At 45.3% G+C, this 258,391-nt stretch overlaps 7 protein-coding genes, 1 long non-coding RNA gene, 1 other non-coding gene and 4 pseudogenes across 29 annotated transcripts, besides 22 other annotated features; 6 read left to right on the top strand and 7 right to left on the bottom strand.

The window, feature by feature from the left end:
* Positions 1 to 40,738: 40,738 nt before the first annotated feature.
* SLC35G3 (solute carrier family 35 member G3) lies at positions 40,739 to 42,612 on the top strand. The gene has a single exon (NM_152462.2). It carries the CDS (start codon positions 40,825 to 40,827, stop codon positions 41,839 to 41,841), a length of 1,017 nt encoding a protein of 338 aa, NP_689675.1. The 5' UTR covers positions 40,739 to 40,824; the 3' UTR covers positions 41,842 to 42,612.
* Positions 43,195 to 44,324, bottom strand: SPICP2 (Spi-C transcription factor pseudogene 2; annotated as a pseudogene).
* On the bottom strand, positions 45,787 to 87,315 carry UNC45B (unc-45 myosin chaperone B). Of its 5 annotated transcripts, none has more exons than NM_001033576.2 (20): positions 87,222 to 87,315; positions 86,701 to 86,871; positions 86,123 to 86,159; positions 84,909 to 85,084; positions 82,150 to 82,239; positions 80,391 to 80,558; positions 79,668 to 79,836; positions 75,587 to 75,757; positions 70,966 to 71,137; positions 66,771 to 67,071; positions 65,201 to 65,295; positions 64,877 to 65,018; positions 63,670 to 63,810; positions 60,763 to 60,890; positions 59,098 to 59,164; positions 58,002 to 58,115; positions 57,522 to 57,637; positions 54,456 to 54,573; positions 51,550 to 51,705; positions 45,789 to 48,833 (listed from the first exon to the last, which is right to left on the bottom strand). In NM_001033576.2, the coding sequence occupies exons 2-20, from the start codon at positions 86,866 to 86,868 to the stop codon at positions 48,573 to 48,575; spliced, it is 2,790 nt and encodes a 929-aa protein (NP_001028748.1). In that variant the 5' UTR covers positions 86,869 to 86,871; positions 87,222 to 87,315; the 3' UTR covers positions 45,789 to 48,572. The 5 variants fall into 5 exon arrangements, with proteins under 5 accessions (NP_775259.1, XP_016879723.1, NP_001295210.1 ...); NM_001267052.2 differs by having other exon boundaries at positions 86,701 to 86,868; NM_173167.3 differs by lacking the exon at positions 87,222 to 87,315 and having other exon boundaries at positions 45,787 to 48,833; positions 64,871 to 65,018; positions 86,701 to 86,868.
* Positions 74,360 to 74,530: a silencer, noted in NCBI's record as "fragment chr17:33487621-33487791 (GRCh37/hg19 assembly coordinates)". NCBI's record gives its function as "represses an EF-1alpha promoter that drives an FKBP-Casp9 reporter gene in an ReSE screen in K562 erythroleukemia cells {active_cell/tissue: K562}" and the evidence as "EXISTENCE:reporter gene assay evidence [ECO:0000049][PMID:32094911]".
* Positions 83,768 to 84,062: an enhancer, noted in NCBI's record as "identical tiled regions #3440 and #5406; HepG2 Activating DNase matched - State 11:FaireW, and K562 Activating DNase matched - State 11:FaireW". NCBI's record gives its function as "activates a minimal TATA promoter and a strong SV40 promoter by Sharpr-MPRA in HepG2 and K562 cells {active_cell/tissue: HepG2 | K562}" and the evidence as "EXISTENCE:reporter gene assay evidence [ECO:0000049][PMID:27701403]".
* Positions 92,521 to 93,398: an enhancer, noted in NCBI's record as "H3K27ac hESC enhancer chr17:33468753-33469630 (GRCh37/hg19 assembly coordinates)". NCBI's record gives its function as "activates a minimal SCP1, AML or CMV promoter by ChIP-STARR-seq in primed H9 embryonic stem cells {active_cell/tissue: H9 hESC(primed)}" and the evidence as "EXISTENCE:reporter gene assay evidence [ECO:0000049][PMID:30033119]".
* Positions 92,829 to 106,402, top strand: NLE1 (notchless homolog 1). Of its 3 annotated transcripts, NM_018096.5 has the most exons (13): positions 92,829 to 92,874; positions 93,010 to 93,153; positions 95,066 to 95,283; positions 95,818 to 95,897; positions 97,242 to 97,318; positions 97,492 to 97,589; positions 97,939 to 98,131; positions 98,635 to 98,770; positions 98,917 to 98,963; positions 99,681 to 99,883; positions 101,634 to 101,793; positions 101,891 to 101,961; positions 102,683 to 106,402. In NM_018096.5, exons 1-13 carry the CDS (start codon positions 92,857 to 92,859, stop codon positions 102,693 to 102,695), a joined length of 1,458 nt encoding a protein of 485 aa, NP_060566.2. In that variant the 5' UTR covers positions 92,829 to 92,856; the 3' UTR covers positions 102,696 to 106,402. The 3 variants fall into 3 exon arrangements, with proteins under 3 accessions (NP_060566.2, NP_001014445.1, XP_016880266.1); NM_001014445.2 differs by lacking the exon at positions 92,829 to 92,874 and having other exon boundaries at positions 92,881 to 93,153; positions 102,683 to 103,810; XM_017024777.2 differs by lacking the exons at positions 92,829 to 92,874; positions 93,010 to 93,153 and having other exon boundaries at positions 95,226 to 95,312.
* Positions 104,400 to 113,517, bottom strand: FNDC8 (fibronectin type III domain containing 8). Its single transcript, NM_017559.4, has 4 exons — positions 113,230 to 113,517; positions 107,715 to 108,090; positions 105,474 to 105,710; positions 104,400 to 104,850 (listed from the first exon to the last, which is right to left on the bottom strand). Exons 1-4 carry the CDS (start codon positions 113,436 to 113,438, stop codon positions 104,698 to 104,700), a joined length of 975 nt encoding a protein of 324 aa, NP_060029.1. The 5' UTR covers positions 113,439 to 113,517; the 3' UTR covers positions 104,400 to 104,697.
* On the top strand, positions 113,610 to 226,020 carry RAD51L3-RFFL (RAD51L3-RFFL readthrough). The gene is made up of 7 exons (NR_037714.1): positions 113,610 to 113,841; positions 128,651 to 128,746; positions 131,588 to 131,678; positions 131,808 to 131,878; positions 133,767 to 133,931; positions 218,552 to 218,762; positions 222,983 to 226,020. It is a non-coding gene; the product is annotated as an RAD51L3-RFFL readthrough (long non-coding RNA).
* Positions 114,940 to 114,999: an enhancer, noted in NCBI's record as "active region_12059". NCBI's record gives its function as "activates an Ori minimal core promoter by ATAC-STARR-seq in GM12878 lymphoblastoid cells {active_cell/tissue: GM12878}" and the evidence as "EXISTENCE:reporter gene assay evidence [ECO:0000049][PMID:35858748]".
* Positions 115,210 to 115,409: a silencer, noted in NCBI's record as "silent region_8435". NCBI's record gives its function as "represses an Ori minimal core promoter by ATAC-STARR-seq in GM12878 lymphoblastoid cells {active_cell/tissue: GM12878}" and the evidence as "EXISTENCE:reporter gene assay evidence [ECO:0000049][PMID:35858748]".
* Positions 115,272 to 142,911, top strand: RAD51D (RAD51 paralog D). 5 transcript variants are annotated; one of them, NM_002878.4, is made up of 10 exons: positions 115,272 to 115,600; positions 115,960 to 116,021; positions 116,513 to 116,631; positions 127,685 to 127,766; positions 128,010 to 128,144; positions 128,651 to 128,746; positions 131,588 to 131,678; positions 131,808 to 131,878; positions 133,767 to 133,931; positions 134,096 to 142,911. In NM_002878.4, exons 1-10 carry the CDS (start codon positions 115,519 to 115,521, stop codon positions 134,177 to 134,179), a joined length of 987 nt encoding a protein of 328 aa, NP_002869.3. In that variant the 5' UTR covers positions 115,272 to 115,518; the 3' UTR covers positions 134,180 to 142,911. The 5 variants fall into 5 exon arrangements, 3 of the variants coding, with proteins under 3 accessions (NP_002869.3, NP_001136043.1, NP_598332.1); NM_001142571.2 differs by lacking the exon at positions 116,513 to 116,631 and adding an exon at positions 118,095 to 118,273 and having other exon boundaries at positions 115,374 to 115,600; NR_037711.2 differs by lacking the exon at positions 116,513 to 116,631 and having other exon boundaries at positions 115,374 to 115,600.
* Positions 139,935 to 140,135: a silencer, noted in NCBI's record as "peak2815 fragment used in MPRA reporter construct". NCBI's record gives its function as "represses an SCP1 promoter by STARR-seq MPRAs in K562 erythroleukemia cells {active_cell/tissue: K562}" and the evidence as "EXISTENCE:reporter gene assay evidence [ECO:0000049][PMID:32103011]".
* RNU6-840P (RNA, U6 small nuclear 840, pseudogene) lies at positions 141,159 to 141,223 on the bottom strand (annotated as a pseudogene).
* Positions 145,213 to 145,864: an enhancer, noted in NCBI's record as "H3K27ac hESC enhancer chr17:33416287-33416938 (GRCh37/hg19 assembly coordinates)". NCBI's record gives its function as "activates a minimal SCP1, AML or CMV promoter by ChIP-STARR-seq in naive H9 embryonic stem cells {active_cell/tissue: H9 hESC(naive)}" and the evidence as "EXISTENCE:reporter gene assay evidence [ECO:0000049][PMID:30033119]".
* Positions 145,213 to 146,190: a biological region, named in NCBI's record as "H3K27ac hESC enhancer GRCh37_chr17:33416287-33416938".
* Positions 145,561 to 146,190: a silencer, noted in NCBI's record as "silent region_8434". NCBI's record gives its function as "represses an Ori minimal core promoter by ATAC-STARR-seq in GM12878 lymphoblastoid cells {active_cell/tissue: GM12878}" and the evidence as "EXISTENCE:reporter gene assay evidence [ECO:0000049][PMID:35858748]".
* RFFL (ring finger and FYVE like domain containing E3 ubiquitin protein ligase) lies at positions 145,906 to 229,142 on the top strand. 2 transcript variants are annotated; one of them, NR_037713.2, is made up of 7 exons: positions 145,906 to 146,027; positions 208,571 to 208,758; positions 213,351 to 213,761; positions 217,526 to 217,609; positions 218,552 to 218,762; positions 220,369 to 220,392; positions 222,983 to 229,142. NR_037713.2 is itself a non-coding variant. In NM_001017368.2 (7 exons), the coding sequence occupies exons 2-7, from the start codon at positions 208,579 to 208,581 to the stop codon at positions 223,162 to 223,164; spliced, it is 1,092 nt and encodes a 363-aa protein (NP_001017368.1). In that variant the 5' UTR covers positions 171,425 to 171,556; positions 208,571 to 208,578; the 3' UTR covers positions 223,165 to 229,142. The 2 variants fall into 2 exon arrangements, 1 of the variants encoding a protein (NP_001017368.1); NM_001017368.2 differs by lacking the exon at positions 145,906 to 146,027 and adding an exon at positions 171,425 to 171,556.
* Positions 146,581 to 146,710: an enhancer, noted in NCBI's record as "active region_12058". NCBI's record gives its function as "activates an Ori minimal core promoter by ATAC-STARR-seq in GM12878 lymphoblastoid cells {active_cell/tissue: GM12878}" and the evidence as "EXISTENCE:reporter gene assay evidence [ECO:0000049][PMID:35858748]".
* Positions 146,841 to 146,890: an enhancer, noted in NCBI's record as "active region_12057". NCBI's record gives its function as "activates an Ori minimal core promoter by ATAC-STARR-seq in GM12878 lymphoblastoid cells {active_cell/tissue: GM12878}" and the evidence as "EXISTENCE:reporter gene assay evidence [ECO:0000049][PMID:35858748]".
* Positions 146,901 to 146,980: an enhancer, noted in NCBI's record as "active region_12056". NCBI's record gives its function as "activates an Ori minimal core promoter by ATAC-STARR-seq in GM12878 lymphoblastoid cells {active_cell/tissue: GM12878}" and the evidence as "EXISTENCE:reporter gene assay evidence [ECO:0000049][PMID:35858748]".
* RPL37P22 (ribosomal protein L37 pseudogene 22) lies at positions 158,085 to 158,340 on the bottom strand (annotated as a pseudogene).
* Positions 170,675 to 171,874: an enhancer, noted in NCBI's record as "CDK7 strongly-dependent group 2 enhancer chr17:33390277-33391476 (GRCh37/hg19 assembly coordinates)". NCBI's record gives its function as "activates an origin of replication core promoter dependent on BRD2, BRD4, P300/CBP, MED14 and CDK7 cofactors, with strong dependence on CDK7, by STARR-seq in HCT116 cells {active_cell/tissue: HCT116}" and the evidence as "EXISTENCE:reporter gene assay evidence [ECO:0000049][PMID:35650434]".
* Positions 170,793 to 171,588: an enhancer, noted in NCBI's record as "OCT4-NANOG-H3K27ac hESC enhancer chr17:33390563-33391358 (GRCh37/hg19 assembly coordinates)". NCBI's record gives its function as "activates a minimal SCP1, AML or CMV promoter by ChIP-STARR-seq in naive and primed H9 embryonic stem cells {active_cell/tissue: H9 hESC(naive and primed)}" and the evidence as "EXISTENCE:reporter gene assay evidence [ECO:0000049][PMID:30033119]".
* Positions 171,244 to 171,343: an enhancer, noted in NCBI's record as "active region_12055". NCBI's record gives its function as "activates an Ori minimal core promoter by ATAC-STARR-seq in GM12878 lymphoblastoid cells {active_cell/tissue: GM12878}" and the evidence as "EXISTENCE:reporter gene assay evidence [ECO:0000049][PMID:35858748]".
* Positions 171,584 to 171,653: a silencer, noted in NCBI's record as "silent region_8433". NCBI's record gives its function as "represses an Ori minimal core promoter by ATAC-STARR-seq in GM12878 lymphoblastoid cells {active_cell/tissue: GM12878}" and the evidence as "EXISTENCE:reporter gene assay evidence [ECO:0000049][PMID:35858748]".
* LOC124904123 (small nucleolar RNA U13) lies at positions 180,638 to 180,744 on the top strand. Its single transcript, XR_007066001.1, has one exon. It is a non-coding gene; the product is annotated as a small nucleolar RNA U13 (small nucleolar RNA).
* Positions 188,079 to 188,208: an enhancer, noted in NCBI's record as "active region_12054". NCBI's record gives its function as "activates an Ori minimal core promoter by ATAC-STARR-seq in GM12878 lymphoblastoid cells {active_cell/tissue: GM12878}" and the evidence as "EXISTENCE:reporter gene assay evidence [ECO:0000049][PMID:35858748]".
* Positions 188,349 to 188,448: an enhancer, noted in NCBI's record as "active region_12053". NCBI's record gives its function as "activates an Ori minimal core promoter by ATAC-STARR-seq in GM12878 lymphoblastoid cells {active_cell/tissue: GM12878}" and the evidence as "EXISTENCE:reporter gene assay evidence [ECO:0000049][PMID:35858748]".
* Positions 188,509 to 188,558: an enhancer, noted in NCBI's record as "active region_12052". NCBI's record gives its function as "activates an Ori minimal core promoter by ATAC-STARR-seq in GM12878 lymphoblastoid cells {active_cell/tissue: GM12878}" and the evidence as "EXISTENCE:reporter gene assay evidence [ECO:0000049][PMID:35858748]".
* Positions 206,473 to 206,522: an enhancer, noted in NCBI's record as "active region_12051". NCBI's record gives its function as "activates an Ori minimal core promoter by ATAC-STARR-seq in GM12878 lymphoblastoid cells {active_cell/tissue: GM12878}" and the evidence as "EXISTENCE:reporter gene assay evidence [ECO:0000049][PMID:35858748]".
* Positions 207,477 to 207,653: a silencer, noted in NCBI's record as "fragment chr17:33354498-33354674 (GRCh37/hg19 assembly coordinates)". NCBI's record gives its function as "represses an EF-1alpha promoter that drives an FKBP-Casp9 reporter gene in an ReSE screen in HepG2 liver carcinoma cells {active_cell/tissue: HepG2}" and the evidence as "EXISTENCE:reporter gene assay evidence [ECO:0000049][PMID:32094911]".
* Positions 224,260 to 254,620, bottom strand: LIG3 (DNA ligase 3). Of its 10 annotated transcripts, none has more exons than XM_047435971.1 (21): positions 254,535 to 254,620; positions 251,580 to 252,130; positions 249,001 to 249,144; positions 245,469 to 245,666; positions 244,018 to 244,169; positions 243,295 to 243,461; positions 243,097 to 243,174; positions 242,440 to 242,608; positions 240,701 to 240,856; positions 238,937 to 239,068; positions 238,479 to 238,558; positions 237,307 to 237,394; positions 236,836 to 236,913; positions 236,405 to 236,528; positions 235,683 to 235,825; positions 235,276 to 235,350; positions 233,729 to 233,875; positions 233,028 to 233,223; positions 232,343 to 232,464; positions 227,895 to 228,059; positions 224,260 to 227,738 (listed from the first exon to the last, which is right to left on the bottom strand). In XM_047435971.1, the coding sequence occupies exons 1-21, from the start codon at positions 254,555 to 254,557 to the stop codon at positions 227,718 to 227,720; spliced, it is 3,009 nt and encodes a 1,002-aa protein (XP_047291927.1). In that variant the 5' UTR covers positions 254,558 to 254,620; the 3' UTR covers positions 224,260 to 227,717. The 10 variants fall into 10 exon arrangements, with proteins under 10 accessions (XP_047291927.1, XP_047291925.1, XP_047291924.1 ...); XM_017024624.2 differs by lacking the exon at positions 254,535 to 254,620 and adding exons at positions 253,575 to 253,651; positions 253,974 to 254,330 and having other exon boundaries at positions 225,389 to 230,859; XM_047435969.1 differs by having other exon boundaries at positions 224,260 to 228,059; positions 254,510 to 254,620.
* OSTCP7 (oligosaccharyltransferase complex subunit pseudogene 7) lies at positions 229,091 to 229,871 on the bottom strand (annotated as a pseudogene).
* Positions 254,166 to 254,595: a silencer, noted in NCBI's record as "silent region_8432". NCBI's record gives its function as "represses an Ori minimal core promoter by ATAC-STARR-seq in GM12878 lymphoblastoid cells {active_cell/tissue: GM12878}" and the evidence as "EXISTENCE:reporter gene assay evidence [ECO:0000049][PMID:35858748]".

Raw genomic sequence — 258,391 nt, 5'->3', positions numbered from 1 at the left:
CCTAGAGAATGGGAGAAAATTTTTGCAATATACCCATCTGATAAAGGGCTAATATCCAGAATCTACAAAGAACTTAAACAAATTTACAAGAAAAAAAACCAATCCCATCAAAAAGTGGGCAAAGGATATGAACAGACATTTCTCAAAAGAAGACATTTATGCAGCCAACGAACATGAAAAAATGCTTATCATCACTGGTCATTAGAGAAATGCAAATCAAAACCACAATGAGATACCATATCATACCAGTTAGAATGGTGATCATTAAAAAGCCAGGAAACAACAGATGCTGGAGAGGATGTGGAGAAATAGGAATGCTTTTACACTGTTGGTGGGAGTGTAAAATAGTTCAACCATTATGGAAGACAGTGTGGCGATTCCTCAAGGATCTAGATCTAGAAATATATTTGACCCAGCAATCCCATTACTGGGTATATACCCAAAGGATTATAAATCAGTCTACTATAAAGACACATGCACACGTATGTTTATTGCAGCACTATTCACAATAGCAAAGACCTGAAACCAACCCAATGTCCATCAATGATAGACTCGATTAAGAAAATGTGGCACATATACACCATGGAATACTATGCAGCCATAAAAAAGGATGATTTCACGTCTTTTGCAGGGACGTGGATGAAGCTGGAAACCATCATTCTCAGTAAACTATCACAAGGACACAAAACCAAACACCACATGTTCTCACTCATAAGTGGGAGTTGAACAATGAGAACACATGGACACAGGGAGGGGAGAATCACACACTGGGGCCTGTCAGGGGGTTGGGGGCTAGGGGAGGGATAGCATTAGGAAAAATACCTAATGTAGGTGACCGGTTGATGGGTGCAGCAAACCATTATGGCATGTGTATACCTATGTAACAAAACTGCACGTTCTGCACATGTACCCCAGAACTTAAAGTATAAAAATAATAATAATTAAAAAACACTACATCCCTAAGAGTCACAAATAGTAAAAAAAAGAAATATATATGTTTGGGAAGTGGCCAATGGTCTGGCTGCCTGGTCAGAGCCTTTAAAGAAAATAACTGGAAAATCAGAGACAAGGAGCTCTGGGTAGACTCTAGAAGCATGTAGATGGACATATGGAAGTGGATATAATGTATGAACATTTTGTATCACATGTTAATGCTCAACAGAGAGCATCTACCATGTAAGAGGCACTGAGCAGCCAAGTAGACAAAATGACTCAGCCAGTTAACATCAGCCAGCCTTTGTCATCAGCTACTCCAGAACCGGCACAATAGGCACATGAACAGAGTGGCCATGGTGGCAGAGATGGCTACATATGGGCCCAATAGAATGGACTCCTACTTGCCAAAGCCAGTGTAGCCACTGCTGCCTCTGAATGTCCAACTTGTCAGGAACAGAGACCAACACTGAACTCCCAAAGTGGCACTAGTCTTCAAAGAGACCAAACAGCCACATGGTGGCAAGTTAACTGCATCAACCCCCTTCCACACTGGAAGGGCCAGCAGTCCGAACTCACAGAGACAGATACCTATTCCAGAAATGGCTTGCCCTTCCTTCCCACAGAGCCTCAGCTGGCACCACTCTCTGGGAGTTTGTGGAATGTCTAATCCATAGGTATGGAATCCCACATACCACAGCATCCTACCAGGAGACTCTCTTCACAGCAAAGGAGGTAGGCCTGCGATCATGAGATCACTGTCTGTGTCACATACCATATCACCCAAGGCAGACAGCCTCATAGAATCCTGGAACAGCCTTCTAAGTGTACAACTGAATGGCAGCTCAAAGAACACACTCTAAAAAGATGGGGTGCCATCCTTCAGGAGACAGTATATTTATTAAATCATAGACTCCTCGATGGTGCCATATCCCCACGAGGAAGGATACAAGGTCGAGAAGCCAAAGGGGATAAACAGGAGTGGCCCCACTTACCATCACTTCCAAGGACCCACTGGGGTATTTTGTGCTTCCTGTCCCTCTAGGTCCTGAACCCCAAAGGGGATGCACACTTTCCAGGCACACAGTGAGCGTCCCACTGAGCTATAAGTACTAGCTGCTGAAGGGGCACTTTGTTCTCCTCATGTGTAAAAAGTCACCAGACTGGCAGGGATCATGGATCCTGCTCAGCAGAAGAGGGCAAGGCCGTTTTCACACAATGGGGGCAGGAGGGAATATGTGTGAATCCCAAGCGATCTACTTGAGTGCCTTCTGATACTCTGATGCCCTGCTGTAAGGGTGAACAGATACATGCAGTAACCCCAAACCAATAAAGGTATAATTTCCAAAGGTTCAAACCACTTAGGAATGAGGGTTCTGGCCATACCCCTGGGTAAGCAAGTCACCAAGACCTGCAGAGGTGAGAGCTGAGGGTGAGAGGTGTTTAGAATGGATAGTGGAGGAGTGGAGATGAGAACCAGTTGCAGCCCTGAGATCCATTGTAGTGACAGGGCCTGCAGTTCATCCCACTAACCTCTCACTTCTTATTTCCCCTAGGGAGGAATGGCCTACAGGGGCCATGCAGGGGCTGCATGGAGGAATTGGTCAGTACACACAGAAGTGGATGGCACTGGGCCAGGCACAGTGGCTCACACCTGTAATCCCAGCACTTTGGGAAGCTGAGGTGGGTGGATCGCCTGAGCCCAGGAGTTCGAGACCAGTCAAGACAACATGACAAAACTCCACGTCTACTAAAAATACAAAAACTAGCTGGGCATGGTGGCATGTGCCTGTAATCCCAGCTACTTGGGAGGCTGAGGCAGGAGAATCGCTTGAGGTGGAGGTTGCAGTGAGCCAAGATAGTGCCCCTACACTCCAGCCTGGGTGACAGAGTGAGACTTTGTCTCAAATAAATAAATAAATAAGAAGTGGACTGCTGTGGTGTGAGAATGCACCTGACAGACCTCCAATTATGGAGAGCTTACACAGCCAAGGGCCCCAACTGCTGCTCTCTGAAACTCATCCTGCTTTTGTGCTGAGGCCACACTTCCCACAGGCTGCTCCAGCCAGTGACCAAGCACAGCATGGACACTAAGACAGGCCCATTCTGGGAGACGTGGGACTCCTCTGATGGCCAACTTTGACTTGGGGACTCCCTGATGGCCTTGCCAAACCTTTTTGATAAAGCACTTTGGTCTAGGAAGCTTCTACCCGACCTTCCTTCCTCTCTCCTTCACTCAGGGTCAGACTTATAATGTGATCTGACAGTTCCCCCAGCATTTCCTGGCTCTTTCTCCTTTCCTTTCACAGGTGTTTCTCCTGAGAAAATTCTTGCATGTTTAAACCCAATTTGAGGGATTATTGGGAAAATTATTGGGACCACTATTGGAACAGTTGACAAACTGTCACTGGGGGTGTGTAGATTAAATGTCAGTATCGTATAAATCCATGTTAATTTCCTGGTAGTGATGACAGCACTGTGATTATATAGGAGTGTGTCCTTGGTGTTTGGGAATTACATGGTGAAATGTTTAGGATAATGGGGCAACTTACTTTCAAACGGTTCCCCAAAAATTCTAGATAGATAGATAGATAGATAGACAGACAGGCAGGCAGAGTGAGAAAGAAAGTGAGAATGGTAAAACAAATATATATAATGTTTTGTGGGGAGAATGAATAGGAGTTTTTTGTAGTATTCTTACGACTTTTCCATAAGTTTGAAATTATCAAAAATAAAAAATGTTTAAAACATTCTGAAGACATACATTCAGCCAACAATCATATGAAAAAAGCTCTACATCACTGATCATTAGAGAAATGCAAATCAAAACCACAATGAGCTATCATCTAACACCAGTCAGAATGGCCATTATTAAAAAGTCAAAAAATAACAGATGCTGGTGAGGTTGTGGAGAAAAAGGAACACTTATACAGTTGGTGGTAGTGTAAATTCAGCCATTGTGGAAGACAGTGTGGTGATTCCTCAAAGACATAAAAACAGAAATACCATTCAACCCAGCAATCCTATTACTGGATATATACCCAAAGGAATGTAGATCATTCTATTATACAGACACACACACGTATGTTCATTGCAGCACCACTCACAATAGCGTAGACATGGAATCAACCTAAATGCTCATCAGTAACAGACTGGATAAAGAAAATGTGGTACATATCATGGAATACTATGCAGCCATAACAATGAATGAGATCATGTCCTTTGCAGGGACATGGATGGAGCTGGAGGCCATTATCCTTAGGAAACTAACACAGGAATAGAAAACCAAATACCACATGTTCTCACTTACAAGTGGGAGCTAAATGATGAGAACACATGGACACATAGAGTGGAACAACTGGGGAGTGGAACAACTGGGGAGTGGAACATAGAGTGGAACACACACTGGGGCCTTTTGGAGGGTGGGAGGGTAGGAGGAAGGAGAGGATCAAGAAAAATAACTAATGGGTACTAGGCTTAATACCTGGGTGATGAAATAATCTGTACAACAAACCCCCATGACACAAGTTTACCTATGTAACAAACCTGCACTTATACCCATGAACTTAAAATGTTTTTTTAAAATCTTAAACAACGCTCAGAATCTTGATTGAAAGTCTTAGTGCAAAAGGGCTTGCATAACTAATATGGTTTGGGACTGTGTCCCCACACAAACCTCATGTCAAATTGTAATCCCTAGTGTCGGAGAACGGACATCGTGGGAGGTGATTAGATCAAGGGGGTGGATTTCCCCCATGCTGTTCTCATTATAATGGGTGAGTTGTCCTGAGATCTAGTTGTTTAAAAATGTGTAGCACCTCCCCCTTCCCTCTATTCATCCTGCTCCAGCCATGTAGGATGTGCTGGCTTCCCTTACACCTTCTGCCATGATTGTAAGTTTCCTGAGGTCTCCCCAGCCATGCTTCCTGTGCAGCCTGTGGTACCATGAGCCAATTCAACCTCTTTTCTTTATAAATTACCTAGTCTTAGGTAGTTCTTTATAGCAATGTGAAAACAGATTAATACAATAGCCTTCTTCTTTATCTTGAAACTCATCAAGGACACCAAGGTCATTCCACCCAAATTAAAAGTTTCCCTTTTATCTTCCAAAGTGATTTATAGTAGGAAGATGGAAGGCTGTTTACACTTTTATTGATTGCTTAGTTTTGTTCATATAGTTATACATTTTAAAATTCTTGCAGAATTAGTTTGCTAGGGCTGCCATAACAAAATATAAGACCTGGTGGCTTAAACAACACGAATTCATTTTCTCACAGTTCTAGAGGCTGGAAGTCCAAGATCAAGGTGTCAGCAGATGTTGTTTCTTCTGAGGCCTCTCTTTTTGGCTTGCAGTTGCTGCTTTCTCACTGTGCCCTCACATGATCTCCACTTCATATACATGTGCTTCCCTGGTGTCTCTTCCTCTTCTTAGGAGAATACTGATTGTATTGAATTAGGGCCCCACTCTTATGACCTTAGTTAGCTTTAATTACCTCTTTAAAGGTTCCATCTCTAAATGTATTCACATTTTGAGGTAGTGAGGGTTAGGGATTCAACATACAAATTTTGGGGAAACACAATTCATCCTATAACATAGAGTGTACCATTCTCCCTTTAATAAAGGCTACTTATATCACCACCACCCCCACACATACACCAGAAGGCAACTTTCTCTAAAAGAAAACCACTCTAAGATTCAGTCCTCTGCAGAATAATGTAAATCTCAACTCTTTTGAAAATCTGGTTAATGTTAAGCCTATAATTTTATTTTCATTTTCTTCCAACCTGAACGACTTTTCTTAAAGGGTTCATACATTTAAAGTTTTGCCTATATTTTTGGCTGGGCATGGCGGCTCATGCTGGTAATCCCAGCAGCACTTTGGGAGACTGAAGCGGGCAGATCATTTGAGCTAAGGATTTTGAGACCAGCCATGGCACCAGACATGGCAAAACCTCATATCTATTAAAAATACAAAAATTAGCTGGCCTTGGTGGGGCACTTGTAGTCTCAGCTACTCAGGAGGCTGAAGTGGGAGGATCGCTTGAGCCTGGGAGGTCGAGACTGCAGTGAGCTGTGATCATGCCACTGCACTCCAGCCTGGGTGACAGAGTAAGACCCCATCTCAAAAAATAATAAGAAGAAAATAAAATTTTGGCTAGATTTCCTTCCTTTTTTTCTGGGAGGGTTTTGAGCTTTCTTATGTTAGATTATTATGTACTTGATAGCCTCTTGAAGCTACTGAAAATAGGAGATCTATACAGTTTAAGGAACTATATGGGCTTTACTTTCTATTACATCTGAAGGTGTATTATCTCATCTAATTTGAAAGGTGCTTCTTTCCCTTGTCACCCTTCATATGTTCATATGAATCCTCCAGGAACACATAGACTCTAGACATACATTGTTTCAATCAAAAAGGTTGAAGCCTCTTTTGGGGCCGGTTTAAGAATCTTCACATTCTAATTTCTATTGTACTTTAACAGGCTCAAGCCTTACAAAGAAAGAAAGTTTGCTCATCTCTTACCACAATAAAAATCTAACTTGATCCACTCTCAAGCTTAGAAAGCTTTATTTCAGAAGACAGAATTGCAATAGTTCTATCTCTAATTTAAGTGAGAGCAGGGTCTGGGCACAGCGGCTCACACCTGTAATCCCAGTACTTTGGAGGTCGAGGCAGGCAGATTGCTTGAGGCCAAGAGTTCAAGACCAGCCTGGGCAACATGGCAAAACCCTGTCTCCACAAAAATTTAGCCAGGCATAGTAGTGTGCACCTGTGGTCCCAGCTACTTGGGAGGCCGAGGTGACAGAATCACTTGAACCTGAGAGGCGGAGGTTGTAGGGAGCCGAGATTCTGCCACTGTACTCCAGCCTGGGTGACAGAGTGAGACCCTGTCTCAAAAAAAAAGAAAAAAAAATTAAGTGAGAGCAGCTTCCACCTATCCTATGGACCCAGGACAAAGTGACATCTGTCAAAAGCCATAAGACAACAGACAAAAACAAAAATCAATGTTTTAATTTTCCAGTGACCCTGATTTTAAGCAAAACTAATTATTTAGCAACAGAGTTCAAAGCTGGCCAGCACTAGACAGCAGTGACAGGTAACCCTCCTACCTCCCCACCCCAGCATCGCTATTTTTACTTATTCAGATTTAGGCTTCAATTGGAGTTACCACCTGTATTCATTTCCTAAGCCTACCATAACAACATACCATAAAATCGGTGGCCTAAAACAGCAGAAATTTATTTTCTTTGTTCTGGAAGCTAGAAGTCTGAAATCAAGTTGTCAGTAGGGCTCTTCTCCCTGAGACTCTCAGTAGAATCCTCTCTTACCTCTGCCCAGTGGTGGCCATCAATCCTCCATGTTCCTTGGCTTGCAGCTGTGTCACTCCGATCTCTGCCACCATCACTATGTGGCCTTCTCCCTGTGTGTGTCTCTCTTCACACCATCTCCCTTCTTATAAAGACATGAGTCATATTGGATTAAGAGCTTACTCTACTCCAATGTGACCTCATCTTAACTAATTACTTCTACAGTAACCCTGTTTCTTTTATTTTCCTTTTTTTTTTTTTTTGAGATGGAGTCTTGCTCTGTCACCCAGGCTGGAGTGCAGTGGCGTGATCTAGGCTCACTGCAAGCTTTGCCTCCCAGGTTCACGCCATTCTCCTGCCTCAGCCTCCCAAGTAGCTGGGACTACAGGTGCCTGCCACCACGCCCGGCTAATTTTTTGTATTTTTCGTAGAGACAGGGTTTCACCGTGTTAGCCATGATGGTCTCGATCTCCCGACCTCGTGATCTGCCTTCCTCGGCCTCCCAAAGTGCTGGGATTACAGGCGTGAGCTACGCGCCCGGCCTACAGTGACCCTATTTCTAAGTAAGGTCACATTCTGGGGTACTAAGTGTTAGGATTCAACATATCTTTTGGGAGAGCACAGTTTAAACCCTAATATCGTCCTTCTCAGTTTTCTTGAATCATTTATTTCATGTTCTCACATTTGTAGGTTTTATTTCCATGCATATTAACAAATGGGAAATATCAACTGTCATCTTCTGGGTTAATAAATGCATGGCCGGGCACAGTGGCTCACGCCTATAATCTCAGCACTTTGGGAGGCTGAGGTGGGCGGATCACCTGAGGTCAAGAGTTCAAGACCAGCCTGACCAACATGGTGAAACCTCATCTCTACTAAAAAATACAAAAATTAGCCAGCCGTGGTGGTGGGCACCTGTAATCCCAGCTACTCGGGAGGCTGAGGCAAGGAGAATTGCTTGAATCCCGGAGGCAGAAGTTGCAGTGAGCCGAGATCACACCACTGCACTCCAGCCTGGGCAACAGAGCGAGACTCCATCTCAAAAAAAAAAAGAAAGAAAGAAATAGAAAGAAATACACAAATATTTATACCTTTATTTTAAAAAGGAGGCTATGTCAATTTAAATATTATTACCTGAGCAAAAAAATCATTACATAAACAACCAAGCAAAATTCGACTTTTTTGGAAGTTACTTTCCCAAAATACAATAACTCATAAATCTGAGTGTCGTATCAAACTAATTTGATAGGAGCTAATGGCAAATACAGTTTGGTGACATGGAAAAGCATCTCATTCTCTGCAGGTGCAAGAAAAAGGAAACTGTCTGTTGTTTCTTGCTTGCTTGCTTGCTTGTCTTGCTGAGTTTTCTTTCACCAGAAGTAGAAGAGTTTAGAGTTTCCAGGCTAAATACTGGAATTTCAATAATTAGCACTCAAAGAGAAACAAAAAGTAGTCTTTCAAATAAAGGCCTACTCAGAACTTCAAATAACTTCAAAATTTCAAAAAATAATATAAGAAAGAAGCAGAATAGTCTTATGTTAAAATGGATTATAAAACATGATATTTGCTACTTATATTTGTCATCCAAATGTTTTATGGTTAATATCAACTTTATCAATTTTTTACTAATTTTGTATTCACTGATAAGTACTTCCACTAGCAATATTAAGAATCAAGCTTTTCAGTTAGAGAAATAATCACATGGCTCACCAAGTAATAAGTAGAAAGGAATTATAATTATGAGTTGAGAAAAGGGTTAAAATTCAATGTAAGTTTTGTAAAGTAATGCAGGAAATAAATTTATAACTTTCAGTATGAATTTGTCTGTAAAACAAAAATTAAAATATTAAGCCTTCTAGGGCTCCTTTGAGGAGTATATGTCATGGTATATACGAAATACCTGGCATATAGTATGTGCTCAATAAACATTAACTTCATTCCGCCCCGTCCTTCATTCAGTGTAATTGAACCTTAAACAGTTGCCTGAAAAGTTCCCATTAATTGGGGATGAAGAAACCCACCCAGGAATTAAGTGCTCATTTCATCCCCTGTATGTGGAAGTGACAAGGCACACAGCACCCTAATTGGTATGGAACTCCACGCTGCCCAAGAACGAGTGTCCCTTAGACCCTGAGCTAACCAGCTGGTGGCAAGGCCCTTGCTTCACACACCCACAGGGTACTCAGTAGCTCCACTGGTAACAAAATTTCCCCAAGTGTCATGGAGGCGCAAGATGCTTAACTGACATGAGACTAAATCTGGTCTTTATGGTTTGAATTTCATTTTAATAATTATTTGTTTTGAAGAATACAAATGTAAAGATCATTTCTATCTTCATGTGAGTCTCAAATTATAATCTTGATTCTATAATAAAAATTTTTAGTTTTCAACTGGCATATTCAACTGGAAATGGGAGTTACCCATTTCCTCTATAATTTCAAATTGACTTTCATATATTAAAACCCATGAGTTCACAATGATACTTGTTTTTAAAAACTTCATGGTTAACCTTCATAAATTCACGCTAGGACATCAGCGCATTGTTTTGAAAACTGATGAAGGGAAGCAATCAAGCCTTTGTACTCCTTTCCTGTATGCATTCTATTTTGGGGCCAAGAAAGAGATGGTAAGGAAAGTCCTTCACAGAAATATTCCCGGTAATAAATTCAGATGGAATTATGGAGTTAGAAAAATCATCATTTTGCAAGACCTAATGAAATCATGGATCTAGGTAACAATCGTCAACTGATGCTGAAACTACCAGGATGGTGGTTTTCAACCTCACCTGCCCCCAAGAGCTGTTACAAGCCTCAGTGTGTAGGCTGCACTCCAGACCAAGTGAATCAGAACGTCTGGGGCGATTGTAATGCTCCCCAGGTGATTCCAGTGTGCAGCCAAGATTGAGGATCACTCACTAGATGAAAGATGCATGGGGAAGTTTATAACAGACAGATCAGACTGAAGAAGGGTGCATGGGGAAGTTTAGAACAGATGGATCAAACTGAAAACACTTCAACCTACACACCGATTCTAACGTTGGTATGAGTGGGACAGCCAGACACTGTGTAAATTAGCACAATGTCTAATACACAGCCCTACCTAGGAGGTGTTCTAGCAAAAGGCTTCTCTCTTACCCCTCAACCCCTTACACACATAATTGAACCTACATGTAGTCAGTCCTTGGGTCTAATTTTCCAGTTTAGATGAAACACAGGCATAGAAGAAGTTAAATGGCACCATGAAGAAGTAATTAGCTGACTCATGAATGTGAGAGATTCAACGGGATAAGTGAATTGGATTTTTCCACAAATAACTGAGGAGGAAAGGCAGAGGGCTAATGTTATAAGTTAAAAGAGACTTAAATTACCTATCAACTAAATGCAATGTGTGAGCCATTTTTGGTAGCTGATTTTTAAAATATGAATTCACCTTAAAAGAAGGAGTCTGATTTAAACAAACAAAATGTTTTTAAAAAAGAAAGGAAGAAAGAAAGAAGAAAAAACTTGTGACAATCAGGAAGTTGTGACTTGGTATTAGATTACAATAAAAAAAGATTATTAATTTTATCAAGTGTGTGGCTGGACGTGGTGGCTCATATTTGTAATCTCAACGCTTTCGAAGGCCAAAGAGGGAGGGATCACTTGAGGCCAGGAGTTCAGGACCAGCCTGGGCAACATAGCAAGACCCCATCTCTAAAAAAAATGTTTTTAAAAATTAGTGAGGGAGCCAGGTTTGGTGGCTTGTCTCGTGCCTATAATCCCAGCACTTTAGGAGGCTGAGGCAGGAGGATTGCTTAAGCCTAGGAGTTCGAGATCAGCCTGGGAAACATAAGGAGACCCCATTTCTACAAAAAAAAAATGCAAATATTAGCCAGGCATGGTGGTGCACACCTGTGGTCCCAGCTACTTGGGAGGCTGAGGCAGGAGGATTACTTCAGCCTCACTCACTATCTTAAGCCAAAATCACCACATCTCCTCAACAGTGAGCAGTTCCAACTGTAGCCCTTGATGTTGGTGTTTGGGGTTACAGTAAGCTATGACTGTGCCACTGCCCTCCAGCCTCAGCAACAGAGTGAGACCCCATCTCTACAAAAAATAAAAAAAAAATACTAGCTGGGCATGGTGGCACTTGCCTGTAGTCCCAGCTACCCTGGAGGCTAACGCAGGAAGATGGCTTGAGTCCAGGAGTTCAAGGCTATAGTAAGCCATGATGGTGCCACTGCACTCTAGCGTGTGTGGGGAGGCGGAATGAGACCATATCTCTGAAAGAAAATTCTTTTGTTTAAATCTGATAATGGCATGAATCGTAGTTATACATTTTTTAAAGTCCTTATCTATTAGGGATATATGCTAAAACATTTATAAGTAAAGTCATATGTTGCTTAGGATGTGCTTTAAAATACCCTAGGGAATTGCACCATTGCACTCCAGCCTGGGCACGCTGGAGTGCAATGAGTAAAACTCTGTCTCAAAAAAAAAAAAATAATAATACCCTAGGAAAAGAAGTTGGGTGGAAGTTAGATTATTAGAAAAATGTTGGTAATTGTTGAAGCTAAGCTATGAGTATATGGGGGTTCAATATATTATTATCTCAACTTTTGTGCTTATCTGAAAATTTATATAACAAAAAGTTATATGTACGTGTGTGTGTGCATGTGTGTGTGTGTGTGAACTACGTGGGGAGTGGTGAATAGCCTTATGTAGCTGATGCAAAATGTATAGGAGGTAGGGGAATTTCATGCCCCCAAATTTGCTAACTACTATGTGAAATACAAATGACATCAAAGAAGCACTTTCTGCTCTCAAGGAATATTTTCCTTTTGGAAAGTGTACCATTGTACAATCAAAGAAATAAAAGTAAATGACGATGTGAATCACATAAGACACCAACATCAAGGGCTACAGTTGGAACTGCTCACTGTTGGGGAGATGTGGTGATTTTGGCTTAAGATAGTGAGTGAGGTATAGTGAAGAGATAGACCTAGATTTAAACCCTGACTCTGCTGTTTCCTGGTTTTGTGACTGCCTGCAAGTCATTTGACCACCTTGAGCCCCAGCCAGTCTCAAAGCCAATGATACATGTTTTAGATTTTTGTTACATAAGCACTCCAGTTCCAGGTATGCATTTTTATTTCAGTTATTGTTTTATAACAAACCACCCCAAAACTTAGTGGATTCAACCGAAGCCATTTTATGTCCTCATACTTCTGTGGGTTGGGCAGGGCTCAGCTGGACAGTTCTTCTGCTGGCTCTGCTTGGTATCTCATGCAGTTGCAGTCAGCAGGTAGCTGGGGCTGGAACCTCTAAGACAATGCTTCACCCATATCGCTAGCACTTTGGAGGTGATGCCAGGAGCTGGACTAGGCTGAGAGATGGTTTGTCTGGGATTTTCTCTCTCTCCATGTGGCCTCTGCAGGTGGGGATCCATACTTCCTTTTTTTTTCGGACAGAGTTTCCCTCTTGTCACCCAGGCTGGAATGCAGTGGCTCGATCTTGGCTCACTGCAACCTGCAACTTCTGCCTCCCAGGTTCAAGCGATTCTCCTGCCTCAGCCTCCTGAGTAACTGGGATTACAGGAGTGCACCACCACGCCTGGCTAATTTATTTTTATTTATTTATTTATTAGTAGAGACAGGGTTTCAACATGTTGGCCAGGCTGGTCTAGAACCCCTGACCTCAGGTGATCCACCCAGCTCGGCCTCCCAAAGTGCTGGAATTACAAGAGTGAGCCACCACACCCAGCCCCATACTTGTTATTTGGCAGCTCAAGATTCTCAAGAGCAAGCAGTAGAAGTTGCCAGACTTTTTCAGGCTGAGGACCAGACCTGACACAGCACCACTTCCACCTTATTCTACTGGTTAAAGCCAGTCATGGATCCAGCCCAGATTTAAGAGGAGGAAACTATGCAAAAGCATGGATACCAGAATGCATGGCTCTTGGGAGCTGCTAATGTAACAGACTACTATATAATACAGATTTCATTTTTGCAAGTTTTCAAAAAAGCATTTAAAAGCCTAGCTATACATGAGACCACATAGCAGTACTTATGAATACACACTTGAGTCAGATGACTTAGAGTCCCAGCTCGGCCACTTTAGTAGCTCTGCAATATGACCAAGCTAATCTCCCTGAGCCACATATGTAGCTTATCTATAGATGTGTCCTTCATAGGGTGATGGTGGAGTTTAAGAGAGTTAACGGGTCTAAGAAACTTGCACAAAGTAGGTGTTCAGCAGGTGATAGCTGTTGCTATATTGTTAAAATTGTCATTGTTGTTGCTATTGTTATTAATTACTGAGACATCTTGCCCTCAATGCAGAGACAAGCGGCTAATGTAACACATTTCCCATAAACTAAGGAGGCATGTTATTCTTATTATTTTCTTCAATTTCAGTTCACCATTTTACATCTTCATTTTGTCATTTTTTATCAGTATGTTGTATTAACAGGTTTTAAAGTCATTCTCAAATTTAAATTCGTTGTAGGTTCACATTCGCCAAGCAATTGAGAAAACAAATTCTTAGATTAAATCTGGATTTAAAAACTCCTACCTTCCACAGTCATGAAAACACATATTTTAAAGGAGATGGTGATATATCTCAGTTAATTTACACACACATACACACACATCACAGTTGTTGTTGTTGTTGTTGTTTAAGGCAAGATCTCGTTCTGTCATCCAGGCTGGAGTACAGTGGCATGATCTTGTCTCACTGCAGCCTTGACCTCCTGGGTTCAACCAATCCTCCCACCTCAGCCTTTCAAGTAGCTGGGACTACAGGCACACACCACAGCGCATGGCTAATTTTTTTGTATTTTTTGTAGAGACAGGGTCTTGCCATGTTGCCCAGACTGGTCTCAAACTACTGGGCTCAAGCAATCTGCCCGCCTCAGCCTCCCAAAGCGCTGGGATTACAGGCATGAGCCACCGTACCTGGTCACTGCAGTTCTCATGTAGAAAAATACGTTTTATCATCACTGTGTCTTTCCATGTAAGTGCAAAGATGCTTCAAATTGGGACTACAACATCAATATTATGACTTTTTTAGTGAGAAAAAAATACCTGTCACTGTTGTCATGGAGTGTTGTGAAGTAAACACTCCCTAGACTTTTGGGCAACTTAGTATTGAGTATAAACTTGAAGACTTTTGGCATTTTGTGAGCTCATCTTCATGTTAAAAGTTTAAAAACAGTTGCTTTTGGGTTAAATTCAGCTGTGGTAAAAACGTAGTAAGTTTTAATGGTCTTTGACACTGGAGGTTTTAGTGGAAAATTAGTTCAGAATATTATTAATCAACATGAACAATGTATATTACACTATTTTTTTTTTTTTTAAGAAAGGCTCTCCCACTGTCACCCAGGCTGGAGTGTAGTGGCATGATCTCAACTCACTGCAGCCTCCACCTCCTAGGTTTAAGTGATTCTCCCACTTCGACCTCTCAAGTAGCTGGGATTAAGCTGGGACTAATAGGCACGTGCCACACGCCCGGCTAATTTTTGTATTTTTTTGGTAGAGACAGGGTTTCACCATGTTGGCGAGGCTGGTCTCAAACTCCTGGCTTCAAGTGATCCTCCTGCCTCAGCCTCCCAAAGTGCTGGGATGACAGGAGTGAGCCACCACACTGCCTACCGTTTCCTTTTTGAAGCCTTGAGTTGTTTATCATTTTTATTCTTCTTAAATGTACTTTGTTACAAATCACCACAGTTGCTTTTGACATGATGGCTAGGTAGCCTTTGAGGCTGAGCGGTTGTCTACCACGTAATTCTTTAGGCAGGGCCAAGAATACATGTTAAATCAGGAAGTGTCTTCAGCCAACATATAATTTACAGGGTTATCTAGGAACTTCTTAAAATGGGATTTGTAGGTACTAAAAAGCTTAGTGTGGTGAAAGAGCATAGTCTCTGGGGTTGGACTGACTTGGGCCCTATGAAGCCCTGGGTAAATTATTTGACTCTTTGAACCTCACTTTCTTCAATTGTAAGCAATACAGACCCATCTCTCAGAGTCATTGTAAAGATTTAATGAATTAGCAGTGAATACATTGGAACATGTCAAGGATTCATGCGTTAGTGCCTCCTGTACTTTGAATTCTGAATTAAACTTTAACCAGCCTGGACAACATGACGAGACCCCATCTCTACAAAAACTATTTTAAAAAATTAGCCAAGCATGGTGATGCTTGCCTGCGGTCCCAGCTACTCGGGAGGCCGAGGTAGGAGGATCACTTGAGCCCAGGAATTGAGGCTGCAGTGAGCTGCATTCATGCCACTGCACTCCAGGCTGGGCTATGGAGCAAGACCTTGTCTCAAAGTTAAAAAAAAGAAAGAATTAAACTTTAAGAAATGATTTTTAGTAAGATGAAAATAGAAACTCAGCCAAAATGTATAATATGAACATTTGTAGAAAATACTGTAGAAGACAATTGCACTTGTACAACATCAAGTATGAAGAAATTCACTCAGCAATGAAGTATGCATTTTAAAAATGAGTTTCATAAAGCCAAAACAAATGAATTTAATGAGATGTGGCCGGATTAAAGATGACAGGCTTTAACTTATGAAATACTTCAGGGAAAATAATATAATTCCAAGATAGTATGGAATTTGAAACAGCAATGTTTGGGAGCTATGAACAAAAGGAACCAAGTTTATGAGGCATGAGAAGTTAGTTTGGAAATAGCCTCTCCCTTACCCGGCCCTCCTGCTATTTTTTGCTCATATACTTCCTTCTATTCTGATTCTGAAACAAAAACAAATCATAGGCCCTGCAACAACTGAAGAAACTTTCCAATGCTCTCTAGAAAGGAAACTGACTTGACCTAAGCAATGCACTTCCTGCATGTACCACACCTATTAAAAATTAAGAAATGACCTTGGTGATAATTGTGCTCAGAGGAGTTTTAGAGCAGTGAAATTATTCCGTATGATGCTACAAGGATGGACACATGTCATTATACATTTGTCAAAATCTGTAAACTGTACAACACCAAGACTGAGCCTGAATGTAAACTATGCACTTTGGGTGACTATGAGGTGTCAATATAGGTCCATCTATAGTAATTAATGTATCGCTCTGGTGCATGATATCAATAATGGGGAAGTTGTGCTTGTGTGGAGACAGTGGGTATGTGGAAACCCTCTGTACGTTCTGTTCAAATTTGCTGTAAACTTAAAACTGCTTTAAAAGATGAAATGTGTTAATTTAAAAATCAACAAATAAACAAATAATGAAAGTGAGGAACCTACCTCCAGGAGAGGAAATTGACTTTACCTAACCAATGCACTTCCTGCGTGAGCTGCATCTGTTAAAGATCAAGAAGCCACCTCAGTGGTACAGTGCTCAACTACAGAGTGTCCTGACGTTTGTTGGTGGGGTTGCAAAAGACATCATAATGTCATAATGTCACCATTTATTATGGTATCTGTAAGGTCTATATGAATCACTCAGAGATGTTGTTAAAAAATGCAAGTATAGGCCGGGCATGGTGACTCATGCCTGTAATCCCAGCACTTTGGGAGTCCAAGGCGGGTGGATCACTTGAAGTCAGGAGTTTGAGACCAGCCTGGCCAACATGGCAAAACCCCATCTCTACTAAAAATACAAAAATTAGCCGGGTATGGTGGCACGCGCCTGTAGTCACAGCTACTCAGGAGACTGAGGCGAGAGGATTGCTTGAACCTGGGAGGTAGAGATTGCAATGAGCCGAGATCATGCCACTGTACTCCAGCCTGGCTGATAGAGCAAGGCTCTGTCTCAAAAAAAAAAAAAAAAAAAAAAATGCAAGTGGCCGGGCATTGTGTCTCACACCTTCAATCCCAGCACTTTGGGAGGCCGAGGTGGGTGGATCACCTGAGGTCAGGAGTTCGAGATCAGCCTGTCCAACATGGCAAAACCCCATCTCTACTAAAAACACACAAATTAGCTGGCGCGCGCCTGTAATCCCAGCTACTTGGGAGGCTGAGGCAGGAGAATCTCTTGAACCTGGGAGGCGGAGGTTGCAGTCAACTGAGATTGTGCCACTGTACTCTAGCCTGGGCAACAGAGTGAGGGTCTGTCTCAAAAAAAAAAAAAAAAAAAAAAAAGAAAAGAAAAAGAAAAAAAGAAAGAAAAAGAAAGAAAAGAAAAGAAAAAATATGCAAGTATAATTCAGTAGTTTTGCCATTGGGTCTGAGATTCTGCATTTTTAACAAACTCCCAAGTGATGCTTGAAGAATTTAGAGGACACTGGGCAAACATGCATCCCCTTCCTCAGCTAAATTACTGCTGCTGAAGTCAAATAAAATATAGAGACAAATCTCTGAATTTAAAACATTTTCATCTATGTAGGAGGTGGGTTTAAATATATATGTATACATATATTTTTAAAAACCATTTTATTTGAGAAGCAAGAACTGTAATGTGGGGCATACACAGAGACCAGGTGGTCTTCAGTATGCCAGAAGAACAAAAACTTCAGAAGTTTTATAAAAAGGAGAAATTTTACAAATTGTTTCGAAAGTAAGTTTATTGACGCTAGTAAAGCTTTGGGGAACCAGCAAGCTCAGAGATTGGTGAGTGACAGCGATAACTAAAACTACTCTTAGAGTTGTAGCAGATTGTTTCAGTAGCTATTCAGTAACGGGTTTCAGATTACAGAAGACAAGCGAGCAGAGGATTATATCCTTGGTGCAATGCTCTATGCCCTGAGTGCTTTTATTCCCTGGTCTCTAGACTCTGTTTTAGTTGAGTATGACAAAAATTACCCAATTTGTATAATCAACTTTCACTGTGCCTTTGCTGCATACCTTTACTGCATACCCAGAGATTCATCATTAAAGAATAGTTCCTTTGGGTCTTGGACACATTATTTGTTCAGCATGATTCTCCCTTCTCTAAATCTCATTATTGCTTTGCTGTGGTTCTCTTATGGAACTTAGCATGTTCTTTTGCTATACTTATGTATATATATCTTATACCCCTACCCTGCCCTTCTCCATCTCCACTATCCCCAACCCTCATGCTAGATTAGGGTCCCACTATAAAGTGTTCTTATAGATTTCTGTGCTTTTTATTAATAGCAGTTATAAAAACTCTAATTAAGTAATTATGTAATTTTTGTGGGTGTCTCCACTACTAAATAAAAAACTTCATGAGGTCAGGGATCCTGTATATATTGTATAACACTGTATCCCCATCATTACCACATTATCTGGCACATAACAGGTGCTCAGTGAACTGTAAGGTTCATGAAAAGAGCAACTTTGTATTCCCTGAAGAACCCACCATAGAGCCCTGTATATCATAATTGTTTGGCAAATAATTATTAACTTAATGGCAATAATCTTAGGAGATATTAAACAACCATTTTCTCATTCACTCATTAATTCATTCAACAGCAATTTATTGACTAGCCACTGTATGCCAAGCATGATTCTGTCCTCAAAGATCTAACAATATCCAGAAAACACACTGCTTCAAGATGAAGTTCTCTTTCCTTGGTTTAAATTGAGTTATTTTTCGGACCAACAGGTTCCCAAGGTCATGTTTATGCCTTTATGAAAGTTTTTAGGTAAGAAAGAGACATGGTCCAGTCTACACTTTTAGATGGTGTATTATTAACTCAGAATAGAGGAAGGATGTGGGGAGGGAAGACTAAAGGCAGAGAGACCATTAGAGGATCGTTGCAGCCAAGCAGTTGAGAGATGGTCTGGACTAGAGCAGTGGCAGTGGGGAAGGAGAGGCTTGGGTAAATTTGGGAGAGATTTAGGAAATAAAATGAACAGTACACTGTGATCAACTGGATTTGGTAGACGAGGAACATGGAGACTTAAATAATATAAGTCTAGAGTTCAAGAAACAGGCCTACGATGGAGATACAAATCCAGGCACGATCAGCTTGGAGCAACAGGATGGAAGAGATCACCCAGAGATACTGTAGAAGACTCTGAAAACATCCCATTCAGAACAAAGGCTGAGGAATGCCCCCATCAAGGAAGAGGTAAATTAAATGTACATTGCAAAGTAGCCTGCAAAGAAGACTGAGTGAATGGCTAGAATGGTAAGAGTAAAAGAAAATCAAGCACCTGTGAGACATAAAAGTGGTATCAAAGAAGTCCAGAGACGCCGGACACAGTGGTACATACCTGTATTCCCGGCTACCTCGGAGGCTGAGGCAGGAGGATGGCTTAAGCCTAGGCGTTTGGAACTGTACTATTTTTATAACTTTTCTACAAGTCTAAATTGCTTCAAAATGAAAAGGTTTTAAAAACTCAGAGCTCCTTACAATTTTCAAGTTTGTTTTATTTTCTCCCATTGGTTAACATACACTGTCAATCTTGACATTTTGGGAAATCTGGAAAAAAATCTTTAGAAATAGGGGCAGGGAAGGACATAGATTTATTTATTGTCCAAAGACTGTTAGCATTGTGACATGTTTCATCTGGACTTTTTTTCCCCTAGAATTTTTTTTGGCAGAGTGGTAATTAAATAATAGTGGACTTTTTTTATACTTATTTTTACTGAATCTTTTTTTACATTTATTTTTACATTTATTATAGTAGTAATAGGAGACTTTTAAGATGTCACACCAAAGACATCTCTGTTCCCTTTTTTGCAATACCCCAAATGAAAAATAAGAAATGAGACACCTAAACCTCAGCCCTCATTATGTGGGAAGAAGAGCTAAGGCTGCCTCATGCAGTGGAGGTCGAGGACACCAGGAGGGAAAACCTGCCACTACAGATGTTGGGCACAGTCAGCAGAACACGGGGTTGTCTGTATTGGGTGGTTTGTAGACCCTGGGCAGAAAATTCAATGACTACTTGTTTGGAACAACCAGACTGAAGGGCAGAGGGGGCTTGGAGTTTCCTTACCCTTGTGTTAATCGCAGGATTGGCAAAGGACACATCATCTTTGAAATCAGAAAAACATCTGTGAGTGACAAGCAGCCCTGACTAATATCTAGTCTGTGAAAAGAGGAAATCCGTACCAATCATCAAAACAGTTATAAAACCCTGTACCCTATGCAACTTTTCTGTGAATCAGGGAGGCTTTGGCACCCCCAAGCCCTGCCCTGACCCTGTTCCCATGCTATATCCTGCAAGCAGCTCCATCAAGGAAACAAGGATCCACCCTGGGAAAAGAGCCCTCTGGATACATGTGACAGGGAGTCCAGGATGACAGCTGAGGGTGGGCCCAGAGAGCCCCCAGTCAGGATCCAAGGGCAGAAGGCTCGGGGGACCTTCTCCTGAGGATACAAAGTTGATGGTAGACTTCATGTACTTGATTAACCAAAAAAAAAAAGTTATGAAACAAAGAAAAAGTAAGATGATATGAATCCTGAGGAAAGCAGAAAGTTGTATGAGAAATGAAATGCACCCATAGTACATCACCTAGCACAACTGTGACTAGAGAGGCTCATAACAAGGTGAACATCGAATATTGTTCTAACCGAAAACAGTGATAAAATCATCTTGGCAGGATGTGGGGAGAGCAAAATAGGGAGGGAGTATAATTGAGCTAAATCTTCCGGAAATAGATAATATCTAGTTAAACCTCAAAATGGCACCATTTAGAGCTAAGTACCAAAAGAAACATCAAAGTGATGGCCCCTAGGAACAAGATGGGGGCAGGAGCAGGAGACTGCTGGTGTTATACTAAGCCCTGTCAAACTATTTCACTTCCAATATTATGTGCATGTACCACTTGATTTTTAAAACTTATAAAAATCTGAGAACTATCTGGAAAGTAGTGGACAATGTATCTCTTCTTACACAGCTTTTTTCCCCCATATAATTGGAGGAAAAACCCCCCGCAGATTATCTGATAGAATCAGCATTTCATAGACCCATATTCATGCCACTCCTGTGGATCTGAAACACAAGATCTATAGTCCACATAATAATAATCCTATCCTGACCTTTTCTTTGCATCTTCTAAGTTTTGAACTCTGGGGTCTGGCACTTGCTCTCTCCAAAATAACTAGTGAAACTTCAGTGCTTAGCTCTGAAAATTACATATCTGGTGGGGAAAACAACCAACTCAGCAAGATAAGTAGATAATGTCTCTCCGACCCTTTATAGCTGCAGAAAAGTAGGTATGATTTCGCTTCTTGAAATTGTCTTTCCAAATGTTATGTCTAGCAAAGGAAAACTGTATAAAACATCTAGACTTCAGAGAATATTATTGTGTCCTATGAAAGTAATCACTAACTGCTACCAAGTCTGTCATCCTGAAGGCTTGTTTAACTCTAAGTTGTGCTGTTCTGATGACATTGAAATGAATGCTTTTTCCTGGAAGGGATATACGCGTAAGAATTTATTTTGTCGAGCCAGAAGAGAGAGGAAGAGCTCTTTCCTGTTTTCCCACATGCACAGAGATTATAAAACCTATGCTTCTGTTCAATTGTTAAGAGTTTAGGAGTTTGTGATCCATTGAAATGAAGATTTCTTACCTGGACACTGCTTCCTTGTCTTGGAGCTGACCATCCCCTCTGGCCTGGCAGCAGGAATTTTCACCCCATCCCTAGATATTATGAGAAATCAGACCCTTGGCCCACCCAACACTCACCAACTAACTGCCACCTGCTAGTAGCCCCAGCCCCACCAAGTAGCTGTTGTTCCTCTGTTCTTTCCTACAGCCTCTATTACTTTTTTTTTTTTTCTTTTTAGACAGGGTCTCCTCTGTTGCCCAGGCTGGAGTGCAGTGGTGCATTCACAGCTCACTGCAGCTTCAATTGCTTGGGCTCAAGAGATCCCACCACCTCAGCTTCCCAAGTAGCTGGGACCACAGGTGCATGCCATCACGTCCAGCTAATTTTTTGTATTTTTTTGTAGAAACGGGGTTTCACTGTGTTGCCCAGGCTAATCTTGAACTCCTGAGTTCAAGCGATCTGCCCACCTCAGCCTTCTAAAGTGCTGAGATTATAAGCGTGAGCCACTGTGCCCAGCCTACTATTTTTTTAAGGTTAAGATTTTATTTTCAAGGCTTCTCGTGTTGTACAGAAAGTAAAAATGGTGTTCCAACCTCAGTGTAATTGGTAGCTGTGACTGGCTATGACTCACATGCCAATCACAGCTATCCACACTACCACAAGATCCTTACATGAAAACCTGGTAATACTTACAATTTGTTAGGGTGAATTCTCCAAGCTTGGTGGTGGATTTCCAAGAGGTACAAATGGAAGAAGGCAGACTACCACTCTTTGGGTGGGCGGGTAGGTATCTTGGCATTTGTATCCCAGGCACTTCAGCTACCAAGGAACTCCATATGAACAATAAAACCAATCCCGAACAGTCCCAATACTTTCCCTTCCCAGACCCCTCTGCTTCCAATATCCTCAGCCCACCTTCCAGGCCCCCTGCCCCAGACCCTGCCCTAGAGGGTTCCTTTCTAGTTCCCGCATCCCCAAGCAATGGATGGAAAGGAAATCTCTTTTCACACAGACCTCAATCTCTGGGAACTGGTACCCAAGAGGAGTCTAATTGATTATTGATTGTTGATTGATTGATTGAGACGGGGTCTCACTCTGTCACCCAGGCTGAAGTGTAATGGCATGATCAGGGCTCACTGCAGCCTCAACCTCCCAGGCTCAAGCGATCCTCCTACCTCCACCTTCCAAAGTGCTGGGATTACAGGCACAAGCCACTGCGCCAGACCTAGTTGATTTTTGAGATGGGATACACTGAGCTTTATGGGCTAGCCAACCCCATCCCATGTTGTTGCCCTACAAAGATTTCCAACACACTTGCTCATACACAGGCAACCATGGGGAATGCAACCCCTAGCGAATAATCTCCGGAACCTGTTTGCACCCAAGACACAATACTCACCTACTTGCGCAGAACCCAGAAACGTGGCTCATTGTGTGGCTGTTTCCTCTGAAATCTTTCATGGTTATGAACCGCAGTGAAATCTACTGTCTTGTTATTGAGGTGTATTGGGTTTTGGACTTCCATACTAGTAGGTGAACAGCCCACAGACCTCAGAAACTCAAAGATCAGGGCCAGAATGGTATATTGGCAACAGTGCATAGAAAAGAAAGGTGTGGCCGAGCGCGGTGGCTCACGCCTGTAATCCCAAAGTGTAATCACACTTTGGGAGGCCAAGGTGGAAAGATCACTTGAGCCCAGGAGTTCAAGAGCAGCCTGGGCAACATGATGAAACCCTTCTTCACCAAAAATAAAAAAATTAGCCTGGCATTGTGGCATGCACCTGTGGTCCCAGCTACTCAGGAGGCTGAAGTGGGAGGATTGCTTGAGCCCAGGAGATGGAGGCTACAGTGAGCTGTGATCACCATCACTGCACTCCAGCCTAGGTGACAGAATGAGACCCTATCAAAAAAAAAAAAAATTTGGTCTGGGTGTGTTTATTTTCATCAAGGTTGAAATGTGTGCACTTTTCCGTGTAATGCTACGTTTCACTTTGTAAAAGCTTAATTTAAAAAAGTGAGTGATACCTTTCTCTTAGAGTTGTTGTGAGGAATACATAAAATAGCAGATCTGAAGCAACTTTTTCTTAGTGTAAGAATAAATGCTATTCTTATACTAATAAGATTATACTATAGCATAAATGCTATTCTTATTCTAATAAGAGTATACCATAGAATAAATGCTATTCTTACACTAATCAGAATATACTGTAGGATAAATACTATTCTTATACTAGTATGGATATACTATAGAATAAATGTTATTCTTATACCATTATACTAAGAATACACTATAGAATAAATACTAGTCTTAGACTAATAACAATATACTATAGAATCAATGCTATTGTTAAACTAAGAACCGGTTGCTTCAGATCCGCTATTTTACGTATTCCTCACAACAACTCTAAGAGAAAGGTATTATTCACTTTTGAAACTAAGCTTTAACAAAGTGAAACATAGCATTACACAGAAAAGTGCACACATCTCAAGCTTGATGAAAGTGAACACACCCAGACCAAAACTTCAAAGCTGCCATGGTGCCCCTCCCCACCGCTATCCTTACGCTCTGCCTGTAAGTAACCACCATGCTGACTTTTAACATCACCTACTGGTCTTGCCTGGTTTTGAACTGGTATAAACGGATCATTCACTATACAGTATATTCTATTAGGTCCAGCTTCTTTCACTTGAATATTGTATTTGTAAGTCACATCCGTATTGTTGTACTTAGCAGTAATGTGGCATTTACGCTGGTGTATCGTCTTCTCCTGTATACGTATCAGACAATTTTTCCATTTACGATGGACATTGGGGTTATTTCCATTTGGGAGTCACAATGAAAAGTGTTCTTTCTCATTGCGACACACAAACACAAGTACATATTTCTGTTGGCTGTGTACCTTGGAGTTGCTGGCTATGTATATGTTCAATTTTATGTCAAGCACTTTTAGGGGATACTGCCAAATACATCTTCCTAAGTTTTCGTAGCAATTCACACATTCCCATCTGCAGTGTATAAGAGTTCCAGTTATCCCATATTCTCACCAACACTTGGTTTTGTCAGTGTTTTAATTTTTTTTTAATTTGCTTATTTTTTCAGACAGGGTCTTCCTCTGTCACCCAGGCTGGAGTGCAGTGTCACCATCATGGCTCACTAACTACAGCCTCGACCTCTAGGACTCAAGCAATCCTCCCACCTCAGCCCCCAACTCCCAAGTAGCTGGGACTACAGACATGTGCCACCACACCCAGCTAACATTTTTAAAGTACTCTTTGTAGAGACGGGGGTCTTGCCATGTTGCCCAGCCTGGTCTCAAACTACTGGCCTCAAGCAATCCTCCTGCCTTGGCCTCCCAAACTGCTGGGATTACTGGCATGAGCCACCACACCTGGCTTAATTTGCTTTAAAAAAAAATTCGATAGGGGTACAAGTGGTTTTTGGCTACATGGATGAATTATATGATAATAATGTCTGGGCTTTTAGTGCGACCATCACCTGAATAGTGTACATTGTACTCAGTAGGTGATTTTTAAATTCCACATTCCCCTCTCAACTTTCCCACCTTCTGAGGCTTCAGTGTCCATTATACCAATCTACATACCTTTGCGTACCCATAGCTTAGCTCCCACTTACAAGTAAGAACATGCAGTATTTGATTTTCTGTTCCTGAGTTACTTCGCTTAGGATAATGACCTCTGGTTCTATGCAAGTTGCTGCAAAATACATTATTTTCCTCTTTTTATGGCTGCATAGTATTCCATGGTGTGTATTTGTGTGTGTATGTGTGTGCGTGTATATACACAGCACATTTTCTTTATCCACTCATCAGTTGATGGATGCAGTGTGGTTTTAATATTAGCCATTCTGATAGGTCTATGGTGACATCTCATTATAATTTTATTTTGCATTTCCCTGATGACTAGTAAGATGACTGAGTTTCATATATTTATTGGCTCCTTTTATAAGGTGTCTGTCTGTACAAGTAGTTTGCTTTTCTTTTCTTTTTTTTTTTTTTTTGAGACAGGATCTCCCTTTGTTGCCCAGGCTGGAGCACAGTGGTGCAAATCTGGCTCACTGCAGTCTCAACCTCCTGAAATCAAGCAATTTTCCTGCCTCAGCCTCCTGTGTAGCTGGGAAACACAGGCACATGCCACCGTGCCTGGCTAATTTTTTTATTTTTTGTAGAGATGGAGTCTCAATTTGTTGACCAGGCTAGGACAAGTTCTTTATTGATTAAATGTTTAGCAATCTTTTTCCACTCTGTGGCTGACTTTATTACTGTCTTAATAGTGTCTTCTCATGAATTGAAGTCTTAATAGTGTCTTCTCATGAATTGAAGCTCCTATTTAATAAAGTTGTCCAATTTATCAACATTTTTGTTTATGGTTAGTGTTTCTATGTCTCATTTAAGAAATACCTGCCTACTCCAACTCATGAAGATAGTCTCTAGTGTTATCTTCTAGAATATTTCCTTTTTATTTTTTTAAACTCTCTAGCCCTATGTCATAAGAATATTTCTGGTTTTACTTTTCACATTTAGATCTCTAATCCACCTGATGTTTGAGTGTGTTGTGGGGGAGGGGTTAAGTTTAATTTTTTTCCATATGGATAGCTAGTTGACCCAATATCATTTGTTGAAAAGTGCACCCCTTCCCCTCTGTTCTGTAGTGTGATCTTCGTCATAAGTCAAGTGTACCTATATGTGTCGGTCTATTTCTGAATTCTCTCTTCTGTTTCATTGGTCTATTTTCCTATTCTTTTGCTGACATCACACCATCTTAATAACTATGACCTTATATTGATACTCACTGTTAGTCTTCCAACTTATTCTTGTTTTCTTTTCTTTTTAATTAAAAAAAAATTGTGGAAATGGAGATTCACTACGTTTCTCAGGCTGGTCTCGAACTCCTGGCCTCAGGCAATACCTCCTGCCTCAGCCTCCCAAAGTGTTGGGATTACAAGCGTGAGCCACCATGCCTGGCCAAACTTTATTCTCCTCCAAGATGGTCATTGCTATTCTTGACTCTTTGGCTTTTCATAAATATTTTACAAATAATTTATCAATCTCTGTCCCACCAAAAGCCTCAAAGTTGTATTGGGCTTTCATGGAATCTATATATCACTTTGGGGAGAATTTATAGCTTTATAATGTTGTCATCCAATCCAGGAATTTGGTAATATCTCTCTATTTATATGAGTTTTCTTTTATTTTTGTAAATAATATTTTATAGTTAGGATTCTTAAACATCTTTCACAATTTATCTCTAGGCATTGATGTTTTATGATATTATAATGGCACCATCTTTAAAAACTCAACTTCCTAACTGTTATAGGTATGTAGAAACACAATTGATTTTTGTAAATGGACTTTGTATCTAAATTCACTTATTGGTTCTAATAGTTTGTAGCTGTCAGATTTTTTACATGTACAATCCTGTCATGTGAACAATTAAAAAGTTTTATTTCTAAGTTTTCAATTTTATGCTTTTCTTTTTTTCTTCTTTTTTTATTGTAAATTGACAATTTATAATTGTATAGATTGATGGGTTCTGTGAAGAGGGAGTTGCGTGGGGAAAAAATTTATGGGGTACAAAATGATGTTACGATTTATGAATGCAATGTGAAATAATTAAATCAAACTAGTTAACATTTCCATCACCTCAAATACTTAACTTTTTTTGTGGCAAGAACATTTGAAATTTACTTAGCAATTTTGAAACGTACAACACTCTACTATTAACTATATTCACCATGCTGTGCAATAGAATGCACAAAAAGAAAAATCATGTTCTGCCTGTCTGAAATACCCTTTGACCATCACCTCCCCATTTCCCCATCTTCCAGCTTCTGTCACCACCATTCTACTCTCCACTTCTATAAGTTCATTGTTTTAAATTCCACATATAACGGAGAACATGTGGTATTTGTCTTTCTGGGCCTGACTTATTTCACTTAGCATAATGTTCTTCAATTCCATCAATGCTGTCACAAATTTCAGAATTTCCTTCTCTCTCTCTCTCTCTCTTTTGAGATGGAGTCTCACTCACTCCGTCACCCGGGCTGGAGTGCAGTGGCGTGATCTCTGTTCACCGAAACCTCTGCCTCCCAGGTTCAAGCCATTCCCCTGCCTCAGCCTCCCAAGTAGCTGGGATTGCAGGCATATGCCACCACACCCAGCTAATTTTTGTATTTTTAGTAGAGACAGGGTTTCACCGTGTTGTTCAGGCTGGTCTCAAACTCCTGACCTCAAGTGCTCCACCCACCAAAAGTGTTGGACTTACAGGTGTGAGCCATTGTACCCAGCCAGAATTTCCTTCTTTTTAAAGGCTGAATAGTATTCCATTGTATATATGCACTACATTTTTTTAAAATCCATTTGTCTGTTGATGGGCAGAGGTTGATTCCATTACTTGGATGTTGTGCATAGTATTGCAATGAACATAGGAGTGCAGATATCCCTTCAACAAACTGATTTTGAGTCTTTTGCATTAATACCCTGAAGAGGGACTTCTAAATCATATGATAATTCTATTTTTAGTTTGGTTTTTTTTTATTTTTTGGGCGGAGGGATCTCCATACTGTTTTCCATAATGGCTGCACCGATTTACATTTCCACCAACAGTGTACAAATGTTTCCTTTGCTCTACATCCTCACCAACACTTATCTTTTGTTTTTTCATTTGAAAACACTCTGTTTTGAAATAAAGTACAGGATGATTAAAAACATAATAATAAGCATTCTGACAGGTGAAAGATTATATCTCATTGTGGTTTTAATTTGCATTTCTCTAATGATTAGTGATGCTGAGCATTTTTTCATTATCTGTTGGCTATTTGCATGTCTTCTTTTGAGAAATGTTTTTATCACTGGAATGCAAGGATCAATAAATGTGACATGCCACAGTAACAGAATGAAAGACAAAAACCATATAATCATTTATTAGATGCCAAAAATCATTCAATAAAATTTAATATCCTTTTATGATAAAAACTCTCTCTTATCTTCCATTCCCTAGGCAGAGAGTCAGAGCAAGAGAGAGCAAGAGAGAGAGAGAAAGATGACAAAAAAAAAGTTCACCAAATTAGATGTAGAAAGCATATATCTCTTTGAGGATAACCCTGAGTGCAAATTTTTTAAAAAGAAATGTAACTCAGCACAATAAAAGTCATTTATGAGAAGCCCACAGCTAACATTACACTCAAGGCCCTTCGTGTAAGATCTGCAACAAGACAAGGATTTCTACTGTTTTAGTCTGTTTGTGTTGCTCAACAAAATACCTGAGCCCAGGTAATTTATAAAGCAATGAGGTTTATTTGGCTTATGTTTCTGCAGGCTGTACAAGCTTCTGGTAAGGGCCTCAGGAAGCTTCCACACATGGTGGAAGATGAAGGGGAGCCAGAATGTGCAGATTACATGGTGAGAGAGTGGAAGCAAGAGAGAGGGGCAGGAGGGGCCAGGATCTTTTCAACAATCAGCTCATGGATGAGCACAGTGGCTCATGCCTGTAATCCCAGCACTTTGGGAGCACAAGATGGGAGGATCACTTCAGCCCAAGAATTTAATTAAGACCAACCAGCCTGGGCAAAAAAGTGAGACTCCATCTCTACAAAAAATCAAAAAATTAACCAGTCACGGTGGTGTGTGCCTGTGGTCCAAACTACATGGGAGACTGAGGTGGGAGGATTGCTTGAGCCCAGGAGGTCAAGACTGCAGTGAGTTATGCTCATGCCACTGCACTCCAGCCTCGGCAACAGAATGAGACACTGTCTTAAAAAAAAGAAAAGTGAATTTATAAACAAAATTTTAAAAAATCAGCTCTTGTAAAAACTAAGAGTGAGAACTGACTCATTATTGCAAAGATAACACTAACCTATTCATAAGGGATCTGTCCCATTATCCAAACACCTCCCACCAGGCCCCACCTTTAACAATGGGAATCAAATTATAAAATGAGACTTGGTAGTCAAACAAATCATATCAAACCATAGCACCTACTCTCCCACTTCTGTTCAACATGGGATTGAAGTTCTTTCTAGAGCAATTAGGCAAGAAAAAGAAATAAAAGGCATCCAAATAGGAAAAGAAATGAAATTGCCAATGTTTGTTGATGGCATGATCTTATATATGGAAAATCCTATAGACTTTAGCAAAATAGTTGTTAGGACTAATATGTGAATACAGTAAAGTTGCAAGATACAAAATCAACACACAAAAAAATCAGCAGCTTGCTTTTGATTAGTGTCAATGTGTTAAAAATTTACAAGAAAAAAAGAAATAAAAATCAGTAGCATTTCTATACACTAACAACAGACTTTCTGGAACCTAGGCTTGTGAAAAAAAAGAAAAAAAGAGATAACAACAAACTATACAAAAAAAGAAATAAAGGGAACAATCACATTCACAATACCTACAAAAAAATAAAAAAACTTAGGAATAAATTGGCCAGGTAGGTATTAAAATCCATGCTACCCAACGTGACCTGCAGATTCAATGCAATCCCTATGAAAATCCCAACATCGAGGGTGGAGCCAAGATGGCCGAATAGGAACAGCTCCAGTCTACAGCCCCCAGTGTGAGTGATGCAGAAGACAGGTGATTTCTGCATTTCCAACTGCGGTACCGGGTTCATCTCACTGGGGATTGTCGGACAGTGGATTCAGGACAGTGGGTGCAGCGCACCGAGCGTGAGCCGAAGCAGGGTGAGGCATTGCTTCACCAGGAAAGCACAAGGGGTCAGAGAATTCCCTTTCCTAGCCAAGGAAAGGGTGACAGACAGCACCTGGAAAATCGGGTCACTCCCACCCGAATACTGTGCTTTTCCAACGGTCTTAGCAAACGGCACACCAGGAGATTGTATCCTGTGCATGACTTGGAGGGTCCTATGCCCACGGAGCCTCCCTCATTGCTAGCACAGCAGTCTGAGATCAAACTGCAAGGTGGCAGTGAGGCTGGGGGAGGGGTGCCTGCCATTGCCAAGGCTTGAGTAGGTAAGCAAAGCGGCTGGGAAGCTCGAACTGGGTGGAGCCCACCCCAGCTCAAGGAGGCCTGCCTGACTCTGTAGACTCCACCTCCAGGGCAGGGCATAGCCAAACAAAAGGCAGCAGAAATCTCTGCAGACTTAAATGTCCCTGTCTGACAGCTTTGAAGAGAGTAGTGGTTCTCCCAGCATGCAGCTGGAGATCTGAGAACGGACAGACTGCCTCCTCAACTGGGTCCCTGACCCCTGAGTAGCCCAAGTGGGAGGCACCCCCCAGTAGGGGCAGACTGACATCTCACACGGCCGGGTACTCCTCTGAGACAAAGCTTCCAGAGGAACGATCAGGCAGCAACATTTGCTATTCACCAATATCTGCTGTTCTGCAGCCTCCACTGCTGATACCCAGGCAAACAGCATCTGGAGTGGACCTCCAGCAAACTCCAACAGACTAGCAGCTGATGGTCCTGACTGTTAGAAGGAAAACTAACAAACAGAAAGGACATCCACACCAAAACCCCATCTATATGTCACCATCATCAAAGACCAAAGGTAGATAAAACCACAAAGATGGGGAAAAAACAGAGCAGAAAAACTGAAAATTCTAAAAATCAGAGCGCCTCTCCTCCTCCAAAGGAATGCAGTTCCTCACCAGCAATGGAACAAAGCTGGATGGAGAATGACTTTGATGAGTTGAGAGAAGAAGGCTTCCAACGATCAAACTACTCCGAGCTAAAGGAGGAAGTTCAAACCCATGGCAAAGAAGTTAAAAACCTTGGAAAAAGATTAGACAAATGGCTAACTAGAATAACCAATGCAGAGAAGTCCTTAAAGGACCCGATGGAGCTGAAAACCACCGCAAGAGAACTACGAGATGAATGCACAAGCCTCAGTAGCCAACTCGATCAACTGGAAGAAAGAGTATCAGTGATGGAATATCAAATGAATGAAATGAAGTGAGAAGAGAATTTTAGAGAAAAAATAATAAAAAGAAACTAACAAAGCCTCCAAGAAATATGGGACTATGTGAAAAGACCAAATCTATGTCTGATTGGTGTACCTGAAAGTGATGGGGAGAATGGAACCAAGTTGGAAAACACTCTGCAGGATATTATCCAGGAGAACTTCCCCAATCTAGCAAGGCAGGCCAATATTCAGATTCAGGAAATACAGAGAATGCCACAAAGATACTCCTCGAGAAGAGCAACTCCAAGACACATAATTGTCAGATTCACCAAAGTTGAAATGAAGGAAAAAATGTTAAGGGCAGCCAGAGAGAAAGGTCGGATTACCCACAAGGGGAAGCCCAACAGACTAACAGCTGATCTCTCAGCAGAAATTCTACAAGCCAGAAGAGAGTGGGGGCCAATATTCAACATTCTTAAAGAAAAGAATTTTCAACCCAGAATTTCATATCCAGGCAAACTAAGCTTCATAAGTGAAGGAGAAATAAAATACTTTACAGAGAAGCAAATGCTGAGAGATTTTGTCACCACCAGGCCTGCCCTACAAGAGCTCCTGAAGGAAGCACTAAACATGGAAAGGAACAACCGGCACCAGCCACTGCAAAAACATGCCAAATTGTAAAGACCATCAAGGCTAGGAAGAAACTGCATCAACTAACGAGCAAAATCACCAGCTAACATCATAATGACAGGATCAAATTCACACATAACAATATTAACCTTAAATGTAAATGGGCTAAATGCTCCAATTAAAAGACACAGACTGGCAAATTGGACAAAGAGTCAAGACCCATCAGTGTGCTGTATTCAGGAGACCCATCTCATGTGCAGAGACACACATAGGCTCAAAATAAAGGGATGGAGCAAGATCTACCAAGCAAATGGAAAGCAAAAAAAGGCAGGGTTGTAATCCTAGTCTCTGATAAAACAGACTTTAAACCAACAAAGATCAAAAGAGACAAAGAAGGCCATTACATAATGGTAAAGGGATCAATTCAACAAGAAGAGCTAATTATCCTAAATATACATGCACCCAATACAGGAGCACCCAGATTCATAAAGCAAGTCCTTAGAGACCTACAAAGAGACTTAGACTCCCACACAATAATAATGGGAGACTTTAACACCCCACTGTCAACATTAGACAGATCAATGACACAGAAAGTTAACAAGAATATCCAGGAATTGAACTCAGCTCTGCACCAAGCAGAGCTAATAGACATCTACAGAACTCTCCACCCCAAATCAACAGAATATACTTTCTTTTCAGCACCACACCACACCTATTCCAAAATTGACCACATAGTTGGAAGTAAAGCACTCCTCAGCAAATGTAAAAGAAAAGAAATTATAACAAACTGTCTCTCAGACCACAGTGCAATCAAACTAGAACTCAGGATTAAGAAACTCACTCAAAACCGCTCAACTACATGGAAACTGAACAACCTGCTCCTGAATGACTACTGGGTACACAACAAAATGAAGACAGAAATAAAGATGTTCTTTGAAACCAACGAGAACAAAGACACAACATACCAGAATCTCTGGGACACATTCAAAGCTGTGTGTGGAGGGAAATTTATAGCACTAAATGCCCACAAGAGGAAGCAGGAAAGATCTAAAATTGACACCCTAACATCACAATTAAAAGAGCTAGAGAAGCAAGAGCAAACACATTCAAAAGCTAGCAGAAGGCAAGAAATAACTAAGATCAGAGCAGAACTGAAGGAAATACAGACACAAAAAACCCTTCAAAAAATCAATGAATCCAGGAGCTGGTTTTTTGAAAAGATCAACACAATTGATAGACCACTAGCAAGACTAATAAAGAAGAAAAGAGAGAAGAATCAAATAGATGCAATAAAAAATGATAAAGGGGATATCACCACCGATCCCACAGAAATACAAACTACCATCAGAGAATATTATAAACACCTCTATGCAAATAAACTAGAAAATCTAGAAGAAATGGACAAATTCCTTGATGCATACACCCTCCCAAGATAAACCAGGAAGAAGTAGAATCTCTGAATAGACCAATAACAGGCTCTGAAACTAAGGCAATAATTAATAGCTTACCAACCAAAAAAAGTCCAGGACTAGGTGGATTCACAGCCGAATTCTACCAGAGGTACAAGGCAGAGCTGGTACCATTCCTTCTGAAACTATTCCAATCAATAGAAAAAGAGGGAATCCTCCCTAACTCATTTTATGAGGCCAGCATCATCCTGATACCAAAGCCTGGCAGAGACACAGCAAAAAAAGAGAGTTTTAGACCAATATCCCTGATGAACATCGATGTGAAAATCCTCAATAAAATACTGGCAAACCGAATCCAGCAGCACATCAAAAAGCTTATCCATCATGATCAAGTGGTCTTCATCCCTGGGATGCAAGGCTGGTTGAACATATGCATATCAATAAACATAATCCAGCATATAAACAGAACCAACGACAAAAACCACGATTATCTCAATAGATGCAGAAAAGGCCTTTGACAAAATTCAACAACCCTTCATGCTAAAAACTCTCGATAAATTAGGTATTGATGGGACGTATCTCAAAATAATAAGAGCTATCTATGACAAACCCACAGCCAATATCATACTGAATGGGCAAAAACTGGAAGCATTCCTTTTGAAAACTGGCACAAGACAGGGATGTCCTCTCTCACCACTCCTATTCAACATAGTGTTGTAAGTTCTGGTCAGGGCAATCAGGCAAGAGAAGGAAATAAAGGGTATTCAATTAGGAAAAGAGGAAGTCAAATTGTCCCTGTTTGCAGATGACATGATTGTATATCTAGAAAACCCCATCGTCTCAGCCCAAAATCTCCTTAAGCTGATAGGCAACTTTAGCAAAGTCTCAGGATACAAAATCAATGTGCAAAAATCACAAGCATTCTTATACACCAATAACAGACAAACAGAGAGCCAAATCATGAGTGAACTCCCATTCACAATTGCTTCAAAAAGAATAAAATACCTAGGAATCCAACTTACAAGGGATGTGAAGGACCTCTTCAAGGAGAACTACAAACCACTGCTCAAGGCAAACCACTGCTCAAGGAAATAAAAGAGGATACAAACAAATGGAAGAACATTTCATGCTCATGGGTAGGAAGAATCAATATCATGAAAATGGCCATACTGCCCAAGGTAATTTACAGATTCAATGCCATCCCCATCAAGCTACCAATGACTTTCTTCACAGAATTGGAAAAAACTACTTTAAAGTTCATATGTGTCGGGGAACCTGCCCCGATAGTCACATAGGTTCTTTTCTATTTTCCCTAAGCGTTGGCCGGGTTGAGAAATAAAGGGACAGAATACAAAAGAGAGAAATTTTAAAGCTGGGCATCCGGGGGAGACATCTTATGTCGGTAGGTTCCATGATGCCCCACAAGCCGCAAAACCAGCAAGTTTTTATTAGGGACTTTCAAAAGGGGAGGGAGTGTACGAATAGGTGTGGGTCACAGAGATCACATACTTCACAAGGTAATAGAATATCACAAGGCAAATGGAGGCAGGGCAAGATCACAGGACCACAGGACCAGGGCAAAATTAAAATTGCTAATGAAGTTTCGGGCACCATTGCCATTGATAACCTCTTATCAGGAGACAGGGTTTTGAGAGCAACCGGTCTAACCGAAATTTATTAGGTGGGAATTTCCTCTTCCTAATAAGCCTAGGAGCGCTATGGGAGACTGGGGTTTATTTCACCCCTACAGTTTTGACCATAGAAGATGGCCACACCCAAGGGGGCCATCTATAGACCCAACCCCAGGCACATATTCTCTTTCCCAGGGATGTTCCTTGCTGAGAAAAAGAATTCAGCAATATTTCTCCCATTTGCTTTTGAAAGAAGAGAAATATGGCTCTGTTCCGCCCGGCTCACTGGCGGTCAGAGTTTAAGGTTATCTCTCTTGTTTCCTAAACATTGCTGTTATCCTGTTCTTTTATCAAGGTGCCCAGATTTCATATTGTTTAAACACACATGCTCCACAATTTGTGCAGTTAACGCAATTATCACAGGATCCTGAGGCAACATACATCCTCCTCGGCTTACCAGATGACAGGATTAAGAGACTAAAGTAAAGACAGGCATAGGAAATCACAAGGGTATTGATTGGGGAAGTGATAATTGTCCATGAAATCTTCACAATTTTATGTTCAGAGATTGCAGTAAAGACAGGCATAGGAAATTATAAAAGTATTAATTTGGGGAACTAATAAATGTCCATGAAATCTTCACAATCCACGTTCTGCCATGGCTTCAGCCGGTCCCTCCATTTGGGGCCCCTGACTTCCCGCAACACATATGGAACCAAAAAAGAGCCCGCATTGCCAAGTAAATCCTAAGCCAAAAGAACAAAGCTGGAGGCATCACACTACCTGACTTCAAACTATACTACAAGGCTACAGTAACCAAAACAGCATGGTACTTGTACCAAAACAGAGATATAGACCAATGGAACAGAACAGAGCCCTCAGAAATAATGCCACATATCTACAACTATCTGATCTTTGACGAACCTGACAAAAACAAGAAATGGGGAAAGTATTCCCTATTTAATCAATGGTGCTGGGAAAACTGGCTAGCCATATGTAGAAAGCTGAAACTGGATCCCTTCCTTACACCTTATACAAAAATTAATTCAAGATGGATTAAAGACTTAAATGTTAGACCTAAAACCATAAAAACCCTAGAAGAAAACCTAGGCAATACCATTCAGGACATAGGCATGGGCAAGGACTTTTGTCTAAAACACCAAAAGCAATGGCAACAAAAGCCAAAATTGACAAATGGGATCTAATTAAACTAAAGAGCTTCTGCACAGCAAAAGAAACTACCATCAGAGTGAACAGGCAACCTACAGAATGGGAGAAAATTTTTGCAATCTACCCATCTGACAAAGGGCTAATATCCAGAATCTATAATGAACTCAAACAAATTTACAAGACAAAAACAAACAACCCCATCAACAAGTGGGTGAAGGATATGAACAGACACTTCTCAAAAGAAGACATTTATGCAGCCAAAAGATACATGAAAAAATGCTCATCATCACTGGCCATCAGAGAAATGCAAATCAAAACCACAATGAGATATCATCTCACACCAGTTAGAATGGCGATCATTAAAAAGTCAGGAAACGACAGGTGCTGGAGAGGATGTGGAAAAATAGGAACACTTTTACACTGTTGGTGGGACTGTAAACTAGTTCAACCATTGTGGAAGTCAGTGTGGCGATTCCTCAGGGATCTAGAACTAGAAATACCATTTGACCCAGCCATCCCATTACTGGTAATATACCCAAAGGATTATACATAATGCTGCTATAAAGACACATGCACATGTATGCTTATTGTGGCACTATTCACAATAGCAAAGACTTGGAACTAACCCAAATATCCAACAATGATAGACTGGATTAAGAAAATGTGTCACATATACACCATGTAGTACTATGCAGCCATAAAAAATGATGAGTTCATGTCCTCTGTAGGGACATGGATGAAGCTGGAAACCATCATTCTCAGCAAACTATTGCAAGGACAAAAAACCGAACACTGCATGTTCTCACTCATAGGTGGGAATTGAACAATGAGAACACATGGACACAGGAAGGGGAACATCACACACCGGGGCCTGTTGTGGGGTGGGGGGAGGGGGGAGGGATAGCATGGAGATATACCTAATGTTAAATGACGAGTTAATGGCTGCAGCACACCAACATGGCACATGTATACATATGTAACAAACCTGCACATTTTGCACATGTACCCTAAAACTTATAGTAAAAAAAAAAAAAAGAAAGAAAGAAAGAAAAAGAAAATCCCAACATCATTTCTTATAGAAATAGAAAAAAATTCTAGCCTGTAATCCTGGCACTTTGGGAGGCCAAGGTGGAAGAACTGCTTGAGCCGAGGAGTTCACCTCTACCAAAAAAAAAAAAATTTTTTTACCAGGTTTGTCAATGCATGCCTGAGGTACCAGCTACTCCAGGAGCTGAGGTAGGAGGATTGCTTGTTTGGGCTCAGGAGTTTGAGGCTGCAGTGAGCCATGATTGTGACATTCATTCCAGCCTGGGAAAGAGAATGAAACCATGCCTCAAAAAAAAACAAAAAACATTAAAATTCATACAAAACTGCAAAAAAAAAAAAAAAAAAAAAGCCAAGGCAATCGTGAGCAAAAAGAAAAAAAGCTGGAGATATTTGCTTCAGAGCTCTCTGAAGTTGAAAAAACTGGAGGTATCACACTATCTGATTTTAAACTATACTACAAAGCTATACTAATTAAAATAGTATGAAATAATCGCTTCTCTGCCTTTTGGCTAAGATCAAGTAAGTGTAAAACAGCATGGAATTGGCAAAAAAGAAAAAGACACATCAACCAATGGAACAGAATAGAAAGCCCAGAGATGAATCTGATTTTCAACAAATATGCCAAGAAGAAAAAGACCGCTTTTTTCAATAAATGGTGTAGGGAAAACTGAATTTCCACATGCAGAAAAAGAAAATTGGACCCTTATTTCAACACCATATACAAAAGTTAGTTCAAAATGGATTACATACTTAAACATTCCTGCATTAGTTTGCTCAGGAAAATTGCCAACAAAAAAAAAAAAAAAAAAAAAAAAAGGAAAGAAAGAAAAAAAAGAGACCTTTAAGACCAAGAACCTAAAACTGCTAGAAGAAAACATAGGGGATCAGCTGACAGCCTCCTTTAAAAAAAAAAAAAAAAAAGAAAGAAAACATAGGGGAAACATACAAGACATTGGTCTGGGTAATGATTTTTTGGATTTGTTCCCAAAAGCACAGACAACAAAATTAAATATAGACAAATGGTATCATATCAAAGTAAAAAGCTTCTTGGTTCATGATGTGTAGCTAAAACAAACAAACTAAAAACCTTCTGCACAGCAAACAATCAACAGAGTAAAGAGATAACCTATGGAATGGGAGAAAATATTTGCAAGCCAGACATCTGATAAGGGGTTAATATCCAACACATATAAAGAGCTCAAACAACTCAATAGCAACAAAACAAAACAAAAAAGCAATTAAGACCTGCTTTCTGCTGACCAAGTCTTCTTCCTTACCCCTCCCTAATAAGAAGAAAAAAAGGCAATTAAAAGATGGGTAACTCCTCCTTAGTATAGTGGTAAAATTTAAACATTAAAAAAGTTTTGGGACCAGTCTGGTCACTCACACCTGTAATCCCAGCACTTTCGAAGGCCAAGGTGGGCAGATTGCCTGAGCCCAGGAGTTCAAGACTAGCCTGGGCAACATAATAAAACACTGTCTCTACAAAAAAAAAAAAAAAATTAGCTGGGCTTGAGCCATGTTTGTGTCACTGCACTTGAGCCTGGGTGAGAGAGCGAGACCCTGTCTCAAAAAAAAAAAAAAAAAAAAAAGCTTTAAGTTGTAAAAAAAAGTGGGTAAGATCAAAAGAAGAGAAGGAAAGAAAACAATGTATAAGATACCTGAGCTCTCCCTCTCCCTCTCCCTCTCCCCACGGTCTCCGTTTCCCTGTCTTTCCACGGTCTCCCTCTGATGCGGAGCCGAAGCTGGACTGTACTGCTGCCATCTCGGCTCACTGCAACCTCCCTGCCTGATTCTCCTGCCTCAGCCTGCGATTGCAGGTGCGCACCGCCACGCCTGACTGGTTTTCGTATTTTTTTGGTGGAGACGGGGTTTCGCTGTGTTGGCCAGGCTGGTCTCCAGCTCCTAACCACGAGTGATCTGCCAACCTCGGCCTCCCGAGGTGCCGGGATTGCAGACGGAGTCTCATTCACTCAGTGCTCAATGTTGCCCAGGCTGGAGAGCAGTGGCGTGATCTCGGCTAGCTACAACCTCCACCTCCCAGCCGCCTGCCTTGGCCTCCCAAAGTGCCGAGATTGCAGCCTCTGCCCAGCCGCCACCCCGCCTGGGAAGTGAGGAGCGTCTCCGCCTGGCCGCCCATTGTCTGGGATGTGAGGAGCCCCTCTGCCCGGCTGCCCAGTCTGGGAAGTGAGGAGCGCCTCTTCCCGGCCGCCATCCCATCTAGGAAGTGAGGAGCGCCTCTTCCCGGCCGCCATCCCGTCTAGGAAGTGAGGAGCGTCTCTGCCCGGGGGCCCATCGTCTGAGATGTGGGGAGCGCCTCTGCCTGGCCGCGACCCCATCTGGGAGGTGAGGAGCGTCTCTGCCCGGCCGCCCCATCTGAGAAGTGAGGAGCCCCTCCGCCCCGCAGCTGCCCCATCTGAGAAGTGAGGAGCCCCTCCGCCCGGCAGCCGCCCCGTCTGAGAAGTGAGGAGCCCCTCCACCCGGCAGCCGCCCCGTCTGGGAAGTGAGGAGCTTCTCTGCCCGGCAGCCGCCCCGTCCAGGAGGGAGGTGGGGGGCAGCCCCCGCCGGGCAAGCTGCCCCGTCTGGGAGGGAGGTGGGGGGTCAGCCCCCGCCCGGCCGCTGCCCCGTCCGGGAGGTGGGGGGCACCGCTGCCCGGCCGCCCCTTCTGGGAAGTGAGGAGCCCCTCTGCCCGGCCACCACCCCGTCTGGGAGGTGTACCCAACAGCTCATTGAGAACGGGCCATGATGACGGTGGTGGTTTTGTGGAATAGAAAAGGGGGAAAGGTGGGGAAAAGATAGAGAAATCAGATTGTTGCTGTGTCTGTGTAGAAAGAAGTAGACATGGGAGACTTCATTTTGTTCTGTACTGGGAAGGGTTCTTCTGCCTTGGGATGCTGTTGATCTGTGACCTTGCCCCCAGCCCTGTGCTCTCTGGGGCATGTGCTGTGTCCACTCAGGGTTAAATGGATTAAGGGCGGTGCAAGATGTGCTTTGTTAAACAGATGCTTGAAGGCAGCATGCTCGTTAAGAGTCATCACCACTCCCTAATCTCAAGTACCCAGGGACACAAACACTGCAGAAGGCCGCAGGGTCCTCTGCCTAGGAAAACCAGAGACCTTTGTTCACTTGTTTATCTGCTGACCTTCCCTCCACTATTGTCCTATGACCCTGCCAAATCCCCCTCTGCGAGAAACACCCAAGAATGATCAATAAAAAAAAACAAAAAACAAAAAAAGAAAGAAAAGAAGCAGAGTTGGACTCAGTGGGAAAATAGGCGTGCTACCACCTCAGGAGAGTTCCAGGGAAGAATCCCACCCCCACTCCAATGAGGTCACAATGGCTGGAGCTCTGAGGGGCCCAGGCTCCCTGAGCCAGGAGGAGAGGAGAAAGTCCAAGGAAAGATGGCTGGCAGTCACCCCTATTTCAACCAGCCTGACTCCACACACCCATCGCCGCCCTCCGCTCCACCCAGCCTCCGCTGGTACCAGCGCTGCCAGCCCTCTGATGCCACCAGTGGCCTGCTGGTGGCCCTGCTGGGTGGGGGCCTGCCTGCTGGCTTCGTGGGCCCCCTTTCTCGTATGGCTTACCAGGCTTCCAACCTGCCCTCGCTGGAGCTGCTCATCTGGCGATGCCTCTTCCACCTCCCTATTGCCCTGCTACTTAAACTGCGTGGCGACCCCCTTCTGGGAACTCCTGACATCCGAAGCCGGGCCTTCTTCTGTGCCCTGCTCAACATCCTCAGCATTGGATGTGCCTACAGTGCGGTTCAGGTGGTGCCCGCTGGCAACGCTGCCACTGTTCGCAAAGGTTCTTCCACCGTCTGCTCCGCCGTCCTCACTCTCTGCCTTGAGAGCCAGGGTCTCAGTGGCTACGACTGGTGTGGACTGTTGGGCTGCATCCTAGGACTAATCATCATTGTGGGACCTGGACTCTGGACACTACAGGAGGGGACCACGGGTGTCTACACCGCCCTGGGCTATGTGGAGGCTTTCCTGGGAGGCCTGGCGCTGTCCCTGAGGCTTCTGGTCTATCGTTCTCTGCACTTTCCCCCCTGCCTCCCAACAGTGGCCTTCCTATCTGGCTTGGTGGGGCTGCTGGGCTCTGTGCCAGGCCTCTTTGTGCTGCAGGCCCCCGTGTTGCCCAGTGACCTCCTGAGTTGGAGTTGTGTGGGGGCAGTGGGGATCCTCGCCTTGGTCTCCTTCACATGTGTGGGCTATGCGGTCACCAAGGCCCACCCTGCCCTGGTGTGCGCTGTCCTACATTCCGAGGTGGTTGTGGCCCTTATACTGCAGTATTATATGCTCCATGAGACTGTGGCACCTTCTGACATCGTGGCGGCAGGGGTTGTGCTGGGCAGCATTGCCATCATTACAGCCCAGAACCTCAGCTGTGAGAGGACAGGGAGGGTGGAGGAGTGAGATAGAACTTGGGAGCCCGGGGGTTGGGAGGGACAGGGATAAATAAAGGCAAAGACTGAAGACAAACATGGGAGGAGAAGTGACTGGAAAAGAACTGGTGTGGGAGAGGGATACCTCTCAGAGTCAAGGGTGACTTGGGGACTTGGTGGAGAGGGACTACGTGGAAGACCTGGGGCCAGCCTGGGACCAAGGGATGTGGAGTCCAGGCTGGGTCCTAGAATCAGGGCATAACTAAGGGGTAAAGTCTGAGGAGCAGATCCAAAGGGCTGAGGCAGGGAGGCCGTGGGCCATGGGGAGGACTTCACTCAGCAGCAAAGAGAAGAGCATTGGGGCTGGAGTGTTCCGGCAAAGACAGAGCCAGCAGCTGCGCTGGGGGAGGGAAGCGTGCCTCCCCACCCCTCCCCTCACGGGGAAGGTTTCCTTTCCTCGTGCTTGTGCCCCCCGCTTGGGGTGGTGACGTGACATTGACATCAAACAAGGATTACAGTGAATGTGAAAAAAAAAAAAAAAGATACCTGAATAGACATTTCTATGACATTTTAAAAGCCATGAATTTATTTTGGCACAAATATTTTATCATATGCAGTCACTTCTTTGTAAATGATTTTTTGTAAAGTCATTGGATATAAAAGAGTGATTTTCCTCACCTGAGTACATGAAAAGAAAATGCTGAAATCAATGTATAAATCAAATCATCTGTACTAGCACTGTTAATCTAGAAGAAAGTGGTTGCATAGAGAAGAGTAAGAATGTAGACCAGCTTATTGAAGTAGGAAAAGAAAAAAAAAAGGAGCTTCAGAGGTAGGCTTTGCCTCTTAAAAAAATTAAAAACATAAGTCACTGTGTTGTGCTTGGGAGTTAGCAGCAAAAAAAAAAAAAAAAAATGAAGTCACTGTCTGTGAAAGGAAAAGAAAAAATGAAAAGAGTTTGCATCCATTGAAGTATGCAGAAAAAGAAAACAAGTTTTAAAATAAAATAAAATGAGTATAGTTGGGGGCTTAGCAATGGACATACAGAGTGGAGTAATAGACACCGGAGGCTCCAAAAGGTGGGCAGATGGGTGGGGGATGAGGGATGAAATCCTACCTATTGGGTACAATGTTCACTATTCTGATGATGAGGATGCTATGCAATATGCTTTACCACTACGCAATGTATCCATGCAACAAAACTGCACTTGTACTCCTAAATCCATAAAAATTTAAAATTGTCTTGGCTGAGACCTCTTTTAAAAAATAATAAAATAAAAAAATTAGAGAGAATAGTAAGAGCAGAGCAAGGACATTTAGTCTATAGTTTCAAATGGACTTAATCATTTGAAACAATAAAGTTTTTCATTGAATCTTCATAGAGTATTAAAAAAAAAGCTGCTCATTGGCAGAATTTCCCACTGAGTTAGTATAGATTACATGCTCTTTGATAAAAGCAGCAAATAAAGTTACTTGGTTTTTTTTCTCTTTAGTGTTTGCTTTAAGAGAAAAATCCTAAACTCCTTCAGAGGAAGGAAAAAAGAGACAGAGAGTGAGAAATCCTTAAAACTGTAGGGACTTCCAATGCCAGGAAACCATGAAATATGAGAGTATATTTAGCAATCATGGTGATTTAGCTCATGGTAATTGGCATATGTATAATTATAATTTGCATTCCAGTTATTTAAACTGAGATATTCCTGATCAGGTTTAACACACTTGGGGAAAGATCTCTTTCCCCAAGAAATAAGATGGAGAGAGTCTTTGGAGAGTGGCCTAACTGAACTGGTAAGTCAGCTTCCTCCGGATTTTGGTAATTTCCTCACTTCTTCCATAATTTCTCAGTGCCCTGGCCATTTTCTGATAAGTCATGGTCTTCCAACGGCCTTTTCTTTTCCGCCAAAGCTCGGCAAGTTTTCCTTTGTTTTTTGATACAAACGGAAAGATGCCTTTGATTTTATCTACCCACTGAATACAAGGTGCCATCTCCGGATTACACAGGGATTCGTGAAGGTATTCAAACAGTCTAAGCTTCTTCCTGCCTTTTCCCCACTTTTGCTGGAGAATAGTGGGTTGTACCAGCTGGTTTTCAGTTATGTTCTGCAGAGACTGATGAATGTTTCCTTCAAAATAGAAGTCCGCAGCACTGTTGATTACCGTTCTCCAATTACAGAGAGGTTCCTCTGTAGGCAACACTCCATAGCAGCTGGAATTTCCTTTGACGTGAGGACAATAATTGATTAAAGCCAGGTAATTTTTGTAATCTGGCGAGTACTAAAGATCTCCAGTTGAATGTTGCCTCAGTGCCTCAAAAGCATCCTCAAATGCTTGACCCAGCTTGTCTTGTTCAACACACGTCATGTTTCATTAATAAATTGACAATTTTGTTCCTTGGCAATTGTTGCAGGAAGACACTTCAACCCTTTATAGAGATATTTCATTAATATCAGAATTGTAAATTCAATGGTAGGCTGTCATGAAAATAAAAAATTATTTTCCAGCATGATGGTTCTGCCCATCAGTGTCCAATGCAGCATCCACTTGCATATGGTGGAAATAGCCTTCCCCTCCCCTGAAACACATGTCTGCCTCCCGCTTGGCTAACCTGTAACCTGCCATTGTAACAGCTGTCACGTTTGGCCAATTTTATGATTTTCATTGCCTTTTCTTGCCTTTTTGTACTAGCTACGCTCTTCGGTACAAAGTTGAATACAATTGGTAATAGCAAGTACTGTTATCTCATTCTTAATCTCGGGATAATTAAATATCACAGTGGCTATAGATTTTATACAGATAAACTTTATCACATTAAGGAAGCTTCTTTCTATTTTTAGTTTACTGAAGAGTTTTATCATGAATTGTTACTGAATTTTATCAAAAACTTTTCTTACGTCTATTGAGATAGTCATTATTTTATTCTTTATTCTGTTGATGTAGTACATTATATTGGTTGATAGTCTCATATTAACCAACTTATTGTTCTTAGAATAAACATAACTTGATTAATGTGTTATCTTTTTATATATTGGTGGATTTGGGGTGCTAGTATTTAGTAAAGGATTTTGTACCTATAGTCATAAAAGATACTGGTCTACAATTTTCCTATATGTCTTTGTTAAGTTTTGCTATCAAGCTATCCTCATAAAAAGAGCTGAAAGTGTCCTTTCTTTTATCTTCTTTGGAAGGGTTTGCATAAGACTGGTACTGTTTTGGCCAGACGCGGTGGCACACACCTGTAATCCCAACGCTTTGCGAGGCTGAGGTGAGAGGATTATTTGAGCCCAGGAGTTCAAGACCAGCCTGGTCTTTACAAAAAATAAAAAATAAAAATACTTGATGCACCTATAATATCATAGTGAATCTCCATTTCTATATAAAAAAAAAGTTTTTAAAAAGGAAAAGAAAAAAACATTAAGTTGGAGGACTAACAGTGAATATCAGCTACTCAGGAGACTGAGTGGGAGGATCGCTTGAGCCCAGGAGGTTGAAGCTGCAGTGAGCCGTGATCACGCCACTGCACTCCAGCCTGGGTGACAGAGTGAGACCCTGTCTCGAAAAACAAAAGAAAACAAAAGAATGGCATTGTTTCTTTCTTAAATGCCTGTAGAATTCACCAGTGAAACTAAATGGGCCTGAGTTTTCTTTGTGGGAAGGCTTTCCTTACCATCGTTGTTGTTATTACAAACGTAATTTCTCCAATAGGTATCATACTATTCAAATTTTCTATTTCTTCTTTTAACAGTTTAGTAAATGGTGTCTCAGACACTTAAACCTCTGTGACTCACAACCTCTGCTAACAAATTGGCAAACATCCCAAATGGAATCAACTTTACCAAAAAGTTAAGCTTCCTCCTTGGTGCTTCCCTTTTTGTTGGTCTCACTGCCTTAATGGCTCTCGGTGCCTTAAACAGATTGTTTAAGTTTTGCCCAGTTTTTCAATTTTTGTATGTCATGGTATTGTTTTGCCACAAGTTACTCTTACTAGGAACAGAAATTCTTTATTATTTACCTTTCACAAATGAGAAGACTAAGAGTCAAAGGGGTTAAATTTTTACAAAATATCCTTTTGGAGATATAAACTTTAAAACTGTATGCTTCTCAAATGGCAAAGGATTAATATGACACAGACCAAGTTCTCTGATAACAACATACTTCAGTTAAAAGTAATAATATAAATGATGAATTTTCCCATTATATGTTGGGAAACTAAGAAACATACCTCTAAGATATTTATAGATTTTCTGTAAGAGAATTGGTTGGAAAAACCTAGAAAGTTGGCAGGTATTGGCTGTTCCTTGCTGTTTTTGGGCAAACTACCTCAATAAAGAGATGATCTCAGGCTAGCATCTGCCTATTTGAAAGCATAGATGAAAAAAAAAAGAAATCTGCAAAGAAGGGCCCTCTTACAAGCAACAATATAAGAGTCTAGGCTGGAAAAGCCAACTACTTATGTAACCTAGGCAGTGGGAAACAAAGGTATTTGTCACAGCTTTTCTTAAAGGCCTCCCATGAAGACTTAGCCAGACAATGGGAGGCAGCCCAGTGGCAAAAATCAGATGAAGGAATTCAGCTTTCCTCTAGATCTTCTTGGACTATTTACAAAATATTCATGTTAAAGAATGTGGTCTCCCAGACTGGGCAACATAGTGAGACCCTGTCTCTACAAAAAAAAATTTTTTAATTACCTGGGGGTGGTGGTGTGTGCCTGTAGTCCCAGCTATTGAGGAGGCTGAAGTAGAAAGATCACTTGAGCCCAGGAGACCAAGGCTGCGGTGAGCCATGACTGCACCACTGCACTGCACTTGAGCCTAGGTTACAGAGCAAGACCCTGTCTCAAAAAAAAAAAAAAAAAAAGTCTCTCCAATCCAAACAAGATGAACTTTATCTAACTGGCCCTGAACGCCACTGGCAGATGTAACCTCATGAGATCAAAACGAGTAAGAGTGTGGCCCTGCCTGTGAAAGAGTTTCCTTTAAAGGAGCTAAATACACCCACTCAAGCCCACATATGAGGAAAGCAGGAAAGAAGAATTTGACAGAGGTCAAATCATGCCATTTATTGTGTATATTTTCAGAAGCACCACACCCTTTTGAATGTTGTCATTCTCTATCATAATAAGGATATGATGAATATAGTTTCCTGCTGTGAAACAAGCCCATGCAAGAGTTAGTTAAAATGTAGGCTGTATGTAAAGACCATTAGTGCAGAAAAGATCTGAGAAATTAAGGTTTTAGTTCTCTAGAGGTACAGCGGGTATTATGTTGGATTTGGCCCATACCGCAACAGTGCAACTCTCTGATAGTCTGTCCCTTTTCCAGCTGATGTCCCAGGCATATGTACACTTACATTTATTACACAACGGAACGTTGTAAATTGTTTTTATCAAGGACCGTAAATCTGAATGTCCCACCCTTTACCCAATGCTGAGATCAGAACTGTTGACCCTTCAATAAACGTAGGTAGAATTGGGACATACTGGAGTGACAGTACTAGATCTTAGCTATCTTAACCATGCTAAAAAGGCAATATTAGCAGAGAGGTTCTGATCTACAGCATATTACTTGTGTCATTCTTTTGTGGCCAAGCCTGACATACAGAATATGTTCTTTGATCTGCCCAGGGTACATTCTTTTGTGGTGGCACACCTCTTCCATTAATACCCCTAATCAGTCCATGTCAATTGGACAGGGATGAAGCTCATTTCTTCCCTAGACTTGTATATATGACCCAGGCCTGGCCAATTAGCATTCCACCTCTGAATATGATTGGTTCATAGATGGAAATGTGACCTGAGACATAGACATATCAGAGTCATCCCTGGGAACTTTGCCGGGTTATTGAGAATGCTCTTCTCTCTTCTATTCCATAATGAACTATAACAACTATGTCACCCTGGGGCTGCTGGGGACTCTCTTTCCTATCACAGGGAGAGAGCCTGCCAGGGAATGAGACAAACCTATAATAAATAAAAGACAAGATATGGGGAGGGGAAATGAGAGAGAGAAAAAGACACATCCATGGTGATGACATTTGAAACTCTGGATCTAACTAACAATGTCAGACCTTCCCTGGGTGGCCAAGATACATGAGCCAATGAATTATTTATTTTTTGTTTGAAGTACTTTGAGTAGATCTTATTTGTATTCATCATGTCCATCTTGCTTGGAAGACTTTCCCAAGCAAATTGCAGAGGTCATGCCCCACTGTTGAACATAAACTCTATTTCCATCACAGTGAAGTGATGGGAATGGGCATGGGACTGGGACAGAGCACTGCAGGTGAAACACACAGTTCTGAACAGACTGATTCAAATAGTGTGGGAGAGAGGTCATGAAAACAGCACAGATCAGCATCCAAATACAACAGCATTAACCTTTATATGCACACACCCGTTAGTTCCTACCTTACCACAAAATCCATTTTCCAAAATATAAAGAACTTCAACCTATTATCCTGGCCTTCAGAATGGGTACAGAAAGAATGATCCAACCTATTTCTAATCATGGGTGAAAATTATTCTGGGAATTTCTGAAACATGACAAATATAAGGAGACAGGAAGCAAGAGAGAGAGTGAAACATCCAAACTCTGTCAGGACAAAGGAGAAGACTCACAACTCAGAGAACAATCAAGTCTTTCCTTTATATTGAGACTTCATTGTCACTGCTATGATCCCTAGATGACCTGACTCTTCAGGAGAACCCAACCAACCCAGGACTCTGCACAGTACAGGACCACTCCCAGCATCCCTGAGGGTCGCTGTCTAAGACACTGGTTTAATGAAACCATAATCCATGCACTTGATGAGACATTCTCGGGCTGTCTGAACCACTTCTGCCTTCTTCTCATCTGGCTCCTGTTTGCCCACCACAGTCAGGATCTCCAGCAGCTCACTCTCCACCAGCTTCTTGGCCAGCTCAGCATCGGCTGCCAGTAGGTTGTAGGCAATGACCAGGCCCCGGTGTTGGACAGACAGCTGGTCGTGCAGGCAAAGCCGCTGGAGGATCTCCAACCACTGGGTTGTCTGGAGGCAGGGAAAAAGGTAAGGAAGGTGCTAGGTTTGAGTGTGTCCCCAGAGTTCATGTGTTGGAAATGTGGTCCCTGGTGTGGCAATGTTAGGAGGTGGGTCCTTTAAGAGGTAATTAGGTCATTAAGAGGAATTAATGTTGCTGTCACAGGAATGTGTTAATTCTTGCAGCAGTGAGTTCTTGCTCTCAAGGGACTAGACTAGTAATCATGAGAGCCACTCACGGCCCCAATTGCCACCTCTTGTGTTTTATCCTTTTCACACACACACACTTCCCCTTCTGCTTCTAAATCATGCTATGACACAGCACAAGACCTTCACCAAAAGCAAATCAGATGACACTGTCTCATCTTGGACTTCCCACCCTCCTGAGCTGTGAACCAAAATGAAGCTCTTTTCTTTTACCTAGTCTGAGGTATTCTGTTATAGCAACAGAAAATGAACAAAAACAAAAGGACTAAAGGAATCAGCATAACTTAGTTATGGTCACGCTACCAACCATATGGCCTCAGCTAAGTTATTTAACCTCTGTAAGCCTCAGGGTCATCTTCTATACCTTCCTCTAACATTGTGGTGATTTAATGAGATGATACATGGAAAGAGCTTAGTATGGAGGCTGGAGCACAGTAAGTGCTCAACAAGTAGAAGTGGATGCAGGGCAAGTACGTGATGATTTAAGACACCAACCCAGGCCAGGTGCGGTGGCTCATGCCTGTAATCCCAGCACTTTGGGAGGCCGAGGCAGGCGGAGCATGAGGTCAGGAGTTTGAGACCAGCCTGGCCAACATGGGGAAACCCCCTCTCTACTAAAAATACAAAAATTAGCCAGGCATGGTGGTGCACGCCTGTAATCCCAGCCACTAGGAAGGCTGAGGCAGGAGAATCGCTTGAACCCAGGAGGTGGAAGTTGCAGTGAGCCAAGATTGTACCACTGCACTCCAGCCTGGGCAAAAGAGCAAGACTGTGTCTCAAAAAAAAATAAAAATAAAAATAAATTAAAAAAAAACACCAATGCAAAGGTTTTCCCTTGGGCTTCTTTGTACCTGTTACCCTCACCTGGCATTTGTCAGCAGGGCTCACTTTCCACAAGCACATGGGTAGACAGACACGGGGGGAAGAAAAGGCAAATTCTTGGCTTTTGAGCATCTAACCCAACTTTTGTAAACTGCACTGAATGTCCTATCCCAAGGAAAGAACATGAAAGCTCAGCTAGCTGTGGCACGGTTCTATGCTGGAAAGTTTCTACGCTGAAGTGTAACTGATAATGGGTCCAGGGCCCATCGCTCCCTGGGATGAGTCACCGAAGGTCAAAGGAAGCAGTGATAGAAACTCAACAAGGATAGGATTCCAGAGCAGGAAGCATAGCCCAGGGCATAGCCCAGATGACATGAGACTGTAGAGATGTCCAGCATCCAACATGGCCATGGGGTGGCACAAAAGATGAGTCTGAGCAGCTTCACAGAGTCCCCAGGAAGCCCCATGTCAGAACAAAAATGCAGCCAAGATGTCTGAGCCCCGCAAGGAAGACCGACAAAGTGGCCAGGAGTGGGTTGGCAATCCTGAAGGGTCCCAATCCCTTCCCAACTAACAGCCTGCGTGGCCTTGGGCTAGTTGCTTTTCTGCACCTCAGTTTCCTCATTTGTAAAATAGGGATGATGACAATAATAATATCCACCTCACACGGTGGTTGGGAGAATTAAATGACTTAATAAATGTAAACACTTAGGGCAACACCTGGCACTCAGTAAGTGCAAGGAGTCACAGAGGGTCCTGTGAGGACCTGCAACAAGAGTTATGTGACCAGTGACACCAGCAGAGGCTGCTCTAGGGCAGCGGTTTCAAAGTGTGGTCTCCAAGCTGTTAGCCTCCCACCCCCAATCTACTAAATCAGAACACGTTGGGAAACTGTTCTAACAAGTTGCCCAGGTGATTCTTACACACATTACAGTTTTGAGAAGCTTGCCTTAGAGAAAGAAGCTGAAGTCCAAAGACCATGCAGGATGAGCTACATTCAGCAGATACACCCTTGCCAGATGCCAGGACAACGTAACCCCCCTTGGAACTTAGAGAACACACCCGCTGATACACACATACCTTACACTGACTATCTAGAAGAGCCTGCCTTTAAAACAGACATGAACACCTTTGAATTGAGATGTCCACATTTTTCACCATGGGGAGAGATGAGTGCCCACAAACTCTTCAGTTTGGTGAAATAAGGAAAGTTTCATTGTGCACTCCCACGTTTGTGACTATACAGATATCATTTCCATTACACCTGCTGCAATGGCCACAGTCTCATAGGAGCTGGTCATTGTGCCCACTTAAGAGAATCTGCAGCTTTTTTGCCAAACCATAAGCTCCTTATGGCATCCCAACCACATCCGTGCTTCTCTTGGGAAGCTCTGGAGCTCCATGGCAGTGGTTAGCATTGCTATTGTTCTTAAGCAATGAGGTATATGCACCACTAAAGGTAATGGGTGAAACTCCAGTGGGAGGGTTTGAGCTAGCACACTTGGGAAGACCAAATAATGAATGTAAGGCACTGAAGTGAATAAACCCTCCTCTCCTTAGGCAGTAGGAACAGAAGCCTGGGGGCTGCGAGGGGTTTCTTTAGGAGTTGGCCTCCCCAGAGGATCATCCAGTGTGGTCTGTGGGTGGGGAGATTCCCTGGAGCCACCCAGCCCGTCCTATCCCCAGGGCCAGCTCTTACCACTTGAGTCATCTTGAGGCACAGTTTCTTGTGTGCTGCTGTCAGCATGGCCAGAGCCCCTGCAGCCGCATTCTGCACCTTATCATCATCCTCCCCGCAGAGCAGCACCACCAGCTTCAGCCGGTCATTCCCGTCAGCCAAGAACCTTTCCTGTACCTGTGGGAGGCAGGAACATGGCTCAGAGAAAACTGTCCCCAATCTGCCCAGCCTGAAGAGGGAAAGATACATCTGAAGTTCTCTGACCCAAGATCTCTTAGAGTTTCCCTTTGAGCAGGTCACTCATGCTACCTCCCCCAAGAAGCCTTCCCTGACTGGTTGAATGAAGGGGCTACAAATTCTTCCAAGTAAAGAAAATAAGGAATTCCCCATCTAGTGTGCTTCACCACCTCTGTTTGCATTCAGCCTCCACACCAGGGGAAGGAGGCAGGCACAGACTCCTGCAGGGTAGATGATGCCTGAGGAACTGTATTTCCCATCCCTTTGGGGAACATTGGAAGGTTTCTCCCATAATGGATGGGCCTTCAGGGTCTTCCATAAAATGATTTTGCAGGGACTGGGGCAGAAGCAGGGAACAATTATGTGGTTTGCTTGGTATTAGAAAGCTACAGTGCCGTCTCCACCAGGTGAGAGATGAGGCTTCCCAACGATCTGAAAACCAGGAGAAGAGCTTCCAGGGGACCAGTGCCCTGATATGTCTCAGAGAGGTATTAACCCCTCACAGCATCTCATCCTCACCCCTCTGCACTACTGTAAAATCTAGGTGGTCAAGTCTCAGCGCATTCTACTGGGCCAGGTTTCCTAGAAGTGGAACTCCAAAAGGGGACCAAGATCACAGCTTCCCAGATGTGACCCTCTACCTGCATCTCCCTGAAGCTGGAGCAGTGGTCATGGGAGGTGAGAGCATGGCAGAGGTCACCATATATCAGAGGGGTCAGCATGGCCCCCTCTCATGGGACACAGCTGCCCTTACATGGACTACATTCCCCCATTTCTCACATCTCGATGTGGTGGTGGCCTAGTTCTCATAGATGGAACATGAGTGGAAGTGATGTGTCACTTTCAGGCACCTCTCCCTCAGTCTGTCTCCCCATTCACCATCAGAATGGAATCCACTCCCAGTGTGGCAGAGGAGAAGACAGTTCTTGATGATCAAAGAAGCCTGGATCCCTGAGTCAGCTTGAAAGTGAGCCACCCGGCCGGGCGCGGTGGCTCACGCCTGTAATCCCAGCACTTTGGGAGGCCAAGGCAGGCAGACCACGAGGTCAGGAGATCAAGACCATCCTAGCTAACATGGTGAAACCCCGTCTCTACTAAAAATACAAAAGATTAGCCAGGGGTGGTGGCACGCGCCTGTAGTCCCAGTTACTCGGGAGGCTGAGGCAGGACAATTGCTTGAACCCAGGAGGCGGAGGTTGCAGTGAGCTAAGATCACACCACTGCACTCTACCCTGGGTGACAGAGCCAGACTCCATCTCAGAAAAAAAAAAAAAAGTGAGCCACCCAATCCAAATAGGACTTTGACATGGTGAGCAAGAAATGAACTTCTATCCTATTGGGACCACTGAACATTTTGACTTGGGTTGTTGCAGCAGCCGGTGCTCCCATAGGAAAGGTTGCCTCCCTCCTCCCATTACCTCTCTCAACCTCTCAGCCTCCCCGCCCATCTCCTTGGACACACTCTCTGTCTCCCCTATGGCTGCCAGGCCCCCAGCCCAGCCTTAGGCCAGTTCCCTGGTAGACCCTGGTAGCTTCATTCCCCCTGACTTTAATATGCTTTTTTTTTTTTTTTTTTGAGATGCAGTCTTGCTTTGTCACCCAGGCTGGAGTGCAGTGGCATGATCTCGGCTCACTGTAACCTCTGCCTCCCAAGTTCAAGTGATTCTCATGTCTCAGGCTCCCGAGTAGCTGGGATTACAAGCACCCACCACCATGCCTGGCTAATGTTTGTACTTTTAGTAGAGACAGGGTTTTGCCATGTTGGCCAGGCTGGTCTCGAATTCCTGACTTCAAGTGACGCATCCACCTCAGCCTCCCAAAATGTTGGGATTGCAGACATGAGCCACCATACCTGGCCTTTAATCGGCTTTAATGGGTTAGGTTTTCCCCTATAACAGTGAGAAGGTCTAAGGTTCAGGTGTTGAGGGTAAACAGACTGGGTCTCACGCTAGCCCCTATGTGAGGGCCCAGGAGGGACATTCGGCTTGGCCCTCATGTTAATGAAGGGCCTCAAACTTAGACCCTGCTGTTATCTCTGATAAGATTACACATACAGTCACAGCAGTACTCTGACAGGATGGGGAGAAGAAGACATTCACCAGATGGGTATCATTTGTCCCATGACTGGACCATGAAGCCTACGGCATGTTCTGAATTCATTTTATTTTTATAAACCCTGTAATTATTCTGTGCTGAGTACAGTTATATTGCATTGCAATTTCTATGGGAACAGTGGTAGTTCATTAAATGCTGACATTTGAGACATCCTAAAATGGCTGATAACTGTATTTGGCATTTCTTCATTTTTTTTATATATGTGGAGCTTCAATAAATGCAAGTGGTCTAGCCTTCCTTGACCTCTGAGAGGCCCTGGTCTCATATCCTGCTTTGTTTTAAGGTTATTTGGGCCTAAGTAACTTAGGGAAATGGTGCCTTCCACCTCATCTAGCCCAGGGTCTGGATTGAAAGCCCCAGCTTTGTATTTTTTCCTTTATGCATATCTTTCTCTCAGGGCCCCTACAGGGAGGGGGGCTATAATCTAGGAAATATTTAGGGATTCCTGGATTTTCTGCCCAAAATGCTACCTTAATGCCATCATAAGAGCTCCCGATCTCACCCCAGGCCCTGACCCTGGCCTGCCTCTCGTGCCTTGATCACGCCCGGGTCTCCATCCTGAGCCCCTGCCTCACCTCCTTGTGGAGCACCATGTTGCACATGCACTCGGTGGCCGCCTGCCGCAGCTGATCATGATTCTCAAACATGTAGTTCTCGATGTCTGGCAAGGCCCTCTCCTTAAAGATCTTCTGCCTAGGGTAGGAGGGTGGAGGAAGAAAGACCCTTGAGTCTTCTGCCGTGACCATAGGGGTTTTCTGGCCACCCAGGGACCATTCTTCCATTCTGGTGCTGTCCTTCCCACATCCTCAGCCAGCATGGTTTATGTGGCATCACACTGCCCCCAGCTCTAGGAGGGGCACCATGGGCCTCAACTAAATTGTATAGCATGGCATCCTGGCCACAGCAGTGGGTTCTGGATATCACCCAACTGGAGAGCCTCTGTATTATTGCAGTAAAGAAATTCTCTCTCTCTCTCTCTCTCTCTCTCTCTCTCTCTCATCCTGGATGTAGATCCAAGAAGATGTGAAGGCCAGAACTGCCCTTATAACCATGAGAGAGCAGAAAAGCCCATTGAGAATTAAAGCAATACAGAAAGGAGAGGAGAGACAGAGAGAACAGGAACCTAAGGCAGCTTTGTAAGCCCTGCATCAAGCCACACCTGAATCTTGTTACCCCAGACTTTTTATCTACATGAGCCAATAAATTTCCTTTATGCTTAGGCCTATTATAGTTAAGTTTTCTGCTACTGGCAACCAAAAGAATCCCAACCCAGTACATGCTGACATACTCCTGCTTCCAAAGAGGAATACATTTTATCCCACTATCCACCTGGATATCTTTTTTTTTTTAATACTTTAAGTTCTAGGGTACATGTGCACAACGTGCAGGTTTGTTACATAGGTATACATGTGCGTGCCATGTTGGCTTGCTGCGCCCATCAACTCGTCATTTACATTAGGGTATTTCTCCTAATGTTATCCCTCCCCCAGCTCCCCACCCCCAACAGGCCCCGGTGTGTGATGTTCCCCGCCCTGTGTCCATGTGTTCTCATTGTTCAACTCCCACCTACGAGTGAGAACATGCGGTGTTTGGTTTTCTGTCCTTGTGGTAGTTTGCTCAGAATGATGGTTTCCAGTTTCATCTATGTCCCTGCAAAGGACATGAACTCATCCTTTTTTATGGCTGCATAGTATTCCATGGTGCATATGTGTCACATTTTCTTAATCCAATCTATCATTGATGGACATTTGGGTTGGTTCCAAGTCTTTGCTATTGTGAATAGTGCCACAATAAACATACGTGTGCATGTGTCTTTATAGTAGCATGATTTATAGTCCTTTGGGTATATACCCAGCAATGGGATTGCTGGGTCAAATGTTATTTCTAGTTCTAGATCCTTGAGAGCCAAATCATGAGTGAACTCCCATTCACAACTGCTACCAACAGAATAAAATACCTAGGAATCCAATTTACAAGGGATGTGAAGGACCTCTTCAAGGAGAACTACAAACCACTGCTCAACAAAATAAAAGAGGACACAAACAAATGGAAGAACATTCCATGCTCATGGATTGGAAGAATCAATATCATGAAAATGGCCATACTGCCCAAGATAGTTTATGGATTCAATGCCATTCCCATGAAGCTACCAATGACTTTCTTCACAGAATTGGAAAAAACTACTTTAAAGTTCATATGGAACCAAGAAAGAGCAGGCATAGCCAAGACAACCCTAAGCAAAAAGAACAAAGCTGGAGGCATCATCAGGGTCAGGTATCACGCTACCTGACTTCAAACTATACTACAAGGCTACAGTAACCAAAACAGCATGGTACTGGTACCAAAACAGATATATAGACCAATGGAACAGAACAGAGGCCTCAGAAATAACACCACACATCTACAACCATCTGATCTTTGACAAACCTGACAAAAACAAGAAATGATGAAAGGATTCCCTATTTAATAAATAGTGCTGGGAAAACTAGCTAGCCATATGTAGAAAGCTGAAACTGGATCCCTTCCTTACACCTTATACAAAAATTAACTCAAGATGGATTAAAGACTTAAATGTAAGATCTAAAACCATAAAAACCCTAGAAGAAAACCTAGGCAATACCATTCAGGACATAGGCATGGGCAAAGACTTCATGACTAAAACACCAAAAGCAATGGCAACAAAAGCCAAAATTGACAAATGGGATCTAATTAAACTAAAGAGCTTCTGCACAGCAAAAGAAACTATCATCAGAATGAACAGGCAACCTACAGAATGGGAGAAAATTTTTGCAATCTACCCATCTGAAAAAGGGCTAATATCCAGAATCTACAAAGAACTTAAACAAATTTACAAGAAAAAAACAACCGCATCAAAAAGTGGGCAAAGGATATGAACAGACACTTCTCAAAAGAAGACATTTATGCAGCCAACAGACACATGAAAAAATGCTCATCATCACTGGTTATCAGAGAAATGCAAATCAAAACCACAATGAGACACCATCTCACGCCAGTTAGAATGGTGATCATTACTACTGTAGAAAGAAGTGCTGGCTGGGTGCGGTGGCTCACACCTGTAATCCAAGCACTTTGGGAGACCAAGGCGGGCAGATCACCTGAGGTCACGAGTTTGAGACCAGCTTGGCCAACATGGGGAAACCCTGTCTCTACTAAAAATACAAAAATTAGCTGGGTATGGTGGCGTACTCCTGTAGTCCCAGCTACTCGAGAGGCTGAGGCTGGAAAATAGCTTCAGCCCTGGAGGCAGAGGGTGCAGTGAGCTGAGATAGTGCCACTGTACTCCAGCCTGGGCGACAGAGCAAGACTCGGTCTTGATAAGAAAAGAAAAGAGAAAAGAAAGAAAAAAAGAAAAGAAAAGAAAGAAAAGAGAAGAGAAGAGAAAAGAAAAGACAAAAGAAAAGAAAAGGAAAGAAAAAAAAGAAAAGAAAAAGAAGGGCCTTGTAGCATTTTTTGGCTTTGGTATAGTCACTGTGTGGTTTGTGGATTTGTGCTAACTCAAATCCCACCCCTTGCCTTTGTGTTGTCTTCAGAGAAGAGCATTCTCAGCACATTATGTGAAATTTCAAACAAACACTTTTTGAGCCACCTCTCTCCACCCCTGCCACACTCACCACACTCACCGGAGTTTGTCACTCCGCCCAGACAGGTTGGTGAGGCCTAGGAGAGCCTCATAGTTCTGAAGCCCATCCCTCTGTGTGTCCAAGAGTCTTACAAGGGGCCGCACCACCTCATACACCTGTTGGGGAGGGGTCAAGGGTTTGGTCAGGTGAGGACTTTGTTCCCTGAGTGCCTCACATTTATAGGTGACCAGCTGTAAAGTTTCCAAAGCACTTTCTCATACATTGTCTGATTTCATCCTCACAATGATCCTGACAGGCAGGATTATTTTCTTTATAGATAGGATAACTGAATTTTGGAGAGGGCAATCCGGTTTGTCAGAGGCAGAACCAGGCCTGGAATCCAGGTGCCTCCATGCATCACCCTCCGTGTGACAGCACCATGCCCCTGTCCCAGGCTCGAGGTAGAATGACAAGGGGAAAGGCCTCTAGGAGCAAAGGAGACCCCTCCCATTGCCCTATCCCATCTACCCAAGCACCTACCCGCTCCCCAGGAAAAGCAATGTCCGGATTGGAGACAGCAGCGATCTTTGCTAGAGCGTGGGCTGCCTTCACCTTGCCCACATCTGTGCCCTCCAAAGCCAGGGGAATCAGGGCCTGCAAGAAAGGGCAAGGTCACTACTTAGTCACAGACATCCAGAGGCTTCTCGCCTATCCTCCTGCTCCAGGTGCTGTCTGTCTGTCCCATGGGAGGTCCAGGAAAATTCTGCCGTATAATCAGCCCTTGCACATCATGGAAAACAATTAAATCCTTAATCACATATTCACTCCTCTTGATTCCCAGTGCACATTCAGGTCTTTACCCCACTTCCTCCCACCCACCTAAATATTCCTTCAGCTTTTGGAAAAATAAATAATTCAATCAACAAATTTTTTACTTTCTGCCCAAGCCAAACTCAATCCTTTTGTTTGTTTGTTTTGTTTTGTTTTTTTGAGACAGAGTTTCGCTCTTGCTGCCCAGGCTGGACTGCAATGGCATGATCTCGGCTCATTGCAACCTCCTCCTCCTGGGTTCAAGCAAGTCTCCTGCCTCAGGTTCCTGAGTAGCTGAGATTACAGGTGCACGCCACCAGGCCCAGCTAATTTTTGTATTTTTAATAGAGACGGAGTTGCAGCCAAACCCAATCTTAACATCAGACATCTATTGAGCACCTACCATGAATCAATACTTTCTATATTTTCTCTAATTCTTGTGACAGTCTGCAAATTGAAAGTGTGATTTTCCCCCTATTTTACAGATGAAGAAGCTGTGGCTGGGAGATTAAGTATTTTGCCTGAGGTTATGCAGTCAGAAATGGGAAGAGCAAGAACTCAACTACAAGTCTTCTACATCAAAGTCCAGGGTCTGTCTTTGCACGGTGCTTCCTTCCAACAGCAAGGAGGATAGATGGGATTCCAAAGTACATACCATCATAGCATAAAGTCAAGCAGAAATTGGCTTGGGGCTATGAGCACAGACAGCGCAGATAACTGGTGGCCGTATTCCAGGAGGTCGAGTTGGGGCAGAGGGTACATAATTCTTGCGCTAGGCAAAGAGCATGCACAAAGGCACCTTCTAGGAAGGCACCTGCCCAGTTACCTTGCCACCACCTTGAGCCACAATGGTGCCTCGGTCCTTTGGGTTGTCACACAGTGCCAGGAATACCCTGTGGGACCGAGAAGAAAGGAGAACAGTTAATACACCAGCACACCTTCCCAGGCAGCAGCAGCAGCAGGCCAGCCAGTCGGAGCCAGTGAAACCCTGGGATGAAAAGGGAGACTATGGAAAGTGCCACTTGTGTGCCTGTGCCCCAGAATTAACCACTTTGGGAAGATGACATCATGGGAATAATTGGCTGGGAAGGAAGTGAGGCCAAGTGAGGCTGCAAAGAGCACTCCCCACTATCACTATTTAGGGATGCAACCACCCAGGAGAAGCTTTTCAACTTCAATGGATGTGCCCCAGGTCCTCCGTGATCTGGCTCTGGCTTCCTCTTTTGTCTCATCCAGCACCAGCTCTTCCTATGGATTCCCTGCCCCAGACATATTGCAGGAGAACCCCAAATTCACTCATTCTCTCTCCATCCTCAGTGTCTTTGCAGATGCTATTCTCTCTGCCTGGAACCTTCCCTCTCCTGCATTTAGGTGGCTCCTTTGCTTCCTTCAGAGCTTGAGTTGTCACATCCCCCAGGAGGCCTTACCAGCTGCCCACCCACCTCCCCTCCAGTCTGGCTGGTTGGGGAACACTGCTTGTGCTCCAATCAGCCCTTTATGCTTCCCACATCATGGCATCCATTGCATCGGACTGTAGCTGTGATCTTGCCTGCCTCCCTGGCCAGGCTGCACACAGACTGTGCCTTTAATCTCTGAGAACAAGGTAACAAGAAGGAACAGTGGCCTCCTTTCTCCTGATACAAACTTCCACCTGTGATGACCTGCCCAACATACCACTTCTCTTCCTTCCTTTCCTTCTTTCCCTCTTTCTTTCCTTCTCCTTCCTTCCTTCCTTTCCTTTCCCTTTCTTTCTTTTCTTTTTTCTTTCTTTCTCTTTCTTTCTTTCTTTCTTTCTTTCTTCTTTCCTTTCTTTCTTTCCTTCTTTCCTCTCTCTCCTTCCTTCCCTCCTTTCTTTCTTCCCTCCTTCCTTCCCTCCCTCCTTTCTTCCTCTTTCTTTCTCTTTCTTTTTCTTTCTTTCTTTTTCTTTCTTTCTCCTTCCTCCCTTCTTCTTTTCCCTTCCCTCCTTCCTTTTTTCCTTCCGCCATCCCTTCCTTTCTCTCTCTCTCTCTCTTTCTCTCTTTCTTTATTTCTCTTTTGTATAGAGACAGGATCTTGCTCTGTTACCCAGGCTGGAGTGCAGTAGCACCATCATCATTCACTGCAGCCCTGAATTCCTGGGCTTAAGTGATCCTCCTGCCTCAGCCTCCCAAGTAGCTGGCAGTACAGGTGCACACCACCGTGCCAGGCTAATTTAAAATTTTTTTGTACAGATGGGGTCTCAATATGTTTCCCAAGCTAGTCTTGAATTCCTGGGCTCAAGCAATCCTCCCACCTGGGCCTCCCAAAGCCCTGGGATTACAGGCATGAGCCACCACCCCTGGTCCCATGTCACTTTTCAAAGCTGATCCCCTCAGACCTTTCTCCAGGCTTTCCCAATAGTTTATCTCCTCATTTAGGCCCCCACCATTTCTATCTCCCTGCCCAGTGTGCTGCACTCCAGGACCCTCGGCCCCCAGCCCTAGTTCCAAGCCTTGGCCCACTGCAGCCCCACCTGGCCAGCAGCTCCTTGGTCTGGTCAGTGAGGATGGCACTATCTGCTTTCACCATGCAAGCCAGGGCAGAGATGACACCCGCCTTCAGAAGCCGCTTCACCCGCATGTCTATAAAGTCCTTCTTGTCCTGAGGAGATGAAAAGATGGCAATGTGGGAGGGTCCTGGGTGCCAGGCCAATCGGTATTGGAACCAAAGATGGTGCATTTCTGAATTCTTGGGGTTGGTTGAATAATGGCCTCCAAAGATGTCCATGGCCTGGCCAGGCACAGTGGCTCATGCCTGTAATCCCAGCACTTTGGGAGGCTGAGGCGGGCGGACCACGAGGTTAGGAGATCAAGACCATCCTGGCTAACACGGTAAAACCCTGTCTCTACTGAAAATACAAAAAATGAGCCAGGCGTGGTGGCGGGCACCTGTAGTCCCAGCTGCTCAGGAGGCTGAGGCAGGAGAATGGCATGAACCCGGGGGCAGAGCTTGCAGTGAGCCGAGATCGCACCACTGCACTCCAGCCTGGGCGACACAGCGAGACTCTGTATAAAAAAAAAAAAAAAAATCCATGGCCTAATCTCTGGAACCTGTGAACGTGGGACCTTACATGGCAAAAGGGATTTTGCAGACACGATTAAGTTAAGGATTTTGAGATGAGGGGGTAAGCCTAGATTTCTGTGTGGGCCCAATATAATCACCAGGATCTTTATAAGAGGGAGGCAGGAAGATCAGAGTTAGTACTAGGAGATGTAACAATGGAATGGAAGTGAGGTCAGAGTGGTTCAAGGTCACCAGCCAAAGCATGTAGGTGGCCTCTAGAAGCTGAAAAAGGCAACAAAATGATTCTCCCTTAGAGCCTCCCAAAGAAACCAGCCCTGCTAACACCTTGACTTTAGCCGAGTGAGACTCATTTTAGGACTCTTGACCTCCAGAACTATAAGATTTTTAAAACCGGGCCAGGCGTGGTGGCTCCCGCCTGTAATTCCAGCACTTTGGGAGGCTGAGGTGGGTGGACCACTTGAGCCCAGGAGTTCGAGACCAGCCTGGGCAACATGGCGAAACCCCGTCTCTACTAAAAATACAAAAATTAGCTGGGCATGGTGGAGCGTGTCTATAATCCCAGCTACTCAGGAGGCTGAAGCAGGAGAATTGCTTGAGCCCAAGAGGCGGAGGTTGCAGTGAGCCAAGATTGCACCACTGCACTCCGCCTGGGCGACAGAGGGAGACTCAGTCTCAAAAAAAAAAAAAAAAAAAGTATAAAAATTGCGTTTTAGGCCACAGTGCGTGTGGCAATGTGTTCTAGAAACAATAGGAAACTAAGACACTTCTCCAGATTCCCTCTTCCCAAGCAACTGCCAAGGGGTATACAGCACGCCTTGCTGTCGTGTGTGATTGTCTCTCCTCTCTTCTTCCTTGCCTTACCTAATCCCAAGACAGAGCCTGAGGAGCTGATACCGTAGAAAACCAGTCCCAAAGATTCTCTCATTCACAGAGGAATGAAATAAAAGACGGATAATCCAAAAGACTAAATGATGCGTATATTGTTTTTCTTGGAGAAGGCTGAGGTGGGAGTGGAGGTAGAGAGAGGGTATAGGCAGGAAAGGACACAGTGGATGAAGCCGCCATAACAATGGATTGGGTTTGCTGGAAACCCAAAGTCAACCCAGGGTTAAAGAGTCCCTACAGATAATCCTCAGAGTGAGGAGTGGTGGGGAAGGGGCTGACAACCCTGGGCAAGCCCTGGAAGCCACACTGGAACTTCACAGCCACAGCACATGCTCTGCACCCTTGCCTGGATGAAACATCATGCAGCTTTCAAAAATGATTCAGAGGCCAGGTGTGGTGGCTCATGCCTGGATTCCCAACGCTTTAGGAGGCCGAGGTGGGTGGGTCACTTGAGGTCAGGAGTTTGAGACCAGCCTGACCAATATGGTGAAACCCTGTTTCTACTGAAAACACAAAATTAGCCGGGCATGGTGGTGCATGCCTGGAATTCCAGCTACTTGAGAGACTGAGGCAGGAGAATCACTTGAACCTGGGAGGCAGAGGTTGCATTGAGCCGAGATCTCACCACTGCACTCCAGCCTGGGTGACAGAGCAAGACTCTGTCTCAAAAAATAAATAAATAAAATAAAAATGATTCAGAGAATGAGATGGCAATGTGAAAAACATATTTTTCCAAAATTGGGCACAAAATGATAAATATATTCTAATTATAACTGTGAAAGGAAAAAAGATACATAGAAAAAAAGCCTCTGGTAGGTAACATAACATCAAAATGCCAACAGCAGTCATGTGGAGATGACGTAATCATGAGTGGTTATTTTCTTTTCCCCACATTTTAACTCGTTTTGCAGCATGATTATATTACTTTGATCATTAAAAAAATCTAAATGATTTTATTGGCTGGCAATATCTTGCATATATTCTTAAACAAATCACACACAAATCATATCTTCATGTGCAGGGAATTGTTGGAGAGGGTTCCAGGGGATCTGTGACTTCTGGGCTAATGCTGACCATGCCTCTCCTCTCATGATTCCTACTTAGCACCCATGTCACAAAATCCAGAAATCTGAGAAAATCAAATTGTTATCTGTTGGAGACATGAAATAAAACTGTCTTTTATCCATAAAATCAACAACACAAATTGCAAAGTGTCCATCATGGCTCTGTTTGTTTTCTCAGACTATAAATTGTTGGATTTTTTTCAAAATAGAAAATAAAAACAAAGAAAAAGCATGAGCACCATCTGGTGGGAAAGTTTACCATTAACATATTCAATGTATGTGTATCTTACCCCCAACCACCCAAACACACACCGTGCCACTCCTGACACCACTCCTTTTGCCGTTCCGCCTCCTTTGGAGGCCTAGTGGCACAGACCAGACCCCTCCCGGGTCGCGCCTGACCCTACCTTGGGGTGTTCCTCGGGCACATGCTGCTTGGAGAACTTGGCGAGCTGGACAAGCTCTGGGATGACCTCCTTGACATCGTAGCTGTTGGTGCAGTTCACCAGGGTGGTGGCCACCGAGTACAGGATGGTCTTGTCACTGGTCTGGAAGGCACAGGGTTGGGGAGAGGGAAAGCAGAAAGGAAACTTTAGGACAAACCTCTGCTTCCAGGATGCTCCCTCACGTGGCCGGCAGGTTGGTGTCGGAGGAGTGCAGCTGGTAGGGCCCATTCTGAGGAAAGACAGCAGCGCAGGAGAGGAACGGTTCTCCCCATAAAGGCAGGCAGCAGTGTCTCCTGCACCCTCCACAGTAGCTCTGACAGTATGAATAGGAGCTGTCCCACAAAGATCCTCGCTTTGCGCCTCTTCCACAAGCCCAGTCTAACACTTTCCCATCCAACTGGAGATGGGGTGGGAGCTGGACATTTTCCGGTCCTGGTGAAAATCTCTCCCATGCTTCCTCCATTTACTGGTAGAAAAGGGCCAGGGAGTTGGCCCAGCAGATGAGGAAAGGAGTCTGGGGGGGCCTGGGAGGGAGGGCAGGTTCCCAGAAAGGCCAGGCACAGCCTCTTTTATTTATTTATTTTCTTGAGGCAAGGTCTCTCTCTGTCACCCAGGCTGGAGTGCAGAGCTGGAATTCTAGCTCACTGCAGCCTCGATCTCCCAAGGCTCAAGCAATCCTCCCACCTCAGCCTCCCGAGTAGCTGGGATTACAGGTATGTGCCACCACGCCCAGCTAATTTTTGTATTTTTTGTAGAGTTGGGGTTTCACCATGTTGCCTAGGCTGGTCCTGAACCCCAGAGCTCAAGCCATCCGCCCGCCTCAGCCTCCTGAAGTGCTGGAATTACAGGCACGTGCTACGATGCCCTGCTTTTTTTTTTTTTTTTTTTTTTTTTAGCTGCCTCAGGTCCTTCAAGACCTCACCTCCTGAGGGCCCCAGGAAAACAAACTGCCCTCCTGTGCATCTTCCCATCTCTGGAAGGCATTGGGAGTCGGGAGTCCATTTTACAATCAGGTAAAATGAGGGCCAGAAAGGGGGAAATAACCAATCATGTTTATACAGGGGTAAGGAGTAGAGCCAGGAGGAAGACTGGGATCCATTCCCTGTGGGTCTGGACCCAGCAGACCTTTCCTGAGGTTTGTGGTCGGGCCAGACTCCCCGACACCTGCCTTGGCCAGCTCAAACATGGCCTGCAGGGCAGGGACGTCCTGGACAAAGTCGTCCTTCACATCAGCGTCCAGCGTGAGGTAGGCCAGGCCCTCCACTGCCCAGCGTCGGGTCCGAGTGTCTATGGACATATTGCACAGCCACCTGGAAGTGAGGAGGGAGCACACATGGGAAGGGGCCCAGGGCTAGGTCAAGAGGGTGAAGCGATTTCAGGGTGGTGAACCAGGGGTGAGGTCCCTTTCACACTCCACTAGAGCACACCCCAGAGACTCTTGCCCGGAAGGCGCATGAGGAGATGGAGGGCCTGGGAAACACAGCCCCCTTACTTGCGACACTGTTTGGCCAGTTTTTCTGTCGACCCTTCCGCAAACTGCCTGAGACCGTAGTCTGTGCCACCTGCAGAGCCGAGCTTACAGAGTCCCTGAGGAGGAGAGGAGACAGCAGACACATGCAGGATCAGAGACACCAAGGCTTGGGGATGAAGCCTTGCTCAAACAGGTTTCTATGGCCAGAACACTTCGCCCCTCTTTCTTTGCTTGGATCCACCTCTGTGCAGACTGTAAAACTCAGCTCAGGTGTCACCTCTGCTGAGATACTTTCCCTGATGCTCTGGGTTAGGGTAGAGGCCCATAAAGTTGCAAATTCTTGACCTGCCCCCTTCCCCCACCATTTTGACCCCACAGATGTATTGTGCCTGCCATTTTGAAAAACCAGCAAGACCAAGTTAACCATATCTGAAGCTTCAATGGGGAACCTTGTTACGGCACAGAAACTGACAGAGAAATCCTATCTTCTGGATAACAGATTCAGATGTGCAAAATTTTACCCAGAGAAAATTGGACTTTTCTTAGGGGGGCGGTTTCATAAGAGAAAATTCACTTTTGTCAGAAGCTAGAATTTGTTTTTAAAAAATTGATGCTGGGTGCGGTGGCTCACGCCTGTAATCCTCCCAGCACTTTGGAAGGCCGAGGCGGGTGGATCAGTTAGGCCAGGAGTTTGAGACCAGCCTGGCCAACGTGGTAAAACCCCATCTCTACTAAAAATACAAAAATTAGCAGGGTGTGGTGGCAGGCATCTGTAATCCCAGCTACTTGGGAGGCTGAGGCAGGAGAATCGTTTGAACCCAGGAGGCGGTGGTTGCAGTAAGCCGAGATCATGGGGGTTGCAGTGAGCCAATATCATGCCACTGGACTCCAGCCTGGGCTACAGAGGGAGACTCTGTCTGAAAAAATAATAATAATAATAATTTCAGGCCAGGCACAGTGGCTCACGCCTGTAATCCCAGCACTTTGGGAGGCCCAGGGGGGTGGATCACCTGAGGTCAGGAGTTCAGGACCAGCCTGGCCAACATGGCGAAACCCCGTCTCTATTAAAAATACAAAAATTAGCTGAGTGTGGTGGCACACGTCTGTAATTCCAGCTACTCTGGGGGCTGAGGCACAAGAGTCACCTGAACCTGGGAGGCGGAGGTTGCAGTGAGCTGAGATTTCGCTGCTACACTCCAGCCTAGGTGACAGAGTGAGACTCCATCTCAAAAAAACAAAAAGTAAAATGAAAGTGGAAAAAAAATACCTTATAGAAACTGATTAAGGAAAGTGACTCTTCAGAATTTGCTCTGAAAATGCATTCTGGACACAAGCTCCTCAGTGTTCATGTTGTTCATAAGCAGGGAGACGAACGTCCTCAGGGTTAAGCAGCAGAGTTCACGGTTCTGAATCTACATCCTCACAAGCCCCCTGGATATTGCCCTGTTCTGCAGGGGTCTGTGGCTGGGTCTGGTGCCCCCTTGAACCTGGTCTCCTCAAGGACAGCAGCCTCAACTCATTCATTTTGGTGTCCCTGGTGCCTGGCATGGCACCTTGTACTGAGTAGGAGGGTGGTACCGAGCCCACTCACCACCAGTGTGCGGATCTTGATCTTCTCATTTTTGGTGGTCTTGTAGATCTGTTTGAGCAGTGACACTCCATTGGTGATGATGAAGGTGGCGCGGCTGAGCTTCGTGGAGGCATGGATGAGGGCCTCCACGGCCACCAGCTGGTCCGTCTCGCGCTCTGAGCCACATAGTGCCACCATCATCTCCATCACACCTTTCAGTCCCAGCAGCTGGTTGCCCAGGTCAAAGGGGCCCTGCAGGATCCCTGACACTGTCTGGATGGCATTCAAGTTCTTGTCCATGTCCTGGGGGTCAAACTTGCCCCTAAAACAAAGGACAAGGGTGGTCAAGAGAACTGGTCCAAGAGAGTGGAAAGAGTGTGAGATTTGGAGGCAGTAGGATTTGGATTTGCATCCTGGCTCCACCACTCATGTGCTGTGTGATATTGGGCAATTCAGCGAACCTCTCTGAGCCTCAGCTCCTGTAAACTGAGGATAGTACTACTAGTTCTCAGAGTTGTGGTGAGGATAAATGACATAACAGCTGTGTCACAGAGTGTGCCTCTGGGAAATACACTCTGACTCAGGGATTGACATGCAGGAAGTTTATTAGAGAGAGCTCTTGGGAAGAGAAGGAAGCAGGACTGGGGCAGAGGGAGGCATTTTGCAGCTATCACAAAGCCTCAGCCTCCAAGAAGTTCTGGAGCTGGAAGACCCTTCACAGTTGTTCCAAGTTAGAGTGAGTCTTTTTCTTTCTTTTTTTTTTTTTTGAGACTGAGTCTTGCTCTGTTGCTGGAGTGCACTGGTGCCATCATAGCTCACTGTGACCTCAAACCCCTAAGCTCAAGCAATCCTCCCACCTCAGCCTCCTGAGCAGTTGAGACTACAGGTGCACACAATCATGCTCAGACAATTGTTTAAATTTTTTTGTAGAGATGGGATCTTGCTATGTTGCCCAAGCTGATCTCAAACTCCTGGCCTCAGATGATCTTTCCACCTGGCCTCCCAAAGCACTGGTATTATAGGTCTGAGTCACCTCAACTAGCCTGGTGTGAGTGTTTGCATACTGGCTTCCCTGGGAAGGGTGAAACAGCTCTCCCCAGGTGAGACAAGTCCCAAAGAGAGATAACAGCTGAGAGCTGTCAGCTGACAGCCTTTCCAGCAGCTGCTGTGTCTGGGAGGACAGTACAGCATTGACAACAACACAAAAAGGCCTAGCGTGATGCCCGGCACACTGTGTCTCTCTGTGACATGGCCTGGGCCAGTCACTCCCCTCTGGTGATCTGGTCTTAGTCCCTTCCCCTGTTGGTGAGCATGTGGGCTAGATATCCAGGAACGTTCTGCCTTGCTTTCAGAATCTATTATCATCTACTCTAGGGGAGAATCTCTGCGTGGGAATGTCAGAGGTGACATGCCTTCTGATGCTTCTCATCTGCCCAGGTTGGTGCATTGTGGGAAACAGGGCAGATGTGCACAGTGGAAATGCAGCTGTGTATAAATGCAAGAAGGCAGCGTGGACTGGTCAGGAGAACTCCACACCAAGAGTCCAAGACCTGGGCTCTGGTCCCATGTCTGCCTCTGATTGCTGGAGGATCTCAGGCAAGTTCCCCTGGGGAAGAGGACTCAGCTTTGGAAGCTCTGACAGCCCCTCCAGCTTGAGCATCCCATGTCCTGTGCCTCATCTCTCCACTCAGTGCCCAGGGAACCAGCATCCTTCGTAATTAGTTGCGGTCTGACCTTTGAGCTGGCACTGGGTCCCCACACAGCCCCCGCCCCTGATGAAGCGGGATGTATTCCACTCTTGCTAGGGGCAGGCTGGGGCACCATTTGATGAAGGCAGTGACCCCTCCTCTCAGCATTCCACAGGCTGACAGGAGGGAGCCTCAATCAACAAGCCCAAACAAGAACTAGCTGGATGACAGGTAATGGGAGTCAGTTGGGGACCTCATGAGGGACTCAAGAAGTCAGCAGGAAAAGTTGAAACTGAGGTAGAGAAAGACAGAAGCCTTGAAAAGACCTAAGTGAACCAAAGTCAGGGTGAGCAGAAGCCGTGGGGTAGAGAAGGAGTTGGCAAATCCAGGGAGTTGAGAATAGCTTTCACATTATTTTATTTTATTTGAGACGGGGTCTCACGCTCTTGCCCAGGCTGGAGTGCAGTAGTGCATTCAAGGCTCATTGCAGCCTTGACCTCCTGGGCTCAAGTGATCCTCCTACCTCAGCTTCCCAAGTAGCTGAGACTACAGGGGTGTGCCACCACACTTGACTCATTTTTAATTTTTTTTTTTTTTTTTTTTTTTTTAGAGATGAGGGTCTCTCTACATTGCCTGGGTTGGTCTCAAACTCCTGGTCTCAGGCAATTCTCCCACATCGGCCTCCCAAAATGCTAGGATTACAGGCATGAGCCACCACACCTGGCCAGCAGCTTTTTGCCTTTCTTTTTTCTTTTTGAGATGGAGACTTGCTCTGTCACCCAGGCTGGAGTGCAGTGGTGCGATCTTGGCTCACTACAACCTCTACCTCCTGGGTTCAAGCGATTCTTCTGCCTCAGCCTCCCTAGTAGCTGAGATTACAGGCATGTGCCACCATACTCGGCTAATTTTTGGTATTTTTAGTAGAGATGGGGTTTCACCATGTTGGTCAGGCTGGTCTTGAACTCCTGACCTCAGGTGATCCGCGCTCCTCGGCATCCCAAAGTGCTGGGATTACAGGCGTGAGCCACTGTGCCCAGCCAGCTTTTTGCATTTTAAAGGATTTTTAAAAATATGTTGACAGAGACTTATCTGTCCCACAAATACTAAAATATTTACTCTCTGGCCCTTCATAGAAAAAGTTTGTTGACCCCTGGAATATAGAAAGGAAAAGCAGAGTAAAGGCAACGTCTTCACCCACCTAAGACTCACCTGGAGTGCTTTTAAGCATGCAGCTTCCTGAGCCACACCCCAAACTACCGAGTCAAGAGGGGATGTCTCAGAAATCTGAATAATTTACAAGTCTGGGAATCACTGCAATAAAGAATTAAAAGGTCATGCACTGGAGTCACACTGATGCTGGAGCACCAGTGAGGAGACTCAGGAACTGCAGCTGCTGAGGGTCCTAACCCCTGTCTAGCTCTGCAAAGCCACATGAGTCTTAGTCTTGAAAGAACCGGGCCTCCCTCCTTGACAAGCTGACATGTGTTCCTTTCAACCACAGAAGCCAGTGGTAGGTATAAAATATGTCCATGGCTGGGCAAGGTAGTTGATGCCTGTAATCCCGGCACTTTGGGAGGCAGAGGCAGGAAGATTGCTTGAGCTTGGGAGTTCAATACCAGCCTGGGAAACATAGCAAAACAAAAAATACAAAAATTAGCCAGGCGTGGTAGTGCACACTTATAGTCTCAGCTACTTGGGAGGCTGAGGCAGAGGCAGGAGGATCGCTTGAGCCCAGCAGGCTGAGGCTGCAGTGAGTCATGATCATGCCACTGCACTCCAGCCCGGGTGACAGAAAAAAAAAAAAATTAGCCCAGCATGGTGGCAAGTGCCTGTAGTCCCAGCTACCCTGGGAGGCTGAGGTAGGAGGATTACATGAGCCCAAAAGTTCGAGGCTGCAGTGAGCTATGATTGTGTCACTGCACTCCAGCGTGGGGAACAGAGTGAGACTCTGTCTCAAAAAATAAATAAAATAAAATATGTCCAAAAATATGTTGACACCCCTGCCTTCAAAAGCTGAAACCTAATTTCTTCCCCTTAAACATAGGTCAAACTTACTGACTTGCTTCTAACGAATAGAATGTGGCGGAAGTGATGACATGTGTCTTCTGAGGCTAGATAGAGAAGACATCTCCCTGCTGCCTTGCTCTGTCTTGGCTCTCTTACTGTGGCATGCCAGCGGCATGCAGTGAAGACGCTTCAGCAGGCTGCAGAGAGGTCTGCAGGGAGAGGAACCAAGGCCTCCCACCAACAGCCAGCACCAGTGTGCCAGCTGTGTGAGTCCACCATCTTGGAAGCATTTTCCAGCCCCAGTCAAGCCTCCAGATGGCTGCAGCCCCAGCCAGCATATGACTGTAACTTCATGAAAGACCATAAGCCAGAGCCACCCAGCCAAACCACTCCCAAATTTCTGTTCTGGTGTGAGATAATAAAACACTATTGTTTGAGCTGCTAAATTTTGAGATAATTTGTTACACAGCCATAGATAACCAAGACAGAGCCTGACCCTGTGAGGCCTCCAGGAAACTTACGTGATATATTCCTCACAGATCTTGCGGAAGTGATCGCGCTCCGGGTCACAGCGCAGGTCATCATAGAGCTTGTTGATGAGGATAGAGGCCAGCATGCGGGTGTTGTCAGTCAGGGGCAGGCAGGATGGCAGATCTGGAACCTGCCCCACAACCTTCAGGATCTTCCTCAGACCTGCAGGGTAGACAGTGGCAAGCCTAAGATTCCTGCTGGGCTCCATCCTCACACACACCCCTCACTCAGTGACTTGTTATCATCAGCTTCTCTCCAGCCCTGTCTGTAGAAAACATGTGGTTCATCCAGAATGAAAGGGCCTAGAATGGGGTCAAAGGACCCAGGTTATACACCTGACACTGCCCCCAGCTTGACCAATTCACCTCCCTCTAGGGGCCTCTATTTTCATGTGTACAAAATCAGGACTAGTCGATCTCAGAGGACTCTACCAGTGCTGACATTCCATGGGCTGATGTATAGTCTTCTCCAAATACTATTTCATATTCCCTTCCTCAAGCCTCAGCTTCTTCATTTGTAAAATGGGAATAATACTACCTACCTCATAAAGTTTGAGGGCTCAATGAGATAATGTATGGAAACTCTACTATCAATCCAGACACACTACTATGACTCAATAAATGTTTATTATTGAGTGTGTATTTATTAAGTATTTATTTAGTAAATGCCATATTTACATTTATGATGATGATGATGATGTCTTCTCATCTCTTCTGTTGAAAAATCTTCAATGGCTTCCTATTACCGTTGGGCAAATTCAACAGTCATGTCTTTGTTAAATAAATGAGCACCTTTGGGGTACTGGCTACCAAAATAACAGATACAACCCTGACCTCCAAAAGCTCACAATACAATAGGGAAAACTGACATATGAAGATTGCAATGAGATGTGATAAGTATAGAAGGGTAACACTGAAGATGAGGTGATTCACTTCAACAAAATAAGATCTGCAATTTATTCTGAGCACTTACTACGTGCCAAGAGCTTTATACACATTCACTTCATCTAATCCTAACAATAACCCTGCTGGTTAGGAATCATTATTTCCATCTTTCAGAGGAGAAAAACAAGACTTAGAGAAGTCAAGTAAGTTGCCCAGGACAAGTCAAGTAAGTTGCCCAGTGACATAGCAAGGACACGCTCCCAATCCCGTCTGATTTCAAAGCCTGTGATGTTAGCTGTTATACTATGTTGCCTCTGGGGCAACAGAGAGATGGATTTCGGAGCCAGGTTTTAGAGGTGGCTTGGAGCTGGTCAGACCTTGTGTAGTACAGGGAAGTGGGAGAAAGAACATTCCAGGTAAAAGCTGGGAGGCATGAAACTCTAGATGTTAGGAGGGAATTAAAAGTGCCTGGAACCAGCCTGGCCAACATGGCAAAACCCCGCCTCTACTAAAAATACAAAAAAATTAGCTGGGCATGGTGGCGGGCACCTGTAATCCCAGCTGCTTGGGAGACTGAGGCAGGAGAACTCAGGAGGTACAGGTTTCAGTGAGCCAAGATCACGCCATTGCACTCCAGCCAGGGCTACAAGGGCAAAACTCTGTCTCAAAAAAAAAAAGTGCCTGGAAGTGGCTTGGTGGCTCATGCCTGTAATTCCAGCACTTTGGTTAGGCCGAGGTGGGAGGACCACTTGAGCCCAGGAGTTTGAGACCAGCCCGGGCAACAGACCCATCTTCCCATATGAAAGAAAAAGAAAAAGAAAGCGCCTGGCAGTAAATTTTGTGCTATGTACATTTTACCACTTAAAGGAAAACTTCTGTTTCCTCCCTAAACTACTCCTACTCTCAGAGCTTACTTCTGACACTGGATGGGTGTCCTACAATTCAACGCTGACACTAACCACTTGGGGTTAGCACAGACTCCACAGGTTAAGGGCTCAATCCCACAAGACTACCCTCCTTCGGATGCCAGCCTCAAGTCCAAGTTGCCACCTGTGCTTCTGACTGGCCAACTATAAATCAGAGATTCCCATGACCCTCTCCCTCAGGTTTGATAATTTGCTAGAATGGCTCACAGAACTCAGAAAACCAGTTTAGTTACTAGATTACCAATTTATTATTTAAACAACAACAACAACAAAAACAGAAACTCAGGAACAGCCAGATGGAAGAGATGCAGAGGGCAAGGTATTGGCAAGGGGCGTGGCACTTCCATGCCCTCTCCAGGTAGCCATCCCTCCAGCACCTCCATGTGTTCACCAAATTGGGAGCACTTTAAGCCCCTTTGGCTAGGGATTTTTTTTAAATAGAGGCTTCATTATGTAGGCACGGTTGATTAAATCATTAGTTATTAGTGATGAATCCCACCTCCAGCCCCTCTCCCCTTCCTGGAGGTAAGGGGTGGGGGGCCGAAAGTTCCAATCCTGTAATTGCATGGTTGTTTCCCCTGGCAACCAGCCCCCATTCTGACATTCTGAGGTTATCTAGGGGATCCCAGCCACCAGTTATTACATGAGCATACAAAAAGATACTTATCACTTCAGAGGTTAGCTGTGTGCCAGGAAACAGCAGCAGAGACCAAATATGTGTATTTCTTATTATGCAACAAGCATGCATTTAAAAAGTGCTCAGTAGGGCTGGGGAGTAACAGGAAGTGCCTGATGAGCCAACACAGACTCCCCAGCCTGGGTCCTAAAAGCATCCCTCAAATGCCCCTCTCCAATCTCATCTCCCGGTCTCCCCTTCCATTCTTGCCCATGCCTTGAGCATCTCATTTCTCTTCTGTTCAAACACTCTAGACCTTCCTCCTGTCTATCTTTGCCCCTTCTCTCACCCAAAAGCTCACTTCGGGTTTGACATCCTGACAGCTCCCTTACCGTGCCTCCCAGCCCAGTTTGCACAACACATAACACCTCAACATTGCAGCTTTGTATTCGAATATCTGAATTTTTAAATCCACATTATTTTTACCCAAGTGCTGTCCATGTTGGTGCCCTTTACAAAAAGAACAGAATAAAAAATACTGCTCTCTACCTGTCCCATCCCATAACACGTGGATGAGCCTAGATCCTGGTGCTGAGAGAGAAGATCTGTTGTTAACGCTCACGTTTCATGACATATGTGGAGAAGACCAGAATGAGGCAGGGAGGAAGTGGGGTTTGGGCATTTAGCAGTAGGGTAATGTGTTAAAGTCTAAGCACTTGCACATGCACTTTGCTGAGGTCTATAAAAACCAAACAAGGGAAGTGCAATATCAAAAGACATTCTTTAAGCTGGGAAGAGCTGATCTGAATCTTTTAGAACAAGGTATAGTCTGTGTGTCATAAAACCTACGGAAGAATTTACCATAGCAGATCATGAAACCACAGGTATGATTCCTTAACAATCAAAGAAGTTGATTGAGGAGAGGGGTAACACCTCGGAGCTGACAAATTGAGTGACTGTCTGCTAGAACACATGAAAGGAAAATAAAATCTTGGCCCGGTGCCATGGCTCGCGCCTGTAATTCCAGCACTTTGGGAGGCCGAGGTGGGAGGATCACTTGAATCCAGGAGTTTGAGACCAGCCTGGGCAACATAGTGAAACCACATCTCTACAAAAGAAAAACATTAGCCCGGCATGATGGTTCGTGCCTGTGGTCCCAGCTACTCGGGAGGCTGAGGGGTAGGAAGATCACTGTAGCCCAGGAGTTTGAGGTTGCAGTGACTATGATCACGCCACTGCACTCTGGCATGAGCAGCAGAGTGAGACTCTGTCTCTAAAAAGAAATAAATAGATAGATACACAAAAATGAAATCTTGGGACCCCCAACTCCCTAAACCAAAGGAAAAAAATTAAGCTGAAAGCTGAATCATGGCAAGAAACTGCCTTTCCTTTTATTCCTAAGCAGATAGCTACAGATAAAAGGTTAAATATCTCCAAAGGTTTAATAAATTACTCTAGGGCTTAAATATGTCCATTCTATGTTCACCTTATCTTATGTAAAGTGATCATTTACTGAGCAGGAGACAAATATGTAATTGACTATTTGACTATTCCCCTACCTCCTCCTTTCTCTTCCAACATGTGCATTCATGTAATGTGACCACACCCTCCCTCTTTCCCCTCCAGGCTGTCTTTCCCCTTGAAATATTGAAGCCCTTAAAATCATCTTTGGAGAAAGGCTCAGACCACAGACTGTTTCTGTGATTCTGTGTTTCCTCTCTGCGGGGCATGTCCGTAATCTTGGCAAAATAAACTTCTAAATTGATTGAGACCTGTCTCAGATACTTTTGGGTTTACAAACATTCTCACTGTGCTTTATATAAACTATACTTGATGCAATTTCCTCCCTTTTGAAAGGCCTGTGAAGTATTTTACCAACCATGAGACTTCTGGAATTTTATCCTGTGGTTGGTGGAGTCCTTGTCCCCATTTGCTAGGTTGCTTCACCCACATGTTTTGGGGATGTGTTTGGGCACTTCCTGGGCATGTTCAGGCTCTGAATTCAGAGCCTTGACCTGCACCTTCACAGGCCCACTGGTGGATCCTGATGGGCCAATGCCTTTTCTCATCTTTTCAGTTAGAACTGAAGACCCCTTCAAGAGCCTCACATCTTCCATTTTCTGTTCAGTGCCCTGGTGCCCACTTAAAAGGCTTGAGCAAGCCCCAAACCTTCCCCTCTTCTCACCATTATCCACCACATAGATGGTACGTGAGTTGTCATGAATGGCAAGGTCCTTCCTGGGAACATTCTTATTGAGCAGGTTCAGCGCCTGATCCCTGCCCTGGCCAGACACCTTCTTGCTGACTAGCATGTCCAGCAGGTGGCTGGTGATCTGCTTCAGGTCCTTCTTGGTGTCTGAAGAAAAAGAGGACGGGGTAAGTAGAGAGGGGTAGGAAATCTCACATATATATGACCAAGAAGAGCAGCAGCTTCTAGACTCTGGAAGTACTGAATCCACTACTTCCTGAATATGTGAATTCCCAGGGGAGTATAGTGTTGCCCATCTCACCTGGAAAAAGGGAGAGAAATCCCTAGACAACACCCCCAAGTGGTCCTCCAGCCACCCTGAACCCTGACTTCTACAACAGCTCATTCCATCCTTGAGCAGTTCAGATTCTTAGAAAGTTCTTCACTCCTACCAGTGACTGGCAGAGATCCAGGGATGCTTTATGTGGTTTCTAATAAACTGATTTAATAAAATGCTTTCCAGAAGGGGAATTTGTACTTTTTAGGGACATTTCACTCCCCACAGATTCAGGCATGCTGGGAGCCTGAATTCAAGCTTTTGCCTGTGACGCCGGGACTTCCTGCCCACTGGTAGATCTTAAAAGGCAAATGCCTTTTTTTCTGATTTTGCCCTCCAAGATACTTAGAGATTTTTGTTCTCATTCTAGGATGGAGCCCAAAGGCAGGCAAACCAAAAAGTAAAGCTCTCCAAACCATGTCAGATAAATAACTGATGAAGGAATACAGCTCCATCGCCTAAAGAAGGAAAGATGTAAGCAGATGTGACAGTTCGTCTTCAGACAGAGGCATGTCATGAGAGTGAGATAACAGACTCCTTCTGTGAGGCTCCAGAGGGCAGACTTTGGACCAGAGGCAGATGGAAGCTACAAGGGGATAGAGTGGAAATCAATATGTGGAAGAATTTTGTAGCAGAGATGTTCAACCCAAGGAAGTCATGGAAGATTGTGAATTGGTGTCTCCCTGGGAAACACGACACTCATTATAAATGCTCTTGGGTAATCTCCTCCAACACTGGCCCTGGGCTGCTTATGTGACCTGTGGCACAACCAGAGGCTTACATGGCACTTGCACATTGGGGCTTGTCCATTTAGAATCCAGCCACCATGTTCTATAGAAACCCAAGCTGGCCACTAGCAAGGCCACAAGATCAACAAGGTCACAAGGCCACAAGGTCAACATTTCCAGTTGACTGCCAGCCACACAAGCAGGGCCATCTTGGATCTTCCAAAAATTCTAGCTCAGAAAAGGAAAGTGACTAGCTGACCATTATAATAATAGTAAGTCAGAGTCACATCAAGAATCCAGGACTTCAGGGCTGGGCGCAGTGGCCTGTAATCCCAATATTTTGGGAGGCCACAGCAGGAGGATCACTTGAGGCCAGGGGTTTGAGACCAGCCTGGGCAAGAAAGTGAGACCCTGTCCCTATGAAAAATTTAAAAATTAGCCAGGCATGGTGGCACGAGCCTGTAGTCCTAGTAACTCCAGAAGCTGAGGTGGAAGGATTGAGCCCAGAAGTTTGAGGCTGCAGTGAGCTGTGATTGCATTACTACAGTCCAGCCTGAATGATAGACAAGACTCTGTCTCAAAGCAAACAAACAACAAAAAAAAACTCTTATAGACAAATAAGAACAACATTAAGAAATAGGTAACAACATGAACAAACCATCCAAAGACAAAGGAATCCAAATGGCTAATAAAGATACAGAAAAATGATCAATCTGATGAATAATTTAGTTTGAATCTAACACGATAATTTTGAATCTACTGGATAGGCAAATATCTTTAAGAAGGATAGCATTCAGATCTGATGAGAATGTGTTAAAATGGAGACTCTCATCATTGCTTGTGAGAGTATAAATTGATGCAGCCTCTCAGAAAGGAATTAGAGAGCAAGATATAGAAAGAACATTAGTTATTCTCATAGCCTTTGACCCAGTGCTCCTTTTCTAGGAATTTGACCCCAGGAAATAATTATAAATGTGGCCAGGTATGGTGGCTCACACCTGTAATCCCAGTACTTTGGGAGGCAGAGGCGGGCGGATCACCTGAGCTCAGGAGTTTGACACCAGCCTGGCCAACATGGTAAAACCCCGTCTCTACTAAAAATACAAAAATTAGCAGAGGCTGAGGCAGGAGAATCGCTTAAACCCGGGAGGTGGAGGTTGCAATGAGCTGAGATCGTGCCACCGCACTCCAGCCTGGGCAACAGAGCAAGACTCCATCTCAATAAATAAATAAATAAATATAAATAAATAAAAATAAATTATAAATGCAAGCATAGATGCAAAAATGGCTCCTGGAGAGTTTTGTATAAACATGCAAATTGGAAATAACTGGAATCTCCAATAATATAGAGCTGATTGATGAATAATCCATACAAGGGAAGATTATGATATTCTTGAAAATAAAGTTTTCTGAGTGAACCTGCCTCTTTGGCCCTCCCAGCCAGAGCAATATCTTCTAAATTGATGCCTAGGACCTGGATGTGCACGGAGAAGCATGAGTCTGTATGTGCATATGCAGGAAACAAATGTAAAATTAATTATTAAAATCAAAGGAGTCCTTTTAAAGAATATTAAATGGTATGCAATATTAATATAATGCTCAGTGCAGAAAAAAACATATAACTATTCATAGCAGAATTCCAATTTTGTTAAATATTGATGGTTTAAAAAAAAAGAGAGGAAAGATCCATGTGGTAATGGTAATAGTGATTACCTGAATGGGTAATTATAGGCATTTATTCTCATTTTTACGTAGTTCTATATTTTCCCAAATGTCTTCAATAAGCCTCTGTTACTTTTTTTAAGCTGTGGTAAAATTTACATAAAATTTACCATTTTAACCTTTTTTTTTTGAGACGGAGTCTCACTCTGTCACCCGGGTTGGAGTGCAGTGGTGCAATCTCGGCTCACTGCAAACTTCGCCTCCCCGGCTCAAACGATTCTTCTGCTTCAGCCTCCCAAGTAGCTGGGATTACAGGCATGCGCCACCATGCCCGGCTACTTTTTGTATTTTTAATAGAGACAGGTTTTCACCATGTTGGTCAGGCTGGTCTTGAACTCCTGACCTCATGATCCATCCACCTCGGCCTCCCAAATTGCTGGGATTACAGGAGTGAGTCGCTGCACCTGGCCCCATTTTAACCATTTTTAAGTGTTCAGTTCAGTGGCATTAAGTATATTCACATCATTGTGCAAACATCACCACAATCTATCCACAGAATGTTTTTCATCTTGCAAAACTGAAACTTTGTCCCCATTAGAAAATAACCCGCCATTTCCCCTCTTCCATCCTCTGCCAAACACTATTCTACTTTCCATCTCCATGAATTTGACTACTCTAAGTATCTCATATGAGTGGATTCATGCAGTATTTGTCTTTTTGTGGCTGGCTTATTTCACTAGCATAATGTCCTAATGTTCATTGACGTTGTTGCATGTGTCAAATTTTCCTTTCTTTTCAAGGCTGACTAATATTTCATTGTATGTATATACCATATTTTGCTCATCCAGTCACCCACCAATAGACGCTTGAGTTGTATCCATCTTTTAGCAATTGTGAATACTGCAGCTATGCCTGTTACTTTTATAATCAGAAAATACATATAACAGGCCAGGTGTAGTGGCTCATGCCTGTAATCCTAGCACTTTGGGAAGCCAAGGCAGGCAGATCACCTGAGGTCTGGAGTTTGAGACCAGCCTGGCCAACATGAAGAAACCCTGTCTCTACTAAAAATACAAAAATTAGGCAGGCATGATGGTGTGTGCCTGTAGTCCCAGATACTCGGGAGGCTGAGGCAGGAGAAGTGCTTGAATCCAGGAGGTTGCAGTGAGTCTAGATCGCGCTACTGCACTCCAGCCTGGGTGACAGAGTAAGACCCCATCTCAAAAAAAGAGAAGAAAAGAAAATACATAAAACCAAGCCACCCCCACATACAGGGAATTCCCAGTCTGAGGTAGCAACTGACCTTTTCTTTCCCCATCCCCTTGAATCAAAACTGAAGAATGTTTCCTACCTAGAACCAGGGCCTCCTCCTTCCCTCGATGCTCCCGCTTGTCCTCCCCAGACAAGGAGTCAATGATGGCTTGGAGCAGGTTGCAGACAGCCAGAGACATCTCCTCATTCTCCACGGCCATGAGGCTACAGATTCGGTCTATCCGCACTGCATGCAGAATCACTGTGGCCTAGAACCCCAGCAAGAACCATGGTCAGCTGCCTTGCCCCTCCCTTCTAGCTGCCATGCAGGTTAGAGAGGGTGTGATAATCCTCCCCACCCTATCCCATGCAGTAGAGAAATCAGCCCAGGCAGCCATTGCCTCATGGGCCCCTCTGTCCTGGAAACCTCTTGACAACAAGCCATGCCCATCTCTGGAGGTCAGAGCTGTGCCATCCAATACAGTGACCACCGGCCACATGGGGCCGTTGAGCTCTTGCACGGTGGCAGGACCATATGGAGATATGCTGTAGTGTGAAATACACACTGGGTTTCAAAGACTTAGCATGAAAAAATGTAAAATATCATAGCCTTTGCATTCATCACTTCTGCCTTAGGCACTTTCAGTAACTTGTCTTTGCTTAGTGAAACCCATTTCCAACTGAAAGGGAAAAAGAGACTGGAGCACCCTTTGACTTTTTATCTGGTTCCATTGATGCCAGCCACAGCCCTGACCACACGTCACCCTCCGGATCCTTGGACCAGCAGTCGTCTGCTCCACATGCCCCACAGCCGGGCACTTACTCTGGCTTGGTGGCCGCTGCACATGCCCGACAGGGTCCGCACTGCAGCCAGCACCAGCTCAGGCTTCTTAGTGTCCAGAAGCTGCAGTAGCAAGGCTACTCCATTGTTCTGGAAGATCTTCTCAGCCCCTGCTTCCTCACGGCCTAGGACAATGAGATTGTTGGCAGCCTGAAGGAGGAAGAGGCAATAAGGGTTACGAGGGAGGTACGGCCACCCAGGCCTGGACCATGGGCCAAGTACAAGAAGAGCCAGTGCAAAGACTGGATCTTCAGAACATTGTTCTATTATCTCACCTTGGTAATCCTCCTCCTGGAAACACAGCCCAAGAACATAATTCAAGAAAAAAAGCCAAGTAATTTGCATCAAGACCAGCTGGATGAAATATATTGCAGCCATTAAAGTCATGAATAAAAAGACTAAGAGCAATGGAAAAAGCATTGGTATGCAGAATCAGGATCAAATGTTTACTCCAATTGCACTTATGTTAAAATAAAGATGTATATAATGCTTACAGAGAAGGACTAGAAAAAAGGTGGAGAAATGAAGTGTTTTTACATGGAGAATGATTTCCTTAAACATTTTGTTGATTTTCCTGTTCAGGGGAATCTGAAGTTCCCAGGAAGTGAGCAGCAAAAACACTAGATGGGACCTGAAAGCCCTGGGTTTGAGTTCTGATTCTGCTCCCTGCTAGCTGTATGAGCTTGGGTGAGTCACGGCACTTCTCTGGACCCCAGACTCTTCATCTGTAAATTTAGGCAGTTGAGCAAGCAGGTTCCCAAGTCTCTTCCCACCTAAAGCCTTCCAACTTAAGGATGCATGAACCTTAAAATAAAAGGCTCCAGGTCTCAAGCAGGACCTGAGAACCCAGGGCTGAGAAACACAGGAGGTGGAAGAAGGGGAAGGGGAGGAGGTGGGCAAAGAGATGTTGAGTTGGGTGCTGGGGAGAGGGCTGATTAGAGAATTCCAGGCAAGCGTGACCAGAACCATCACTATCAACTAAGGGCTTTGTACTTTTCCAAAAAAAAAAAAACCAAATAAACAAAAAAAACAAACCAAAAAACTTTATTTTATCTATAACAACTTATTATGTTCTCACAAGAGTTTGTTAAGAAAGATATTTGCCTAGTTTATGGATTTATTGAACATAAAACTAACAAAAATTCCCCATTGTCTCTCAAGTTCTTGCAAATGTAAAACACTCGAATGTTCAATTTTTTTCCCCTGCAGAAACACTAGAAGGAAACATAAAAAAAAAAGGTAACAAGTTTGGTTAAGAGGATGATTATGTTGGTAAATATTTAAATTTTTCAGAATGACTTCTTTCAATATTTTTTAATGAAATAAAATGTTATTTTAATGGGCCCGTTATTTCTTAGGGCCGAAATTATAGTGAGGCCAGTGAGGTACTTGCCTTGGGTGCAAAATTTAAAGGGGCACCAAAGAACTCAATAATCGAATAATAATCAATGCTATATTTTTAAAAATCAAAATCAATGCCAGAAAAATCCATGATGAACAAAACATCAAAATTTCAAATAAAGACAGGATCCAACCTTGCTGCATGACTCTCCTCACTAGATTCACCCAAATCTCAGTCCTTCTTATGGTTTACACTGTGTTCCAATGTGCTTAACCTTTGGCCAATTTTCCTTCCTGGGCTGCAAAGACAGGCCTCCGGTCCCCCTTCCCCCTCGGAATGATGTCACTGTCCAGACTGGCGGGTCCTTCTGCTGGCTGGATGGCACTGGCCAGCACTCACCTTTTCCCGCTTATCAGCCTCACTGTTTTCATCCAAGAGGATCTCAAACATCTTCTGTACCCTCGAGTCTGTGGAGAACTGCACTCGGAGCTGAGGAGAGAGGAGGGAGTGGGGAAGGAGGCAGGTGGGGTCCACGTCATTTCAGCTCCACATTCAGTTCATCTCAGTAAATATCAGGTGTCTACTCTGGGCTCCCGCACATACGTTCATTCATGTATTCATTCGACAAACATTTACTGGATAAGTACGATGAATTAATAAATACAATAGAATTGTGAACAAAATCAAGTCCTTGCCCCTGAAGGCTCACCATCTGGTTACATTTGTTATCCCATTTAGACATCACAATAGTCTGGGAAGGCGTAAAGGATCTTCAGCCAAGTTTTAGAGTCTAGTAAACAATCTGCTATTAGACATTTAAATAGGGATAAAACAGAAATATGTCTCCATACTCAGAATCCTGAAGCAGCTTTCTTTCTTTTTAACACACTTGAAATGTAGACGAAGCAGCTTTCAAGCTCTGTTTCAAGCAAATTGAACTCATTTTGTTTGGATATCTAGTCCCTCACAGTCCCCACTCCAACCCCACTGCCCTGGGTCCTCCATAAAGTGACCTAACTGATCATCATCCTTCACTCCGCCAGCTCATTTTGAACCTCCTGTTACTTTGTTTGGGGGGGTCCACACTACTCCCACCTACTTCTGAGCACATTTTTTAATTTTTAATTTTTTTTTTTGAGATGCAGTCTTGCTCTGTCACCCAGGCTGGAGCGCAGTGGCACGATCTCTGCTCACTGTAACCTCTGCCTCCCAAGTTCAAGTGATTCTCCTGTCTAAGCCTTCTGAGTAGTTGGGATTACAGGCATGTGCCACCACGCCCAGCTAATTTTTTTATTTTTAATAGAGATGGGGTTTCACCATGTTGGCCAGGCTGGTTTCGAACTCCTGATGTCAGGTGATTCACCAACCTCGGCTTCCCAAAGTGTTGGGATTACAGGCGTGAGCCACCGCACCCAGCCTATTTTTAATTTATTTTTAATTTTTGGTAGGAACAGCGTCTCTCCCTATGTTGCCCAGGCTGGTCTCCAACTCCTGGGCTCAAGTGATCCTCCCGCCTTGGCCTCCCAAAGTGCTGGGATTACAGGCGTGAGCCACCACACCCAGCCTTGTGCTCATTTCCTTTGGGGGTGCGGAGAGGTCTTTCCTTCGCCTATCCCTCTCTGAATCTCTCCTTAGTTTATATTTCCTCAGTCCTTGAGTCTGCACCCTGGACAGCATGCTGTGGTCCTACCACAGGGCTTCTCCAGATGTGTAGAAGTTATTGAGTCTTGGAGCAAGGGGCTGAGTGATCAATTACCTTATGGCTCTTACAGAGAGGAAACCAACACCCCAAGAGATGCCCCACAAAAACTAGCAGCTGAGCCAGGACTAGGGTTCAGGATTTCTCACCTCTGGTCCAGGTTCTCCGCATCCTACTCCATTTCCTAGAAAATATTTTATGCTCCTGGCTCACATCAGTAATCCCAGCACTTTGGGAGGCTGAGGTGGGTGGATCACATGAGGCCAGGAGTTCGAGAGAGTCTGGCCAACATGGTGAAACCCCATCTCTATCAAAAATACAAAAATTAGAATCCCCGCCCCGCGGTGGGGCGCGGGAAATGTGGCGTACGGAAGACCCACTCCCCGGCGCCGCTCGTGTGGGGCCCAAGTCCTTCTGATCGAGGCCCGCGACCTCAGATCAGACGTGGCGACCCGCTGAATTTAAGCATATTTGTCAGCGGAGGAAAAGAAACTAACCAGGATTCCCTCAGTAATGGCGAGTGAACAGGGAAGAGCCCAGCGCCGAATCCCCGCCCCGCGGTGGGGCGCGGGAAATGTGGCGTACGGAAAAATACAAAAATTAGCCAGGTGTGGTGGTGCACGTCTGTAATCCTAGGTACTTGGGAGGCTGAGGCACAAGAATTGCTTAAACCCAGGAGAAAGAGGTTGGAGTGAGGAGCTGAGATCATGCCACTGTACTCCAGCCTGGGCAACAAAGCAAGAATCTGTCTCAAAAAAAGCAATCATGCTCCTAATGGGGCCTGGCTCTCCTCTATCCCTCATCGATGTCTTCAATTCCCATGTATTTTATAATACATAGAAAGAGAGAGAGATCATGTTGCAGACATACTAAGTTATAATAATATTTCTAAGCCTCCATCTGGAATTTTTTTGGGGGGGGCGGGGGTGGGAGAGACAGAGTCTTGCTCTGTCGCCCAGGCTGAAGTGCAATGGCACATGATCTCAGCTCACTGCAACCTCCACCTCCCAGGTTCAAACAATTATCCTGCCTCAGCCTCTTGAGTAGCTGGGATTACAGGCGCCCCCACCACATCCGGCTATTTTTTGTATTTTTAGTAGAGACGGGGTTTCCCCATGTTGTCCAGGCTGGTCTCAAACTACTTGACCTCAAGTGATCTGCCCGCCTCAGCCTCCCAAAGTATTGGGATTATAAGCATGAGCCACTGTGCCTGGCCCCATCTGGAATTTAAAAGACCTGTGTTCTAGCCTTGGCTGGCTTGTGCCCTCAAACAAGCATCACAGATAGAAGCACCTGCTTAGCTGTTCTGTGCAGCCTGCCCATGCCACTTGCTGTCTCTATCTCAGAGTGTGGAGGTAGGGCTAGCCCTGCCCTGATGACCCACCTCCCTAACCCATTCCTACTAGGAATGAAGAGAGGGGCTGGGCAGCCAAGGGTTGTGGGAAGAGGCCCAGCTCACCTTCTCCTGAATGCTGGTGTTGAGTCTCCTCAGCATCTCCTGGAAGTTCTGGTTCCGTGGCTCGAGGGTGGCACAACGCTGCACGTCTTTGAAGGCCTGGTCCAGCTTCCCCAGGTGCTCCAGTGCCTGGCATCGCCGATACAGAGCCTTGATGTCCGAGGAGTTGATGTCGATGGCTATCGAGGGGAGACGGGGGATGAGGACCTTAGGGAGCCAGACTACAGACCACCAGCCCCACTGCCCCAACTCCAGGAAGCATGCTCTTGCTTCGTTTCTGTGTCTTCCTTGGAGATTATCCATCCATGTGGACTCTCTGGCCCTTACCTCCCCTTTGTTAGGGAGACAGTAAGATCCACAGAGTTTCAAGGTGGGAAGAGAGCTTGGGGGTCATGTCATCCAATTCTTAACGCTCCAGTCTCTGCTACAGGATCCCTGCCAGGGGCTTAACCAATCGGTGCTTGCATACCTCCAGCAGTGGGGAGCTCCCTCCTCCTCAAGACAGCCAGGCGGGCCTGGCGCAGTGGCTGATGCCTGTAATCCCAACACTTTGGGAGGCCAAGGTAGGCAGATCACAAGGTCAGGAGTTCGAGACCAGCCTGGCCAACATGGCGAAACCTTGTCTCTACTAAAAATACAAAAATTAGCTGGGCGTGGTGGCAGACGCCTATAATCCCGGCTACTTGGAAGGCTGAGACAGGAGAATTGCTTGAATCCGGGAGGCAGAGGTTGCAGTGAGTTGAGATCATGCCATTGCACTCCAGTCTGGGCAACAGAGCAAGACTCCATCTCAAAAAAACAAAACAAAACAAAACCCAAAAAACAAAACAAAACAAACAACAACAACAACAAAAGACAGCCAGGCAGCTTAATCAGAAAACATTTCCCTCTCCCTGCCTGAAATGTGTTCCCTGTAACATTGCCCAGCCCTGGAACCCTTGAGATGAAATCCAATCCTTCTTCCTTGTGACAGCCTTTTAGGAATTTGAAGGCAGCTCTCTGACCCACCTGGGAGTTGCCTTTTCTGGGCTAAATATTGCAGCTTCCCTCAACTGCTCTTCACAGGATATGTTTCCAGTCCCTTCTCCAGCTTGTTCTCTCCCTTCTGAAGTCACTCCATACTCACTGTTTCTTCCCCCAAAATGGTAACTAGATTAAAACCCAGGCCATGCAGAGGAGAATGTGACAGGGCAAGCTTGGAGGTGGGAGGGGCTCACCTCTGGAGGCATCTGAAGCTGCCTGGACGTAGCTCTCCTGAGGAAAGGGGAAGGAGAAGGAGACTCGGTTAATGTGGGCCCAATGCAGAGATGGCCAGAGAGTGTCCCCACAGTGTGGGGAGAGGGTTTCCTGGGGGAGCTGCAGGCTGTCAGAGGCCCAGGGCATGCTCCTCACAGGCATGGCAAAGAGGACAGGCTTTGACATCAGGCAAACCCAGGTTTGAATCTCGGCTCTGCTACTACTTGGGAGAGCTTGGGCAAGTTAATGAATGAAGCCCTCTGGATCCCGAGTTTCTTACCTGCGATAGGGGGAGGACAACAACAGCTATCTCACGGGCCATTAGTAAGATGCCATGAATAACACATGAAAGCACCTGGCATTGGGCTGATTCTGCTCTGGATGAATTTCTGTCTTTCCGGGGCATGGGTCAGGGGGTTGGAGGCACCCTTCTCCAACCCCAGGCATCCAGGAGAGTCGGCTGGGATGAAGGGCAATTTCTATCAGGGTGAAGGGGCTGCCACTCAGCCCCAAAGCCCCTCTGCCTCACTCCCACCCTGTGCCCTGCCCTGCCCCAGACCGTTTTCAGGCCACAGGCTGCCCGGTTCCGATAAAGCGTGGCCAGCAGGGCCTTGTCCTTGGTCAGCTTCAGGGCCTGGCTGTAGCTATTTGTGGCGGCCTTGTAGTCCTGGAGCTGGAAATGCCGGTTTCCTTCCTCCTTCAGCTGTACCGCTTCCACCTCTGCCATCTGCTGGGACAGGAGAAGCTCTGTCTGGTCAGCCCCTCACTGCAGACCCAGGGCTGGGCTCCTGGCCTGAGGTCCGGAGCTCCAGGGTCCCCTCACACCAGAGAGGATGGTGGGGATTCTGCCTGGAAGGGACCCACCCCCAGAACCCCCAAATCTATTGCCCCATGAGGACATTATAGCATTTGCTCAGAGCTTGGCCCAAGTTGAGAGTCCCTGTGCCTCACTCTCTGTCCCTCCCAGCCTGAGCAGGCGAAGCTGCTTAGTTTGTGCCAAAGGCCTGAACTCTCATTGCAGGTCTTAGAAGTTTGCCGTCTCCCTCCCCAGTCCAGGGCACACCCCAGGCCCATGCTCACTTTTTCAGCAAGGACGATGCTTTCGATCTGCCCTCTTGTGATGCTGCTCCCCTGAGCACTCCTGTGTCAACCTCCAGCCAGCCAGCCTCAGTCTGCCCCTCCCAGCCCCCACCCAAGAGATTTTCTTGCCTCAGCCAGTGGCTCTGGACCATATTTGGCCACAGGGGCAGGTGCCCCTGGAGTCTGTCACTGATACTCAGGGCCCTCCCCCTCCCCAGACTGGTCAGTCATGACCACGTGGAGGTGCTGACCAGCCTCCGCCCAAGCACCCCACTCTGGGTTATCCTGGTGGGGGGCTTAGGCACTAACATTCCAAAGAGTGACAGAAAGATCCAGAAGGGACAGGAACCCCCCAGCAGACTCCCTCCCTGGGCACAGCTCTAATGCACCTCTCCACATCTATCCCAGATAAACAGCTTCCTCTCCCTCCCCTCAACCATTGCTATTTTTGGGAGCAGAGTGACAGCTGAGGGGCTGACAGACTGGGACACACAGCAGTTGCCCAGATCCCAGACCAACTGGAGAGTTCCAGAAATACCTTTCTGGAGGGAGCGGGGAAGGAACAGGGGAAGAAAGTTCCTTCCCTTTTCCACTTCTGCGCAACACCTCAACCCACCCTGCTTTCACCTGTTCAAAATGTCTTTGCTTTTCAGAAAGACCAACAGGACTTGCTAACTCAGTTTAGTGTGAGTGAGTGGTTCGTTAGTTTCGGTCCACATGCGGTCTCCTGTTCCTCCCCCTGTGTATAGAGTGGATCTATTCAGCCTACCTCTCCCATCTGACTGTTAGCTCCCAGAGAGTGGGCTTTGTGTATCCCCCATCAGGCTGAGATCTCTTAGGGCAAGGGCTGGGTCAGACTGGGAATTCCCCCGAGACCAAGGGTCCTCCCCACCCGACTGGAAACTATCCTGGGACACACTGAGGCTCCCTCCTCAGAAGGGGGTCTTCCTGGGACAAGAACTATGTATTCACCATTGCAGAGGGGTCTCTCCTGAGGCAGGAATGTTTCTCCTTAGCTAACTGGGAGTTCCTGAAGCAAATTTATGACGTTGTCCCCAGTTGGACCCAGAACTCTTCTGCATTTCAGTGCCCTCAAGCCTGGGCTGTGAGCTTCCTCCTGGAAGGCAAAGACAGCATCCCATATAGCTTGTCCCCCAACCCCCTTCCTGCACAGGTTCTGGCACATTCAGTGTCCGAAGTGTGTTTCCTGAATGGAATGAATGGATGGATGAATGAATGAATGAATGAATGGTGTCTTCATGATGATGATTTCCTCCACTCACCTCTCATCCCTCTCCCCTCCACCCCACACATATCTTCAAACTTATCTGGCCAGAGCTGAGAAAGACACTGAAGAAAATCCCAGGTGGAATCATTCATACTAGATTCTACTCGCAGACCTGTGACCTTGGACACACAGCTATATGACCTTGGACAAGTTGTAGCGCCCTGCTGGACACAAAGCCCAGCCCTAACACATGTTTGTTGAATGAGCAAATAAATGAATGAATAGATGGATGAATTCCCTGCCTTCATGTTATCACAAGCCCTGGGCCCTTTTGTGGGGCAAGCTCTCTGCAGCAATGAGGTAATAGGATAAAGGATCCTGACATTGGCAGAGACCTGCGGTTCTGTGACTTTAGGTCCAAGGGATCTTATATTCAAATGCTGATTCAGTAATTCATTCCACAAGCATTTCTTAAACATCTTTTTGTTGTTGTTGTTGTTGTTGTTTGAGACAGAGTCTTGCTCTGTTGCCCAGGCTGGAGTGCAGTGGCACGATCTCGGCTCACTGCAACCTCCACCTTCTGGGTTCAAGAGATTCTCCTGCCTCAGCCTCATGAGTAGCTGGGATTACAGACATCCACCACCATGCCTGGCTAATTTCTGTATTTTTAGTAGAGATGGAGTTTCACCATGTTGGCCAGGCTGATCTTGAACCCCTGACCTCGTGATCCACCTGCCTAGGCCTCTCAAAGTGCTGGGATTACAGGCGTGAGCCACCGCGCCTGGCCCACATTTCTTAAACATTTATTATGTGTGAGGAACTGTGAAGCATAGAACACTGGTGAGGACAAGGATTTGTGTCTATGTTGTTCCCTCACATATTCCAAGCGTTTGTAATGGTGTGGGGCACAGTGGCTGACACCTGTAATCCCAGCACTTTGGGAGGCCAAGGCAGGCGGATCACCTGAGGTCAGGAGTTCCAGACCAGCCTGGCCAACATGGCGAAACTCCATCTCTGCTAAAAACACAAAAGTTAGCCGGGCATGGTGGCGGGTGCCTGTAATCCCAGCTACTAAGGAGTCTGAGGCAGGAGAATCACTTGAACCCCAGAGGCAGAGGTTGCAGTGAGCCAAGATCATGCCACTGCACTCCAGCTTTGGTGACAGAGCAAGATTCCATCTCAAAAAAGAAGAAAAAATAAAAAGAAGGTGCTCAATGCTATTTGTTGAATGAATGAATGAATGAAATAATTCCATGGATCTGTGATTCTGTGATTTCTTTTTTTTGTTCGTTTGTTTGTTTTGGTTTTTTTTTTAATTGAGACAGGGTCTCGCTGTCACAAGTGGAAAGCAGTGGCATGATCACGGCTGACTGCAGCCTTGACCTCCCAGGTTCAAGCAATTCACCCATCTCAGCCTCCTGAGTAGCTGGGACTATAGGTGCATGCCACCTGGCTATTTTTTTTGTAGAGACATGATCTCACCATGTTGCCCAGTCTGGTCTCAAACTCCTGGGCTCAAGTGATACTCCCACCTCGGCCTCCCAAAGTGCTGAGATTACAGGTGTGAGCCACTGTGCCAGCTGGATCTGTGATTTCTAAATGTGAGGAATACCAGGATGTTTTGAAAACATACAACAGGGAAATATGACATCATATGACATCATTTCAAAGGTTTCCCTGCGTAAGTGATAAATGAGTTGATACACATAGAACTCCGACAACGTCTGGCAGAGAGTAGGCACTCAATACATTTATTGGATGAATGAATAAATATTCAAGGCAAGACCTGAAGAATGAGGAACTATTCCTGTATTAGTTGGCTCTGGCTACCATAACAAAATAGCACAGACAGGGAGGCTTCAACAACAGAAATTTATTTTCTCACAGCTCTGGAGTAGAGAAATCCAAGGTCAAGGTGCCATGAGGGTTGGTTTCTGGTGAGGCCTCTCTTCCTGGATGCAAACAGCCACCTTCTCACTGTGTCCTACTATGGCCTCATCTTTGTGTGTGCTCAGGGAGGCAGTGCGGGGGGCGGGGAGAGACAGAGAGAGAGTACTCTGGAGTCTCCTCATTTCACAAGGGCACCAGTTCTATCTGATTAGTGTCCTACCCATACAAACTCACTTATTAACCCTTCCTATGTCCTTTCAGGGCCCATCTCCAGGCCAGGCATGGTGGCTTACACCTGTAATCCCAGCACTTTGGAAGGCCTAAGACAGGAAGATCATTTGAGGCCAAGAGTTCGAGACCAGCTTAGGCAACAGAGTGACAGCCTTGTCTCTACAAAAATTTTTAAAAGTTAGCCGAGTGTCAGGTATAGTGGCACACACCTGTTGTCCTAGCTACTCAGAACACTAAGGTAAGAAGAGCACTTGAGCCTGGGAGTTTGAAGCTGTGTGAGCTATGATCACACTACTACACTCTAGTCTGGGCAACAGAGTGAGACCCTGTCTCTAAAAAAAAAAAAAAAAAACAATAATAATAATATATGCTATCTCCAAATACAGCCACATTCAGAGCTAGGGCTTCAATATATAAATTAGGGCAGAGGCGTCCAATCTTTTGGCTTCTCTGGGCCACAGTGGAAAAAGAATTGCCTTGGGCTACACATAAAATACACTAATGATAGCTGATGAGCTGAAAAAAAAAATCGAAAGAAAATCTCATAATGTTTTAAGAAAGCTTACGAATTTGTGTTGGGCTGCATTCAAAGCCATCCTGGGCTGCATGCAGCCTGTGGCCCAGGGGTTGGACAAGCTTGAATTAGGGGAAGGGCACAATTCACTCCATAACAGTTCCAGACAGAAAAAACTGCATGGGCAAAATCACTGATGCAGGAAGAGCCATGCCTTGTAAGAACTCAGAAAAAGCCAGCAAGATTTAACCTAAAGAGAGGGGTGGCTGGACATAGCAAGGCTGAATTGACCATTATAAGGAGTGTTCTTTTTTTCCTGCATGTAAGGGAGCCGTCGCAGGGTTTGAGGGTGAAGAGCAGCAGGCCAGATTTTTGGTCTGAAAAGATAACCCTGGCTGCATCGTGGAGAATGGGTAGAAAGAGGCAGGAATGGAAATGGGGGGGCTCATCGGGAGGCTGTTGTAGCGGTCCAGGCAGGTGATGATGGTGACTCTGACCAGAGTGAGGCAGTGGAGATGGGGAGAGCAGATTCAAGCTGTGTTCATGAGGATGACTTGGCAGAGCTTGAGACTGCCTGAGCAGTGGAGGGAGAGAGAGGAGAGTTGGCAAGGGAGATCCTTCGTTTCAGGCAAAAGAGCTCAAGTTCATTGCTGTCTGCTTCAGTTCCTCAGTAATATGGGGAGAAAAGGGTTGTAAGAATTAAATGAGTTATGTGGGAAAGCACTTAGAACAATTCCTGACTTGTTGATGTCATTATCACTATTATTGCTTTACAGCATTGATGATTGTAGAAATGATTTGCTTTTGTACTCGAGTATTATTGAGTTGATCCATTTTATTTATTTATTTATTTATTTATTTATTTATTTATTTATTTATTTATTGAGACAGAGTCTTGCTCTGTCATCCAGGCTGGAGTGCAGTGGTGAGAGCTCGGCTCACTGCAACCTCTGCCTCCCAGGTTCAAGAGAATCTACCACCTCAGCCTCTCCAGTAGCTATGACCACAGGCGCATGCCACCACGGCTGGTTAATTTTTTTGTATTTTTAGTAGAGACCTGGTTTCACCATGTTGGCCAGGCTGGTCTCGAACTCCTGGACTCAAGTGATCTGCTCGCCTGGGCCTTCCAAAGCGCTGGGATTACAGGTGTCAGCCACCACGCCCAGCCTTGACTTGATCCATTTTTAAAAGGATACTAATTTCTAGGCTAGGCGTGGTGGCTCACACCTGTAATCCCAGCACTTTGGGACACTGAGGCTGGGGAGTGGGGGACTTGCTGCTTGAGTTCAGGAGTTTGAGACCAGCCTGGGCAACATAGTGAGACCTCGTCTCTACAAAAAATGAGAAAAAAATAACCGGGCAGGGTGTCATGTGCCTGTAGTCCAGGCTACTCTGAGGCTGAGGTGGGAGGATCGCTGTGCCAGAAAGTTCGAGACTGCAGTGAGCCGTGGTGGCACCACTGCCCTCCAGTCTGGGCGACGGAGTGAAACTCTGTCTCAAAATGAAATTAAATTAAAATGGGGCAAGAATCCCTGTTGTGAAGAGTCAAAAGTTTACTGTGTCCTCTAAGACCCTGGCGAAAAATAAATGTGAAGGCTGTTGAGGGGCGGGAGGAGCACCAGGTAAGCCCATTTCTAATCCCTGAGGCCGTGCGCAGCGGGACGCTTCTCCTCCCCAACAGCAGAGGGCGATGTGGCCGGCGGCGACCCCGCCCGACCACGGAGACGGCGCTCTGTCTGCCGGGCTCTTTCTCCTCCACGTGGGGACGCAGGATGGCGGCAGCAGTGCCGGTGGGTGTGCGTGGATGGGGGCGGGGGGCGTCGCCGCGGGGCGCTAGGGCCCGGGTCCCTGAGGCCTGAGAGAGGCGAAGTGGGGCCCTTCTGGGCGGGCGACCAGACTGACTCCCGCCCCACTTGCTCGCGCAGGACGAGGCGGTGGCGCGCGATGTGCAGCGGTTGCTAGTGCAGTTCCAGGATGAGGGCGGGCAGCTGCTGGGTTCCCCGTTCGACGTGCCCGTGGACATCACCCCGGACAGGCTGCAGCTCGTGTGCAACGCGCTACTGGCCCAGGTAAGTGGCTGGCCAGGGCGGCCTCGCATCTCCACCCCCGGGCGGATGCGGTGGGGGAATCATATTACCGAGGGTCTGCGGTTCATGGTCCCCCGCTAACGGACTGTGGTGACCCACCTGGCGTGAGCTCCCACCTATGTCAGAGATGGAATCAGTGGCATAGCGCTTTACACGCCAACCAAAGGGGTCCACCTGCGGAGAGGGGCCTAGCTTTGAACGCACCGGATGCTGTATTTCATTGATTCTTTGTCACAGTCCCCCAGTCTGGGACACGTTAATATCCCCATTTTACAGCGTGGCCCGGAGGGACTCAGTATTTTGCACGATGCTATGTAGTAGGTAGCAGATTTGGAATTGGAACCCAAAACTATCCGAATACCCATGCTTTTATTTATTTATTTATTTACCTTTTTTTTTTTTTTTTTTGAGACGGAGTCTCACTTTGTCGCCAGGCTGGCAAGCTGGAGTGTAGTGGCGTGATCTCTGCTCACTGCAATCTCTGCCTCCCAGGTTCAAGCGATTCTCCTGCCTCAGCCTCCCGAGTAGCTGGGACTACAGGCGCGCGCCACCACACCCAGCTAATTTTTGTATTTTTAGTGGGGACTGGGTTTCACCACGTTGGCCAGGATGGTCTCGATCTCTTGACCTCGTGATCCTCCCGCCTTGGCCTCCAAAGTGCTGGGGATTACTGGCGTGAGCCACCGCACCCGGCCTTTGCTTTTAACCTTTAAGCCAGTGTGTTTACTGAAGAGCTGCCCTGGGGACAGGGGAGGTCCTTAAAATTGCAGTTCCTGGACCCCATCCCAGCCTTACTAAACCAAACTCTGGGATGAAGCAGAAAGTCTACATTTTTTAACAGGCGTTTTGGGAGCTTTTTACACAAATATAGTGTAGTGTGGTAGTTTGGGAAACACTGCATAATGCTATATGCTAATCCTATCTTGGACGTAAAGAACCTGAATTAATCATTGGCAATAGGACATTGAACTAATTACTTAGTTGTTCTGAGCCTCTGCTTTTGAAAACTGTCAGTGGGAATATTAGTATCTACTTCCCACGGTTGTTATGAGATGCAGATAAAGAATTTCAGGCCGGGTGCAGTGGCTTATGCCTGTAATCCCAGTACTTTGGGAGGCTGAGGTGGGCAGATCACTAGAGGTCAGGAGTTCGAGACCAGCTTAGCCAATATGGCGAAAACAGTCTCTACTGAAAATACAAAAATTAGCCAGGCGTGGTGGCAGGCGCCTGTAGTCCCAGCTCCTCGGGAGGCTGAAGCAGGAGAATTGCTTGAACCCAGGAGGCAGAGGTTGCAGTGAGCTGAGATCTCACCACTGCACTCCAGCCTGAGTAACAGAACGAGACTCCATCTCAAAAAAAAAAGAAAAAAGAATTTCCAAGTGCTGTGTAAGTGTCCTGCAACTGCTGTTCAGTGACTTAAAAGGTCTTGCTAGGCTGGGCACAGTGGCTCACGCCTGTAATCCCAGCACTTTGGGAGGCCGAGGCAGGTGGATCACCTGAGGTCAGGAGCTTGAGACCAGCCTGGCCAATGTGGCGAAACCCCGTATCTACTAAAAATATAAAACTTAGCCAGGCGTGGTGATGGGTGCCTGTAATCCCAGCTACTCGGGAGGCTGAGGCAGGAGAATCTCTTGAACCCAGGACGCGGAGGTTGCAGTGAGCAGAGATTGCTCCACTGCACTCCAGCCTGGGTGACAGAGCGAGACTCTTGTCTCAAAAATAAATAAATAAATAAATAAAAGGTCTTGCTCAATGGGCAATGATGGGGGTATCCCTAGCACGATGGCTGAAAAGAAGAAGCTTCACCTCCCACAGCTCAGTGGGGAGCATCCCTGGCAGAGGGTGCCCCTGCACATCCATTGTTGCGGGTTTGTCCTTTACCATTGTCCTTCAGGAGGATCCCCTGCCACTGGCTTTCTTTGTCCACGATGCTGAGATCGTCTCCTCACTGGGGAAGACGTTGGAGTCCCAGGCAGTGGAGACAGAGAAGGTCCTAGACATCATCTACCAGCCACAGGCTATCTTCAGAGTCCGGGCTGTGACTCGCTGCACCAGCTCCTTGGAGGGTCACAGTGAGGCAGTCATTTCTGTGGCCTTCAGCCCTACGGGAAAGTAAGGACAGCTGCAGACTCATGGAGGGGGTATGTGGGGGTGCAGTCTTTGCCTGGTTTGGGGAGGGTCTCCCAGAGTTATAATTGATGGGGCCTCAGGGCTGCCTACCATAGACCCAAGCTCTGGACTCAGCTTGCAATTAAGGGACTTCCTCAGTAGGGCATGGTCCCCAAAGGCTGCTTAAGGACCCCTGCCTTGGACAAACCTCTCCTAGACTTGATTTTTCAAGATCTGAGCTGTGTGACTTGTATAAATCACTTAACCTTTCCGAGTTAATTTTTCATCTGTGAAACTGGGATTAGTTGCTTCTCTCAAACTTAGAAAGGTAATGAGAAGCTTCAAAAGCTGGTTATAGCTGTGGAGAGGAAAGAAATGGCCTCCTGATGTATTCTCCCAGAGGACAGCATCAGTATTGTCTTTCTCCCTTCCAGGGGCGAGGAAAGAGTCCAGTTCCATATTCTATTCACAGAAAGTGATTGAATAGGTGGCACAAATGCACATGTGCAGTGTCAAGCATCCTCTCTTCTTCCCCAGGTACCTGGCCAGTGGCTCTGGAGACACCACCGTGCGCTTCTGGGATCTCAGCACAGAGACACCACATTTCACATGCAAGGGTCAGTATGCAATTAGCCATTTAGGGGGTCTTCTTTTTTTTTGAGACAAGGTCTTGCTCTGTTGACCAGGATGGAGTACAGTGGTGCAGTCACAGCTCACTTGAACTCCTGGGCTCAAGCCTTGAACTCCTGGGTTCAAGCAGTCCCCCTACTTCAGCCTCCAGAGTAGCTGGGATGACAGGCACTTGCCATCACACCTGGCTCGTTTTTTGTTTTCATACAGATGAGGGTCTCACTTTGCAGATTACAACCCCTTAATATCCAGTTGGCGGCTGTCTGTTCCTAGGTAGAGACCATGTCCTTGAGCCCAGCCAGCCACTTAGACACAAGCAGAAACTGCACCAAGGAGTCAATATGGGACATGGTGAGAGGCTGACTGACTGCTACCAAGGAGAACCTGGTTTAAATCCTGCCTCTGCCACAGTGGTTTTCAAACTTGAGCACAAATCAGAATTGCCCCGCCTCAGGGGCTTGTTAAAATGCAGATTGCTGGCCAGGCGTGGTGGCCCACACCTGTAATCCCAGCACTTCGGGAGGCCAAGGCAGGCAGATCACTTGAGGTCAGGAGTTTGAGACCAGCCTCGCCAACACAGTGAAACCCCATCTCTACTAAAACTACAAAAATTAGCCGGGCATGGTGGCGTGTGCTTGTAATCCCAGCCACTGGGGAGGCTGAGGCAGAAGAATTGCTCGAATCTAGGAGGCGGAGGTTGCAGTGAGCCGAGATGGCACCACTGCACTCCAGCCTGGGTGATGGAGTGTGACTCCATGAAAGAAAGAGAGAGAGAGAAAAGAGAAGAGAGAAAAAAATACAGATTGCTGGGCCCCACCCCCAGAGGTTTAGTTCTATTGGGCCTGGGGTAGGGCCTGGGAATCTGCATTTCTAACAAGTTCCCAGGAGATGCTGATGCTGCTGCTCTGACGACCACACTTGAAGAACCACTGCTATACCACAGATTAGTTAAGTGACCTTGTGTGTGTAGGGCATGTTCCCTTTCTAAGCTTCAATTTTCTCATCTGGAAAATGGGGATGATAATTCTTGCTTTGCTCCATAGCTTAGAGCTCTTGTGAGAAATAACAAGGGATGACATGTACAAAAACACTTCATAGCATGTGTCACATAAGGAGTCATTAGAGAGTGATGGTGTTATCCATGCAGCAAGATGCAGAGCTCTAACACTTGGGGTGCATTCTATCCATCCCCAGAAAGCCTCATCGCTCCTTTTGTTCAATCATTCATTTATTCAAATGGTTAAGGAGTACCTGGCACCTGACAGGCACTGCTGGGCACTTGGGATAAAGACAGATGTAGTCCCTTATTTCTCCCTCCTCTGCTTTCTTAGGACACAGACACTGGGTCCTTAGTATATCCTGGTCTCCAGATGGCAGGAAGCTGGCCTCAGGCTGCAAGAATGGCCAGGTAGGTAGTTCTCAGGGTAACTAGGCAGAGACTCAAGGGGGCCTTCCTAGGAGACAGTTCAGAATCAGGTTCAGGAGTCTTTGGGGAGGGTTGGGTGGGAAGTGGTAGGCAGGGATTTTGGTGGAGCCAGAGACCTGTTGGGGAGGATTATTCAGTGAGCTTCTGTCCTTCAGATTCTCCTCTGGGACCCAAGCACAGGGAAGCAGGTGGGCAGGACCCTCGCTGGCCACAGCAAGTGGATCACAGGCCTGAGCTGGGAGCCCCTCCATGCGTAAGTGACACTGACGGAGCTGGGACAAATGAGCCAGGGGATCAAAGCCATCCCCTTTCCCTGCCCAATGCATAGAAGTTTTACGTGAGGGGACAAGATGGGCAGCCTGAATGACCGTGATGGCTTGGCAGGCATGGGAGAAGGGTCTCGGGCAGACCTGCATTGCTGCTTGGGAGAGGCTCTCATCACAGGGTCTGCTGGTTGCAGTCACCTTGCAGTGCAGCCGGGTCTTGGTGTCAGAAAAGCTGTCAAAAGATTGTCCATGGCCTTTAAGTTGGGAATGGGGAGGTGCCATGGGCACACAGATGTTGCCAGGTCACAGATGAGGTCACATCTCCCTTCTCTCCAGGAACCCTGAGTGCCGCTATGTGGCCAGCAGCTCCAAGGATGGCAGTGTGCGGATCTGGGACACAACTGCAGGCCGCTGTGAGCGCATCCTCACCGGGCACACCCAGTCGGTCACCTGTCTCCGGTGGGGAGGGGACGGGCTTCTCTACTCTGCCTCCCAGGACCGCACCATCAAAGTCTGGAGAGCTCATGACGTAAGTGCTGGGAGGGTTCAGAAACCAGTCCAGAAAATCGCAAGTCACAAGATGCTGGCACTCAGAATGACCTTGACATCAGCGAGTCCAGTGTTTCCCAGATGTGTGCTGGGAGCCCTGGTCTAGGGAGGTGTTTTGGGAATGAGGAGTTCTGTGGTTGGTGCTGCACCATAGTGGAGATTGCAGAGTCCCCATGAGATCGTCACACTCTGGAAATTCCTCCTGTAGGACAGCTGTTGGGCTTTATCAGATCTACCATATCCCAAATGTATTGGACAGGAGCCGTTTACTCTGACATCCCTAACTCCTCTTCCATGAAACATTTTCATGATCTGGACTCCATTTTACAAGTGGGGAGAGACTTGACCCCAGAGGGGTAGTTTGATTAAGATCACAATGCATGAGTGATGATGATTATTAGTCTTGTACCACCTGTCTCCTGGGGCTAATCGCCCAGGCGTGGGGAGGAGTGTGTGTGTCTGACCTGACTCGCTCTCCCGTAGGGTGTGCTGTGCCGGACTCTGCAAGGCCACGGCCACTGGGTGAACACCATGGCCCTCAGCACTGACTATGCCCTGCGCACTGGGGCCTTTGAACCTGCTGAGGCCTCAGTTAATCCCCAAGACCTCCAAGGATCCTGTGAGTGATTGGGAGAAGGAAGAGCGGGGGCTGATTGGGAAGGAGCCAGTTCTCAAGCTTAATGGGGAGTGTTTGCTCTTTGTGTTGGATTTTCTTATCGGCCTTCTTCCTCATCTCCTTTTCTCCCCTCCGGTACCTGGTCACAGTGCAGGAGTTGAAGGAGAGGGCTCTGAGCCGATACAACCTCGTGCGGGTGAGTGTGTGCCAGCCACGTGCACCCCTAGCTCTGTACCAGTCCTTAGCCAATCACTAAAACCCTCTCAGACCCTTCTCCCTTCTAGACCCAGCTCAGAATGTACCTATTCCAAAAAGTTGTTCTTCATAATCCTAGTTTGCAATCCTAAAATACTAATGTGCTAGAGATCATTTTATTTCGTTTTTTGTTTAGTTTATTTGCTTGTCTATTTATTACATTTCCAACATGCTTCTTTTTTACTTTAATTTGTTGTTTAAGATTGTTCACACATTCACGTTCAAAAAATACAAAAGGTAGATCGCGGAGTCTCCCGTCTCTATTGTAGCATCCAGTGCCACCAGTATCCTGAATCACCTTCCAGAGATTTAATATACAGACACGTGTCTATATACAGTATATATGTATAAGCACACACACACATGCATACATACATAAAATCCTTCTTTTAACACATTATTTTGTGCCTTTTTCTGTAATTATGTATCTTAAAATTTTTTTCTACATGCATGTAGAGTTTCTTTTTCCTTTTGGATGAAGTGACTTGCCTGGGGTCACATGCGAGTGAGTGGCCAAGCCAGTCCTCATTGCTCCTAGCGCTGGCCTCTCTCTGTCCCTGGCATTGAGTAATCAGGGTGTATGCTTGCTGCCAAAGTCGGGCCCTCCTCCTTCTTTCTGAGACCACACCCAACACAGTGTGCTTTCTGCCTCCCCTAGGGCCAGGGTCCAGAGAGGCTGGTGTCTGGCTCCGACGACTTCACCTTATTCCTGTGGTCCCCAGCAGAGGACAAAAAGCCTCTCACTCGGATGACAGGACACCAAGCTCTCATCAACCAGGTGCTCTTCTCTCCTGACTCCCGCATCGTGGCTAGTGCCTCCTTTGACAAGTCCATCAAGCTGTGGGATGGCAGGACGGGCAAGTGAGTAGGGGTGGGTACTGCTTCTCTGTAAGGAGTGAATGGTGGGAGGGGCTTGGCACTGCCACTTACTAGCTGTATGGCCTTGGCAGGTGTTTGGATTTTCTAAGCCACTGTTTCCTCTTTGGTAATATGCAGACCCCCTACCTCTCAGCTTTGTTACAAGGTGTTTGTTTGTTTGTTTGTTTTTAGAGATGACTTTCACTCTGTCACCTGGTGTTCAAGTGGCTCGAGTGCAGCGGCACGATCTTGGCTCATTACAACCTCTGCTTCCTGGGTTCAAGTGATTCTCCTGCCTCAGCCTCCCAGGTAGCTGGGATTACAGGCCTCCGCCACCGTGCCTGGCTAATTTTTGTATTTTTAGTTGAGACGGGGTTTCACCATGTTGACTAGGCTGGTCTTGAACTCCTGAGCTCAAGTGATCCAACTGCCTCGGCCTCCCAAAGTGCTGGGATTACAGGTGTGAGCCGCCATGCCCAGCCTAGTTACACGGATTTAATGAGACAGTATGTTTAGGACCCGCACTAAGTGGTCACTAAAAATGCTAGTTCAGGCTGGGCGTGGTGGCTCATGCCCATAATCCCAGGAGTTTGGGAGGCCAAGGCAGGCAGATCACCTGAGTTCAGGAGTTCGAGACTAGCCTGGCCAACATGGCAAAACCCTGTCTCTACTAAAAATACAAAAATTAGCCAGGCATAGTGGCACGTGCCTATAATCCCAGTTACCCCGGAGGCTGAGGCAGGAGAATCATTTGAACTTGGGAGGCAAAGGTTGCAGTGAGTCGAGTTCACACCACTGTACTCCAGCCTGGGCAACAGAGTGATACTGTGTCTCAAAAAAAAAAAAATGCTAGTTTATGTCTTAGGAGAGAAGTGATCTTAGAGCTAGCTGCTGAAGAGGTAGGGCTGTAGCCCTGGAGAAGGTGAAGTGGTGGTAGGTAGGCTTGTGGTACAATTGTTACTTGGCCCTCCTCAAAGTGTGGGCCACAGACCAGCGGCATCAGCATCACCTGGGAGCTTGATAGAAATGCAGAGTCCTGGCCCCAACTCAGACCTTGTGGATCTGATTCTTCATTTTAACAAAGTTACCAGGTGACTCTGCTACCCACTCAAGTATGGGAACCCTTGGTGTGATGAGGCACAGTGCTCTTGGGGTTAATCGGATTAGAGGAGAGGCAAAGGCACAGGCAAGGGGGAGAAAAAGAGCCAGGGAAACCTTGTTAGGGCTGAAGGGGGGACCTCTGCGTTAGTGACGTCACTGTGTTTTCACACAGCAACCCTTTAAGATAGGTAATTGGGTTCCTTTTTAAAATAAGGAAAATGAGTCTCAGAGAGGCCTGATGGTTTGTCCAAAGAGAAACAGCTAGACTGTGTTGACGTGAAAGTTCAGTGGGCCCACTGTTACTCCATGCCACCTGTCAGCAGGCACTTGCTGTTTGGGGGGATGACAGGCAGATGGGCTAAGCAGATGGCCACGTTGGAGTCTAAGGCATGCAAAGTTGTGCAGGTATGGAGGGCAAGCAAGAGGCATGCTAGAAGCTACTCATTTGGAGAAGTTTTACAAATTGTAATGACTGGTAATGATTAAAAATGGTCTGGGATGGGGACCAGGCAGTGTGATTTTGTAAAGGTTCCCAGGTATTTCTAACAGACAGCCGAGGTTGAGAACCACTGCCATGAGCGTAGGGGACCCTTCAGACGTGTTGAAAGATGTAACTCAGACTAAAATCCATCATCGTCTTCTCCTGGACCAGGTACCTGGCTTCCCTACGCGGCCACGTGGCTGCCGTGTACCAGATTGCGTGGTCAGCTGACAGTCGGCTCCTGGTCAGCGGCAGCAGTGACAGCACACTGAAGGTGTGGGATGTGAAGGCCCAGAAGCTGGCCATGGACCTGCCCGGCCACGCGGATGAGGTAGGGCCAACCCTCAGGCAAAGGAGGGACTGGGATTGGAGCCTGGCTGGCTGTCTCCCTCTCACCACCCCACCTGCCTTCCTCTGCCTCCCTTTAGGTATATGCTGTTGACTGGAGTCCAGATGGCCAGAGAGTGGCAAGTGGTGGGAAGGACAAATGCCTCCGGATGTGAGTGTGGGGGAAGTGGTGGTTGGCATACACAGCCCTCCTACCCCTAAGGTCCTTCTGTGCACACTTTCCCTTACAGCATAGAATTCCGCAGGGCCGTCCAGGTGCTCAGACTGTCTTGAGGAGGCGTGTGGAGCCAGATTCTCAGTGGGCAAGTGGGAGGGCCACAAGTGGGAGGGCCACCGGAACAACAGAGGCCACAGGACACCTCGTAGAGGGCGCGTCCAGGTCTTTCTGTCAGTGGGCAAGTGGGAGGGCCACCGGAACAACAGGGGCCACAGGACACCTTGTAGAGGGCGCATCCAGGTCTTTCTGTCACTAGACTTCAGAGTCGCAAGACCTGAGTTCAAATCCTGGTTCTGCCATGGAGTAATCACAGAGAACTTGGTTAATCAGTCTCTTGGGAATTATCAAACCTTCACAGACAGGATCAAAAATAGGAGGGTCAACACTCTGGAAGACAAAGTGTTGTGTGCTTATAAGGGATTGTGACTGTTTGCTGGTGGGCATCCCGAGGGCCAGGCCCTGGGTGGAGGTCCTGGTGGCAGCAGGCAGTGAGTGGGCAGCCTGAGTTTGGGTGGGCAGAGCAGGGACGGTCACCTGGCTCTTGGTGACTCTGAGGGTGGACCACAGGCCGTCCGTCTGTTGACACTGGGATTATATGACGGCCTCCCTTTCCTAAGGTGGAATCCCCATCCTGACACCCTTCCCTTCTCCACAGATGGAGGAGATGAGACGGCCCGAAGTTCTCTCTGACCCCCACCTCGACTCGGCCTCTGCCAGCTGCCTTCCCTGCCAGAGAACAAAGGCTGAGATGGCAGTGCACACACCCTCCCCACCAGTGGGGACCTGAGAATGCGTGTGGCCTGCTGTCCTCGATAGACCGGAATGGGGTTTTCCCACAGATCCCCGCCTGTGGCACACCCCAGAGCCAGAAATCGAAGGTCACAGGAAGTTGTCACTGAACTTGGCCCGTGTCTGCTACTCTGTACCTTGCTGGTACAGACAGGGGTGGTGGGCAGCCAGGCTCTATGAGTGGGCCCCTAGTGTCAGCTCTGTACAGGGTCAGATCCCAGGTTCTATGACCAAATAAGTAACTTAAGTTTTGTGTGTTGGGTTCTAATTCCTTGTCCTAGAATCCCCATGACTCAATCAAGGACTGTGCTAAATGAGATTGTCCAGCCCCCGCCCTTGCACTGGACTACGCCAAAACCACACTGACCAGGCACTTGCCTTCCCTCTCTTCCCCCGTGTTGGTAAGAGAGAGGCCAGTTGTGATAGTGGCCAAGGAGAATCTAGGGCTGTATTGTTGTCCACTGCAGTAGGCACCGGCCACATGTGACTGCTGGCATGAAATAGAAGTGCAGTTCCTCCATCGCACTGGGTAAGGCCTCCAGTATTGGACAGCACACAGAAAGGTTTTCATCATCAAGAGAGTTCTGCTGGTCAGCCCTGCTCCAGGGGATGCCTCTGCCTTCGCATAGCACACTGCTTGAGGCCCTGCCAGGCACCAAGCACTGCCCTGGGCCCATGGGATAGAGCGGGGAAGGTGATGGCTCTTCCAGAGGATTCCCTCAGATGGGGAGGCAGCAGTATGAGCTCTGAGCAGAAGTGGGTATTGTTGATACAGAGGAAGTTCTTTGCCACGAGAACTTTCAAGCAGTGAAAGGAATTCCCATCAGGACTCAGACCCCAGGCCGAGATCTTGCCCTGAATGTACCCTGCCTCTGCTTTCTCCTGCATCCCATGCTAAGCAGGGTCATGGTCTGAACTACTCAGATTGGATTTCCAAACCATCCTTGTATAAACTGCTCAGAACTAGCATCTTGCTCCTTCTTACCCTCCTCCACCCTTGTCTGTGCTTTTGGGTTTTGCGCGTCACCTAGCTGTGGTGCTTGGCCTCCACCTTGCACATATCTGCAGTGAGGCTACATAAGAAGCGAACAAAACTATCAGCCACTGAGCTCCTTGGTGCCAGCTGTTTGTCTGCTGTGCTCTCAGACTGCACCAGGCCTGGAAGGTTCTCAAGCTCCAAAACTTTTGATGAGGAAACAACATAAGAAATGATTAGCCCATGCCCTCACATCTAGTAAGAGAAAGCTGGGATTAAACCAGGCCCTGCCCCAAAGCTTATTGTGCACTTTGTACCACATCCCTCCGTCCAGAGCTCAAGCTAGTTTGACAGTTCATGGGCCACCACGTCTGTCCATGACAGCTATTTCTGTATTTTTCTGGTGTAAGAGCCTTTTAGTCTTAGAGCACCAGTCTCCCTGTTCCCCTACCCCGCCCCACTGGGGAAGGGGTGATGGCAGCATCCTATTGCCTAGCTGCCTGTTTTCTATCTCCCCACCCATGTAGACTCTGTCCTGGTGGAAGCTAGGAGGTGGGTGCCAGCCAGCCCATCTGAGGCTGTCTGCAGCATAAAGCAGACTTTAGGGTGCTGGATGACCTGCAGTTCTTTAATGAGGGACCTAGACCCAGCCCAGATTTGGAGGAGGAGGGAGTCTAGCAGCTGTGGGCAGTGGCTGAGCCTGGCATGGCCTGGCCTGAGATGCCTCCAGGTGAATGGGGCCCCTATGTAGCCTTGGCCCCAGCCCAGGGGTGGGGTGCCCATACCACTCTGCCAGACCCCGGGCCCGCAGGGTGCTGGTGGTATGGTAGGTCTCATGGCTCTGGTTTCTGAGGGCCTGGGGTTGAAGCTGAAAGTAGGTGAGGGGTGTCCTGGGGCCCTCCCCCTTAACAGGGAAATAGGTATTCCAGATCCTCCAGCCTCCGCATCTCCTCCGGCCCGATGGACACGATCTTTTGCCGGGGTTCCTTGCGCCGCACGGTGATCTGGATGGGGTAGTTCTCAGGAAAGCTGCTGAAGTCAGTGGCCAGGGTTGCAAACTGAAGTGAAACAAGAAAACCCTTCAGAGTTCCTTCCCAGATCTGAACCTGGCTCTCTCTCTGTCTCTATCACCCCTTTTTTTTCTGTCTGCTGACTCAGACCTTAAACAGCCTTATCCAACCTAGCCATTGACGCAGGAAACAGGTGCAAAGATGCATGACTCAAGCCTGTACCTCCTCATTATGGGATATTTCCAACCAAAGGGCTGTCTGTACTCAGGCCTCTATACCCCCATACCCCTACCCCATACCCAGGCTGTTCCCTTCTTCGTCCCCCTTTAGCCTCTTGTCTTCCCTATTTCTTTCAATGCCCTTGACTTCCCAGCCTACTCACAATCATGGGCACTGAATTGCAGAGTCTAAAAACCAATGGCTTTGGAAGGGGAACATTATAGTGATGTTGAAAAATACATTCGTTTGCATTCCTAGTGGGCCCCAGAGTGGCTTAATCCTTAAACCTCCCAGAAGCATGCATTCTGGAATTGATGCTTCTTGACCCAGGCAGAAGGAAAGCTAGCCAGATGAGTCATGTGGGCATAGGGGTGTTCCCAACCTCCAAAGCCCTGGTTCCCTGGCTTTGGACTTCTCTCCACCCCCAAGGCCCCTCTTTTCCCAGGGCTCACTTTGTAGGGCTTGCACCACTTCCCCACCCCAGCTGTGTTGGCTGCACGGACACTGAGGCAGTAACACGTGTTAGGCTTTAGCTCCATCAGCTTGACAGTAGTGCCCAAAATCTTGTTGAAGATCCATGGACGATTCTTTGCCTCGGGCAACTCATTCTCCTGTGTCTTGGCCACCTCCTGTAACAGGAGCTGGTAGAAACTGACCGGCTGCTTGCCCAAGGCGTAGGTCCAGGAAATCTAGGGGAAGAGAGAGCCCCGAGGCTTCCTCAGATATGTCCTGTCCTTCCTGTCCCTTCACCCTCCCAACTGGGGTCAGGACGTCCCATGCCCATCCCCTGCTCCTGCTGGGGCCCAGGCAGGTCAGATGGAAGGTGCAAGGTACTGCAGCACTGAGTGTGGAACCCCTGCCCCGAAGCATGTACTACTCTCCTGGGCAGCCCCACCCACTTTAGGGTACACCCTCATTCCATATTTCTTATACGCCAGGGGTCCTCAACCCTTGGGCCACCAACTGATAGCAGTCCATGGCCTGTTAGGAACTGGATAGCACAGCAGGAGGAGATTGGTGGGCGAGCAAGCGAAGCTTCATCTGTATTTACAGCTGCTCCCCACGGCTCAGGGTACCACCTGAGCTCTGCCTCCTGTCAGATCAGCAGAGGCATTAGATTCCCATAGGCACGTGAACCCTATTGTGAATTGTATGGGAGGGATCTAAGTTGAATGCTCCTTATGAGAATCTAATGCCTGATGATCTGTCATTGTCTCCCATCACCCCCAAATGGGACCCTCTCGTTGCAGGAAAACAAGCTCAGGGCTCCCACAGTTTCTACATTATGGTGAGTTGTATAATTATTTCATTATATATTACAATGTAATAATAATAGAAATAAAGTACACAATAAATGTAATATGCTTGACTCATCCTGAAACCATCCCCCCAACCGGATCCATGGAAAAATTATCTTCCATGAAACCAGTCCCTGGTGCCAAAAAGGTTGGTTCTAGACTCTGTCTAGACTCTGTTAGCTGAGAGGGACCTTAGAGATCATCTTATCGACTAGGTCCAGAGAGGGCAAGTGACTGGTCCATCATCATACGGCAATTAAGTGACAGCCAGTGTTCAAACCCATAGCTCCAGAGCCCATACACTTTGTACTACAATGGTTGCCAAGCCTGGCTAAGCATCTCAGGGAGATTTTGTAACTGCAGATTTCTGGGCCTGCTGCCTCCTGTCTGGTTTCTCCTCCATCTAGGCCAGTGTTTGTCAAACTTGGTGTGCATTAGAATACCCTGGAGGACTTATTAAAAGATAGATTACTGGGCTCCGCCCCAACAGTTTCTGACTCAGGAGGCCCAAATGTGGTGGAGGGAGATGAGAATTTAAATTTGTAACAATTTGCTGAGTGATGCTGACATTGTCCATCTGGAGAGCACTTTGAGAAACACTGCTCTGGGCCATCCAACAGTGGAATTCCAGGCATCCTCCCAAGATACAGCTCGAATTGCTTTCATCATCTGATGTGAAGCTTTTTACAAAGCTGTTCCCTATTACTTACAGAAAAGTCTATAAAGTAGTCTAACACTGGAGGACTCTGGAAGATGATCCCAGACTAACATTCCCCATCCTGTCCCCTGTCTTCACTTCCCATAGTGTAGGACGGTGTTGTTCGACGTGTAGCCCGCGGACGGGGAGCCACAGCATCCTCTGGGAATCTGTTACTAATGCAAATTATCAGGCTTCACCCTAGACCCTCTAGGGAGGAGGCCCAGCAATTCTGAGTAGCCTCACTCGATCCCAGGTCCTCATCCAGGGCTTCTCACGCTTTCATGTTCCTACAGATCACCTACCATCTTGTTCAAATTGAGATTTCCTCCCTCACTTTCCTGTGAGCTTTTGCTAGGGTCCGCCCCTCCAGGGAATGCCTCCCTCCTCCACCTCTAGATGTTTACATGCTACCTCTACATCCCAGCTCAGATGTTACCAAAAGCCACCAAGCTTATTCCCGCATCTGGAAATATCTTTCCCTCTGAATTCCTGGTGGCACTTGCTCTGAACTTTTCCTACAGCACTGAACCCTTTCTGTCTTGCACTGGAGTTTTTACAGACACATCCTCTCCCTTCCTAAACCGTGAACTTGAGGTCGACATGCAGGTGGCAGGCACCTTCTCACTACCCATGGAGCTCAGCTCAGTGCCTGGCACAATAAGCCTCTGCTGAACGCATGAGCAAGGGAAACGCACCACAGCTGTGGAATTGTTGACGGTGTGCTCAAAGATGAAGGGGGTGTCCGGCAGGTCCACAACCACAGAAGATTCTGAGTGCGTTGAGGAGGTTTCTGTCTCCAGCTCAGGGTTGTCAAGGTCCAGCAGGCCCCTTGTGGCCATCTGGGACTTCGATGGGCATGGGCAGGGGCCGAGCGCCAGGTCCTCATTTTCTGCATTCTTGGCCATTGGGGAGAAGCTGAGTTTGTTCAGCTCCCCCTCCAGCATCCCTGCAAAGAAGCTGCTGTTGGGCTGGGTCACAGCTAATTTGATGGGGTTCAGCAAGGTGGATGAGAAGGCAGAGATGCTGGTCTCATCAGAGCTGCAGTCTGAATCCTCTACTGGCAGCGGCTTCCTGGAGCAAAAGGGGAGACAGGTGAATCAGATGAAGGAGGCCACCCCAGCCCGTTCCACCTGAGGGCAGGCCTTGGGCCTGACTTACCAGCATCCCCAGCCATTTGCAAACAGCTTGGAACAGCCTCATTGCTCTATAGCATTGCATTAGACTCACCAGGGCACTTACTAAAAATGCAGACTTTTAGTCCCTGGTCCCCAGTTAGCATGGGACTAGAGAATCCGCATCTTTAATAAGATCCTGGCTGGGCGCAGTGGCTCACGCCTATAATCCCAGCACTTTGGGAGGCCGAGGCAGGCAGATTCAAGGTCAGGAGTTACAGACCAGCCTGGCCAACATGGTGAAACCCTGTCTCCACTAAAAACACAAAAATTGGCTGAGTGCGGTGGTTGGCACCTGTAATCCTAGCTACTTGGTAGGCTGAGGCAGGAGAATTGCTTGAACCCAGGGGGCAGAAGTTGCAGTGAGCCGAGATCACACCACTGCACTCCAGCCTGGGTGACAGAGTGAAACTCTATCTCAAAAAAAAAAAAAAAAAAAAAAAGCTTAGAAAATCCTGATGCAAGTGTTCTGCAAACCACAATTTAAAAAACATGCTAAAATGGCAAGTCCTCCCTCCAAAGTGGGGTGCAAATGCCCCAGGGAATAACCACAAAGATCTACTGGGGTATGGAAGTAATACATTCAATTTCACTAATGTTTATTTACTATTGTTTAAATTTTAATGGAATTACTAATATTTACTTACATTTTAGTGGCATTTAATAATACCTATTAATATCTAGCACGTAAAATTAACAGAAATACAAATACATATATGGGCCAGGCGCGGTGGCTCACACCTGTAATCTCAGCACTTTGGGAGGCCAAGGTGGGTGTATTACCTGACGTCAGGAGTTCAAGACCAGCCTGGCCAACATAGCGAAACCTTGACTCTACTAAAAATACAAAAAATTAGCTGGGCATGGTGGCGGTTGCCTGTAATTCCAGCTACTTGGAAGGCTGAGGTGGGAGGATCGCTTGAGCCTGGTAGGTGGAGGTTGCAGTGAGCCGAGATCCTGCCACTGCACTCCAGCCTGGGCAACAGAGTGAGACCCTGTCTCAAAAATAAAATAAAACAAATATACATATGTTGGTGTGGATGCTCAAAAACTTATTTCTTCCACTCTGAATTTTTTAAAATTATGAAGTATTTTAGACTTATACAAAAATATCAAGAATATTATATTAAACCTCCATTTACTCCTCATCTACCTTTAGAAATAAAATCTTATCACTATGGGTAAAGCCCCCCAGACACTTCTGTCTCCCACCAAAGTCCCCATCCTTCGACCGACAAGTAATGAGTACAGTAAAGTTTAAATTGTGTATTTATTACTCAATGTGTGTCTTTATAGGTTTCTTACATATTTATGTTATCCCTAGGCAAGATCTATTATTTTTCACGTTTGTAGATGTTGTACAAATAAAAGATATTATTCAGCACATACCCATCTGCAACATGCTTTTTTCACTCAACTTTGTGTTGACATTCATCTATCTTGATACATGTAGCTCTGGTTCAGTCGTTTTTACTGTTTTATGATTTTCCATTACATGGATATTTGTTTTTGTTTTTGTTTTTTGAGACAGGGTCTCCCTCTGCTGCCCAGGCTGGAGTGCAGTGGCACAAACTCCCAGGCTCAAGCCATCCGTCCACCTCCACCTCCTGAGTAGCTGGGACTACAGGTGCACATCACCATGTCTAGCTAATTTTTGTGTTTTTCTGTAGATGCAGGGTTTTGCCATGTTGCCCAGGCTGACTTCGAACTCCTGGGCTCAAGTGATCCTCCCAAAGTGCTTGGATTATAGGTATGAGCCACTGTGCCCGGCCTATATGGATATTTGTATTGTTATGAGATGTTTGCTATTACAAAGAAAAACCTTGTACATGATCCCCACCACTTAACATTTCTTTTTTCTGTTTTTACTCTTTTTTCTTTTTTTTTTTTTTTGAGCTGGAGTCTCGCTCTGTCGCCCAGGCTGGAGTGCACTGGTGTGACTTCGACTCACTGCAACCTCCGCCTCCCTGGCTTAAGCGATTCTCGTGCCTCAGCCTCCCGAGTAGCTGGGATTACAGGCCCACACTGCCACATCTGCCCAATTTTTGTATTTTTAGTAGAGATGGGGTTTTACCATGTTGGTTAGGCTGGTCTCGAACTCCTGACCTCAGATGATTTGCCGGCCTCAGCCTCCCAAAGTGCTGGGATTACAGGCGTGAGCCACTGCCCCCAGCCAAACAAAAAACAATATTTTTTTAACTGATGAAGAACACCAAGCCAAAAAGTTTGGCTTTCAAATCTTTTTTTACCTTTACCCAAAGTAAAATACACTTTCCATGGCAACTTAGTACATGCATATATACGCCTATAACTAAGACAAACATTTCACAGACCAACACTTACTCTGTGTGCAATGGGCTCTGGAATTTCCAATTCTATTATAGTTTATTTTATTTATTTATTTATTTATTTTTGAGATGGAGTCTCACTCTCTCAGCCAGGCTGGAGTGCAGTGGCGTGATCTCAGCTCACTGCAACCTCCGCCTCCTGGGTGAGAGTGATTCTCCTGCCTCAGCCTCCCGAGTAGCTGGGACTACAGGTGCGGCCACCATGTTCAGCTAATTTTTGTATTTTTAGTAGAGAAGGGGTTTCACCATGTTGGCCAGGATGGTCTCGATCTCTTGACCTCGTGGTCTGCCCGCCTTGGCCTTCCAAAGTGCTAGGATTACAGGCGTGAGCCACTGCACCCAGCCAGTTTATTTTTATCATAGTGGTCTTCACCAACTAGAAGGACTTCTTGACCCATTAATAGGTCACAATCCACAGTTTGTGGATCCCTTACTCCCATCCAGCCTCCCAGGTCTTGGTTGATGAACGGGCCAAGTTTTTCCTCCCCAGGTTCCAGCCTCATCAGCCTCCTCCTGAGAAATCCTGATTAGCCCAGATCCCCTATGCTAGCGCTTGGTGGACATTTGGAATAAATGATTCCCCCACCAAGGTCTTTTGTAGACTGAAGAGTCTGGGTATTAATGTCATATGTGCTTTAGATTGTCCTAATGAATTAATATTTCAGATTCACTTACTGCAAATGCTGGTACTGAAGCAAGCACAGAAGGCCGCTAGGCACTGGCTACATGCTGAACATCTCCTCCTCCTGATGTTCACAACAGCTCTGCTGGATGGATGTTAGCCCCATTTGGCAAACAAGGGGCTGAGGGTCCCTGATCTGTTTTTTTTTTTGTTTTGTTTTGTTTTTTTTATGGAGCCTTGCTCTGTCTCCCAGACCCCTGGCTGGAGTGCAGTGGCACAATCTTGGCTCACTGCGACCTCCACCTCCCAGGTTCAAAGGATTCTTCCGCCTCAGCCTCTTGAGTAGCTGGGACAACAGGTGCGTGCCACCACATCCAGCTAATTTTTGTATTTTTAGTAGAGACGAGGTTTCACCATGTTGGCCAGGCTGGTCTCAAACTCCTGACTTCAAGTGATGCATCCGCCTCAGCCTCTCAAAGTGCTGGGATTACAGGCGTGGGCTACCCCATCTGGCCTCCGATCTTAATTAAGTTGTCTAAGACCATAAATCTCTAAGTGGCAGAACTTGGATCTGAGTTTGGGCTTCTAGTCCAAGATTCCCAGTATACCATGAAGTTTCCTACGAGCATCCATCACTTTAGCCATACCTGCTTGCTTACGGGCACTTTGGGGAATGGACACCACATCCCTCTCACATACTCAAGACCAGCTATGTAGTCTGTGGAGCCCAGTGCAAATTGAAGTACCCTGAGCCCCTTATTCAAAAATTCTGAATTTGAAGATAGTAACAGAAAAGCATTAAACTAAGCACAGGCCCCTTGTAAGTGCAGGGCTATTTGTGACTGCACAGGTCATTCACCCATGTGGTGGGTGACCTGCAAGTAATTCCCTCAGCCCACATCACCCTGTACCACCACCCCTTCACTGGCTAACTCCTTTCCTTCCTTGGAGACTCAGCTCAAATATCACTTCCTCCAAGAAGCCTCCTTCAACTGCACCCAGTCTCAAGCTATACTAAGCCCCTCTGGTCCCTCAAGGCATCCTGTCCTGGCACTTACCAGACCATGCTATATCATTCTGGTTATTGCATGATCCCCATCCTTTCACCCCTGACCTCCACATGCCAGACTGGGAGCTCCTTAAAGGCAGGGACTGTGCTTTCCAGCTCTGCGTTCCCAGAACTTAAACACTGGGACAGACACCTTGCAGGTGCTCAAAGAGTTTTGTGGAATGAAGTAGAGGAAAACCAGACTTGGTGAGGAGGAACAGCAAAACCCAGTCCGAAGGAAGGCAGGCTACTGGGGAGCAGTCAGGTAGATGAAGGTACCAAAGAGAGAGGGTTGAGGAAGAGGAGCCATGGGTGTGTCAGGGATTTGGTGATGGTGAGGACCACAGCCAGTCAAGGCAGGATAAGGAGCACTGTCAACAAACTGACTAATCCAAGAAGGCCTCCTGGAGTGGGAGCTCCATATGCCTCCAAGAAGTGATTTGGGGCTCAGGAATACATAAATAGATCCAACCTGCCCACACGCTCTTCTCTGGGAGTCAAGGAACTGGGTTGTGACAAGTCAGGGAAGTATAGATTCTTTGTCTCTCTGCCCAGCCCTCGGCTCCAGCCTTTCTTAGAAACTATAGGCATGGTGGCTCAAGCCTATAATCCCAACACTGTGGGAGGCTGAGGCGGGAGGATCGCTTGAGCCCGGAAGTTCAAGACCAGCCTGGGCAACACGGTGAAACCCCGTTTCTACCAAAAAAAAAAATTTATATATATATATATATATATATATATATATATATATATATATATATATATGAAAATTAGCCAGGTGTGGTGGTGGCGCGTCAATAGTCCCAGCTACTTGGGAGGTGGAGGTGGGAAGATCACTTGAGCTCAAGAATTCAAGGCTGCAGTGAGCCGAGATTGCACCACTGCACTCCAGCCTGGGTGACAAAGCAAGATCCTGTCAAAAAAAAAAAAAAAAAGGAAGGAAGGAAGGAAGGGAGGAAGGAAGGGAGGAAGGAAGGGAGGGAGGGAGGGAGGGAGGGAGGGACCAGATTTGTGACTTACAGTAGGTTGATGGTATCATCCTCCAAGAAGTTGACCAAATTGCCCTTTGAGGCTAGTGGGAGTCCTTTGGTAGTGACGGTCCGGTTCATAGACTTGGGGTTTGAAAAGGGTTTTGGCAGTTGGTCAAGGGCATTCATCATGTTGAAGTTTTCTTTCTTCAGTACAGCCTCCTCCCCATCTCCCACTTGATGGAGTGCCTCTGATGCCATCTGATTTGTTCGGGATGACACCCGTCACCATGCAGGACAACCCAGCTGACCAGAAGCAGAGAGAAACTGTGGGGGCAGTGGCCCACCTTTAGTTTGGACAGTCTGCAGGTGCAATGAGCTGACTTCATAATCATCACAGAGTGTAACAATTACAGGCCAGCCTCCCCCCTTGATTTGAGGCTACTGCTGCCAGGCTAGCTATGTGGCTGGCCAGACCAAGGGCCAGTGTGACTGTGAAGCAGCATCATGAGAGGGGTAAAACCAAGGAACAGACTGCATGAGCCCTTGGGCCCCTTCCAGCTCTAATACTCCATGGTGATGGCAGCCCTGCCCTTCTCTGAAGATCTCAAAATGCCTGACACCTGTGTCCTTCCGCACTGCCCTGGGAAGGAGAATAAGGATGGTGAGAGATGGGCGTGGGATGTAGAGGATGGTGGTGTGGCCCTGAGAGATAGGCAGTATTGGAAAGTGTCTGCTGGGGAGGGAAACTTTGTCCGTAGAAGCTAAGGCTCTCTATCCTGAAACCATAGGCTGCAGACTCCACTGTGCCCAGTCGGTTAGTGAAAGGGAAAGCCCACATGGTTCATAGGGGTTCATGGCTCACATATGATCAGACTTCACTGCTAGAATTCTAAATGTGCCACACCCACACTCCCAAGTACTTTCCTGTGTGGAGTGACAATGGTGGCAGTTGCAGTGGGATACAGAGATGGGCCACACATGATCTCTGCTCTCAGAGAAACCACCTTACAGTAGGAAAACATGTACACAGCTTCAGGGGTGGGGAGGGGGGCTGTTAGAAAGCACTGGCTTTGCAGAGTCAGATGTGGATGTGAAGTCCAGCCCTGTGCCGCCTAGCTGGGTGACCTTTGGCAAGTGATTTAACCTCACTGAACCTCAGTTTCTTCATTGGTGAAACAGGGATAAAAAATAGCGCCTCCCTCACAGATTTGTGATGAGATAACCATGTAAAGTTTTATTTCTTCCTATGGATGAGGCAAAGCAAAGGACATTTAAAAATACCAAATCATATCTTTTTGTGTGTGTTCTATATAACCAAGGTTTCTTGCCCTTAAAAAAAATAAAAAATAAAATAAAAAATAGAGGCCGGGCACGGTGGCTCACACCTGTAATCCCCGCACTTCGGGAGACCAAGGCAGGAGGATTGTTTGAGCCCAGTAGTTCGAGACCTGTGTGGGCAACATGGTGTAACCCCATTTTGTAGAGGCGAAACCTCTACAAAAAATACAAAAATTAGCTGGGCAAGGTGGCACGTGACTGTAGTCCCAGCTACTCAGGAGGCTGAGGCAGGAGGATCGCTTGAACCCAGGAGGTCGAGGCTGCAAAGCTGAGATCTCACCAGGGCACTCCAGCCTGGGCGGCCGATCGAGACCCTGTCTCAACCAAAACAAAACAAACTTTTGAAAAATAGACGCAGGTGCCCTCTGGATGCTTTGCTGCTTCTTGACACCTGTCGTATAATCTGTAATGATGTGATTTCTGCGATTCCTTTTCATTGTCTGTCTTTCCCTTGCTCACAGTAAGCTCCCTGGGGGTAAGGGCGGGTCGTCTTGTGTCGCATTTTGTCTCCAGCGGAGATCCGTTCCGTTTGGAACGGAAGCTGGCGCACAGAAGGCTCTTTAGAAGGTCGGTGTGTGTGTTGCGGCAGAAGGTAGAGGCCGAATGTGGCCGCGGGTGGCGTGTTGAGCGCGGAGGGGGTCGTGGGACTCGGGAACCTGTGCAGGCGGTGGAGAGGGGCGCAGCGGCTCTGCCCCGTGCGGCCCGCAGATGGCGCTGCAGGCCAGGTCCTCGCCGCGCGCCAGCCTGGAACCCGGAAGCGGCAGCGCGGCGCGACCCGGCGGGCGGGCTCTGGGCGCGGGAATCCCGGCGGATCCCGGGCGGGCGGATGACCCCCAGCCCTACCCTTGGTGCCGCCTCCTCCTCTCTCCTTTCTCCTCCGGCAGCCAGCGCGCCTGTGTCCTCTCTAGGAAGGGGTAGGGGAGGGGCGTCTGGAGAGGACCCCCCGCGAATGCCCACGTGACGTGCAGTCCCCCTGGGGCTGTTCCGGCCTGCGGGGAACATGGGCGTGCTCAGGGTCGGACTGTGCCCTGGCCTTACCGAGGAGATGATCCAGCTTCTCAGGAGCCACAGGATCAAGACAGGTGACCGGGTGTGCGCGTGCCAGGGAGCCGCGCGGGCCTCGCACAACCTGGGCAGGCCCCGAGGGCTGGCGCACTGCCCTGGCATACCTGCAGGGCGCTTCCCCTCCATTCCTAGAGGGCCGCGCTTCTGGAGAGGCTCAGGAAGGGTGGGCGTGGGGAGCCAAGCTCTAAAACAGGGTAGAGATTCCTACTGTGTGCAGGGCACCGCGCCGGCTCCTGCAGCTTTGTTATTTCACACTGGCCTCCTGAGACGGCCTGCCGGGGGGTAGAATTGACACCCCATTTGACAGATGAGGAAAAACCAAGTGTGGGAGGCCCCAGTCCTCTCTGCCAATCCGCTATACGTGTTTTGTTTTCAGTGGTGGACCTGGTTTCTGCAGACCTGGAAGAGGTAGCTCAGAAATGTGGCTTGTCTTACAAGGTGAGCTCCTGATCTCCACATTCCAAACCTGAGTGTCTTTTTAAAAAGTCCATCCCAAGCCAGCTGGGCGCGGTGGCTCATGCCTGTAATCCCAGCACTTTGGGAGGCCGAGGCGGGTGGGTCACTTGGAGTCAGAAGTCAGGAGTTCGAGACCATCCAGGCCAACATGGTGAAACCCTGTCCCTACTAAAAATACAAAAATTAGCTGGGTGTGGTGGCCCACGCCTACAATCCCAGCTACTCGGGAGGCTGAGGAAGGAGAATCATTTGAGCCCGGGAGGCAGAGGTTGCAGTGAGCCGAGATCGTGCTACTGCACTCCAATCTGGGCGACAGAGTGAGACCCTGTCTGAAACAACAACAATAACAAAAGTCCATCCCAAGCCAAAGGGAGCAGAGGGTTCTCAGATATTGAGAAGTAGGGTGAATGACACCCTGGGATGCCAGCTTCTACGGGCAATTTGTTGCTGAGCAGTCTGGGGCCCTTTGGCAGGCCCTGGTTGCCCTGAGGCGGGTGCTGCTGGCTCAGTTCTCGGCTTTCCCCGTGAATGGCGCTGATCTCTACGAGGAACTGAAGACCTCCACTGCCATCCTGTCCACTGGCATTGGCAGGTTTGTGTGTGTACTTGGGGAAGAAGGAGAGAGGCAGGAGGATGGGGCCTCCTCTCAGCTCTGCTTTTGATGCTTGAGTCTAGACGGGAGGGGTTTTTTTTTTAACCAATAATGGATGGGAAGGAAAGGGGTCAGGACATCTGAATTCTTATCCTATAACAGGGTTATGGGGTATCTCAGCCTTGGCACTATTGATATTTAGGGACAGGTAATTATTTGTTGGGGGGTGGAGGCTGTCCTGTGCAGTGTAGGATGTTTAGCAGCATCTCTGGCCTCTGCCCACTAGATGCCAGTAGCACCAGCCCTGCTCCAGTTGTAACCATCAAAAATGTCTCCTGACATGGCTAAATGTCCCCTGGGAGGCACAATTGCCTCTGGTTGAGAAGCATTGTCCTATAACACAAGCTGTCAGTATCTCATTATTTTCACCATCTTCTCTGGCCCTACTTCTTATTTTACTTAAGGATATGGCAAGAGAGAACATTTACTGAGTGCCTACTATGTGCAGGCATTACCTGTATGTTCTAGGTAATCTCTTCAGTGACTCTACCAGTTAGAGATAATTAACCCTACTTGAGTTTAGCCTAAGAGGAGCAAGTGGCAAAGGTGAGGCTCAAGCGCGGGAGTATGTGGCCCAGAACTTATTCACCACATCTGCAGCAGTAGAGAACAGGAGAGTTCAGAGAAAGAAGGAGTTGCGGTCCAGATGCAGTGCTCATACCTGTAATCCCAGCACTTTGGGAGGCTGAGGCGGCAGATCACTGGAGGCCGGGAGTTTGAGACCTGCCTGGCCTGCTTGCCCGCCCAAAATGATGAAACCCCGTCTCTACTAAACATACAAAAATTAGTCGGGCGTGGTGGCGGGCGCCTGTAGTCCCAGCTACTTGGGAGGCTGCAGCAGGAGAATTGCTTGAATGTGGGAGGTGGAGGTTGCAGTAGGCCAAGATCGCACCACTGCACTCCAGCCTTGGTGGCAGAGCGAGACTCTCTCAAAAAAAAGGAGCAGTTATGTCCCGCCACGTTGTTTGGTGGGTTGGGGAAGAGTTGCAAAGACGACAGACGTTTGCTGGCCAAGTGAGTCTTGACCTTTTTCCTGGTCTGTTTGTTCAGAAATTGATGAATAACTGCCACCATAAAGGTCTTTGGATTGGTGTGGCCCTTTCTGTTTCCTTAACACATTCTCTTGGCAGGGTTCATGCAGTGTGGTGCTTGCTTTCCCTGGTTGGGGGTCTGAGTCTGTGATCCATCAAGCACTGGCTAAGGGCCTGCTGGGTGCTTGGTATGTGCAGATGATACATACACGAATGAGGCAAGGCCCCTGCCCTTAAGGCCTCTAGTTGGGTGTAGGGGAAAATCAAGTGAATACAAGAGAGCTGTAAGCACCGAGGGAGGCAACGGTAAGGAGGGAGTGGTGAACAGGAAGCCGATTGGCCTTGGGCTTAGGGAGTTTATAAATCCAACAGACATGGAGGGCGCACTCAAGTGGGAACCTGGGAGGACTGCAGCTGCCTCAGGTCCCCGCAGGGAGATCGTGGAGTGGGGTCAGGAATGCTCTGAAGAAGGCAGGACTTGGGCATGGAGGAACAGATGGACTTTCGCTGAATGCTTTCGATGAACGAGGCACTGCGGTCAGCACTTCACGGTACATTATTTCATTTATTCGTCACAACCACCAATGAGCATGTTACTGTTTAAATCATCATTCTAGGCCGGGCGCAGTGGCTCACGCCTGTGATCACAGCACTTTGGGAGGCTGAGGTGGGCGGATCATGAGGTCAGGAAATCGAGACTGTCCTGGCTAACACGGTAAAACCCCGTCTCTACTAAAAGTACAAAATATTAGCTGGGCGTGGTGGCGGGCGCCTGTAGTCCCAGCTACTCGGAAGGCTGAGGCAGGAGAATAGCATGAACCCGGGAAGCGGAGCTTGCAGTGAGCGGAGATCGCACCACTGCACTCCAGCCTGGGCAACAGGGCAAGACTCCATCTCAAAAAAATAAAATAAAATAAAATAAAATAAAAATAAATCATCATTCTATAGGTGAAGAAATTGGGACTCAGGTTAAATGACTTGTTCAAGATTGTGCAGTTAGCAAACGGCAGACCAGTTATTTGAGTTCATGCTTGTCACACTCCTAAGTCTAAGAACGCGGCTCTTAACTCATCTGCCCGGCTGTCTCCCTGGAGGCGGGAGGCCATTGTGAAAGCAGGGTTATAGACAGTGGGGTAGAGGTGTGCAGGGTGGAAGGGTGGCAGAGGCCAAGCAGGGCCCTGGCAGTGCTGGCCTGGGGTATGTGAGTCCAGTCTAGAACAGTGGGAGACATGTTGAAGAGGAACTGTGACAAGACCTACTACCAGGAGGAATGTATTGTGAAGAATCAAAGCTGACTCACCAGGTTTCTAGCCTTTCTTTCTTTCTTTCTTTTTTTTTTTTGTCGGAGTTTGGAATGTATTGTGAAGAATCAAAGCTGACTCACCAGGTTTCTAGCCTTTCTTTCTTTCTTTCTTTCTTTCTTTCTTTCTTTCTTTCTTTCTTTCTTTCTTTCCTTTCTTCCTTTTCTTTCTTCCTTCCTTCCTTCCTTCCTTCCTTCCTTCCTTCCTTCCTTTCCTTCTTTCCTTCTTTCTTTCTTTTTTTTGACGGAGTTTCACTCTGTTGCCAGGCTGGAGTGCAGTGGCGTGATCTCGGCTCACTGCAACCTCCGCCTCCAGGGTTCAAGTGATTCTCCTGACTCAGCCTCCCGAGTAGCTGGGACTACAGGTGCGTGCCATCAACGCCCAGCTAATTTTTTGTATTTTTAGTAGAGATGGACTTTCGCCATGTTGGCCAGGATGGTCTCGATCTTCTGACCTCGTGATCCGCCCGCCTTGGCCTTCCAAAGTGCTGGGATTACAGGCGTGAGCTACCATGCCCAGTCTCTAGCCTTTCTTACCGTGTGCTGTGGACAGTTAATGGTGTAACTTTAAAACTTGGGAGGAGGGGAGTTCTGTAGTCAGAAGTTTGAGAAATGCCTGACTAATCCAAATTAAACAGGTTTCTCTGTTGTAGGCCGCCTCAGAACCTTTAGTGCTGAGGTGCAATGATTCCTTACAGGGTGTTATAGCATGTAACGTACTTTGGGAAAAGCTATGTTGATGAGGGAGATTGATTATTCCTTATAGGCCAGAGCTAGGTCTGTTCATCCCACAGTCCCCTCATTTTAGAATAAGACTGTCAGGAAATATGAGGCATTGAAGTGGTGTGTGAATGGATGACTGAAAGAATGGCTAAAAGGCAGTTCAGAGGGAAAGGCAGAGGATAAGTCCCAGAAATCACCTGTATTCTAGGCAGTGGTAAAACCCAGGTGTACTTCTGCTTCATGGGGCAAGACAGGGGTCTCTCCCTGTTGACATGCGGAGTTAAAGGTGATGGGGACATATTGGTAGGAAGGTTCTCTGGGCAGTCGGAGAGGCACGGAATGGAAACTCAGGTGAGAAGTTGGCTGGAAGGTGGATTTGGGAATACCTTATACAGACTGATCTCCACAGCCAAGGATGTGGTTGATTCTTGACTAGAGTCAACACCAGTGCTTCAACCCCAGCTGCACGTTAGAATCATCTGGGAAACTTGAGATATTCATGCTCTGGTCCCAACTCTATATATTCTAATTTAATTAGTCTAGGTCAGTGGTTCCCAAACTTGTGTGCCCATTGGAGTCACCTGAGGACTCTTTTAAACATTACGAAGTCCAAGTCTCCCCCAGACCAATTAATCTCATTCACTGTGAGTGGGACACAGGCATCAGTATTTTTTAATTTTTTAATTTGTTTTTTAGAGACAGGGTCTTGCTCTGTTGCCCAGGCAGGAGTGCAGTGGTGCACAATCATAGTTCACTGCAGCCTTGAACTCCTGGACTCAGGCAGTCTCCCTGCCTCAGCCTCCCAAGTAGCTGGGACTACAGGTGCTCACCACCATGCCTGGCTAATTAAAAAAAATTTTTTTTTTTTGTAGAGACAGGGGTCTTGCTGTGTTGCCAAGGCTGGTCTCAAATTCCTGGGCTCAAGCAATCCTACCTCTGTCTCCCAAAGTGTTGAGATGACAGGTATGAGCCACCATGCCTGGCCAGGCATCAGTATTTTTTTGAAGCTCCCAGGTGAATCCAATGTGCAGACAACTTTGGGTACTGCTGACATAGGCATTTTTTAAAAAACTCCCCTGATTTTATTTTATTTAATTAATTAATTTTATTTTTTTGAGACGGAATCTTGCTCTGTCGCCCAGGCTGGGGTGCAGTGGCGCGATCTCGGCTCACTGCAAGCTCCACCTCCCGGGTTCATGCCATTCTCCTGCTTCAGCCTCCCAAGTAGCTGGGACTACAGGCGCCCGCCACCACGCCCAGCTAATTTTTTGTATTTTTAGTAGAGACGGAGTTTCACCGTGTTAGCCGGGATGGTCTCGATCTCCTGACCTCGTGATCCACCCGCCTCGGCCTCCCAAAGTGCTAGGATTACAGGCGAGAGCCACTGCGTCCAGCCAACTCCCCTGATTTTAATGTGCAGGCAGGATTGAGACTAACTACTCTAGTCTAATGGTTCTGAAACTTGAGCAGGCTTCAAAATCACTTGGAGGCCTTGTTGAAACTCAAGTTTCAAGTGTGGGCTGCATTCCCAGAGTTTCTGATTCAGTAGGTCTTGGGGAGCGGAGCTGTGAATTTGCATTTCTAGCTAGTCCTTAAAGGTTGCTGATGCACCTGGTCTGGGGACCACACTGGGGTTCCTCTGATCTCAATGGGAAGAATGGAATCAGGAGTGGTAGAGGCTGGATACTTATTAAACAGAGATGGGGTGAGCACAATTATCTCAAGAAGCCACAGGGCTAGAGTGGTAACCAGAGTGTTTTGACTGGCAGGAACCTGTGGGTATAATCATGGGGAGTCCCTGGAATTAAAATGGTTGGGGGCCAGGCACGGTGGCTCATGCCTATAATCCCAGCACTTTGGGAGGCCAAGGCGAGTGGGTCACCTGAGGTCAGGAGTTTGAGACCAGCCTGGCCAACATGGCGAAACCCCATCTCTACTAAAAATACAAAAATTAGCCAGGCGTGGTGGTGGGTGCCTATAATCCCAGCTACTCGGGAGGCTGAGGCAGGAGAATTGTTTGAACCCGAGAGGCGGAGGTTGCAGTGAGCCGAGAGCACACCACTGCACTCCAGCCTGGTGACAGAGCGAGACTCCGTCTCAAAAAGAAAAAAAAAATGGATGGGATGCTTACTAAAGTGCTGTTCGGCATATACAGAGAGGTCATGGGAGGTCATCAAGAACCATCTCAAGGACTGGAACCTAGGAAGGTGATTGTAGGGCTAGGAAAGGTACGCATGTGATCAGGCATTGGTACAGGCCGTGGCATAGAAGAAACTTCAGCCTAGAGATAGGGCAGGGCATGGAGGGTAGGTGGTGACCTGTTTCATGTGGTTGAGGGAGAGAACCTGGTTTAGGAATTGGCATGTCATGAGGTTTATCCCAAGTCTTTCACAGCCAGTGTTGATGATACAGAAGCGAAATAAAAGTGATAGCACCTTTCTGTTACTCATTTTTCTGGAATGATTATTGGGTGCCTCCTGTGTTTCAGGCACTGTGCTAGTGCTGGGGATGCGACAGGGATCGGACCCAGTCCTTGCCCCATGGTGCTCTCAGCTAGATGAGCAAGACAAACAAAAACAAGCAAATAACAAATAATTACAAACTCCTAGGACTAGTGAGGATACAAGACCAACACATACAAATCAACTGCATTTCTCTATACTCACAGTGAACATGTCAAAACTAAAATAAAAAACACTACCATTTATTGGCCGGCCGCAGTGGCTCATGCCTGTAATCCCAGCACTTTGGAAGGTCGAGGCAAGTGGATCACCTGAGGTCAGGAGTTCGAGACCAGCCTGGCCAATATGATGAAACCTGGTCTTTACTAGAAATACAAAAATTAGCTGGGCGTGGTGGTGGGTGGTTGTAATCCCAGCCACTTGGGAGGCTGAGACGGGAGAATCACTTGAATCTGGGAGATGCAGGTTACAGTGAGCGGATATTGTGCCACTGCACTTCAACCTGGGTGACAGAGTGAAACTGTCTCAAAAAAACAAAACAAACAAAATGGCTGGGCGTGGTGGTTCACGCCTGTAATCCCAGCACTTTGGGAGGCTGAGGTGGGCAGATCACAAGGTCAGGAGATCGAGACCATCCTGGCTAACACAGAGAAACCCCATCTCTACTGAAAATACAAAAATTAGCTGGGCGTGGCAGTGTGTGCCTGTAGTCCCAGCTGCTGGGGAGGCTGAGGCACGAGAATGACGTGAACCTGGGAGGCAGAGCTTGCAGTGAGCCAAGATTGCGCCACTGCACTCCAGCCTGGGCGACAGAGCGAGACTCCGTCTCAAAAAAACAAGCAAATAAACAAACAAACAAAAACACAATGCCATTTATAGTTGTTTCAGAGAAATGAAATACTTGGGTATAAGTCTAACAAAGCATGTGTAGAATCTGTATGCTGAAAATTTTTAAATTGTTGATGAAAGAGATCAAAGATGACTCGGATAAATGGATGACATGTACTTTGTTCATGGATTGGGAGACTGAACATAATGAAGATTTCAATTGTCCCCAAGTTGATCTGTAATTTAACGCAGTTCCTATTAAAATCCCAGCAAGTTTTTTTTTTCTATAGACATAGACAAGCTTATTCTAATAATTACGGGAAGACCAGTTTTACCTAGATTAGCTAAAACAATTTGGAAAAAGGATAGCTGGAGGAATCAGTCTACCCAGGGTTAAGACTTGCTATATAGCTACATAATTAAGCCTAGTGTGGTATTGACCAAGGGACAGATGGACACAGATCAGTGGAACAGAATAGATAACCCAGAAATAGACCTCCACAAGTATACACAACTAATTTTTTTTTTTTTGAGACAGAGTCTTGCTCTGTCACCCAGGATGGAGGGTACTGCTGCTATTACAGCTCACTGCAGCCTTGACCTCCCTGGGCTCAGGCAATCCTTCCACCCCAAGCCTCCCGAGTAGCTGGGACTACAGGTGTGGGACACCATGCCTGGTTATTTGTATTTGTATTTTTTTTTTTTTAGACGGAGTTTCTCTCTCTCTCTTTTTTTTTTTTTTGAGATGGAGTTTCGCTCTTGTTGCCTGACCTGGAGTGCAATGGCGTGATCTCGGCTCACCGCAACCTCCGCCTCCCGGGTTCAAGCGATTCTCCTACAGGCACATGCCACCAGGCCTGGCTAACTTTTTTGTATTTTTAGTAGAGACGGGGTTTCTCCATGTTGGTCAGGCTGGTCTCGAACTCCTGACCTCAGGTGATCCACCCGCCTCGGACTCCCAAAGTGCTGGGATTACAGGTGTGAGTCAACGCGCCTGGCCTGAGTTTCTCTCTTTTTGCCCAGACTGGAGTGCAATGGCGTGATCTCGGCTCACTGCAACCCCCGCCTCCCGGGTTTGATTCACCTGCCTCGACCTCACGGGTAGCTGGGATTACAGGTGCATGCCACCATGCCCAGCTAATCTTGTATTTTTAATAGAGATGGGGTTTCACCATGTTGGCCAGGCTGGTCTTGAACTCCTGACCTCAGGTGATCGCCCGCCTCGGCCTCCCAAAGTGCTGGGATCACTGGCGTGAGCCACCGCGCCCAGCCTGTTTGTATTTTTTTTATAGAGACAGGGTTTCATTATGTTGCCCAGGCTGGCCTCAAACTCCTGGGCTCAAGCAATGCTCCCGCCTCAGCCTCCCAAAATGCTGGGATTACACACAATTGATTTTTGACAAGGGTACAGAAACAATGTGTTGGAGGAAAGACAGCCTTTGAACAAAGGGCGCTGGAGCTATTGGACATCATAGGCTAAAAATATACAATAATCAACCTAAACCTTATACCTTATACAAAAATTGAAAATGGATCATAGACTTAAATGTAAAACCAAATTGTCTAATTTTTAGAACAAAACAGGAGAAAATCTAGGCAAAGAGTTCTTAGATTTGATGCCAAAAGTATGATCCATGAAAAAATTTTTGATTAATGGGGCCTAATCAAAATTTAAAACTTTTGCTGTGCAAAACAGAATGAAAAGAGAAGTACAGAATGGGAAACATAGTTACAAGCCATGTATTCAACAAAGGACTTGTATCTAGAATGAAGAAAGAATTCTTAAAACCCAACAATAAAAAATCAAACAATTCAATTAGAAAATGGGCAAGGGCTGGCTCACACCTGTAATCCCAGCACTTTGAGAGGCTGAGGTGGTCAGATTGCTTGAGCCCAGGAGTTCAAAACTGGCCTGGGCAACGTGGCAAAAACCCTGTCTCTACCAAAAAAATACAAAAATTAGCTGGGTGTGGTGGCACATGCCTGTAGTCCCAGCTACTTGGGGGAGCTGATGTGGGAGGATCACCTCAGCCTGGGAGGTCAAGATTGCAGTGAGCTGTGACCATGCCACTGAATTCTAGCCTGGGTGACACAGTGAGACGTGAGACCCTATCTCAAAAAAAAAAAAAAAGCCAGGCGTGGTGGCTTACGCCTGTAATCCCAGCACTTCGGGAGGCCAAGGCAGGTTGATCACCTGAGGTCGGGAGTTTGAGATCAGCCTGACCAACATGAAGAAACCTCGTCTCTACTAAAAATACAAAATTAGCCAGGCGTGGTGGTGCATGCCTGTAATCCTAGCTACTCGGGAGGCTGAGGCAGGAGAATTGCTTGAACCTGAGAGGTGGAGGTTGTGGTGAGCCGAGATCACGCCATTGCACTCCATCCTGGGCAACAAGAGTGAAACTCCGTTTCAAAAAAAAAAAAAGTTCAACACTATTAACTATTAGGGAAATGCAAATTAAAAACACAGTGAGCTATTATTTCATACCTATCAGAAAGACTAAAATAAAAAAATAATGATAATACCAAATGCTGATGAAGATGTGGAGACACTGGACTACTCATATATACATTGTTAGCGGATATGTAAAATGGCATAGCCACTCTGGAAAATAGTTTGGTAGTTTCTTATAAAATTAATAATGCATTTACCATACCACCCAGCAATTGTATTCTTGGGCATTTATCCCAACGTTGTAAAAACTTGGGTTTATACAAAAACCTGTAAAAAATGCTTATAGCAGTTTTATTTATAGTAGCCCCAAAGTGGAAACAACCAAATGCCCTTCAATGGATGAATGGTTAAATAAACTGTGGTACATCCATACCATGGAATACTTTTTAGCAGTAAAAAGGAATGAACTATCCATATATGCAATAACTGGGATGGATCTCAAGGGAATGATGCTGAGTAAAAAAGCCAATCGCAGGGCCAGGCACGGTGGCTCATGTCTGTAATCCCCGCACTTTGGGAGGCTGTGTTGGGCGGATCACTTGAGGTCAGGAGTTCCAGACCAGTCTGCCCAAAATGGCAAAACCCCGTCTCTACTAAAAATACAAAAATTATCCAGGTGTGGTGGTGGGCGCCTGTAATCCCAGGTACTCGGGAGGCTGAGACAGGAGAACTGCTTGAACCTGGGAGGTGGAGGTTGCAATGAGCTGAGATTGCACCACTGCACTCCAGCCTGGGCGACAGAGCGAGACTCCGTCTCAAAAAAAAAAAAAAAAGAAAAGAAAAAAAGCCAATCACAAAGGTTACACAGTGTATAATTCTATGTACATAACTTTGTTCTTGAAATAACATAATAGAGATTAGTGGTTGCCAGGGATTCGGGATTAGGGGTGAATGGGAGGAATGTGGCTATAAAAGGGTAGCAGGAGGAAGACTTATAGTGATGGAAATGTTCTGTATCTTGATTATAGTAGTCGTGTAAATCTACATATGTGATAAAATGGCATAGGACTAGACACATCAACACACGTGCTTGAATGCTAGGAACACTGGTGAAATCTGAATAAGCTCTGTGGATAGTACCAACATCAGTTTGCTACTTGTGTGATATACTATAGTCCTTTTTTTTTTTTTTTTTTTTTTTTTTAAAGAGAAAAGGGTCTTGCTATGTTGCCTGGGCTAGACTTGAACTCCTGGACTCAAGTGATCCTCCCACCTTAGCCTCCCAAGTAACTGAGACTACAGGCCCCTGGCTAGTACAATACATTTTGTAGTACAGTTGTTATTATTAAGGTAAACCAGGTGAAGGGTTCATGGACTTTTTGCAACTTCCTGGGAATCTATAATTATCTCAAAGTTGTTTTTTCTTGTTGTTGTTGTTGTTGTTTGTTTTGTTTTTTTGAGACAGAGTCTTGCTCTGTCACCAGGCTGGAGTGCAGTGGCGTGATCTCGGCTCACTGTAACCTCCACCTCCTGGGTTCAAGCGATTCTCCTGCCTCAGCCTCCTGAGTAGCTAGGACTACAGGCGTGTGCCACCATCAAAGTTTAAAAAAAGCGACAAATTTTGGGAAACGCTATCAAGGAAACCCACAAACAGCTGGGCGTGGTGACTCACGCCTATAATTGCAGCACTCTGGGAGGCCGAGGTGGGTGGATCGCTTGAGGTCAGGAGTTTGAGACCAGGCTGGCCAACATGGTGAAACCCCGTCTCTAATTAAAAAAACTAGTCGGGTATGGTGGCGGGCACCTGTAGTCCCAGCTACTCGGGAGGCTGAGGCAGGAAAATCACTTGAGCCTGGGAGGTGGAGGTTGCAGTGAGTAGAGATCACGCCACTGCACTCCAGCACTCCGGCCTGGACAACAAAGAGAGACTCCGTCTCAAAAAAAAAAAAAAAAAAAAAAAAAAAGGAAACCCACAGGGCCTGAGATGAAAAATGAAGGGAGAACCTTCTGATGGGGTGGCAGAGGCCTCTCTGGAGAGCTGATCTTTAAGAGTGGAGGGATGAAGAGAGACCAGAGAAGGCACATTTGGGCATTCCCTCCTTACCAGAAGAAAACACCAGGAGAAGCCTCCTGGCCAGTGATGTTCAAAGACAGAACCAGTGCTTGAAAGAAATGTCTTACTTTTCTTCTTGGTACCTTTTCCCCTGTCTTCCTCCTAACCTCTTGTGTTGATTTTCTTCTCTTCTGCCATCAGTCTTGATAAACTGCTTGATGCTGGTCTCTATACTGGAGAAGTGACTGAAATTGTAGGAGGCCCAGGTAGCGGCAAAACTCAGGTACATGTGAGGCCAGCAGTCAGGAGGATTTAGGGGTGAGGGTGGTAGATGCATAGCCCAGGGTCCCTGGGGGAGCTTCAGCGTACTAATGGGTTCAGAGCCCAACAGAGAGAAGATGGGTAATAAGGAATGGGGTCGGGACTCAGCCCATTTGTGTTGCTGGAATCTGGGCAAGGTTTGGTGGGGAGCTCCCATCTGGACCCTCTCTGAAGTGTCAAGTTCATCCAATGCCCCCACCCCCAGGTATGTCTCTGTATGGCAGCAAATGTGGCCCATGGCCTGCAGCAAAACGTCCTATATGTAGATTCCAATGGAGGGCTGACAGCTTCCCGCCTCCTCCAGCTGCTTCAGGCTAAAACCCAGGATGAGGAGGAACAGGTAAGGGCAGGATGCTGGGTTCCATTGAGATTCTGACACAGGAAAACCCCATTATCCCTTAACATTGTAAGAATTTGGGTTGAATAGTCATTCCTTGCCTTCAAACTTGCTGTTCTATTAATACATCTCGTATTCCTTAAGCCACCCCTGTTGATGCCATCATCCCATTTGGGATGCTACTCACACTGATTCTTCCAGGAAACCCTCCCAACTCTTTGCATGCCCTAAACCAGGGCTGGCAAACACCAAGCTTTGTGTTTCCAGTCCATTTCTCACCTGTGAGAGACATCACTAATCAGTCATATCCCTCTTTCCTGCTGAGTTCTGAGTACTTTACAGCTCAGCACCCAGGCAGCCACCACTGTGACAACTGACCATTAGACAAAGCTCATTTGCCACCCTGGACCTGAGTCCTTGCATCCAGGTGCCTCTTCCTTCTCAGCCTTACCTTGACCCCCCTACTCCCTCTTATCCAAAGTCCTTGCTTTTCTTTTCCACCGCTTCAGGCAGAAGCTCTCCGGAGGATCCAGGTGGTGCATGCATTTGACATCTTCCAGATGCTGGATGTGCTGCAGGAGCTCCGAGGCACTGTGGCCCAGCAGGTGAGCCTGCTGTTCTGCCCCTCCTTGCTTAATTCAGCTTTCTAGGTGCTATCTCTGTGGGCAGGTGTCCTACTACAGACTGTTTGGAAATGCAGATGTGCAATCTGGTGACTCCAACTATGCTTGCTACTCCCAGGATGGAATTCCCGAGCACCTAAATCACATACCTCATTGTTTACATGTTCATCTTCCCTGCTGAACAGTAAAGCCCCCTGAGTGGAAGGATCATGTCATATTTATGTCTGCATTCCCCACTAGGTGAGTGAGGAATACTTTTAGCTGCAAGTAATAGAGGTTGTCTGACAGAGACTTGAAGCTTGAGGACATTTAATTATGTCACATGAGTTGGGAGGTTGGCAGGTCCATGCTATCAGGGCAATAGATTTGTGTGTCTGATTTTCTTGTTCTTCCCCTCATGGTTGCAAAGAGGCTGCCAAAGCTCCAAGCATCTTGTCTTCACACATCCACATCCATATTCAAGGCAGTAAAAGATAGATGGTTCTTTTCTGTACCTCCTCCCTTTTATCAGGGATGAAGAATCTTTCTCCAGAGCCCACTAATAGACGTCCCTCTTCCCCTTACATCTAGTTGGCCAAAATGGGGTTATGTGTGTATCTTGGACTAAGACCTGGGCCCACCATCCCTGAAGTCAGATTTCTGCCCAGTCGCTGAACACATTCAGAGTCATGTTAATGGGAAGGATTTAGAATGGCATTTGGGTTGGCACTTTGCTACTCATGTTGGGTGCTTAGACAGGATTTGGTGCACTGATTTATAAATGACTAGATGTGGAGGATACCTTAAAGATAGAATAGTTTATCTCAAACTTTTCCTCTCACCCCAAAGCATGACGTGTTCACACGGGCATCCCCACGACTATATATAAAGTCAATGATTTTTACAAACTTTAGAACATATAATAGTTGAACAAGCTGGGAGTGGTGGCCCACACCTGTAATCCTAATGACTCCAGAGGCTGAGACGGGAGGATTGCTTGAGCCTAGCAGTTGGAGGTTGCAGTGAGCTATGATCATACCACTGTACCTTAGCCTGGTCAGCAGAGCTAGACCCCGTCTTTAAAAAAAAATGTTGAACAAATACTTACCTCAGAAGTCATAGCTGGTTATGACCCACCAGCTTGTTGAGACATGAAGCTGAGTAGTGCTTACCTCACTTTTAGAGATGAGAAGAGTGAAGGCCGGAGAAGTGAAGTGAGTTGACCAAAGTTGACCAAATATTTAGGGCAAGAACTAACCTTATAGCCCAAACCTCTCAATTCCAGATCAGAAGACTGTATTTTTTACTGTAGGACCATTAGATGATATATCTTCTATTATTGCATAATAAGTTACCAAAACCTTAGTGGCTTAAGACATAGTATTTCTTATCTCACAGTTTCTAGGGGTTAAGAATCTGAGACTAGGAGCGGTGGCTCACGCCTAAAATCCCAATGCTTTGGAAGGCCAAGGCAGGAGGATCACTTGAGCCCAGGAGTTCAGGACCAGCCTGGGCAGCATAGCAAGACCCTGTCTTAAAAAAAAAAAAAAGAAAAAGAAAGAAGAAAAGAAAAAGAACCAGAATCAGGATATAAGAAGTAAGGGAGAAGAGAAAAGAAGCATCAAAAACAGTTTAAGTCCAGGGAAACCAGGAGGATTCTCCTGCTTGTGTAAAGACAGAAAATTATGGTTAGAAAGATGGCACAGGCTAGGCTTGGTGGCTCATGCCTGTAATCCTGGCATTTTGGGAGGCCAAAGTGGCCAGATCACTTGAGGCCGGATTTCGAGACCAGCCTGGCCAACACGGTAAAACCCCGTCTCTGCTAAAAATACAAAAATTAGCACCCGTAGTGTGCACCCAATGTGTGCACCCATAGTCACAGCTACTTAGGAAGCTGAGGCATGAGAATCGTTTGAACCGAGGAGGCAGAGGTTGCAGTTAGCTGAGATCATGCCACTGCACTCCAGCCTGGGTGACAGAGCAAGACTTAGGGAATTTATTTGGAGGCATTTTAGATACGGAAGATGAGGCCTAGAGGCATGATCTAGAAGGAGACAGTGAAGTAAAGAGAAGGCTAAACTCTTCAGCAAAGGAAGTTAGGAATTTGAGGGTGGTAGTTAGCAGGACAAGGGAAAGAAAGGAGGGAGTCAGAAAAGGAAAAGAAGGGCCTTACCACCATGGTGGGAGGCTGGACACAGGAGAGAGATGGCTGCTGAGAGATCCATGACCAGAGGCCTCAGGACTCTCTGCGGAGCTTTCTGAAATTTGATGACTTTAATGTAGTTTTTAGTTATTTTATTTTATTTTTTTTGAGACAGAGTCTTGCTCTGTCGCCCAGGCTGGAATGCAGCGGTGTGATCTCAGTTCACTGCAACCCCCGCCTCCCAGTTTCAAGCGATTCTCCTGCCTCAGCCTCCTGAGTAGCTGGGATTACAGGTGTGCACCACCACGCCCAGCTAATTTTTGTATGTTTAGTGGAGACGGGGTTTCACCATGTTGGCCAGGCTGGTCTCGAACTCCTGACCTCAAGTGATCCACCGCCTTGGCCTCCCAAAGTGCTGGGATTACAGGCGTGAGCCACTGCGCCCAGCCACTTTAGTGTAGTTTTGATGTCCTGTGATTTAAACCCTTTCTTTCTACCCAAGTCTTCATTGAAGTCTGTTACACATGCCAATGGGACGAGGGAGACATTGCTGCTGATGACATTCTGTGATGCCCGTGCAGCTTGCTGTATTTGGGATGGGGGGGCTATTTCTTACTAGTTTTAGATAGAAAAGCAAGCTTGTCCTGTAATGTGTCCTAGAGGCTGACAGGTTCATGAGTGCTTCCCCCACATTCCTTCAGGTGACTGGTTCTTCAGGAACTGTGAAGGTGGTGGTTGTGGACTCGGTCACTGCGGTGGTTTCCCCACTTCTGGGAGGTCAGCAGAGGGAAGGTGAGTGATGTGGCAGAGCCTGGGGCCAGTGGAATGTGACCTCGCCTCCCAGCTCTGGAGTCTGGTCTCTGGCCAGCCCCATCCCTGGTTCCCCACTGCCCTCCCTCTCTGCTTCTCCTCCTCCTGCAGGCTTGGCCTTGATGATGCAGCTGGCCCGAGAGCTGAAGACCCTGGCCCGGGACCTTGGCATGGCAGTGGTGGTGAGGAAGCAGGCTTGGCCAATGAACTTGATTTCTAGTTATTGCGAGCTCTTTATTTCCCTTAAATGTCAGCTTCTGAACCCCAAAGTGGCCCTTTAGGAAAGGGACATATCCCAGCTTCCCTGGGTCAGCTACAGCTTTGCACCATAAATAGCTAAGGGAATCAGGAATCGTCTTGTTGTTTTTTTGTTGTTTTGTTTTGTTTCTACATTTTTTCTTTTTAGTCAGGTTTATTGAGGTATAATTTACATAGAGTAACTTTCTCCTTGTTTGAAGTTTGACTAATGGATATAGTTGTATCCAGTCTTGTGACCCCACCAAAAGGTCCCCCAGGCCCAGGCAACCACTGATCTGTTTTCCATCCCAATAGTTTGGCCTTTTCCAGAGCTTCATATAAATGGATCTTTTTGCTATTGAAGTAACTTTTTCTGCTTATGAGGTAGTTTTTTTAAAGTCTGCATGCTTCTCATAGAAAGGATAGAAAATAAATATGATTCAAATTTGTCATCAATCTCCACATCCACAGAAACCATATTAATATTTTTACATATCTCCATACAATACTTTTTCTGCATATTTACTTATACTTTTAGCCAACTTTCTTTCTTTCTTTTTTTTTTCTTTTGAGATAGGGTTTCGCTCTGTTTCCCAGGCTGGAGTGCAGGGGCACAATCACAGCTCACTGCAGCTCGACCTTCCAGGCTCAAGCAATCCACCCGCCTCAGCCTCCCAAAGTGTTGGTATTACAGGTGTGAGCCCACACTTAACCAGCTTTCTAACTAAACTAACCTCATGAAAAAATAAAAAAAAATAGGCCAGGTGCGCTGGTTTATGCGTGTAATCCCAGCACTTTGAGAAGCCAAGGCTGGTGGATCACTTGAGCCCAGGAGTTCGAGACTAGCCTGGGCAACATGGCAAAACCCCACCTCTACAAAAAATACAAAAACTAGGTGGCCTTGGTGGCAGGAGAATTGCTTGAGCCTGGGAGATCGAGGCTGCAGTGAGCTGTGATCATGCCACTGCACTCCAGCCTGGGCAACAGAGCAAAACCTCATCTCAAAAACAAACAAACCAAAACAACAACATAAAAAATACCATCTGAGTCCATTTCCTATGTTTTAAAATAGATTTTTTAGAAATGTAATTTTTAGCAGCTATATATTTTTTCCAGTTTCTTTTATTGTGGTAAAATACATGTAACATAAAATTTACTATCTTAACCACTTTAAGGTATACAGTTCGGTGGTGTTAAATACATTCATAACGCTGTACAACCATCACCACCATCCATCTCTATAACTCTTCACCTTGTAAAACTGAAACTCTGTACCCATTAAAAATAACTCATTTTCCCCTTCCCCAGCCCCTGACAACCACCATTCTACTTTCTGTATCTATGCTTTTTGACTACTCTAGGAACCTCATATACATGGAATCATATGGTATTTACTTTTTGTGACTGGAGTATTTCACTTAGCATAATGTCCAGAAGGTTCATCCACCTTGTAGCATGTGTCAGACTTTCCTTCCTTTTAAAGGCTGAGTGTCTGGGCGTGGTGGCCCACACTTGTAATCCCAGCACTTTGGGAGGCTGAGGCTGGCGGACTGCATGAGCTCAAGAGTTTGAGACCAGCCTGGAAAGCATGGTGACATGTGCCCCATCGCCTTCTGGTTCGGGTCAAACCTGAGGCATCGAGATTTAGTGGAAAGAGCGGGGCACAAGTCAGGAGGCCCAGGTTCTAGTTCCAGACCTGCCATTAGGTTTTGTAACCTTGGGGAAGTTATTTCTCTGTGCTAGGCCTCTGTTTTCCTCTCCGTAAAATGAAGCGGTAGTAATCGATGTCCTCTATACTAGCATTATGGATCTGTAAGTCTGTTTCTGCTGCAGGTGACCAACCACATAACTCGAGACAGGGACAGCGGGAGGCTCAAACCTGCCCTCGGACGCTCCTGGAGCTTTGTGCCCAGCACTCGGATTCTCCTGGACACCATCGAGGGAGCAGGAGCATCAGGCGGCCGGCGCATGGCGTGTCTGGCCAAATCTTCCCGACAGGTGAGCCAGCCCCAGGAAGATGCCAGTAATCTTGGGCCCTGGAGGGTGGTTTCCATACCCACAGATGTCTTCGAGAAGAACTCTTTAGAGGCTGAAACCTTGCAACTAAAGAAGCTACCCACTTGGGTTGCTTAACTCCACTGACTCCTTACTTCTTCTTCCAGCCAACAGGTTTCCAGGAGATGGTAGACATTGGGACCTGGGGGACCTCAGAGCAGAGTGCCACATTACAGGGTGATCAGACATGACCTGTGCTGTTGTTTGGGAAACAGGGAAGCATTGGGGACCCCTCCCAACTTTTCTTCCCAGTAACGCCTGCTGTTTACTGCCACCTGGCACTGGTGACTACAGACGTTCTCAGGCTGGCCAGAAGAGACATCTTGGGTTCCTTGGCCTCACTCTCTGTAAGCATATAAACCACAGGCGAAAGAGGATGCTGCATTGCGAGGACCCAGAAATTCATACTGGTGCCACGTTTCCTTCCCTTATTTCTAACGTGTATGTTTCTGGTGGAAACCAAGTTCACCCTGGCTGGGAGCATCTCTGATGAGGCATGCTGGCGACTGGATGGATAATCCTGTGCATCACCATTGTGTCCTGTGCTCCCTCCTAGCGCAGTGGCCAAGCCGGGAAAGCCTCTAACTTGCCTTTGCTGCTGCTGCCTTTTTTTTCTTTTGTCTCTGCCTTTCCATTTGTTAGATGGGGGCCCACTCTTCCTTAGCTCTGTCTCTGAGTTACTGGGTGGAAATAAGCTTATAAATGAAATACTCTTCTTCATCTCTGTTTTGCTCTTAAAAATATAAAAAGGCAATTCCCCGAGCCCTAGAGCCACCTGATTTCCCCTTAGAAGGCTGTTTTTCAGTTTCCCCCAGTGAGGCCCAAAGAACAGTTTATTCCTCCTTTCCTCTTGCTGATTTGGTTTCAGACCTGCCTGCATCACCATGACTAGGTGAGAACGTGTGGGCTCGCTGCAGTTCCAGGGATATAATTTAACAGAAAGGGAGGGTATGACCTGCTCCTGGTGAATCCAGCCACTCATTTAATATGCATGGTGCCCTGTGGGGCCCCTCCACAGTACAGCATAACCAGAGGTGCTGAACCATGGCCTTGCCCATAAACAGACAGAGGAGAATTTGCACAGTAAATAGAGCCAGCTGGGAAAATTGATGCTGACGTAAATAATACATGGCAAATCTAGTCCTTTATGCAGAAATTCATTGCTGGTGGCTCCAAGATGCAATATAATTACACCTCTCTTCCTGCCAGCTGTACCACAGCTAGTGCCCTAGTGTATGAAATAATCCCTCTGTCTTTCACCAGCACTGTGGCCATCCGTCTGAGAGCCATGACCCTGGCTGGGAGGGGACGAAGACACCAGGGAATGGAAAATAAAAGGAAAAGTACAGAAATGATCAGGATTGGTTACTGGCCACATCTTTTAAAGGAAGGTCATCTTTCTTGGTTAGAGAGCCTGTTGTGTAATTAATCAGTTATGTCTTGGCTGCAGGAAAGGAGGGTCCGAGTTACACTCAGAAAGTAATGACATTTAGAGGTGATGAATGCAACAGGGATAGAATCATGGAGGATTGGGAAGGAGTGGCAAACTGGCACCAGGGTGTTGGATTCAGGACAGGGTTGGTAAGCCTAAGCCTGGGGGAATCCTAGCGCTTGCTTTCACAGAAGACCTCAGGAGAAATTAATCTTCAGTATCTTTATACCATGGGTGATTGGCACATTCCTGCAACCACAGTAAGATGCAATACATGAAGCTGGAAATTGCAAATTCTTGCCACTCAAGGTACTATTTGGGCATCTTCAGCCCACAGCAGACATGACCAATCGGGCACAAGCACTCTTTTTTGTGGAAGTCAAAGTGTTTTTAGAAGTTTTTCTCAATATAGCACTCCAGGGGGCCACTACCAGTCAGTTGGAGTTGGTATTCAAGGTGGAGTCTGGTTGCCGTCTCTGCCCTGTTCCCATTATGTAGTGAGTTCAGGTACTTAATACCTAACTGAGGACCCTAGGACTGCAGTTTGAGATCATCTGGGGCCAGGCACAGTGGCTCACACCTATAATGGTAGCACTTTGGGAGCCTGAGGCGGGAGGATCACTTGAGCCCAGGAGTTTAACAGTTTAAAATCAGCCTGGGCAACATGATGAGACATCGTTTCTACAAAAAAATTTTTTAAATTAGCTAGGCATTGTGATGTGCACCTGTGGTCCCTGCTACTTGGGAGCCTGAGGCAGGAGAATCGCTTGAACCTTGGAGGTTGTGGCTGCAGTGAGCCCTGATCGCACCACTACACCCCAGCCTGGGTAACAGAGCAAGACCCTGTCTCAAGGAAAAAAAAAATCATCTGGCCCATCCTGTTACTTAACAGAGAAGGTACCTGAGGCTCAAAAAGGATGACTGACAGTCCTAGTGGCAGAATGGAGGTGGGATCTGGAACCCACAACTTGATTCCTAGGACTCTTTTTTTTTTAATTCCCACATTGGCTGGGTGTGGTGGCTCACGCCTGTAATCCCAGCACTTTGGGAGGCTGAGGTGGGTGGATCACCTAAGGTCAGGAGTTCCAGACCAGCCTGACCAACATGGTGAAACCCCGTCTGTACTAAAAATACAAAAATTAGCCAGGCATGGTGGCCCATTTCCTGTAATCCCAGCTACTCAGGAGGCTGAGGCAGAATCGCTTGAACCTGGGAGGCGGAGGTTGCAGGGAGCTGAGATGGCGCCACTGCACTCCAGCCTGAGCGACAGAGTGAGACTCCGTCTCAAAAAAAAAAAAAAAATGCAAAAATTAGCCAGGCGTCGTGGCGCATGTCTGTAATCCCAGCTCCTCGAGAGGCTGAGTGGGGAGGATCACTTGAGCCCAGGAGGCAGAGGTTGCAATGACCTGCGATCATGCCACTGCACTCCAGCCTGGGCAACAGAGACTCTGTTTCAAAAAGAAAAAAAAAATCCCCACATTTTATTTAATTTTCAGTCCATACAGTTCTATTCCTGCTAGGGCTGTAACTCCAGCTGAAGGCACCACAGCTGTCACCCAAGGAGTTTCTGTGGCCATGGGAAGGTGTTGCATTCACTGCTACTTGAGACCACCACGTGACATTCCTGCAGGCTGTGCCCCTCACAGCCAGCTTCATCCTTTGGCTCCTCCTAGACCAGGACTTTGTCTTGCCTGCCTGCTGCCACTGCACTCTGTTCCGGCCACACCACACTGTGCAGTCCCCTGGTAGGACTTGGGCTAGGCTGGCTCTCCTGTCCAAGTGCCTTTTGCTCCCTTTGCTTATGTGTCTGTCTCTGCCCAGCTCCCACTGTGTCTGGTGCACACCCACCCTGACATCCTTTTTTATGCCTCAGCTGTGATCTAGATAGATGCTTACAGTAACTTCCCTGTATTAGTTATTCACTTGTACTTTCTGTTCACGTGTCTGCCTACAGGCTCCCACTTTTTGTCACTTTTTCTCTTTATACATTATGGAAGCTCAGTAATGATTAAATAGATGAATGATGTTTTAAAAATATATTTTAAAAAAGCAAAGGACTGGCTCTATCTCAGGGGTTCCTTCCATAAAGCGTCAACTTTCAATTTCCCCTGCGGGGGTGGTTTGAGACCTGAGGGCACTCTCTAGTTCTTAGGAAAAAAATATACATATACATATACATATATATATATATATACACACACACACACACACATATACACACATATATATACATATATATACACACATATATATATATACACACATATATATACACACATATATATACACATATGAGCCAGGCGCAGTGGCTCACGCCTGTAATCCCAGCACTTTGGGAGGCCAAAGTGGGCGGATCACAAGGTCAGGAGTTCAAGACCAGCCTGGCCTATATAGTGAAACCCTGTCTCTACTAAAAATACAAAAATTAGCTGGGTGTGATGGCTCGCATCTGTAATCCCAGCTACTTGGGAGGCTGAGGCATGAGAATCGCTTGAACCTGGGAGATGGAGGTTGCAGTGAGCCGAGATTGTGCCACTGTACTCTAGCCTGGGCAACAGAGTGAGACTCCATCTAAAAAATATATATATATGTTCACACCCACATCATTGAGTCCCCAGAGTGTCTTCTTACATATCTTTTTACAGGGGACTATTGTATGCCCTTCGTCTGACATCAGATGAAATTAATGTTGAGATCCTACTATGTGCTAGCACTTGATGGCCTTAATTAAAAATCAGGCATTTGAATTCCCAAGGACTCAGGCAAAGGTCCATGTATCATTAAGGCTGCAAGTAACAAAACCTAGGCTTAAAGAAGTGTAAATACTAGGGACACTTATTTATATTTATTTCTTTTATGTTTCAAGACAGAGTCTTGCTCTGGAGTGCAGTGGCACAATCACGGCTCACTGTACCCTCTACCTCCCAAGCTCAAGTGATCCTCCCACTTCAGTCTCCCAAGTAGCTGGGACTACAGGTGTGTGCCACCACACCCATCTAAGTTTTGTATTTTTTGTAGAGACGGGGTCTCTGTACGTTGCCCAGGCTGGTCTTGAACTCCTGGGCTCAGGTGATCTACCCGCCTTGACCTCCCAAAGTGCTAGGGATTACAGTCATGAGCCACCATGCCTGGCAGGGACACTTATTATCTCTGATAACAGGAAGTCTGAGGTTTGTTAATTTAGTGGCTCATTGTCAAATGGCGTAGAGCCTTTGCATCCTTCTGCTCTGTTCTTTTATGTTGGTTTTGTCTTCAAGCTTGTTCCCCTTATGAAAGCCTGGCTGCAGCCATTTTGAGCATCAATCCAGACGTGACAATATCTACAGGCAGGAGAAGGATCGCCTCCTGTGTGTCCTTTAAAGAACAAGGTGTTAACATGCCAGGAACTGTGGCTCCTGACTGTAATCCCAGTAATTTGGGAAGCCAAAGTAGGAGGATCGCCTGAGGCCAGGAGTTCCAGACCAGCCTGGGCAACATAGCAAGACCCTATCTCTATAAAATAAAATAATAAAAATTAAGAAAACAAGGTGTTAAAAGACAAAATTAAAGCAAATATAGTTTTGCAGATTGTAATTGACTTTTATTTGCAATTCTAGAATTGGGCTGCCCTCAGAACCAGGACAGGTTCAGAGAATTCCAGAGCTGCAACATAGTCTGAAAGCATTTATGGTCAGAAAACAGAAATGAGATACAAAGACAACTAATTGGTTACAGCTCTGCCTTTGCCTTATTTGAAAATGGTTTGAATAGTTGGCTGCCTGGAACCCACTGAAGCTGATGATGTGATTGGCTGAGCCTCAGCAATCTGTTACAAAAGTATACTCCTAAATTAGGTTTTCAGTTAGTTTGCATACTAAGGCTGCAGTTTGTTAAGGGCCCAAGTAAAGCCTCCTCAGGTCAATTTTTTTTTTCTTTTTGAGATGGAGTCTTGCTCTTGCTCAGGCTGGAGTGCAGTGGCGTGATCTCAGCTCACTGCACCTCTGCCTCCCGGGTTCAAGTGATTCTCCTGCCTCAGCCTCCTGAGTAGCTGGGACTACGACTACAGGCGCCTGCCACTATGTCCGGCTAATTTTTTGTATTTTTAGTAGAGATGGGGTTTCATCATGTTGGCCATGGCTGGTCTCGAACTCCTGACCTCAGATGATCTGCCTGCCTCAGCCTCCCAAAGAACTGGGATTATAGGCATGACCCACTGTGACTAGCCCTCAGGCCAAATTTAGCTTTTGTTTGTTTGTTTGAGACGGAGTCTCTGTCACCTAGGCTGGAGTGCAGTGGCATGATCTTGGCTCACTGCAACCTCTGCTTCCTGGGTTCAAGCAATTCTGCCGCAGCCTCCCGAGTAGCTGGGATTACAAGCATGCGCCCCCATCCCCGGCTCTTTTTGTATTTTTAGTAGAGATGGGGTTTCACCATGTTGGCCAGACTGGTCTCAAACTCCTGACCTCAGGTGATTCACCTGCCTCTGCCTCCCAAAGTGCCTGGATTACAGGCGTGAGACACCACACCCGACCCCAAATTTAATTTAACAAAGGACTAACTCAGAACTAACTTCCAACCAAAGCTGACTCACCTCAAATCTCATTGGTGCAGAATTGCTTCATACACCCATGTGTAATACAGTAACTGGCAAGAAAAAGGGACTGCTGTGATTGACTCAAACCAACTAGGAAATAGCCCTGGAGCTGAGGCTGGGGACAGGCTTTCCTGAAGCACATGCTGGAGCCACTGAAAGAAAAATGGGAGTTCTCCTTTCTACTAGAAAGGAGAGTGTGTGGATGAACTGGATGCTGGGTGGGCAGCCTCTCACTAGTACTTACGGTAGTACCAAAGACGAGTTAATCAAGGCTCTATTATGTATCCTTAGGCCCTTGATGCATGTCTCATTATGACCTTAGGACAGCCTTGTGGCAGAGGGAATGATTCCATTTAATAGACAGTAAATGGGATCTCAGTGAGGTTAAGGACATAAAGCTAATAAGTGGCAGCACGGGAATCCAGACACATGTCTGCCTGATACCAAACCCATTTTTTCCCATCTGCACGCTGCCTTCTGCTGTAAATATGTAAATGTTTCCACAAAATTCTTTTTCATACTTTGCCCTGATAGCAGCAGGGGCTGCACATCCCAACCTCTTTTCAGCTTAGCTCACCATAAAAAGCGGGATCAGAGATCTACTTCTCAGCTCTTTCTGATTTCCCCCAGGGAAGTTACAAAAGAATGACAAAAACTTGGAGAAGGCAGATATCATTAGTATTAAAGAGAACTGGAGGTTTAGGGGGAAATAAAGCTGAATAAAAAACAGCAGGGCTGGCTGAGCGTGGTGGCTCACGCCTGTCATCTCAGCGCTCTGGGAGGCTGAGGTGGGTGGATCATTTGAAATCAGAAGTTCGAGACCAGCTTGGCCAACATGGCGAAACCCCATTTCTACTAAAAATACAAAAATTAGCCGGGCGTGGTGGCGGGTGCCTGTAGTTCCAGCTACTCAGAAGGCTGAGGCAGGAGAATCGCTTGAACCCGGGTGGTGGAAGTTGCAGTGAGCCAAGATCACACTACTGCACTCCAGTCTGGGTGACGGAACAAGACTCCATCTCAAAAAAACAAAACAAAACAGGGCCTATGCATCCCTGAGATGTGAAGCAGGGGGAGATAAGGGATTTAGATGTATATCCTACTAGGTTTTTGCTGTGTTCTGCCATGCAGTTGTCTGGGCAGGATTTATTTATATTTTAATTTATTTCAGGGGCCATGCTAATCATCTTTGTATTGTTCCAATTTTAGTGTATGTGCTGCTGAAGCAAGCACTGGGTAAGGTTTAAACTGTCTAGTTCTGTGTGCTGGGGTTTGGCATTGGAGAAGGCTCTGTGATGCATAGACCTTAAATTAGAGTTAGGTATATTATTAATCCAAAGTGATCCTGAATGCTTTCTATCATTTTTTTCTTGTCCTATTGCACTGGCTAAACTGACTTTTAGTACTACACAGAATAGAAGCAACAATAACAATCATCCTTGTCTTGTTCCTAACTTTAGTGGACTATTTACAATATTTTACTGAGTTAGATGCCTTAGGTTCCACGTAGCTGCTCTTTATGAAAGACCTCACTGGGTTACCCTTCAGTCTTGGAGGAGTCTGGGTATTGGCCATGACATTTGCCATGAATGATGGAGTTCTCTCTGCCAGGTCCTCATGCCCTGGAGCTGTACGGCTGCACTTCAGCTGCTGCACATTTGACTTTTTGAGTAGCCCTTGAATCTCTGCTCTTCCTTGGCCTCTCTATAGTTTTTGGTATAATAGCCTCAGCTTAAGTTTGAGTTTTGTAGGAAAACAATGGGCCTGTGCTGACAAAGATACAAAGTCAAGGAACAGGATTTTTTATATCTCAACTAACTTGGTCCTAGCTTTGACATTTACTTGCCATATAACAATGGATGAATAACAGTCTCTTTAAGCCTTAGTTTCATCCACCGTGAAATGGGAAAAATAATATCTGTTTCATAGAGTTGTTTTAGGATCATGTAACTTATGTAAAACACTGAATAGTTTTCCAGGCATGATATAGGCACTCAATCTCATATTATGAATAAGCTTATGATGCATGGGGGATACTGATGACAGCTTTCTTCTGTCCAGGCAGGCCCAGCTACATGGTGGTATGACCAGTGCAGTCACACAGCCCCATGCTTAGCAGGGCTCTGCACTTAGTTTAATGCTCTGCTGTTGCCATCTTGAAGTTCTTAATTTTTAAACAAGCATCCCATATTTTGCACTGTTTCTTGCAAACAGTGTAGCCAGTTCTGTCTCCAGGAATGGATCCAGCACTAGTACTGGCCCTTCTCTTTGGGAAACATCCTTCCATTGATTTCTTAGGGAGTAAATCCCTTGAAGAGTAACCTCCCATAGAAAAATTAGGGTTAGCACCCTGTGTATGTTTATCTCTAACTGTTCCATTCTCAGTAACCTACACATCCTCTCTCATTAAAAAAACAAAACAAAACAAAAAACACTTTATATTTTACAGAAGCTATTAGATCCAGAGAGGTTGGTAGGGGTGCTGGTGAAATGGAATGGTGATTTGGGATTTTGGAATCAGGAAAAAGATCTAAGTTCAAAACCCTGCTAGTCCCTTTCTGGCCGAGTTACTTGGACAAGGTAATGTCTCTGTCCTACTGGTAAAGTGTATGTTGCAGGGGAATTACATTCTTTGTTGGTAAAATATATGCCTCAGGGGAATTAAACAGATAATTTATGTAAAGTGCCTTTCACAGAGAGTCTGGCACATAGTAGGTGGTCGGTCACTATTAATTCTTCCAGCTCTTGCCAGAAATAACTAAAATCAGGGCACTAGGACTTCCAAGCCGTGCTGCTACTAATAAAAGAAATAATATGATTTATTTTTTCACAACTGTTTGGGGAAAGGCCTGTGCTTCATAAATATGCGTTGGAAAGTACTTAGCAAATGAGTAGAAATAATAAAAATATGTCCAAGTAAACAGCTCCTATAAATATGTCACTTGGTAGACAAATTAGTGTTTTATCACTACTAAATACTATTGCTCGCTGAAAAGGATTTCGGATTGCTTGCACAATGGGTACATTATTGAATGCCTCTGTGGAAGGGCATGATAAAGATGAAAAATAGTGACGGTGGTAATGCCTAAGGTGGAGAAAGGAGGAGCGTGGATAAACGCAGCTCGGAGGCCTCTGTGCTGCAGTGATATGCACATTATTTAGCAGCATTCCAATGATTTGCTTGTAATATGGACCAGAGGGCCCAGAAAAAAATGATTTCCACAGGATGTCATGAATCCAAACTTCAATTATTGGATCCAATCAGTGGATTAAGTGCACCCCCTTTCAGAACTGAACCTTCAGGTTGTAAACTAAGTTTATGAAAGGACATCCCCAGGTCTCACCCCACCCTTGTTCTGGACCTATTAACTTTTTTTCTGTTTGTTTGTTTTTTGTTTTGAGATGGAGCCTTGCTCTGTCACCCAGGCTGGAGTGCAGTGGCACGATCTCGGTTCACTGCAACCTCCACCTCCCGAGTTCAAGTGATTCCCCTGCCTCAGCCTCCCGAGTAGCTGGGATTATAGGCGTACGCCACCACGCCTCGCTAATTTTTGTTATTTTTATTAGAGATGGGGTTTCACTACATTGGCCAGGCTGGTCTCAAACTCCTGACCTCAAGTGATCAGGTCTCCCAAAGTGCTGGGATTACAGGCATGAGCCACCGCGCCTGGCCTGGACCTATTAACTTTCTATAACTATGATTTCTATCAAGAGAAAGAGTGATGTGGTGGAAAAGGCTGTGCCTTCATCACAGCTAGGAATCTATTTCAGAATTGAGAGGATGGACAAGGTCCTGGCATATCTAGGGAAAAGGAATTAGAGGGAAAGGAGGAGACCATAAATGCCTTTGGAGGGTAGGGCTGGAAATGAAGACTTAGAGAGAAGCAAACCAGACAGAATTGCATCAGGGAAAGTTACAAAAATAGCCAGGAAGGAAAATGAAGGGTACATTTAATTCGGATGTGGGAGGCCTTTAGCAGGTCAGTCTTTCCGTGCATTCCAGGTGATTGAAAAAATCAGTTTTAAATTCCAGCTTTTTGGGGCGCAGTGGCTCGTCCTGGTAATCCCAGCACTTTGGGAGGCCGAGGCGGCAGATCGCTTGAGGTTAGGAGTTTGAGACCAGCCTGGCCAACATGGTGAAACTCTGTCTCTACCAAAAACAGGCAAACAAATAAACAAATTAGCCAAGCGTGGTAGCGGGTGACTGTAGACCCAGCTATAGGGTGGGAAGATCCTTTGAACCTGGGAGGCGGAGGTTGCAGTGAGCGGAGATCACGCCACTGCATTCCAGCCTGGGTGACAGTGAGACTCTGTCTCAAAAAAATAAATAAATTGCAGCTCCGTGTATTCAAGACACTGCTGGTTGAAAGAAAAAAAAGCAATACATTCCAGCTCCACCTTTTTCTAACCATGTAGTTTTGGGTAAATTACTTAATATGTAGATCCTCATTGATAACATGGGAATAATAGTACTCAGTTTGCTGGGTTGTGAGGATTGAAAATAATACTTGTAAAGTGACAGAGTCTGATATGTATACGTGATCTTATTGTTATTATTTCTGAGGCGTCGTCTCGCCCTTGTTGCCCAGGCTGGAGTGCAATGGCGCGACCTTGGCTCACTGCAACCTCTGTCTTCCGAGTAGCTGGGATTACCGGCACCCGCCACCATTCCTGGCTAATTTTTTGTATTTTTAGTAGACATGGGGTTTCACCATGTTGGCCAGGCTGGTCTCGAACTCCTGACGTCAGGTGATCCACCCACCTCAGCCTCCCAAAGTGCTGGGATTACAGGCATGAGCCACCACGCCTGGCTCATGATCTTATTTTCCTTACGATATTCCTTGTTTGAAAATACAAATTGTTCAGAAAAACTAGGAGTTCTCAATAGAACCTAAAGCCTAAGAAAATTGTGTCACTAGACACCATTTAAAAGAAGGATTAGAACTTAATATTATGTTCATGACTAGGCATCGTAGCCCACGCTGGCTAACCATCCCCTGGGCCGCCCTGCTGCTTGGCGGTTTACTAACCACAGCTACATGCATGCGCTCACTAAATCCTCACGCCAACCTGCGTTTCTGGGATGAGAAAACCAGAGTTCGTAAAGGTTAGGTACCTTGCTGAAAGGTGCATGGGTGAAAGGCAGGGATGGATCCTCGCTGAGTCATTCTCATTCTACCACAGCCTTCCTCAGCAGCTTCCTGACTTTCCTGAGGGGAAGTAGCTAGTCCTAGCGGTTTAGACTGGGCAGTGCTAGAGTGAGTGGGACAAGCATGGGTTTTTAGGTCCCACAGACCCGGCTTCTAATACCTCCCAGTTGTGGGACGCTGAATAAGCTCGTAACCCCTAGTGGGGCTGGGTTTCTGCAATCATGAAGCGGGGGAAACCATCGCCTGCTCATCGCACCGAGGAGAGAGTCAATGAGACATGAAAGTCAGGCACCTTTCAAAGTTTTATGACATGCGTTCAGAGGTGTTGAGGGACTCGCTCAAGGTCACCAAGCCGGGTCTTGACCCAGCTGAAACTTGGACCTGGACCCTTGGGCGCCTCCCGCAGAGTTGTGTGACCAAGGTAACCAGCAGCGGCCGACCCCACGACTTTGGGGAAACGACGCCTCCTACGGCCCCACGGCTCAGGCCAGCCCGGCCCCGCCGTCGGGAGCCTCAGCTCCGCCAGGGGGCGCGAGCGGAGGCCGCGCTCGAGGCCGCCGGGCGCCTCGCTCTTCTCTATGGTGGCTCGGGCGCGGCGGGAGCGGAGGCGCGATCCCGAGAGGGGGCGGGGCCGAGTCAGGGGCGGGGCCGCGCGGAGGGCGGGAGCGGCCGGGCCGGGCCGGGCCGGCTGGGGATGGGTGGGAGGGGGGGCCGACTTCCTGGGGCCGCCCGTGAGGATGTCGCGACCGCCCCCGGGTGCCCCTCAGCCCCAGAGACGCCGCCGCGGCGGAGTCCGCAGCCTCCCTGCCTGAGGCGTCCGCGGCCGGGATCCGGCCCCTCCCCTCGCCTCCTCTCCTAGGTGCCGGCCGGGAGGGCGGCCGCAGCAGGTGAGGAGGCGGCGGCGGCGGCGCTGGGGGCCGCTGGGCGCCCGGCCTGGGGAAGGACGGGAAGGGGGACGGTCGGGTGCCGTCAGGCTGTGGTCTGGGGGCCCTTCCTCTGTGTGGGGCGCGGCCTGGGACTCTCCCTGCCCTACAGGGGTGGGGGGAAGCCCTTGGCTGGCTGGAAGTCCCCGCCTTCAGGGCAGCCCACACCTGTCCTTTGAAAAGTCCCCTCAAAGAAAGCGTTTCACCTGTGGGGGCAGTAACAGGAGACGTGCGTCCTCGATTATCCCCAAGCGCCCTGCAGACCGGCAGGTCTAGTTGGCTTGTGGGGAAAAGATACCTCTTTGTACGTCAGAAGAAACTGAGGCAGGTCCGCGGCGGCCTGCTTACCCCTTTAAAGGAACCAGCCCGTCCCTATCTCCGTCTTAGAGGAGGCGGCTGGAGGAGGGAGGTTTGGAGTTTGGAGGTTTGATGGAGAAGTTTGGGAATGCGGTTCTCCCCGCAGGGTCCACTGTTCCCTCGCTTGGGAGTTGTCCTCTGTTCGCGATGTGTGTGAGGTCGCCACTGTGCGGCAGCGGTCAAGACCGAGAGGGAAATGGGGCCTCTCTTCAGCCGGCTGCCCAGGAGACAGTTGACCAGACATGGGGAAGTCTGGCGAACCAGGGGAGCCAGAGCCTCCGCTGGCACGTCTGCTCAGAGCTTGAGTTCAGGCTGGCAGAAGAGATAAACAACAGCATATCATTTTCTCCTTTTTGTTGGTCTGTCATTTGTTCTAGGGGGGAAGAAGACTGCTTGTGTAATCAAGAGTGTACCGTGCACCCCCCAGTCTACCATAAGGAAGGATAATTGTTAGCTTGGAAATAGGGTTTTACCCACAACTGTCTCTTTGCTCCCTGGTTAAAGGCCAGAGTGACGTGATGAGCAAACATCCCGGGGTGCATGTGGCCTTCTAAGAAAGCAGTGAGTTCCTTATGTATCCCTTTGATTATTGGTTTGGAGGACAGAGAGACTTCCTGTTAACCACTGTCGCTGCAACTGTTTGGGGTGCCTTATTCTCCCCGTGACAGTTCAATTTACTGAAATGTGGGCCGGGCTGCCCGTTTATTATACCATTCTTCTAGGAATGGGAGTAGGCAGGGGACAAGGTACTGGGCTGAATTTGTGTACAGAGTTCTAGGGCTGCAGCCTAGCCGTGGCAGCTCCTTTCTGTTCAGGGGATTTCAGGTTTGACAACTTCTTTATCCTTTTCTCTGATTACATTCTCTTTCACATTCAAGGAAGTAGATGATGGCAAAGGTTTCCGAACTTTTATTGTATATTTCCTAATTCTGAATTTTAGAGTACAATTCAGAAGTTACAGTTTATTTAGAGGTATTCTTAAGTTTGAAAATATTTGGGTATATTTTCATAACAATTGCAGATTGATGTGGCAGGGCTAATATCTTGATTGTGATTGAAGAAAATGTTCATGTAATCTAGGACGCACTCATTTTAATGCCCGTCTAATTACAAAGACCAGCCTGTTAAAAACTTTCATATTGATCAGGTAGACAGTTGTGATTTCTTGTTTACATTGGGATCAAGGGTTGTAAATATTTAAATCGACCAGTTTAACCAGCCTCCAAAATAACATGCACAAAAAAAGAAAGCTCTTCTCAGAAACCTTAAAAATCAATTTCTTTCAAACCTTCTCTCATGACCAAGCCAGTTGACATAACTCTGCTTGGTACCATCTAATAGGAACACCTTTTTTTTTTTTGGAGACAGAGTCTCACTCTGTCACTCAGACTGGCGTGCAGTGGCGTAATCATGGCTCACTGCAGCCTTGACCTCCTAGGCTTAGGTGACTCTCCCTTCTCAGCCTCCTGAGTAGCTGGGACCTCAGGCATGTGCAACCACACCCAGCTAGTTTTTGTATTTTCTGTAGAGATGAGGTTTTGCCATGTTGTTCGTCATGAACTGGGCTCAAGCAATCCTCCTGCCTTGGCTTCCCCAAGTTCTGAGATTACAGATGTGAGCCACCGCGCCAGGCCGGAACACCTCTTAAGGGTTGTGGAAAAGGCGTTTTTAGTGACCAGCATTTAAGAAGACAAAACAAACAGCAACAATAACAAAAAAGGGCACAATTTCTTTTCTAATTACATGTGCATTGTTATTTAAATACAGTCACACCCATCTCTATGAGCGTCATGCCTAAGACTTTCTGAGAACACCTCTGTAAACCTAAGAAGTTGTTAGGGGGACTAATTCCACCTTGATTTTTTATTCTTGTCATAGAACCTTTAATACTGCCATGGTTTTAATGATAGAGGCTTTTATACCAAACTTGTACTAGTCATAGTGTTTATGTTTTTGGAGGAAAGATTTAACCTCTATACCTTAGAATCTCATAACTTGTTAATACAATAACAGAATTAAGGTATTAGAGTTTAATGAGAACGCATAGTTTAAATTACTATTGGTGAAGTCTCAAGTGAGGAGCTGCTTCATTGTTGTTTGGTAATGGTTACTGGTTTAATGATGATTACTGGTTATTTTTGTTTCACTTCTGGTTATTGGTAATGGTTATTTGGTGTTTGTGTAAGAAAGATTTTGGCAATTGTAAAGATAGTCTTTTTTTTTTTTTTTAATTGAGATGGGGGTCTCACTCTTGTCAACCATGCTGGAGTGCCATGGAATGATTTCAGCTCGATGCAACCTTGCCTCCTGGGCTCACGCAATCCTCGCCTCCCAAGTACCTGGGACCACAGATGTGCGTCACTACGCCCAGCTAATTTTTGTGTTTTTGGTGGAGACAGGGTTTTGCCATGTTGCCCAGGCTGATCTCAAATGCCTTGAGCTCAAGCGATCCTCTGGCCTCGGCCTCCCAAAGTGCTGGGATTATGGGTGTGAGCCACTGTGCCCAGCCTAAAGACAAGCTTTTCATATAGAAACAGACTCCCGGGTCTTTCGTAAGGAAATATCTGATTAACTTCTTATTTTGTGACTTTATATTAGTTAAGCAGTTTTAAAATAGTAAAACTAATTTGGCTCTTAGTAGGATATCCTATTATATCTCACATAAAAGCCATCTCAGATAGGTAGGAATTGGCCTCATGTATTTAAAGACCTCTGCCCTCCCTGTTTCCAAGATTTAACAGCTGCCATCAGGACAGCGGTCATAGCTAATCCTGTTATGCCAGTCTTAGTTTAAACCCATTATCCTTTCTCTTCGTTAAGACTGTCATGAAGTTCTTCCTTTACTTTTCTTATGCAGGGTGAATATTCCACATTTTTAATGTATTTGGGCCTGTTAACATTCTGCAGTGAAGCCAAGCAGTTGGTTAAAAGAGTCCTGCATGTTTTTAAACAGTTTCCTTTTTAAAGCATAAAATCTGCATCTTGGCTGGGCGCAGTGGCTCACTCCTGTAATCCCAGCACTTTGGGAGGCAGAGGCGGGTGATTACCTGAGATCAGGAGTTAGAGACCAGCCTGACCAATATGGTGAAACCCTGTTTCTACTGAAAACACAAAATTAGCCGGGCATGGTGGTGCATGCCTGTAATTCCAGCTACTTGAGAGACTGAGGCAGGAGAATCACTTGAACCTGGGAGACGGAGGTTGCAGTGAGCCGAGATCGCACCACTGCGCTACAGCCTGGGCAACAAGAGCGAAACTCCATCTCAAAAACAACAACAAAAAACTGCATTTCCTCTGGAGTAAAACCAGCTTTTTGAATCTGATAATAAAACAAAAGCTGTTTTTTCCTGCTCTCTACTAATAGAAAGTCTTTATTAACTTTACCTTACTGGTTTTGTTAGTACAGTGACTAGTGACTGGTAGTAAATGATAACCTAGTGGTAATGGGAGATCCTGAAGTCTCCTGAATCATCAATGACAGGTCACATTGGGTTCAGTGCAGCTTTAGCCTTTTGAGTATGTTTTATTGTAAGGAGTTCCAAACGCCAGCCACTCCTTGAAAGATGAGGTACCTGGTGATTTGCTGCTGAGTCACTGACCGAGATATTCTTTAAAAATGCAGATTTCCCAGCCCCACTTCCTGGAGATTTTGACTGAGTGGGTAAGTGATGACCAGAGAATTACCTTTTATTTTTTCAATTTTATAATTTATTATTACTACTATGAGGCCATACCATGTAGACGCTACCTTTTATTTTTATTAATTATTTTTATTTTATTTCATTTTATTTTGAGATGGAGTCTTGCTCTGTCACCCAGGCTGGAGTGCAGTGGCGGGATCTCGGTTCACTGCAACCTCTGGATCTCGGTTCACTGCAACCTCTGTCTCCTGGGTTCAAGCAATTCTTCTGCCTCAGCCTCCCGAGCGGCTGGGATTACAGGCACCCACCACCACACCCAGCTAATTTTTGCATTTTTTTTTTTAGTAGAGACGGGTTTTCACTACATTGGCCAGGCTGATCTTGAACTCCTGACCTCATGTGATCTGCCCGCCTCAGCCTCCCAAAGTGCTGGGATTATAGGTGTGAGCCACCACACCCAGCCTATTTATTTATTTTTGAGACAGTCTCAGCTCTGTCATCCAGGCTGGAGTGCAGTGAGGTGATCTCGGCTCACTGTAACCTCCACCTCCCAGGTTCAAGTGATGTGCCTGCCTCAGCCACCCAAGTAGCTGGGACCACAGATGTGTGTCACCACACCCGGCTAATTTTTGTATTTTTAGTAGAGACAGGGTTTTACTATATTGACCAGGCTGGTCTCAAACTCCTGACCTCAGGTGATCTGCCCGCCTTGGCCTCCCAATGTTGGGATTACAGGTGTGAGCCACTGCGTCCAGCAGGAAGCTAGCTTTAAAAAATCTCCCTTGCATCTTTATTTTCAAAAAGCTCCCCAAGTGGTTTTTATTTATTTATTTTTTTGAGATGGAGTCTCTGTCACCCAGGCTAGAGTGCGTGGCATGATCTCGGCTCACCGCAACCTCTGCCTCCTGGGTTCAAGCAATTCTCCTGCCTCCGTCTCCCAAGTAGCTGGGATTACAGGCACGCGCCACTGCGCCCGGCTAATTTTTGTGTTTTTAGCAGAGGCAGGGTTTCACCCTGTTGGCCAGGATGGTCTCAAACTCCTGACCTCAGGTGATCCACCTGCCTCGACCTCCCAAAGTGCTGGGATTACAGGCTTGAGCCATTGAGCCACCGTGCCTGGCTTCCCAAGTGCTTTGGATGTGCAGTCAAGTTTGGGAACCACCGTTTTATTGCATTGATACTCTTTTTCAGGGTGGGGGGGGCATTATCTCCTGTACATCAGGCCCCATGGAACTTTGAAAATTGGGGTTCACTTTTCTTCCCTTTTCTTTCTTTCTTTTTTTTTTTTTTGAGACAGAGTCTTGCTCTGTCACCTAGGCTGGAGTGCAGTGGTGTGATCTTGGCTCACTGCAACCTCCGCCTCCTGGGTTCAAGCAGTTCTCCTGCCTCAGCCTCCCAAGTAACTGGGACTACAGACATGCGCCACCATGTCCAGCCGATTTTTGTATTTTTTGTAGGGATGGGGTTTCACCATGTTGGCCATGCTGGTCTCAAACTACTGACCTCAAGTGATCTGCCTACCTTGGCCTCCCAAAGTGTTGGGATTACAGGTGTGAGCCACCGTGCCTGACCCGCTTTTCTTTTTTTAATTTTTAGAGTGAAATTATGCACATTGAAATTCCTTATAAATTGGTAGTCCCTCTAATAGAATCGTTATGCTATCCAGGATGTTTGATTTGCTAGAATAGCCCATTTCCTAGTCATGACAGATAACAAAGAGCTTTTATAACTTTTATGTAAATTGCTTTACAGTGAGGCCTCCTCTGCTGTATTATCTATCAGGAGTCATGAGGGAGGGTTTTTGGTGAAAGTAGCTTCGTTTATCTCATGAGTGGACAAATGAATGATAATGTGGAAACAACTAGAGGTCTGAATAGGTAGTTGAATCTAGTTATGATCATCAGTGTTGGATGGCAGAGATGCCTGGGAATTCTCTGTATGTCAAATTTTAGAATAAAGTCAGTTTGCCTGTTTTATTTCTACACAGCTGAAGCCTTTATTGAAAATAATAGGTGCGTAACAAATAGTTAATAAAATTTAGTCAGCAGCCGTTTGATGAGTTCATGGGAGGAAGAATAATTGCTGAAATATAGAACCATCTGATTTAAAACAGATTCAGGCACTAGATACGTTATCCCTAACGTAGTTTGTTTGTATAGACAAACCTGGTTTTGAATTCTGACTCCCCCACTTCCTGGCTGTGCTACCTTAGGCAAATTACTTAACCTCTGTGAGCTTCAGTTTTTTCATCTGCAAGATGAAAATACCTGGTAGGATTGTTATGTGGATTAAAAGGGGGAAAATATGCAAGGGAGGATTGAAAGAGAGAAAAATATGTTTTTTGTATATTGTAAGCAACTCAATAAACGTCCCTTCTCCCACTTCCTCACACAATTTTTATTCTGTAGGCTTAAGATGCTTTTCTAAATCCAGCTTTCTCTATATCTCTTTCCAGGAATATCTATTCAGTCAGCTCTTTTAGAAAATGTATGAAAGAGTGAGGACTAAAGTTAAGAACCAGAGAATATGGGTAAGAAGAATGAGTCACAGGACAATTAGCAACACTTTAAACAATTTTTTAGAATGAGTGGAGTGTTGGCATGTACCCAGAGTTACTATCTGCAGGAATAAATGAATAACATTACCCAAATTCTGCCATCTGTATTTGGACGGTAGCCCAGATTAGGCTAGGAGCCTTTGAGGGTGGCCTCATTAAGTAGCACCTGACATCCATTTCTTTCATTATCTTCTTTTCTCCCTTTTGGTCTTCGTTTCTTGTTCCCTGTCTCCTCCTTTTCCCTCTTTTAAAGCTGTCCTTCCTTTAGACTTGCCAATCATCATCATAGATGCAGGCCCAGTCCCTGGAACTCGAGGCTAAAAGAGGTTTCTGGTTGCTAACACCTGTCTCCTAGCTAAATGAATAAGCTCTTTTGTGGGCAGGATGTTAAAAAAGCTGATTAGTACAATACCAGCTTAAAGGGCCTATTAATGATACAGCATATGTAAATCACAGTGATTTAAAGCCATTTTAGAGATTAATTTCTTATATATTTATTTTCTATATTGAATTATGATGTCAGTTGAATTTTTACATCTAAACCATGAATCTGTTTATTACCTAAACAGACTAATTTCTTTCATATTGATTGGGAATCATTTATATTCTAAAGAAGTTTCCACCCTTAAGGGCCTTTGTATTGTTTGGCAAATGTCTAACTAGTGTGTAATACAATTGAAGTTTTGTTCACTGCGCTGCTGCCATAACTAGTTTAATTTCTGCTCCTTATATATTTCTGTTGGCAGCTGGAAAATTAAAATACTAGATGTTCCATAAAACTGATTTTTTGAGGGGTGATTTTACTGTCATTTGAATGGACTTAGGCCCCAGGGTACATTTTTTTAAGATGTCTTATTCAACTTTCCTGTAATAGTCTCTCTCTCTTTATATAATTAATGTATTAGACACATAATTGGCTGTTTAAGCATTCAGAAGAGACAATGTTTGGCCTTTTACCCAGAGATTATTTTTTTCTACATCTCTTGAGGAAATGTGTGCCATTTTTGGAAACTCCTAAGTATATTACAGTTACACTAGCACGTGAATTTTTGCAAAGACTAGAGAATGAACAATTCCCAAATCGTTCTATTCTTTTTAGATCATAGTGTTTCCAACCTGATGTGAAAGGAGAAAGGCTGTGATGTGATACCTAGTAAATCCTCCTCATAATTTTTCTATATGTTTCACAGAAATATATAGTCTTCAATAACTGAAGTTACTCTCAAGGAGACTTTACATTTAATTACTCAATCCACACTTAATTTCCTGCAAGATTCTTGGAGAGACACTCACCAGGCTACTGATTTCATGGAGTTATAACCTACACAGGTTTTTATCTCTGTTAAAGCTACTAACCCCCACTTTTTTTTTAGGTTGAAAAGTGACCTTGGTCTGGTAATTTCTTCATTGTCCTCTCCTCTAAAAAGATACAGCAAAACCTTCTTGCTCTCTCAGCAGCGTTTTTCAACTGCTACTACCGCCATGTGCTGAATTTGAATTTGAGCACACTTCAGTGTATGATTTTGTTGAGCTAATGTTATCTGACTTTTTAAAGCTGCCGCTCTGCAATGCTACAGTTAAACCTACATTTTCTGTTTTCATGTTCACATGCCTTTTCTAGAATTACATATAAAAATATGTTTTCATTATCTCTGAGTTGTGGAGTGTTCCCTGGGACAGTCACTTGTTTCTACCAGTGGCTAGTTCTAAGAGTAGGGGAAATCCACCTGGATTTGAACTACTTGGCAGCCAGTATGATCTGCTGAAACATTTTAACTGTCTTGGTCCTTTTTAAAGAAATGCTGCCTACTCATCTTGAAACTTACAGGAAGTTAGGCCAAGTGGAGGCTCTGCTGGCTTCTGAGTGGTTAAATGCAACTTATTAGTGATCAACACCATTGTTTATTTGCAACTGCTGGTGGATTATGTTAAAAGATTTGAAAGGAAAAAAAGCTTTTCTTAAGTAAATCGTGCATCCTCCTCTCCCACCTCACCCTCTTCTTGTTTTACTCTTCATTTGCTTTGGAAAATCTTTCCAGTCTTGGTACTGATCACATGTATATAGTCTTAGTGGCAATTGAATCAACGTATTTTATCCTAAAATATACAAAAAACTATGTGCCCTACCCTCTGCATTTTCTGCTAATCCTCCCATGCTTTTTTACCTTCATAATGATTAAAATATGTGCCTGAGAAATAACCAAGCTTCATCCTCTATCAACTTCCAACCCTCTTCTAGGTCTTGCGTCAGTAGATGCATAACCATTTGCAGTTGGGTTGGATTGTACCATCTTAACTATACTAATTATTATTTTACATGGTGTGGAAGATCAGCCAGAGCATATGCTTTATTCTAAAATGCTGGGCAAAGGAATGTTCTAATTTGGAGAGAGAGGAAGGAGTGTTTTCTAGGGCCTTAGCAGGAGTAGGTCCACTGAAATTCAGCTAGTTTGAGGAATCTGGATTTTTGTCAAGGGGTGGAAAGGAATAGTTAGGGGCTAAAATTATGTGCAAGCAGGGGTGGGAAGGAATAATTTATGAGATGAGGACTTTCCCAGTCCACAGTGGAGAATTCTTAATCTTCCAGATTCTCTTATGTTTGTCTACTTATCATATACTGATGGAAGAGTTTGTGTAATCCTTCTGTGTCAGAGCTAAAGTATACCTTAGCCATTGTTTACTGAGAGGGTGGGAAGAGGGATGTCAGAATATTCTCAGCTTGTCAAAGGGCATTCCACCTTCCTGTTGTACCCTTGGCCATATGGTTGAATCCAGCACTTCAGATGATTCTGAATCATCCCCACCACTCCCATTGATCTAGTTCAGTGTTTCCCAACTCTGAAATGTTGACACAGTTAGAGACCAGAAGCTTGAGGAATAGTGACTGTGAGCCCACCAATTAATGGGGGACATTAAAATGATAGTAGTTCTGCAGCTTCACCTCTAGATGATCTTCATCAGATTCTTAAATTGCATTTACTTGATAAAATCCTCACCACAGCACATCAACATGTCTCTTGCACTACCCAAAAGCAGTATTAAAAAGGAAAATACGTTGACAATTACTATCTAATTAGGTTTTTATTTGAGATACAGGCTATCTATAGCTCTGTTGTTATTTGTGGAAATGCTAGCAAAAAAACAGACTGAAATCTTTCTCCTTATGTTGTTGTTTTAGAAACAACACAAACAGGTTGGGCGGTGGCTCACGCCTGTAATCCCAGCACTTTGGGAGGCTGAGGTGGGTGGATCACTTGGGTTCAGGAGTTCAAGACCAGCCTGGCCAACAGGGTGAAACCCTCGTCTCTACTAAAAATACAAAAATTTGCCAGGCATGGTGGTGCGTGCCTGTAATCCCAGGAACACAAACATAAAAATAAGCCTCTAGTTTTATTTGGGAGGGATCGATATACCATATTCGAGTTCTGAATATCGTGTCAGGAAAGCAGTTTTTGATGCCACTAGTTAAATGTTTGTGTGTTTTGATATACCGTTGGTCTTCCCAACCAAACATCACTTTTTTTTTTTTTTTTTGAAACAGTGTCTCACTCTGTCACCCAGGCTGGAGTTCAGTGGTGCCATCTTGGCTCACTGCAACCTCTGCCTCCTGGGTTCACGTGATTCTCCCATCTTAGCCTCCTGAGTAGCTGGGACCACAGGCGTGTGCCACCACATCCAGCTAATTTTTGTATTTTTTGTAGAGACGGGGTTTCATCATGTTGGCCAGGCTGGTGTCGAACTCCTGACCTAAAGCGATCTGTCTGCCTCGGCCTCCCAAAGTGTTGGGATAAGTGCTGGGATTGCAGATGTGAGCCTCTGCACCCAGCCTATCCCTTTTTAAGATGGGGAAAAATGGAAATTTGCTGTTATGTATTACACATATTATGAAAGCATATTAGAATGTATTTTCTGGGCCGGGCCTGGTGGCTCATGCCTGTAATTCTGGCACTTTGGGAGGCCAAGGCAGGCAGATCACTGGAGCCCAGGAGATCAAGACCAGCCTGGGCAACATAGCAAAACCTTGTCTCCAAAAAATACAAAAAATTAGCTAGATGTGGTGTTGTGCACCTGCAGTCTCAGCTACTCAGGAGTCTGAGTTGGGAGGATTGCTTGAGTCCAGGAGTTTGAGGTTATAATGAACTATGGTTGCACAACTGTACTCTAGTGTGGACAACAGAGTGAGACCCTGTCTCCAGAAAAAAAATAATAAAAATCAAATAACTTCTTTATTGGAGATTACATACAAATCGTGACCTTTTTTTTTATTCCTGAAGTCTTTAGTAAGGTTATATGTTTACTGCAATAGATCTTAAATTTTACTATGATCAAAAATCTCCTAGGTGCTTGTAAAAAATAAAGATTCCTGGTTCCTAGCCCAGCCCTACAGAATCAAAGTGTTTGGGATAGAGATGTGGGATTCTGATGTAGTTTATCTGTAGACCCCACTTGGAGAAAGAATTTATGTGAGAAAGAACCACACATAAAAAAAAAGATTGAGAAATGCTATTATTTTGCAGAGGAGGAATTTAAAGCACAGAAAAGTCAAGAGGCTCAGACTTAACTAGGATATCCAGCTAGTTATTTGACTCTTGCAGACCAGAAGCTAGGTTGGCTGACTACTGTGGATTTGTGCTCTTTCCATTAGATTATAGTCTGGGGTGTGCCATCTTTTGGCCTCCCTGGGCCACATTGGAAGAAGAAGAATTGTCTTGGGCCACACATAAAATACACTAACACTAATGATAGCTGATGAAAGTTTATGAATTTGTGTTGGGCCCGGAGGCCATGGGTTGATCAAGCTTGGATTATGCCAGGGTGCCTCCTTGCTGGTTTATCTGATTGCCTTTAAATCAGAAGCTATAAGATAATGAGGGCAAAGGTACTTTGATTCCTTCAGAACAATAATGACTGAACTGGCACTTCATAGTGTGAAAAGTTTGTGCTTCTTAAACTATCTGTGGTGAAGGACCAGCTTTGTAAGGGTTTCCCTTCACCCCTAATCTGTTGCCAGCCAATAATTGTGTAAAGTACAAGAAAAGGGAATCACCAGAAAAATCATGCACTTGGATGTCACAGCAATGTCAAGCACTAGAAAAGTTTCTAAATGCTTACTGTGATTTTCTGTGTTTTATCTTGACGTGAATGGGCCTCCAGCAGTCTGACACACACACTTTGAATAGCATTGTTCTAAGTGGTTCTTAGGACATCTTAAGAACTTGATATCAGAGGTCCTTGATCATTTTCTTCCTCATGCCACCTATAACTGAAGCTACCATCTGAGAGCTCCCATTCCTACCTGGGGAGAGAAGTTTCATGACTTGGTGGTTTCCTAGGTCAGAACCAAAGTTGATAATACTTAGGGACTAGTTAAGGAACTATATAGTTAATTTATTTAATTATTATAAATAATTTATATATATTTAATATATATATAATTTATTTTAATATATTTTATTTTTATTTTTAAAAACCAGAACATTTATTGTGTTACTAATTGTTGAAATTCTTAAGATGAACTGGATGCTGCAGCAGCTGCCCTCTTGGGTTTAGGTGGTGTTCTTTCACAGAATCCATGCCCGAATTTGCTGTATACAATTTTTAAGTGCCTCATTTGACCAGTTCCAGTGGTAGTTTGTCTTTTAGCCTTGGCACTCCAGTTATACTTCCTCTTGCGCTTGGCAGCATAGCCACATTTGCCACAGGTCGACTTCTGAAGGTGGTACGTCCTGTCACGTCTTATTGTGATGCTTTCCAAACGATGATGTTCCCTTCATCATCTGGCTTCTGTTACTATTATTATTATTATTATTATTATTATTATTATTATTATTATTTGAGACGGAGTTTTGTTCTTGTTGCCCAGGCTGGAGTGCAATCGTGCGATCTTGGCTCACCGCAACCTCCGCCTCCCGGGTTCAAGCAATTCTCCTGCCTCAGCCTCCCAAGTAGCTGGGATTATAGGCATGCATCACCACACCCGGCTAATTTTGTATTTTTAGTAGATGGGGTTTCTCCATGTTGGTCAGGCTGGTCTTGAACTCCCGACCTCAGGTGATCTGCCCACCTTGGCTTCCCAAAGTGCTACAATTATAGGCATGAATCACCACGCCCGGCGTTTTTACTATTATTTTTAAAATTACTGCTCCTTGCAGAGCAGGGCTACCCTATAGGCAATGTGCCCACAGTAGCCAACCTTTAATATATTTAAGAGTAAATTGAGGCCGGGCATGGTGGCTCATGCCTGTAATCTCAACACTTTTGGAGGCCTGAGGCGGGCGGATCACTTGAGGTCAGGAATTCGAGACCAGCCTGGCCAATATGGTGAAACTCCATCTCTACTAAAAATACAAAAATTAGCCAGGTGTGGTGGCACGCGCCTGTAGTCCCAGCTATTCGAGAGGCTGAGGCAGGAGAATCCCTTGAACATGGGAGGTGGAGATTGCAGTGAGCCAAGATCATGCCACTGCCCTCCAGCCTGGGAGACAGAGCAAGACTCCGTCTCAAAAAAAAAAAAAAAAAAAAAAAAAGAATAAATTGATAGAATTTGCATTGGGTGCTTGTATTGGGAGGCATATTCCCCTCTTTTTGACTAAATACTGGAAAGGAGTTTCTAACTTCTTGGCCTGTAACTTAACTCACAGTTAAGATGCTTAAAGATGGGAGACAGAAAATAAAATTTAGGGGTGTGCAATTTCTTCGAGACGCTTTTGTGTTTGCTTTTTAGAAGCCTTTTGTGAATAGTCTACGAGGATGCATTATTAGTTTTTGTGGTTATAATGTCAAAATTAGTGTTGATTTGGAGCAGGCAGGGAAATCTCTCCATGCATGCTTTTCATCCTGGTTTAATTGCTTAGTTGGATGAAATGTCAAACTTGATAGATTATTGGAGCTGTTATTTTGGTAGTTAAACAATAATGAAACTGTTTGAATGTTTTTGGAGAACACTGCTTCCTGTGTCTGGACTTTGCACTGGAGAAAGTTTCAATTGTTCACAAGCAATACTGGTTAGAAAATGCAGCTTCTGTGGCTCCTAACACAGCTGTCTAAATTACTAGCTATATGGGGGCCTTTGGACAAGCACTGCTTAACACTTTTGGAAACAATTTGTTTCTGATTCCAAAAATGTCGATGGTCATTCCCTGAATACTTGAGAAAACTAGAAATGGGAAAAAGGTATTGCATGTGTCTAGGTTATGCCAGTCAAGTGTTTTTTCTTTAAGCATCTCTAGAACAAATTTACCTTTTTAGCTAAGGATAAGAGGTTTATGGAAATGTTGTAGCAGCCCCCTGGGCCTTTCTTTCCTCCTTGATGACTGTTCAGCAGGGTAGCATGTTGTCAGCTTGTGTGCCAGCTTACAGAGGGCTTGCGTTATTATAACCTTGATTAGGAAAGAGGGATGGGGAACAGGAGTGAGAGGACAGATGTTTTTGAAAGTCCCTCTGCCTGCTATGTGAAATCTTGAATTTTCACTTTGAACTTCACTGTTGTTTGGTGACAGATGTTATAAAACTGTCTTTACAAACAATCCCCTTTCCTATTGAAATTGTATGTTGGCCACAGGAGCTAGGGAAGCATTGGGCATGTTCAGCAGGATTTATTTCACTCATTCCACTGTGTCAGATGATACTTTTTCTGAATGAAATTGTATGCATTCTTCAGTGGGAGTTAGGGGAAGGCTTATTCTTGTCTAAAAGTATGGGAGAATTTGTGTAAGACTGATCAAAAGACTAGCACTTCTTTTGCTATGTGATACTTCTCTTTGTGCCATATTTTACCTGTAGGAAAATTACCAACAGTTATTATGTGCTCTCCAGGTGCCAGGGACTTTGCTGTATTAACAAGTTTAATCCTCCTAACAATCCTATGAGGTGTGTAGGTGTTATCTGTGTTCCACAAATGTGAAAATGCCGCACAGAGAAATTAAAGAGGGGGCCCAAAGCCTCACAGTGTTGGAACCCAAGTATTCCAGCTGTCAAGGTTGAGCTGTCAACTACTGGGTGACAGCTGCCTCACACTCCGTCAGGATGATTACCTTTTGAATAAGTCTTTACAAATATGTCGGCTGCAGAAGTAACCAGTCCAGAATGAATGAACTCTCACCGCAGTTTTAGCTCAGCAAGCAGTGCCTGCTATCAGAAACATCCAAAAACCACAGCAATTAGACAAATAAATTGTGAAAGATGTGGTTTCCAGGTAAGATATGTGACAGGCTTCTTACCGCAAATAGTTTTTCTTACAAAAGGAGAAAGACTGGTGGGAGAGATGGTGGAAAAAATGAAAACAATGTGTCTTTTATGATTGTCTGGGCCCATCCTCACAGGACTTCATATGTAGTGAAGGCAGAATATTTACCTCAAGCCCAGATGACCAACTTTTACTTTCTACACTGACTCAGGCTTCTTCCTAAAAATGGTGTTTCACCATTTATTCCACTAACATCACTTTTTAATTCTTAAAATAAAAAAGAATAGTTTTATTCATAAAACTACATGGGCCTACTTGTGTGGAATGTGATTTAAAAATGATGTTAGCAATACTTGTTACTTATTTTACTAGTTTTAGCTTTGTTAGTGCTGAAGGATGTTTTATAGTTTATTCTAAAATTGTAAACGTTTTTGATGTGTAAGCCAGTCACCCTTAAAAGCACATTTGGCTAAATAAATAAAGCATTAGGTTAGAGAAGAGTTCACTGGTGGTTATTTTTTGTTTTGTGTGTGTGTGTGTGTGTGTGCGTGTGTGTCTGTGTGTGGGGTCTTCCTGTTTGTCAATAGGCCTTCCCAATTAATTGAATTCTACATAAGATACATAGATGTTAGTGCCCCATAGGGCCTCATCTTGTAAGTGATGTTAGTGGAGTAAATGGTGATATACCATTTTCAGTAAGAAGCCTGAGTCAGTGTAGAAAGTAAAAGTTGGTCATCTGGGCTTGAGGCAAATATTCTGCCTTCACTACATATGAAGTCCTGTGAGGATGGGCCAGAGAATCATAGAAGAAACATTGTTTTCATTTTTTCCACCATCTCTCCCACCAGTCTTTCTTCTTTTATAAGAAAAACTATTTGCGGTAAGAAGCCTGTCACATCTTACCTGGAAACCACATCTTTCACAACTTATTTGTCTAATTGCTGTGGTTTTTGGATGTTTCTGATAGCAGGCACTGTCTGCTGAGCTAAAATTGCAGTGAGAGTTCATTCATTCTGGACTAGTTACTTCTGCAGCCTTCTGGCCCATTACTCATGGCTTTGGTGAGGCTCGATAAAAATATTGTGATGGATAGGGCACAGGTAGTGCCTGAATGTATTTCAGATAGTTGGGCCAACAACCAATCTATGCTTAAATAATCATCTCTCCTGCATAGTAGAGACTGCAAAATAGTATGAAACATGCTATACTTTATAAACATTTTGCCTTTTTTAGCTCCCCGTAGTGGCTGGACAGTTGACTGAATAATTTCATGTTTTTTTTTTTTGAGACGGAGTTTCACTCTTGTTGCCCAAGCTGGAGTGAAATGGCACAATCTCAGCTCACTGCAACCTCTGCCTCCTGGGTTCAAGTGATTCTCCTGCCTCAGCCTCTTGAGTAGCTGAGATTACAGATGCACGCTACCATGCCTGGCTAATTTTGTATTTTGAGTAGAGACGGAGTTTCTCCATGTTGGTCAGGCTGGTCTCGAACTCTCCACCTCAGGTGATCCACCTGCCTCGGCCTCCCAAAGTGCTGGGATTACAGGCGTGAGCCACCACGCCCGACCACTTTTTTTTTTTTATACTTTATTTTTAGGTAATTATAGATTCACAGGAAGTTGCAAAAACACTACACAGTTCCCATGTACCCGTCACCCGTTTTTCTCCCATTGGTTATGTCTCATTTAACCATAGTACAATATCAACACCAGGAAACTGACATGGTGCTCTGTGTGTGTGTGCATGTGTGTGTGTGTGTGTGTAGTTTTCTGCTGTTTTATCACATGTATGGATTTGTGTAACTGTTCTACCACCACAAAGATCCCCCTTGTGCTACTCCTTTATTATCATGCATATCCGTTTTCCCTACTGTCCTAATCTCTGGAAACCAGTAATCTGTTCGGTGTCTCTATAATTTTGTCATTTCAGAAATATTATGGAAATGGAATCATAACAGTATGTGACCCAATATGTGACCTTTTAAGACTGGGTTTTTTGTTTTTTACTTTTATATGCATAGAACAATTGGAACTTTTTTTTTTTTTTTTTGAGACAGTGTCTGGCTCTGTTGCCCAGGCTGGAGTGCAGTGGCGCAATCTCAGCTTACTGCAACCTCTGCCTCTCTAGCTCAAGCCATCCTCCCACTTCAGCCTCCTGAGTAACTGAGACTACAGGTGTGCACCACCACACCCAGCTAATTTTTGTATTTTTTTTATAGACAGGGTTTCACCATGTTGCCCAGGCTGGTCTTGAACTCCTGAGCTCAAGCGATTTGTCCGCCTCAGCCTCCCAAAATGCTGGTATTACAGGTGTGAGCCACTACACCCAGCCTCGAATGTATTTTTTGTAGAGATAGGTCTCACTGTGTTTCCCAGGCTGGTCTTGAACCCGGCATTTTTCACTTAGTGTCACACCATCCATCCAAGTTATTGTGTGGCAGCAATAGTTTGTTCCTTTTATCTCTGAGTAGTATTCCATGGTGTGTATATACCACAGGCTGTTTAACTATTCACCGGAAGGGCATTTTAGTTGTTACCAGTTTGGGGCTATTACAGATGAAGCCATAATGAACATTTGTGTACAGGTGATTGTATGGACACAAGTTTTAGTTTCTTTGGGTTAAGCATCCAGGAATGAAATTGCTGGTTCTTAAGGTAAGTAAGTGTATGTTCAGTTTTCCAAAGAAATTGCTAAACTTTTTTTTTTTTTGGACAGTGTCTCACTCACTCTATCACCCAGGCTGGAGTGCAATGGTGCGATCTCAGCTCACTGCAACCTCTGCCTCCTGGGTTCAAGCAAGTCTCCTGCCTCAGCCTCCCAAGTAGCTGGGACTACAGGTGTGCACCACCACTACCAGACAAATTTTGTATTTTTAGTAGAGACAGGGTTTCACCATGTTGGCCAGGCTGGTCTTGAACTCCTGACCTCAAGTGATCTGCCCACGATGTCCTCCCAAAGTGCTGGCATGACAGGGGTGAGCCACCGCACCGGGCCAAAATTGCTAAATTCTTTTCCAGAGTTGCTGTACCATTTTACAGTCTCACCAGCAGTGTATGAGATCCAGTTTCTCTGCATCCTCACCAGCATTTGATATTGTCATCATTTTTAAATTTTTGTTTTTTTTTTTTTTTTGAGTTGGAGTCTTGCTCTGTAGCCTAGGCTGGAGTGCAGTGGCATAATCTTGGCTCACTGCAGCCTCTGCCTCCCAGGTTCAAGCAATTCTCCTGCCTCACCCTCTCAAGTAGCTGGGACTACAGGCATGTGCCACCATGCCTGGCTAATTTTTTGTATTTTTAGTAGAGACTGGGTTTCGCCCTGTTGGCCAGGCTGGTCTCGAACTCCTGGCCTCAAGCAATTTACCTGCCGTGGCCTCCCAAAGTGCTGCAAATACAGGCATGGGCCACCGTGCCTGGCCACCATTTTAAATTTTAGCTATTCTAATAGGTGTTATATCTGGTTTTTAAGTTCATCAGATTACTTAGTAAAACTGATTCGACTGACAAAGATAGAAGATTTTTGAGTTGTATTTTTAGCTCTCTGAATGAATCTGCCTCCATACAGTGTCACAGTGGTCTGCTGACTGGCTTTTTAGCACCCCTGCCATGGTTTCCTTGACAGCAAGACCCTAGACAAACTCTTTTTACCCAGCAATAGATAGCACAGCACTCCCAGTACAGTACTGCCCATAGACAAATAATACAATTTCAAAACTGTGAATTTCTTGTTAATTTTTTATACTTTTGCCTCCATGACTGTAGCTTTAAATGTACTCAAAATTTGGCTTCCAAAGGCCCTAAAAACTTTTTCAAATTGTTTTGGTTTATGTTATCAAATGGTCTTAGGTACTTTATTTCTAATACGATTAACTTAAACTGCTCACACCTATAATCTCAGCACTTTGGGAGGTTGAGGCAGGCGGATTGCTTGAGCCTAGGTGTTTGAGATCAGTCTGGGAACCATATTGAGACCCCATCTCTACAAATAATAAAAGAATTAGCCAGGCATGGTGGCATGCACCAGTGATCTCAGCTACTCGTGAGGCTGAGGTGGGAGATTGCTTGAGCCAGGGTGGTCAAGGCTGCAGTGAGCTGTGATCACACCACCGCACTCCAGCCTCGGTGACAGAGTGAGAACTGTCTCAGAAAAACAAAACAAAACCCAGCTAAAATAGCATAAAGTAGAAGTTAGACCCCCATCCCTACTAGGAATAACTGCTATTAAATGGTTTTAGTATATGTGTGCGTGCTCGCTCGCTCTTTTGCACGTGCGCGTGCTCTCCCTCTCTCGGTGTGTATGTATATATATGTATGTGTGTATCTATCATATATAATTAAATATATATTCCCCCCTGCTGTTCACAGTGCTTTTTTTCAAATGGGTAATGTATTATGGAGCATTTTTTAATGTGAATTTTTTAAAGCATTTAGGACCTGGGATGGAGCTTTGGGTTCCTTTCTCCAACCCTTGTCTGTTCTGTTATAAAAGGGATGAGAGAGGTACCTTTGAAAGACCTAAAGAAAATACGTTTTCTTCCTTGTTACATGGGTTTCAGTTGAAATAAGGTTTTAGCTTTATTTGTGAGTAAATCAGTAGAATACTGGATGTTAGGATGCATCTCTCCACTTTATTATAAATAATGCAAGGCTGATTTTATGATGTGATCTCTTGCAGAACTTTGGGGGAAGTGAGAACTGTGAGCACAATAATCTTCAGAGAATGCACAGTCCTTTGGGTATTTGTCTACTCATCAGCTGCTTAGTCAGATGGAGTGTTTTCCTAAGTACTACTGAAGTACACAGTTCAGTCTTTATTTTGAAATCTCTCCTTCTGCCTTCTCTCCCTCTTCCATTACTTTGATTACCTTGATGGGACATTCAAGCTGTGCAGTCGTATCCTTTTATTTCTATAGCCTGCAGAAACCAGGTTGAAGATTAACTGTAGGTGAACAGGTAATCTTATCTACTTGGCTAGAAATCACCCTTCAAGATGAAACACGTGTTGACAAAGGCCCCCTAGACTTGGGGACATGAACAAAGGTAAGTTAATCTTGGGGCATTATTAGTGGAAACCAGGGTAGACGTTTAGGAAGTTTGACTTATTGGAGGCAGGGCATGTGTGTCAGGGAGACAGAGCATGTGAGTGTGTGTATTAGGAGAAGAGACGAATTCAGAGGTATACAGAAAAGAAGAATGATGAATTCAGGCAATCTTCAGAGTTGAATTACAGAATCTTTTTTCTGAGAGTATGGTTACTGCGGCAAGGTAGTAATAGGACATGAGCCTGCTAAGTCACTTCATTATGAAGCTATTAGAATTTAGGTGATGGAGTTTGATGACAGGGGTCTTTTCCCTGCCCTTCTACTGTATTAGCTGCTCAGGGAAAAAAAACAGAAAACTAAGAAATAGCCTTATATAGAAAATTATACCCATCAAATGGTTCCAAGGTTTCTGTTGCTGGGTTTCTGAAATGAGCTGCCCAAGATAGCAGTTTGGTCATGTTGCTGACTTCTTGCTGACTTCCTTTCTCCTCCTCCTCCTCCATCGGGTCCTCAGGCTGGGTCCTGACCCCTCTGGATTCTTTCTTTTCCTGCATGCTTGCTACTTTTTCAATTACTGACATACAGGAACCTAGTATTTCATTGTGCCTGAGGTAGGCAGTTGCTAGCCTCTTGATATTGGATACCTTTTCTGAGCTATGAAGTATTACACCATAGTGGATAATAAAGTACTCACAATTGCATTATAGAATAGATTCTGGTAACTGCACCAGTGGGGACAGACTGGGTTAGCATGCCCTCACACAACTGGGGGGTTGTTTTGCAGCAAAGTGCTGTGAAGCAGGTTGAGCCTCATGCAGTGCCAGTTCCTGTATCTAAATGTGAAAGTGGCTTGTTAAAGATTAAAGGGACTGCCTGGTCCTTCTGGCCCCAAGATGGAATGATCTCTGCCATGGCGACAGCCTCTATCTCCCAGGAGAGGCCATTTTATACAGCACATTTGTGCTTCCAAATGTTACTGTAAGCCTGCACTGGCTGATACTCTGGCGATAAGTTGACATTTGGGCACTCTCAAGACATATGAGCTATATAGCATCCCATGGTTTGAATTTCTGGGCAAAATTGGCTCATCAGGAAGTCAAAAGCCTCTACTTTCAACCTGTTCCTTTGGGTTTTCTCCTTTGTTTTATTTGACTATTCTGTTGAGTCAAATGAACTTTAATTTTTAGCCATAAAAATTCCATTAAGCCCCTTGTATCATATCCAGGTGTGAAAATGTCTCAGTATAACAAGACTGTGGGTGACAGGTGAAATCCTTAATGGTAGTTAGGATAATTGTCTCTGAAGGCTTGAAGAAAATAATGGTCCAACCAACAAAGTGAATACAGTTTGTATTTTTTGTGGTTCTTGTGGGTGAGCGGACTTATGTTTAGGACCTGCTCAGTGTGACTACTGTTCAGCTTGGAGGTCTTTGAAAAAACTTTTTTTCATTTTACTCTAAACAGTGCTTAGGGAACATAGCTGTGTCCTTTTTCTCAAAACATGATCCAAGGCCCATCTGTATCAGAATTGCTTGGAAGGCCGGGCGCAGTGGCTCACACCTATAATCCCAGCACTTTGGGAGGCTGAGACGGGCGGATCACTTGAGGCCAGGAGTTCAAGACCAGCCTGGCCAACATGGCGAAACTCCGTCTCTACTAAAAATACAAAAATTAGCCAGGCCTGGTGGTGCATAGTAATCCCACCTACTTGAGAGGCTGAGGCAGGAGAATCGCTTGAACCCGGAGGTGGAGGTTGCAGTGAGCCGAGAAATTGTGCCACTGCACTCCAACCTGGGCGACAGAGCGAGACTCTGTCTCAAAAAAAAAAAAAAAAAAGGCTTGGAAGAGAGAGATACTTATTAAAAATTCAGTTTTGGCCAGGCATGGTGACTCACGTCTGTAATTCTAGCACTTTGGGAGGCTGAGGCAGGTGGATCACCTGAGGTCAGGAGTTCGAGACCAGCCTGGCCAACATGGCAAAACTCTGTCTCTACTTAAAATACAAAAATTAGCCAGACATGGTGGCATACGCCTATAATCCTAGCTACTTGGGAGGCTGAGGAAGGAGAATTGCTTGAACCCAGGAGGTGGAGGTTGCAGTGAGCTGAGATTGCACCATTGCACTCCAGCCTGTGCGATGAGAGTGAGATTCCGTCTCAAAAAAAAAAAAAAAAAATTCAGTTTCTGGGGCCTCCCTCCATGTCTGCTAATTCAGAGTGTCTGAGGGACTGGGATGAGAAATGTTCATTTTCAATAAGCACCCCTGTTGATTCTTAAGTACCCCTAGAGTTAATTGTTGAGTATCATAAAGTTTACTTCATTTTTCATGTTTAATTTCTGTGATTTATTAGATGATAAATATTTGGTTGCCATCATATTGTTTTTCTTAAATACTATGTTCTATAGTTAAAAAAAAAAAAAGGCTGTGAGGTCACTGAACACCAAGATTAGAATTTGGCAATCATTAATTATCAACAAGGTGAGACAGGCACTGATTCCTGGAAATGTGCATTTATCCATTCACCGACTTCTCAGTTAGAAAAAGGATGTGGACACAAGTAAGATTAATTTTGTTAAAAACAAGAAATGTGCAGTATCATTTAGGATGCTGGGGGTAGGGAAGTAGATAAAAGGGAGATGTTGAGAGGAAAGAGTGTGAAGAGAGAGTAAAGCAGTTTGTAAGTGATACAAACTTTAAAATTTTAACTGAATTTTAAACTACCAAGTCATATTTGAATATATGCTTGTTGTAAAAAAATTCATGATTTTTGGGGGGTAATTTGGATAAAGCTAAACATAGCTATTTGATCTTTATTCCCATTACAGTGCTCTCCCTGCTGTGTGCATCCTCCCAGATCTTCTGTATGTATTTGGTAATTTTCTGTGGATTTGGAAGACTACAGAATCCTGAGAAATGGATATTTTAATTTCTCTTTTGAAACCTGCTTATTGTTTATAATGTCAAGATCTATTGCAGAAAAGAAAGTAAATCTGGGATGTCAATGACATCACATATGTCTGTTCAAATGAAACAATGGGCACATACACATATGCACACTCATTAAATATCTGTTGAGACCACCCTATTAAAAAAAGCATAAATAGTTTTGGGTGTTAAGTTACTTGAGTTTTAAAATAACGTATTTTCTGTTTTTGTTGTTTTTTGTTTTGAGATGGAGTCTCCTTCTGTCGCCTGGGCTGGATTGCAGTGGCGCAATCTCGGCTCTGCAACCTCTGTCTCCTGGGTTCAAGTGATTCTCCTGCCCCAGCCTCTAGAGTAGCTGGGGTTAGAGGTGTATGCCACCATGCCTGGCTAATTTTAAAATAATGTATTGAAAGAACTTAGTCAGAAAGCCACAGTTATTATTTCTCCCATAGCCTCATATTCTCATAATTTTCATGTAACCTCATAAATCCTCAAGTGCCTGAAACCACTAGTTCAAACGAGTACCTTTTTAAGCTCTAAAATGTAATCCTCAACCTTTCCACTTTAAAAGGAAGAACTAGGATGGAGTGTGGCTATAATTTGGGGCAGTTGGTTAAAACTGTATCAGAGTCCCAAAGAGGGGAATGATAAGCTGCAGCAGCTCTGTTCACTTGCTCAATGGTGTTTCTCTTAGTCAACTTAGGAGTTCCATGCCTTTGGCCTTCAGGCTGCTCTTTATATAGTTCGTATCTGTCTCCTGGGCATAGTACTGTCTGGATTTTCTCTTTCTTTTTTTTTTTTTTTTTTTGAGACGAAGTTTTGCTCTGTTGTTGCCCAGGCTGGAGTGCAATGGCACAATCTTGGCTGACTGCAACCTCTGCCTCCCGGGTTCAAGCGATTCTCCTGCCTCAGCCTCCCGAGTAGCTGGGATTACAGGCATGTGCCACCACACCTGGCTAATTTTGTATTTTTAGTAGAGATGGGGGTTTCTCCATGTTGGTTAGGCTAGTCTTGAACTCCCGACCTCAGGTGATCCGCCCACCTCGGCCTTCCAAAGTGCTGCAATTATAGGCGTGAACCGCTGTGCCCGGCCCTCTTATTTAAAGTTCGCAAATACAGAACAGGTCAGGAGCTTTTCTAATCATTTTTTTTTTTTCTGAAGGAGGTTCCATATTTGTCTGTACCTTGAGAGTTGTTTCATACTAGAATTTGTAACTTATCATCAACTACAGAAATTTTTTTTAAAGTGTGGTTGAAGAGATAATGGTTGTCAGCTGCTATAAAGATGTGTTTATCATTCAGAAAGGACTAATTAACATGTACTATAGGGAAACTTCTTTAAACAAAGCCATTTTCTGAAAGGAAAACACTGAAGGGGAGGAAATAAAACAGGGAACATTTTATAATACCTTATCAAAGCTCAGCGTGGCTATCCTACTGGAATAATGTAATTAAGGAGAATTAAGTGAGTTGGATAAATAACTTTTTAAAACTAGCCCCTTGAATAGAAAATTAAGTAGTATAGTTTTTAAACTCAAATTCTGTCTGCACGTACATTTTAATTAACCTAACATTATTGAATGACAAGCTGAGTTGGCAGCTACATCCAGAGTTCATGCCATGTGAGACCTACCTTAAAGGATGAACGAAGCTGGGTGCAGAGGCCTCAAATGCCCTGCTAAGAAATAGCTGATGGCCTTGGGGAACTGTCATACATTTTAAGCAGGAAACAGAAGGATCTAATAGGAACTTTAGTTTCTCTCTTGTCAAATTAAAGCACACAAAAAGCAAGGACTTGATCTTTTTTTTTTTTTTTTGTATAACACCAATGTCAATTCTAGCCTGTCAGGGCAAATTCAGTAATTAATAGCTGTTGATGAGCCAGTCATTCTAGATTGATTTTTTAAATAAGCAGGCTAATAAATGAGAATTGACATAAATTTAGGGATGTCTCTTTTCAGAGCAAGTGTTAAGGTGATTTTCATAGTCTTCTGTATTCCCTATGCATCCAGTAGGTGTGATGGTAAATGATTTGGCTTTAGCATAGAGAATGTGGCAGCTGATTAAAAAAAAAAAATTCCAGTGCATCTATCTTAATGAGAGAACTTGAGTTGTCTGAAGAAATAGAGAGGTCAGAGGAGGCCTAGTGGGAAAAAAGAACAATGAGCCTGGTTAGAACTGACAAAAATTCACCCTAATGATTTGACTGGCTAATGATGACTGGGCAAGTTCCCTGAGTCCACTGACCCAGATGTTCTAATTTGTAAATGCAAAGTGACTTATTTATCAGCCTCCTGGGGAAATCTTCAGAGCTGTGAACCTGCTATGTTCAGTAATCTTGCTGGCCCCAGCCCCAGCCTGTTCTCAGATGAAATTTTAGAAACTGGCCACTGGAACTTTTTGGGTAAGGGCTCTGGAGGTGGCCAAGTTACCAGTAGTGGGGGAATGAGGTTTACCTGCCCCCAGTAATCAGCACTTGATTTAAAACAATCAGTGAGCTGCCTCTTCTTTCCTAGGTTGCAGTTGACTGCGGTTGGTTCAGGCTGAGTTGTTTGGGAAGTACAAATTTTGCCCAGCGTGAGTCAGCACTGCCCTGGGTAAACTCCCTGCTGTGTTGCAATCTTGCTTACCAAAGATACATCCCCAGGCGGCACCATTCACTTCACATGAAAGCCGCTGCTCTTGGTTCCTGAGATGATCTCATCTGAACATGGCTCCAGCGACCTCAGCCACAGGAACTAGAGACAGCTTGCTTTCTGTCGTGGCAATGTTTTGAAACTGGCAAAATCAGGTAACCTCAAACTGTTTTCTTAAGTTTCATTAGCTAGATGAAGCTGCATTAGAAACTGGGAAAATCCTGTCTTCAGAAGTGAGTCAGGTTTTTTTTTTTTTTTTTTTTTTTTTTTTTTTTGAGACGGAGTTTCACTCTTGTTGCCCAAGCTGGAGTGCAATGGTGTGATCTCGGCTCACTGCAACCTTCACCTCCCGGGTTCAAGTGATTCTCCTGCCTCAGCCTCCCAAGTAGCTGGGATTATAGATGTGCGCCACCATGCCCGGCTAATTTTGTATTTTTAGTAGAGACAGGGTTTTGCTGTGTTGGTCAGTCTGGTTTCGAACTCCCAAGCTCAGGTGATCCACCCTCCTCAGCCTCCCAAAGTGCTGGAATTATAGGCATGAGCCACGGCCCCCGGCCAGAAGTTTTCTTTCATTTGAGTTCTGGATGTGGAGTTAGGTCCAATTAAATCACTGATTATATAAATCTTAGAAAAGTAAAACGTTAGGTTTACAGCTTTATCCGTCATTTGCTCTTGTATTTTGTTTTTTTGTGTGTATCTTGTGAGAAACACTTTAGTCAAACTAAGCCATTGTTAAAGGAAAAGAAGTGAAGGCATTTGGTTGCCTTCCTAATAACTAAATATTGAGTTGTGGAGAACACTGTCTTATCAGTGAGTTTGTTCCCATATTCCTTTCTGAATTAATAGGAAGAACCTCCCTCATCTCTAATTCTACTAGGCTACTACTCTATCTCCCTCCTGCTTTTCATCGCCAAACTTTTGAGTCCTTCACCTAATCAGACTATGATATCTCTAGGTAGTCGTCACCCTCCAAATTACGTTTCTGCTCCTTATAATTCCAACAAATTGCCCACGTTCTCTTTCACCTCAGACCTTAGCATATGTAAGCGTTCTTTTACACACCTTCCCCAAGCTTAATCTGGCCAACTGGTTTCAGCCTAGAAGTCACCTCTTCCATGAAGCCTCTTCTTACTTACCAGGGTTGAGTACTCAGGAGAACCTGGTATTTACTCCAATCATAGTATGTATTGAGAATCAGGGTCTGCTTTGCTAGAATTGTATCCATGGTACGTTGCACATAGTAGGTTCTCAGTAAGGGTAGAATGAGCAAGAGCCTGTACTGTACTTTCTCAACTCTGATCCTCTCATCAACTCTTTTTTTTTTCTTCTGAGAGGAATCTTGCTCTGTCACCCAGGCTGCAGTGCAGTGGTGTGATCTTAGCTCACTGCAACCTCTGCCTTCCTGGTTCAAGCGATTCTCCTGCCTTAGCCTCCTGAGTTGCTGGGACTACAGGTACGTGCCACCACGCCCAGCTAATTTTTGTATTTTTAGTAGAGACAGTGTTTCACCATGTTGGCGAGGATGGTCTCGATCTCTTGACCTCATGGTCCACCTGCCTTGGCCTCCCAAAGTGCTGGGTTTACAGGTGTGAGCCACCGCGCCCGGCCTTGTTCATTCTTTTTATGCTCACATCTTTAAATGTGCTAAACCCTGTTGATTTTGTTGGAGTACTGTTTGATGTGTGGCTTTTCTTCATTCCCACTGTCATTGCCTTAATTTACCAGAGGTCAAAACTGGACGTTTAAAGTCAGGCTGGGCACGGTGGCTCACGCCTGTAATCCCAGCACTTTGGGAGGCCGAGGTGGGCAGATCACCTGAGGTCAGGAGTTTGAGACCAGCCTGGCTAACATGGTGAAACCCCATCTCTACTAAAAACAAAAAATTAGCTGGGCGTGGTGGCACGTGCCTATAATCCCAGTTACTCAGGATGCTGAAGCAGGAGAATCACTTGAACCCAGGAGGTGGAGGTTGCAGTGAGCGAGGATCACACCACTGCACTCCAGCCTGAGCAACAGTGAGACTCCATATCAAAAAAAAAAAAGAGTTTGAGACCATCCTGGCCAACATGGTGAAACCCTGTCTGTATTTAAAAAAAAAAAAAAAGGCACGCCACGCATGGTGGCCAGTGCCTGTGGTACCAGCTACCCAGCAGGCTGAGAAAAGAGAATTGCTTGCACCCAGGAGGTGGAGGTTTCAATGAGCTGAGATTGTGCCACTGAACTCCAGCCTAGGCACAGAAGAAGACTCCATCCCAAAAATCAATCAGTCAGCCTAAGGGCTTAAAATTTTGTGTGTGAATACTTTTAGGCACCATCAGAGAGAAGGCCTGTACTCTTCAAAGATTACGGATACCACCATTTTCTGACATCTTACACACTGAAGACTTAGCATTTTACCTGCATTGCCTCTAGGAATTTGAGTTTGTAACTCCTAGTTCAGACCCTTATCAAATGGCCACTCCTCCATAAGTCTTTCCTTGCTCCTATCTTCTCCATATTGTTGCCCAAGTTATCTTTTTAAAGTCCACATCTAATCTTTTCATTTAAGGTGCCATTTGTTCCCTGTTTTCCACTTAGCTTGACTTCTAAAAGCTTTCACAGTTGGATTCTTTCCTACATGTTGCTGTTAACCATCTCATCTCCCTCTCCCCTGGCCATTTCTCTCCTCTCCAGCTTCACTGAACTTCTCATGTTAACATTCCATGGATATACCATGTCTTTTAGGACTCTGCCTTTTCCCAATGGACTCTCCCTTCTCTAACTGGCAAGATACTCATCCCTCAGGACACTTAGTTCATATATGCATCTTCTCTGACTTCTCTGTCTTTTCTGACAGACAGCACTGTCTGTCTCTTCCACTAGACTGTTGAGTTCTTTGACTGAACTTGGTGTCCCTGGACTAGAGCTTGGCACCATCAGAGAGAGTGGCTGACGTGGATCTCCGGGCTCAAACCGTTATTCTTTGCAATATTAGAAGCTTTTTTGTTAGATGGCATGGTTTTTCATTCCTATTTGATGAACATGAGCCCATGGCTGCTTATTTTGTATGTGTTACCTGCCACCATCAAGTAATCATTCAAAGTTAATTTGAAGATTTAAAGGGTTTGCTGAGATCTAGTCCCGCAATATCACGACATTTTTATGGTGTTTTACAAAATTATTTCCCTCATATGGTTTTATTTGCGTTGGGTAGGCTTTATTTATTATCCCTATTTTACCAGTGATTATAAAGCTAGTCTGATACCAAAGCATATATACATTTAGGTAAGACTCAGAGAGAAAACATGGTTCTTACACTGCATTAAGCAGCTGGTTTGTCTCTTAATATAGTAGTTAAATATACTCTATCAGGTTCCACAGAAATGGTGCCTTTGCTCGATAGGCAAGTGCTAACGGTCTTGCCTTTTACAAGGCCACTTTATCATCAAGGTAGGAGGAGGAGGTACTCTGAACCTGCCTGACCTATGGGAAGGCCCTGGTTGTGGTTAGAGACCTTGATTGAAATTAATGGTGTGCGTACTCCAACCTCTCAGGTTTTTCTTTTATACTTCAAATATCTGGAAGTTGTGAAAACCTGCTGCCCTGGTGGAGTATCAAACCAGGCTGGTGAGTGAAAGCGGTCATCCCAAAATGGAGTAAGCTGAGTGTTAAGGGCAGAAAACCTTTTACAGTTATAGTAAGTAATTAACTTTTTAGATCACTTCACAACTTTTGGAGTGCTAAAATGCCATATTTGGGACTATGAGAAATTCCATTATAAAAAGCTGAACCATTAGAGCTAGGAAATAATCTCTGTTAGATATTGGCATATGGTGTTCAATTTTGGGTCTCTCATACTTGAGAGGATAATTAAAATGATTAAAAGGTTGAAAAACAGGTCTTATCATTATAAGTTTTAAAAAGGGGGGAAAGATTTTAGCCTAGAGAAAGAAAAGCTAAGAGATAACTTCATTATCATCTTCAAATACAAGAATAGTTTTGCCAGGGGGATTTTTATTAATTATTCTTCATGAACTTCAAAGATTTAAGAGGAAATGGTCTTAAATTGAAGGAGGAGCAATTTTGATGAATACGAGAAAGAATTTTTTGATCATCAAAGTGGGGAAATGTTTGAATGACTGCCCAAGAGAGTGTTGAATTTCTGACTGTTTCAGTTGTCTATTGTGTGACAAATTACCCGAAGACTTTTGGTGGCATAACATGACAACCATTTTATTGCCTATGATTTTGTGGGTTAGTAATTCAGGAAAGGAGGACATATTTTTTTTTGTCCCATATGATGCTGATTGAGCTGGAGGATCCAAGAAGGCTGCACATGTCTGTACCTTTGGAGCTAGCTGTTGGCTGGGATATCTTGGTTCTCTGTGAGTTCTCTTTCTTGGTCTCTCATCACTTATAAACCTATATCGAGTGGCCGAGCGCAGTGGCTCATGCCTGTAATCTCAGCACTTTGGGAGGCCGAGGTGAGTGGATCACCTGAGGTCGGGAGTTCCAGACCAGCCTGACCAACATGGTGAAACCCCGTCTCTACTAAAAATACAAAAATTAGCTGGGTATGGTGGTGGGCACCTGTAATCCCACCTACTTGGGAGGCCGAGGCAGGAGAATTGCTTGAACATGGGAGGCGGAGGTTGCAGTGAGCCAAGATTGTGCCATTGCACTCCAACCTGGGTGACAGAGCGAGACCGTCTCAAAAAAAAAAAAAAAAAAAAATTCTAGCTCGAGCTTCTTTTACATGGTGGCTGGGCCATAATGGAAGCTGCAGGATCTCATAAGACCTAGGCCTGGCAGTCATACATCATCACTTTTGCCCCATTCTTTTTGTCAGAGTAAGTCACAATTATAGCCCAGATACAAGAGGAGGGGACATTGACTTCACCTCTAAAGGATAGAGGGTAAAAATCACATTGCAAAAGGGCATGCAATGTGATTGGGATTATTACTACCAACTTTATTTTTTGAAACAGAGTCTCGCTCTGTCACCCAGGCTGGAGTGCAGTGGCGCAATCTCGGCTCACTGCAACCTTTGCCTCCCGGGTTCAAGTGATTCTCTTGCCTCAGCCTCCTGAGTAGCTGGGATTACAGTTGCTTGCCACCACGCCTGGCTAATTTTTGTATTTTTAGTAGATACGGGGTTTCACCATGTTGGTCAGGCTGGTCTTGAACTCCTGACCTTATGATCTGCCCGCCTTGGCCTCCCAAAGTGCTGGGATTACAGGCGTGAGCCACCGCACCTGGCCTACCACCAATTTTAGATACAATTTACCACACTGACCTTAGAGATTTTTCATGAAAGAATAATCAATATATGTTTATTAAATGGGTAGTTTGGGCATATGATTTACAAATTTGGCTGCATATAGAGTCATCTGGGAGCTTTTTACAAGCATAAGCTCCTAGGTACCAGACCAGTGACTCAGTGTCTCCTGGGGGTGTTGTGTTGGCACATAAGAGACACTCTATGTCCTTTCTTTCAGGTAACTATCAGTAAAATGAGTATGGTGGGGGGGGATAGATAGATATAATATGTAAGGCAAGATGATATGTACATTGAGATAGATCTCATCTCTCCTGCTTCTAGGACTTGATTGAATCCTATCTAGCATGCTCTTCTTTCCAGTCTGCCTAGTGTAAATTATATTTCATTAAATCAGCCCATCATCAGAACAGTGTTTCTTGATGCCTCTCATTTTTTTCTCATGTTTTCTGGCATTTTTCCTTCATTACTTTTTTTTTAGTTCATAATTCAATATTTATATGATTGTTTGATGTATAATAGACAAAAATACATCTGCTTTGCTTTCGAGTATCTAACATAGTGTCTGCCTCATAAAAGGCACTCAGTAAGTACTTGTTGAATGAATAAGTGGTTGATTGAATGCATGATTGAATGAAGTGATATTTGAATTTAGCTTTAAAGGTGATTGGAATTTTGGACAGGTAGAGCAAATGAATGGGAAATTTATTGTTCTGAAGTGGAAACTGGATCATATTGCTCATGTAATTTCAGAAAACTGGAGAAACTGGTTTGGGAAAATGGAAGAGTTGGTTTTATATCTAGTATGCTAAGTTTGAGGTATGGAAATTTAGCAGGCATTTAGAAATGAAGCACTGATCTGAAGGGTGAGATTGATTCCAGATATTCACTTTTGGGAGTTACCTGACTGGAGAATGTGAAATCTGTTCCTTTCACAAATACCTGGTAAGCTCCTACTGTGTGCCAGACAGCTATGTTATAGGGAAGGTGAACTGCAGTCTGAGAAGGAGCCAGTCTTGTGAAAAGAGCTAGGGAGAATGTTTCAGCCAGAAAAGGAACCCAAGTTTGTAGGCCCTGGGGCAATAAATAATTTATAATTTTTGAGGAATTGAAGGAAGGTGACCGAAGGACAGAGCAAGGTGAGTGAAGTGGGAGAGCTGCATGAGGTAAAGTGGAAAAGGCAAGCAGAGCCCACATCACATGGGGACTTTGTGGGCTAGATAGTGAGTCTAGCCTTCACTCAAAAGTGTGGTGGGGCTGGGCATGGTGGCTCACACCTGTAATCCTAGCACTTTGGGAGGCTGAGGCAGGTGGATCACCTGAGGTCAGGAGTTTGAGACCAGCCTGGTCAACGTGGTGAAACCCCATCTCTACTAAAAATATAAAAAATTTTAGCCAGGCATGGTGGCTTATGCCTGTAATCCGTGCTACTCGGGAGGCTGAGGCAGGAGAATTGTTGGAACCCGGGAGGTGGATGTTGCAGTGAGCCGAGGTTGCACCACTGTACTCCAGCCTGGGTAACAAAAGTGAAAACTCTGTCTCAAAAAAAAAGAAAAAGAAAAAAAAAAAGGGTGGTGGGACACCATTGAAGGCTTAAAACAGAAAGTGACAAGCAAAGATTCTTTTTCTAAATAAAAGGTTACCCTGGCTACTCTGTAGAGAATAGAGAGTCACAAAGAAGGGACCAGTAAGGAAGTGTTTGTCTCCCTTCTTGAGAAGGATCATCGCAGATAGGGCAGGATATGGCAGTGGACATAGAACGGGATAGTTGCAGGATGCATTTAAAAAGTAGAACCAGGCTGGGCATGGTGGCTCACGCCTGTAATCCCAGCACTTTGGGAGGCTGAAGTGGGCAGATCACCTGAGGTCAGGAGTTTGAGACCAGCCTGACCAACATGGAGAAATCCCGTCTCTACTAAAAATACAAAATTAGCCGGGCGTGGTGGTGCATGCCTGTAATCCCAGCTACTCAGAAGGCTGAGGCAGGAGAATCATTTGAACCCAGGAGGCGGAGGTTGTGGTGAGCCGAGATCATGCCACTGCATTCCAGCCTGGGCAACAGAGCAAAACTTTGTCTCAAAAAAAAAAAAAAAAAAAAGTAGAAGTAAAATTCACTAGAGAAGGAAAGGAAGAAGGAAGAGTATGGAGTACAGAACCCTAGGGCCTATGTAGGGGGCAAAAGAAGGAACCAGGGAAGGAAAATAAGGGAGCAAGAGTGGTCATTGATGTCAAAGGTAAGTCAGGCTACCACGCTTGCAGTGGGAGCCAGTGTGGGAGAAGGAGTCTGTAAGGGGAATTCAAGTGTATCCAGAGTAAGTGTGCTGTCTGATGTGTGGCAAGTCAATACCCAAGACCTGGGGGCGGGGTTTATTTGTTGGGCTGCAGAATGAGGAGATGAGAGGGAACTGCAAATCCGTCCTCCTGAGGAGTTTGGAGCTAGGGTTTTTAAGGATTTTGGAGTGGGCTGGAATGTGGAGATTGTTGGGTGGTCAGAGAGAGAAAGGTGAAGTAATGGGACCCGGAGATGAAAAAACTGTATTATGCTGATTTTATTTCTCTCTGAGGGTCTTCAAACTGGTTGGCATCAGCTGTTTTACCAGAATTTGGGATCTGAAAAATATCTCAAGCAATTCTTAAAAAAAAAGCCTTATGCTTCTAATGTCAGAGATACTATCTTTAGAAACAATAGGGATGCAAATGGTCAGTATCTAGCGCTGTGTGACTTTCAGTTACAAGGAAATGTGTCAAAATCCAGCCTGATTAATGTTTTTTTTTTGTTTGTTTGTTTGTTTGTTTTTTTTTGAGATGGAGTTTTGCTCTTGTGGCCCAGGCTGGAGTGCAATGGCATGATCTCGGCTCACTGCAACCTCTGCCTCCTGGGTTCAAGTGATTCTCCTGCCTCAGCCTCCTGAGTAGCTAGACTACAGGTGTGTGCCACCACACCTGGCTAATTTTGTATTTTTAGTAGAGATGGGTTTTCACCGTTTTGGCCAGGCTGGTCTCAAACTCCTGACCTCAGGTGATCCGCCCACCTTGGCCTCCCAAAGTGCTGGGATTACAGGTGAGCCATCGCACCTGGCCTAATGCTTAATTAAAGTTATATTTCTGTCCATAGTTCTTGGTAACCCTCTGAAGACAGCTTCATAATGAAGAATTTGGGTAGGTTTTGGGTGCATGGGGCTTCAGGGAGTCATGAAGGTTGAGGACATAGGAAAGAATCACACATTTATCCATCAGAAGATCATTGGTGACCATTGGCCGGGCGCTGTGGCTCACGCCTGTAATCCCAGCACTTTGGGAGGCCGAGGCAAGTGGATCACGAGGTCAGGAGATCGAGACCATCTTGGCTAACACGGTGAAACCCCGTGTCTACTAAAAATACAAAAAAATTGGCCAGGCGTGCTGGTGGGCACCCGTAGTCCCAGCTACTCAGGAGGCTGAGGCAGGAGAATGGCGTGAACCCGGGAGGTGGAGCTTGCAGTGAGCCAAAATCGCGCCACTGCACTCCAGCCTGGGCAACAAAGCAAGACTCAATCTCAAAAAAAAAAAAAAAGCTGTTGGATCGGTGTTTACTAAGCACCTACTCTAAGCCTGTCACTGTGTTAGTGTTAAGGATTTGTGTGAATGACCTCTTTTAGGTACTTCATTTTACAGATGAGAAAAATGACGCTTAGGGAATTAATCACCTTAACAGGTCACACAGAAAGAAGACTATGAGTTCTGTCTGACCCAGGCCCCATGCTCCTAAACCTTGCATGACACTGCTCTTTGGAAAGCCCTATCAGGACATCAGCTAGAGAGGAATGAAAGGTTTTTAGAGCCCAGTGATGGCTTACCCCAGCTGTATGAATTTGTTAGCAACCCAGTTAAATAAAGTCTTCTGATTTTTCTATAGTAATCTGGCAGTTTAGGAATGGAGAGGTGGGGGAGGGAGGGGAAGATAAAAGATAGAGTAAGAGTTCAGTAAATTAGAAAGGGGATTATTTTGTTGTTCATAAGTGTAATGATTGGATTTTCATGCACATGTATGAGATGTGCCTCCATCAAGCCTTGTTACTACAAAGTCAGTGCATTACCCATCTGATGTGGGAAAAATAAATCAGAAAGAGGCCTCAGCTTGTGGGAATGGTGGAATGCAATGGCTTGTGTTGTTAAGCAAAATTGTGTTTTACAGTAAATATTTATTGTGGTTCTTTTGATGCAAGTTATATTGGGATATGGAGGAAAATGCAAAAATGGATAAGATGGTGTATTTGACCTCTACACGGTTAGAGAGGAAGGTAAAGTGCTTCACTATAGTGCTTGATTGAAGGGTATGACAGGGGTGGAAGGTGGAGAAGTATGGGAAAGTATTATACAAGTTAGCTTGTAGAGCGAGGGTGGCATTAGGTAGGGCTGGCCAGGGTGGTGCCAATCTAGCTTCTCAGGATGACCCCTCAGGATTTTGGTCACTGTGTCGTCAGTCTAGTCTTGGGTCACAAAATGTATTTTGTGGAGAACCTGGAAATAATTAGTCTTGAAGACAGGATTGTATTCAGACTTGAGTGATTGAGCTCAGAATGGAATGCCAATTTATTATTTTAGAATGAAGGATTCCTTTTCCGTTAACGGGATTCTGGAATTTGTTAGGATAATTGCTTTTCAATATCAAGAGATCTGGCAATCAAATTTAATAATATCAAGCTTGCTTGGTGAGCATGGATTTATAAGATAGAATGGTTTGTGGGGGAGAATATAGTTACAAAAAAGATTATTGTTTCCCATAATGCCTGGTATTGTATTAAGTACTTTGCATACAGTAGGGCATTTCATTGTCCCAGTGATCCTCCTGCAAAGTAGGTACAATTATCTTCAATTTACAAATGAGGAAACCAAGCTCTCTTCAAGCTGATAAGATGCTGAACTGAGATTTGAACCAAGTCCCTCTGCCCCTAAGAGCCCCTACCCCTAGCTGCTACTATATGCTGTACCCATCTAAGCTTTGTGAAATAACCTTGTTCCACTGCAGAGAAGATGTTGTGTCACCTATCTCTAGTATTTCTTGGCTTTGGGCAGTTCTGGAGTCAAAATGCCCCTCCCTGTTTTTTCTAGATTTTTCCAGATTTCTTTGTTAACCAGTCTTAGATGTGGTCACATTCTTTGTTTAAATACCCGTGTATTAATATAGTCATCCAAGCCTTTTTGTCCTCTTCTTGCTTTTGGTTTGGAAGATACTCTGTCTCTTTGGAGGAACTTTACATATCTGTGCACATTGATTTTGTGTTGATTTTATTATCTTAATTTTATGGGTTAAGTTTTTGAGTTTCTTCCAGCTCCTAGTCCATCAACTCCTTCCTGTCCCCTTCCTCTTCCACTAGACTTAAATTCAGATACTAATGCCAATTTCTGAATACTCAGTCTGGCTCCAGTCCACCTATCCAATTTAGACATGGCTCTCTGGATCACTAGCTATTGCCAGTTACTCACTGCTCCTGTATGATCTTGATTTCCTACTTGAGTACCCTTGTTTCTGTTGTGCTTTTGGCTTGGAATGTCATTCTTCCCATGAAGGCTCCCTAGTCTGATCCCTCACTGGGAGTAATCACTTCTTCCTGAGTCTCATAGCAGAGAATTCTCTTTTATGTCTCCTTTGTGGCACATTACACTTTCTGCCATCTATTATAGTTGTTTGTGTACCTACCTATCTCCTACTAGACCATGGCCTCACTGAGCAGATCTGTCTGGTTGACCTTTGTCTTTCTCCTAGTATCTAGTTCAGTTCCCTGCACATAGTGGGCATTCAATATCTATTGGATGAATGAATGAATAACTGAACAGAATTTCAGGTTTTTAAGTTTCTACTCATTGTTTATTATAGATTCCCTCCCTTTTTTGCTTTTCTTCTTCCTTTCACATTTCCTTTTCTTTCTTTTCTATTAACCTGTGTTTTCCCTTGCACTGACTCACTGAACTTCTCTTTACCACCCCCTTTTTTTTACCCAGATTTTGCCTCATTCTCTCCTCATTAGCAGTCACTATGTGGGTGTGCCACATGCTGCTGGTCAGATTTTCTCCATCCTTTTGTGGCTTGAGTTCCCCCATGAATCAGATGAGCAGCATAGGAATTGACTGGTGATTACATTAACATCTTAATAAAAGACCATGTATAAAGAACAGTACTTAAAATTTGTCAGTATATTGCTTTCAAGAGGGAAATTTTCCAATGCATGTTTCAAGTGAAAGGGAAAGGGAAAAAAAATCTTCCGGTACTGGGGAGGTAGATCAGGGCATTTTATTCACAGTGTGGGATGTGGGATGTCAAAGGCATCTTATTTGACCAAAGAAATAATGCAGGAAACCACAGAAACTTCTGCTAACCGTTAATATTGAATCCTCAAATTTTTCTACAGCTGGAGAAAACATTAGAGATGAATGTAGTTCAACCTTCCTGTTTTCCAGATGAGAAAACAGACCCAAAGAGGCTAAATGACTTGTCCATTAAGCTGGGGTATTTGTTGCCCAGTGTTTACTTCTAGAACTGAATGTGGCCTGGGAAACCACCAAATCTTTGAAAGTAGTGGAAAGTTACACTTGAAGTGGAGGCTTTAGGTGTCTAAAATTGAAGGCTTTTGCAATGCTGAAAAGTAGACTTTGTCCAGTTGGTAGCAGGTTGGATTTGAGGCAGTGTTCACGAAAGGGCTGTTTAACTGTCTCAGTCACTCCCTTCTGGGAATCTGTTCCTTCTGCATTTGAAAAGGGGCCAGCGTTTAATTATTAAAACATTTTCAATTTTTCTTGCTCTTTTTCCCAGCCCTCATATTCGAAGTTTTGTTTCAGGCTTTATTTCCTTATCTCAGCACTATTTGTGTTAAGTTTTTATTGCTTAAGTCAGATGTCAGTACGAAGCATGGGAAATCCAGAAAGTGTCTTAGACACTCATGATTGGTTTTTGGTGCTTGTTAGGTGAATCTTTTACCTGACTCATATAATAATGTACTTTATTGTCACTGAAATACTGTCTAGTGAACCAGTTGGCAGCAGATATGAAAGGTTACCTACTTGTTGAAGGTCTAGGGTACAGCGGTGGAAAGAGATCAGATAGCCCAAAACAGGAAGTCAAGTGCAAACAGGATGTGTTTGTCTGCTGTAACTCGTGTGCCTGTGTTTTGAAACTTGGTGCTGTTAAAAAGTCAAGACTTCTAGTATTTGAGCTTGGCTGAAGAAGTCTCCATTTTGGGTTTGAAAAGAAGCTAACATAACTAGTCCTTTACAGCCCTTGCCTTTACCCATATGCATGTCTTTCTTGTAGGGACCATTCTTTCTTCCTGGGCATGGTTGTTTATCCTAGTTTATACTGTACTGCATCCATATGGTTTATAAAATGAAGCCACTGAATTGACTGTTGATGTTACTTTTGGTAGATATGGGATTCAGTCTGTGTTTGGCTATTTTTTTAAATAACAATGGGAAATTTTAGCCTATAATTCACAATCCTTTTATTTTTTATTTATTTTTTATTGTTTTGAGACAATTTCACTCATGTTGCCCAGGCTGGAGTGCAATGGCACGATCTTGGCTCACCACAACCTCCGCCTCCCAGGTTCAAGCGATTCTCCTGCCTCAACCTCCAGAGTAGTTGGGATTATAGGCATGTGCCATCACACCTGGCAAATTCTGTATTTTTAGTAGAGACAGGGTTTCTACATGTTGGTCAGGCTGGTCTCAACCTCCTGACCTCAGGTGATCTGCCCGCCTCGGCCTTCCAAAGTGCTGGCATGTGCCATTGTGCCTGGCCTCCATCCTTTTATTTTAATTAATTTTTTTTTTTTTTTTGTAGAGCCTGGGGAGTGGCTCATGCCTGTAATCCCAACAGTTTGGGAAGCTGAGGCGGGAGGATCGCTTGAGCCCAGGAGTTTGAGACCAACCTAGGCAATATAGTGAGACCTCCGTTTCTACAAAAATAAAAATAGCTGAGTATGGTGGCATGTGCATGTAGTCCCAACTATTCAGGAGGTTGAAGTGGGTGGATCACCTGAGCCCAGGAGGTCAAGGCAGCAATGAGCCAAGAGTGCATCACTACAGTCCAGCCTTGACACCAGAGTGAGGTCTTGCTATGTTGCCCAGGCTGCGAGCTGGTCTCAAACTCCTGGCCTCAAGTGATTCTCCTCTCTTGGCCTCTCACAGTACTGGGATTACAGGTGTGAGTTACCACACCTGGCCACCACCTTCTATTTTTTAATTTTTATTTTTTGAGACTGGGTCTCCCTCTCACCCAGGCTGGAGTGCAGTGGTGCAATCACAGTTCACTGCAGCCTTGATCTCCCAGGCTCAAGTGATCCTCCCACCTCAGCCACCCAGTAGCTGGCATTACAGGTGTGAGCCACTACAACAGGCCCATTTTTTTTTTTTTTTTGAGATGGAGTCTTACTCTGTCACCTAGGCTGGAGTGCAATGGCGTGATCTCAGCTCTCTGCAACCTCTGCCTCCATGGCTCAAGCAATTCTCCTGCCTCAGCCTCCTGAGTAGCTGAGATTACAGGTGCCCACCACCATGCCTGGCTAATTTTTGTATTTTTAGTAGAGACAGGGTTTCGCCATGTTGGCCAGGCTGGTCTCAAACTCCTGACCTCAGGTGATCAGTCCACCTCGGCCTCCCAAAGTGCTGGGATTACAGGCGTGAGCTACCACACCTGGCCCATTCTTTTAAATAACAGTCTGCTTTTGTTGGTTTCCAGAATTTTTAGCCTATCTTTTGAGTGTTTTCTGAGTGTGGTGGTTTACAAATAACTACCGGGTGTTTGTGAACTTTTTTTAGTCTTTGAATTCAAACTCTCTTTGAGTACTGGAGGCTGCATCTAATGCTAGCTGCTGAATTGCTTCACCCCTTGGCAAGTCTCTGGAGAAGAGATTAAGTAAGTAATTTGCTTGGGGTCACTCAGCTGATAAACAATCTCAGCAGCCCCTATTTTCTGAACCCACCTCCCATTTCCCATTGCTTCCTACTGTGAAATCTGCTCTATTGCATTCATTAGAGGACTGGATTGGTTATAGGATAACCATCTGCTCGAGTCATCTCAGGATCTTTGTAGATTATCACAACCACTTGAACCAGGTCCATTCTGCTGGTCTCATACTATAATATGGGACAGGTAAAGGTTTTGATAATGTGTTTGTGTGTGTGTGTGTGTGTGCATTCTGTACCCTTACCATATTGCAGAGAAAATCATCTGTCCTTCCACTTTGTAATTCCAGGAGCAAAAGGGTAAAGTAGCAGCATATCTCAGTGTGGATGGTCTAGTGACTGTGTGTGAAAGCAGTGAGAACAACATGCCTTTCTGCTATCAGCACAGGTGTCTTTTTTCTTGACTCTTATCAAAGGGTGGGAATATGAGGCATTTTGCATTTTGTTGTGGGATATAGGCAAATAGTAAAACCTTGAAGATAGGCTGAACACAGGTGTTCTTGGCAAGGAGAGAATATGGTGAAAATACAAAGGTTTTTGTGACACCAAGAGAACTAGAAATCACCATTCATTTCTGCTGCTTGGCGTAGATACTGGGTAGATCACATCCTCCTGGCAGGAGCAGAAAACATTTCAGAAAGTCAGCATAATTTTCAGATTGAGATCAAACATCAAACCAAGCTAAAGGTCTGTGGGAGGAAGGGGGTGCTTAGTCTGAATTCATCCTGGATTTATCACCAAATCCTATCTGACTTCAGTGCAGTGCAAGCAATTACAGTGCATCAGGTGGAGGCCGGAGGCATACGTTCATTCTTTGAATTTGGCAGAGAAGGGTTGAGGAGCTAAGGGAGAAATTCTAAACTGGCTGGACTGCAGGGTTGTGGGGAGTAACAAACTCATTAGCAATGGGGTGGAATTGGGAAGAGATTTAACAGCCTGGGGCTGCAAGGAGGATAAACCACTCTGACCACCTCTGAGAAGTTTTTCAAGGGATTATATAATTAAGAACTGGTGGAAGAACTGTAGTCATTTAATTCTTAGAGGAGTGGTTCAAAAACTAAACTGAACCTGATTAGAGGTATTGGCATACCTAAATTTTTATTTTTTTAATTAATTAATTAATTAATTTTTTGAGATGGAGTCTCGCTCTGTCGCCCAGGCTGGAGTGCAGTGGCGTGATCTCGGCTCACTGCAAGCTCCGCCTCCTTGGTTCACACCGTTCTCCTGTCTCAACCTCCCAAGCAGCTGGGACTACAGGTGCACACCGCCACTCCCGGCTAATTTTTTGTATTTTTAGTAGAGACGGGGTTTCACCGTGTTAGCCAGGATGGTCTTGATCTCCTGACCTCACGATCCGCCCACCTCGGCCTCCCAAAGTTCTGGGATTACAGGCATGAGCCACCGTGCCCGGCCCCTAAATTTTTAAAAAGCAGATAGATAGAGGAATAGAACTGATAAACGTCTTTTTAAAGAACCTTAATGGGCTGAGTGCAGTGGTTCACGCCTATAATCCCAGCACTGTGGAAGGCCAAGGTGAATGGATTGCTTGAGGTCAGGAGTTCGAGACCAGCCTGGCCAACGTGGTGAAACCCCGTCTCTACTAAAAATACAAAAATTAGCCGGGCATGGTGGTGGGCACCTGTAATCCCAGCTACTTGGGAGGCTGAGGTATGAGAATCGCTTGAGCCTGGGAGGCAGAGGCTGCAGTGAGCCAAGATCACGCCACTGCATTCCAGCCTGGGTGACAGAGGGAGACTCTGTATTTAAAAAAAAAAAAAAAAAGCTGGGCATGGTGGCTTGCGCTTGTAGTCCCAGCTAATCAGAAGGCTGAGGTTGGAGGATCACTTGAGCCCAGGAGGCAGAAGTTGCAGTGAGTGAGACCATGCCACTGCACTCCAGTCTGGGCAACAGAGGGAGACCCTGTCTGAAAACTAAGTAAAATAAAAAAGTTAAGAACCTTAATGGGCCTTTCTGTGTTAAAACAACAACAACAACAACAAAAACAACCTTAACAAAGTACTTTCTTTAAATTATTTACAGCCAATTTCTGTTGAACATCCATTATTTGCTGGGCTCTGGGTTAAATGCTTTGACATGCGTTATTTTAATCCTTTCAATTATCTTTTCAATGTAGCAGGTTTTAATTAAAGGAGTTAAATAACACCAGAATTCATTCTATACCATGGTACATTTGGCTGCAGTAATTTTCGTGCAGTCCACTTTGGAAAGGTAAATTGCATAATTTTGAGCCTAGATAGAATTCCTGTCTGGAAATGCCTTCTTTTCCCGGTGCATTGGAGTGCCAGAAACCCCTTCACCTAGTCCCTGCCTTCATTTAAAAAAAAATCCTGGTTACCCATTAGTCAGTCATTGTGATAATATCTTGTGAAAGCAGCTTCTTCAGTAGAAGGTCCAGAAGAGCTTATCTGGTAAATCCTCTTTCCTGCACCAGAGTAGTAGGGGGATCAGAGTCTCTTTATTCTTGATGAGCTTTGTCATCAGTTTCGATGGAAGAAGGATCCTGCTGTAATTAAACTGCAGGTCCATTTATTCTGTTTTCAGCGTTGTTAGAAGACTTTACTCTGAATTGCTTTGTTTCCTGATTGACTCACCCTTTGGGGCAGAATGCCTGGGTTGAAATGAAAGCGTAGGTTTCTCTGCTGCGGTGTTCAATCTGTCATCTCTCCTAAACTCCACACTAAGAAGCAGCCATTTAATTGGTCAGACCCCAGGGGTGATATTTTGGCACAGCTCCATTGGTTAGAATTACTTTTCCCTGAACTTCATAGCAGATGCTGAGGTCCCTCTGCAGATATTTGTCATAGAATAGTTGAAACCAGGGAGTTTCTGAGAACATTTATAACTTGTGATTATTATGTATGTCTTTCAGTTGTTAACAGTTACCGCTTAAGAAAAAGAGCTCACTTATTGCTAGTGGGAAGTGAAATCTCTCTCCTTTCCCCCTTATTCATATTATTATTTTAACAGTTTATGCTCCAAGACCCTCTGCTCTCTGGTTCCTGTATCATTTTGTTATGTTTCTCCTTCCACCTTGCTTGGGCTGTGCAAGTCGGGAAGAACAGGCAAAGGTACACCCAGACCTGGGTGTGTCTGGTAGAGGTCGGTTTCTTTGATTTCTAGCATGTCTTTATTTTACATCTGCATTTGTTGTTTTCATGTTTATTTGTATTTGCAGTTCCCATTGCAGCACCATTCCAATCCAAAACAACAGTGAAGGCATTGAAGCCTTCTGTGTCTTTTTAGGAAGAGATGGAAGTGACCGTCTTGTTCCTCTTCCAGGCTCTCCTTTTCTGGTTTTGTCCTTCTGTAATAACAATTTAAACCATTTTTCTTTTCTTTTGTTTTTCAAGTAATCTTAGCAGACAAAGAAATTCTCTTCAGTCTTTCGTTCAAGGTATTGCTGTGGTTATGTGTGTTTAAAATCCTTAATTTACTGATCATCCCGGAATCATAATTGTGCAGTTTCTGTCCTTTTTTTTTTTTTTTTTGAGACAGAGTCTCACTCTGTCAGCCAGGGTGGAGTGCAGTGTGCAATCTTGGCTCACCGCAACCTCCGCCTCCCAGGTTCAAGCGATACTCCTGCCTCAGCCTCCCGAGTAGCTGGGACTATGGGCATATACACCACCACGCCCAGCTAATTTTTTTATTTGTAGTACAGATGGGGTTTTGCCATGTTGGCCAGGCTGGTCTCAAACTCCTGACCTCAGGTGATCCGCCGGCTTCAGCCTCCCAAAGTGCTGCGATTACAGGCGTGAGCCACTGTGCCTCGCCAATTGTGCAATTTTAAGCATGAATTTCTGTCCTTTTTTTTTAAAAAGCGCTCTATTGCTGTTATCATTAGTTAATAATTCAACAAATATGTGTTGATTACCTGGCATTAAGGCTGAGAATAAAGCTGTGAAATAGACCTACTCTTGTTTCCTGTTTCACTTTCCACACCCTAAATATGGAAGAAAAATACTTTAAAAAGAATTATATAGGCCGGGCATGGTGGCTCATGCCTGTAATCCTAGAACTTTGGGAGGCTGAGGCGGGCAAATCACTTGAGGTCAGGAGTTCAAGACCAGCCTGGCCAACATAGTAAAACCCCATCTCTACTAAAAATACAAAAAATTAGCCAGGCATGGTGGCACGTGCCTGTAATCCCAGCTACTCAGGAGGCTGAAGCATGAGAATTGCTTGAACCTGGGAGGTGGAGGTTGCAGTGATCTGAGATCATGCTACTGCACTCTAGCCTGGACGACAGAGTGAGACTCTGTCTCAAAAAAAGAAAAAAAAAAGAATTATACAAACTGTTAGCCAGTTGATTAGATACAGTACTGCTAGAATGCTCTTTCCCCCAGAATGTAATCATTATGAGATTCAAGGACCTTGCCTGTTGTTGTTCCTCTTACGTTCTCCAGAGGTACAGGAGATTCATGCTAAATAGTCTGATAAATCAATTATGGTTATAAGGAAGTGTATAAGATTCTATGAGGCCAGGCATGGTGGCTCACACCTGTAATTCCAATCCTTTGGGAAGTTGAGGTGGGAGGATCACTTGAGCCTGGGAGATCGAGGCTGCAGTGAGCTGTGATCGCACCACTGTACTCCAGCCTGGGTGACAGAGTGAGACCCTGTCTCAAAAAAAAAAAAATGTTATGAGAGCACAGACAGGATCAGGAAAGGTTTCCCTGAGGAAATAAATGATATGTAAGGGAGGTGAGGTGGCAACAGTGCTCCAGGCTGAGAGAATAGCTGAATAGCTTGAGGGAGGGAGATTCCTAAAGCCAAAATAACCTTGGTGTTTGAAGAACTGAAAGAATAGGATAGAGTAAGGAGTAAGGCCCTGAGCACTAAGGATTTGCTTTCATTATTATTTACTAGTTACCCAGTGACAACACTTACTTTATTTTTTTTGAGATGGAGTCTCGCTCTGTCTCCCAGGCTGGACTGCAGTGGTGCAGTGTCGAGTCACTGCAACCTCCACCTCCCAGATAAGCGATTCTCCTGCCTCAGCCTCCGTGCAGCTGGGATTACAGGCACCTGTCACCATGCCTGGCTAATTTTTGTATTTTTAGTAGAGACAAGGTTTCACTGGGATTACAGGCGTGAGCCTGCCGCGCCTGGCTGACAACACTTATTAAAAGGAGGGTAGACCAGGTGCGCTGGCTCATTGCCTGTAATCCCAGCACTTTGGGAGGCCCAGGTAGGATTGCTTGAGGCTAGGAGTTCAAAGACCAGTCTGGGTAACATAGACCCTGTCTCTACAAAAAAAATAAAAATAAAAAATTAGCTGGGCAAGGTGGTGGGTATTTGCAGTTCTAGCTACTCAGGATGCTGAGGTGGGACGATCGCTCAAGGCTACAGTTTGCTATGATGGTGCCAATGCACTCCAGGCTGGGTGACAGAGACTTGTCTCAATAAATGAATCAATGAAATAGAGCATTAGTTGCAGTTGAGACAATTAAGTCAGAAAAATCTCAACTGGAGCAAAAGTAAGAAGAGAAACTGAAATACACCTTAAATATCAGTTAAAGGCTTTATCTTTAGAAGGTTGGGGGTCTGTATCACTGGTACCCTGAACTTGTAGAAACTAGAAATGCAGATGACTTATGGGATGTATAAATTAAAGTTCTGTAGTCCCAGGAATGGTTTTTCTATGTATTATACTTTTTACAAGGTGCTTAAGGTACTTTTTATTGAATCCTACAAAAATCAGACCATTTTAATTCTGATTTTTGTAGGATTATTGTGTTAAATAAGACAACAGATGCAAACATAACAACTAACTTGGCACATTTTAGGTGTTTTGTAATGTTTTTACTTTGTAATCTTCTGAGAAAGGACTTCAGGAACCCCAAGTTCTGAATAACTCCCCCAATTTTCCCCGTGTCTGCCATCTGAAATAATAGCACAGAAGATTATGTCATGTCTAAAGTTTTGATCCTTTACATTAAAGTATAACTTGGGGACTGGAGGAGAGAAGAGGCTCTAGTCCTTGTGTCTTTGATGTTACTGACATCTCTGTGTGAAAGGAGGCTCTGGAAGCTGGTTTGGAGAGAGGCAAACATTTAATCCTCATGAGCCCATGCCTTATTATAATGACGGCTATTTACTGAATGTCTAACACTGCCCTCTGCTCTTGATGTAAGATTGAAAAGTCCAGTGAAGTTATGATCCCCCTTTATACTGAGCACCACCTCTATGTCCAGCCTGTGAGGTGTAGGGAATGTATTCCTGTTACTCTGAAGCTCCTAGTGGCAGCTTACTCAAGCTCATTCATTTATTCAGTGTTAGAGCCAGGATTTAAGGTCAGGTCTGACTGATTTTAAAGCCAAAGTAAAACATACTTGGGAACAGCTTTTTTTCCCCCCACCTTTCTCTCCAACTGTTCTGTCTTCTTAAACTTTAGACCTAAAATAAAATTCTTACCTAGGAAATATGCATTTATCTGTTACCCATATCCAAAGGACTGCCTTGGAGGATAGAAAATGTCTATTAGTATTAAAAGCTTTGGAAATGTTTTCCTCCCCTGAGTTCTGGCCTGTGAAATATTCCTTGTTTATGTCCAGCCCATGCACCACTTCAGCAGGGCTCTTTATCCTAATTCAGGCCTTGGATTCTAAAGTTCTACCATATACATGTCTTCTCTATGACTTAGGTATTCTGAATTCTTTTTTCTTTTCTTTTTTTTTTTTTTTTTTTTTGAGATGGAGTCTCATTCTGTCGCCAGGCTGGAGTGCAGTGATGTGATCTCAGCTCACTGCAACCTCTGCCTCCTGGGTTCAAGCAATTATCCTGCCTTAGCCTCCTGAGTAGCTGGGACTACAGGTGCATGCCACTACGCCCAGCTAATTTTTTGTATTTTTAGCAGAGATGGGGTTTCACCATGTTGGCTGGGCTGGTCTCGAACTCCTGGGCGCTCAGGTGATCCGCCTGCCTTGGCCTCCCAAAGTGCTGGGATTACAGGTGTGAGCCACTGCGCCCGGCCACCGAATTATTTATTCTAAAATAAATATCTCAGAAATAGTATCACAGAGAACATGCTTCATTGTCCCACCCCCAGCATATGAGACCAGTTAGTAGTATGGTTTACTCAGCAGGCTGCTTACTTACAAATGCAACAGTTGTCCTATTTTATGCTCATTGTGTTGTCACCAGCATTTTAAATCTTTACAAGTCAGGGTGGGTACCTCAGGCAGGTTTGCTGGAAAATTCCAGTAAACAGTTTCAAAGGAGTTCAAGTTGCTTGCCAGACTAACTTACTTTTAAAAGTAAGCAGCCTTCCAAGTTAAGAGATGATTTTAAATTTCAGGTGAGTTCTCAGGACATTGTGATTTTTTAATTATGCTGTTGGTATAAATCAGCTGTGTCAGGGCCTGTCCCACCAAGAGCGTTGGGTGGTAAGAAACCCAAGCTTTGGGTGACCAGAGAGAGGAGAGAGACCTTGGGCTTTCCAGCCAGTAATGCCTATGAAACATGTAGGTCATTGGCATTTTATTTTATTTATTTTTTTGAGATGGAGTCTCGCTCTGTGGCCCAGGCTGGAGTGCAGTGGTGTGATCTTGGCTCACTGCAACCTCTGCCTCCCGGGTTCAAGCGATACTTCTCCCTTAGCCTCCTGAGTAGCTGGGACTACAGGCATGTGCCACCACACCACTAATTTTTGTGTTTTTAGTAGAGACGGGGTTTCACCATGTTGTCTAGGCTGGTCTTGAACTCCTGACCTCAACTGATCCGCCTGCCTTGGCCTCCCAGAGTGCTGGGATTGTAGGAGTGAGCCACCATGCCCAGCCATCATTTTAGAATTATAATTTTTAGCTGGATGCGGTAAAAAAAATCCTTTCTCAGCCTTCAGGTCTCATCTCAAGTATCACCGACATGAGGAGTCCTCCCCCATTTACACACACCAGCTCGGTGTGAAGAACCGAAAGGTCACACTACCTTTCGGTTCTTCACACACCAGCCCACTATGGCTTGAAGTTAACGAGTGAGAAAAGTAGCACGGCATGAATTGGAGAAGTGGTCAGGGTCTTTAACCATGTAAGAAGTGATTATTTTTATTCTAAAATGCAATAGGAGTCCATTAAAGAACTTTTTTTTGAAGAGTTTTTAAACATTTTTATGTACAAAGAGTTAACATGATTTCTTTCATTGGGTGGATGCCTTGGATAATCCATCCAAGGAAGATCACTTCTAGGAACAAGCAACATTAAAGAGCTTTAAGTGTGTGTGTTGAGGGGAGGAGGGCAGTGGGTGATGCCTTGTGGAGAAATAGGTGGATAGAGGCAAGAATTAAAGCTAGGAAACCCGTTAGGAGGCTGTTCTTTTACCCAAGAAGCCATTCTAGACTCTGGAAATTCGGTAGAGCACAAAGTCCCTGCCCTCATGGGGTTTCTATTCTAGTTAGGGAAAGCAGTTAATAAATAAGCAAATAATATCAGCTAATACCAAATGTTATGGTGAAATTAGAAAATGACATTAAAAGGCTGGTCGTGGTAGCTCACACCTGTAATCCCAGAGCTTTGGGAGCCTGACGCAGGAGGATCCTTAGAGCCCAGGAGTTCGAGATTACAGTGAGCTATGATCAAGCCACTGCACTCCAGCTTGGAGAGAGACCCTATCTCTCTCTCCCTCACACACACACACACACACACACACACACCAAAAAAAAAAAAAAAAAAAAAAAGACATTAAAGCTGATGTTTGGATGACAAGAAGGAGCTAAGCATAGGAAGTTCTAGGGAGACCAATCCAGGCAGAAGGAACAAACAACAAATCTAAAGGGCCTAAGGAGGGAAATGTGATTAATATATGAAAGATGATGTTTTAACCCACCAGCAGGAGCAGGGGAGATGAAGGTAGGAATTTATGCATCTTTGATTTAAGAAAAGTATTTTTTATTTTTTTTTTACTTTTTTTTTTTTTGAGAGAGAGTCTCGCTCTGTCGCCCAGGTTGGAGTGCAGTGGCATGATCTCAGCTCACTGCAACCTCTGCCTTCCAGGTTCAAGTGATTCTCCTACCTCAGCCTCCCAAGTGGCTGGGACTATAGGTGCCTGCCACCATGCCTGGCTAATTTTTTATATTTTTAGTAGAGACGGGGTTTCACCATGTTGGCCAGGCTGGTCTTGAACTCCCGACCTCAAGTGATCTGCCCGCCTTGGCCTCCCAAAGTGCTGGGATTACAGGTGTGAGCCACCACACCCGGCCAAGAAAGGTATTTAAAGCAACCTGAGGTGTGGTTGGAGAGGGAGGCCTAAGACAGCCTGGACACTCACAACATTTAAGAACAGAGGGAGGGGTAAGAAGCAGCAAAAAGGCTTTGAGGTAGGAGGAAAGCCACGGGGGCAGAGTGCTAGAAGCTAAGAGATGTTTAGAGGGGGAGAGTCGCTTGTGTCCAGCATTGCTGAGAGATTAAGATGAGGATAGAGAAGTGTCAATTAGATCTGGCCACTTGGAATTCCTTGGTGACCTTGAAGAGATTAGGAATGGTGGTTGGCTCAAGCTAGATTGGAGAAGGTTTAAGAGTGAATTAGAGGTTAAGAAAGTGGAGTCGGCCAGATGCGGTGGCTCATGCCTGTAATCCCAGCACTTTGGGAGGCCGAGGTGGGCAGATCACCTGTGGTTGGGTGTTTGAGACCAGTCTGACCGACATGGAGAAGCCGTCTCTACTAAAAATACAAAATTAGCTGGGCATGGAGTTGTATGCCTGTAATCCCAGATACTCGGGAGGCTGAGGCAGGAGAATTGCTTGAACCCGGGAGGCAGAGGTTGCAGTGAACTGAGATCGTGCCATTGCACTCCAGCCTGGGCAACAAGAGTGAAATTCCGTTTCAAAAAAAAAAAGTGGAGTCAAATATTTGGAGAAATTTGATTTAGAGGAGATCACAGAAAAAGAGCTTTACTGGGGAGGGGGAGAATGTGGGGTCAAAATGGGGTTTTATTTTTTATTTTTTTGTTATTTTTTACAAATTACAAATATTTGACTAGGTGCTTTAAAAAATCTGTCATTGGCTGGGCGTTGTGGCTCATGCCTATAAGCCCAGCACTTTGGGAGGCCGAGGTGGGCGGATCATGACGTTAGGAGATCAAGACCATCCTGCCCAACATGGTGAAACGCCGTCTCTACTAAAAATACAAAAATTAGCTGGGTGTGATGGCACGTGCCTGTAATCCCAGCTACTCGGGAGGCTGAGGCGTGAGAATCGCTTGAACCCAGCAGGCGGAGGTTGCAGTGAGCCGAGGTTGCGCCACTGCACTCCAGCCTGGCGACAGAGCGAGACTGCGTCTCAAAAAAAAGAAAAGAAAAAAATCTGTCATATGGGCTGGGTGCAGGGGCCCATGTCTGTAATCCCAGCACTTTGGGAGGCTGAGGCGGGTGGATTGCTTGAGCCCAGGAGTTCGAGATCAGCCTGGGCAACTTGATGAAACCCCATCTAGACAAAAAAATACAAAAAATTAGGTGTGGTGGTGCGCGCCTGTAGTCCCAGCTACTCGGCATGCTGTGGCAGGAGGATCACGTAAGCCTGGGAGGTCCAGGTTACAGTGAGCCATGGTCGCAACACTGCACTCCAGCCTGAGCAACAGAGTGAGACACCCTATCTCAAAACAAAACACAACACTCATATAAACTTTTAATTCAAATGTAACTAGAGAAGTATATAAATTATAAGTGTACAGTTCGATGAATTTTTACAAAGTCAACATATCTACATAATCAGCATTCAGAGTAAGAAACAATGTTACCAGAAGCCCCTTGGGCTGCCTTCCATCTGTAATCCTACCTCACAGGATGACCACTATCCTGATTTTGAACACCATAGTTTGCCTGTTTTTGAATTTTATGTAAAACGAATCATTTCCCATGTATTCATTTATGCCTCCTGCTTTTGCTCAACATAAGATTCATCTGTACTATTGCATGTATCAGTTGTTTGTTTTTTCTCATTGTTCTGTGAACATATCATAATTCTACCGTTGATGGACACTTCAGTTGTTTCCAGCTTGAGGCTATTACAGTAGGGCTTCCATGGATATTCCTGTATACTGTTTGGGTGAATGTATTTCTGTTGGGTATATGCCTGGAAGCAGAATTGCAAAGCCATGGAAAGAGATGTGGGTGCGCGTGTATATGCACGCGCGCGCACACACACACAAAATTTCCAAATTGGAGTAATTTACACTTCCACCAGCAATATTAGAGTTCCAGTTGCTCTTTTTTCCTTTTTTTTTTTTTTTTTTTTGAGACAGTTTTGCTCTGTCATCCAGGCAGGAATGCAATGGTGCGATCTGGGTTCACTGCAACCTCTGCCTCCCAGGTTCAAGCGATTCTTCTGCCTCAGCCTCCTGAGTAGCTGGGATTATAGGCATGTGCCACCACGCCTGGCTAATTTTTTGTATTTTTAGTAGAGACGGGGTTTCACCATGTTGTCCAGGCTGGTCTCGAACTTCTGACCTCAGGTGATCCGTCCGACTTAGCCTCCCAAAGTGCTGGGATTACAGGTGTGAGCCACCATGCCCGTCTGCTCCAGTTGCTCTTTATCCTTATCAACATTTGCTAGTATCTCTTTTTCATTTTAGCTATTCCAGTGGTGGTAACACTTTGTGGTCATAATTTGTACTTCCATTATGACAAAGAAGAGTTTTTAACACCTGGGAGATTCTGGAGCATACCTGTATGATGATAGGAAAGTTCCTGTAGAGATGGAAAGCAAAAGCTCAGAGGGGATGGGCCACAGGGTAGACAGATTGATTTTTTAAATTAAATCAGGACTACATCTCAAGAGGGTACGCTTCAGGGTCTAAGTGACCAAGGTTCAAAGCTTGGCTTTGCTATCCTCTAGCTGTGACCTTTAACAAGTTACTTAACTTCTCTGAACCTTTTTTTCTCACCTGAAAATGGGAAGAACTAATCTACCTTGCCAGAATTGTGAGGATCACATGAGATAACACTAGGTAAAAGTACCTATCTCAGTGCCTGGCAAATAAGCATTCTTCCAGCAGAGAGTGGCTACTTTCTTCTTTACTTCTCAAAATATGTAATTACTTATGAATTATTTTAGAGAGGCTTAGCCTAAGCCCTGTTGATAGACTTTTCACAGAATTTCCTTTCAAAACCATTGCAATTGTCTTTAATTGCTTTTTAATGATAATACACAAGATGAAGCTAAGCCCATTCTGTACTAATGATTCATAATGTGGGATACTTTTCTTTATGCACTAACAACATAGATGCTTTTAACCATTCCAGAAATACGTTAGTGACAGTAGGCGTACCACCCTCAATAAACTGGACATGATTCTGTAAGGCTTGCTTTCCAGCCCTTTTCTGATTTGTCATGTCAGAAAGGCATTTCTTTAAGGTTTGGGGGCATTTTATTTAGGTATTTTAAAAGGATTTTTGTAAACTTTTATACAATGGTGCACCATAAGTGTGTTAATTCCAAGATGTAGCTGTCTATGCTTTTGTGTAAAGCCTGTTGTTGCAGAACTACCTTGGTGCACAGAGCAGTTAATTAAAATCAGAATAGATTGGATGAGAACCTTGGGAATTTTTTTACTGCCTTAGTTTTTTGGTGTCTTTGGAGTTACATTGCAAACCAGCATGGCCCTTCTACTCCTCTCTCCCCTTCATGGGAAGACCCATGACAACCACTGATCTGCTTTAAATCATTTGCCTTGGGCAGGTGAACAAGCGGAGAAGTGTTTTGAAACTACTTAGGAATCTAGGACTTAATAGGTAGAAATCACATTATCTACCCTCTTGCCTCTAACTATGACTGTACCAAGCCCACCTGGAATAGGTAATTTATCTTATTCTGTTATTAACACTGTTATTTTCCTGTTCAGCAGGGCTAACTCTCCCAAGAAATACTAGCATACTTATCAAGCTGACAAAATCCTACATGCTAGCTAGCCATTCTTGCCTCATATCACAAGGTTCTTCCACAGGGAATAGTAAATGTTTTTATTCACTACTGGCCCTACATCTCCCATTTTTCTCCCTTTTAGGGAAAGTGGAAGAGGAGACCCTAGCAGGCTTCAAGCAAGCTCTGTAGGACAGCAGTTAGACACTGTTTTTGAGGACTAAATTGCCAAGTCTGTCTTTTAAGAAGAGGGTGAGGGGAGTTTGGGAAGGAATGTTCAAGCCCTGAGTGAAGATCCAATAATTTTCTTTCAAGATCAGAAGGAGGTTTGTAGATAAGAGAGAAAAGTTTTTCATTTATCACCTTAGGGAGAATTCTTTCTACACCTCACAATTAGTTCCACTTTCAGTCCTTTAATAGCATTATCAAATGCCATGTATGTATATCTATTTAGGGATGAGGAATGAAAAAAATATTCCCAAGAGAAAAGTATTTTAGCTTATATAGCGTTGTTAGTTACAAACTCTTTCCTTCCGCCCTCTGAAATAACCCTGAACGTAGTTGTTATTTAGGGTTAGGGCTTTCCAGTTTGGCAGGAGAGTACTTCTAACTGACCACATTAGGACATGTTTCTTTTTTGGTATTTAAATATCTGTCAGAGTGGCCGGGCATGGTGCTCATGCCTGTAATTCCAGCACTTTGGGAGGCTGAGGCAGGTGTATCACCTGAGGTCAGGAGTTCAAGACCAGTCTGGCCAACATGGTGAAACCCCGTCTCTACTAAAAATACAAAATTAGCCAGGTGTAGTGATGCACACCTGTAGTCCCAGCTACGCAGGAGGCTGAGGCAGGAGAATCGCTTGAACCCTGGAGATGGAGGTTGCAGTGAGCTGAGATCTTGCCGTTGCACTCTAGCCTGGGTGACAAGAGTGAATCTCCATCTCAAAAAAGAAAAAATTTATATATATATACATATATATATGGAGTAAAATATATATATAGATATAAATATCTATAGATATAGATACAGATATAGGTATATAAAGAGTAAAAGCCTAGTCGGCTGACTTTGGCAAACCTGTTCTGTTAGACTGAGCAGGTCTAAGGTATGTTAACACTGGAGAATCTTGCCACTACCTGATCTTTCCTGTAATAACCCCCTTCCCCACATATGTATATTCCTAGCATAAGACTTCATTCTCCACCTAAACTTGGAGACTGTGGGGTGGCAGAATGGCAATTTTTTTTTTTTTTTTGAGATGGAGTCTCGCTCTGTTGCCCAGGCTGGAGTGCAGTGGTGCAATTTCAGCTCACTGCAACCTCCACCTCTTGGGTTCAAGTGATTCTCCTGCCTCAGCCTCCTGAGTAGCTGGGACTACAGGCATGTGCCACCATGCCCGGCTAATTTTTGTATTTTTAGTAGAGACGGGGTTTCACCATGTTAGCCAGGATTGGTCTCACTCTCCTGACCTTGTGATCCACCCACCTCAGCCTCACAAAGTGCTGGGATTACAGGCCTGAGCCACCGCGCCCAGCCAGCCTTCTTTTTAAAAGTAGCCAGATGACTTGAATAGGCTGATAGCTCTTCTTTCAGAGATGTTCAGAAGAGGCACTTAAGGTTAGAACCAAAGTTAAGAGAATAAAAATAGTGTGGAGGAAGATGGGTTCTCTTGACTCCAGCTAAAGAAGAGTTTTCTTCTGTCTTGTATCAAGATGTTCAAGTTGAGCTATATGCCTTTCAAGGCTCCAAATCCCCTCGGGACAAAGACCTAGTCGAAATCACTTTTGGTGTTTCCAGTACCCACAATATAGCTGGTGCTTCGTAAGTACATTGATTTTTGCTGGGCGTGGCAGCTCCCACTTGTAATCTTAGCACTTTGGGAGGCCAAGGCAGGTGGATCACCTGAGGTCAGGAGTTTGAGATGAGGCTGGCCAACATGGAGAAACCCCGTCTCTACTAAAAATACAAAAATAAGCTGGGTGTGGTAACTCCCTGTTGTCCCAGCTACTCGGGAGGCTGAGGCAGGAGAATCGCTTTAACATGGGAGGTGGCGGTTGCAGTGAGCCAAGATCGCGCCATTGTACTCCAGCCTGGGTGACAGAGTGAGACTCTGTCTCAAGGAAAAAAAAAAAAAAGTAACGTGGATTTAAACAATATACAACTTTCCAGTTTTTCCTACTGATTGTGCCTTACCAGGTGGGTCTGCCTATTTTGTGCAAAGTCCTTTTAGGAAAAATTTACAACCTGTAGATTCCTTGTGTGGAACAAAAGTTTATTTTTTTCATGTGGCTAAATCTATCTCCCCTTTCCTTTTTTATTTTTTTAATTTTTGAGACAGGAACTTGCTCTGTGGTGCCTAGACTAGAGTGTGCTGTGGCATGATCATAGCTCACTACATCCTCCTGGACTCAAGTGATCCTCTGTCCTCAGCCTCTCACATAGCTGGGACTACAGGTGCGTGCCACCATGCCCAGCTAATTATTATCATTATTATTATTATTATTTTATTTTTTATTTTTTTGAGACAGAGTCTCGCTCTGTCACCCAGACTGGAGTACAGTGGTGCGATCTCGGCTCACTGCAAGCTCCGCCTCCCGGGTTCACGCCATTCTCCTGCCTCAGCCTCCCGGGTAGCTGGGACTACAGGCGCCCGCCACCACGTCTGGCTAATTTTTTTGTATTTTCAGTAGAGACGGGGTTTCACTGTGTTAGCCAGGATGGTCTCGATCTCCTGACCTCGTGATCCGCCCACCTCGGCCTCCCAGAGTGCTGGGATTACAGGCTTGAGCCACTGTGCCTGGCCTATTATTATTATTTTTTATAGAGATGGAGTCTCAGTGTGTTGCTCAGGTTGATCATGAATTCCTGGCCTCAAGCGATTCTCCTGCCTTGGCCTCCCAACATGCTGGGATTATAGATGTAAGCCACTGTGCCCAGCCCCTTTCCTGTTTATTTTGTACTTTCACTTTTCTATTGCTAATACTATAAATTTATATTTGGTTATACCTGCCTTCACCTCTGCCCCACTGTCTGGTGAATGAGGTGACTTTTATCCTGCCCGGGAATAGACCTACCCCCTAATCTGATCACATGATCACTTCTTTTTCTTATGTATTTATTTATTTATTTATTTTTGAGACAGAGTTTCGCTCAAAATGCCCAGGCTGGAGTGCAATGGTGTGATCTTGGCTCACTGCAACTTCCACCTCCCAGGTTCAAGTGATTCTCTTGTCTCAGCTTCCCCAGTAGCTTGGATTACAGGCGCGTGCTACCATACCCGGGTAATTTTGTATTTTTAGTAGAGATGGGGTTTCACCATGCTGGCCAGGCTGGTCTCGAACTCCTGACCTCAGGTGATCTGCCCACCTCGGCCTCCCAAAGTGCTGGGATTACAGCCATGAGCCACCATGCCCAGCCATATCACTTCTTTTTCTACTCCAGCCTTTACTCCTATTCCAATCATTTATTGTCAGCTTCACTTCCTCTACAGTCTCTTAATCTTTTGGGGACTCCTCAGCAGTTTGTGAATATGTCTGCATTTATCCTGGTGACACTGGATCTTCTTTAGCAACTGCCTCCTCTCTTCCTTTCATTTTACAGTCAAGTTTCTTGAAATAATAATTTATCCTTGGAATTGTGTGAATTCATACTTCTCATTCACTTTCCAAGCTATGATTATCAGCTTCTTTCTTCCTAAACTGCTTAGGCAAAGAGCACACATGGACACTTTCCTAAACCTTAGTCCATTGGGCATTTTGCATTCTTCATTGTATTGTGTTCTCTGAGACATTTGACAGCGTTGATAATTTCTTCTTGAAACTAAAAACACTCTTCCAGTTCCCCCTGCTCTGAGCATTCTTTTTTCCTCTTTTCTGCTGTGGGCTTTCCCCTGCTTGCCCTATAGATGTGGTTTTCCCATGCCTTCTTCTCTTCTGACCCAGACCATCTAATCAGCCTCCGGCCCCACTCTGGCTTTACGTACTTCCAGTGGGCCATGTGTTCCCAAACCTTTATCTTCAGCCCAAACATGTACCTGTGTATACATCAGCATGTCCCATGAGTACAAAACTCAACTCATCATCTTAACCCGTCCCTATTCTCCACACACAGATACATGCCTCCTCCTGAGGGCTTCATTTCAGTAAGTAATTCCACCATCTATTCTGTTGTGTAATTCAGAGACCCTAGACTTTGTCCTAGACTCTCTTTTCTCTCCCCCTTCTCTCGTCTGCTAGTTCATTCTGCTCATTCTATCAGATCTGCACCTTTTTAAAATTTCCATATTTACCCATCTTGCCTCTCTACTGCAGCAACTTCCTGCTTCCAGCTGGCCCCTTGCTGATCTGTCCCACACACTGCTTATAAGTGTGCACTCTAATATGCAAATGAGACAACAAAATGCCCTAATCGTGTCCCATTACGTATAGGATCCAGTCCAGGTTCCTTACCAGGGAATAAAAGGTTTTTCTTGGCTCTTTGTTTACTACTTGTACCCTCATCTACTCCCTGCCTTGCTCCCTGACCCAACCAAGCATTTTGTAGTTTCTTTTTCTTTTTTTTTTTTTTTTTGAGACGGAGTCTCGCTCTGTCGCCCAGGCTGGAGTGCAGTGGCGCGATCTCGGCTCTCTGCAAGCTCCGCCTCCTGGGTTCACGCCATTCTCCTTCCTCAGCCTCCCGATCAGCTGGGACTACAGGCGTCCACCATCACGCCTGGCTAATTTTTTGTATTTTTAGTAGAGACGGGGTTTCACCCTGTTAGCCAGGATGGTCTTGGTCTCCTGACCTCGTGATCCTCCTGCCTCGGCCTGCCAAAGTGCTGGGATTACAGGCGTGAGCCACCGCGCCCAGCTGCATTTTGTAGTTTCTTTAATGCCATGGTGCATATTACTTGTTTTCTGTTGAAAATTCCTTCTCTTCTTGACTTTCTGGTAAAGTCCCAGTTACTCCCACATCATGATAGGATGTGCGGCACCTCATTTGAAAAGTCTTCTCTGGTCACCCCTCTTCCCCTGTAGAGCTGATCATTTCCCTCTGTGTAGCCTCCCAATAATACATGGTGCAAACCTCCGTTAAAGCACTGATCACCCTGAAATTTCAATATTTGGTTTACATTTCTAGTACCCTGACTAGACCATGAGCTCCTTGAGGGTAGGTACTTAACCTTCCTTACCTAGCACTGGAAACAGCAAGGCACTGGTTTCAGTAAAAGTTGCATGCATCATGAATGAGTAGAGAGTTTAACAGAAGTTAGTGAATTGGCCAGGTGTGGTGGCTCACGCCTGTAATCCCAGCACTTTGGGAGGCCGTGGCAGGCGGATCACCTGAGGTCAGGAGTTTGAGACCAGCCTGGCCAACATGGTGAAACCCCATCTCTACTAAAAATACAAAAATTAGCCAGGCATGGTAGCAGGCGCCTGTAATCCCAGCTACTCGGGAGGCTGAGGCAGGAAAATCACTTGAACCTGGGAGGCAGAGGTTGCAGTGAGCTGAGATCATGCCACTGCACTCCAGCCTGGGCGACAGAAGGAGACTCCATCCCAAAAAAAAGTTAGTGAATTGCCTACAACCTTGTCCTCTTTGCAGGGGACAAGCCCAGAAAGCCAGATGGTAATTGTTGTGAAATCTGTAGGTTTATTAGGTTTATTTTGTACCTTTGCCTTCCCAGAAAAATTGTAGTTAAAAGCATTGTTATAATGTGGATAACAACAACTAATGTTTATATAGTGCTTTATAGCATACAGACTGTCCAGAGGAGAAAAATGAAGTACAGAAAGTCTATTACTTGTTAGAGGGAGGTAACACAGCCCTTAAGTAAGTAGAGCAGGACTTAGGACTGAGGCCTTCTTATTCCAGATTCTATATTCTTTTTATTATTACATACTGTCTCAGATTTGTCTGTCAACGTGTGATTTAAAGAATTACAAAATTTGGCTGGGCATGGTGGCTCACAACTGTAATGCCAGCACTTTGGGAGGCCAAGGCAGGTGGATCACTTGAGGTCAGGAGTTTGAGACCAGCCTGGGCAATATGACAAAACCCAGTCTCTACTAAAAATACAAAAATTGGCTGGGCATGGTGGTTCACGCCTGTAATCCCAGCACTTTGGGAGGCTGAGGTGGGCAGATCATGAGGTCAGGAGATTTGCCCATCCTGGCTAACATGGTGAAACCCCATCTCTACTAAAAATACAAAAAACACACACAAAAAAATGCTCACCATCACTGGCCATCAGAGAAATGCAAATCAAAACCACAATGAGATACCATCTCACACCAGTTAGAATGGCAATCATTAAAAAGTCAGGAAACAACAGGTGCTGGAGAGGATGTGGAGAAATAGGAACACTTTTACACTGTTGGTGGGACTGTAAACTAGTTCAACCATTGTGGAAGTCAGTGTGGCAATTCCTCAGGGATCTAGAACTAGAAATACCATTTGACCCAGCCATCCCATTACTGGGTATATACCCAAAGGACTATAAATCATGCTGCTATAAAGACACATGCACACGTATGTTTATTGCGGCACTATTCACAATAGCAAAGACTTGGAACCAACCCAGATGTCCAACAATGATAGACTGGATTAAGAAAATGTGGCACATATACACCATGGAATACTATGCAGCCATAAAAAATGATGAGTTCATGTCCTTTGTAGGGACATGGATGAAATTGGAAATCATCATTCTCAGTAAACTATTGCAAGGACAAAAAACCAAACACCGCATGTTCTCGCTCATAGGTGGGAATTGAACAATGAGAACACATGGACACAGGAAGGGGAACATCATACTCTGGGGACTGTCGTGGCGTTGGGGGAGGGGGGAGGGATAGCATTAGGAGATATACCTAATGCTAAATAACGAGTTAATGGGTGCAGCACACCAGCATGGCACATATATACATATGTAACTAACCTGCACGCTGTGCACATGTACCCTAAAACTTAAAGTATAATAATAAAAAAAAATAAAAAATTAGCCAGGTGTGGTGGGCGCCTGTAGTCCCAGCTACTTGGGAGGCTGAGGCAGGAGAATGGTGTGAACCCGGGAGGCGGAGCTTGCAGTGAGCTGAGATCATGCCACTGCACTCCAGCCTGGGCGACAGGGCAAGACTCCGTCTCAAAAAAAAAAAAAAAAAGAAAGCAAAAATTAGCTGGGCATGATGACAGCTGCCTGTAATCCCAGCTACTCAGGAAGCTGAGGCAGGAGAATCACTTAAACCTGGGAGGCGGCGGTTTCAGTGAGCCGAGATCATGCTACTCCACTCCAGCCTGGGTGACAGAGTGAGACCCCTGTCTCAAAAAAAAAAAAAAAAAAAACTACAAAATATTTCAGAGGGCTATTCCTCCTCTGTTGTCCCCATTTCTCTTGGCAGCAAAGAACTCATTTACTTTATCATACACACACTCTGTGAAGAACTCTTTACTTCATTATTCCATGTGAACTGTTAATTGCAAGTAAAGGCAGATTACTTGCAATTCTTATTCTAGGAACTTAAGTTCCTGGGAACTAAGTTCCTCTCCTGGGAACTTAGAACCCTCAGACAGGTTATATTGAGTCAGAGAGAAATGTTTCTGATGTGCTGAAGATTGAACAAATGTGTGATTAGTTAAGACTTAGATATTGTATATGATTAATTCATTTGCTAGTTCTTGTTGAGCTACCTGTCTAATTGGGCACTGTTAGACTATCACAATCCCTGTTGTCGTGGGGGTTACAGGCAAGTTACAGGCCAGTTGGGGAGACAGGTGTTAATCAGAGACCCCTGCAAGGGAGCGAATTATATCACAGGTGCAGTGGAGGCAGTGTTGGAAAGCTAAAAAGGACCTAGAGAAGTGAAGAGGCCTGAGGTTATGAGCTATTTGACCTAGGAAGTTACTTCCCCTTGCTGGTTCTCATTCTTTTTTCCTCGATGAAATAACCCAGGTTGAATCAGTTGGCTTCTTAGTTCCTTCTAGCTTATGAAAGTGCCCTTGTTAAAACAATGAGTCAGGAGACAGCAGAGCATTCTATTGTGTGAACTGATTATCAAATAATAACACTAAATGTTTCATTTATTGTCTCTGTAAGCAAAGAGTTCAGGCTCAAAGTATCTACATGGGCTGCTTTAGTCTACTGAGAAAAACATACTCATATCTCACATCAATGCTTGGCATTTGAGTGGGCCCTCTTACAATTGTTAGGTTATTCTGACATTTGAGGGATTGGATCCAGATCCTCTTTGTTTTGTGATCGTAAAAATCATCAGCCCTTTGTCCCCAGTACCTGCATTTGATATGTACTATGGGAGTAATAAACCAACACTTTTTTTTTTTTTGAGACAAGGTCTCACTTTGTCACCCAGGCTGGAGTGTAGTTGTGCAGTGGCACGATCTCGGCTCACTGCCATCTCCGCCTCTCAGGCTTAAGTGATCCTCTCACCTCAGCCTCCTGAGTTGCTGGATTACAGGTGTGTGCCACCACACCTGGCTGATTTTTGTATTTTTTTGTAGAGATGGGATTTTGCCATGTTGGCCAGACTGGTCTTGAACTCCTGAGCTCAAGCAATCTTCCCACCTTGGCTTCCCAAAGTGCTGGGATTATAGGCGTGAGCCACCACACCTGGCCAACGCTTCTTTTTTTTTTTGAGATGGAGTTTTGCTCTTGTCACCCAGGCTGGAGTGCAATGGCACGATCTCCCGTCACTGCAATCTCTGCCTCATGAGTTCAAGCAATTCTCCAGCCTCAGCCTCCCAAGTAGCTGGGGTTACAGGCGCCTGCCACCCCGCCCAGCTAATTTTTATATTTTTAGTAGAGACAGGGTTTCACCATGTTGGCTAGGCTGCTGTCGAACTCCTGACCTCAGGTGATCCACCCGCCTTGGCCTCCCAAAGTGCTGGGATTACAGGAGTGAACCACTGCACCTGGCCCAACACTTTTTTTTTTTTTTTTTTTTGAGACGGAGTTTCACTCTTGTTGTCCAGGCTAGAGTGCAGTGGCACGATCTGGGGTCACCACAACCTCTACTTCCCGGGTTCAAGCCATTCTTCTGCCTCAGCCTTCCGAGTAGCTGGGATTTCAGGCATGCGCCACCACACCCTGCTAATTTTGTATTTTTAGTAGAGATGGAGTTTCTCCATGTTGGTCAGGCTGGTCTCGAACTCCCGACCTCCGGTGATCCACTCGCCTCAGTCTCCCAAAGTGCTGGGATTACAGGCGTGAGCCACTGCGCCTGGCTCCGAACACTTCTTAATAAACCTACAGAGGCTCTGATTCAGTAAGGAAGCAAATATTTGTTGAGCTTCTACATGGACAACAGTGCTAGGGAACAGTACTGTACATAATGAATAAATATCCCCTGCCCTGGAGGAATTTATGGCTTAGTAGTAGAAAATAAAGAGCAAGATATAACTGTGCAAGAAAGTATAATAGGTGCTGTGATAGAAGTTTATCTAGGATTGGGGGTACAAATGTAAGAGTAGTTTTACTGGCTGGCAGGAGGGGAAATCAATGAATGGACAACATAGTATAGGGAAAAGGATGTTAGGTTTGGAGTCAGAAGACCTGGGTTTGTAGAATCTCAACTCTGTATATTAGCTCTCTATATATTGGCTATATATTTGATTTCTTTGAGTCTGGGTTGCATCATTTATATAAAGCAATGAACAATAGTCTTCCCCAGCTCAGCGCCATGGCTCACGCCTTAATCCCAGCACTTTGGGAGGCCGAAGTGGGCCGATCACAAGGTCAGGAGTTCGAGACTAGCCTGGCCAATGTGGTGAAATCCCATCTCTACTAAAAATACAAAAAAGCCGGGCGTGATGGCGGGCACCTGTAATCCCAGCTACTTGGGAGGCTGAGGCTGGAGAATCGCTTGAACCCAGGAGGCGGAGGTTGTGATGAGCTGAGATCACGCCACTGCATTCCAGCCTGGGCAACAAGAGCAAAACTCCATCTCAAAAAGAAGAAAAACAAAATCTGTTTGAAAACACATCCTCCCCTCCACCTTGGTGGCATGCGTGCATTGAGTGTCACTGCTCACCTGTGCTCTCGGACATCAAAAGGACAGTAGAGGTGTGTCTTAACTCTGACCTTTTCCCCTTTCCTCCCTTGCACCAGATTTTATCATGTGGGCAACCTGCTGCAACTGGTTCTGCCTGGATGGACAGCCTGAGGAGGTCCCACCACCCCAGGGAGCCAGGATGCAGGCCTATTCCAACCCTGGGTACAGCTCCTTCCCTTCCCCAACAGGCTTGGAACCAAGCTGCAAGTCCTGTGGGGCTCACTTTGCAAACACGGCCAGGAAGGTGAGTGCTGACTTCTTGGCCTGCTCTGCCACTGCAGCCTATGGACCATGGGCAAGCGCCACTGACCCCTCTGAATGCCTGCAACCTTTCCTTTCCCTGTGTGATGCTGGTGACCCAGAGCTGTCCCTTTCACAAAAATGTTCAAGAAGAACTAACTGAGTAAAAGCAAAAGCAAAGCATGTCAGCATAGATTTGGAGTCAGTAGACCTAAATTCAGTTATCAGCGTTGCTACCTACTAGCTATATGATCTAACCTCTCTTGAGATTCAGTTTCCCTGTTATAAAATGGGGATGATTGTAGTCCTCATCTTTCAGGGTTGTGGGAATAAAGTGAGACAAGAAAGCCATGAAAGGTGCCTAGCACAATGCTTAGAATGTCGTAGGCACTTGATGTTATTTCCATCATTAGCCACCATCACAAAGGCCTGATTGCAGATTAACTTGTTCTTTTTATCAAAAGCAACGTTAAGGATGCCTCAGGTACATGAAGACCATAACAAAGACTGGAGCTTATTTACTGTAGCAGATTTCATTTGAAATGCTTGGGAGCCATGCTTCCCAAATGAATGAGCTGGAAAAAAAATTACTGGCTAGATAATGGTGTCTAGGTGTGCACCCTCCCTCTTCCAGAGGCAGTGAGTTATCTGTGATCAAGCATGACTAGGCAGAAGGTAAACCCTCACCTGGATAAAGAACTCCTGCATTCTGCATTTTTCTGCAGAATGAGAGGTTTGCAGCTCAGAATAAGTGATAGGATATGATGTTAAAATGGTGATCATGGGAAATTTGAGAGGAAATCATACTTTTAAACCATCTGCTATGTGCAAAGGACTGTTTAAGGAATTTAAATTTTTTTATTTCATTTAATCCTCACAATAGCTATGATATAGGTTTTAGAATCTCCCAAATCCCATTTTACATATGAGAAACTAGGGCTTAGGGTTTAAAATTTAAGAAGAACATTGAATGTGTTAAATTCCTGACAAATAGCATGAGAGATATTAAAATACTCATTCTTTTCCCTTGACTTCAGTAGTGCTCAAGATCACATAGTTATTAAATGACAGAGCCGGGATTCAAACCCAGGTCCTTGATTCCAAAGCCCCTCCCAGAAGACATTCAGCATGTCGAGTAGAAGATGACAGTTACAGGCCTGGGTGCCTAGAAAAGCATGGCAATGATTAAAATAAGGTGCTTTTTTTCTTACTTATTGGAAAATGAATTACTGAATATCTACTGTGTATCAGGAATTGCCTGGGCTAGGGAGGCAGAGATGAAGAAGGCCATTGCTGCTTAACGGGGAGCTTGCAGTTGGACAGGGAGGTGAGGACAGTGCACACCATACGATGTGACAAAAGAAAAGTGTGTGTAACAAGAGCTTCTGGAGGGGAAGAAAAATTCCAGTTTGGATGGTAAAAGATGGTTATTGGTACAATATTTTCTTGCTACAATATTTTCTTGCTACAAAAGTATGAGTTAATTTTGTGCAATTTACAGTGAATTTTGTGAATATTAAGGGTGTTTTCATCTATGAGAATTTTTCATTTGTAATTTCATGCTTAAGTGGATCAGCATTCTTATCTTAAGGGTTTGGCATTTAACACCCAGGGGCTTTCAAAATGTCTTTTTCTAGAAGTGCTTGAATTGAAATGATTCCATGGATCCTACTATCTTTTTCTTTTCCTTATTCTTCATTATGGTCAGTACTTTCTGAATGCTTATTGGGTGCAAAGCACAGATAACATTCAGGACTTTATAGACAGAATATAAGTAAGATGTGGCCCTTGCATTCCCTGAGTTTTCAGTCCTAAAGAGAAATGGCAGGCTGTACTTTTGCCACAAGCCAAATACCCCATCTCTATTGGTAATACCTCCCTGTGGTTTAGCAGCGACCCTGACGGTTTTGGAGGGAGTCTGGCACCCAGCCTCTTTAGTTGGACCAGTTGGAGGATGAGGTTATGCTTGGAGCCATGGAAGTGATATTCAGATCTCAGAGTGTTAAGAGAGGACTGGGTCTTAGGTGCTGGTAAGGGGAAAGAAAAAGGTAACCGTGTTACCTTTTCTGGAGCATCCACTTTGTGCTAAGGTTTTATATACATTCTCTCATGTAATACTTCCCATATTCCAGGGAATAGGGTGGGAGGGAGTAGGAGCAAGGGAAGGGCAGTTGGCAAACGGGAGCCAGCAGAACCCTGCACACGGCATCCTTGAAGGGTGGTGTCGGCCTGAGGCGCCACGGCCAGTTCTGTGATGCTGGATATCTCAGTACACCCTGGGCATTTCTGCAGGCATGTTGGTTGCCTCCACTAATTCATCTTTCATGCTACCTGGTTACTGAGTTGTTTTGAACCATTCGGCAGAATTTATACATAAGTGTGTCCTTTGCTCATTCTGCCTGCATTTGTTGACAGCCCTTTTTTCCTTTCTTCTTGTTTTCTTCTGCCACTGCAAACTGGGGTTTTAGCCTCAAGCCCTATCCTGTTCCTGTAGGGTGTGTTTCAGATGCCAGCTTATTTCAGAGTTCCCTGTGAGCCAGCGGGTGCATAGAAGCTAGGTTGTTGTCTGCATTCTGATCTTGCATCCAGCAAGCCACACACATTTGAAGAAAGAATAGAGAGTTGTTTGGATCTGGCTGATTGAGCAACGCAGGCTTTATAATTGTGTCAAGCTAGGTCTTGTCAGACTGCATCGACTTAAGTAATATTCCATGTCAGGCCCACAGGTTTATGGCATTGAAGCCTCTTTGTTTCAGTCTCAGTCATCCTAAACAGACTTCATTTCCCAATAGAAAAGCTTTAGATGTGAATGAACCCCAAATACCTGAAAACATCCATTTTCTGCCTGCATGGCTACTGGTCCCAGAACCGTTACAATGCTAGTGCAGCCATGCATCCTTTTAAGTCCATCTCTGAACAGTATTGTTTGGTTATAACTGTATGGAGAATTAGGGAGCTTGATATATGTCCCTTTGCAATGCCTTCTAAGTCTTAATAGCCAAAACTGGGTGGTAAATATTATTTCCTTTTCCCTTTACTATGTGAATGATACTTAGACAAAACTTATATAACTATCTTAACTATGCAGACATTTACTTCAGCCCAGAGTGTCTGTGATCTTGACTATGAGAATCTTGTCTCTTGAGCTTTCTTTTTTAGCTTGAATATCTTTCTATATTTCGAAAAGATGGACCAGAAATATTTAAGTTACTACTTAAGTCAACACAGGATGAAAAGTTTTTAACTTCTTTAAAGGATTAATGAGGGTGCCCTCCAGGCCAATCCCAGTGTGCTCAGGAATTACCTCTCTTGTTGGGGATGTGACATGCTCTTGGCCAGAACAGAGCTCAGCCGGATGTCACTGTGCTCACTCAGCCTGTGGGGTGAGAGGCCGAGGATTGCTTCCTGTGGGCTGAGTAAGCCTTCCTGTGTTGTCAGCGACTGCCAGACTAGCTGCTGCCAGGCAGTACCAGCTTGCCCATCAGGCGCTCTTGTTGCCTAACTGAGACACTCTGTGCTTTCAGGAACGAGAGTACCCTGATGTCCAGACAGCCTCCCGTTGCTGTCTAAATATTTGTCTTGGATATGCTTGTAAGCACCACTGGGTTCCCAGCACTCTGAGTGGGCCTTCCTGGAGTGGGGAGCCTGTGTCGATGGAGCAGTGGGTGGGGAATTTGGAGATGGAAGCCAGGCCCTTGACTCAGAACTGCTCTGTACTTGAATGGAACTGAGCTATGCAGTATGGCCTGGTGGAAAGAATGTGATCATGGGCATTAGCCTCCAACAGACCTTGAGTGTGAATACCCGCTCTCCTGTTTATTGCCTGACCTTGAATACAACAGTTGATCTCCCTAAGCCTCGGTTGCTTTGTCTGTGAATCAGGGAAGAACACTAATACCTACTTTGCAATGTCGCTTTGAGAATTAAATGACAAGCTAGCATATAGAAGCACCTCAATAAATTAATATTAATTGTAACAACCACCACCACCATAACCTTCATGCAGAAATAATTACAGTTTAGGATTTGAATCCTGGCTGTCACCGTTAGGTAATATTTCCTAGCTATAATAAAACAGCTTACACTTGTTGAGGACTCATTTTGTGTTAGATATGCTAAATGGGTTCTCTCTTAATCTTCACAACAACCCCATGAGGTAGATACTGTTATCACCCCCATTTTACAGATGTGGAAACTGAGCACCAGAGAGGCTAAATTACACACCCAAGGTGATACTGCAAGAAATAAGGGAGGGAGGCTTAATAAAAATGCAGAGCTTTTTGATTCTTATGCTGGTAGTCTTAATTAATACCTCAGGTGCTTCAGGAGTAAATAAAGTAAGCCTCAAATTAAATAATAAATGTGAAGTGTCCTGTACATGGATATACACAATACATAGTGGAGGTCTTCCACCCGAGTGGCTTTTAATCTAAAATCTGAAAGTGGCTTGCACCCTTAGATATATGAGAGAGCTTAGTAAAAGTAAGAGTGACTGGAGGAGATCCTGCTGGGCTTGGCAGCTCTGAAGCTCCCATCGCACTCTCTGTCTTGTTCTCTCAATCTGACATGGTTTCCTGTGTCTTTTGCTCTAAGCAGCAGACCTGCTTGGACTGTAAGAAAAATTTTTGCATGACCTGTTCGAGCCAAGTAGGGAATGGGCCCCGCCTCTGCCTTCTCTGCCAACGGTTTCGAGCTACAGCCTTTCAGCGAGAGGAGCTCATGAAGATGAAGGTGAAGGACTTGAGGGACTATCTCAGCCTCCATGACATCTCTACCGAAATGTGCCGGGAGAAAGAAGAGCTGGTGCTCTTGGTCCTTGGCCAGCAGCCTGTAATCTCCCAGGAGGACAGGACTCGTGCCTCCACCTTGTCCCCAGACTTTCCTGAGCAGCAGGCCTTCCTGACCCAGCCTCACTCCAGCATGGTTCCACCTACCTCACCCAACCTCCCCTCTTCATCTGCACAAGCCACCTCTGTTCCCCCAGCCCAGGTTCAGGAGAATCAGCAGGTAAGGGCCCATTTGTAGTCTCTGCCAGTCTGTGCCAGTTTGAGGGCTCATTTTCATTTTCCTCTCCTGCCTTTGTTGTGAGAATGGGGTATAAGGCTAAGTGTCTTGATTATGTGAAGCCTTTCTGACTACTGGTGCACCAAGTGTTTTCTGGGTATCAGACTCATGTTTTGGCTTTCTTCAGAGGTGATATGCACAGTACCAATTTTTTTGTTTGTTTTTTGTTTTTAATACACACATATCCTAGTTAGACATTTTTTAAAGTTCATCATTCCAGAAATATTTTGAGAAAAGTAACCATTAAGCCATCAAATTTAGTTCTGTTCCAATTTGTCTTTCAACTTAACTCCTTTGTTGCAGTCTTCATTGGCTGGATTGGAAACTTAGTTCCTTAGTAACCATCACAAGGAATATAGGAAAGCAAAGGGCTATATGGAGGCAAGGGAGGGTGGGGAAACAGACAAAGACACTGCTTCTCTTACCAGTCACTGGCTGGAAGCAGGAGTAGTTGGCACGCTGTACTTGCATGCTGCTTCTTCATTATCCTGGGGGGCTTGGAAGTGGTAAGCTAAGAGCAGCACATCAACTGAATCATGACCCAGGTCTGGGGAGTATAGAAATGAGTAATAAACTGTCTCTGTCCTCAAAAAGCCCCCAGAAGAGGGAAGGTAGACAGGTAGACCAACTAACTACTGGATTAGAGTGAGGCCAGTGGACATAATTGTTGTATAAGAAGTGATGATGTTGCATAAGTGCCTTAAGTGACTCTGTTATTTATAGCAGCGGCCCCTAACCTTTTTGGCACCAAGGACTCGTTTTGTGGAAGACAATTTTTCCACAGACTGGGGTGCGTTGGTTTTGGGATGAAACTATTCTACCCAGATCATCAGGCATTAGTTAGATTTTCATAAGGAGCATGCATCCTAGATCCCTCGCATGCGCAGTTCACAACAGAGTTCACATTCCTATGAGAATCTAATGCCACCGCTGATCTGACAGGAGGCAAAGCTCAGGCAGTAATGCTTACTTGCCAGCCACTCACCTCCTGCTGTGCATCCGGGTTCCCAACAAGCCATGGACCAGTACCAGTCTGTGGCCCAGGGGTTGGGGACCCTTGATCTATAGGGCTTGGGCAATATGGGGGAATTAGGAACTACAAGATCCAATTTCCACATCCACTTTTGTCACTGACTTCTTGATCCCCTTGGGCAAATGTTGAGCCTACAACAATGAAATGAGGTTAGTAATCACAGACCACTTTTGATCTTGCCAGGATGTTGAGAGACCTGAATGCGTGATACCATGTCTAAAAGAGCTCTGAGTTACTTAGAGCTGGTATAGTGCTAGTGCTGTTGGTTCCCACACATGATGTGGATGGCTGCTGCCACTTGTTTATGATCACCTCCTTTGCCAGGACTGGGCCCCCTGATTCAGCTCTTGACAACCACTGAGGCATAAAGGCCAATGTGATAGCATAATTTAACTGCAGTAAAATCATTTAACTCCCTTTTTGGCCTGAACATGTTTTTCTCCGCAGCTGGACTTTAATTCTTTCCTAAGCTCTGACTCTTGGTCTGCTAGACAGATTTAAACTCCTGCTATATATTCTTCCCTTTGCTTGTGTTTTTTTTTTTTCCACTCTATGTATAAGGAGCCAGGAGAAGAACTTGAGGAATTCTTTTTCTGTAAAGAACCTTGGCTGGGCGTGGTGGTTCATGCCTGGTAATCCCAGCACTTTGGGAGGCTGAGGCAGGCGGATCATTTGAGCCCAGGCATTTGAGACTAGCCTGGCAACATGGCAAAAACCTGTCTCTACAAAAAATACAAAAATTAGCTGGGCGTGGTGGTGGGTGCCTGTAGCTACTCAAGAGGCTGAGGTGGGAGGATCATTTAAGCCTGGGAGGTCGAGGCTGCAGTGAACCATGATCATGCCACCACACTCCAGCCTGGGCAACAGAGTGAGATCCTGTCTCAGAAAACAAAAACAAAAAACCAAGCAAACTTTTCAGGTAGATTTTTCAATGAAAGATGATAAGCTTCCTGTCATTAACCAGAAATTTCCAGATTGCACCTAAAGGTCACCCTACATACAAGATCTAAGTGGGTACTTTTCCTCTGAGATTTTCAAGAGACCTTAGTGTCTGCTTACATCCCCTGTTCTGGTGAGAGCTGCACTTTGCAAGCAGGAAAAACAGGCATGGAAGAATTAAGTAACTTACGCAGTACTGTCTGACAAGTTCATAAGTGAGCTGCACCTAGAATGTAAATTTCCTTATAATACTTGCTCAACCAGAGTTCTCTCTTTCACCTTTAGTGCCCTAGCAATCAATAGTTGCTAGGCAAGGAAGTATATACAATAAGCACAACTGTGGACAGGTACTAGTTTTGGATTTTTATTTAGCCAGTGGGCAAACTGGAAAGACAAGAGCATGCTTTGCAGCATGAGGTCGTTTCTCTTTCTAGGAAACAGGACATCTGAAAGATAGCTACTTAGGAACAGGTTAGGCTCTGAAGGATTCCAGGGTAATTCCAAGGTAACACTACCTGAGAGACCAGTGAGGATCTACAGTAAGCTAAGAGAAAACGTTGTTGATGAAGACATTGATTTGGATCCATCCCCATACATGTGTACTATGCATTTGATCTTGCCTTGATTTGGCATTTTGTTACTTCTGCTTTTCATTTCCATTGCAGTTGGTTGCCTCTTCTTGATTAGCTCCATATTATGAATCCTAATGTGGGGTGAGTGGCTGGGGTCGGTGGGTGTCTTTGGTTTCCCAGATTGTCCCTTCACTGGCATCCCCAGAATCTGGTGGAAAAGGCCTGTGAGCTCAGACACCTCTTTGCTCTGAGCTCACAGCAGGCCCTTTGCCTGCAGGGAGCAGTGGGCGAAGAGGATCTACTTAAGGGGTTTGTGGCTTAAATGGTGATGGAATTAGGAGGCTAACAGTTCTGCCTACTCTTTGGCCAAACCTCCTAAAAGAGTACTCAGGAGGAACCTTTTGAGAAGTGAGAATTCTAAGCATAATGAAATTCCGTAAGCATAGGCAGTGTTTTATATAGTGTTAGGCTAATAGATTCTTAGATACATTAAAATACTCTTTGACTAGGTCTGGACATAGCACTTAATAATAGTGTGCTCAACATGGGGAGCACATTTCCAGAATGTGAGAGTAGTTACTAGGCAGAAAAGAAAGAGACTAGGGTGGTGATGATCTGGAAACTTTGTCCCATCAGTGTCAGATAAGGAAGCCAGGGAGATTTAGTGTGAAGGAGGGGAAAACATGGTATAAACAGTTTGGGAAAAACAAAAAACAAACAAACAAAAACCCCAGGAGACTATGGTCTGAGGAGCAGAACCAGGGATAGGGATGGCAATTTTGGATCAGTGTCAAGAAAAACCTTGATGCCAGATAGAGAGCAGTCCAGCAGTGGAATGGACACAATGACCTTCCCTTCACCTGTGGTGCTCAAGCTGAGATTAAATTGATGATGAGTTGTGGCTACTGCCATCCTGGTGTGTGCAGAATTAATGCAGTTTTGTTCTAGAGGGCAGCTTTGTCTATTGAAATGTATTTTTGTTGTTTCTCTGCTTGACAAAGTTGGTATGAGAGAGCAGGCTTTTGTAATGATGCTGTAAGAGGCTCCGGATTTCTGGGCATGATGGGAGTACATTCTGGACATTGTGTGAGTTGAAAAGAGGCCCATGCTATGCAGATCTCTGGGACATCTCTAGATGTGATGTTACTTTTCTCTTCCCACAGGCCAATGGCCATGTGTCTCAGGATCAAGAGGAACCCGTCTACCTGGAGAGCGTGGCCAGAGTACCTGCTGAGGATGAGACCCAGGTGGGGCCTCTGCTTGGGTCTGTGTCTTCACCTTTCCTCTTTCACTGGTGTTCTTCGGAACCTCTTAGCAGAGTCGAGTGGAGAGAGAATAAATGTGTGATGATAGTGCTTCCGAAATTATATTTTTGGGGTAGGGTTTAGTGTTAGTGTTCCAGGTTAACTAGTGAAGCGGTCAGTGTATTTATAAGGAGTTGTGAGGTCACAGTGGAGACGGAGAAGCCTCATGGCCCATTGTATTTCCAGTCTCTTGACTTTCTAAGAGCTGCCGGAGGGCAGGCTTGTGGTCCTGCTGTTAAAGTCTTGTTCTTTCCTTGCTTCTAGCACACTGTAGCCATTGTCAAGGGAAGGAGGTCAGACAATTAGCCAGGCAGGGCCAGTCCAGAGCACAGACCAGGGAGCTGTGGCCAAGGTTGTGTATAGAGGAGTACTTGCCAGGGAAATGTGCCTCTTGTGGGCAAGCAGAAGTCTCCAGGGGAGAAGGGCCAGCACCATGCTGGGTTTCATGTGCGGCCATATTTAACCTCTACAGGACCCCTGTGGGGTAGGACTGCTCTCTCCCCTTAATGGAGGGGCAAACGGGCTCAGAGTGGTAAGCAACTTGCTGGATATTATTTAGCATTAACAGCAGAGGAGTCAAGATTCAAAATTAGGGTCATATGACTCAAACCAGCACTCCTTCTACTATACTTCTATCTAGTACTATATCACACTGATTGGTTGGTCTGTGTCTGTTTGCTCCTGAGCACAGAATCGTGGGTCAGGAAGAGATTCTAGTATATTTTGCAATGCAGAGCACCATGCCAGGTACTCATCCTGTCTCTGTTCCTACCCTTCATGAGGTCAGTCACCAAAATTATGATGTGGTGACTGCTTTGGGGTCCTTGGAGAAAGAGCTTGGGGAGGTAAGAGCTGAGCACACTGATCTCATCTTTGTCATTGCAGTCTATTGACTCAGAGGACAGCTTTGTCCCAGGCCGAAGGGCCTCTCTGTCTGACCTGACTGACCTGGAGGACATTGAAGGCCTGACAGTGCGGCAGCTGAAAGAGATCTTGGCTCGCAACTTTGTCAACTACAAGGGCTGCTGTGAGAAGTGGGAGCTGATGGAGAGAGTGACCCGGCTATACAAGGATCAGAAAGGACTCCAGCACCTGGGTGAGGGGCTATCTGCATGGTAGCTTTACAGAGCTCAGGAGTGTTTGCTGTCACTCCAAAGCATGATGGTATTGACCTGACTCAATTTCCACACTTAAGCCATGGAAGGAGACACCTTACATATTTGCACCGTCTAATAATAGCTGTCATTTGTGGTTGAGTGTCAAAACTAGATTAGGCATTGCATGTATGTATTTATTCCTTAGAGCAACCTATGAAATAGACATTATTAGCATCACCCCTTTATCTGAAAGGTAAAATTTAACTGAAAATTTTATGGTCTAAGTCCATAGCCTTTCTCACCATATGCTATCCCCTCCCTACTCACCACCACCTTGTAAGTTTTCTTACCTTAGAATAAGAATGCTTGTTCTGAAGATTTGGGAGGTAGAAAGTGAATCTACATACATGGCAGGAGAAGATAGCTGTTCCATCTGCACTTGGGCTCTTCCTTTTGTTCATTTCCCAGAGCATTTTACACTGTATCATTCAGGAGATGCCCAGGAAAATATCTGGGTCTGTGGTTAAATGAGTTTAGGGAAAAATACCTCATATCTTCATTACTGATTTATGGTAGATTTTTATATTAAAGGCAGAGAAGTCCTGCAGAAGAGAAATGTGTTTTGGCTGTTTTGAACTTAGCATTTCCTGAAATTATTTCACCACAGAATCTTCTCCTTTCCTCCCATCCCCAGTTGATTTGGTTCCTACAGAGCAACATACTGATTCCTTGCTTGGTAAGAGTGGTTGAAGTCAGGTTTCAGGCTCTCTTCTACCAGTAGCTCAAATTCATCAGTGTTAGGGGTCATCTGACTGACTCTTCACCCGATTACAGACTGAGGCCTACTGACATGGAGTCTGTTTTCCCTTTGGGATTGTTTCAAGAGTCTTCTCTCCAGTCGTCAGGACCTGGGGAACAGAACAGATGACTCCACGTGGGAACTTTATCCAGATTCTCTGACTGACTGAAACAGCTAGATAGTTCATTCTTTCTTGACTTTAATGCTGACTTCAAAATAGAAAAGGATATTGCACATATACAGTATCCTTCTACTTGGCAGTTTGTGCAAACTGGTGGAATACCTTTTCCTAAGAGTAGACCAGGCTGGGTGTGTTGGCTTATGCCTGTAATCCCAGCACTCTGGGAGGCTGAGGCAGGTGGATCACTTGAGATCAGGAGTTCAAGACCAGCATAGGCAACATGGTGAAACACCATCTCCACCAAAAACAAAAAATTAGCCGGGAGTGGTGGCATGTGCCTGTAGTCCCCAGGTACTCAGGAGGCCGAGGCAGGAGAATCGCTTGAACCCATGAGAAAGAGGTTGCAGTGAGCCAAGATCATGCCACTGCACTCCAGCCTGGGCAAGAGAGTGAGGCTCCATCTCAAAAAAATAAAAAATAAAAGTAGACCAGATGCACGAGTAGGAGCTTTGTGTGAGTTCTGAGCATGTAGAGCGAGTAGAGGGCAGATGTCCATCTAGGCTCTTGGCAAGCCTGGTTCCCAGCAGGGAGTGGTAAGAGTTCAGAAATGATGTCAGGGCAGTAAGAGACTGTATTTGTACCATCATGCCTTACCTATTCAGACATCCTTCTCTTTCCTTTTCAGTCAGTGGTGCCGAAGACCAAAACGGTATGTAGTTGTTTCTGTTTGGGAATGGGCTTAGGCCCTTTTGTCCTTCCCCTCCTTCAACCCCAATCCCTTTAGTAATCTAAGAATTCTGAGCATTTGAGCCCCCAGAGAGAGGGTGTGTGGGAAACTCACTGAGACCCAGGGGGCCTCTCACCATCTTTAGAAATTCTCTCTGCTCGCTGTGCAGGAAGCAGAGTGGAGCATACGTAGGGGCGGACTGACTGATGTGCATGTCCCTGGGCTACCTGAGCTCATAAGCCAACATTTGTAAAACACTGAAACAGAGGAGGGGTGGCATGTATCACACTCAGCTCATTTTTTAAAATCTTGGTGTTTTCAGTTCTGGTCTGGGTAGGGAGGGTCTCTGTGTACACCTTCTGGGGAATCAGGGTGTTTAGCAGCTTCTGGTACTAACCAAAAAGAAAGGGTGGTGACCTGAGACAGCCCTGTTTGTACAGGGCTGGTAATGGTTAGAGCTACTCTGGAGCTAACACATGTGCTACTCTCTGGGCACAAGCTATATATCTCAGCTCAGCTGCCACTCACTTAAAGACCACCACTGGGCCCTCAGGTACTCCCAGAACACACTGCAGAACTCCTGACCATCTGTGGGGACATTCTAAAATATGCTATGTGTTTTCAAAAGCCTCAAGGGTATATGGTTGTGAACTCCCTTCCAAGAGAGAACGTTCTAAGAGTAGTGTTGGACTAGCCTGCAGCATTTTAAAACTTATTTCAGAAGATTTCCCAAATTTATTTAGTAAAATGGCCTTTTGCTCAGAATGGGCAATTTTATGTCTGATTACTTCTAATCAGACATAAAAAACAGTTGAGCTTTTCTCAATTCCCCAAAACCATTTGGAGTTCTAGACCCACCTCCACCCTCCAACCCCCCAGCATCACCGGTACCAAGATCAGGCTGATCTACTTGGTGCTTCCTTTCTTTTTCTGATTCCCTGGGAGAATGCTGACAACTGAGTTAATGTGTTTGTTGTTACTTCTGAGAGAATGAGTAACTGAAAATTATAAATTATTCCCATTCATCTTAGGTATTTGTATAGTCTCCAAACCTCTGTTAGGACCAACAGCACCTCAAAAGAGGCAAATGGGTTTCACTCCCTTTCACACCCAGCCTACCTCCTAGGGGGAAGTATTTCTTGACTTTTTAATAGTCCAGAAAAGAGAAAGTATAGATGCAATAAGGGAGAATTCCTCTATGGGTTGGCCAACCCCCAGATGGTAGAGGTGACTTCTGTGAGATCAGTTCCTTTTTATGGGTACCTACTTCAGGCTACAATTTAAGACATATTGGAGATGGCTGGGCTTTTGAACATTATTTTTTCTGTTTGGGTCAGCTCTACTAGGATACTGGTCATGCCCACTATATTCTGCTAGTGACACAAGCCAGTTAGCATTTATTGAGAACCCTGTGCACTCAGCAGTTGATACTGTCTGGATAGTTTCTACTCTTAGGGCAGTTAGGCAGAAGGCCATTCTAGAGCAGGAGCTGTGGGGCCAGCCTGCCTGGGTTTGAATCCTGGCTCCTCGACTTAGCAGCTTTGTGCCCTTGGGCAAGCCACTTAACTTTTTTGCCCCAGTTGGCCTCATCTATAAAATGAAAATAACAAGAGGTCCTACTTTATAGTTTTTGTGAGGCTTCAGTGAGTTAACACATGCAAAGCTTTCAGGACCCTGCCTGGCACACGGTAAGCATTCAGTAAATGTGGGATGTTGTCATTCCCTTGGGAAGATGTTCATTCATCAGACATTTAGAGTACCTACCATATAACTGGCATTGGGGGCTTCAAAGATGAATATCTAACCTTGGAGCATGGAATAAATGCTAAGCATATAATTGTAAAAATTGATTGAATATGTTGAATTAAAGAGCTCATAGTCTACTCTGGGAGTAAGTAGGCAAACTCAAAATTTTAATCCAATGTGATAAGCAGTCATGGGGGTATAAAAAAGTTTTGTGGGGGTAGAAAGAGGGAGCAGTAATCTCTGCCAAGTTTCTCCACCAGGAAGTTTCCTCAGGAAACCTGGGAGTAGTTTGTGAGATAGCAGAGGGGTCCCCCATGATCCCTGACTTTATTAAATGGAGGATATGTTTATAGATAAAGCCTTGTGATCCTTAATGAACCATTCATCACAGTTCCATTTCTATCTAAACTTTTCTGAACCAGTTTTATCTTTTTAGCCTGTTCTGCCTCAGGGGATAATGAGTCCCTACGTGCCACTCACACACTCACTATATTACAGCCCCAACAGTCTGAAAATTATTTCTTTTAAGCTTTGAGAACTTTGCCTTAGTTCTCATGTTCTGGGATGTGTCTGATCCACAAGTGCTGTGTACTTTTCAAATCTTTACCTGTTGGAGGGGATGAAGTGTGGATTAAACAAGTAACCAGAGTTGGTTATTGAGGAAATGTTTCCTCGGAGGAGCTCTATTTGAGGGAAGCATGTGCACTGAGACTTTGTTTACAATGTACCTGTTATCTCCCACCTCCCTCCCCCAGTCACCCCTATACACTTAAGACATTCTCCTCACTCCTCTGCCCCTTTTTTTCTGCCCTGTGTGTTTGTACAGGGGGAGCAGTACCATCAGGCTTGGAGGAGAACCTGTGTAAGATCTGCATGGACTCACCCATTGACTGTGTTCTTCTGGAGTGTGGCCACATGGTAACCTGTACCAAGTGTGGCAAGCGCATGAATGAATGTCCCATCTGCCGGCAGTATGTAATCCGAGCTGTGCATGTCTTCCGGTCCTGAGAGCTTGCATCGGTTTCTTCAGTGCCTTACAGGGAAATAGCCTGGGGTGTCTGGGCTCAGGGTTGGCCAGCTTGCAGAGGAGCAAGCTAGTAGAAATATTGCAGGGTTCCCAAAACCAGGTCAAGCAAGATGCCATGTCACCCCTGAGCATGCCTGTCTTCCCAGGGGTGTACCTCTTGGCTGGCAAAGCCCAAGGCCAGTGGGAACTTGTATAAATCACATGGGTATGTTCTTGGTTCAGTGATCTTGGAGTGATGATGGTAACTGATGAACAGAGAACTTTCCAGAACTTGGGTCCTGTCTTCCTCCCTGAACCTAGACAGTTTCACCCCTCCTCCTGTACCCAACCCATCCCCACCCCATATGGGAGATGCTTGCCCATGTGTTTCATCAATCAGAAGTCCTCCTCCCCAGCACATTCGGATTTAAATTTCTGGTCTCTCCGGCTTTCTGTGCTTTAACTATCTTTGCTAAAGTCTCTTGCTACATTGCCTAAATCCATTTGTTTCTTTGGACCAAAAATGTTAGTTTACCAGACCGATAGTGGTCCTTAGGACAGATTTTAGACCAGTAAACTTATCTTTGGTGAGAAATGAAATACAAATGCTATAGAAAAATTTCAAAGTTGTTAAAAGCCACTTCATTAAATGCTGGGATTGGAAGCTGTTGGTCTCCTGACCTGACTCTGGGAGCCAACAAAACATCAGGCTCCCAAACTGCTGGGAAATTTGTTTCTGTCTGCAAGGGATAGTGCGTGCATAATCCCTGCTGCTGCTTCTCTTGGGACCTGATTTGCACCATCCTTAGTTTATGCGGAAAGGGGAAGCAATGGGTGGAGGCAGTGGCCTTCTCCTTAATTTTGGCTTGGCTTCTGATCCTTTTCCCAACTAGAAGTCTTAAGCCACTTTTCGCTGAAAATGAAATCCCTCCCTTATCCATGGTAGTTTTAAATTTGGTTTCATTGAAGAAATAGATTTAGGCAAAGAGCCTGTGCTCTTCTCTGGCCAGACTGCTGTTGAAGTTCCTGGAGAGCAAATGTTAAGACAGAGCACTTAAGAGCTTTCAGGAGGTACTGAATGAGACTGGATTCTGTTGTAAGCCGACAGTTCAAGTCTTTATTTCCCAGGTTGGTGGGGAGTGAGGAGACCCTACTTTCATTCCCTTTCCTAGCCCACTGATTTTTGGGGGCAGGTCAGGGAGAAAGCATTTTTTTTTTTTTTTTGAGTCTCACTCTGTTGCCCAGGCTGGAGTGCAGTGGTACAGTCTTGGCTTACTGCAACCTCCACCTCCCAGGTTCAAGCTATTCTCCTGCCTTAGCCTCCAGAGTAGCTGGGATTATAGGCGCCCACCACCACACCAGGCTAATTTTTGTATTTTTAGTAGAGACGGGGTTTTACCATGTTCACCAGGCTGGTCTTGAACTCTTGACCTTATGATCCGCCCGCCTCAGCTTCCCAAAGTGCTGGGATTACAGGCGTGAGCCACCACACCCAGCAGGAGAAACCATTTTCTAGGCTCTTTAGGAAGGACCATGCAATGAGTAGGTGATGTATTTGAGCCCTCACAGTCTTTACACCCCTAGAGGAGCTGGAGGACTTAAGAGTTTGCTGCAGAAGCGTGGCCAAGCACAAAACACATGATCAGGAAAGCAGAGTGTTTTCCCATTACCAATGGATGAACTATGCAAACCCTAAACGCCTTGGCAGACACCTCCCACCCCTTACCCCTCCCATGCAGCTGAAAAATCTGAGACTAGAACCAATCATGACTCTGGATGGCAGAGGGAAACCTCTAAAGGGACTTATTACATTGGTACAGACATATTTATGCTTTCTTCCATCACCAACCACTAAACCCCTTTGGAGGAATGAAATAACTGCATAAACTAGTCAACTGAACACTGGGCCACTTACCTCAATGTTATACAAAGTCCTGGATGATTTGATTCTGAACCACAGCCTTTGCAGGAGTTGGGGGAATCAGATTTGCTCATGAAGACATCCCTTTCCACTTTTGTCATGGGCAGTAAATACTATAGTTTACAATGCCTACCAATTAGCAAAGGATCATTCATTCAGCTACTCAGTTCCTCTGTAAAACAGGTCTATGTATGTGCAATTCAGCTAAGATCTAGCAGTAACTTAAGGGCAGAAGCTGGCTCTCTACTTACAACCTGCTTTCTCTGCTGAAGCCTTACCTCCTCTTCAGTTTCCCTCCTAGACACAAATCGAAAATAATATACTGATAGCTGGTTAGTAACCTCAGTAAGAATTAAAACTGAGGTTGTTTACTCATTTTGCCTTTAAATCTTTTATCCCCTTTTGGTGAAGGTTTCCCTTTAGGAAAAAAGGTGTCAAACAACCCTGATTTTTTTTTTTTTTGCATCATTTTTATTACACCAAATTAAAGTTGGGAGTTCCAAGATCCCATTCCAGTTAATATTTAACCAAGGTCTAAAATTTGATTTTTTTTAAATCTTTGAATCCTCCCTTCTGCCCCTCATGGATCCTTGGTTTTAATGATATGGAAACATCTAATTCTTAGAATTATTCCGTAGCTTTTGCTGATTACTCTGAGATTTCAGTTAAGACTTGTTTCAAAAGACAGATAGCTGACTGGTTCATAATACATTGGAATAGTTGGATCCAAACTAATAAGAATAAGCTGTACAGGAACTAGTGCTCAATATACATTGTATAAATTTGTGGAAATCTCTTGGATGTGAATTGTTACTTCAAGTGGCTTTTATTAAGATTTTCTCAGACTTACTTGGAGGTTAAAGCAAACCCAAATGTGTATTATTTTGTTACAGAGCTCTGCTTTATAATTTTGTAATAAAGTTTCAATACAGACACCTGTCCTGTCTGGTGCGAGGATGTTAGAGGTTGATAGGACTGACAAAAGAGCCTGACAGTGGTTCATGCTATAATTTCCACACTTTAGGAGGCCAAGGTGGGAAGACTGCTTGAGCTCAGGAGTTTGAGACCAACCTGGGCAATGTAGTGAGACCTTGTCTCTACTTAAAAAAACAAACAAGGGCCGGGTGCGGTGGCTCACGCCTGTAATCCCAGCACTTTGGGAGGCTGAGGCGGGCAGATCACGAGGTCAGGAGATCGAGACCACCCTGGCTAACACGGTGAAACCCCGTCTCTACTAAAAATACAAAAAATTAGCCAGGCGTGGTGGCGGGTGCCTGTAGTCCCAGCTACTCGGGAGGCTGAGGCAGGAGAATGGTGTGAACCCGGGAGGCGGAGCTTGCAGTGAGCCAAGATTGCGCCACTGCAGTCCGGCCTGGGCGAAAGAGCGAGACTCTGTCTCAAAAAACAAAACAAAAAAAAACACAAACAAAAAACCCAAAAAAACCAAAAAATTAGCCGTGCATGGTGGTGCATGTGGGTAGTCCCAACTACTTGGAAGGCTGAGGTGGGAGGATCACTTGAGCCAGGAGATTGAAGCTGCAGTGAGCTCTGATCGCCACCGCACTCCAGCCAGGGTGACAGAGTGAGACCCTGTATTAAAAAAAAAAAAAAATTGACAACTGATAAACCACAAGCTAATCCTGGGATGTGCACATGGCCTGGGATTAGCCTGTGGTTGGGCCAAGTGACCTTGGTCAAGATGCTCAGTGTTGTTGTAACTAACTAACTTGCTCAAGACCACAAATGTAATATATGGAAGAGGCCATGGAACAACCTAGAAGAGAATGAGAGCTGGGTAGGTAAAGGATGAATCCCAAGACCAATTGGGTTGAAGCACCAAGTGAGTTCAGATATTTACACTGATCTAGAAGAGATGGGCCTTAAAGAACTGAAATCTGAGGACAGTTAGTATGCCCAGTTAGGTCTTCAGGTTACCCTGGGAGATACATGGTACCTTTTGGATACAGCTGTAGTACAGCTGGACTATGGCTCAGAAAAGGTTGGCCCAGGCTGGGCGCCATGGCTCACGCCTGTAATCCCAGCACTTTGGGAGGCTGAGGTGCGTGGATGACTCGAGGCCAGGAGTTTGAGACCAGTCTGGACAACATGGCGAAACGTGGTCTCTACTAAAAATACAAAAACTTAGCTGCGAGTGATGGTGTGTGCCTGTTTGTTAAGTCTTAGCCACTTGGGAGGCTGAGGCATGAGAATTGCTTGTGAACCCGGGAAGCAGAGGTTGCAGTGAGCTGAGATTGCACCACTGCACTCCAGCCTGAATGACAGAGCAAGAGTCTGTTTAAAAAAAAAAAAAAGGTTGGCCCAGCCTCGTGACAGACTGCTGTGTGTGCGCAGGCTTGTACAAACCTCCCTGACCAGGCGCCCAAGGAGCAGGGAAAAGACTACTGAGAATGCAGCCCCTGGGAGAACAAGATTATGTGTCCATCTGCTGTGACTGAGAAGAGAAAGGAATCTTGCCAAAAGGGCATAAAGGATCGAGGATGAGCCACAACACTTTGCTCACATTGCCCTAGGGAGCTGACCTGTTCAGCACCCAGTGATGACCTCTGCTTGATGCCAGCCAGCAGCATGTAGAGGTTCAGAAGAGGGAGGCCTCCAGCATTCTGCTGGAGAGATTTATGATGATGATGTTGAGGGCTGCATTGAAATACATGAAAGAAATACATGAAAGGATACAAAATAGTATATACAGTCAGATCTCAGCAGCAAAGACTGGAAGAAAATACATAAAAAACCACTGACATTGAAATGGCAATAACACACACTAAGGCAGAGAAGGGACAAGATGATCACCTGCAGCCAGCAGAGGCCCTTTCCTGTGAGTGTGCACTCTGGGTGTAAGCAACCAATAAGGGCAAGTGGGGCTGGGTCCAGGTTGGAGAGGACAGTGCCTTTGGCAGGATCCTGAGGAGACAGCCTTGTTCTGCTGCCCTGTCCGGTTGTTTGTTTGGCCTGAGGCTGAAGAGAGAAATGGAAATCTATGTAGGTCAGTACTCAAAGGAGGAGCAGCTTTTTGTCTCCATAGAGGATGGAATAAAAAGTATCTTATTCCTAATACTGAAGCAAGGCTGAATGGTGCCTATTCAAAAACACCAAATGTCCTGGGCTAGAGTCAGGAAAGTAAACCCCTCCCCCGTGCTGTCCCTACTCCCCCAACATACACATTTTAAACAGTAGGTGGAAGCCAAAGTCAATCAGATCAAAGTTGGGGGGGGGCGGTGGGGTGGCCAGGGGGCGCAGTGGTCCTTGATCTTATAGGTCCAGAGCCTGTTAATTTGTTCATAAGGTGAGAACTGACCCTCAAGAGCTGGAAGGATTGGGACATGGCAGCCAGTTTACAACCATATGGTGTCCTGATGAGCCTGCACTCAGAGTGGAGTGTTGGCTGGAACATGCACACCTGCAACTGAGGGTTCTAAAGTCATAGGTTAGGCCCTTCTCCCGGGTAGGGTCTGGACATGCACACCAGGAGTGACGTTCCCAACTCTAGATAACTATGTGCTAGGCTCTGGGCTAAGTGCTTTACATAATGTTGCTCAGGACAACAGGACAACCCTATGATTTAGGTGCACCCATTCTACTTGGAGGGATTGAGGCTTAGATGTTAACGTAACTTGCCTAAGGTTAGAGCCATTAAGTTTCAGGAGTCTGATCTGAACTCCGTCTACACCTGCACTGTCCAGTGTGGTAGTCACTAGTGACATGTGACCATTTGAAGTTGAATTAAAATAAGAACTTCAGTTCCTTAGTTGTGCCAGCTTCATTTCAATTGCTCAGCAGCTGTCTGTGGCTAGTTTGGTTGGATACTGCAGATTTATGGATATTTCCACTGCTGCAAAAAGTTCTATTGAATAGCACTTGTCTACACTAAATTGTCTCTCTTCCTTTTGTTCTTCAAATAAATCAGCCTCAGGTAGCACAGGAGCTGTTCTTTGTAAGCAGGTTGTATGGATCTGTTCTCAGGTGTGGATTTTTATTTTTTTCCCTGCAGATATGGAGTATATTTTCTTTAAGAAATTAAAAACTAAGAAGAAAATGCCACTCAACATTGTTGGTATTATCAATAGGTCAGCAGGAAAAAAAAAAATACTGTGATAAACTTGTCTCTCTGATACCAAGAAGAAATTCTAGTCCGAGCTTCAATATGCTTCCTGTTTTTTTCGCTAGGTATTTCTTTTACTGCTGCTCTTCATTCTTTCCCACATTTCATATTGGAGGATTGGTACAGCCTTTAGAACTTCATTGACAGGAGCAAATCCAGTATCCACTGATTTCTTCTTAAAGGCGCTCTAACCCATCAGATAGCCCGGCAGTTTCATTCACATGAATACTCCAGCCATGAAAAAACTCAGTAGGACACAGACGAATCCAATGAATAGAAGAAAAAAAATCGATTGAGTTTTGGGATATTTGGTGCATTCGACTGGTCCAGCATTATGAAACCTAAACCTCCCATTGTAAACAGGAAGCTGGATGCAAATCCTTCCATAATATACTGTCCATTTACTTTGTAGGCCAAGAAAGCTACTGGCCTCTGATGCCCACGTTCATCAGCCAATACTTGGGGGTTCAACAATATCATATAATTATTCCTCCAGTCATGAGGAAGTAAGACACCACCACCAGAGCATACACAGTCATGGCTGATGGCATGTGCAGCCAGGGTGGCTTCTTCAACTTCAGGTTGGAACACTCGAGCACTAAGAATGGGATATGGTACAAAGTCTCCATGTTGGTGGCAACAAGGGCTGTTCTTGGCCTCAAGCCCCATGTGGATTTTTATTCTTAAAGAACAGTCTTGTTTCCAGGTTTTGGGGATGCAGATCTTCCTGGAGCCCTCTATCCCTCCAGAGGAGTGGCCCAAATAACCTCCCCTTTCTTCATAAAGGCCCCATTTTCCTACCTGACCCTAGTCCCCTCCCTTCAAACTGGGGATCCTCACCATGTAATAGGAGAACACAGAGAAGAAAGTAAAAAAATTCATTTTGTTTTCTTTCACATGAGGTTTGTTCCTGGCAAAGCGTGTCAGGCTGAATACAAGTTCCGCTAAACAGAAGCATTTCCGAGGGCAGTCCTTTAAATACAACTTTAAAATGAGCCTGGAAGTACAAAGGAACAGGCAAGGATGGGAGAGAAGGCTTTGTGGACAGAGCTGCCATAGCCCAGCCTTTACTCCTTAATCTCTAGGGAAATTATTGGGGGTGTAGGTGGGGAAAGGACAAAGATAACTGCAAGATATTTTATTTATAAAAAGGGTAACTAAGCTGCTTTTCAAAGAAAACAAAAAGATGGCAAACCCAGCACCCAGCTCTGAAAGATCTATTTAAACCAGCAAGACAAACTGACTTCAGCTGTGGCACCCACAGCAACTAATTCCTGGTCCAGAAGAGACAGTGGAGAACTGGTGGGTTTGGGAGAAGCAAGCCCATTCCCCCTATACTGTGTCTATCTGCCTCCAGCCTGAGTCCAGTCCAGTAGTATGGTAAAGGAGAGTATGGCCTGAGGGAGAGGGAAGACAGCAAACCTAGCAGGGAGCTACCAGTCTCCGTTTCCGGATACATGCCCAAATCCACTCTGGGGAGACCTGCTGGGCCGCAGGGTTCTTGTCCCTGCTACCCAGCACGTGCGTGGCTGAAGTCATATCAAATTCCTGTACCAGGTCCCCGTCGAATGCCACAAAGTAGCGTCTGAGACGGCTGAAGTCTGGTGTGGAGGGTGGCAAGTAAAGCCGCACCCCAGTGAAGATGTCCAGCAATACCTGCAAATGCAGAGGGGTCAGGGTGGGGTCAGACCTACACTGGGTACAGATGGGTCTTCACCCAAATGAGCACGGGACAGAATGAGGGAGCCTAGAGTTAGGACACAAGCAGAGAAGTTTACTGGAATACCATGCATCAATACCCCCACCCCTCCAGTCACTCCAAATTATACAGGACTGACACGCCCCTCCATCCCTGCCTAGGGGAAAAGGAGAGTGGACAGGCCTCGACATCTGGGACCTGGAGATGGGAAGAGTACATGTGTATAAGAGCCACCCAGTCATGGTGGGCAGGCGGAGCTGGCTCTGACTCAGTGCCCCCAGACTCAGTGATGTCCCCTGAGACCAAGCAGTCTACTCTGTACAACCTGCTAGACTGAGGGGTCAGGAGTCCTGCTTACTACTCTCAATGGGTTCAAGGACTTCAGGCTGGGAAGAGAGAGGGGAAAGGTTTCTACAGGTCTGTTGGGGACCGAGTTCAGGCCTTGTGCTGTGAGACTTCTATGCTTACTCCTGGATGGCGGTGGGGAGCGTGGGGGCGCAATGACATGGGTGTCAATCATATGTTTACTTCTCTATCTGTCCTTTGAGGCATCAGCTCCCCCAGAGTTGAGCCAGTACTAAACCTAGTTCTTGGCATCAGAAAGTGCTCAAAAGAGGCCGGGTATGGTGGCTCAGGCCTGTAATCCCAGCACTTTGGGAGACCAAGGCAGGCGGATCACTTGAGGTCAGGACTTTGGGACCAGCCTGACCAACATGGTGAAATCCCGTCTCTACTAAAAATACAAAAATTAGCCGGGCATGGTGGCACATGCCTATACTCCCAGCTACTCGGGAGGCTGAAGCCGGAGAATCGCTTGAACCTGGGAGGCGGAGGTTGCAGTGAGCGGAGGTTGCAGTGCGCTGTGATTGCACCACTTCACTCCAGCCTAGGCAACAGAGCGAGACTTATCTCAAAAAAAAAAAGAATTGCTCAGGAGATGTTGCCAAACCCAAGACTGACAAGAAAATGTAACAGGGAAAAGGCTCCTCAGGTGGGAGGAGAGTCACCAAGCCAGTGCCCTCTCCCCGACTCGCTGCTTGCTGGACCTGCTTCCACCCTGACCACAAACTCAATGCTGCATTCCCACACCCAGACTGGTCTTTTCCCTTTAATGTAAATTTTGACTTGGGGCCAGCAGCTGAGTGAGTCCCTGCAGTCTCTCCTGGCTAGGCCGGGCTGTTCTATCTCCTGCCTGCTGGCACAGTTCTTCCTCTCTGCTCACTGGCTGGCCGCCTCTGCAAGGCAACAAGAGGACATAGGGTGAGCAGCAGCATTGCTGACCCTGCCCACGACAGAGGAGTGGCTGCAGGCAGGGAAGAGGTTTAGCCGATGTTCCCCAAACACCTTTGCTCATCCTCTTTCAAACTTCTTGTACAGAAGGTTGGGAACACAACCTGGGCTAAACTGGCCCACGTGGTGTGTTGCTGTTTTTACCCTCACCTTTGTTTGGCACAGCGTCTCATCAGCAGCTTTCCGCTTCTCCCCTACTTTCACTGGAGAAGACTTTGTGGCCAGCTTCTCCCCCACCTTCATAGCGGAAGGCTTTGCAGTCTGCATGTTGCCTGCAGGACAGAGAGGAAGCTGGGTGTGGTGGTGCACACCTATAGTCCCAGCTACTCGGGAGGATCAATTCAACTCAGGAGTTCGAGGCTGCAGTGAGCTATGGTCGTGCCACTGCACTCCAGCCTGGATGACAGAGTGAGACCCTGTCTCTAAAAAACATATGATACAAAAGAACTAAGAGGGTAGGGATTGCTGATAATGCTCCCTGAAGTCAGGGGCAGTAATGGGAAGGACCAGGGGCTTTCTCTGCTATGAGCATAGGTGAGAGGGGAGTGAAGAGTTATCAGCTAAGCCCTTTACTCAAAGGTAGCTTATTCCCTGGTCAGACTGGCTGTCCCCAGGGTACTGCTCCATTCAGGTTTGCTGAGCAGATACAGGGTGCCCAGCAGAAGGGTCTCTGGCCCATGGCTGGACACACACCAGGAATGTAGTCTGTGTCCACTGCAGTGGACACAGATAATCATGAGATCTCAGGGCTGGAATGTGAGACTGGGTCCCTGCCCTTGGATCTCTGCCCCTCACACCGCCCTCTTCACCATACCAGCCCCCTCCCTATCCTTACCATCTTTGCTGTTGGAGTTACTCAGCTTCCCTTCTGCTTTCTTGGTACTGGCTGAGGGCTTGCTGGGGGCCTTGCGGGACACAGCAGACCCTGAGGGACCCTTATTCTCTTCACTGCTACCCCCTGTAGTGGAGCTCCCCTCATCTCCAGCCACTACAGTGAAGTCTGCCTTCTCCTTGGACAACTGGTACAGTTCCTGAGGCGGGGAGGGACAATGTCAGAGGGTTTCATTGCCTTCCCAGTCTGGCCTCAGAGGTGGTGTGTGTGGTGTATTTTAGGCGCATATGGGAACAAAGATGTGAGAAAGATAAAGAGCAAGGAAAAGGAGTTGGCTCCCTTGGCACCATTCCAAAGTATGGCCCTATAGCCTGAGTAATCAGGGTACAAATCATTGTTCTCTGTACAGCAAAGCAGGCTTTGCTGGGGCAACAGGAGCAAACTCTTATTCCCCAGACTAAAGGCTGCTCAGTGGGGCCTTGCAAATGCAAGGTTCTCTACTCAGAGATGGAGGGAGAAGGAGGTCTAGTGCTGTGCCCCTGGCCCAGCAGCAGTTTGTCTCCCTCTCTAATTGCCCTCCTTGCTCTGCCTCAGGAGAATGGGGGAAAGGAGAAGACAGAGGACATGTGAATGGTCTAGATGCCCAAGGCTCCAAGGCCTGGACAGTGGGGTGGAGAATACATATACAGCCTAAGAGCTGCTACCTTGAGTTGGGGAAGGTTAGTGGCAGATTTCCAGTCCTTATCATCTCGGATTCGGGTGCAGCGAGGGAATCGGATGGAGATCCCGTCAGCTGTATGAGCCTCCGATTTGGAGAATTCAGCCCCTGTGATCTCCCACACGGCAGCTTTCTGTCAGGAGTAAGCCAGCAGGTCATCACTGGTTAAGAAGATAGTATCAGTGGCCGGGCGTGGTGGCTCAAGCCTGTAATCCCAGCACTTAGGAAGGCTGAGGTGGGCAGATTACTTGAGGTCAGGAGTTTGAGACCAGCCTGGCCAACATGACGCAACCCCGTCTCTACAAAAAATAACAAAAATTAGCCAGGCACGGTGGTGCACGCCTGTAGTCCCAGCTACTCAGAAGGCTGAGGTATGAGAATCGCTTGAACCCAGGAGGCAGAGGTTGCAGTGAGCTGAGATCATGCCACTGCTCTCCAGAACGAGACTGTCTCAAAAAAAGGGAGAAGCAAGTATTGGCCAGGCGCGGTGGCTTGCATCTGTAATCCCAGCACTTTGGGAGGCCAAGGCAGGTGGATCACCTGAGGTCAGGAGTTTGAGACCAGCCTGGCCAACATGGTAAAACCCTATCTCTACTAAAAATGCAAAAATTAGCTGGGGGTGGTGGCACCCCTGTAATCCCAGCTACTTGGGAGACTGAGGTGAGAGAACTGCTTGAACCCAGGAGGCGGAGGCTGCAGTGAGATGAGATCATGCCACTGCACTCCAGCCTGGACAACAGAGTGAGACCCTGTCTCAAAAAAAAAAAAAAAAAAAAAAAAAGTATCTCCCAACCAGCTAGAAGCAATACAGAACAATTAAAACCAAAAAGGCGGCTGGGTGCAGTGGCTCACGCCTGTAATCCCAGCACCCTGGGAGACTGAGGCGGGCAGGTCACCTGAGGTCAAGAGTTCAAGACCAGCCTGACCAACATGGAGAAACCACATCTCTACTAAAAATACAAAATTAGCTGGCCACGGTGGCACATGCCTGTAATCCCAGCTACCTGGGAGGCTGAAGCAGGAGAATCACTTGAACCCGGGAGGCGGAGGTTGTGGTGAGCTGAGATCCCGCTATTGCACTCCAGCCTGGGCAACAAGAGTGAAACTCCGTCTCAAAAACAAAACAAAACAAAAACCAAAAAAGCTTTGGCTAACAGCTGGGAAACTTGGGTCCTAGTTCTGCTGCTGCTGTTGCTGAATAACCTTAGGGAAGTCCTGTTTGTTCTCTAGATCTCTTTCTTGGTCGGTACAAGAAGGGATTGGGCCAGATTACTTCTAGAACACACCCTTTGTGCTGAGGGGATAGGTACTCTCTTCTTCTCTCTCTTTTTTTAAAGCAATTGTATTGCAGAAAGAATTCTATTCAAAATTCCTCAGAGTTGTCTGGTTGTCCCTGTGCCTATCACTCAGCTGGAAATCCAGACCCCTATCCCTGGGTGGACTTTCAGCGAGGTGAGATGGATTCTCTATGGCACTAGAGAACCTGCAAGCTAATTCTATGAGCTGGAGGCCCCCAAGCCACTGGGTTGATACCTTTGGGTCTGGGACGATGAAGTCAGGATAGTAGATCTTGTTGACCTTCAACCAGCTGGGTATTTTGCTGGGGTCCTAGAGGAGAAAAGATGCTACTTTGGGCTGTTCCCAACCTGGAACAAGGCTTAAATCCCTTCTCTTGGTAATGAGATTATAAGAAGCCACTTAAACAGCTGATGTTTGAGCCATGTGATCCTCCCAGCCCAGAGTGGGTATGACCTAGAGGCATGCAAGCCATTTTCCACAAGAAGGCATTCAGAGATTATAAGGCCTAATCCTGCTCCCCTGAGCAAGCTGCAACCCTTCTTTCTGGGGAGACAGAAATACCTGTAGTCCCCAAAGCACAGCCTCTGTCTCAGTGATGGCGGCCAGTCCAGAGGCCATGGCCAACCAGGTCCCTTCCTCACCTTGCTGATCTTCACCATGTCTAGTTCATTCTGCAGGCGGGCAAGCGTGGCATCATCATGGCCTCCTGCACACTTGGTGACTGTGCACCACTTCTGGCTGCCAGGGTCGTAGCAGCCCATGAGGAAGATTGACATCATGCCGCCTGGGAGGGGAGTGTGAGATGAGTGTGGGTTGGAGGAGCCATCTCTGCCAGTCCCAAGAGCCCAGGGCCAGGGAGAGGACCTTGGGTCCTGGCCGTCAGAGTGCCAGAGTTTACCTCTTGGAGCTACCTCTTACTAACTGTGTAATTTTAACCTTTATAAGCCCCAATTTCCTCTTCTGTAAATGAGGGATAATCACACCCAACCTGTTGGGCTCTGGGGCATTGAACTGTGTTGGACACATGATAGATTGCTTAAAAGTATTAGTTCCTCAGACTCCAGCTTCCTTTCCAGTCAGGAAAGAGATTTTGCCTGAGGAGAAAGCTGTCAGGCCCTGACGAAATAATTGGTGGTAAGCGTCCTTCTGCTAGGCTAGCATAGGGTACTCTATTCTGACTTCTCCCTAACCGAGTAAGCAGCTCTGCCTGAGGTGACTCAGGCCAGCTTGGGGCCCTAGATCCTAGGACTTCGGAAGTCATAACTGGCCATGCTGGCAGATCAAGCCAGTAACAAGGCCAGCCTGTACCTCAAGCGGTACCTTCTAAAACAGTACCACCCCAGGGGGCAGAGGCCACCCTGACCTTTGCTCCCTTGCCCATAGAAGGCTCCAAGGACCACCAGGTCAGCTGTGTCGGCCATGGCCCCCTCGTTCAAATAGTCTTTCTTCACTTTCAGCCAGTGCCGCTTCCCAGGCTCATATGTACCCTGAAGGGAAGCAAAAGAGAGACCACAGAATAGAAAGGCAACTCCATGAGGATGGGTTCACCCCTTCACTGCTACACACCAGATCTAGCCCAGTGCCCCTCCCTCAGGGTAAGAGCCCTCAGGCTCCAGGCACTATAGGAGACACACAAAGCAGTCCTCCAGATCCAGGACACATCTGCCCACACTTCCCCAGCAGCCACCCCAACCACTGCAGGCTGCCACCGCCATCTCCTGGTCAGGGCTGGAAAGGCTCAGGGGAGAGGGCTGCGAGTGAGTCGACAGGAGAAGCCAAGCGAGGCCACTTTACCTTCACATCCTTCAGCACCAGCCCCTCCAATCCCTCCTGGATCACCCGGGTTATCATGTCAGCCAAGTCCAAAGCTTTCTGAGGGACAAGAGAGATGCTGAAGTTGGTGTGAGAGTGGAGAAGGTGGTGAGTGAGTGGGGGTTGTTCCTTTTCACACACTAGTTAAGTGTCCACTGGAAACACCCTTACTTGAAATATAAGGGACAAAGGGTTAGAAAGCAGGTTGCTTCTCATCCCAAACAGAGGGCTGCTGTGGCTTTGAAACACAGGAGGCTTACCTAGGAAGGATTTCCATGCCCTACCCTTCTGGGTGAAGACTAGCAGGCAACATATGCAATAGTCAAAGGCCAACATTATCAGGAGGCTCCATAAGACATTAAGATTTATTCTTCCAGTCGCAGTTGACCCAAGGAGTTCTCTGCCCTGCTTTCAAACTTCTAGGACACTGCCTAGCATAGGGTCTTCACTTACTGTGACTCGCTTCATTTCTGAGAACATGATCCGGTTTGGAATTTCAACCATGTTGTCATGAAGAAACTTCCGCCGCTCACACAGAGGTCTGAGGAGAACAGGAGAGCTGAGGTTAGGCCGGGATCCTCCCTCCCTTATTAGGAATTCTGAGGAAGGAAGGGCCACAATGATAAAACTGCTACTTCAAGAAAGGGTTTGCCATGGATCAAAGACCTCATGTGTAACAGTTCTGCTGTCAAGGGCTACAAGGGCTCCATCGTGACCGAAGATGGAAAATTGTGAGCTGTGGCATAGAGCCAGTTCATAGTTGTAGTTCCTAGTTCTACTTCATCAAGCGAGCCAAGGGAGAACTGGCCTGTAGCCCAGATTGTATAAATTCTGGTCCCACTTGAAATACGACTCCAACTCTCATTTTTTATCCCCTGCACCCTGCTTTGCCCCGATCCCAAGGCCAACCCCGGGGTAGGCAGGCTGAGACAGGCCTTGGGACCCAAACCCCAAATCCTACCCCCACCAATTCCTTCCCTCTCTACTTCCTTCTCCTTCCCCAATCAAGGATGTGGCTGTTGCAGGAGGAACAGGGGTAGAGATACATTTCTAAGTGAGGAAAGGGCTGATACTGGTTTCTCAGGCACAAGCATATGGATGCAGCTAAGTCAAGACTGCTAATTCTCTCCAAGATGGTCCCACCCATGGCCTCCCCTATAATCCGGAGCTTCCTGTTGTCAGTCTCTTCTGAAATCAAAACCTCTGAGCTGAAAACCATCTGCCTTATGCCCCCAGGGGTGCCACTGGAGCCCCTAGGGGTGCCATTGGAGAAATAAACTGAAACCCCATATGCTCACAGTCTATTTCTCTGCAATAGTCCATTTTGCTTTAGTAGAGAAACTTCTTTGGGGGTTTGGGTTTCTTCTGTGACTTAAGCTCTCAGAGAAGAGATGGAGTCAACACATGGGCTCTTTCTTACACTGAATGGGGAACTGATCATGTAGCAATTGTGCTTCCTCTCAGCTCCCTCTTGCCATTGCCTTTGGCAAGCTCCTGAGCACAAACGTATGTGCCAGCTGGTTCCCTGTACCCTCCTTTCCAACCTGAAGCCCCCATCTTCCTCACCCAGGAAATGAAAACAGATTCCTGGCAGTTTCTGGGTTTAAAGATGCTAGCCAACTCACCTGTCCATCAAGCTGACATCATTAAAGTAGATACAATCAAAAACAAACAGGCAGACATTAGCATCCTGGAAGGCTGCTTTCTGTAAGGGAAAATGAGGTAGTAGGTACACATAGGACAAAAGTCAGTGTGAAAAAATAAGGAGTACCAGTCCACTTCTGGAGGCCCCCTGAGGCACCGGATGAAAAAGTACTATTTCTGCTCTGAAGCCCCTGGGCCATAAGGGCACTGAGCAGATAGTGCTAAATGGAAACCAACCCAGTTATAAACTGGTTCCCAATACCAGCCCCTTTTTAGGAGAAAAACAAAAGACAAAAATCCAAACCAGAAACAGGTCAGAAGCGAAGAATAAGGGCCACACTAAGGGATATTTCCTCCCTTTTCAGACCGCAGCGTGCACCCACATGTACATACTCACTCACACTCATTCATTCTTGCACATATGGCCCTGAGCTAGTACCTTGTGTACTCCCAGAGTCCCAAAGGGCAGTGGTTTGCCTGTCTTGTTGTCAATCAGAAGCACTTCAGAATCCAAGATCATGCTGTGGCCCCCAGGAAAAGCCTGGGGAATGTAGTCCTTAAAGTGGGCCACCTGAAAGCAGAAGGGGAGCTTTGGTGAGGGATGACATGGCAGCAGGGACCTCAAACCATGCCATGGAGGGCAAAGCCCGGGCCCAGACAGGATATAGAACAACATGTGGAAGGCCCAGCTAATGTGCAAAACATATAGCTAGGCCTTGCGAGCCACCTGGACAAGAGGGAGAGGCCATCTGTTTCAGTACTTCTGTCCGGGCCCAGGAAGAGGTCAACCCATGCTGGGTCACTTTCTATGGGCTGTAGAGAAGGTACAATTTTTGAGGAAAATGGAAGAAACAGATTAAACCTGTCGGGGGAGGAGGAGGAGGGTAGGTGGGCAGAGATTAGTGCCTACTGCAGAAGATGTGTGACTATCAGGCTGGGGACTGGATTAGGGGAGAACAGACTACTTGAAACCAGAAAGGTAGAAATGAACTCCCTCAGGTGCAGCAAGGAAACTTGAGCAGTGTCTTCTCTGAGTGGGAGCCCTGAACCCACAGCCATCACTACCCAGGATGCTTAGAGCAGGAACAGGAAAGGCCAGCACATCCATGCCATTCCCCTTCAATCCCTAACCTAGCCCTTTAAGAACCCAAATCACAGGAGAGGCAAAGGATGAGTGAATACTGGGTAAGGGAAAATTAAGGAAAGGACTAAATCTGGAAAAGTGTGCTCAGACTTCTTCCTGGGTCACAGATGGTGTCTATTTAACACCAACCTCACCAGAAACAGCTCCTGAGTGATTTGCAGTGCTTCACAGAACACGTGAACCTGCATTAAAGCTCCACAATGAGGCCACTGCTTAGCCTTCCTCTTGAACATATGAAACAAATGGCCTGACTGCTTTGTTCCCAATGCTCCAGCAGGAAGGCAAGGCTGAGGTAAGCACAGGCCACACAACATGTTCCCCTGAACCCCCTGAGGCTCTGAAAAACTGAGTCTGAGTTAGGAAAGAAAAGGATAGCAAAGATAGGAATTCCATCTGCTCACAAGCTACCGGAGCCAGATGTTCCAGCTGCTTTTCCCTGAAGACACTCCCAAAGGCTCACAGTATCCTTGGGAGTGGAGAAGGGCTAAGGAATAAGGTTCCAAATGCCACCCCTGATTAGAACAGGAATCTAGGCTCCTAGATGTCCCCATAAGACTGTGTTTACATCAGAATGTAAACTTCATGGTGGCCAGAACTTTTGTCCATTTTTTCCACTGCTATATCCCCACCAGCTGTAACAATGGGTAAGCATCTGATAAATAATTGTTGAACAAATTAATGAATGACAGCCCAATAGCCCCTGGTATATAAGCCTTAGTCTAGCTCACAGGAAGCATCTGGGACATGGAAACACAAAAGACACACAGCAACTCACCAACTGAGCTCACTGTCCCAATATCACTGTGGGCAAAAGAAGTATCACTGTTCCAGGGAGCTCTATCCTCACGAACCCAAGTCAGGGCTCTTTGGCTCTCCCTGCTGAGCAGCCCTTCATTATGGGAAGACTCCAAAAATGAATAAATGAATTAATTCATTCAACAAATAAAAAACAAACCCTTATTGTGTACCACAGCTGGAATGGCTATGGGACTCTGGCCCTGAGGTTGTTAGAGGCAGAAAGGGGAAAGACGGTCCTGGCAGAAAGGAAGGCACTCATACCTTGTGAGGAAGGACGGGCTTGAGACTGCGGCTGAAGTAGCTGAAGTGGTCTCCATTCTTATGCACCTGGACTCGCTCTCCATCGTACTTGATCTCAGAGAACATGCCATTGGGACATTTCTTCATTGCATACTCAACGGACTTGCAGGCCTCCGCCTTGGGGTGGGGAAAGCAAAGCCTGGAGACTTTCAATGAGGGGCTGCTAAGCAGCGACAGCCAGAGACCTTGCAACTGGGTTAGTGAGGGTAGTTACCTGGGTCTTGGGACTGACTGCCCACAATTAACGCTCAGGGAAGGCTGGTGAAGAGGTGATGGGAACGGAAAGGGCTGGGCAATGTTGTATTCTGCCTATGAAATAATCACCTGAGCTGACATAGGAGCTTGCCTTTTGAGGAATATGAATGCTATTCATTGTACAACAAGTAAAAGCCCAGTGAAACAAGATTTAATTCTTTTCTCAATAATTCAGGCCTTGCAAGACCTCTGGCTTATTATAAAACACATCAGTTCTCCCAGTAAAAGAGGTATGTGAAGCTAAGGTTAAAGAGTGCAGGTGACAGTGAGGCTGGCAGGGTGAGTGATCGTGGGTCCCTACAACAAACAGGGTTTCCAGATATTGGAGCACCTACTTACATGCCTACCTGTGCTAGCCTAACTCAAACAACAATAGCTACCATTTTGGGAGCGCTTCACATACATAATCTCATTTCATCCCCGATGTGACATCCTATGTGACAAATATTGTTTTCATTTTTGGATGATAAAACTGAAGGTTAGAGAGAATAGGTGCTTGCTTAAGTTACACTAAAAAATGGCAAGAATGAGATTTGAATCTAGGCCCACCTATAAAACCTGTGTGGTTAACCACTAAGCTATATAACCCATGCCAGTCTTTAAATGACAAACTATAGAACAGACTCCAGGAGGCATTTTTATAAAAGTCAGAAAGGCCACTACTGCAGGTGGCCGCAGTCCCATCTCTGGGATGGAGATCTCACTGTTTTGATGCTGGCTATCCCACATTCCTAGCAGGGAGAGAACACTTGCCTATCTCAAACATAAAACCCTAAACCAAGGTTTTAGTATGACAAACAAGACAGTTTCAAAAAAAGCACTGTACATCACTCAAAAATCCAAAGAATCTCACAGTAGGCATGGCACCATATGTGGTGGGCCCTGTCACACAGGAAAACCAACACTGGAAAGGAAACCCCATTTCTTACGAAATGAGCAGAGGCCTAAGATGATGTCTGTCAGAGTCAGCCTTCATTCCTTATGTGTCCTCCCTCTTCCCAAGTCACCCTGTCACAGGAAGCCTGGCTCTGCTACCAACTCTCAGATCTACTTTGCAGTAGGTCACAGAATCTCAGGGGTTACTTAATACATCCGTCTTCAGGTAAGATAACAGATAAATCATTCTAGGGGGATGCCTCAGGCAGTCTCAGACGTCATCCACACAGGAGACTGAAGGACAAGAGAGGCAAGTCACTCATCTAAGATTCTACAGCATCTTGGTGGCGTAGCTGGGCCTACAACTCAGGTCTTTCCACTAGATCCTCTGTCTTCTCCTTTGCCTTCGCCTCCTACAGAGAAATACCCCCTTGCACCTCCCTCTTCCTTCCCTAAACTTCTCCAGTCAATTTGCAAGTGCTCTCAACACTCATACCCTATCTGATCTCAGCCCAAAGGATGTGGAGCTTGGAGAGGCTGGAAAGCAGAGGCAGGGGAGCACTCCTCACCAACATGGGCTGCACAGGTGTCATCAGCGAGGCCTGGACGCTCAGAGCTCGTCTCTGGCCCGGCTCCTTCTCCACCTCCTGCGCGTTGTGAAGGACCCGCTCCACCACATCCTGCAGGTTGCGCGAGGCTTTGAAGGCTTCATAGGCATTGGGGTCAAGGGCGTCTAACCTGCCAAGGGGTACAGGAACAAGGAAACAAAACCACTGCCTTTGTTTGACTCCATGGCTTTGGACAGCAATCTGTCCTCACAGAAGAAATCCTCATCTGTAGGGAAGGGGTTGTGTTCTATTGTCTAAAGACTTTCACAAGAGGAGAGAAAGCTCTTGGAAAATTCAGCTCTTTTGAGATACTGTGCCTATGTGGATGCCGCCTTAGCGAGGAGGGGGCTGGAGTAGGCAAGAGACTCATACTATACTCACTGAACGTATGCCACACTTCAACTGTAAGAACTCTGTGAGAAAGGTACTGTTATCTCCATTTTATATGGGAAAAAATGGAGGCAGAGACAGGTCAAGTGACAGATCAGGGTCTCACAGAAAGTAAGAAGGTGGAAGGGGGATTCAAATCCTGACTGGGACTCAAAAGTCCTGACACCAGTTGGGAACAAACAAAGCTAACAAATGACAGCTCAGGCTGTCAGCGGAGCTGCTACTTACACATGTTTTGCACCTGAGTTCATCTTCAGATCATGTTTGATCAACCTGATGATGCATTTAAGGTCATTGGCTGTACACCTAGGGGGATGAAGCACATTTAACTTGGTCTTGAAGAGCTCTGGAACCCCAAGGGAACCTTCCCTTCCCAAGAGAGTTCATCTCTCTATGGGCATGGTTTGACGGAGGCAGCTCCCCCACCTGGAGGCAATGTCCTGTAGGGCCTGTTGCTGCTCATCCTCCTTGGTGAGCTTGGACAGCCGCAGAAGGAACTCATCCACTTCCTGGATGGTAAGGAGGCTCTTGGCAGCTGGGGGGAAAGACTTGCTCTGCTCAAAGAAGACTCTGATTGTCTCTGACACGTCACCCTGTCTCCAAAAACCAAAATGCCACTGCTGCAACCCTAGGGTGGCCAAGTGTATCCCCCAAGACCCAGGACTGAAGATGAATCAAGAAATTTCAATCATAGCTCCTATCCCAACTCAACATATCTAGCCCACTTCTTAGAGACACTAGCCCATCCACAATTCCTAGAAGGGGATGGAAACTTGCCATGGTACCAGGGATAGAGTCACGGACAAACCAAAGCTTGGTAAAGCCAAGTTATAGGAGAAAACAAGCAAGAAAAAAAGAGTCCAGAATAAAAGCCCCAGGAGAGACAGAGGGGGCAAGTCTCAAATTCTGCCTTTTGAGAACCAGGCCTTTGTGGTTCAGCAGTTGTATGGTTTCCACCCTCAGAAACTTAAGAAATTAAGAGCTATAGCCTCACATTCAGCTCCCCCTATAACGGAAGCTTGCTCAAATGGGTTTCAGTTTCCTAAAACAGTATGTGTCCCAACCAGAAAAAAAAAAAGAGGCTGCAGGTGCCTGGCTTGGCAAAACCCCACCTGGAATGTAGCCTACCCTCCCTCCCGTTCCTCTGACCTGCTCTAGGTCCCGTGCCATATCATCTGGGTTGCAGTTAAAAATGCGACTGAAAAGCTTCACAATCTGCTTATCGTTCAAGTTGTAAACAGTCTTAATGACTCCTGGCAGCAGCAGCTTCACTGTTAGGTACACATCACCGTGGAAACCATCTGGAGACAGAAGGAACCCTTCTTGAGAAATAGAGCTTAAACAAATAAATATATAAACTCAAAGAAGGCTGGGCAAGGTGGCTCACACCTGTAATCTCAGCACTTTGGGAGGCCGAAGCAGGAGAATTGCTTAAGCTCACAAGTTTGAGACCACCCTGGCAACAAAGAAAGACCCCATCTCTACAAAAAATTAAAAAATTAGCTGGACATGGTGGCATATGCCTATGGTTCCAGCTACTTGCAGGAGAAGACAGGAGGGTTGCTTTAGCTCAGGAGGTCGAGGCTATAGTGAGCTGTGATCACACCACTGTACTCCAGCCTGGGCGACAGAGCAAGACACTGTCTCACACACACACACAAAAATAAATAAAAAAATAAACTCAGACCGCGCATGGTGGCTCACGCCTGTGATCCCAGCACTTTAGCAGGTTGAGGTAGGCAGATTAATTGAATCCAGGAGTTTGAGACCAACCTGGGCAAAACAGCAAAACCCCGTCTCTACAAAAAATACAAAAATTAGCCAGGCATAGCGGCACATGCCTATAGTCCCAGCTACTTGGGAGGCTGAGGCAGAAGGACTGCTTGAGCCCAGGAGGCGGAGGTTGCAGTGAGCTGAGATTGCACCCATGCGCTCCAGCCTGGGCAACACAGCCACATTTTTTGTCTCAATAAATAAACAAACAAACAAACTCAAAGAAGCAGAGACCAAAAGATATCTATATATCGCTGCCCATGCTCCTATAGTACCCTGTGCATATCGCTATAGTAGGAGACAGCATGGAGTTCAGAGGCTGGTGGATTGTGTCTGCCTCACCTTTAGCCTACAGATGAACTCTTGTTGGACAGAGTGGTTAGTTTCACTTCACGTGCCCAGTGACAAGGACATCAGAGATGCTCATCGACAATTTGTTAGATAAATGAAAGAAACAGAGTTGGAAGATTCTATTCCAAACTGTGTATATGGTTCACAAAAACCTAATTAAATATGTAGGACAGTAAATTTTCTAACTAGTCAAATAGGATGGGTTCTTCTGGCCTCCTAGGAGCAGAATAAGGGGAGAGGAAGACAGATGCCAAAGTGCTCTGAGAAAAACTGGCTACATAATTTGTGGAGTACAGTGCAAAATGCAAATGCGAGGCCCCTTGTTCAAAATTATTAAGAATTTCCAGATAGCACTACAGTACAGCATTAAACCAAGCATGGGATCCCGGGCAACTATACAGCTCACATGCCCAGGAAGGCAGCCATGGCCTTGAGCTCTCCGGAGGAAAGGCCTATTCAGGATGCTCATGCCACACCTCCTGCTGAGCCTTTCCGAAGGAAGTCCTGGATGATCTGGGTCTTCGTGTTGTAGCTAGGATTATCGGCCACCATGGCGCATAACTTTCGAAACTCCCGTAGCAGACAGTCCTTATGCCTGGGGTCACATTTGCTTGAAGACAGACTTCTCTTAGGGGTGGGGCTCGAGGGGGCTTCCCCAGAGTTGTTGGGCTTGGCTGTTGGAGAAACAACAGAGATGAATTCATTCTGCCTTTCTGAGAAGAAAGAAAGGGAAGGAAGGAAACTAACAGATATTCTGCTGGTATTTAGCTTTATTTAATCTCCCCGAATAGACTTTTGGGGTAGATGTCATTATATCCATCTTACAGATAAAGAAATGGAGGCCAAGTAATTTTCCCAAATCTTACAGCTAATAAATAATGTTAAAGGAACAATGGCCTCCTTAGACCCAAGCAAAAGACCAGACTGATGTGCATCTCTTTATGTGAGCACTTTACTGAAGAATAAAGACCAAAGTCATGCCAAGAATGATCAGGACTGGCTGGGCACAGTGGCTCACGCCTGTAACCCTAACACTATGCGAGGCCAACGCGGGAGGACTGCTTGAGCCCAGGAGTTCGAGACCAGCCTGGGCAACATAGTAAGATCCTGCCTCAAAAAAAAAAAGTGGTCAGAAGGATCTCAGAGCAATTGTAAAGCTGATCCCAGAAAAGCTGGCATGAGAAAGGGGTAAGAAATCAAGTACGTGTTAGACAATGTGAAATTACTGCTATCACAGGTTGTCAGAGCTGGAAGAAGCCTTAAAGATTATCTAGTTCAATGTTCTCTTACTGATAAGGGGACTGAGGTCTGAGAAGAGCAAATGACTTCCTGGCCCACTTCCTTGTTGAAAGAGCCAGGACAAAGACACTACTAAGAAAGTCAGATTCCATTAGTACACTCAACATCCCTACCCCTCGCTGCTTCAACTTTTCTTTTCTTATTGTCAAAATAAAACCCTGCTCCCCAAGGAGCAGTTATAAAAAAAAAATAATACATTTTTACAAAAGGTGGTCAAGGGGCAGGGATTTCCTCCAGACACTTAAAAATAATTATGTGCAACTCATCGGTGATTCCCTTTCACCTCCTTGTGACCATTTAAAAAGCAAATTTTATTCGGCAAACTTGTGGCAGAGCCATTACTAAGCTAACTGCTGTTGTACACTGTTTCTTGTCTGGGCTTTGTAAATTATAAATCCATCCTCATCTCTGATCCGGAATCTAAATATGATTTTAGGGGACAAAATCTCCAAAGTGTCAATGTTCAACCAGGTTGCAAGAACTAAAACACTCTCTTTCTCTCAACTCCTCCCAAATTCCATCCCCAACACCGGAGCCCTTCCAGAAACATGCTGTCCTTATCATCACCTGGACTCTTCTCTATCTTTGGCCTACCAGCAAACAACAAACCAACCAACCTCAGAATTTTTTTTTTTTTTTTTTTTTTTTTTGAGACAGAGTCTCGCTGTCGCCCAGGCTGGAGTGCAGTGGCGCGATCTTGGCTCACTGCAGGCTCTGCCCCCAGGGTTCATGCCATTCTCCTGCCTCAGCCTCCTGAGTAGCTGGGACTACAGGTGCCTGCCACCACGCCCGGCTAATTTTTTTATTTTTAGTAGAGACAGGGTTTCACTGTGTTAGCCAGGATGGTCTCGATCTCCTGACCTCGTGATCCGCCCGCCTCGGCCTCCCAAAGTGCTGGGATTACAAGTGTGAGCCACCGCGCCCGGCCCAGAATTTTTAAATAATAAAAATCCTATAGAGCCAGGCACCGTTTTTGCAATGTTATCTCTTACAGTCCTCATGAGAACACTATGGGGTAGATGAGGCATGGAGATATGATGAAGCTTAAACAAATAAATACACAAACTCACTGAAGCAGAGGGGAAAGTAATCTATATATTGCTGCCTGTGCTCCTATAGCACCCTGTGCATAGCACTATGGTAGGAGAGGCCACTGCTGCTTCATAGACAGAGGCTAAAGAGAGGTAAGGACGTGCTCAGGGATCTGAGCTGTCAAGGACCAGAACCCAAGTCTTCTGACCTCAGGTCTAGGCTTCTTTCAATCACATAAAATGTCTTTCAATCTCCAAATGACTTCTAAAATAAGGCCAAGTGGTTTGGCTTTATTTATTTTCTTCAGCTGAGTCAATCACAAGAATGTCTCCAAACAATAAAAGCAGCAACACAGTGTAGTATAAAAGAGCACAAGTACTGAAGTCAGACTTCAGTACAAATACTAACTCCATGATAACCCTGAACGTCAACTTTCTCAGTCATAAAAAGGGCCTAATAAAAAGTACTTCCTAAATAAAAGTACTGTCTAGGGTTAACTGAAGAAGAAATGAAACTACATATATAAAAGCCCCTAGTCCAATGCTGTCTGTTTACGTAAGGCCAATAAATGATCCTGATCTTCTCAACTCCTATCTATACCACATGCCCCAGCAAAGTCTTCCTGAATCCCTGTCTATGAAATAGTAATTCTATATTTTATATAAAAGAAACTATATATGTGTGTATACACGTGTGTGCATGTGTGTATTTTAGTGAAGAGAACAGGAAACTTAACACTTTATTGTTCATCTGTCCTACAAATAATAGCCACAGTCCTCCCCTTTAGGAGATGGGATTTGAACCCAGAGCTCACTGATTCCAAAGTCTGCAAGCTTCATCCCTAGGCTGTACTGCCTCCCAACAAATAGCAATATCCTTCAGATCTTTTTTTCCTTCCTTTGTGTTCCATGAAGTTCCAGTGTTTTGAATAAACAGTTTTAAGAATCAAGAAGGGAGATCCATGCATGACATCTCCCTTCTTTCATACTTTCATTTCTAGGCATATTCAGGGAAACAATTTCTCAAAATTCTTTCATTATCAAAACACAAGGAAGTAAAAGACAGGTTCTAATAATCTCTGTCTGGCCCAGGTAACTATTTCAAGGGGAAAAAGTCTTGACAAAACAAATCTTTCCGCTGCGATAGAGGTTAAAGTATACAAAGAAATGCTATACAAGTGGAATGCTGGCCGAGCGCAGTGGCTCACGCCTGCAATCCCAGCACTTTGGGAAGCTGGGGCAGGTGGATCACCTGAGGTCAGGAGTTTGAGACCAGCCTGGCCAACGTGGCGAAACCCCATCTCTACTAAAAATACAAAAATTAGTCAGGCATGGTGGCAGGTGCCTGTAATCCCAGCTACTTGGGAGGCTGAGGTGGGAGAATCGCTTGAACCCAGGAGGCGGAGGTTGCAGTGAGCTGAGAATGCACCACTGCACTCCAGCTTGGATGACAGAGCAAGATTTCATCTCAAAAAAACCCCCAAAACCAAAAAACAAACAAACAAACAAAAACCAAGCGGAAGGCTTAGAATTAGCCATTACCAGTCTCTGCTCAGACAGAAGCAAATTATTAATGAGATGAGATAGCACAGAATTTTCACTCTTTAGCCAGAATCCTAGGTAGAATACAAAATAAAAGCAGCACTATAACAGCTAAAGTAGCCCTAACCTATCTTACCTGAAAAGCCAGAAAATTTCCGGGGATTGGTACTGGTGACAAATGAGGCGCCTTTCACTGGAGAAGTCACCTGGCCAGTGGTTGTCAACTTAGCCTGGACAACAGCTTTCTTCTTTGGTGTACCTGCTGCCTTAGAAGACAGATCTGTAGGATCCCAAAAGAGTATAAAATATCCTTCAGTGAACGATCTCTGAAAAAAACATCCAAAGAATCTATCAACTGCTCCTAGGGCCTTGCTTGTTAAGTCACTACCCTAGCACTAGCCCAAGGCTGGCTGGTGGCTGGTATTTTTTGAGTGGGGGTAGTAGGTAATAGGGTATTGTGGGGACAGAAGGGAAGGATATGCTGGAGACAAAAGATCCAGTTACCATTTATCTCTATTAGTACCTTAAATTTTCATCAACATTCTCCACTTCTTATCCCATATGTAAGTCTCCAGAAATAACAATTTGGGGGAAATCAGAAATCATAGTTTGATGGATAAAACTTAGGGAACCCCCAACCCCACAGAATTAGCTTCAATTTAGAGATGAACAAAAAGTAAATGAGGATCACAGAGCATGTCAACCTAGCATAGGAAGGAAAATTTCCAGATGCTTAGTTATCTGAGTCATGAACTCTACCTGTATTTCTCTTCCTCCAAATGAGAGATGGGTCAAGAAGTAACAAAGGCCGAGGCCAATAGCTAAGGCAGTGCAAGGTGGGATGGGGAGCCTGAGAATAAAGTATATGGGAAGCACAGTTTTCTTTCCCGGAAGTCTTTTTTCCTTTCAAAGAACAAGGACAGATACCCATTTTTAGAGCCATTGTTAACTGTCTTCCTATGGTGACCAGAACTAAGTTGAAGATATGAACATTATTTTACAGACACTGAAGGTCAAAGAGGACTAACTGGATTTGGGGGTATTGGCATAAAATTTCTAAAATATGCATATGTAAATATGCATGTACATGCAAACATGTTATATATAGCCATATATAGGTATGAATTTTACATGCATATACACGCACATATTTTCTAGCTCTGTCTGCTGAAAGGGCTTAGAAACAGACATGCCATGGCTGGGCGCTCAGGCCTGTAATCCCAGCACTTTGGGAGGCCAAGGTGGGTGGATCACTTGAAGTCAGGGGTTCAACACCAGCTGGACCAACATGGTGAAACCCTGTCTCTACTAAAAACACAAAAATTAGCTGGGTGTGGTGTCAAGTGCCTGTAGTCCCAGCTACTTGGGAGGCTGAGACAGGACAATTGCTTGAACCTGGAAGGCAGAGGTTGCAGTGAGCTAAGACAGTGCCACTGCACTCCAGCCTGGGTCACAGAGTGAGACTCTGTCTCAAAAAAAAAAAAAAGAAGAAACAGATACCCCATGACAATGTGTTCACATAGTATCCGGGTTTTACTCTTTAATACCATTTCCCACTAACAGGATAGTGCCACTACACTCCAGCCTGGGTCAGAGTGAGACTCTCAAAAAAAAAAAAAAGAAGAAACAGATACCCCATGACAATGTGGACACATAGTATCCAGGTTTTACTCTTTAACAGGGGCATTTCCCACTAACAGGAATCCCCAGAGAAATTACCAATTTCAGGGCTGGGGAAGGATACATACGGGATAAGACTAAAAGCATCTTGCTATGCTCAAGAGTAAAGAAGTACATTAAAAAAAGTTAATGAAGGTATACAGGACACAGAGGACAGTGTAAAGGGGTTCCTAATTGGCCAAATATGGGACAATTAAGTATCAAATTAGTTAAGTACAGTAATGAATTATATGCTACAAGAAAAAAAGTAAAAGAGGATAGTAATCAGTACTCTATTCTTCCAAAATATCAATGTCATAAAAGAGAGACTATGGAAATATTTCAGATTAAAGGAGGCCAAAGAAACATGACAACTAAATGCAACACCTGATATGATCCTAGACTGGGATCCTATACTGCAGGAAAAGGCTACTGAAGGTATGACTCAATCCATTGACAAAATAGTATACAGATGGTAGATTTAAGTATTACATCAAGGACAAATTTTCTGAAGATGATAGCTATATTATAGTCGCATAAGGGTCATATATCCTATTCTTAAGGTATATACACTGAAGAATTTTAAAGGGCCATGATGTATGCAACTTATTCTCAAATGGTTTAAAGTGAGTGCACGCACACGTGTGTATGTATGTAGAGAGAGACAGCACATGAACAAATATGATAAAGCAAATAGAGTAAAATGTTAATAGGTAAATATGGGTAAAAGGAATATGAATGTTCTTTGTACTATTTTTAATCTTCCAACACTTCAGTGAGTTTAAAATTATTTCCAAATAAAACGTTAAAGGCTGGGCATGGTGGCATGCGCCTGTAATCCCAACTACTTGGGAGGCTGAGTCAGGATGACCTGAGTCCAGCAGTGCAAAGCTGCAGTGAGCTACGAATGCAACATTAAACACTGGCCTAGGCAACAGAGTGAGACCCCATCTCTAAAAGAGCAAAGTTAAAAAAAAGAGAAAGAAAGCAGTTGAACTCCTTATCCCTTTTTCTCTCAGCACCAGTAAGATGAGAAAGCAGTGTTCTCTACCTTACCTGCAATGTGCTGGGTTATCTGTTCCTTCTCATTATCTTCCAGCTCTTCCCAGCCTTCCAGCTCTGTGAGGTCCTCGATTTTTTTTGTGGTGGCCCGGGCCCGCTCTAGTTTCTCAAACATGCATTTAATGTGGTACCACTCTTTCATATCACCCCCAGACTCTGAGAAGGGATTGGGCACCACTTTGCCAATTCGGCATACGCCCTTCACAATCTTTTCCTTGCATTTTTTGCAGCCAGCTGTGCCACGCTTGGCATAGTCCACACAGAACCGTTGCTCAGCCATCTCACAGGGGCCACTGCAGAGTCCCACATGCAACCCTGGCAAGAAAACAAGGTAGGTGGCACGTGATCTTAGATGGCTTCCCTGGAATGATAGAACAGGCTTTCTTCTCAGGAAGAGGGGATGTCCATGAAGCAGATCTGTTTCTGACCACTGGCTGAATTGTCTTACATCACGCCAGTGATGTTTTCGGAATAGGCACAGTTCTTTTCGGCTGAGTGCACGGAGGGTTTGTGGAAAGAAGATCTTGAAAGCCAAAGACATATAGCTGTACGAAAGAGTAGGAGGCCAAAAAAAAAAAAAAAAGATATAAACAAGGAGATAGGCTTCCAATTTTCCAAAGGCCAGCGTCTTATATAGTCCATGATGACTAATCAAACACTTTCCAAAGTATTACATTCATAGTCTACTCTACAGCATGAAAGAGTTCTGATACAGGAAAAGCCAGCTCGCAGCAGGATGTTCAATTATCTAATGCACACATGTACATCTAGTACATCACAATGAAGAAAATCCAAATAACATAAAAGCTCTTTTTAGGCCATCAGCAACATATGATACTCATAATGGATGATGACCTTTAAGTATTACAAGATCCTGAACTTTCTTTTTTTTTTTTTTTGAGGCGGAGTTTCACTTTAATTGCCCAGGCTGGAGTACATTGGCGCGATCTTGGCTCACCGCAACCTCCTCCTCTCGGGTTCAAGCGATTCTCCTGCCTCAGCCTCCCTAGTAGCTGGGATTACAGGCATGCGCCACCACGCCCGGCTAACTTTTTTGTATTTTTAATGGAGACGGGGTTTCTTCTTGTTGGTCAGGCTAGTCTCCAACTCCCGACCTCAGGTGATTCGCCCGCCTCGGCCTCCCAAAGTGCTGGGATTACAGACATGAGCCACCGTGCCTGGCCCTGAAGTTTCGTTTTAATCACCAGTAAAAATTACATTATGTTCATGAAGTTTTTATTGTGAAGTTTAACACATATGCCATCCTCAGAAATCAAGCCACTATATAGATTTGGAATTGAGTTAGAATCCCTATATTGAGAGACAACTAAGCAGAGCCTGGAATCAGACTGCCTGAGTTCAAATCCTAACTCAGCCACTTACCAGCTGTATAACCTTGATGGGTTTCTTACCTCTGTTCCTGAGCTTCCTTATCTGTAAAATGTGGCTAATTATGGGGCCTAACTTAAAGAGCTGTTCTAAGAGTAAAACCCTTAAAACAGTTGGGCACACAGCAAGAGCTCTCATTAACGTCAGCTCCTATTATGATCGGTGACGTCGTTATCTTTCAAGAAGAGGCTTCCGATGTGCAATTAACCTGTTTATCATTCAGCAACTTGAATCAGAGAATGCTGAAGTCACTGGGCAGCAAGACTCACAGGAACTCATAAATCAATCCAAATGGAAAAAGATTATATCAGCATCTTCTTATATTCATGTTTTCTAAAGCATTTTATAGTCCTAGTTTTAAGTATACTGGAATTATGTTCAGTCTGCACACGCTGTGAAGCAAAATTGCTGTCACGTTATAATAAAAAGCAGGCTTTGCTTACTGTAGTGCAACATGATGTGAAGGAAAGCTGGTGGACCTGGAATAAGGGATGGGAGTGCAAGTCTGACTGTACAGTTTACTGACTGTTACCTCGGAGAAAACTCTTAATTTATCTGCATCTGTTTTCTTATTTCTAAAGCAGGGTAAATAATACCTACCTCACAGGGTAGTTGGGAAAATTACAAGGAATCCATGAATGCGCTGGTTGTGGGGGAGGGAGGCTGTTCTGAGCTCTCTAAAAATGTATACAAAATGTACATTCGATAAAAATGCACGGTTTTTTGGAGGAGGTCTATCACTTTCGTGATATTCACAAAGGGCTATATAACTCCCAAAGTTTAAGAACCACAGAGGTGAGGTAAGTGGAAGTACGGCAGACCCATAAAAGGAGGTCAGAACAAGTGAGTTTCAACACTTTTCCTAGAAGATCAATTTACAGAGCAACCTCTAGGGCCCCAATAATGAAAGGAGTGGACTTGAGGGAGGCTCGGGAGGCGCTGGGCCACGAGGAGGCACAATGCAGCTTTGAGGAAACCCGTCTGTCCCTCGTTCCGCACCCTCACAACTGCCGCAGCCCAGGGGCCCGAGAAGGAAATCGCTGAGGCCTGGCCGCCGCCGCTTTTCTCGAAGGGCTTCCCGCGCCGCTGTCGGAGAGTGGCGGGGACAGTGGGGTCGGCGGCGTAGGCCGCGACCCCCGGCGAGGCAGAAAGGAGCGCTCCTCCACCGGGTCCGGGACGCAGGCGGGAAGTGATCAAGGCTCCCTGAGTCCCACCCGAGCGCTCCCGGTTCAGCGCAGGAGGACGCACGCCGGGCCAGGGTACGAGAAGGCCCCGTGGGTTCCACAGGGAACACAGCCCGGGCGCCGGCCTCCCCGCCTCACGCGGCCCCGTGGGGGTCCCGGGGAGCCGCGAGCCTCCCCCTGGGCTCCCGGGAGGGCCGCCACGTCACGGAGGGTGTGCCCCGGGGCTCCGCAGGCGGGCGGGGGAGGAGCCGGGGGGCTGGCTCCCCGGCCGCGCCGAGCTCCTCGCCCCGGGCCCGCTGCCTTCCCCACGCCGGGCCCCGCCGCGCCGTGCCGCGCCGCGTAGCCCCTCACCTGCCTCTCCGGCTCCGGCGCTCACCGTAGGCCTCGGAACTTGCTCATTACAGGCCGCGGGCAGCCCACGACGGTTGGAGCGCCTGTCTCTTTAAATCCGGGTCCTAGAGCGGGAGGCAGCGCGCAGGCGCAAGAGCCAAGGCCGCGGCCACGCGACCGGTCCCCGCCCCCGTCTGCCACGTGGGTCGTAGTTGCATTCTGCCTGCCCTGTGATGTTTGGGAGTAGTTTTCAACCTGCAATCGCGGCCCGGGAAGCGGAGGTGGGGGGACGTGGCGGCTCCTCGGAACGCAGCCTGGCCTGAACTTCCGAGGCTCCCCTTGATTTTCTCATACTGTTAGAGAGGATCTGTTTTTAAAGATATTGGTGGAGAAACTATATTGTAATGAGGTCGGGGAAGGCAAAGATCGCGTCAATCTATTTTTTAAATATAATCCCTCTGTTTGTGTCCCGCAGACTCCCTAGTAAATAGTTTGTATTCAGTAGCTTTCATGGAATTGAGACGAGGCACTAAACAGCAGATAGATATAAAATGTAAAGGAGTGATGGAGGAGAAACTCCTTGATTGTATATCATTCAAAGTGTATTATCTCAAATCTGAAGCCAGCTCTTTGAGAGTTGGGATGGCGATTTTTACAAATGTAGCAGCCTGAGGGTAAGTGACCTCTTCAGAGTCTAGGAAGAGCAAACAACTGGGCCTTGTTAGGTAAGCAAAGAACAGGTTCCCGAGAGAATTCTGTGCTGTGTGATGAAGAGTGTCGTCTTTACTCTGTAGAGGACGGAGAGCCATGAAGAGTCTTAGGGAATACTGCTGAAGCTGGGTGGGGAGAGACTGAGGCAAGGGAACAAATCAGAAGGCTCTCATAGTGACCCATGTGGGAGATGATTCAGCTAGTTAGGGTGGAGAGTAAAGTGCGTTTTTGAAGATCATTTAGAATTTAAATGATCTTCTAGATAAAGTGCTCGTTTATGGATAAAATAATAATAATTTGAGTGAGCAGAAACATAATGGTACCATCAACTGAAATAGAAAATAGAGAGGAAGAGGAGGTGTTAGGGTTAGAAAGATGAGTTTTGTATTGGATACATTAAGTTTGTTTGACTAAGTTTAACTGCGATTCTACTGTTTGGAGGGGAGTAAAGCCTGCTTTTAATGCGCAGCAGAATGAACCAGGGCTTTGGTTCAACCAGGCAATTGGAAGGTCGCTGGAGACTCACGTCCTAGCTATGATAATTGAGTGATCTTGAGCACGTCTCTACAACTACATTTGCTACATTTTTTTAAGTTTCCTCAACCGTATCTGTCTTTTTCCAATGCTGTAATCACTAGCCACACGTGACTATTGAGCACTTGAATGTTGCATGGAATTGAGATGTGCTATAAGTGAAGAAAATACACACCAAAAAATTCATACTAAAAAAAGTAAAATATCTCATTAATAATATGTACCACATAATGACATTTAGGCCAACAATGGACCAAATATATGAGGGTGGTCCCATAAGATTATAATGGAGCTGAAAAATCCCTATCATATAGTGACAGCACATTACTCATGTGTTTGTGGAGATGCTGGTGGAAACGAACCTACTCCATTGCCAGTTGTATAAAAGCATAGCACACACTATTATGTACAGTATATAAAACTTTATAATGATAATAAAGGACGATGTTGCTGGTTTATATATTTAGTATACTATACCTTTTATTGTCATTAAATTAAATTAATTAATTTAGTTATTTTTGAGACAGAGTCTCGCTGTGTCGCCCAGGCTGGAGTGCAGTGCCACGATCTTGGCTCACTGCAACCTCTGCCTCCCAGGTTCAAGTGATTCTCCTGCCTCAGCCTCCCAAGTAGCTGGGATTACAGGCCCTTGCCACCACAATGGGCTAATAATTTTTTTTTTTTTTTTTTGCGACAGAGTTTTGTTCTTGTCGCCCAGGCTGGAGTGCAGTGGCAGGATTTTGGCTCACTGCAACCTCTGCCTCCTAGGTTCAAGCAATTCTCCTCCCTCAGCCTCCTGAGTAGCTGGAATTACAGGCACCCGCCACCACGCCTGGCTAATTTTTGTATTTTTAGTAGAGACGGGGTTTCACGATGTTGGCCAGGCTGGTCTCAAACTCTTGACCTCAAGTGATCCGCCTGCCTCGGCCTCCCAAAGTGCTGAGATGACAGGCATGAAACACTATGCCCAGCCTTATTGTTATTTTAGAGTATACTACTACTTATTGAAAAAAAAAAAGCTAACTGTAAAACAGCATCAGGTAGGTCCTTTAGGAGGTATTCCAGAAGAAGGCATTGTTATCAGAGGAGATGACAGCTCCACGTGTGACATTGCCCCTGAAGGCCTTCCAGTAGGACAAGATGTAGAGGTGGAGGATGGTGATATTGATGATCCTGACCCTCTGTAGGCTTACTAGGCTAATGTGTGTGTTTCTGTCTTGTTAACAAAAAAGTTTTAAAAGTAAAAGGAATTTTTTTTAATAGGAAAAAGCTTATAGAATAAGGATATAAAGCAAAAATATTGGCTGGGCACAGTGGCTCACATCTCTAATCCTAGCACTTTGGGAGGCTGAGGCAGAAGGAGTTCAAAACCAGCCTAGGCAACATATTTATAAGAAATAAAAATATTTATTTAAAAAAAGAAAAATATTTTTATACAACTGTGCTGTTTATGTGTGTGGTTTTATTAATTTATTTTTTTGAGATGGAGTTTCGCTCTTGTCACCCAGGCTGGAGTGCAATGGCACAATCTCAGTCCACTGCATCCTCTGCCTCCCAGGTTCAAGTGATCCTCCTGCCTCAGCCTCACAAGTAGCTGGGATGACAGGTGCCCACCACCACGCCTGGATAATTTTTTTATATTGTTAGTAGAGACGGGGTTTCTCCATGTTGGTCAGGCTGGTCTCAAACTCCCAACCTCAGGTGATCCACCCACCTTGGACCATTTTCTTTTATACCTTTGTGTGTGTGTGTGTGTGTGTGTGTGTGTGTGTGTGTGTGTGTGTGTGTGCTGTGCTTTGCCTATGTTTAGAGACACAAATACTTACCATTGTGTTATAGTTTCCTACAGTATTCAGTATAGTACATGCTGTATGGGTTTATAGCCTAGGAGCAATAGCCTATACCATATAGCTTAGGTATATAGTCAGCCATATCATTTAGGTTTTGTAAGTACACTATGATATTCCCATCACAAAATCACTTTACGATGCATTTCTCAGAAGGTATCCTGTTGTTAAACAACTCACGACTATCCTATCTTTATGTTAATTATTTATTGAAATGATTTTTTTGGATATGTTATGTCAAATAAAATATAGTAAAGTTCATCTCACCTGTTTATTTTTACTTTTTTGAAAATGTGGTGACTAGAAAATATAAAACTGCACGTTTGGCTTACACTACATTTCTGTTAGAGTACACTGCCTTAGATTTCAAACCTACATGTAGAGGGTGGCATCTGTGCTATATGCTCAGTGCCTAGAACAGTGCTGGGCACATAGTAGATACTCAACAAATATCTGTGAATAATGAATGAAACTCATGAGTGAATGGAATGAATGAATAAAACTCTGGAAGTGATAAGATCCCTTAGAAGGATGTTTATTATATCATAACAATATTTGATATAAACTTGCAAAGACTTAGGCTGTAAATGATTTTTGCTTGATGAGAGCTCCCTGAACCCCCTGATTCTCTCTGATTCAGGTCCCCTGCTGTGAAATAGAACTAGGTACACAAGAAATGGAACTAGGTACGAAAGCCGGCAGTTGCACTTCTTTAGAAAAGTGGGAACTGGCTGGGTGTGGTGGCTCACGCCTGTAATCCCAGCACTTTGGGAGGCCGAGATGGGCGGATCACAAGGTCAGGAGTTTGAGA

The sequence above is a fragment of the Homo sapiens genome, chromosome 17 (genome assembly GCF_000001405.40).
Source record: "Homo sapiens chromosome 17, GRCh38.p14 Primary Assembly".
Taxonomy (NCBI): Eukaryota; Metazoa; Chordata; class Mammalia; order Primates; family Hominidae; genus Homo; species Homo sapiens.
This window is presented reverse-complemented; position numbering and strand designations above follow the sequence as displayed.

Bases quoted from the DNA above. Each gene is read 5' to 3' on its own strand.
- SLC35G3 (NM_152462.2), top strand. From the start codon at position 40,825: ATGGCTGGCAGTCACCCCTATTTCAACCAGCCTGACTCCACACACCCA.
- UNC45B (NM_173167.3), bottom strand. From the start codon at position 86,868: ATGGCAGAGGTGGAAGCGGTACAGCTGAAGGAGGAAGGAAACCGGCAT. The intron at 65,296-66,770 runs GTGAGTGGGCTC...TCTCCTCCTCAG, and splicing joins TCAAGATCCGCACACTGGTG to GGACTCTGTAAGCTCGGCTC. The intron at 51,706-54,455 runs GTGAGGCAGGGG...TGCCTCCCACAG, and splicing joins ACATGGTGCTCCACAAGGAG to GTACAGGAAAGGTTCTTGGC.
- NLE1 (NM_018096.5), top strand. The intron at 95,284-95,817 runs GTAAGGACAGCT...CTTCTTCCCCAG, and splicing joins GCCTTCAGCCCTACGGGAAA to GTACCTGGCCAGTGGCTCTG. The intron at 99,884-101,633 runs GTGAGTAGGGGT...CTCCTGGACCAG, and splicing joins TGGGATGGCAGGACGGGCAA to GTACCTGGCTTCCCTACGCG.
- FNDC8 (NM_017559.4), bottom strand. From the start codon at position 113,438: ATGGCATCAGAGGCACTCCATCAAGTGGGAGATGGGGAGGAGGCTGTA. The intron at 108,091-113,229 runs GTAAGTCACAAA...CTTTTGCTCCAG, and splicing joins GATGATACCATCAACCTACT to GAAGCCGCTGCCAGTAGAGG. The intron at 105,711-107,714 runs GTGCGTTTCCCT...CTCTTCCCCTAG, and splicing joins TCAACAATTCCACAGCTGTG to ATTTCCTGGACCTACGCCTT.
- RAD51D (NM_001142571.2), top strand. From the start codon at position 115,519: ATGGGCGTGCTCAGGGTCGGACTGTGCCCTGGCCTTACCGAGGAGATG. The intron at 128,145-128,650 runs GTAAGGGCAGGA...CCACCGCTTCAG, and splicing joins CCCAGGATGAGGAGGAACAG to GCAGAAGCTCTCCGGAGGAT. The intron at 128,747-131,587 runs GTGAGCCTGCTG...ACATTCCTTCAG, and splicing joins GAGGCACTGTGGCCCAGCAG to GTGACTGGTTCTTCAGGAAC.
- RFFL (NM_001017368.2), top strand. From the start codon at position 208,579: ATGTGGGCAACCTGCTGCAACTGGTTCTGCCTGGATGGACAGCCTGAG. The intron at 213,762-217,525 runs GTAAGGGCCCAT...CTCTTCCCACAG, and splicing joins AGGTTCAGGAGAATCAGCAG to GCCAATGGCCATGTGTCTCA. The intron at 217,610-218,551 runs GTGGGGCCTCTG...TTGTCATTGCAG, and splicing joins CTGCTGAGGATGAGACCCAG to TCTATTGACTCAGAGGACAG.
- LIG3 (XM_047435968.1), bottom strand. From the start codon at position 254,557: ATGAGCAAGTTCCGAGGCCTACG. The intron at 233,876-235,275 runs GTATCAACCCAG...TACTCCTGACAG, and splicing joins TCATCGTCCCAGACCCAAAG to AAAGCTGCCGTGTGGGAGAT. The intron at 232,465-233,027 runs GTAAGGATAGGG...TCTGTCCTGCAG, and splicing joins TAACTCCAACAGCAAAGATG to GCAACATGCAGACTGCAAAG.